This window comes from Lissotriton helveticus, chromosome 9 (genome assembly GCF_964261635.1).
Source record: "Lissotriton helveticus chromosome 9, aLisHel1.1, whole genome shotgun sequence".
Classification (NCBI taxonomy): domain Eukaryota; kingdom Metazoa; phylum Chordata; class Amphibia; order Caudata; family Salamandridae; genus Lissotriton; species Lissotriton helveticus.
In genome coordinates this window covers 565,371,652-565,660,009 of record NC_136070.1, presented here as the reverse complement: position 1 = coordinate 565,660,009, position 288,358 = coordinate 565,371,652, and the positions used below count along the sequence as shown (strand labels likewise).

The 288,358-nt window shown below is 47.0% G+C and overlaps 2 protein-coding genes across 2 annotated transcripts; one reads left to right on the top strand and one right to left on the bottom strand.

Annotated features, from left to right (window-relative positions):
• Positions 1-70,154: 70,154 nt before the first annotated feature.
• Positions 70,155-165,422, bottom strand: LOC144781573 (uncharacterized). Its single transcript, XM_078660484.1, has 3 exons — positions 165,174-165,422; positions 101,832-102,248; positions 70,155-70,683 (listed from the first exon to the last, which is right to left on the bottom strand). The coding sequence occupies exons 2-3, from the start codon at positions 102,054-102,056 to the stop codon at positions 70,291-70,293; spliced, it is 618 nt and encodes a 205-aa protein (XP_078516610.1). The 5' UTR covers positions 102,057-102,248; positions 165,174-165,422; the 3' UTR covers positions 70,155-70,290.
• Positions 165,423-165,537: 115 nt separating this feature from the next.
• Positions 165,538-253,958, top strand: UBXN1 (UBX domain protein 1). The gene is made up of 10 exons (XM_078660483.1): positions 165,538-165,717; positions 167,575-167,645; positions 175,203-175,256; positions 175,369-175,490; positions 201,797-201,881; positions 204,358-204,549; positions 204,662-204,713; positions 205,165-205,287; positions 207,109-207,289; positions 253,498-253,958. The coding sequence occupies exons 2-10, from the start codon at positions 167,587-167,589 to the stop codon at positions 253,536-253,538; spliced, it is 909 nt and encodes a 302-aa protein (XP_078516609.1). The 5' UTR covers positions 165,538-165,717; positions 167,575-167,586; the 3' UTR covers positions 253,539-253,958.
• The last annotated feature ends 34,400 nt before the right edge of the window (positions 253,959-288,358 follow it).

Genomic DNA, 288,358 nt, shown 5'->3' with positions numbered 1-288,358 from the left:
GAGTTTTAATGCACATCACACACAAATAAAATGTGACTCTTTTTGATGCAAGGGAAAGGTACTATTGGTTCCTAGTTACTGTAATCTGAAGACTTAATTTAAACACACAATGATGGAAAAATGAATAAAAGGTGGTAAGAAAAAAACATTTTCAAAGTAAAGTATTGCCCCCCCAGCCTGGTATTTAAATGCATATTTTAAGGCAAATGCACTAGTGTTATGAGGAAAAATGCCCTCATTCGTAGCGTAAGATTGCCAGTGGCTGAAGTGAGATGATCCTATACCGAATGCTGTATGTGAATGTGAGTGGAAGCAGAATGTGAATGATAGATGAAAAACAGATCTCTAAGATGAGCAATGGATGGTTTAGGTATCTGTTTCCTAGACACAATGCCATATACAGCCTGCACAGAGACGTGCAGAATCCGTTGGTTTTACCCAGTGAACTCTTCTTGGGCTGTCATTTCACTCTGGGCAACACTCAAGGTAAATCGCTAGCCTGAAGAAACAAGTTTGCATTTGCGGGGCATGGTGGGAATCCTTCTGAGCCAGAAGAGACCAGGAGAGTCAGACTTGGTCATTCAAGGCCCCAAAATAATTTCATGTGCTGCTTGTGTAGCAAGAACCAGGACCCAAGAAGCTCCTGGAAGGTAGGTGGGTTCAAACGGTGGGTGGCAGATGGTATGTATTCTCTATTGAGGTGGCAAGAATGCATGACTGGTAATGCTGTTTAAAGAATGCAATGGCATTTTGAGGGATAAACACGCTTGTATATTGAGACTATGGATGGAGTTTCAAAGGATCTACGTAGAATATTTACCCACTCACCTCCAGATCTCAACTAATGAGGATGTAAGAAGAGCTGGGATGGAATGGGATGGGAGACACTGCTACATACCTGCCTTCGTGCCTGACTGGGCCTCCTCTTGGTTGTAAGACACGGGGCTCATAAAGAAGAATCATTGAGATGTTTGGCGTCCACCTTCCAGTTCCTAAACACTTATGCCGTGCTGCTTTTGACTGATTTCCATGGCTCTTGGAAACCATGTTTCCTAGGGATGTCAGTCAGAATATTTTTTTAAAATATAATTTGCCCCTTTCTCCCTACTAGAGGTTACAACTGCACCTTTACTCATAATGCAGTTTATTAACCTAAATATTGAGGCTTACCTTAATTCTTCTGGGAGATGGTGTGATATCACGTCCAGTGTGGTCAAAGTAGCTCTGATTTTCCAGACTGGCTGAGGAATGCCAGGATTATTTGCCCATCTCAGTCATGACACATGCACACCTGTCCACCTCAGAAAGGGAAATACTTAGGGACAGATCTATCAACACTTTGCGCCGATGCAGGAGCACCTAAAGTGATCCAAACAGTTGATTTGGGTTTTACCTTTCAGCGCAAAATTTGCTTTGTACTGGGAAGTAGCCCTACAGGAAAGCAAAGTATTGTTATGTGCAGCTTTGGGCTATTTGGCATCCTTGGGAGGACCATGTGTGGGGCATGGCATTTCCATGCAATCTCTGAAAAATGTTGAAGCAAAGGTCACTCCACTAATATTTGTAGACCAGACTTTTACTCCTGCCACGAGGATGTGTAGATTTTTTTGCAACATTTGTAAAAAGTTTTTTCTTCCTCAATTTTCAGACTTTGCATATTTGCTGTACTGTAGAGCACACATACAAGCTGGAAACGTTTTAAACTATATTAAAGCATAGAGTTTGTACTGAAAGGGTATCCTTCCAGTACATAGCCTATGCTAGAAATCACACAGAATCACTTGCACTATGGTGCAAAAGTATGTGCATGGTGCAAAACTGCATACATATTCGTGTATGGTAGTGTACTTGGTATTGGTGTGCATCATAGGCCCTCTGGCTGCCCAGATTTGTGTGTAAAGGTGTATCCTTAGTTTCCCCAGAGTAGAGGAAGTAATCTTTCTTGCTTAGATTATGGGTAGACTGCCTAGTTAATGGCTCCTTGTCAAGTATTGGGGACACAACCTTTTCAGTGTTTTGAAGTCTAAGCACCCCACTATGTAAAACTCATTCAGTTTTCAATAACCTGACTGTCGCTTTACCCCTGAGTCTGTGTGCGTGGTAAGGTTGCTGTAAAATGTGGTTGAGATGTCTGCTTGTGGAATGCATGCAGGCCTGCAGTATTGTGGTCTCAATTAGCAAACACGTGGCTGATGAGGGGTGATTCTCCATAGCCGGTCCCAGGATGCATGTTTTCCGGTCCAGGGAGGACCTGGCTTGGCAGTTCAGGCTGGACTGTTCCCAGGGGGAGCAGGATCAAGGCTGATTTGCATATGACTGAGTCTAAACTGGAATGACGAGACGAGCAAAATAACGAAGAATTAAACCCAGATCTGTGACTGGGGGCGAATGTTTGACAATATTCAGCATTCCGTTCATCATCTTGATGTGTCTCAATTAGCAGCATACCTCTCAACTAACTCTCATTTAGATGGTGTCACCTGCTTGGCCATAGCTTCACCCCTCAAACAAGCAAAATGCGTTCCAGAAATTTTCAGCCGGATTGCCTGCCCAGAAAACCTTTCTCATTCTTCCAAAAATGTTTTCACCTCTATTGATTTCAACAGGATGATCCCCCAAAACCAAATCACCTGTTTGGAGGATGGACAGGCTTAGAGATATAAGACGTCAGACTATTGACCTGTTCCGGTTCCCCTAATCATGTCTGCAACAAATGCTCAGCCCATAAAATGTATTGGTTTTGAGATGTGTGGTTTGAGCTGAAATAGTATTTCTTTTCCAACAGCTTCCCCCAGTTAGACGCTAAAGTTCGTACAAAAATTCTCTATTTCTTGAGTGGGAGACCACCTGAAAATTCCAACAAATCTCTTTTCTGATTAAGAGCCAGAACCTGAAAGGGTTCCTGGAGTCAGGACCTTGAAGGGCAAAATCCTCAAAAGCTTTGTGGCTCTGAACAGGGCATACTGAACACAGAACTCCACACTGCCCGCTTCCCTTCAGTTGGAAGTTCAGTGAGAGATGGACATCAGAAGCATCCATGGAACAGCTTGCCAGCCATTATGGGGCAATGAAGCTGCCCAATAAGCCTGAAACCTGCATGTCTTCCTTGTTAGAGGACTGAGTGGCCTCGCAATAATGACTACAAGTGAAGGTGTGCACCTCTGATTAGTGATACTGCCCTGCACCAATGGCCCAGTAACTTCACCCTTGTCCCTTCTTCAACGCAAGTCTCTGCCCAGAGTGAAACAGAGCTCCCTTTTGTTTGGTCCCAAACATGGCAAAGTCACCGGCCTGTAAAATTGTCGATCCACCCGCTCTATTATGACTCTGGTGGATTGTCATGTTTCCTCCACTGACCAACAACCTATCAGATATTGGGACGTCACCAACACTCGCCAGGCTGTCTGCCATAGCAGATGTTCCAGTGCCTATTTTTCCATATTTGGGACTCGCAGGAAAAGCCTTGCGGTCCAGAACAGAAAAACTAAACAAGCAATGCAATTGGTCTCGCATTACTGAAAGTTGCAGCTATTGGCGTTGCATTATTATTTGCAACGCCACAAGGTCAAACTTTTAACCCCTTAACTGCAGGCGTTATTCCCCTCCTGTGCGGGGGGAGGGGGACCGCGGCGCCGCGGTGCTCATGCCGAGCTGGGCTCGTCATGACTCTGCCCACTCCCATAGAACATCCGCACAGGTGTGGAATTCAAAACGCGGGGGAGTGGTGCGGCCGTTATGACGTGCCCAGCTCGTCATGAGCACAGCTCTACTGTGCCTCATAACGAGCTGGGCTCGTCATCAGCAGACAAGGGGTGCGAACGTGGAGTCAAGAGATGTCCAGAGCTGAATATGGTGGAGGGTCTTTTGCCAAGATGGCGCAAGTAGACCTCTGCACCCTGGCTGATGCTGGCAAACACTCAGGGACATATTTATGACTGCAGTTCTGTCGCACTTGCACCACGCAATGGTGTACATGCGCACAGCAAGCCCAAAGTACGGTTTATGAACCCACGTAAGGCCGCCTTGCGTGGCCATGAGTGGCTTCATAAATTCAGAGTAGTACAACACAGCTGCCCTGGTAAAATGTTCCATTGTCGTTGCGTGGGTGTTCGCGTGCAACACCCATGAATTTTGACACGTTCCCAGATTTACCAAATGTGGCAGACCTGGGAATGCACCAAAATGCTGCGCCTCCCCAAGGGAGCCGTAACAAGGAGAAATATCATTCTTTCTCCTCGTTAGTTCCTCTTTCTATGTGTGCTGCATTTTGCAGCACAGATAGAAAGAGGCAAATGCCCTTTAGGATTGTTTTTGTGCAGGAAGGTGCCCCTTCCTGCACAAAAAAATCCTGCATGCAACACAGACACACTTGCACCATGGCACAAGGATGCCCGCCTCCATTGGTGCTAGGCAGCCCCTTGTGCGCAGGCATGCTCCATATTGTAATAAATCCCACAGCACAGCACAGTGACTTGCTCCACTGCGTTACTTTTACATAAATAGGCCCTTAAGTAAGGTTGAATATTCCTAAAACAGGAACAAGCTCATAAAAACAGTGAGTGGAGGAAACACAGTTTACTATTACAATTTTTTGTCATTACAGGCAGGATCATTTAACCGTAAAAATGACAACATCTGAAAAATCTAGTCGCCCTCTTATTCTTCCTGCCCCTTTGAATCAGAAATAGCATCAACTGGGGCGGGAAGGATCACACGAGAAGGAGGCACAGAGGTATGCGCATCTGACACTCATGGAAACGGGGTTAGTCTGGTGGCCTGCGGCCTGCGTGAGCTTCTTTCCCCTGCTGTGCAGGATGCGGGCCCTCCAGGCTACCCGGCTGAGTAAATATGAACTGGTCCAAAGAAGGAGGCGTCCTAATGAGAGGGGATGTGACCAGAACCCCAAGCAGGGCCTCTCTCTAAGAGCAAACCCAGGCGTGTCATATCCGGTGCCGGATATGATGACATTGCGCAGGTTCTTTCTTGTGGGCAGTGCATTGCCGATCAGTCATGTGGAAATGACACGCAGCGTGACTGTGCTTGCCGCGAGGATGGGTGTAATATTAAAATTTTCAAGAGCCTCGAGCCAGTAATGCTCGGCACATTTGAACTTAATCAGGAGAACACCACGTACTAACGGGCCTATTAGGTGGTCTTTCAGATCACAAGAGGGGCTCACGCTAATCACACGACTCGGGATATCACATATCCGCAGCGTCGAGCACCTTACAACAGTCTCACGGACCGCGTGGGGGTCTCAAACACCCTTCCGGAGTGTCAGAGGTCAGAGACCAACTCTAGGCTCACTAACCCCACCATTCGGTAGATCCCGCGGAAGGGAGTGGGGGCTATGCTTCCAGTCCACCCCAGGTCTTACAGACTGTCAAGTGGCCGAGTGCTTCTTTTTCATGGCTCTTATAAATCAGGAATCCAACACTTTCCAGACAGCCACAGAGTCTTCCAGACCACCGAGGGTCAGTCATACTACCTAGGGGTTCCACAGACTGCCCTGCGTTGTAACTGAGATAACACCCAAGGGGTTTGCACACCATCGAAAGAAGCTCACATGGGCTGCAGCAGGTGCAGTGGCACCTGAGCCCAAAAGTGTCAAGTGTGACGGGCACAATTCACACTTACTAGGCCTGTCTTTTAGCAGGCGACCGGGGCTCTATTTCATTCCTAGCGTTGAAGCCCTTTGCTCCACCCAGGGGCGTAGCTATCATTAGTGCAGCAGGTGCAGTGCACCGGGGCCCAGAGCACTGCTCTGACCCTGTGCCTCATGGGAACCCAGACTGGAATCAAGCATCCAAGGACCGGTTTCTGGCTATCAGCCTTCATTCAGCCTGGATAGCTTGACTCCAGTGGTGTGGAGAGCCTGGGACTCACGTCTGAGCAAACCCAGCCCACTCGGGGTGAAAATTGCAAAAAACACAGTTGATGGACAGAATGTAGAACAATGTCATACATTCACCCCAGTACAAGTATCTGGGCCTAAATCCATCGTTTTTTTGCACTCCACACCACCCTGGGTTAGACACTGGCTACATGCAAATCAGCTCTGACCCTGTACCTCATGGGAACAGTCCAGTCCGAACTACCAAGCCATGTCTTTCCCAGACCGGAATCAAGCATCCAAGGACCTGTTTCTGGCTATCAGCCTTCATTCAGCCTGGATAGCTTGACTACAGTGGTGTGGAGAGCCTGGGACTCACGTCTGAGCATACCCAGCCCACTCGGGGTGAAAATTGCAAAAAACACAGTTGATGGACAGAATGTAGAACAATGTCATACATTCACCCCAGTACAAGGATCTGGGCCTAAATCCATCGTTTTTTTGCACTCCACACCACCCTGGGTTAGACACTGGCTATATGCAAATCAGCTCTGACCCTGTGCCTCATGGGAACAGTCCAGTCCGAACTACCAAGCCATGTCTTTCCCAGACTCACGTCTGAGCATACCCAGCGCAATTTTCACCCCGAGTGGGCTGGGTATGCTCAGACGTGAGTCCCAGGCTCTCCACACCCCTGGAGTCAAGCTATCCAGGCTGAATGAAGGCTGATAGCCAGAAACCGGTCCTTGGATGCTTGATTCCGGTCCGGGAAAGACATGGCTTGGTAGTTCGGACTGGACTGTTCCCATGAGGCACAGGGTCAGAGCTGATTTGCATATAGCCAGTGTCTAACCCAGGGTGGTGTGGAGTGCAAAAAAACGATGGATTTAGGCCCAGATCCTTGTACTGGGGTGAATGTATGACATTGTTCTACATTCTGTCCATCAACTGTGTTTTTTGCAATTTTCACCCCGAGTGGGCTGGGTATGCTCAGACGTGAGACCCAGGCTCTCCACACCACTGGAGTCAAGCTATCCAGGCTGAATGAAGGCTGATAGCCAGAAACCGGTCCTTGGATGCTTGATTCCGGTCTGGGAAAGACATGCCTTGGTAGTTCGGACTGGACTGTTCCCATGAGGCACAGGGTCAGAGCTGGTTTGCATATAGCCAGTGTCTAACCCAGGGTGGTGTGGAGTGCAAAAAAACGATGGATTTTAGGCCCAGATCCTTGTACTGGGGTGAATGTATGACATTGTTCTACATTCTGTCCATCAACTGTTTTTTGCAATTTAAACCAGTAATACGGTAAGAGTGGGCGAAAGAAAGAACTGAAGAAAATAACATTCAGTATGAATACTGCACAAAATAGAATACAGATTAGGAGTAAAACTGAACATAAAAAAGAGACCAAGAATTCCGCAGAATACATAGAACAGACAAGGCTACTGGAGATATGTGAAGATGGACCAGTAATGCTGCAAAATAGAGAGGATAAAGAACTATAGACCATCTAAGGATATAGGGGTATAGTAGAAAAGAGATGCACGGGTAGGAGTGATGTATAAAAGATAAGACTAGACTAGTTAAGTAAAGAGAAGGCGGGCTGGGAGTACTGTAGAATAGGAAAGACAGATTAGGAGGACTGTAGTAAATTAAAGATGGTAAAATTACTACAGAAAGAAGACAGAGCATACTGCAGGAAAAAAAAATTGGTTTAACACAGAAAAAAGAATGACATAGAAGGTAAGATAGGCTAATGGAGTACCGAAAAGGTATGCTACTAGAATATTGTTTCATAAATATCGCCTGACAAAAATAGTATGCCTTAAATATCTTTTGCAAAATTACCACCCACTGGAGAAGATAATAGAAAATCCACACCCAATGGAGATTATTTCTGTAAAGGATTTTTAAAGTCACAATAATTTGTCAGGTGATATTTTGGGAATCGGTAGTCACACATACAACCACTGGAAAAGATAAAGACCTAGGGGACCAGCATTAAACAGTAAACGGATTAAGTTACTTTGCTGCATTACCCTGCATCGGATGTATGACGTTACAACGCATACTTTTACAACGCCTACCATTACCACGCAATTTTTACAACGCAGGATCCATTACAACGAAGTACCATTACAACGCATGCATTTACAACGCAGGTACCTTTACAACGCATACCATTACAACGTAAGTATTGGTAAGTTTATAATATTTTTTTAAATGTAAATTAATTAAAATTAATATAATTAATTTAATTTTATTTTATTTAATTTAATTTAATCAATTTAATTTAATGTAATTTAAATTTAATTGTACTTAATTTTTACCCTGTACCCCTTTACCTAAAATCCCAAAACTGACCCTAAACCCTAAAAATACCCCTTTACCCAAAAACCCAAAACTGACCCTGAACCCTAAAAATACCCCTTTACCCAAAAACCCAAAACTGACCCTGAACCCTAAAAATACCCCTTTACCCAAAAACCCAAAACTGACCCTGAACCCTAAAAATACCCCTTTGCCCAAAAACCCAAAACTGACCCTGAACCCTAAAAATACCCCTTTACCCAAAAACCCAAAACTGACCCTGAACCCTAAAAATACCCCTTTACCCAAAAACTGAAAACTGACCCTGAACCCTAAAAATACCCCTTTACCCAAAAACTGAAAACTGACCCTGAACCCTAAAAATACTCTTTTACCCAAAAACTGAAAACTGACCCTGAACCCTAAAAATACCCCTTTACCCAAAAACTGAAAACTGACCCTGAACCCTAAAAATACCCCTTTACCCAAAAACTGAAAACTGACCCTGAACCCTAAAAATACCCCTTTACCCAAAAACTGAAAACTGACCCTGAACCCTAAAAATACTCCTTTACCCAAAAACTGAAAACTGACCCTGAACCCTAAAAATACCCCTTTACCCAAAAACCCAAAACTGACCCTGAACCCTAAAAATACCCTTTTACCCAAAAACCCAAAACTGACCCTGAACCCTAAAAATACCCCTTTGCCCAACCCTAAAAATACCCCTTTACCCAAAAACCCAAACTTATAATATTTTTGATAAAATGATATACTTACCAATACTTACGTTGTAATGGTATGCGTTGTAAAGGTACCTGCATTGTAAATACATGCGTTGTAATGGTATGCGTTGTAATGGATCCTGCGTTGTAAAAATTGCGTGGTAATGGTAGGTCGTTGTAAAAGTTGCGTTGTAAAGGTTGTATACCCCCTGCATCACAGGGAAAGGGCAGGAATGCACCGTATATATCCAGTACGGTGCATTCCTGTCTTTCCCCTTCGCTGGTGCCATTTTGGCACCCTAGTGTCAATCCAGGCACTCTTGCACCATATGCAGGAAACTTTGCACCATGGTGCAAGGCTGCCTTTGTTGTAGGGAGGATTGTTTTGGGCAGGAAGAGGCACCTTCCTGTATAACAACAACAAACCTCAGAGGCACTTTCCTCTTTCTATGTGTGTTGCAGACACAGAAGACATAGAAAGAGGATGTGTACTTGGTGCATTACTCCATATTTTTGAAGCCTTTCAAAGCCACACAAAATGGCTTTGCGTGACTTCATAAATGTGACTCAGAGGTTTGCGTTTTGCATGTTCCACGTTGCGTGGTGCAAGCATGACACAAACGTCTTATAAATATGCCCCTAAGTGCTCTAAAAAATATAGGCTAAGAAAATGGGAAATAATAAAAACAGGATAAGACACACACAGAAACCACAGAAAGAAGACAGACTACGAGTGTTGCCCAAAAAGAAGCCGTGAGGATTCTAAAGAAGACAAGACAAACAAGGTGTAAGGCAGAAAAGACGACAGACCAGGAACACCAAGGCAAAGAGAAAGTAGCCTGGAGGAGTACTGCTGAAATGCTATGGAAAAAATAAGCAAGTCTAAGGCTTCTGCAGAAAGGAAAAGCAGGCAGACGACCGTACAATCTAAAAACGGAAGGATGGTAAATATGTCAGCACAGGGTGGGTTTTTTGTCCTTATACTGGAACTTCTGCAGGAAAGAAGGAACTCGGACTCACAGAACTTTAGAAAACCGAAGGCATGAAGGAGTGATGCAGAAGTAAACAGAAACCCCTGTAGTACCACAGAAAAGAAAATTGGTGCAGATATAAAAGACAGACTTAGAACCCAGTAGAACAGAGAAGGCACCTCCCTATTTTTTTAGTCTACCCATTCCCCATTGTTTACTACTCTCACTTATCCCTTTCCTGTGACACCAGACCTTCCTCCCACAGACCTATGGCTTTGATAAGTCCTTGCTCCCAACAGCCCTCTGATTCAAATTCTCCTCCCCCTCCAACTTCCGCACCTACCCAGTACCATGCTTCATCCTGAGCAACTCTTCTCACCATCTTCCCTACCTTGACTTCACCATGCCCACACTTACAGATCCCCTTCTGCTTCTTTATTCCCCTCCCCTCACTTCTACTGCCAGTGAGTTACATGCCCTTTCACTTCTTACACCCTCTGACCTTTCCACTCCTCTCTCCACCCCTCTCCTCCTCTAACCCTTCTCCAAGGCGCATGCCCTTCCTTGATGTACACCTTCCCCCTCACAAACCAATTGTACACTATACTCTCCACCCTGTGCCCTTTCAACCCCCTACACAACTTCACCCTCCCATTCCCCCTTCTTTCCCTTCTCCATATTGTCCTCCTATTATTAATCCTTAGTCTGACCCACTGCCCTGAACCCCATCCCACTTGCCCACACTCCTTCGTGGTCTGAATCCACTCTATGTTGTCCTACCAGAAACACTTCTCTCCCTCTCTTCCCTTCCTCCTCTGTTTTACCCCTACACCCCCCTCAGGAAACATTTCGCATGAAAGGACAAAAGTATCCTTTCTCACTTACTGACCACGTCTTCTTCTACTCTCTTTCTTCCCCCTCTCCTCCATTCACCTCTTACACACCCAGCCTGACTCTTCTGCCCCACCCTCCACACCCGTCTGTTAAACCGCCTCTACTAATATTCAATACTGCAACCAGCCCCTCCATACTCACCTAGAAAGCTTCTCCTTCCATTATCCCTTACACCTACCCAACCACAACACCCTTTCCTTCACTTGTTCAACCTTCTGTACATCGCAACACCCCACCTCTAACCGTCCTTCCCACTTTCTGCAATCACACGCCTCTCCTCACCCGTTCCGAGCCCCACTACATCGCAGATCTTACATCAGGAGGTATTAATTCACATGGTACGCGTTATTACCTTTACATCTGTAAAACACACACACACAAACACACACACACAATATATATAACTTTGTACCAATGATGCCCAAAGACGCCATCCATACATTCCACGACGTTATATGGGAAGACCTCAAGAAATTGCACTATCAAACCAAGCACCGAAAAAGGTATAAAAATGAGCAGGAAAAGGAATATGCAGCACTGATCAAGAAACTAAATAAGGATCATCAAATTGTTGTCTCTACATCTGATAAGGGTGGCAATATTGTCATCTGGCCGCAAAAAGAATATATTGCTGAAGCACGGAGACAACTTGGTATCTGACGTGCTATGAAAAATCAACCCTCAAGGAGTATAATACAGCGAGAGAGAACCTTAAGAAAACACTCTTTAAATGGAAAAGAGAGGGAATGATTTCTGCGGAGTAATTTCGGTCCTTAAATGTTGAGAATCCTGTTCTACCGAGACTATATGTAATACCTAAGGTGCATAAAAAGGTATCACTGGTCCCTGGGAGACCCATCATATCGGCCTTACAGAGTGTTGCAGAACACATTCCTCAGTACATTGACTATTTTTTACAAGAGTTAGTGACAAGTTTGCCAACATATATTAAAGACACCGGAGATTTTTTTAAAAAGATTAGGAATATTCCATGGACAGAAGATTCAATATTCATCACTTTGGATATTGAATCTCTTCACACCAGTATAGAGCATCGAACTGGGTTGAAATCATTGGAGTATTTTCTGAGTACTAGACCATTACAATGTTACAATCACAACCAAATGATTATGGAACTAGTATCATGGTGTCTTAATAACAATTTCTTTTTATTTGGCAATGAAATATTCTTACAAAAAAGAGGAGTGGCTATGGGGGCCTGCTTCTCTCCCAGCTTTGCGTGCTTGCACGTAGGCTGGTGGGAGGAGCAGGTCCTCAGGGGCACCCATAACTCTGTTTTTACTAGTCATGTTTTAAAATGGATGCGATATATTGATGACGTTTTTATTATATGGAGAGGGGACGAAAAAAGTGCTATTGAGTTTGTTAACAGGTTTAATGAGAACCATGAGAATCTTAAATTCACCTGTACCATTAACAAACAACAGGTAGACTTTTTAGACGTCAGCATTTTTATTCGTGAAGGTCAAATAGCTACCACCCTCCACAGAAAAAGCACTGCTGGCAATTCCACACTACATGCCAGCAGTGCCCATCCCAAATCTGTAGTCAATTGATAAATCATTATCATTAATATGTGTTAAAAGAAGAACTTCCCAGTCATAAGATACTTTATGGGGACATCGTACAATTGCATTACCAGGTGTAGTAATAGATGTACAGATCTTATATTGCTTTCAAAAAAATGTTGCGTAAATTTCAACATATGTTTGCACATGTTTCTAGATTTTTTTGCTCAGATTTGCACATTAAAATCATGTTGTAGTCTGAAATATAAGAATTTAGATTTGCGTAATATTGCACAGGTCTCTCTGTTTTAGGGCACACATATTCTGTATGTGATGCGATATATGTACAGAGGTTATTGCTGCTACAAAAAAAGTTTGCATAATTTGCACATGAAAGTATATATGTTTACATAATTGGCTTGATTTGCACATTAGTTTTATTCTGCATGTGAGGCGATATATGTACAGAGGTTATTGCTGCTTTTAAAAAAAGTTTGCGTAATTTGTACATGAAAGTATATACGCTGGCCTGATTTGCACATTAGCTTTTTAAGGTTGATATTTTGCACATTATAATAGGAATTGCGTGATATTGCACAGATTTCTTTGCTCAATGTCATTTACATTTATTTGCAGTTTTTTCCACAGCAAAAAGCAATATATTGGCATATGAATATATAATATAGACTATACTAATGGTTGCCAGTCATGCACTTGTGTGTTTCCCATAGTTTGTGTATTTATACATGAATTGAAGTTTTGCATTCATGCATTATATTGATGGTCGTTCTTGGATGTTTATTAGTTTTTGTTTTCTTTTTCTTTTTTCTGCTATAGTCAGCAGGATTTATAAACCATCCATGACTAGTTGGAAAAAAGACTAACCAACAACCAACACAGTTAGCCTACGCATAGTATCTTGTCTATGTTTATTATGAGTTGTACACTAAAGCATATTTAAAAAAATGGTGGGCCGAAATCTGATTGTCTGTGAGCAAGGGCATACGCCCGAAACGTGTCAGATTTGTGAGCTCTGTAACAAATAAAGAATCTTGCCTGAACTTTGGGATCCGGGTCGTGTCTGTTCGCCTGCTGGAAAGTGCGGGGACGGCGCCACCACCAGGCAACAGAAAACATGACAACCCTCAAGAACGACACCCGCAAACACCACCAGCTGATCCGTACCACCAAGAAGACAACATTCAAAGAACGACTGGACAACAACGCCCACAACAGCAAGGAACTCTTCAGGATCGTTAAAGAGCTCTCCAACCCCAGCGCCTGCAAAAACGACATCAACCCCTTGCAAAACCTCTGCGCCTCCCTCGACTCATTCTTCCACCGCAAGATCGCCGACATACACAACAGCTTTGGCGCACTAACCACGGACTCAACCACCGAACCAACGCCCCCCACCACCACCCTCCGCACCTGGACCCGGGTCAGCACCGAAGACACCACCCGCCTGATGAACACCATCCACTCCGGCTCCCCTACCGACCCCTGCCCACACCACATCTTCAACAAAGCCGACTCCATCATCGCACCCCAACTCCGGAACATCATCAACAGCTCCTTCACATCCGCCACCTTCCCGGAGAGTTGGAAACATGCCGAGCTGAGCGCCCTCCTGAAGAAACCCACTGCGGACCCCACGGACATCAAGAACTTCCGCCCCATCTCGCTCCTCCCCTTTCCAGCCTAAGTCATCGAGAAGACCTTCAACAGACAACTTCCGCCTTCCTCGAGACCAACGGATCCCTCGACCCCTCACAGTCCAGGTTCAGAGCAAACCACAGCACTGAGACCGCCCTCATCGCAGCCACCGACGACATCAGGTCCCTGCTCGACAACGGAGAAACTGCTGCCCTCATCCTCCTGGACCTCTCAGCAGCCTTCGACACCGTATGCCACCGCACCCTGATACAGCGCCTCAGAAACACCGGAATCCAAGGAGCGGCCCTGGAGTGGATCATCTCATTCCTCGACGGAAGAACCCAGAGAGTCCACCTCCCCCGTTCCGCTCCTCGGCCACCGAAGTCATCTGCGGCGTTCCGCAAGGATCCTCACTCAGACCCACCCTCTTCAACGTCTACATGAGCCCTCTCGCTGCCATCGCACGCCAAAACAACCTCAACATCATCTCCTACGCCGACGACACCCAGATGATCCTCTCCCTCACCAACGACCCCGCCTCCGCCAAAGCCAACCTCCATGAAGGAATGAAAGACGTCGCGGAATGGATGAAGATTAGCCGTCTGAAACTGAACTCAGACAAGACGGAAGTCCTCATCCTCGGACCATCTCCGCCTGGGACGACTCATGGTGGCCCCGTGCCCTGGGCACCGCACCCAAGCCAACGGACCACGCACGCAACCTGGGCTTCATCCTGGACTCCTCCCTCACGATGACCAAGCAAGTCAACACCGTCTTGTCTTCCTGCTTCAACACCCTGCACATGCTCCGAAACATCTTCCGATGGATCCCCATCGAAACCAGGAAGACGGTCACCCAGGCCCTCGTCACCAGCCGCCTGGACTACGGGAACACCCTCTACACCGGGACCACTGCCAAACTCCATAAAAGACTCCAGCGCATCCAGAACGCCTCATCACTACTTATCCTGGACATCCCTCGCCACAGCCACATCTCTACCCACCTGAAAGACCTGCACTGGCTCCCCGTCAACAAGAGGATCACGTTCAGACGCCTCACCCACGCACACAAGGCTCTCCACGACACGGGCCCGAAGTACCTCAACAGCCGACTCACATTCTACACACCCACCCGCCAGCTCCATTCCGCCAGCCTTGCCCTCGCCTCCGTCCCACGAATCCGCAAATCAACCGTCGGAGGAAGATCCTTCTCCTACCTGGCAGCAAAGACATGGAACTCCCTCCCCACTCACCTATGCTGACCCTGGACCATCTCTCCTTCAGGAAACAACTCAAGACCTGGCTGTTCGAGCAGTAGCTACCCCCTCCCCCCTCAGCGCCTTGAGACCCTATTGGGTGAGTAGCGCGCTATACAAATTCTGATGATTGATTGATTGATTGATTGATTAATATATATATATATATATATATATATAAATGTATATATATATATATCTATAGAAGGGGGCCATCTGCACACGAACCTTCGAGTGCGAATATAGCACAGCAGTGCCAAAAACTAATGAAGGTGACGCTTCGATGCCGGGGCCCACTGGGGGCTTAACTATTCACAGTGAGGTCAAGATAAATCACTGTGACCTTTCAAACCTGGGAGCCACGCTGCGGAATCCACTATGGGTTATCTACATAATACAAGTCCCACAATGCACGCTACTAAGCAGGCAGATGAAATGCCATAAAACACTCATGAGACTTGTGAATGGCTGCAGCAGCTTTCATTCCCCTGAAGAAAGATCGCACAGTTCTGAAAGGCATTGGAAAAAGGATTCAAAATTCAAATATGGACGAAACTTCACCATCATATGCGAGATTAAAGTAAGTGTTGGAACCTACCTGCTGTGAGTGCTTCTTCATTTGCAGAGCCATTGTTGAACATATATATATATATATATATATATATATATATATATATATATATATATATATATATATATATATATATATTCCATACAACAGTTTGCCCTGATGGAAACGCCACACACGGGGGTTAAAATACAAATGCCACCGGTAGCAGCACTCTAGCCTACAACACATCAATCCATGTCATGCCAGTTTTGGGCGGCGTCCCGCCCTTGATCACTGGCTGCAAAACGGAAAAACACAGGCTTGATTGCATACATCAACTTATTTGAAAATACAAGTCCCGCCCTGTGGGCGGTAGCAAAGGGCTACATATATATATATATATATATACTCAAAAAAACAAAGGTTACAAGGATGTTAAAGTTAGGATCAGATTTCACTCACACAAAAGCATTAACATTCAGCAGTTATAACTTGAGCTAACTATAGCTTACACCCTCACAAAGCAAGGCTTATGACCTCACATATTACATCAACCATGATATGGTCCGTACTTATCCCTGTAACCTTTGGTTTTTTGAGTGAATTTCTAAGGTTTCAAATTCTCTTTCCTAACTATAAAGTCCCTGTAAGCTTTGTGTTTTTCAGTGAACTTCTATGGTTTTTTAATGTTATTTCCTAACTATAATGTCCCTTTAACCTTTATTTTTTTTTAGGGAATTTCGAAGATTTTTTATATTTTATTTCTTAATTGTTACCTTTGAGAGTGGGTGTATGAGTGGTTGTGTGGGTCCATGAGTAGGTGTGTGAGTGGCTGTATGGGTTGGTGAGTGGGTATCTGAGTGGCTGTATGGGACTGTGAGTGGGTGTCTGAGTAGCTGTGTGGGTGTGTGAGTGGGTTTGTGAGTGTCTGTATGGGTGTGAGTGGGCATATGAGTGGCTGTATGGGTCTGTGAATGGGTGTGTGAGTGGTAATTTGGGTGTGTGAGTGGGTATGTAAGTGGTTGAATGGGTCTGTGGGTGGATGTGTGAGTGGGTGTGTGAGTGACTGTATGGGTGCAGGAGTGAGTGTCAGTGTGGGTCTGTGAGTGCATACGAGAGTGGCAGAATGGACGTGTGAGTGGGTGTCTAGAGTGTTTGTGTGAGTGTGTGAGTGGGTGTCTGAGTGGTTTTCTTGGTCTCTGAGTGGATGTATCAGTGACTGTATGGGTGTGTAAGTGGGTGTGTGAGTGGCCGTATGGGTCTGTGGGTGGGTGTGTGAGTGGTTATGTGGGTGTCTAAGTGACTGTATGGGTCTGTGAGTAGGTGTGGAGTGGTTTTGTGAGTGTGCAAGTGGATGTATGAGTGACTGTATGGGTGTGTGTGTGTGATTTTGTGGATCTGTTAGTATATGTGAGTGGCTGAATGATTGTGTGAGTGGGTGTCTGAGTGTCTGAGTGTCTGTGTGGGTGTGTCAGTAGCTGTGTGAGTGATTGGGCCAGAACAGAACCTCACCTGCCCCTTTATCCAACAAGAGTCCACAGTTCTGCACAAAATGGCTACCCAACTGGAGTACTTTGTATTGGCTTATTAGTAAGTGCTATTTCGTTGGGTAAATGTCTAGTGCATAATCTACACTATAGCTGCGTAGTGAACCAGAAAGAAATGTTTCCAGTGACATTGTGCACATGTAATTTCAGAAATGTGAAGAGAACACAACAAGACTACAAACAGGGTAATCTCCACCAAACAAGGGTACTTTCTCTTAACTTTATGAAATAAGTTCTTCTTCGTTTGTTGGAGATGTCCTCATATTCCTCTGCATCAAGAACGCATCACCAAAATTGTCAGGAAACATGCTTGGATGCCTTTTGGTAAGCTGTCTATCAAGGTGGGAAAAGGCGGAGAGATCTTTGCATACTACTAAGGAAAATGGGGGGGGGAGGGCAGCCATACAGAGCTTGCAGATGAATTCCGGCATTTGCATACTCAGGGTAATTAAAAGGGAGAACAATTGACTCTGCTCTCACCAGGAAACAAGAAAGAAACCACGCGCCACAGTCAATACAGATTACTCCCCAATAGTTCAACAATGCATTCACCTTTATCAAGGATTTCATGGGGAGGGGATTGCACGACCCCCCTCCCTGGGATGATTTCCGCCTCAGGGACCCCATAACTTGGGGCCCGGTCTCTTGATGCTGAGTACCCGGTGCCCTAGAGCCCACCCAGGGCACCCAGTGTGAAGTCTTGAGGACTGTGTAGGGAGCATCAATGCCCCCGCAGTCCCTGCCAGCTCCCCACTCCCAGCAGGAGCCAACATAGCCTCAGCATGCAGGGAGCAGCCAAAAATGCTGTTCCCTATGTGTGGGAGCAATTTTTTCATCCGTTTTCCTGCCCACTTGACAGCACGCAGGAAAACAGTTGAAAACTTGTCTCCCAGCAAACGGGAGCAGTTTTTCTGCTCCTGCCCGCTGATAGCAGAGTTACTGTTAGTTCTCGCTTGGTAGGAGCTGTCAAAACTCCAACCAAATGAAAGCAAACTGCTATCTCTTGAGGTTGGGCACCTCTGGAGATAGGTAGCTGGCCTTGAGGGGTAGCAATTCCCAAGGCCATTAATGGCTCCAGGAGGGGGCCCCACTCCTTTTCAAATGCACAGCTTTGCCCCGGGGACATGCTTTCTGTTTTGCTGCCACACTGATGCGGGCAGGGAAAAAGAACACAATATTGCTCTTGTTCTGTTTCCCTCGGTCTCCCCCGCAGCCCCTAACATGTGCATGGTGGGTGCTCTGGAAGGGTACCCATGATTATCACTGTAGGTTGAAACATACCTACCTTGGGGTTATACCAAACAGCTGCCACCCCCCAACTATTTCTTTGTGGTGCTACACCACATCAAGAGTGGTATGTAAAATAAAGGGGCTTAAAGGCTTCCCAACTCCATGTAATGTTTTTAAACAAAGCAGTTTACCTTCAGATATGTGACATATATTTCTAATTTTTGAATTACACGTAGTGTCCACTTTGAAACCTTCATACTCAATTGCTAGGCCCACAGATGGTCGAAACACAATGGATGGCGTAATTCAGTGTGTTTGAGGGAACACCCCTATGAAGGCCAATAGAAGCCACAGGACTAGAATCATGATAATTGAAGCCATTGAAAGCAACAACCATGGTTGGAACACCGTGCCCCAACCACATAGGGGCATTTGTTGTACTTTTAGCAAACATAAGGAGGACAAGTTTGTATCTCCTATGTTGATTACATTTATGTTGGACACTTATTTTTGTTACGTGGATATATGTTGATAATGTAAAAGTTAGTTTCGTGATTGGACGTTAAATGTCTGTTCCATTGTTCTGAATATGTTAAATATTTATGTGAATGCACTATAACCATTCTGTGCTCAAAAAAGTCCTTTGTGCATATGCTATATGTCTAATTGTTTATAACATTTGTGTCTCTACTGCACCAATTTCATTATGGTTCGTTATGTTTATAGATAAAGGTTTTTACACCTTTAGGTTTGTGTACAGTTATGTAATGATCTTGAAAACATTTTTTAACAAGCATTTGCAATGCACTAGGTCTCCCATTTACGTGAGTTTGAGCTATTGGCATTGTAAATGACTGTTGCAGGGTTTCTGTACTCACACAGAACTGTGCACAGAGGAGTGGAACCTCGTCAAATTAGGGTGTCCCAAAACTTACCTTAGCAACCAACTCACCCCTTACCGAGCTAGCTACAGTGTCTCATTGGACATATCAAACTTCCAATGTTTAGACAAACCAGAACATGAACTTACAGTACCTCAGGGTACGTGGAACTCATGAACACTCTTTCGTTATATTATCATTACAAACCAGAACATGGAGTAAAGAAGACACATGTGCATTTGAAATGTTTATTTACTAATGCCGTCTTCTCAGGCGCAGTATCTTAGATAATACAAGTATACTTATTATCAGTAGCAAAATTATCAGCATAGTTACTAAGACATAAAAAGCGAATGGTGACAGCATGTTAACATGCTGTAATGAATAAGAGTTAACAACACTTATATTTCACCCTCCCTAACACATATATTATATTATTAGCTAAGAAGGTCTCTTAGGGTTGTTTTAGGGCGGGCCCATACCTTAGTGTCCTAGCATGAAGGAATCACATCAGCATACACCAGCTCTCTCTGCATGTGCACCGCATCAAGTGTGTTAACTATTCTCCTGCAAAGCAATATCAATCCCGCCTCAAGCCCAAGTTGGCAAAGGCTGCACTTGTGTTATGACTATGAAGGCGTGGAGATCAGACCTCATAACAATTCCATATCGTGTTGCTCCTGAAACTTCAGCACTCTCCGTGCAGACATGGTTTATTAAACAAAACTGATATCAGAGCAATAACATATTATTCTCACATACACCACGGCAAACCACTAGGTTGAAAGCTAAGTCAACAATTAAGGGTCGTGTGCAGAAGTTGCAAGAAAGGAAAAATGGCGTTTAAATCTCAAATGTACCTATGCTAACTTAACACGATATAAGGATATATAGGAGCTATACAACACCCCCCCATGATCCGAGAACGGACTAAATAAGATAACAGAAGTGCCATCACATGAGAGCAGAATCCAACAAGAAACGAGCATGAATAAAAATTCAATTATAAAAACTAATGCTAAAAAATAGCCCACAAGTATAATGTGGCTCAAGCCAATAGGCAAGCAAAAATAAAATGTCTTGACCAAAAGTCAATAAAATCAAGGAAATGCTATCAATCAGCATGTCAATTTGAGGCAGTGTCTATGATAAGACTGTATATGAAAAGTAAGCTGCAACAGCCTCCAGGAGGAAGTCACTGTCCTCATCCGAAAACAGTTCAGCCATCCAATTTAAAAGATGAAAGGAACATACGTGATCTTCCAGCACCGGATCCTCTATAACCATCAGAGGACAGCTCGGTGGGTTTTCAAGAAAACTTCGTTCCAAGAAATTTTGCGCTGCCGACAACACATCCCAGGGACCCATTAGTCCATGTGCCACCGCCAAGGCCATAATCCTTTCGTCAGAACAAACCAACTCGTGAGCAATGATAGGACTCATCAGTTGATCAAAATCGACGTCAGAAGATATTGGTCCGCAGAGACACAAATCAATGGCCCAAAGGAAATCACAGGTCAGGCAGCGAAATACAGGCTGGACACAGGTGAAATAGGAGAACCGAAAAGATAATCCAAACGCCGTGCTTAGAGTCGCCAACGGCAGTGTGCCATAATAATCAAGCATGCGGTTGCGAAACCGCGTCAGTAGCAGCTGAGCGTGGTCGCGCACAGGAAGGGCATCCATATTTAAAAAGGCAGAAAACCACCAATGCGCCAGCCGCTAATGCAAGTAAAAACGGGAACCCTCCAAATAAGGATGAAAAAATAGAATGGAAGAAGGCAGGGATGACTCCAAAAATCTTCTCAAAGGAAGTCACGAGACCACCGCTAACAACTTTAAAAAAATGTGCTAGGCCCGTTGTGGAGGATGCGTTAAAGATAGAACGAACCATGGCTCCGAAATGCAAAGGCAAATCAGTATTTAAAAGAGCCTGAACCTCCGTACGGGTATTAGCAATGTGAAGCACGAAAGTTTCACGGGCCGAGCTCAAGGCCACCTCTTTCTGGGACAATAGAGCTCTTATTCTAGCCATGCCGCTGAATTCTGCTCCCAAGGTCGGTATCTGTGGCCAAATGGAAGACTCCCTATGTTCACGTGTGGGAGGATAAAGAACATTTCTGCAGCAAATAACTCGCTCACTAACTGTTACTATGAAAGCTATACCTTTAATTAAACCACAACAGTTTTCATTATTGAGCATTAAATAACTACCATTCTCTAACAATTTAAACATGGGGATGATAGCAGGAACTGGCGTGCCCTGTAAAACGCAAGCCATATTCGGTCGGTCCTTGTTACATGAACCGTGTAACTGTATGTGTCTGCACATTAAAGAATGATCTGGCGTCTCAGTACACTCATCCCCTGTTAGATAAACTTCTTGTTCATCCTTGAAACATCTGTATGTGTATGGGAGTGACCAGACCTCATGAAGAAAACCGCTACCTAAGGGTTCAAAACGACCTATTGGCACATATTTCATACAATTTGAAAACTTATATAAAGCAAAAGGCAGTGTTATTAAACCGTGGATAAGCCACGTAGCAGCAGTGGCCTCTGCCACAGAAAAAGGCAAAGATTCCAACCTTTCAATATGTAGCATAGAAAAGGAAGCATCACGCATTGAAAGCAAGCGTTGTTTGTCTGTCAAATTAAACGGTGCAAATAAAGAGGAAACGTTCATGTATCCCCAGGGAACTTTACCCATTTTCAGAGTCTGAAGTGTCCATGCAAACTGCATGATTGACCGTAATTGATTTTGACCATGGTATAATACTGACACTTCATCATGCACAATATCAACAACAGACGACACAATATTATCTAATGTGTAAATTCTAGAGGAAAGCACGTTAATGCTATTGTCAACAACTGCAAGCACTTTCTCAAGATTCGCCTGATCAATAGCCCTAAGGCGTGAAGCAGCCTCAATCTGTGAGAGTTTCCAAATTTCATTGTAAACCCCATATAACCACCTTTTCGACCTGCCACTAGCTGGGCCTTTAATGAAATCATTCAAATCCACGTCTGCATTCAGTTTGGAAAGGTGATACTCAACCGCAGGTAAAGTTGAATGTTTCAGCCAAGCTTGACACAACTTGCCCACAGAGTAAGAGGTGACAGTATGACTCAAATCAAACCGGGGATCAGATCTAACAGTCTTAAAACCCTCAGTTATATTTAAAAACCTTTTTTGGCAAGAATCAGCACTACGGTGCCAAAGCAGCCAACCCTTGGGATTCATACTGGAAATGTTAAAGGAGGAATTAAGAAGCAGAGCCTGTATATCTTTAATGGACAATTGAGTAAAATTACTCCAATCCTCATATTCCTCCAACTCCGGGAAAGACGGGGTGTTTAACCTTTTAGATGTAGCCAATCCAAAGCATGTGGTCTGGGAAATGGTTTCATTTAAAAACAACATATGATTCGGGATGAGACATGCACGGTGCAAAGCCTCAGTGCCTCGTACCTGCCAGGCCCTTGAACCCCAAACCGATTTAAGGTCTATTGTTTCCTTCCATAACTCATAGCCCCCAGTAACTAATTGATCTAGGAAGGCCTTCGAATACAACAATTTTGTATCGGTAAGTCTAACCTTGGACAGTGGCTGTTTTTGAAATTTAAAATAAAAGGACTCGGGATTGGACTGATTAAAGTCAGTGAAATAAGTATACTTTTTAAGAAACGTTTCTGAACTCCCTTGTGTAGGTGCCGGGCAATGTTCCCACTGAGTAAAATTAACAGCATCCCTTCGGGAAGATGTTTTGTGTAAGAAGTGATTGCCATAATGTTGGTAACAGAACAATTCACCATAATTAGCAGATTCTAAATATAAATCCTCAGCATCAAAAGCAGCATAGTATTTCAAATCAGAAAACAAACTTTCCACAGCATTAACATCCCAATCATCAGAACGAATGTTTTGTTTCACCACATCCCCCATATTCACTCTAAGTACATTAGGAACATTAACGACTTCCGTTGGGCCATGAATCTGAAACCGAACTGCATCCCACGCGATTCCATCCAGAACAGGCCATGCTGTGATGTTAACCAAAGTCAAGTCTCTTTTTAATCTGTGTGTAGAATGTGAAGAGGAAAGTGGGGCCAAAGTTCCATTTAAATGAGTAATACAAGTTCTCTCCTCGACATAGTGTCCATTCATAATTCGAAAAAAATAAAACACAAAACCAATTGACATAAAAAGGTAAACCGAAAAAAGGACCAGCCAAATGTATATCCAAGGAGGTATCAAAAAATGTTTTTTAAACAGGCTAGCATATACTGCAATTTGAGAGGGTTTTTTCGAGGCAAGGGAAGCAGAGTCAAACGAAAATCTGGATTCCGTGGCTAAACGAGCTTGCAGGTCAGGCATGGACAAATCAGTGGGGTATGTATAGTCCAATTCATCAACGTTAGTTCCGGGTAAATTATTTAATAATGGACTGGAAACAGCAGGTAATTCGATGGCCACTTCAGGTTCAATATTAGAAGCAGTGGGCATGATTGAATTTCTCACAATGGAAGGACAGGAAACAGCTGGTGTCATGCTAAGAAGAATCGGCCACTCTGTGTATCTTGACATTGTCAATAGAAATAAACCTGTTTTCCTTACGACCTGGAAGTGGTGGTAAAATGACTGTTCTTGTGCCCTTCACTCCAAGCACTGGGACCGGAGCTCGATAGGAGGGACCAAACTCTTTCTTGTTGTCGATCTTCTCTCGAACCAGTTCTCCAACTTGGGGTAGCCAGCCAACTACCGGGATCTGCAACGCATCATCCGATGTGGAGGGCAAATGTTCCTTTGCAAGACTGTCTCTGGTCTTTTGTAGATTCTGTAAAACATTGCAATGTTCATCTGCGTCAAAGGAAGTGGCGCGAACCACAGAGTCTAGACCGTCAAGGTCAGGGACGTACATCTTGATGCCAAAGAGCATTTCGTATGGGGTCCGCCCACCCAGAGACCTTCTAGGGAGATTATTAAGAGCACGCTGCACGCCATAGAGGTGAGCCAGCCAGTTTCTGCCAGTGCCTATAACTCGGGCTGTCAAAGATTGCTTTAAATCACGGTTCATTCGTTCAACTACACTATTACCCTCAGGTCTGTAGGGTGACGAAAACTTGACTTGGACCCCCAACGAAGTCATGGCATCCTTATACGCCTTAGAGGCGAAAGCCGGACCCTGATCCGAATGGAAGGTACCACAGGCAAAAATCCCTATAAAGATACGCAAATCTCTAATGACAGTCCGTGAATCAGCGCTGCGATGTGGCCATACCCACACAAAGCGTGTGCATGAGTCAACTGCTACTAAGATGTACTTATACGCAGTATCAGATGAAAAAGGACCGCAGTGATCTAAATAAACACAGCCTAGCGGTTTATTAGAAATGTACAACTGAGTCTGTGGCGGACGCGTAGCAGTTGAAGGTTTAATCTGCTGGCATATGTCACAAAGAAGGACATAATCACGCGTCTGTTTGTACAGTCCCCGCCACCAGAAACGTAGTTGTAATTGAGTTACAGTGGCCGAGACGCCCGCATGCGCAGACGCCACACCTTCATGAGCCGCTGTAATCAAGTCTGCTCTGCGATCCGAGTTGGGAATCAGCCGTTCCCCAACATCAGGAATTGTCACAAAAGGAACCTTTTCGGGACTTAAGTGGTATTTATACTTCGAAGGGAATCCCGCAGGATGTTTACTTCCCTTCTCAGAGGCAGCAATCGCTGCCAAGATGTCGCTATCAATCTTGGTTTTAGACCTAGTAACTGCTGCAACTAAGTATGTAGATACTGCTGATTTCGCTGCTTCATCAGCAAGCGAGTTGCCAACAGCGTGAACTCCTACGCGCTGATGACCGAGAGTATGAATCACATAAACGAGTGGCAACCTAGCCTTAAGCTCTGCCACTCGAACCCAGATCATTTTATGTTTTATTGTGCTACCCTTAGAATCATGAAAATCATTTTGAATCCAAAAGAACAAGTTTTCATTGTAAGACTGGACACAGTAGTAAGAATCACTTACAATTAGAGTAGTAACACTTGGATCTGCGTACTCCAAAGCTAGTAAGAGAGCACGAAGCTCCGCCAAGTGTGCGGTGCAATCGCCCAGGGGCAACGTGTGCACTTCCCTGGAAACGAACTCATCATTCAACATAGCACCGACCACAATGGCGCATGCGGAAACGTAGGCATGTTTAGAGCCATGCGCAACCTGCGCCGACCCATCAGTGTAAATGATGCAATGGAAGTCCTCCAAAGGGCGCATAGCCAGAGGAGCAGGATGAACGAATTCATACTGCAAGTACTCTTGCGACCGTAAGGAGGCGTCAAAAATAAACATGACATCCGTGGATGACAATGACGCAGCCCACTGAATCCACCGAGGGTGCAAAGCTTTTGAATTCGGTACACTGGCTTTCGTGACTGCCTCCAAGTGAGGACAGGGTGTTACCACTAGCATGCGTTTCCCCTGAGACAGTGCTCGTTCTTTTAGAATTGCCATCTGTACAGCAGTTAAAACCTTTTCCACTGTGGGAAACCGCATCTCAGCCGAAGTGTACAAGTGTGACTTGTAAGCAATAGGTACTGTGTCACCTTCGTTAAAAGTGAGGTATGTGAAACCCACCGTCCCAGGAATTATTCTTATTACCAGGTTGGTGTGGTTATCACGAGTCAGTAAATATTTAGAAGCGAGCAGATCAGCCTGCAAGGATTGCAAAATGGCTGAATGCTCAGGCAGCCAGCATGATTTTGAGAAAGTTGGTTGTATCAAAGCATACAAAGGCTTGATACGCTGGGCATATTCCGGAATGTAAGTTCTGCCGAAATTCAAAAAACCCAGCAAAGACTGTAATTTTTTCAGTGTTGTAGGAGCGCGCAATTGTGCGCATTTCTCCAAGAAGTGAGGAGCCAAGCCTCTACCTTCATTGTTCAGCTCATAGCCGAGGAACAACACCGTGTGTTCTGCAATGTGCGATTTTGCAAAGTTAAATTTGTAACCCATGTCAGCGAAGTTGCAAATAACAGAATTTACACGACACAGATGCTCCCAAATATCGTCGTCTGTGAGATATATGTCATCCACATACGAAAAAGCATCAGGGTCGAGTGCCTCCAGAATAGAGACAATGCGAGCGGTAAATATACCAGGACTATTCTTATAGCCCATTGGAAGACGCCGGAATTGCTTTTGGACTCCAGCGCTTGTAAAACTGGTCCATTGGGAGCTAAAGCTGTCCAATCTGTGGGCATAAAAACCATTGGATATGTCAAGCGTTGTCTTGAAACGCTTACGCACGAGACTATCCACTAGGGCAGAGCCGTGGGTATTCTGTACAGCACAGTTACGGCAATGCGAGTTTAAATGCCGGTAATCCAAAACCAAACGATATGATCCGTCAGGTTTGTTCACAGTAAAAAGGGGATTATTCATCGGTGACACACACGTTTCAATAACTCCCTGATATTCCAATTGTTCAAGGATTTCCGCGACGGAAGATTTAGCTTCACGCCGTATGGGATATTGAGGTTGAGGCTGCGGCTGAGACCGCAACGGAATTTCGTGGCAAGGCGACAATCTATCCCAACCACATTGGTTACGGTACAGAGCCGGCGCGAGAGCCCGAGCCCACTCTTCTGCAAAATGCTGCGCATGCTCAGTCGAGACAGTGTGCGCGAAACTGGGTAGGATCACCTCCTCCCCTCGCGGCGCTGCGAGCACAAAACGTGGGGGCCAGTCAGCCTCGGAAAGCAAAATGTCGTACGTAAACGAAAGGTTCTCCCAAAATACCCCTCTGACTGTACGCTGTATGTCACCTTCAATTAACAGGACAATTTCAAAAAGTCTTTCAGGGGGAGCTAATCTCGTATCGGCTGTTTCTATTACAACAAACACTTCAGTCGCTGTCACCCTCAGTAGTGGACGGAGCGCCTCTCTGACTATGGTAATCTCCGCCGCGCTGTCCAGCAAGGTCAGAGCCCACGTCAGATTCCGAAGCCGCGTTCTCACTATCTGTGGCATATCTATGCGCTGTTAAGGCTGCGACTTTCTTCTTCACAAACTGCGGACGCTTAGGCGTAGAATCCTCCTGCTTCACTGCGCCGTCCGTCTGGCGGGACTGACCACGTCCTTGTTGGCCACCACGTCCACGTCCACCCCCTCCTCCTCCACCGGTCGTCGGTGCCGATGTTTCCTGAAAGGAACGAGGAGAGCGTTGATCAGAACCCTGAAATCGATCAGGTGATTTAATCATCGCGCGATCGCGCAAATCATAAACTTTTTCTGTCGGCGCAGGTGCTTGTACTGCAGGAAAAGAATCCTGAGTCTGTGTATTCTTCTTCCCCTGTGTCTGTTTCTTAGGCCAATTTTGTTTCTTGGACTTGGGCTGGACATCTGTCACTGCAGATTGTCCCTGAGGTTGTTTTTTCTCCTTTACTGGAAAATATTTCAGACCTCTACTTGTGCGGCCAATTGTCTTATAAGCGGCCACCACAATCTTTGCTAACTGGCGGGGTTTGTCGGCATCGGGCAGAGCAGCCAAAGCATTCGACACCTGAAAGTTAACTGCATCTCCTATAACATTGGAGAGAATGAGATCACTTACAATCTCAAAAGAACCACACAGGCGCATACCCAATTCAACCGCTGCCTCTGGACCGTGATCATTCTGAACACGTCTAATGATTTCAGGCAGGGCAGTCATAGACGGGGTGCCGAAGCACCTTGTATAAACTGCCGCAAATGTTTTTCCCCAGCTTTCACAGTCAACAAGTTCAGGAGTTATATCCTTCGGTAGAGTAATCGTTAACATTCTATGTTTATCAGCAGGAGTAGAATTCGGAAAAACCGCCTCCAGTTGATCAAACTTCTCTGCTAGCCAGAATGGGAAGTCATCGTTGTCAACTGGACGCGCACCAAAAACCGAATTAACCATCACTGGATTGAGACGCATTCCGCCTCGTTCCATGGGAGCGGCCGCACCCCCCTGGGGACCACCAGGAAGATGTCGACCGATGTATTGCACTAAAGCACGAATCACGGAAATGGAAACAACATGTAGCCTGCGTATTTCTGCTAGGGTACAAGCCCCGTGATTCGGGTGCGGGGTAAAGCCACCCAACGCAGGCCAACTTGTACCTGGAATTGAGAGTGGACCCAACCTCGCAGCGGACAAAGAGTGGGGGAGGGCGCCATCAAACCAAACTCGATGCTGCCAATGATCAATAGGTATTTCCAATGCCCTGTACGGCGTATATACAGCCGGGACATCCGAGGCGGTGTAGGAGTGGAACAAACCAGAATTAGCGTCCACAGCCGGAAACGTAACCCAAGAGTAAAACAACTCATAAGGAAACGCCGGATCTGCACATACCACGAAAATCACAGCCATCCCATCTACTGGGACCTGGTACGTCTGAAGATGGTTGCGTACCGCTACGCGACTATGCTGCGCAATAGCCACCGCCGCCATGACAACACTGGAAACAAGAACACACAAAGAATACTTTGTAGCACAACTGGGTAGTAATTCAAAGAAACCGTTTAAGAAAGAATCAAGCTTGAATAAAGACCTATTTAAAAAAATAGGTAGGTTTCACCGACACCCCGTTTTCCGGAAACGGATGTGAAGGGGTTAAGGCATGAACGATAAACTACTCGAGTGTCATGATATAAGACCACCGAAACCGTTGGGCGCCATGTTGCAGGGTTTCTGTACTCACACAGAACTGTGCACAGAGGAGTGGAACCTCGGCAAATTAGGGTGTCCCAAAACTTACCTTAGCAACCAACTCACCCCTTACCGAGCTAGCTACAGTGTCTCATTGGACATATCAAACTTCCAATGTTTAGACAAACCAGAACATGAACTTACAGTACCTCAGGGTACGTGGAACTCATGAACACTCTTTCGTTATATTATCATTACAAACCAGAACATGGAGTAAAGAAGACACATGTGCATTTGAAATGTTTATTTACTAATGCCGTCTTCTCAGGCGCAGTATCTTAGATAATACAAGTATACTTATTATCAGTAGCAAAATTATCAGCATAGTTACTAAGACATAAAAAGCGAATGGTGACAGCATGTTAACATGCTGTAATGAATAAGAGTTAACAACACTTATATTTCACCCTCCCTAACACATATATTATATTATTAGCTAAGAAGGTCTCTTTGGGTTGTTTTAGGGCGGGCCCATACCTTAGTGTCCTAGCATGAAGGAATCACATCAGCATACACCAGCTCTCTCTGCATGTGCACCGCATCAAGTGTGTTAACTATTCTCCTGCAAAGCAATATCAATCCCGCCTCAAGCCCAAGTTGGCAAAGGCTGCACTTGTGTTATGACTATGAAGGCGTGGAGATCAGACCTCATAACAATTCCATATCGTGTTGCTCCTGAAACTTCAGCACTCTCCGTGCAGACATGGTTTATTAAACAAAACTGATATCAGAGCAATAACATATTATTCTCACATACACCACGGCAAACCACTAGGTTGAAAGCTAAGTCAACAATTAAGGGTCGTGTGCAGAAGTTGCAAGAAAGGAAAAATGGCGTTTAAATCTCAAATGTACCTATGCTAACTTAACACGATATAAGGATATATAGGAGCTATACAACATGACAATGCCTTTTATTACTGTTTTGGTTTTTAAAACATAAATAAAAAGCATTGTCATTTACAGTGCCAATAGCTTTAACGAGCATATATGGAGTCCTATTACATTGTAAATGTTTTTTTTCGTTCTTCAGTGGGGGAGTGGAAATAGCAGTGCTGCGTGTTTGGCATGCCCCATAGTGCTACACGTTGTGCCCCCTCCCCCCCGTTCGGCCCTAACGAAAGCGGCCTGCACTATTAATAAAATTAATAAATAAGCGTGTGCGCTATAGTTAAAGCGGATGCGCAATAATTTAAATAAATGAATAAATTACGAAAGCGGACAGTTATTAAGTAAATAAATAGGCGCGTCTGCTATAGTTAAGGCGGATGCGCTATAATTTAAATATATACATTAGTAAAACCAGAGAGCCTGCTGAGATGTTGTTGGTGGAATAGGGAAGATCATTAAAGAAAAAAGTGCTTACCGACTTATGAAGGAGACCATGTAACACCACAAGTAAAAGATCCAGTCCTCATGGGAGGTAACAAATGGCGACAAGGCGGTAACAAGGAGGGACTAACAAGCCTCATAATCAATCGGAAGCCAGCATTTACCAAGGACAATGACACCAGCCAATGAAAAATATGGGAGGAGAGTGGGTGAGGCTTCCACAGCATACTCTACTACAGCATGCCTCGCAGAAAAAGCAGTGCATGCGCGCTGCCGCTAGGCTCAACCTAAAAAGTATGAAATGTGTTGCTTTGAAAGAGTAGGCTCGGAGTATTCACGCAGCCACTATAACTCTTGAAGAATTTATGGTGTAGGGCGTTCTTTTTTGGATTGCTGGCTGGATACCGGGGCACCCACCTTCAAATAATGTGGGCCCCGAGTGATGGGATCCTCAGGGCCATAATAGGCTCGGGGAGTGGGGGGGAACAACACTGACTGTCTTTTATTTAATATATATATTTGCGGAGCAAAAATTGGAGATATATATATATACACAAAACAAACACTTTTTCTGAGTATTAACCAACAAATACAATAGATTTTCATGGTATTTTCTTTTTCTATTCTTTATACTTTTTCTCACGACGTATCAAGATAACACAGTAATACAGCCACTCAGCCAACACGTGTTTCGGGCTACACAGCGCTTCATCAAGGCTTATTTTTGTTCTTTAACTTTTTCAAAATTATTCGATTTTATGTGTTTTTTAATTCATCTTCCTCTTGGTCCATCTACCACACACTTAGTCGTCTGAAAACAGCCAGGGTTGGTAGAGGTACTTAACTTTGCACTATGAGAACTTGTGATATGAAGGGACAGGCACCTACACGAGAAATCGTAACAACTTAAGGTTTAAGAGGAGTGATCTGGATTGGAATGCGAGGCAATTGTGCAGCTCAGCCCTACATGGAATTGATCCTTTTGAGGCACGAAGAGGGCATTCTTTCTTGCTAAAATCGAGGAAGGCTCAACACAACTGTCAGTGGAAGTAAGGACGCAATAATGCCTTTTTGAAATTTGCTAGACATTATGGATACTGATGTTTCACCAGTGGCAGCTCCTCGAGGGAGTTTTGTGGGGCGGTGAGGCGGGGCGGGGGAGAGGGAGGGTTGGGGGTAGTAAACTCCGGCTCACAGGCGAACGGAGTAATGTAAATAAATAAATAAATAAAAACAAATTACATTGTGCGTGCTACAACGCTACTACCCCCACCCTGCCCCTCCCCCGCCCGGCCCTACCGCCCTGCAGCACTCCCTCGAGGAGCCGCCACTGTGTTTCACCAAAATATGGACACTGGGATCAGGGGAAAAAACTCGAAAATTACTGAAGGGAGTGCATTAGCAATAGATTATTGTCAGAGTACTTGTTTTGGGAAGTGCTCTCTGATCCCCAACAACGGAGAAATGATAAAAGCAAAAAGTGATTTACATTTTGCCTACGATGTGTCTACTCTCTGAGTCCTTCCTTAGTGTTTAACTTTGCAGAATTTAAATCTAAAGGGCAGCTGATTCTCGTTCCCTGCATATGATTAAGATCCAGCTAGGGTCGAAACGTGTAATGCTTTGTTGTTGGGTGTGCCTGCCACAATAACATTTTTATTTGACCTGTTCTCAACTGGAGGAAGGGCTTGTTCTTTCACGCTGTGGAGAATGCGTGATTTTCTCTTTTGAAATATTTTGGCAGTGACCTCGCCACCAAGCCCCAACCCGCTAGGATGGGCATCCTTTTTCCATCACACTTCTTCTGTATAGATACATATATATTTATTTGATGTCATCAAGGCCGCCTCTTCCGGCCAAAACGTGTCATGGCGACATGGTGATTGCAAAATAAAATCACTTGGATAAAATTGGGTCTACTCTTGCCTTCTTTATGCGGAAACAAAGAAACCAGGGCAAGTGCGCTGATATATACACACACACACACATATATATGTATATATATATATATATATATTCTTTTTTCTCCACGAAGTGAAAGAAGAGGTGGGCACTCCAGGCAAGGCATGTGATTTCACTATTGCTTTATTGCTGAATGTCCGTACTGAAGTGTTTCGGCTGATCCCAGTCTTTCTCAAAGTATACACTGTCCATAGGCCAATGCGAGCTTTAAACAACCACATCATAGACATATACAACATACTAACAAACGCATTTTGTCTCTCTTTTTCCTTTTACAAAAGCTAAATCCATGATGTATAAAAATCATTATAGATTTTTTAGGGTTAGGTTACCTTGTATATTTTTTACATTTTTCAATGTTGCTAATTTTTTCATTAAAAAAAGTTTTTTTATATATTTAAACTTAATTCACTGTACATGGTACTTAAAAACGGGGAGGATGGAGGTCATCAAAGTTATGTCGGGCCAGTGCCCATATTTACTGACATGCGATGTTATCATAAATTATCCACAGAAGCGCTGCAATTATAACTCCCCATAAAATAAATATGAATACATATATATATATATATATTTACATGTATTATCATATCAGGAAAAATACCAAGTACAAAAATACATGAATGAATATGAATATACATATATATATATATGTATATATATATATTCCGCTCCAATTTCTTCCGATGCGCTCAGAAAGAAATGACTGCACTCCATACGTGGGAAATATAAACGGATTTATTGAACCGTTAATACAACAGGACGCGTTTCGGCTTCGCGCCTTCTTCTTGCTGTTAAGCACAGTTACTCGCCATGATGTTTAAATAAAGTATTGACAAAAACAATGTAATTGACAAATATCAACAACATAAAAGATGCATTAATGTCTTTCTCTTACTGTGGCGGACATCTTAGAATGTGTTTTGCCATTATTACAGCTATAGGAAACAACAGAAACAATTAAGCCGTGTATCGGCTAATAAATTGCACAATTCATTGATATGATAATCAAAATGAAATCAGAAATACTCGAAATCAATCTAAGAGTATAAAAAAGAACTTCATTCATTTTACCGCTTCATGCCAGTGTGTATGGTGTAAGGAATTATGATTAACGTATCTTTGCCCACTTGGGCGGTAAGCATATTGCATCAGAAATAATGATGTATTAGCGCCTAGGGTTTACATTGAGAAGCCTGTGTCAGAATTCCTTAACGTGCTCTGCTAACCAATGCTACTATGCACTTGTATTAATTTAGTCCAGTTAATTTAATTTATTGCATTTTGCGTGTCTGACCTAACAACGTATTTTGCAACAGTTATCATTTTTGTCACTTATCAACCTCTCAGAGTAACAAACTCAGCCCGCAGATATACCTACTAGTCTGTTTTCCATGGATGTGAATTGAACAAACATGTGACTGTATTTAAAGAGCACTTGGTATCTGGTTTCTGTCTCGTGATAAAGCAGGTTTACCTGCGAAACGCGTCGAGGAAGCCATTGAATAAACACGCTTTTCATTTCTAAGTGGCCCGGATTGCTTTTCTTACCCAGGAGAAGGTTTTGGCTGTATGTATAGGGACTCGCTATCCCATCCGGGGCCCGCCTTTGAAAAAGCGGCAGGGTTCTAAAGCGACTCGTCTGGTTGGAATACTTGATTTGAACCCCGCCCACCTACTTGAACTACACATGGATACTTTGTGTCAGCGCTGTTTCTACAACAAACGAACTGGAAGTAGTGGGGAGAATACGTCTCCACAACCGAAGGATTTTTACTTCGGTGTTTGCCAACGGACATCTGAGCTGTCAGACCCGATTTTAACGGTGAGTGAATGCGCTCCCCTCTGCACACCACGTTAAATCCTATTTGTTGTATAACATAAAACACGAGCGGAAACCAATTTCAGCGCTCTTTAAGTTCAAGATACATGGTTCAAGGCTTGATACACGCAACGTAAATCTCTACGGCAACGTGATCACGAAAGCTAAGCGGGCGGAAGGTAACCTTTTTCCGCGAAAACTAACTTCTTAAACTTGAGATGGCTTCTAATCGAAACCAACGGCGGTATGAAGCAGCAAGCCGCATGTTCACTGATCTGGACACTCCTGAAACTAGTAACGCCTCTGAGAATGTTAATCAGAGGAACGCAGGCCCCAATAAACAAAATCTCTGGAATACCCTATGGAAGCTACTAGTGGCTGAGCAAAGTAAATGGTGGGAAGCCACCACGCTTCAAAAGTACATTGAGGTGAATAGAAACCAAGAGGATTGCGAATATACACTACCCCAACATTCTCAGACCCTGATCCTGAAATGGTGGAAGAATGGGCGGGTAACAGCCACGAATGCTCCATAAGAATGCTCAAAATTCTTGTCAAAGATGCCAATAAACGCTGTGAAAAACTGGCGGAAGAAATAGAGGCCATTACAAATCAACTGAAAAATCTTTATGATGATGAGAAAGACTTTGACAATGAGATGGCCAAATTCGACATTAAGTTGGAGAAATTAGAGAAGGAATTACGGGATAAAAAAGAAAGCAAGTTTCTCAGAGACCGTAATGACTATGAGCAAGGCCAGGTACTGACCTTTGCAAAAAAATATGATTATCTTAGAACAACAGTCACTACACGAGAAACCATGCAACTTCCACAAACGGAGGGAGCCAATGCACCAACAACATTAAGGAGCCCGGATAACGCAAGGGAGCAAACTAATGCTACTGCGGGGCCAACCACAATAAGAACTCAGAACCTGGAGCTGATGAGTCCAAAAGACAAAATTTTAATGGAATACGCAATGGTTGCCCAAGGAAGACTAACAGGGCAAAGCAAACCACCCGGAGGAACAAAAGGACGCGGTCAAGGAGGGAAAGGCGCAGGCAAAAACAATATAACGATTACCAGCAACATATCAAGCCCAGTGGGATCAAGGACAAGGGGCCAGAGGAGAGGGAAATGATGGATTCAAACACAGTAATCAATTTATCGACCAGGAAGCTGACCACAGCAGAGAAAGAGGTACTGTCTATGGGACTTTCTTTTTGCCCTACCTCTACCTTTGACTATACCCAGAGTCGTATTGATCTCTTCTATTTCACTCGCAAACTACGCTTAAAGAAATGGCATGCTACTAAACTTACCACTAACATTCAGGAACTAGTACAAGTGCCCACCAGTATCACAGGCGCAGATGTAGAAACGCTGCATCTACTCCATGAACTGGAGGGGGACTTGGACATACCTAACAGTGCTATGCTTAACCTGATTAAGGATGAGATTAACATTGGTTTAAAGTATAACAGTAACTTTAGGCCAAAATCTATATTTATGCCACAGATTGTAAACGAATCAATTGACATCTTTGAGAAGGCGATGATGAAAGAATTTGAAAGTTTGTCTAAGCGCAATAACTATGTAAAATGTAACCTCACAAATGTACAATTTAAAGCAATCAAATCCCTTAACGATGACAAAAGTATCGTGATCAAAAGATCGGATAAAGGGGGAAATATTGTGGTGCTTCCCCGAGACCTATACATTAAGGAGGGCTTGTCACAATTGAGTGACTGTACCAAATATGAAAAAAGCAGCAGGGCTACTTACCTTGACTGCGTTTCAGAGTACACAGAGCAACTTAATAAATGGAGAGAAAGTGAGCTGATAAGCAAGGATGAGTTCAACTTTATCCTTAACAAACACCCCAAAATACCGGCGCTCTACCTCCTACCTAAGGTCCATAAAAGCATGACTGACCCCCCAGGTAGGCCTATCGTATCATCTAGAGGGAGTTGTTGGGAAAACACCTCTAGATACGTAGACTTTTTCCTACAGCCCTTGGTACAAACTTTACCCTCGTACCTTAGGGACTCCGGTCACTTTCTACAAAAAATCAATGACATGTCCTGTAACCCCGACTGGCTGTTTATGACCCTGGATGTCAGCAGCCTCTATACCTGCATCCCCCAACAGCAAGGTATCGAGGCATGCAGGCATTTCTTCAAGACACGATCTATCTCCTACCACCTACATACTGAGATGCTTCTTGAAATGGCATATTTATGCCTGACCAAGAATTACTTCCTTTTTAACAATACAGTTTACCATCAGCTACTGGGCACCGCGATGGGGACTTGTCTGGCGCCCAGCTTTGCCTGTCTGTACCTGGGACTATGGGAAGAGAAAGTGGTCTACAAATCTGAAGCATTCCATAAAAATATTGTGTGCTGGCTCCGTTACATAGATGATATTTTTATCATCTGGAACGGCAGCCAGAATGAAGCACTGGAATTTGTTAAAGACCTCAACACTAATAATTTCAATCTCAGCTTCACTAGTCATATAGATCCCACAGTCATTGAGTTCCTTGATGTTAAAGTCGAAAACAAAAATAATAACCGTACCACGACCCTATTCAGGAAGAGTACAGCAGGCAATAGTCTGCTGCATGCCTCCAGTTGTCACCCCACTAATCTGATCAACTCTATCCCCTTAGGAGAATTTCTGAGGGCTAAAAGAAATTGCTCGAACGAAACTGACTATAAAAAAGAAATAACTCTGATGAGCGACAGATTTAAGGAACGAGGATACGGAGGCAAATGCATAGCGAATGCCCTAGCTAAGGCCAATAAGCGAGAGAGAACCAGCCTACTCGAGACTAGAAAGGAAGAAACCCAATCACCCTCGAAACATATGAGCAGATTTATCACGGACTATCACTGTGATTCCAAAGAAGTGAGGAAAGCACTCAGTAAATACTGGAATATACTGAAGCTAGATAAAGACCTAGCCCCTGAAATTTCTGATCATCCCCAACTTACTTTCAGGAGACCCAAGTCCCTCAATGACCTTCTCTGCTCCACTCTCTTACCCAAGACAGTGAAGCCTAGAAATCCGGTGCAAGGTTTTTACACCTGCGGCAGGTGTAAAGCCTGTCGCAATAGCAAAAACCTAAAAGAGATACAGTTATCGAAAGACACCAGCAAGTTCAAAATCACCAAACATGTCACCTGCCTTACAGACCATGTCATATACGCTCTGCAATGTCCCTGCCAATTATGCTATATTGGTAGTTCTAAACATCAAGCCAAGAAAAGAGTATTGGAACATATGCGGGCTATAACAAATAAAGACAGGCAGTACCCCATTGCTAGGCATTTTGCTACACACCACAATAGCAATGTGAATTTGTTGTCCTTTTGTGTACTGGAAACAGTACCGGTAAGAGAGAGAGGAGGAGATCGTATAAAGGAAATGAGGAGACTTGAGTCCAGACTCATTATCAAATATAGGACAACCCAACCTAATGGTCATAATTTGCATGAGGAATTAAATGTCCACTTGGGTTAAGTTGTGAGCTTACTATGTATATACATACCTGCTGTTTTTAACCATTTATTTATCACTTTTGCACCGATACAACAGTCACTGATTTGTGTATTTCTTAATTTTGGTCTACAGAATCTGTTGGTGATCATATTTGGGAATCTGTTGGAACTCTGGGAGCACCTGATTACATAAAGACTATTGATATGGACTTTTTGAATTAAGACTATGAGCAACGTATGCCCACTTGGGCTTTACCGCTTCATGCCAGTGTGTATGGTGTAAGGAATTATGATTAACGTATCTTTGCCCACTTGGGCGGTAAGCATATTGCATCAGAAATAATGATGTATTAGCGCCTAGGGTTTACATTGAGAAGCCTGTGTCAGAATTCCTTAACGTGCTCTGCTAACCAATGCTACTATGCACTTGTATTAATTTAGTCCAGTTAATTTAATTTATTGCATTTTGCGTGTCTGACCTAACAACGTATTTTGCAACAGTTATCATTTTTGTCACTTATCAACCTCTCAGAGTAACAAACTCAGCCCGCAGATATACCTACTAGTCTGTTTTCCATGGATGTGAATTGAACAAACATGTGACTGTATTTAAAGAGCACTTGGTATCTGGTTTCTGTCTCGTGATAAAGCAGGTTTACCTGCGAAACGCGTCGAGGAAGCCATTGAATAAACACGCTTTTCATTTCTAAGTGGCCCGGATTGCTTTTCTTACCCAGGAGAAGGTTTTGGCTGTATGTATAGGGACTCGCTATCCCATCCGGGGCCCGCCTTTGAAAAAGCGGCAGGGTTCTAAAGCGACTCGTCTGGTTGGAATACATATATATATATATATATATATATATATATTCCGCTCCAATTTCTTCCGATGCGCTCAGAAAGAAATGACTGCACTCCATACGTGGGAAATATAAACGGATTTATTGAACCGTTAATACAACAGGACGCGTTTCGGCTTCGCGCCTTCTTCTTGCTGTTAAGCACAGTTACTCGCCATGATGTTTAAATAAAGTATTGACAAAAACAATGTAATTGACAAATATCAACAACATAAAAGATGCATTAATGTCTTTCTCTTACTGTGGCGGACATCTTAGAATGTGTTTTGCCATTATTACAGCTATAGGAAACAACAGAAACAATTAAGCCGTGTATCGGCTAATAAATTGCACAATTCATTGATATGATAATCAAAATGAAATCAGAAATACTCGAAATCAATCTAAGAGTATAAAAAAGAACTTCATTCGCATGTCATTAAATTCACATTTTAGAATTAAATCATTCATCCTAAAAATTTGTATGTAGCTATCACGCCTTGGATAGGCTTATATGATCTATATTGTGCAAAAACTAATTCATTCGATCTACTGGTAGGTTGCAGGGGGAGAGAGATAATCATAGGGTATCACTTCCCTAAGTGAATTGATAACTCCTCTTCGATATTGAGGCCTGTCGGTATCTTAGTTTGTAGGTCAATAATAAACCGAGATTCCAATCTCCGTAACTGTAGGTCCCTATCTCCTCCACGATCTTTAATTGGAATATGGTCAAGGCAAAAGTAGCGAAGGAGGCTACGGTCACTGCAATGTTTTTGAGCAAATTACCGGGCTACAGGATAGTTAGGATCATTATGTTCTATTGCCCTTGCGTGTTCTAAGATTCTTCTCTTAACAGGATGTTTCGTACTGCCAATATAACGCAGTTTGCAGGGGCATTCCAAGCAGTATACGCAATAGGGTGTGGTACACGTCATATATTTGTTAATCTTTCTAGTTAAGATACTCCCAGGGATTTGATAGTCAGTGATTTTAGGGCTGGTTTTACATGCTTTGCAATGGTGACAAGCAAAAAACCCTGAAAGGTTACCAAGTCTCGGTGTTTTTGGGATAGGGTCAAAGTGGCTGTGGACAAGCAGGTCTCGCAGCGATCGATTGCGTCTATACGTAATCAATGGGAAATCAGAGATTTCTTTGCCTATGGTGCAGTCCGATTTAATGATATGCCAATTGCGTGAGAGGACATTGTGAATCTTTTTAGAGTCTTTGGAGAATGTAGTTATAAAGCGTAAGGTGCCTTTAGTGTCTTCGTCTTTTTTCTTGTGTGAGTCTTTCACAAGACTCAGACGTGGTATTTTACGCACTCTCTCCAGAGTTTGTACCAAAATTAATTCAGAGTATCCTCTTTTTTTGAACCATTCAATACTTTCTTGTGCTGCTATCTCAAAATCCTGTTCCAGGGTACAATTCCGTTTCAAACGCAGCAACTCGCCATAGGGGATGCTGTTTTTGTGAGGTTTAGGATGACAGCTTGCAGCCTCCAAAATGGAGTTTCCAGCTGTTGTTTTGCGGAATAGAGAGGTGCAAATCTTCTCTTCTCTAATTTATATATATATACTAGCAGCCCGTCCGGACGTTGTCCGAGGGGGGTCCCCCTTTGCGCACCCGCCACCTTCAGGGCCCCTAATTAGCTGCACACAGTTCACCGCGTTAACGGGCTGGGCCGCTCCTCCCCTTGCTTCACCCACCTCTTAGCAATAAACCTTATCTCCGGCCGACCAATGCCCTGTGCAAACACGCACACATGTCTCTCTTTATTATTATGTTATTTTACGTTCCACCTCTTAGCAATAAACCTCATCTCTGGCTGACCAATGCCCTGTGCAAACACGCTCACATGTCTCTCTTTATTATTATTTTATTTTGCGTTCTGTCTTTTATTTCCCTTGTGAATGTGGTACCACATTGGAGACTTCCCGCAGGCGTGTGTGAGCGTTAACGGGCCGCTTCTCCCCTTGCTTCACCCACCTCAGCCCGAGTCCTTTCCTCCGCTCCTCCCCGCGTTCCTGTCAGCCGCACATTGGAGACTTCCCGCAGGCGTGTGTGAGCGCTAACGGGCCGCTCCCCCCGCGCTAGATGATGTCAGCACGCACGTTCACGTCGTTAGCGCACACGCCCGGCGCTACTTCCAAGGGACTACTTTTTTATGAATGTATATTTTTTATAGAACGTATACATTTTTAGGTATATATAGCCTATGTCACTCTGCAGACCCTGACAATTCTAATGATGTATTGTGTGTTTGGATTGGCGCTGTGGTTCCTAAGTTTACCCGCCTCAAAGGTTCAAAGTTCTTACTTTATAATAGTAGTATAGATATAGTTTTATAGAGCAAATGCCAAAAGGAGGGACATAAATAATCATTACATATTATATATATATCTTATAAGACAATGTCCCTTTATAAGTTTGGAGACTATATCACTGAACTACGCACAGCGTGCTCACGTTTTTGACTATTTTTATCACAATTCCCACCAAATCACTATCAAAAATGACTGTAATTCTGTATAAGGTTAATGTGAGGGGTACATATCAACCCTCACTGTCTAGTTAGACTTTTACATTGAATTACTAATGTTAGAGTGGGATATGTAACCAGGCTATGGGAACTCAAGGAGATGATTCTGAGTATTAAGACGGGCTGTGAGCTTATCACTAAAAAGCCTCTCCTAATGTTCTCTGAATATACATGTTATCTACTAGTTAAAATCTATATGGTCGGCCTGATACATATCACTGCCATGTGTCCTTTTGATTTTTTGTTTCCATTAGGTGAGCTTGAGGTGGGTACCCTATGGCTGAAGAGAGGTAATATAAATCCTCCTACCAGGTACCCGCAACTTAATTGTTTTGATTAAATGTATGTTGTGCTCTATCGGGGCTTAGTTTGTATTGTGCACGAATGGTGGCCAGATAATAATTGGCTTATGATTTTTGTTTATTTTTCCACATGAGACGGTGTATTTATCAACCGCTATATATATATATATATATATATATATATATATATATATATATATATATATATATATATATATATATATATATATATATATATATATATATATATATATATATATATATATATATATATATCCATACTCCAAGAACAACTCCTTCTGGATCTCCACGACCCGTGAAAGGTGGCGTGCACGCCGGCGGAGTGAAGCCGACCAATTTGAATCGTTTGTAAACCAAAACAGTCTTAGGAAGCACGCTCTCAGGACAATGAAAAGGGTAGGCACCGGTATTCAAGAAGTGCTGTTTATTCCACAACGCGTTTCACCGTAAAACGGCTTGATCACGTGGAGAAATGTTTGAGAGGCATTGATTTAAAGTAGTAAAATCATAGGCATAAACATAGGACAAGTATTTTCATTCCACACATCAGTTGAATTAACAAAATACACATTGATCCGCATGTTAAAATCACAAGCGTTCATATACTTGAGGTGCTGAAAATAAATCCTTCATACTGAAATAAATAACTGGCTGTCTCGACAAAATGCCACAAACCAAAGTTAAATCTCATAATATGTCCAACATGGATCCTAACACCTTGATAAAGTCTGTGAAGGTTCACATGCATTTTAAAGGTGAATATGGAACCCCAAAATGCCACATACATTTAAAATAAACGTATTACAACAGTGCCGATCATGTGACTGCGGGCCCCCTAGGACTCCGCCCCTTGTACCGCCAAATGCGTACAGATCGGCATGTGCCTTCAAGGTCCAAATGTTGCAACAGAACAGCCCGCTCTGTGAATTAATAACATACTCCTCATGCCCTGCATGAGCGAGATCAAGTATTCGCAAGTGCTCGAATACATAGTGGGAATATTTTACCGTCCTTGTGTTTCTCAGTCTCTCAAACAATCAAGTGCCCATAAGGTGAAGAAGCTGGAGAAGAGAAGGGAGAATTCCCGTGCAGTGAAGTGAAGATGAAAAAGGGGCCCCTCTCTTGCTCCTACAACAAAAATAGATAAATACACAATTAAAAATATGATGCAACATGAAACATACTAACATGTCACCATACATATAGCTGTTACTTGTAGGACTACTAACATCTTAAGGTTTGGAAGACATCAAAGAACGTGCAGTAAAAAACTTTACAGATCAAATAATTATTCTTTCAAATGCACGGCCAGTTCCTCGTCCTGGTTAAGACCCCCCGGTGCCTTGCTCTGGAAATCTATAATCAATCTGGATTCCCTCTGTCGGAGTTTGAGAACCCTATTGCCTCCTCTTGGATTCATAGGTATCTGTTCCAGTATTATAAAGCTTAGGTATTTGACATTAGAGTAATGACATTCCCTAAAATGTCGTGCCACCGGGTATTTGGGGTCAAAATTGACGATGGCTCTGGTGTGCTCCAGAATGCGCTTCTTGGCCATGCATGTGGTGCTGCCTATGTACCATTTGTTGCATGTGCAAATAATTGCATACACCACAAATGTGGAACTACATGTAAGAAAGGACGTAATTTTCTTGCTAATCCCATTGTAGGACACTTCCTTGCATGATTTGCTATTGGCTCAGGCCTTGCAATGGCCACAAGGAAAGAAACCATCTAAGCCTTGTACATTTGCAGGAGGGTACGTGGTGATGTCACTGTGGACAAGCATGTCCCTAATGCTCCTACCACGTCTGTACGTGATGCTGGGTCTATTGGGTAATTCTTTGCCAATCACGTTGTCATTCTTGAGTACTTCCCAGTTCCTGGATATTATTTTTCTTACAGCTTGGAAATCAGTGCTGTAGGTCAAAATGAGTCTGGTCACATTGTCCTCATCACTCTCACTGTTGGATTTATCACAGATGGTGTCAGTCCTTTTGATGGAATCAGCTCTTGTTTTGGCTTTCTTGAGTACCCAATTAGGGTAACCTCTGTTCTTAAATCTGTCTAGTATGACTTCGCTTTCTTCTCTGTAAGCCTTGTCATTGTTGCAATTCCGTCTGGCCCGCAATAATTCGCCAAACGGAATGCTCCATTTCAGACTTTCAGGATGGCTGCTGAGAGCGTGCAAAACACTATTTCCAGCCGTCGCTTTGCGGAAAAGTTTGGTATGCAGAATTATTGCAGAATGAATGTCCTTTTCCCATGGGAAAAGGACATTCATTCTGATCCCATGCTGCAACAAGACTTTGAGAAGGTGGTAATGTGGCTACGCTACATCGACGACCTCTTCATTGTTTGGAGAGGTACGTTAGAAGAGGCAGATCTATTCATCAACAAACTCAATAGCAATGATTCTAACATTGTCCTTAGTGGTACAAAAAGTATGACAGATATAGAATACCTTGATGTCAAAATTGAGATCACCGACAACAAGGTGCATACCAAACTTTTCCGCAAAGCGACGGCTGGAAATAGTGTTTTGCACGCTCTCAGCAGCCATCCAGAAAGTCTGAAATGGAGCATTCCGTTTGGCGAATTATTGCGGGCCAGACGGAATTGCAACAATGACAAGGCTTACAGAGAAGAAAGCGAAGTCATACTAGACAGATTTAAGAACAGAGGTTACCCTAATTGGGTACTCAAGAAAGCCAAAACAAGAGCTGATTCCATCAAAAGGGCTGACACCATCTGTGATAAATCCAACAGTGAGAGTGATGAGGACAATGTGACCAGACTCATTTTGACCTACAGCACTGATTTCCAAGCTGTAAGAAAAATAATATCCAGGATCTGGGAAGTACTCAAGAATGACAACGTGATTGGCAAAGAATTACCCAATAGACCCAGCATCACGTACAGACGTGGTAGGAGCATTAGGGACATGCTTGTCCACAGTGACATCACCACGTACCCTCCTGCAAATGTACAAGGCTTAGATGGTTTCTTTCCTTGTGGCCATTGCAAGGCCTGCGCCAATAGCAAATCATGCAAGGAAGTGTCCTACAATGGGATTAGCAAGAAAATTACGTCTAGGCTTTCCTGTTTTCAGTTTCTATTTTTGGTAAATTCTGGTGGTGTTTTTTCAGTGTTTTCCAGTGATTTTCATACCTTAAAAAAACAGTGCTTTTCAGTGGTTACTCATTTTCGCGCCAAAAAAAACAACTGAAACAGTGTTTTACCGGTGTTTGTGGAACGCTTCGCTTTTATTATTGCGTTTTCCGTTTTCTTCAGAAATGGTATCATGCTCTACATTTCAGAAGTTAATACAGTCATGAAATACTTTCCATTGTACTTTGATTCTGCAGCTCAGATTTAACAAGCATTTGCAATGCAATAGGTCTCGCACTTATGCGAGTTTAAGCTATTGGCATTGTAAATGACAAAGCCTTTTATTTATGTTTAAATACAAATACAAAAATAAAAGGCATTGTTATTTGCAATGTCCACAGCTCAAACTTGCGTTAATGCAAGACCTATTCCATTGCAAATACTTGTTTTAAATGTAAGCTTGAATTGGTGACTCAGAGTTTGTCAATAAATATACGTAGAGAATTTTTTTTAATGCTATAATGAAATTGCAGTGTGGCCGAAGAGGCATATGCAAGTCAAAAAATGGGGTTAAGAAAAAGACTTCCTGTAGCAAAAAAAAAAGTATTTGGGGCTTTTTTTGCACTTGATTTTTTTTGTCCGACAGTGATAGTAGCTTTTGCTTTTTTGACCTCTCTCCAACAGGATTGTGTAGCAAGTACTGAAATGCAATAAGGTACTGTTAGGTGCACCATGACAATAGGTCTCGCCTTTGGGACCTTATTAGTATTTAGTTTTGCAGCACAATATCCCTGGTCAACAACATTAACTGTTGCTTGCCGAGTCGTTTTCTGGCTGCCGATATACGCTGAGTGTTATACATGGAGATGTTACTTTTGAGCCAAAGTCAAATGTGATGTAACACAACATACGTATAAAATCCCGCTGCCTACCTCATTTGCTCCCAACACTAATCTATCAATAGCACATTAGTTTGTGAATCTTAGAAAGAAAAAAACAAAATAATTTATAATTGTACACAAATAAAACTACTTGAATGTTAAAAAAACAACAACACATTGCAATCTACGTGGTACTTGTTTGTGTAATTAACGGCTGAAATGCCAGAAACCGGTCCTAGGAAGCTTGTTTCCGGTCCAGGGAAGGCATGGCTTGACAGTCGGGCTGGACTGTTCCTATGAGGCACAGGGTCAGACTGATTTGCACATGTCTGAACTGGGGTGGCAGAGTGGGCTAAAGAATGGTGATGGATTAAACCCAGATCTTTTTACTGGGTGTGAGTGTTTGATTGGTTCAGATGCTCCGTCCATCACCACCCCTTTTGTACCTGTTCGTGTAATTAGCCATTTTTTTAAAGCGGAAAGTAGCCAATGTAATCACATCGGCCCAACTCAACAATGCTCGTTTTGTCGACTTTAGAAGGATGAAGGGTGGAATCTGCCTTGCGGTGGTTGCTGCTGTGGCCTGTAGGCTAACTCCGGAAACCCGCGTGGGAGCGTTTAACTGAGCTTTCTTTCTTGCCTGTGTGGCAGTTTGCATTCCTATCAGTAACAATTACAATCCCTTACAATGTTAGTTACATTTAAACACTCACACTTAGAGTTGCAGGAGCACTGTTCATTTGATTCCAAATGTGACCATTTCTGTTCAATCATAAAGCAAACCCTCTTTTATTTTTAAGTCCTCTGCCCACGGTCCCAAGACGGGAAGGAGGAAGGGAAGTTGATCGGTGCTTTTTTTCCAGAGTTTTATACAGTGCGAACTTGAACCCGGTATCGGTTATCAGAGCGCTTTACATAGCACCAGTTGCGTTACATGAGGGCATATTCATCATTTTGTTAGGCATGGGGAGATTAAGTGCTTTGCACAGACTCACAGGATTTTCAGTGTAGAGCAAAATGTGGAAACCACAAAGTATGGTCAAGGCTTCTGCCATGACCCTGCTCTAGTACGCTACTGCCGGCTCGCTATCACTATAGGCTCTATGCCTCGTCTTTAAGGCTCTGCACGGACTAGGACCGATACCACTCCAAAACCTCTTTTTTTGGTACCAAGCTGCCAGACCTTTGAGATCCTCCTCGGCGTTCCTGGTGAGGATTCCCAGGATAAACAGAGTGAGGATGGGCGGCCGCGCTTTTAGCTTTGCGGCCGCCACGCTATGGAACACCCTACCTCTGACATTGAGGAGTAGACAAGATCTGTCCTCTTTCAAAAGGGATCTCAAGACCCACTTATTTCCAAGAGCAATCTAAGGCACTCACCCGATGGTTGGATTCGGTCTCAGCGCCAGGATACCCTTTGGGTGACAGTTGCGCTTAATAAGCATTAAATACATATCACAGATAGTCAAATGTTCTCACTGCCAACACATTAGCTGCAGAAATTGGGAATTTTGCTGAAACCTATAGATATTGCAGTTGTTAACTTCTTTTTGCTCTGGTTGTGCTGTGCAGTTGTTTTGGAGGCAGACGGACCATTGCACTCCAGAAATCTAGTATCCAAAGCTCCTCTCTATGAAAACGGAATTCTCAACATTGGAGCAGAGAGTATCTTTCAGCCAATCTAGGGATTGGCTGAAACTATGAAATGAGATTAACGATAATCAACTGTTTGGCTTTTCCCTATCAAGAAAATGACAAAGAAAAAGGCCATGCCTGGAGGTTTGGGCCAAAAAGGAAGATAAGCAGCCTTGAGTAAGTGCATATTCACAGAAGTGCAATTCTAGCTGACACAGAGCCCAGAGGTACTTCTGGAACTGAACCACGGAAAAGGAACACCTACTGAACACACATCTTTTCTGACAATGCATTGTTCTATGAATACACGTAAACGCTGCCACCACCCCTCCACCCCCCCAAAAGGCAATGATGTGCTGAAATGTGCTACACTGTGGCAACAAATAAAAAAGGCACAACAATAAAAAGTTTTTTCTATGTAGGGAGCTGCTTTGATAAAGGTCAATAATGCAATAGAAATGTTCTGATGTATCATTGGGCGGCAGAAAAATCACAGCAACCATGGACAAGAAAGATATTATAGCAATGTGATAGCTTCAACAGTAGTTGCTGGAGTGGAAAATGTTCAAGAAGTAAAACAGAAATGACACGCAATAAAAGAAAGAGCTTACACAGACTGGGAAAAGGTGACATAAATTACCAGCAAACAACGATGCTCGGTGCTTGTTAAATTCAAAGCAGTCCTCGACGTGACATCAGCCTCAAGTCTCCTCAAAGCGGCCACAACTCTTAATAAGCATTTTCCTTCGGAATCACAATAGTCTTCAGGTCGGACACAAATTTGCCATCACAAAAACATATTCTGGGTCTGCTTAATGACACCTCGGTGCTCTCCTTGGCTTGACCCCCTACACTGCTGCAGTTTAGCCTAAGGGGGTGGGAGTGCGTGCAAGGGAGTGAAGGTGGGTAGGATAGCAGTGCCACACATCGAAATAGGCGCGCTTTTGTTCCTGCCTCTGATAGTTATGCGCAAATACTTCGCCTTAATAGCCCCCTGCCAGGAAGTGTTAAACCTGCCAAATGACACAATTACAGGCTGCCTCACCCGCGAAATGCAGGCAGGGCGATGACTGATGCAAGGCCTCAGAGCTAAAGGGGAAGCGCTTGCATTTCTTTTGGCTTGCAAATGTTTCTTCGATTTTCGTGAAATTGCAATGCGTGGAAAACGGCAAAAAACAAAAAAACAACATAGGTGCACAATTTTATTTTATTATTGCAATTTACGAGACCAGAAGAGAAGGTGACCCTGCAACTCTCTCTCCCTGAGCATATAAGGAGGGAGAAAAACAGAGAGTGAACAGGCGGAGAAAACAGGGGAAGAGAAACGAAAGAGGACAATAAGGAAACACCAACAGAGCACACACAAGGAGAGAGGTAATAGTGTCTGGTGTGCATGTCAGCGGAAGAGGGACTGGATAGCAAAGCGTGAGAGGGAGAGAACGCGCGTCAGGAGAGAGAGGTTATAAAGCTGCAGGTGAGGAAATAGCTGAGCCAGAGGAGACGAGTGAGAGACCAGATATGACAAGCCCAGGAGTGGTGCAAGAAATTTAAGTGTGCCGCCTCTTTCCCAGGTGCCCACTCCTCTCGCCCACTCCTTTGTTAACAACATCAAAGCCCTGTTAAGTAAATGGTCTTTTTAAAGACCTGTGAAATACTCGGGTGCGGCTGGCCGCTGCAGTAAGACAGCAGAGCACAACACCTCCTCTCCCCCCAAGTGAGCCAGACAGGGGAGGGGGCCTGGTGTTGCTCTGTCCTGGGGCCATTCACACCATGGCTCCCCATGTGTGGACCAGCCCAGAAGCAGTGTTTTCGCCTGACACCTCCACGCCAGGCGCCAGTTTATTATGCGTTGGCTCCCTCCAGTGGCCAAAACCTGCAACAATGATGAAAATCAGTGACACTCGGTTTAAACCAGGTCAGCTGATTTTCATCCGGTAGGGTACTGTCGTTTAGAGTCGGTTTAAACCGAATTCCGAACAGCCTAATTACGTCCTTTCTTACATGTAGTTCCACATTTGTGGTGTATGCAATTATTTGCACATGCAACAAATGGTACATAGGCAGCACCACATGCATGGCCAAGAAGCGCATTCTGGAGCACACCAGAGCCATCGTCAATTTTGACCCCAAATACCCGGTGGCACGACATTTTAGGGAATGTCATTACTCTAATGTCAAATACCTAAGCTTTATAATACTGGAACAGATACCTATGAATCCAAGAGGAGGCAATAGGGTTCTCAAACTCCGACAGAGGGAATCCAGATTGATTATAGATTTCCAGAGCAAGGCACCGGGGGGTCTTAACCAGGACGAGGAACTGGCCGTGCATTTGAAAGAATAATTATTTGATCTGTAAAGTTTTTTACTGCACGTTCTTTGATGTCTTCCAAACCTTAAGATGTTAGTAGTCCTACAAGTAACAGCTATATGTATGGTGACATGTTAGTATGTTTCATGTTGCATCATATTTTTAATTGTGTATTTATCTATTTTTGTTGTAGGAGCAAGAGAGGGGCCCCTTTTTCATCTTCACTTCACTGCACGGGAATTCTCCCTTCTCTTCTCCAGCTTCTTCACCTTATGGGCACTTGATTGTTTGAAAGACTGAGAAACACAAGGACCGTAAAATATTCCCACTATGTATTCGAGCACTTGCGAATACTTGATCTCGCTCATGCAGGGCATGAGGAGTATGTTATTAATTCACAGAGCGGGCTGTTCTGTTGCAACATTTGGACCTTGAAGGCACATGCCGATCTGTACGCATTTGGCGGTACAAGGGGCGGAGTCCTAGGGGGCGCCGCAGTCACATGATCGGCACTGTTGTAATACGTTTATTTTAAATGTATGTGGCATTTTGGGGTTCCATATTCACCTTTAAAATGCATGTGAACCTTCACAGACTTTATCAAGGTGTTAGGATCCATGTTGGACATATTATGAGATTTAACTTTGGTTTGTGGCATTTTGTCGAGACAGCCAGTTATTTATTTCAGTATGAAGGATTTATTTTCAGCACCTCAAGTATATGAACGCTTGTGATTTTAACATGCAGATCAATGTGTATTTTGTTAATTCAACTGATGTGTGGAATGAAAATACTTGTCCTATGTTTATGCCTATGATTTTACTACTTTAAATCAATGCCTCTCAAACATTTCTCCACGTGATCAAGCCGTTTTACGGTGAAACGCGTTGTGGAATAAACAGCACTTCTTGAATACCGGTGCCTACCTTTTTCATTGTCCTGAGAGCGTGCTTCCTAAGACTGTTTTGGTTTACAAACGATATATATATATACATATATATATATATATATATACAGGTAAGTCTCTCCCCAACAGAAAAGAGAAGCAGCAGCCACGAGGGGAAATGTGAGGAGGGGCTTTATTAGAATAGAAAACAGCAGTCTGGTGGCGGCGAATGCATTTCGGCGCATTGGCCTTCCTCAGCGCCCAACACCTGACAAAGTCTCGAACAGCCAACCTGCCGCTCGTTGTTAAAGGCGCCACTCCGCTCCTCCCCCATGCGATTCCGCTCACCTGTTGCGGTACGACTCATGTCTGCGCACCACAACCCCCAGAATGCAACATGTTTATACACTCCAGGCTGGTGTTGTGGGGAAGGGTAAAGATTGTTCCAAAGTGGTAAAATTGATCAGAGGCGAGGAAAAAAGCAGCTGGGTTTTTGAAGGCTGATGCGGGATTGTTTCATTCGAACAAAGTCTCTCCTTAGGCCCCCTCAAACTGTCAGTCCTTTAGGCAGGTCGAAAATAGAGCAGGGGCATGATGCCCTGAAAGAGGTATATTTCGACCTCAACCACTCCGATCATCCTGCGAGAGGGACGGGTTCCGGATGGATCCATAACTGGAACTGTAGCACGGAGCTGTGGAACTGACCAGAGAAATCCGGATATATATATATACGGGCAACAAACCTTGACGAACAGTATAATCATCTGTGTTTAGTAATTTTGTTTCTACTTTCTCTTTTGAAGAGTGACTAGTTTTTAGGTGCTGCCTACGCAGCGCACATGCGCTGCATAGGAGAGAGACCTTTAGCCGTCGGCACAGCTTTGGGGGTAAAAACGTGCACGCGTTGCATTGCTTGCAATGGCAACGCGTGCACGTCAGGCAATTCCCTTGCGGGAGTGCGCAGCGCCATATGGTCGCTCGCTCCCGCAAGGGAATCGCGCAGGCCCCCTCCCCCTGCTGCCACGCGAGGCGCGGCTTGTGCTGGTTTTCATTTTTAGCAACATTGTTGGCATTATTTAAACGCTAACACACCACCTCACCAGTCACTCTTTTTGTATAAACATTTTATTGGAATTTAACAAGAGTACAGCGCTCAAACAATTTATAAAGCATTTCAAGCCTATCACATGATATCCGTAACCCTTAGTAGGGGGCTCCATTGAGCGAATCTGACATTCATTGTATGACATCACATCTCTGGGCCTGCCTCTCTGCAGTGTTGACAGTCTGGCATTGTAAGTAAATGGTGTAATCTCGAGTTTGCTCTCGAGTGCCCGTGCTGTGTTAGACCACTCGACTGCGGAACATTTACATGCTGTCCTTCCTAGCAGGGCAGGAGTGAGTATCCAGGGCTTTTGTACTCTTTGCAGGTAGCCATCGCAGTTAATTTTAATCCCTTCGGCTTGAGCTTGAAGTACTAGATTTATCATCGTCAATGTCAATACAGACCTTGGATCTCTGCTCTGGCCAATATTTATCTTTTGTTCCTTTCATAAATCTTGATATTTACCCGTAAGTTAATAGCCACTTAACAGATGGGCGCTGCTCTTCGACGACTGTGTAAATGAAAGAATGACTGCGGGGATGCTCTGGACTCACAGAGCTCTCCCTGCTGTATGTGATTCTACGCACCCATTTTAAAAGACTGCCATTCCCATCAGGGGCGTAACGCAAGCCCCTGAAGCCCAAAGGGCCACCAACCTTTCAGGGACCCCCAGTTCCTTCAGGGGCCCTCTTCCAAGGCCAATGACTCTCTGAGATATGAGATACTCGAGCGCCCCTCTTAGCATTCTGCAAGTGGTGTCCCATTGCAGGTAAAATCAATTTGTATGTCTGTTTTTTTCCTAGATCACGTAGGTTCCATTTTTCTCTTTAATCTCCCCTCCTACCGTCCTTGTTCCTTCGCTCCATCTGCTCTCGCCTTTCCACTTCTCCATTGCATTTCCTATTCTTCCTCAACTATATTTTTTCATTCCAAATGTTGCTTGCCCTCTACCCCTCCTAAACCTTTCTACCTCTAACCATACTGATACCCTAGCACATCTACCTTTACCTTCAACCCAGATTCTCCCTCCTACATAAACAACTTTACATCTGCCTGTCTATACTCTTGTACTTAGTACTTATCCACAACCTATCCCTTAATTTTGCTATTTCTCACCGTAAAGTTGTACCATTACCCCGACCCTAGCACACCTACCCATCTTTACCTCAGTAACTCCAAAATACACATACCTAGTACCATCACCCCTACCTATACTATAGTACAGCTGTCTCTGCCTATACCCTTGTAATTCTGCTCCTGCCTATTCCTTGTACTCCTACCCCTGGTTATACTATAGTCCATGGGTACTCACAAACATATTCCCGGGGGCCACAAAGTATGGGCTATGGTGTGACTGGGGGCCGCATTGATGCCAGCAGGGTAGCGGTCGGGTGATAGCGGGTTTGTAAGCGGAGTGTAGGGGAAGCAAAGTAGTAGTGGCTGAAATGCACAATGCAAAACCAGAAAATCTGTGATCAATTTGGCTTCCCCACTTAACCAAACTATGTGACCCTAGGCAATTGCTCATTTTTCACTTTGCTTCTTTTTACTTCTCTTATGTTTGATTCAATAAAATATGATGTTGTGCATTTGTAATAGCACCATGGGCCATCCAGAGGGTGCCCATGACAAGTGACTTGCCCCTTAGTTCATTGTAGGGATTGTTGTCAGGGTCTATAGAAGCATGAATGTTTCAAAATTCATGTTTGAAAGCTATCATAAACAAGCATTGGCATAGCCAATAGGTCTCGCCTTTGGGACCTTTTAAGTGTTTAGCCATGCAACAGTTGTTGTTGCACCAAGAATATTGTGCTGCATAACTAAATACTTAGAAGGTCCCCAAAGTGAGACCTATTGGCTAAGCCAATGGTCGTTCTTTTTGGTCCTGAGGAATGCCCATAAACTCCAGTAGGAGTCGAGTTAGGGCAGAAACATGTTGACCTCTAGTAGGGGTATATTTGTTGCTAACCCCTAGTCCTCTTTGTTTTTAATCCTGTACGAGGCTACCATTGAATAAAGTTATTAGGTCCCCTAAAGACAGTTTTAACATCTTTTCACTTACCAACTTCTTCAGTCTGCCCCACTGAAAACATCTCAGCTCCTCTTCATATACATTTTTTTTAAAGAGTTGTAGCCCACACCTGGGACCTTGTGGCCCCGGTGTGAGGAGGGAGCCCTATGATGAAGCATGTCACCTTCGAGTAAGTGCTGGTTCCCGTTCATGAAGATAATGTCTTTTTCTAACCCCCACTTTATTGATATTCTTTGACTAGGTAATTGCTACTTTTGCAACTACCATCACAACACATTTCTCTTGGGAGAACGTATCTTTTGTGAATTTCTACATTGATAGGGAGTGGTGTGCTCTCCTATAGGGGCATCTCCCTTAGATCCTTAGTGTGTATTTTGAATCTGTACGATATGTCAAATGACATGAGGCAGTGTGTGTAGCAATAGACTATGATAGTACAACAACAACAACAAATAACATTGATCCCAATTATGCCAAAGACCTCCTTAAAACCTAGAACATATAACTGTAAACAAAAAAGACACTCACCAGCATCCGCTGCTAAACCATATTTAGAAATCATATGCGGTGTAGCCGCCTACAGGGGAGGGTGGGAACCCAGATGGACAGGAGTAGCCGAGAGGCCCTTTAGTTTCTGGGTAGTTAAGGTCTATCATGGGTTGAGTTTTAAGCCATATAGTAGTGAGGCAAATTTGAGGGCTCTCAGCCGAAAGACGAACGGCCACGGGTAAGTCAGGAAGCGCAGCATAGTAGTTCACTAGCGCAGATGAGGGACATATTTACCTGTCCTTGCAAACTCACACCACCTGATTCACATTTGGATCATGCTTTGATTGCCCCATGGGCAACTCACAGTCTTTAATGTAAATAAAGTCGTAGCAGAGAGCACCAGCAGCGGTCACATCCCTAGCGACTGAGGTGCTCTTTTGTCTATCTCAGTATCTAGCTGTTCACACAGCCTTGGGAAAAGTTTTTTAAGGAATATCATCACTGCTTTTGGTGTTATGAAAATGCTCTTGGTCCCTCGATGGTCGATGCGTAGGTGGGCTGGGTAGAGGATCACCTAGGGTATCTCCTCCTTTTGTAGCTTTACGGGCCACCTGCACTGATGCTGTGTAATCCCGGAAGAATGCCACACAATTGATTTGGTAGTTAATGTATTTTTTTCTCTCACCAACTGGAGCACTGTATCTTGATCAGGGTTATAGGCTGGGAGGGGTGGCTTGGGAAGGCCTCTCCATAAGAGATGTGTTTGCCCTTTTCTACCACAAGCAAGTGTGAAAGATTGTTGGAGCCAAAAATGTCTGTGAGCATAGTTTCCATGTGCAGTTCCATTTTTCCAGTGTTCGTTGATTCCAGTACACCTGTGATATGCAGATTATTATGGTGGGAGCGTGCCTCTAAGTCTTCATTTTTTGCCTGTATGACCACCAGTACCTTTTCCACATTTAGGTATTTTGTGCTCATCGATTGCTTATCATCTTCGGATGTGGAAAGGCGCTGCTCCGCCGCTGTTATTTGTGCATTTTGCTTGTCAAACTTGGTGGTAAGGTGGTCCATACGCAGGTTCAGGGTGCCAATCTTCCCATCTATGGAATGCAAGCCAGACTGCAGGGCGAGCAGTGTGCTCTCAAGCACCATTGTGTTCAAACTTGTTGCATCAATTTCCTTTTCTGTGGCTGCAATTTGTGGAGTCTTGGTGGCTATTCTTGCTTCAAAGGTGAGTTGTGGCTTTTTTTAGTCCATTTTTCCAATTGGAAATAGTAGGGACTGCGCAGCCAGGCTGCGTGCTGCACTCACGGTCAGAGGCATCAATTATTAACTCCAGATGGTCCATTGGCCTCCAGCCGCTTGCGCCGCACGGTGCTGTCACGCACCATTTTCAGGGCCACCAGGCTTGTGCTCTTCGACTGTAGTTTTCCCAGATGGCAACAGTTTTTATGGGTCCACACTCCTCTCCACACGTGCTCTCGAGGCGCTTAACATTTCAGGCAGAGCTATTTTGTTGGGCGGGCCATTAAGGCTCCTTGCTGCTGTTCATGCAGCCTCACCTCTCTCTGCTCGCCATGTCGTCACAGTGCTTCACCGCTGCCGACTGCCCAGGCCCCAGCCATCATTGTATTCGAGCCCACAGCAACACTGGAGGCCGTTTTGGTACTGTCTGTTGAAGTGCCATTGCTTGCAGAGTCTTTACCGGTGCTGTTATCTTTAAAGGTGTGGGAAGGTATTGCAGCTTGTCATGCGTCCTCCATTTTGATCTTGGCAGCCTCACATGAAGTGCTTCACTCATGTGTTAAATCACACTCGCCGTCGTACCGTAAAGTCAAATTTCACAGCCCGCAGTGCTGCATCGTTCTCCACACGTTTAGGGCTCTCTTTTCGGGCCGGATTGAAGCTGGATGGCAGGATGATTGATGTATTATAGCCCAAGGCCAGCGGAGCCACACCAAAGTGTGGCCAGCTTGCCGTGGGCTCTCTAGCAGGCCCTCCCTCCACACACCTTCTGTGCTCCTCCTGCATGCCTCCCAACCCACATCTTCTGACCCTGCCCCCACAGCAAACTGCACACACAGCCACTACATCCCTTGCTGTTTCTCCTGCACTTTCCCCACCCTGCACACTTGGACCTCCTTCTGTGCATCCCTCAACCTGTGTCCACTGGCCCCATCCCCACCATGCACTGTACACTCAACCACACCACAACAGACAGCACCATGTACAACACACACCCCAACCTCACCTTCCTACTCCTCAATATCCACACCCTCACCAAACATGCCTCACTAGTTTGGGGCCTGTCGCACAGCCTCTCTCCAGACCTACTCTTCCTCAACCAGACCTGGCTTAACCCATCTTCTGACAACACAGTGGCCTTCAACCCACATACAAGATTGCAAGACAGGATAGAAACAGCAAAGCTGGAGGAGGACTCGTCTACAATGAGAAACTGCTCCATTACTTCATTAAACACTAGCAACCGCCTAGATCACATGGCTTTCAAACTCAGCACCTCGAGTACTACCACCTTGGGAGGAGCTATAATCTACCTGCCCCCTGGACCAAGATTCAACTTCGACACCACTCTTGCAAATCTTATCGTTCTGCTGGTACTTGCATCCAACTCTTTCAATCTACTAGGGGACCTCAACTTTCATCTAGAGGACCAAAACGACCCCAACACCACCCACCTCCTGGAAGACCTGAGCACACTAGGACTTAACCAACGAGTGAACAACCCCATCCACATAGCTGGATACCTCCTTGACCCTGTATTGACCAACCTCTCCAATGTCAAAATGAACAAGCCCACCCTGCTCTCCTGGACAGACTACTCCCTCATACGCTTAAGCCTGATCCTGCCCAACCAGCATAGAACTGAACATACCAAGACTTCGCAACTGGAACAAGGTGCCTGAAGAAACTTGGACCACCGAGCTACAGTCATGATGCATGTCCCAACACAATGAGCTCTTCAACACATGGACCTCCTCCTTCACAGACTCCAGGCTGCACTAAAAACCACCGCCATATACCGCTACAAACCACAAGCAAGCTGGTTCAGAGAAGACCTCTGACTCATCAAGCGGTACTGCAAACAGCTGGAACGCTGATAGTGCTACACTCTCAGCAACAGTGACAGAGATACCTACAGATCAGCACTCCAGAACTACTACCACTGATTCAGCACTCACTGAAAGGATCCAAAACAGCTCCAACTCTTCAAAAGAAATCTTTGCCATAGTGAAGGAATACACGCATCCTGCCACAAGCTCCACGAACGTTACTCCTCACAGAAACTCTGCACTCAGCTCTGCCACTACTTCACAAACAAAAGCAATATCATTTACAAAAACAGTGCACCTCAACTGGACCTCTCCACACTCACTACTGTCCACTTCAGTGACAACAACACCCCGAAAACCTCCCTGACCTGCTTCCTAGCCATCACCCCAGTTGAAACTGCTAATATGACGCATTCAATACTCTCGGGATCCCCACCGGATTGCACTCTCATTTCATCTTCACCACAAGACTCAACACCAACTGCAAAGCCCTCACGCCAATCCTCAATGGATCTATCACCACGCCACCTCCCCAGATGCCTGGTAACACACCACTATCTCACCGCTCCCAAAGAAATTCTCAGCGGACCCGAAGACCTTGGCTAACTACAGAGCCATCTCCCTCCTCCCCTATCCAGGGAAAGTACTAGAAAAGCTTATCAATAACCAAATGGCTCACAGCGTCAATGCCAAACACCACCTGAACCCATCATAATCTGGATTCATACCGAACCACAGAACGAAACCCTCCCTTTTCACTGCCACCAATGATATCTGTTTCATCATGGACAAGTGGGACAGAGCGGCACTCATCCTATTCAACCACTTGCTTGGATTTGATACAGTCTCCCACACCATCCTCATCCAACAGCGCCACGAGATGGGAATCCACAGACCAGCATCCTGATGGATCAGCTCCTTCCTCTCAGGATGCACCCAAACTGTCTGCTTAGCCCCGTACTGCCTCCAACCATGATCTGCAGTGTTGCTCAAGGCTCCTCGCAGAGCCCTCCACTTTTTAACATCTACATTACCCTGCTTGCTAAAATCATCTGTGCTCATGGGCTCAGCATTATCTCTCACGCTGACGACACTCAGCTCATCCTCTCCCTCTTGGAGGACACCTCAAACACTCAATCTAATTTTATTAGCTGTGTGTCCAATTTTGCATTCTAGATGAATAGGAACTGCCTAATACTCAACACCGACAAGATGAAAGTGGTCATATTTGGAGAGGGGCATTCCTCTCTGTTCCTCTGCCTGGTGACCCACAGAGCTAGGACCGATAACTAGCCAATACAACTCAGACAGGAACTTGGGCATCGCAATTGACAATAACATCTCAATGTCTAACATGGTCGCATCCAGAAAGTCTTCAGATGGCTCTCGCTGTACAGAAGATCCGTCATGCGAGCCCTAATCAACAACAGGATGGATTACTGCAACACTCTCAACATCAGTATCACTGCTCAACTCACCAAGAGGCCCCAAGACGTACAGAACGCAGCAGCCAGACTCACCCTCAAACTACTACTTCACATGCGCATATCCAACCACCTCCCCACCAGCTCTCTATCCACAAACGTGCCCTCTTCATGCTCCTCATACACACCTACAAGGAACTACACAATCAATGCCCACCATACATCAATGGCCACATCCAATTCCAAACATTGGTCAGAAACCTCTACTCAGTCCGCATTATACCCACCCACTTCCTCTACATTTGCAGAGCCAGAGCTGGGGGCCGTGTCTTTTCCTACCTGACCTTCGAAGCCTGGAACAATCTCCCCAACCACATCAGAGCTGCCACCTCCATCTTAGAATTTTACAACAAACTAAAAACACACTTCTTCCAATAGGCACTGTTAGAACCGGGGGTCTCTAATTGGCAGAGGTAAGTACCTTAGACCAAGTAGGGACCCTTGCTTCTAGTCAGGGTGAAGGAATAACCCTCTGAGATAACCCCTGCTCACCCTCTAGGTAGCATGGCGCGAGCAGTCTAGGCTAAACAGATGCAATGTGGATAACATTTGCACTTAACACAACAATAATCCCCAATCCACCACAAACTGAGACCACACAGGTAAGTATATTTTATAAAAATATATAACTTTATCTAGTTTCAGCAATGTAAATGAGGCAGTTGCACGATAATCACTTGGTTATAAAAAATGGTGCACTTAATCTTTATGGTGGTACGTAGTTTCAGGAAGTTCTTATGTAAAACAATGTCTCAAGTCTCCTTAATCAGCAGGTAAAAATATTGCCACTGATTTATAATTAATTTGCTCTCAAAACGAGCAGTAACCACAATGCCCCCTTGTGACTCCACCTCGGGGCTTTAAGCGCTGTCAATGCGCTTCTGCGCGAGGCTCGGGGACTCTTTCCTCCCCCAGGTGCAGCCTCGCGCCTTCCTGGGACTCAGGCGCCCCAGGCCGTGCAGATGGCACGCGTCCCCGCCCCGGCCGGTCCCCTGTCCTCTCCCGCCCGCTCTCGACAATCCAACGAGCGGCGGGGGAGGCGGTGCTGCTCACCTTGTGGGGGACGGCTGGCCAGGGGTGCGGGACGCCTCGGATTCCCTCGGCGAGGGCAGGTCACTTCTTCCCGGGCCCGGCGGTGATCGCGGTGATTACTCAGCTCTTCCAGCCGCCTCAGCTAAGGCAGCCAATCCCGTCGCGGCTCCTCAGACGAGCCCCTCTACACGCGAGGCCGCCACCCAATGGCAGCGCGGCCTCGCTGATGACGCTGCGCCCCAGCCACCAATCACGGCACGATCCCGCTGATGACGCCGCGCTGCACGGGCCAATCCCGTCGCGGCGTTAGTGAGGGGGCTCGGCTCCCTCCACCAATGGGAGCGCGGCGGCTTCGTTCTTCGCCGCGGCAGCTCCTGGACCTCGAAGCAAGTTACGGGGGGGGGTTCCTGGCCCCGGGCCGCGGTGGTGATTTGGCGGCAAAGGGTTTTCGGGGCCGCAGATCACGGTCAGCCGGATTCTTCACCAGTAGATCAACAGGGGGAATGTAGGACGCAGAAAACAACTCCGGGTCCCTCCTCACCCCCTGAATCTGTGCCGAAGAGCACAGCGATCGATCCTCACGGCTGGCAAGTAATAATCACACGTTGGAGCGGGCCACAAGCACGATTGCAGACACAGCACACAGCAGAGTCTTGGCAGTGTCAAGCAGGCAGGGTCACAGCACACAGCAAAGTCCCTTTCTCCTCCTCAGCTTCCAGTTAGACAGCAGAACAGGTCAGCCCTTAGAGCACACAGCAAGGCAGTCTTCCTTTAGTTCCCCAGCCGTCCTCCTTCCAGCAGAGGTTCCTTCTTGATTGTAGAATTTCAGAATCTAAACTTCTGTAGTCAGGGGTCCTTTCCTTATACCCCTCAATGTCTTTGAAGTCCTTTGAAGTCTTTGTGCAAGGAGGCCCTGGGTCCAGTCTAAACCAGTTCTCGGGGTTGCGGAGTACTGAGGTGTCTCTGGTTTTCTTCTTCCTGTCAGCTTCAGGGTCAGAGGTGTCAGTTGACCGGCAGGAGGGAGCTAGCATGGGGGAGGCAGGCCGGCACAGCCCAGCACTTATCAGGCGTTTCTTCCTCCCACCTCCCAGGCAGGCAGATGTGCCCTTTCATCCCCGGGCTGGCTCCGACCCTCTCCTCTGGGGGCTCTGCAACCCCCCTGTCACATCCAGACCAGACAGGCATTCCACAAACCCAGGCACACAGAAAGGTTTAGACAAGAGAACAGCCACTTTCTAAAAGTGCTATTCTCCAACACAGGATTTAAAAACACCCTTCACTAAAAATTGTGTCATTAAATTCTGAGTTCAGGGATATCTTTCACTTATGTCCCATCTTGTTCCTATGGGAAGATAGACTGGTGTCACATGGGCCCAGCCTCCTCCATGTTACTCTATGGAGCAAGATAGCCTTACAGCAGTGAGCACATAAAATGGCTGCAGCCCACTACCAGAGCATGTGACCTGCACTAGTACATGCTCTACCTTATCCATACACTGCACCCTGCCCAGGGGGTACCTGAGCCTTCCATAGGGGTGACTGAGGTGCACAGACAGGGAAGGGTTAGGCCCAGCCAGTGGAGACACTGGCCAGGGGGACAGGGCAGTCCACTGACTGCACACAGGCCCTGCGCTGGCAGGCCTGAGTCCTTTTTAGGGCTACTCATGTGGGTGGCGCAATCTGCGCTGCAGGCCCACTAGTAGCATCTGTCATCACCAGCCCTGGCACACACAGTGCACTTTACTAGGGACTCCATGGTGATACAAATATGCCAATCAGGTATATTCAATTAATATGGCAATTTACAGAGGGAGCACTTACACTCTGACACTGATCAGCAGTGGCAGAGTGTCCAAAGCATCTAAATCAGCAAAAACGAAATCCAGCACAGCATCAAAACACATGAGTCAGAGGCAAAAAGATGGGGGGAAAACCACGCCAAGGGTGTCAGGTCTAACACGTGTCCCCTCCAGCTGAAAGTGGGGAGAACTACCCAACCTCTTGGGAGTCCTCATCACTAAGGCGGAAGAATCTGGACAGACCGTCAGCATTGGCGTGTTCTGTACCAGGGCGGTGCTCCACCGTAAAGTCCATCCCCTGTAGGGAAATGGACCACCTCAACAGTTTTGGATTTTAACCCCTCATCTGCATTAACCATCTGAGGGGCCTGTGGTCGGTTTGGACACGGAAGTGAGTCCCAAACAGGTAGGGCCTCAGCTTCTTCAGAGCCCAGACCACAGCGAAAGCTTCTCTTTCAATGGCACTCCATTTCTGTTCCCTGGGGATGAGCCTCCGGCTAATGAAAGCCACTGGTTGATCTCCTCCCTCCTCATTGATCTGTGAGAGTACTGCTCCCACGCCTTGCTCTGAAGTGTCAGTTTGCACAATGAACTCATTGGAAAAGTCAGGTGCCTTAAGCACCGGTGCTGTGCACATGGCAGTTTTGAGGGTGTCAAAAGCAGTTTGACAGGCCTCAGTCCAATTCACTTTCCTGGGCTGATTCCTAGATGTCAGCTCTTTCAAAGGGGCCACAATGGTGCCATAACCTTTGACAAACCGTCTGTAATACCCGGTGAGACCTAAAAAGGCTCTCACCTCAGTCTGAGTCTTGGGGGGCTCCCAAGCCAGAATGGTATCAATCTTTGCCTATAGGGGCGCCACCTGGCCGCTCCCCACCTGGTGTCCCAAGTACACCACCGATCCCTGCCCTATCTGGCATTTACTGACCTTGATAGTGAGGCCTGCCTTCTGCAGAGCCTTCAACACTTCAGTGAGGTGTTGCAGGTGTTCCTCCCAAGTGGAGCTGAACACAGCAATGTCATCCAGGTAGGCTGCGCTGAATTGCTCCAGCCCCGCCAGTACCTGGTTGACCAATCTCTGAAATGTGGCGGGGGCATTTTTAAACCCGAAGGGCATGACACGGAACTGGAAGTGCCCCTCTGGTGTTGAAAATGCTGACCTCTCCTTTGCCCCGTCAGTTAGGGCAATCTGCCAGTACCCTGAAGTCAAATCAAAAGTACTCAGGTACTGGGCAGCTCCCAACCGATCCACCAGCTCATCAGCTCTGGGGATGGGGTGCGCGTCAGTCTTGGTGACCGCATTGAGCCCACGGTAGTCCACGCAGAACCGAAGTTCTGGGGTGCCACCTGGGGTAGCAGCTTTCTTAGGCACTAAGACCACTGGGCTAGCCCAGGGGCTGCTGGAGGGCACAATAACCCCTAGCGTCAACATCTTGGAAACTTCTTCCTTGATGCTGGCTCTGACCTTGTCAGCCATTCTGTAAAACTTCTGTTTCACAGGCAGACTGTCTCCAGTGTCCACGTCGTGGACGCACCACTTGGTGACACCGGGGGTCAGGGAGAACAGGGGGGCGAACTGACCCAAGACTTGGCGACAGTCATCCTGCTGCTCTGGAGTCAGGGTGGGGGAGAGGACCACACCATCCACTGACCCATCTTGCTCCTTGACTGCCAGGAGGTCAGGGAGAGGATCACTATCCTCCTCCCCTCCAGCATATGTAGCCATAAGCATAGTCACTTCAGTCCTCTCAAAGTGGGGTTTGAGGCGGTTCACATGTAGCACTCTCAGGGGCTGCCTGGGAGTCTTCAGGTTAACCAAATAGGTAACCTCGCTCTTGCGCTCCACCACCTCATATGGCCCAGACCACTTGTCACGGAGCGCACAAGGCTCCACTGGCGCCATCACCCACACTTTCTGACCAGGGTGGAACTCAACCAGAGAAGTGTTCTGGTCATACCACCTCTTCATTTCCTCCTGGCTAGCCTCCAGGTTCTCTTGAGCGAGCTTCCTGAAGCGCTTGGTCTGGTTGCGAATGGCCAGCACATAGCTGAACACATCCAGAGGGGTTTTCCCACGGGATTTCTCCCACCCTTCCTTCACCAGAGTAAGAGGCCCTCTGACAGGGTGGCCATACAGCAACTCAAAGGGACTGAACCCTAAGGATTTCTGAGGCACCTCCCTGTAGGCAAACAACAGGCATGGCAACAAGACATCCCATTTCCGCCTCATGGGCTCTTCCAGGCCCATAATCATGCCCTTCAATGTGCGGTTGAATCTCTCAACCAGCCCATTTCCTTGAGGGTGGTAAGGAGTGGTGAATTTGTATGTCACCCCACACTCACTCCACAGGGACTTCATATACCTAGAAATGAAGTTTGTCCCTCTGTCTGAGACGACCTCCCGGGGAAATCCCACACGGGAAAAGATCCCCATCAGGGCACGGCCCACCACTGGGGCGGTGACTGTCCTGAGCGGGATGGCTTCCGGGTACCGAGTGGCATGGTCCACCGAGACCAGGATAAACCTGTTGCCTAGGGCTGTCTTGGGATCCAGGGGCCCCACGATGTCAATGCCCACCCGCTCAAAAGGGGTGCTCACCACGGGAAAGGGTTGGAGGGGGGCCACGCGCTTCCCTCCGCTCTTGCCACTGGCCTGACAAGTCTGGCAAGATTTACAAAAGGCAGAGACATGCATCTTCATCTGGGGCCAGTAGAAATGGGTGACAAGCCTGTGATAGGTCTTGTCTGGCCCTAGATGTCCTGCGAGAGGCATGTCATGAGCCAGACCCAGTAGGAAGTTCCTGAAGCGCTCCGGTACTACCAGCACACGGGCTGCACCGAGCTCAGCGAACTTAGGCTCACTATAAAGTAAGTCATCCTCCCAGTAGATCAAATGCTCCTTGGACCCCAGGCCTGCTGCCTGGTCTGCAGCCTGCTGCCGCACACCAATGAGAGAAGGGCACTCCTTCTGAGCCTGGCAGAATTCCTCCCTGGAGGGACCACCCTCTTGCTGCCACTGGGACAGCTCAGGCAATTCCCCTAGTTCGGCCACCTGCTCCCCTGTAGGTTCCAGGGCATCCCCTTCCGGGTCTGCTTCCTCCTGGACCGTGGGAACAGTGGGGGCCGGTTTCCCGCGCCCTCTACCCCGTCTTCTCTTGGCAGGTCCCTGGGCCATTGTTCCAGGCTCCAGCTCTGCTAGACTGCCCTCTCTGGCTGTCATTGCACGGGTGGACACACAGATCCACGCAGGCAAACCCAACATCTCCAAGTGAGTCCGGTGCTCCACCTCTTTCCATGGGGAGCTCTCCAGGTCATTACCTAATAGACAATCTACAGGCAAGGCATCACTTACAACAATTTCCAAAATACCGGAGACTCCTCCCCATTCAAATGGAACCTTTGCCAACTTGCAGTAGCGCACTGAACTGTCAGATGACACCACAGCCCGGAGTACCTTGGGAACAATTTGCTCTTCAGTCACCCACCGACACCTGACAGATGTCACGCTGGCCCCTGTGTCTCTCAGAGCCTCCACCTCCGGTCCATTGATGGTCACCTTCTGCCCGTATTTCTTAGTGTTTTGGGGCAGCAAGGTTTCCGGGGCCATCTCTTGGTCTCCTAGAGAGACAAGGGTCATCAACGCTTACCCTTCTCCCCACTAGAAATCAAATCCCCTCCCAAAGCTACACTGGCTAACGCCGGAGCTGGAGCTGGAGCACCAGTGGGTGCTGATTTCTTCTTTGGACATTTGGGGGCAATGTGCCCCACCTCCCTACATGAATAGGAAGTAAGTGGGGCCCTTCTGTCCTGCATGCCCTTAGGGGGCCAGGACTTCTTAGGCTGGGGGGGTTGAGACACCTTCTCCTGGGAACCATTTTGGGGCCCTTTAGAAGACTCCTTGTGATTACCCATGTCCCCCCCACTCTTCTGCTGGGGACCCGGTCCACCCTTGGCTGGGGTACTTATCACCCCCTAGTGGACCCTGGTGCTAGTCCACCGGTCCGCCTCTTTAGCAAGCTCACTGGGATCAGTTAACTTGCTATCCAACAGATGCTGGCGCAGCTCTGGGACACATAAACTACTTAAGTGCTCCCTACTAATCAAGTGACACAACCCCACATAATCAGTAACTTTGCTGCCCTTTATCCAACCTTCCAGTGCACGCGTGTACATACTCACACACTCCACCCAAGTACTTGAATCAAGCTTCTTGAAGTTCCTAAACTTCTGGCGGTACTGTTCTGCAGTGAGCCCATACCTGAGGCACAAAGCCTCCTTCATTGCGTGGTAGGATAAAGCATCCTCTGCTTCTAAGGGTGCCAAAACATCCCTCCCAGAGGCCTCAAAATGCTTCCACAATCCTGCCCCCCAATTCTTCTCAGGCACTTCATTCATCTTTAAGGCAAGTTCATACGCTCTGAACCACGCATAAATATCCTCACCCCTCTGATAATTCTGTACCAGATCCTTTGGTATGTATACCTTACCCGCCTGTACCGGTTGTGCGCTGCCACCATTAGAACTGGACACCCTCTCTTTAAATTTGATGTCCAATTCCTTCATGCTCCTCTCATGAGCCAATTGGAGTTTCCTCTCTTCCAAAGCGAGAGCGGTTCTTCTCTCATCCGCCTCCGCTTGCGCTTTGAGCTTAAAAATCTCAATCTCATGGGCCCTAGCTCTCTGATTCTCCTCTATTTCCTCTGCGGAAATAACCCTACCGGAGTGGTTGCTGCCGGGCCCAGACGCTGGCTTCGCCACTGGCAATTCACTGGACAAAAACCCATTCTCCTGTGTGCCTCCCTCTCCAGTAGTAACTTCTGGAACACCATGTTTGGCCTCCCACCAGGCCCTCAGAGCTGTCCGTAGCTTTTCCTTGTTTGCGCCGCCCCTTACTGGGCATTCAAGCTGTTTGCAGACTTTTCTCAGTTGCTCCTTGCTATAGGTTAACAACTCCTGGATTTCAAATTCCACTTCCACTTCTCCATTCACGCTTGGCGCTTTCCGAGACATGATGCTTCCTAACCTTTTCAACTAAAAAGGTTCCACCAAAAACAAAAAATCTTGCGCAACCTGTTCTGCTAAACTAGACTAGTGATGTACAAGAAATCACTGCAGGTCAAGTGCAATTATTAGTTCAAAATCCGCACCGCTGTCCAACAATGTTAGAACCGGGGGTCTCTAATTGGCAGAGGTAAGTACCTTAGACCAAGTAGGGACCCTTGCTTCTAGTCACGGTGAAGGAATAACCCTCTGAGATAACCCCTGCTCACCCTCTAGGTAGCATGGCGCGAGCAGTCTAGGCTAAACAGAGGCAATGTGGATAACATTTGCCCTTAACACAACAATAATCCCCAATCCACCACAAACTGAGACCACACAGGTAAGTATATTTTATAAAAATATATAACTTTATCTAGTTTCAGCAATGTAAATGAGGCAGTTGCACGATAATCACTTGGTTATAAAAAATGGTGCACTTAATCTTTATGGTGGTACGTAGTTTCAGGAAGTTCTTATGTAAAACAATGTCTCAAGTCTCCTTAATCAGCAGGTAAAAATATTGCCACTTATTTATAATTAATTTGCTCTCAAAACGAGCAGTAACCACAATGCCCCCTTGTGACTCCACCTCGGGGCTTTAAGCGCTGTCAATGCGCTTCTGCGCGAGGCTCGGGGACTCTTTCCTCCCCCAGGTGCAGCCTCGCGCCTTCCTGGGACTCAGGCGCCCCAGGCCGTGCAGATGGCACGCGTCCCCGCCCCGGCCGGTCCCCTGTCCTCTCCCGCCCGCTCTCGACAATCCAACGAGCGGCGGCGGAGGCGGTGCTGCTCACCTTGTGGGGGACGGCTGGCCAGGGGTGCGGGACGCCTCGGATTCCCTCGGCGAGGGCAGGTCACTTCTTCCCGGGCCCGGCGGTGATCGCAGTGATTACTCAGCTCCTCCAGCCGCCTCAGCTAAGGCATCCAATCCCGTCGCGGCTCCTCAGACGAGCCCCTCTACACGCGAGGCCGCCACCCAATGGCAGCGCGGCCTCGCTGATGACGCTGCGCCCCAGCCACCAATCACGGCACGATCCCGCTGATGACGCCGCGCCGCACGGGCCAATCCCGTCGCGGCGTTAGTGAGGGGGCTCGGCTCCCTCCACCAATGGGAGCGCGGCGGCTTCGTTCTTCGCTGCGGCAGCTCCTGGACCTCGAAGCAAGTTACGGGGGGGGGGGGTTCCTGGCCCCGGGCCGCGGTGGTGATTTGGCGGCAAAGGGTTTTCGGGGCCGCAGATCACGGTCAGCCGGATTCTCCACCAGTAGATCAACAGGGGGAATGTAGGACGCAGAAAACAACTCCGGGTCCCTCCTCACCCCCTGAATCTGTGCCGAAGAGCACAGCGATCGATCCTCACGGCTGGCAAGTAATAATCACACGTTGGAGCGGGCCACAAGCACGATCTCTCAGCAGTCTTGGGCAAAGCTTTAGGAACCTTTAACCCTGGGTTCCCAACAGGAGGCCAGCTCTTCTCAGGCCCTTGGAGATTCAAGTTGCAGACACAGCACACAGCAGAGTCTTGGCAGTTTCAAGCAGGCAGGGTCACAGCACACAGCAAAGTCCCTTTCTCCTCCTCAGCTTCCAGTTAGACAGCAGAACAGGTCAGCCCTTAGAGCACACAGCAAGGCAGTCTTCCTTTAGTTCCCCAGCCGTCCTCCTTCCAGCAGAGGTTCCTTCTTGATTGTAGAATTTCAGAATCTAAACTTCTGTAGTCAGGGGTCCTTTCCTTATACCCCTCAATGTCTTTGAAGTCCTTTGAAGTCTTTGTGCAAGGGGGCCCTGGGTCCAGTCTAAACCAGTTCTCGGGGTTGCGGAGTACTGAGGTGTCTCTGGTTTTCTTCTTCCTGTCAGCTTCATGGTCAGAGGTGTCAGTTGACCGGCAGGAGGGAGCTAGCATGGGGGAGGCAGGCCGGCACAGCCCAGCACTTATCAGGCGTTTCTTCCTCCCACCTCCCAGGCAGGCAGATGTGCCCTTTCATCCCCGGGCTGGCTCCGACCCTCTCCTCTGGGGGCTCTGCAACCCCCCTGTCACATCCAGACCAGACAGGCATTCCACAAACCCAGGCACACAGAAAGGTTTAGACAAGAAAACAGCCACTTTCTAAAAGTGCTATTCTCCAACACAGGATTTAAAAACACCCTTCACTAAAAGATGTGTCATTAAATTCTGAGTTCAGGGATATCTTTCACTTATGTCCCATCTTGTTCCTATGGGAAGATAGGCTGGTATCACATGGGCCCAGCCTCCTCCATGTTACTCTATGGAGCAAGATAGCCTTACAGCAGTGAGCACATAAAATGGCTGCAGCCCACTACCAGAGCATGTGACCTGCACTAGTACATGCTCTACCTTATCCATACACTGCACCCTGCCCAGGGGGGTACCTTGAGCCTTCCATAGGGGTGACTGAGGTGCACAGACAGGGAAGGGTTAGGCCCAGCCAGTGGAGACACTGGCCAGGGGGACAGGGCAGTCCACTGACTGCACACAGGCCCTGCGCTGGCAGGCCTGAGTCCTTTTTAGGGCTACTCATGTGGGTGGCGCAATCTGCGCTGCAGGCCCACTAGTAGCATCTGTCATCACCAGCCCTGGCACACACAGTGCACTTTACTAGGGACTCCATGGTGATACAAATATGCCAATCAGGTATATTCAATTAATATGGCAATTTACAGAGGGAGCACTTACACTCTGACACTGATCAGCAGTGGCAGAGTGTCCAAAGCATCTAAATCAGCAAAAACGAAATCCAGCACAGCATCAAAACACATGAGTCAGAGGCAAAAAGATGGGGGGAAAACCACGCCAAGGGTGTCAGGTCTAACAGGCACCATACAGAGATCCACATCCCATTTTGTTGGTGCCAGGATACCATTCCAGGTGATATATGCACCATACATATAAACATAACATCACATAAGGAACACTAGTTTGCATTTTGTGAATTGTAAAAGTCAATTTACAACCGTAAATCAAGCATTTTGCCCACCAAGTGCACAAATGGCTTTGTGAATTGGGCTGATTGTGTTTCTAACTTTACCTCTCAGTGTTTATGTTTCAACAGGGCTATACGTGTGTGTCTAAGTATTAACTTATGAGACTGTCTCAATCAATCAATCTGGATTTGTAAAGTGTGGCTAATCACCGCTGAGAATGCTGCTGCCGAGGCTTAGTTGAACATCCAGGTCTTGAGTCCTTTTCTGAATTCCTGGAGAGAGGATGAGGTCCGTAGGTGAAGAGGAAGGTAGTTCCAAGACTTCACCACGAGGTAGGAGAAGGCGTGACCTCCGCTGTTACTGCGGCGGATGTGGGGGCGTGAGCGAGGCAGGAGGCGGAGCGCAGGTGTCTGGAGGGATGGTGGAACTTCAGCTGGTGGTTGATGTACGATGGTCCCTGCTAGTGGGGGGGGGGGTTCAAGGTGTGGGTGAGCATCTTGAACTGGCACCTCTTCTGAATGGGGAGCCAGTGGAGCTTTCATAGGTGGGGGGTGATGTGGGACCGGTTGGGGAGGTCTAGGACGAGTCTGGCTGCAGGGTTCTGTATCATCTGCAGTCTCTTGAGGAGATGCGGGGTGATTCCTGCACAGAGTGCGTTGCCATATTTGGCTGGTGACCAAGGCCTGTGTGACGAAGGTTCTTTCTCTGTGAGTGAACATATTTCTGTCAGTAGTTCTGTGTTTTCAGTTTGCTAGCAGCTATGCTTGAGTGGCCTTTTTAAGTGAGTAAATAAACATTTGCCCTCCTTTGTCCCTGTGCATGTCCCTGAAATACTGGTTGTATACATTTTCTGAGTTTACTAAGTGCTCAAACATTAATGCTTTTATTTCACCAATTTAGTAAAGGAGTTATTTTAATAAGAACCATAATAATAAAATATCAATCAAATAAACACTAAAAGGGACATGTAAGTAAAAGAAATGCAAATATCATTCTGTGGTCATCACATCTAAGAGGCTGCTGATTATTTTCTAGGGGGCGGCCTGGTTCTTCTTGGGAGGCTCCCCAATGCAAGGGGACACTCCCATTCCGGTGTCGATGTGAAAGTGAGGCGGTGCCAGTCCAGACTTGGTCTGGCCAAAACCCTCTATGACTTCTACCTGGCCCCCTGGGTGAACTACTTCCCAATACTGTGGGCACCCTACTGCATGGTAGAGCCTCTCCTTCACCCGGCGGGCTAGTAGGAGGCCAGAACGAGGAGATGAACGTGGGCTTAGTGCTTTTTCCACCAGGGTGCAGAACAGCTGGCGATAGTCTTCTAGCGGCAGCCCGTGGATTTGCTGCGCCACCTCACAGTATGCCTTCTCTTGTCGTGGGCGCTTCTGCCTCTTCGTGGCAGGCACCGGCCTGGCTTTATGTCCCCCCTAAGGACACAAATGGAGAGTACTTGTTTACATTGACACACATTCTAATTACAATCACATGTATTTAATTTAAGCTATTATTTTATTGCCAATTTGTGACAGGACAGGAGGCGAGGATTGTGCTTGATTTCCATTACTGTACACAACTACAGCAACCCATGTGGATTAAACTACAAAAGACCAACAACAGAAAGTCCCCACAGTCCTTGAAAAACTCTTGAATGTCCAACCTACCCCTCTTTGTTTTGTGCTCAGTAGCCAGCTAAATAATCTTTGTTTTCTGCACTTCCTTCTAGTGTGTTGGTACCTTTTTATCACCACCAGTATAAACCAACATGTTTTTCCCTGGGGGTCTGTAATTTTGTAATTTCTGTTAATTATCCCTCTCTGAGTATAATGCGTTAAGTAAGTAGTGGGGCGGGTGTTCATGTGAGACTCACACTTTACTAAGTTGAGTTTACTTTTCAACATGTGACTGTGCAAATCAGGCAAATGGGGCACATCTCCTGGATATGATCCATTTGAAATAATGATATGGGCATTCTTGCCAGCCTTTCAACAGGGCAACGCTTCGGGTGGGGGGAGGGTGTTGGGGGGCATGACACCCCTCAAATAAATGCATTCTTGGCTTGGTAGTTGGGTCTGGGGGCCCTGAGTCAAGTCTGCTATTCCTGTTTTTTCTTGTCCTGAGCCAAGAATGAGAGAGACCCGCATGTCCATATTGTGGGATCCTGGACACCCATATTATATGTCACAAAGCTTCCTTTTTCATTATTATCACATATGAGTGAACTTTTAAATACTGGAGTTTATTATGTGCACTCTACAAGCACCTCTTATGTTTGATTTAAAATAAACAAGAAGGGGTGCAGCATTAAAAACCACACCTTAAGAGGGAGGCGGGCGTTAGAGGCTGAGAAAATAAAAACTTCCAGGTTACAGCCGACCCCCTTTACTCAAATTGAAGGAGCCGTGCCTCTCTTCTCCAAAAACATAAAGCAGAGAGAAGAGCAACTCAATAAAAGGTGACTGGAGAGCAGGAGTAGTGTACACACAGAGAATTTACCATGGCACAGACACCAGCTCAAAGCTTGCATCAGTGAATGTCCAGCATTGAAATGTCTTAGACCCAAGAAAGAGAAGTCGGATCTGACTCACAAAAGGAAAATTGGAATTCTTGGGCTCCACTGGGGAGTCATTGGAAGCTACTCTGTAGGAGTCATGGCAGAAGACATCAAAGATCAAGAAGGAATTGATACAAGTTTCTAATTCCCAACGTTTCTCACTCCACATACTGGCCTTATTGTGAGCCTACTACTTCCATTCAGACAATTTTTCTGGTGGGCTGCATTAACTGCCCCATAAATGCTTCAAATCCGACATCTGAAAAAGGGTCTTGCATGTTCAGAGGAGGGTTTACTGTTGAAGGAGGCCAGGACAGAGAACCACTGTTGAATCGCATGGAGGCCTGGAACAGCTGAGCCACATTCAGTTCCTCCGGGGCTGTTGCAATCAATCTGACACCAGCAGGTTCAGATGGGGTGCTCAGAGTGGGGATGTATCTTCAGGAGGAAATTGGTTGGAGAAAGAGCTAATGCTTCCTATCAACCCTCTGGAGCTCCTGGCTGCATTCTTTGCAGGGCAGTGTTTGGTAGCTGACCGGGTTCATTGTTGTGTCCTGTTGAGGATGGACAACATCTCAATGGTACAATATATCTACCACCTGGGAGTCATGAGGTCCAGGATGCTAGGAGAGTTGACCAAGGGTTTCTGGAACTTCTTTCTCAAACGGGAGATATCTGTCACAGTGAAGTACCTTTGGAGAAAGACAATAGTGATCGTAGACTGGAGCTCTCGCGCCCTTAGGAGCTTCTAGCATATGGAAGCTGGATATAGTTGTGTTTGCAGTGATCATGGACAGATGGGAAACACATTTCTAGAACCTCAGGTACCTGCAGGCATTGAATGTGGATGTATTCCTCCAGGATTAGGAAATGGGCCTGAACTACACATTTTCAAATGATTCCTCTGTTGGTTGCTCAAGTCAGGGGGCAGAGGATGGAGTGTGTGTTGAATACACTGTTTTTGAGGTTTCAAGTGAGTTTTTCTTTTCTTTTGCAATTTGGAATTTCAAATGCCTTTACCTCATTTTTAGATTTGTTTGTTAGGCTCTCTAGAGTCACTGGCAAGTCCTGGGACCTTTGGAGCAGGTTGTCTTTTGGTGGCATAGGCCTTTTCGGAGCAGGCTCCCTTCTTTTTGTAACGAAGCCTTGGCAACATGCCATGGCATAGTTGGTGTACTGAGAAAAGTATCGATCCTTTGGGGTAGAGAATTACAAACATTTTGCACACTTTGTCAGAATTCGCTAGCAATGGGAAAGTGTATGATTTGACGGAACTTACTTTCAGTCAATTGGGTGACAGCGAGCAGCCCTTTGTGTGAAACTTTTCATGGGCTTAGGCTTGTTAAGCCTCCTCAATGTATTGTCAACTATGTGATGTTAACAAGGTATTGTTTCTGTTTCAGGACTGGCTTGATAACAATAGTTTGTGTCAAAAGGAACTCTCTACTAGGCATAATAAGTTATTTTGTATACTTTCATGTTGAAGAGTGTCTGATGTACGAGCACTGGATTTAAGTGAAAGGCTGTTTATTCCAGATGGAGCAACATCCATGTGCACTAGGACATCAAAATCCCATACTAAATACTCAACTTTCCCAGAACATCCCAAATTATGAGTGGTCAGGTGTCTGAAACAGAATAAATTGTTTACCCGCAACTCGAGGCCGAGCTCTGATTCCTAGATTCCCAGATACCCATTCTTTTCAAAAGTTTGTGAGTGCAGTCTCTTACACAGCTTTGGACCATTGGGGTTGGTGGCCCCCTTCGAGGCAGGTTTTGATACTTTTTATTTTGGAGCGTGCTCTGCACGATGCGCCAAGGTCTCTAAAGATATTCTGCAGGGTCGTTGATTGGGAAGTCAATATTTAAACAGTTTTACATTAAGCCACAACTGGATTTTGAACTTTCGAAGAAGAGAAGCATTAAAATAGCATAATCACAGCCTCTGGTCCTGCCATAGAATGTAAAATTTCCTAGGAAACGTAAAGGAAAATTACACTTCCATTAAGGACATGGAGGCGAGGATTGTCCCACCCTCAGCTTCCTTTACGGTATAATGCCATCTCACCCGTAAGGTTAACTTGACATTTAATTAAACTGTTTGTGTTAGCTAAATAGCGATTTTGCGGCTACGCTTTGGGTTTTGAGCTTCCCAAACCATTCTTGCTTCTCTTAATAGGATATACCAGAAACAAAAGTGAGAATTCTGTGAGAAAATCGAAAGTTGGGCATCCCTTTGGTGCATTTGAAAAGCCATTGCTAAGGAACATGGTGTTTGGACATTCAGAGCTCGGGGTGTCTCATTGGTGATGTCATGCTTTTTAGTTTCATTCCCAGGGGTTTCTGATTGTTGTGTTCTATCTATCTTGATAACAAATGCTCTGATTCTGGCCCCTATTTTGAGCAGATAAGACAGTCAAACATAATCCTCACTCTGTGCCCTTAATAGAACTGTAACTTCATGTGAGTTAGTACATTTCAAATTCAAATGACAAAGCAATTAATACACAAAAGTAATACCAAAAAAGTAAAAAAACACTGCAGTTGCGCATGCACATTACAGTATAGATCTAATAATAGTGGGCATAGATATACATAGGTGAGGACTGGGTATCAAAATGCGTGCAAGTACCTCAATGAACCTTTACATTCATGGACATAAGGAAAAAAGCTGTGTCAGATATACCAAATATTCAAGGATAAATATGAAAAAGTACATAGTGCATAATTATACTTGAGTATGTGTTTGTGTGTGTGTGGGGGGGGGGGGTCACTACAGCAAGCTTTGGTCATGCCTGCTCTCTATACTGAAATCTCTTTCCGCATGATCCCTCATCATGCCATCCATGGAGCATAAATTCTCCAATTCACAAGGGACTATTTACTTATTTATCTGCTACTTAGAACAACCTGAGAGCTTTGCTATCAGGAATGCTCTTACACGATTAACATCAATAATGTACATCACATAGTTTGAACAATTGTGGCAGTCTAATCTGAGATGGCATGGTTGGCAAAAGAATGGCGGGTTTGATGGCGACCCCAAGCAATTGCCAGTGGTTAGAAAAATTGCATGTATTTCTCCCTTCACCTTTTGCGTGTGTGATGATATGCACTAAGCGGCCAACGGTAGGCCCAAGTCCCCTGCTCCCTGTGCCACTGGAATGAAACTGCACCTGCCTGATTCAGGCTGAAATTGGTATTGGGTTGCTTGTGTTCTGGGTCAGAGAGGAGGTGGCTTGGTAGTTCAAGCTGGACTATTCGTATTGTAGCAGGACCAAGGCTGATTTGCATATGACTGAGTTCATCTGAGGTGGCATAGTGGGCAAAAGAATAGTGGTTTGAAATGCTACCTTGCACAGTTGCCAGTGGTTAGACAAATTACAAGTTTTCCTCCCATCACTTTTTGTGTGCATAAGCGTTTGCATCTCATACATAATGTACCTTCCATGGAGGTTTTATTTAGGCAAATGTTTTTTTTAAAGAAATGTTGCTTTGTCTTTTCTTAATTCACAGTTTTTTCCATTTTATTTATTTAATGATATACTACTGGACACAGCTAAAATCAGCTATGCATGTCTTTTGCCTAATCAGGCTCAAAAGGCTATGGGTGCAGGGTGTGGCCCCAAACCATGACCTCCACCCTACCGCCTCTTTGTATAGCCTTTGGCCATGAGCTATGGGTTTTGAATGAATGGTACGGCTACTGCTAATACCCAGCACTCGGCCCCAAAACCACGGAATCCATGTTCATTGTGTTTGGCCATTTGCAATAGGCTCTCATGTGCAGTTGACTCTTGGCACAAGTGTCACCACTAGTCACACTAGTGTTTTGTCCATAGATCTCTCTGTACACACCTATCTGACTTGAACATGGTGTGGTCTCAAATAACACCTTGCACTCAGCCCCATGTTGCCTGAAACTGCAGCACATGATATTCACTAGAAGGTCATACACAACAAATTCTGCAGCATGGTGTCTGGGTGCAGATTCATCCATACTAATATAATAAAGAGAGAGCCCAAACCTTTGAGGTGGGTAAGCTCCGGAACTGCAGTGCCAATCAGAACACACAATACAGCATTAGAAAGGTGAGTATAAGCAGATGGACATAGGCTATATACCAGCCCAATATATACATTACAAGTGAAAAAGACCGTTTTGGGACAAAGTAGTCCGTTGTGGGCGTGGGCTTTCTGCTGTAAAGCAATGCTTGCGAAAAGCGTTCTGTGTGAGAAAAGCGTTCTGACACGTCTTGAAGTGGGCGTGTCGTTTAGCATTGTTGTGGGCGTGTGCATTCTGCGGAAAGGACAACAAACCGCAGAGCACACGCTCACCTTCCGCGCAACAGAAAGAGGGGTTCTGAGCAGCCGCACAGGCAAGTCCCATGAAACAATAAATGTACTATGCCATGAACTTTTAAAAAAACTTTGCCTTGCCTTTTCTAACCATTTAAGACATTATTTTTCGTACTCGGACAACGTCGGGACGGGCTGCTAGTATTTTATAAAGGTAAAAAGTATGAGGAAAAAAAAGGAAAGACAGAAAAAGTTTTTTATTCAGCCAGAACTCGCATTTGTAAAATGAACTGGGTTTTATAAGTCATGGACTATTAACTTACTAAAGAAGTCATGGGTGTTCATGCAAAGCAGCTCAGCGCTGCACGTGGCCCTAATAACGGTTCTTTTGTGTTGAATTGCAAAGCTTTAGCAAATGAGGTCCATGATTTATTTCAGACGCTCAATAACAAACAAGCATTCGCAAATCCAATTTTCTCTCACCTTTGGGGCTTACAAGCTTTGCTAATGGTTTTAGCCATGTTTTACAGCATCCGATATGGTGTGTAGCATGGCTAAAAGAGATAAAAACAGCATATGACATAGCCAGACACATCTTACGTCGGCATGCACAACGAGCATATGCGTGACTACAAAATGACATAGGCAATTTTTTTGTTTACCAATTCGAGTTGGAGATCAGTAAACAAAAAGAAAAGCACAGTTACTCAAGTGGATAAGGGAAGCTACACAGAAGGCGAGGGGGCAATCAATGTGGGGAGCTGGCGGAAGCAACACGGGGAATGGGTGACGGTAAGCGACAAGGAGGGTGTCGGTGGGAGGAAGCAAAACAGAGGGCTGGGGTGGGGGAAGTAACACAGGGTAGTGGATTGGGGAAAGTAACACAGGGGTGCAGGTGAGAAAGCAAAAGGAGGGAGTACAACGTGGAGCGGGGGAAAGCAAACAGATGAGAGCACGTTGAATTGGGAGAGCAAAAGTAAACAGACAAAAGAGCAACATGTAGCTGTGCAGGAGATGTACACAAGTAAGAAAGCGCAGAGTTGGGGAGAAGCACACAAGGGGGAACGCATCATGGAAGAGGTGGTGAGAACAACACGGGCCGAGAAAGAGCAGCACGAGCATGGCAGAAAGGGAGAAGTACATGAGGGAAACAACCGGAAAACCCATGTAAACTTGTGGAGCGCTTAAACAAAAAAAATAGCACCTGAAAAATGAGAGGTGGAAAGACACAAGTAATGCGCCCATGATCCAGGGTAGGGACAAACACAAAAAGAGGAAGTAAAGCACCCACAAGCTAACAAATAAGAACCCAACCAAAGATGGGAGTGCTCTATGCCTACTGTAAGCAGACAAAACATCTTGCAACAGACAGCGCATGCACTCTCTAGTAAGCAAGACCTAAAAAATGAAAAGCCAAACTTTAAATAAGATGTTTCTTAGCTGAGAGAGGGTTGGCCCTTGGCCCGCTCTATGCACCGTATGGGGGCTGGAATGACCAGATTTTCCAGGGCTATTTTGGGTTCCCAGGCCGGCCCTGGCTGAAGTATGTTCAAATCCACCGAACGAAAGCGATTCAGAAGATCACAGTGTTGTGGATCCTTCTTTCAGACGACTTGAATGTGAATGTATTTCCAGCTGTCAGAAGGAGTGACCCAACTAAACAGCCAAACAGATAGCTCACAACCACCCTTCTTACTCGAAATAAATACCTTCTTAGACTCTTTCAACTCCCTCGCCCCCCCTATGGGATAGCTCTATGTTCCCAATGAGCAAATTTGATGTGACTAGAATCACTATTGTACAATAATTCAACTGGACTCAATACTATCTGACCCTAACCTTGTGAGAGGCCATAACCAGGTTTCACACATCATGTGGATCCTTGTAACCTCATATACATCTCAGAAGCCCTTCTCTATCTGGGTCCCTCTATAGACCCAAGTATCACTTTTTATCTCATTTCTGTCCCCTTCATCCTCCGGTCCTCCTACATTATAAACTGCAAATTCACCTGGGAAAACCATCCACAATGCACGAGTGGCATTTTACAGTCCTCACTTTCCCTGAGACAAACCTCCCTCTAAAAGGGGTTATTTATGGAATGTTTCAATGGTCTCCTAGTTGATCTTTCTCTGTTATCATCTGGACACGCAACAGCTAAATGCCTAAACTCTACTGTATACGGAAATAGTCCCCAGTCTCTCCCTACTCAAGTGCCTAAAAACCTTAGTCCTGCTCTCAACTCTTCTCTTGACGTAGCAAATTCAACAAATTTACCCAATCAGATCTTGCGGGGATGGGTCCAGTAAGCTTACCTAGATACTCCACCCCTTACTCCTATCCCTCCTTACCACTTCCTTGCTTAACTGCAGCACACTCCTCCATAAGTGCAGGTGAATTACTCTCTTTTTGTATAAAATGTTCAAAACATGTGATTAACTTGCCACTTTCCTATCTCCCTCCTCCTTCCTGGTGTTTTGCTGCTCTCAACAACTCCACATTCTTTTCGGTTATGCACTACAGACTGACCTCCAGACCATAGCTCTCTGCCCCAGTTATACTCAGCGACATCTACCATGTGCACAAGCACTCATTCCTGAAAGGAGCTCAACCGTCCTGCTACAGACCTACAGCAGGCACACCACTATTAAAAAAAAACACAAGGAACCCACACAACTCAATTAATTACAGACCTGGTTCCCTCCTTTTCTAAAATACTTGAACGGTAATGACTATGGCTCCACGCACTACTTCAGTGGCTACTAATGGGCGTCTTAGCAATCACCCTATTGAGAGAACCAGCTTTCCTCCATTCAAGTGCAGCTTCACCTTTCTGTGATGTTTGATGTAGTACAACATCACATTCTTCAGGACCCTATCGAACCTGAGTCACACTAGCTGTGCTATCTCCTGGCTACCTACACGTCCCCGACTCTGTCACAGCGTAAAATGGACTGATCGGATTTCCGCCTGACCCTTTAGCTGTATGAGATGCTCAGGTTTCTGAACAGGACCCTCTAGTATTTACTGTATGGGCTACACCTAACCGGGTCACATTCTTTCCTTATTTAGCTTTTCCATCTAGTTGTAGATGACATGCACCTCTTCTTCTTCCTCCCTGCTGTAAGGATGCACACCTGGAATTGTATGTCACAGCTGCCGAACCTTTATTTTTTGTAATTTCTCATCAAATGTTCCCACCTGATGTATTTTAATGCTAAAATCTACTGGGTTCTGTCATCTGGTTGCCTTGGGAGGCAATGGGGACAAAGGGCAACACATAGTGGCCAGTGTATAATGTTTTAGGGCCCTACCCCTTGCCTGGAAGTGGAGAACATATCCTGTTGCCAGTACTTTATACAGCTACAGCCTGGAGATGAGTATCCATACAGTACAATAGTACTGTGCTTTATTTTCAATTTACCTAGTGTGTGATTAGTTTGTGCTAAGGTATGATTGGCATTCTGTGGCCCTGACTCCCTTTCCTGGTGCTGCTGCTAGAAGCTTTTATTATGACAGGAGATTCCTCGAGATGTCTGTCTTGGAATTGGAATACACATCTTACCAGCTAAAGCCAGGTTCTCCAGTTTGCCTAGGAGAAGAGCCTTGAAAACGCCCCTTCGCTCGGATCAGAGGTTGGCTACCTAAAACTTTAAATTGAATATTGGGAGTTGGACCCTTGTGCATCTGTCCGACTTTCCTAGACTGAATAGGAGTTCACTCACCACATCAAGTACTTTGCTACACCCTAAAAATCTGTGTTAACCCGAGGAGTGCTTCAAAGATGCTGAGTGTGTCCTGTTCCCTCACAACTGAGGCCAAACTATAAATGTTCTGGTTTAGCACTGGCTTGAATACTTCTCTGCCCGAAGTGATTCTTAGCAGACGGGGAGATTGTGTTCCCTTTTCCACTCATGTACAAAGGGGTATCACCACCTGCCGCCAACGTGGAGCATCCTACCACGACCAGCCGAGAGACTGCAGATCTGATGCAAGTAAAAGGGGCTACCTGTGGTTGAGATCTGATCAAGCTAATCTGGAAACTATGTCTAAAGGGGGGACCCTGCCTGGGAGGCACACTCCTCCTGCTCTACTGGAACCGGTATTTGCAGTAAATTCAGCCCATTTGGACCATCTGATGGTTCCAACAGTACTGCTAAAGGTTTACCTGAACAGCTACTTACTACTAGCCAGGGGATGCAGTGAGACTCTCGTGAACATTGTGGAATCTTAACTGCAAAGCCTACTAACAAAAAACAGAGAAGGCAGTTTTATTCCGACAACATCAATATATCTCATTCTGTTACACAGGAATCAATTCCAAGAAATCTGCTCAGGCCAGTGTTACTTTGGACAAGCCTGATACTTGGTACCGAAGTCATTCAGAGACTTCACAAAGTCTTGACTGTTGTTTAGCATACAGTGCTTAATTTGTGACAAATTAAGGGCCAGGGGCCTCGTCAGGAGGCCACTGCAGCTTGCACCACCCGTTGCCCCTGACAGCGCTGCCAATGACCGTACCAACTGAACCACTACCCACCACGCTCTTACAAGGGTGACAATTCATACTATTCCAGGGCCCATAAAGCTATTAGAATGGCTGGGGCGGCAGGCATTAGTAATTTTTAACGTATATTGAATTAATATACCACTGCTGTTGCGCTGATCTCTAAATTAGGCAAACAGCGCCACCATGTGGCATACTGTCATAAGTGCCGGTGTTAACAATTAAGTGCCGGTGCAGAGGGGGGCGGGCGGGAAGGAAGGGCAGATATTATTTTTATTTTTTTATATTTAGCTTCACGGGACTTTCCCGCGAGGCATTCTCTAAAGAGAGTGTAGTTTGCGTGGGATGGCAGAGTACCAGCTTTTTAAGGCCAGGGGACCGTAAATGCAGATAATGCTGGGTGGCTGGTAGAACCCCAGGTACGTTTTTTTTTTAATATTTGAGATTACAATACTGAAGATGGTATGGGAGTTTGACAGTTGTCAGATAAGGTTTTTATAATATGTCAAGAGGGTGGTGTGGGCTGGTGGCAAGATACCAGGTGTAAAAAGATGCAAGGGGCTGAAGCAGTGGAGACAGAGTAAGGCTCCTACTCCGACAGAGCTGAGGAGAGCAGCAGGAGATGGAATGGAGGGCCATACATAACATAAAAATGTAGGCCCTGATTCACAAAGGTAAACTGAGATGAAAGTCGAATTTTACGACTTTCGGTATTCACAAAGGGCATTTACTACACGTAAATGCCCTTTGTGAATACAGAAAGTCGTAAACCTACACTTTTGTCTCAGTTTACCTATGTGAATCGGGCCCTCAGATGGGAAATTCTGTGACAGGAATGTCCCCTACATGGTAAATGGGTGTGTGCTCCTTGCCCTGAGTCAGTGGCGTAGCTAGAGCTTCTGGCGCCCAAGGCTATCCCTCAGATTGACGCCCATGGCCGGTAGAAGGGGAAGGGGGGTTCTGGGGAAAAAGGACAGTGAGCAGCGCGGGTGAATTGGCCAGGTGTGTGATGCTACTCTCTACTACTCCAATGCAGGAGAAAGCAAAGGTCGGAGCGGAGGTGCTGCGTGCCCAACACTAACCTCTCCCAGCTCCCAGAGAACATGCGCTGCCAAGGAGTTTACTGAGTAACAACCCTTTTGATCGAGTGGCCTGGAACCTCACACTTAAATGTAAATGCAACAGTGGGAGACAAAAGCACACAGCTCGTTATCTCTTCACAGGTATTTAAGAGAGGCATGCTTTTGACTTTGTAAGGTCCCTTTATGTAAGTGCATGAACTGGAAGAATTCCAGATGTGTTGGTCTGTCCCAGTATTTACACACAATTTAAATTGCACTATTTTATTTCTTTTATAGCGCTCGCATTCCAATTCAGGGTGTCAGAGCGATTTAAATAACATACAGATGGACAATAAATCATGCAAGTGTGTAAATCAGTTTACAAGATGTGTTGCATGAGTCAGTGAGGGTTAAAAGGTGTAGCAGCCACATATCCTACACAGGGCGGGCTTTAGCACTGGTGGCGCCCTGTGCGACAATGTTTGTTGGCACCCCCCACAGCCGCCTCCCACAGACTCTCACAGTACTCCCCTTTAACAGTACCCCCTCAAGTCTCCATAACCATTCTCTCTCTCAGATGTATTTAATAGCGCCACCTTTACCAGTGTAGGGTGTCAGAGCACTTTACATCACAAACACAACACAGAGACAATCAATGATAGGTGTGTACATCAGTGTATAGGAAATGTTACACAAGACACACGCCTACAAGGTGTAGGAGTTGCATTTCATCTATACGAGTAGACAGTATAGTTAAAGAGTGCTTGGTCTGGAGAAGCACAGACTCAGAATTTAAAACATAACCCCATGGTTGGGGGTTACATTTAGTATTAAGATTTAGTTTTTTGACCGAAATGAACCCTTTTTGAAACTTTAGAATAATGAAAGACGGAGGTAAACATCATAATGCTCTCATTTATACCTTGCAGTTTGCATGCAGCCCTTTGAGGACAGTTATTAGCTCACTGTCCCATTTTAGGATTTTAACATCTACATTGCTAGTAACAAAAGGATCTCTCTGACAAAAGCACTGACCTATTTAATCTATGTGTACTTTGTGATCTGCATGGTATACATTCTTTGCAGCAGGCACATCAACCCTCTGTGCTTCCATAAAATGAGCTAAAACTTCCACTTGACAAAACCCCTTCTCTCTCCAGGAAGAACAATCACCGAGTTATATTGACATTTTAATTTTTGTATGAAAATGGCGGAGGCCAGCAATGCAGCAGCAGGTGCTTTTAAAACCATAAAATACTTCCAAACAGGCACCCCTTCGAAGATTCAGCACCAGGTGCGGTGGCACAGGTGGCACCGCCCTAGAGCCTGCCCTGATCCTACATAGCTCACTGTGCTATATTAAAAGGCTTACTATTTATGAACTGCAAGACACAAAAGGATCTGTGTTCAAAGCAGTAAACCACTTACCTAGATACAATAAAAAAAAATTCTGTCAACTGCATATTACATGATATGCTTTGCAGGCACATTATCCTTCTATACTACTTTGAGTTAGATCTGGGACTACACAAAACAGAAATCTCTCCAAGAAATACTTTAACCTCCTGGGTTATCTCACCAATTATTATTTCCTGATATTTACTGGGCACCTCTGCAGCAGATGTCTTAACCCCATAAAAATATTCGAAAAAGCAGACTTTGTAACCAATAAAACATAAAAGATCTACCAACATGCTTCTCCATGTAGCCAATTTTTTTGTGGCAGGGTTTTAAAGAATGGGCAAAATTAGTTGAGGTCCAGATTTTGCATCGGAATTGCGCCACTTTTTTAGCACAAACCCAAAACAAAATCTAATTGTTTTAATCTCATAATGCGCTTAAATGCACTCATGATATGTGATGTCACTTACTGTGATGCCACGTGTGATGTCATGCATTGTGACATCAAAGGCTGTGATGGCACACACCATGATGTCACTTGCATACTGACTTACTAGGTTAGTCCCTTGTCCCCCCCACGTGCTGGAGCGGCAAGAATTAAACGCACACCAAACAAACTTCCAAGAGAAATGCAACTAGAGGTTTATTTGAGGTGTGTTGACTTTATTAAAATCTGTATCCTGCAAACAAAGTTCACATCCTGAACATTTAGTTCTGTGCCTGCAGTATGTTAAATTGACTTTCCTTGGAAGTGGAGAGGGTATTGTCATCATACCTTCATGTTCCCATGCACACATATACTGCACGGAGCAATCATATCTCTGAAATACAGGAGTGAAAAAGTCGAAGGGGAACTGTAATGGTAGGGATGTTTGAATAGCCTTTTAAAATAATGACGTTTCTCTCTGCTTTGAAAGGGGGAGGAAGAAAAAGAGAAACTATGACAGTTCTGTGTCTGGGTATTTTCCTTTTATTTAGCGCATATCTGAGATTTACTTTTATGACGTCTAAGCGTTAGTATTCACAACCACCGGCATCATCAATGGTGAACAGACATTTTTGTTGTACGAGGCCTGTTTGGCTGGGGTGCTTTTGAGAAAATTGCCAGTTATTGAAGAAGCGCTTAATTTGGATTCTAGAGCGGAATCAGCGTTTACCACTCAGTAGATTCAAGAACTATAGAAGTTCTAGTCACAGCGTTATGAAATGTGCACAGAGTCTTTCACATTCACATAACCCCTCCTGAGTCAGGTTTAAAGATTGCGTGCCACAACACTTAACGCAATAAATCTAGACTTGACAAGCTTTCTCAGCTCATCATTTAATATATTTCTCCATTCTTTTTCTAAAAACATTCCTAAGGAGAGCAACAAAATACAAATTTAATTCATTATCACTTACCTTAATTAGGCGGGGGAGGGGCGTGCTTTTAACATGCTGCGGGGGGGGGGGGGAGCACACCTGTCATGAGTGACTGAGTCTCTCAGTGTCTCTGTCTCTTGGCGGAGGCAGCGGCACAGGCCAGGCCCAGTGCACGCATGCACCACCACTAGCAGGCCGGTTTCCTCTGGTAGAGACACTGAGACAGTCCAGACAGTGTGTGACTGAGTTGGCTTGGAGTAAGTCAGAAGTCCGGTTCTGGTCAGACTGTCTGCAGCCAATCTGAAATGTCAAGGCCAGCACAAGACTCCTCCACTCTCGCGTGTGTTGGTAGTGTGCCTGATAGTGCGCATCACTGTTGCAGCGCGGGGGCTGGCCAAAAATTATGCCCAGGGCCGTCATTGGTAGCGCTTTCACACGCTACAAGATTGACGACCCTGGGACCCAGATACACAGTATGCCACGCGTCACGCCGCACCACCACCATGCTAGGTGGTGCAGCATGCATTTGCAAGCAGGTGCGCTTGCACTTACATACACGTGTGGTGCTGCTCAGCAACAACCGCTGGCTGCCGCACGTGTGGGTGTGGGGTGGCAGGGTGTACTGACATCCCTGTCCTGTCCCCCCAATAAATCCTGGGCTGGCCATGGGCCACCAGCGCAGCTGCCGCCGGCAGCGAACACACCCAAAATAGTGCCGCCTGGGGCAGGCCACCCCGGGCTACGCCACTGCCCTGAGTGTTCCAATTGCATGTGATATATGGTATTCTGAAGTTTTTGCCCAGTTCACATGGTAATCCAGTGTGCGGTGCTCCGGCATATGCCTGCCCTTTAACCTGGTTCTGATACCTAGAGGGGTGCTCCAAGTGTGCCCTCTGGCTCACACCAGCCTGCTGTCCATGTCCTGGGTTGTCATAATTAAGTGGTGGAGGTAGCATTCTGTTTTTCTGCCACTGCACAGACCTTTTTCTTTGATTCAGAAGAAGTGTTCAATCAATCAATCAATCATAACATTTGTATAGCGCGCTACTCACCCGGAGGGTCTCAAGGTGCTTGGGGGAGGGGGGTCCGCTACTGCTCGAACAGCCAGGTCTTGAGTTGCTTCCTGAAGGAGAGGTGGTCTGGGGTCAGGCGGAGGTGGATGGGGAGGGAGTTCCAAGTCTTGGCTGCCAGGTAGGAGAAGGATCTTCCTCCCGTGGTGGCTCTTCGGATGCGTGGAACGGAGGCGAGGGCGAGGCTGGTCGATCGTAGCTGGCGAGTGGGAGTGTAGAAGGTCAGGCGGTTGTTGAGGTACCTGGGTCCCAGGTTGTGGAGGGCTTTGTGTGCGTGGGTGAGGAGTCGGAACGTGATTCTTTTGCTGACGGGGAGCCAGTGCAGGTCTCTCAGGTGTCCGGAGATGTGGCTGTGTCGGGGGATGTCCAGGATGAGTCGTGCTGAGGCGTTCTGGATGCGTTGGAGTCTTTTCTGCAGTTTGGCTGTGGTTCCGGCGTAGATGGTGTTTCCGTAGTCCAGTCGGCTGGTGACGAGTGCCTGGGTGACCGTCTTCCTGGTTTCGGTGGGGATCCATCGGAAGATCTTTCGGAGCATGCATAGGATGTTGAAGCATGACGAAGAGACGGCGTTGACTTGTCTGGTCATCGAGAGGGAGGAGTCCAGGATGAAGCCCAGGTTGCACGCGTGGTCCGTTGGTTTGGGTGTGCTGCCCAGGGCAGGGGGCCACCAGGAGTTGTCCCAGGCGGAGGGTGATGATCCCAGGATGAGGACTTCCGTCTTGTCTGAATTCAGTTTCAGGCGGCTGCTCTTCATCCACTGGGCTACGTTTTTCATCCCTTCGTGTAGGTTGGTTCTGGCAGTGGCGGGGTCGTTGGTGAGGGAGAGGATCAGCTGGGTGTCGTCGGCGTAGGAGATGATGTTGAGGTTGTGTTGGCGTGCGATGGCCGCGAGGGGGCTCATGTAGATGTTGAAGAGGGTGGGGCTGAGAGATGATCCTTGTGGTACGCCGCAGATGACTTCGGTGGCCTCGGATCTGAACGGGGGGAGGCGGACTCTCTGGGTTCTTCCGGCGAGGAACGAGATGATCCACTCCAGTGCCTTCCCTTGGATTCCGATGTTGTTGAGGCGCTGCACTAGGGTGTGGTGGCAGACATGTCGAACGTTGCGGAGAGGTCCAGGAGGATGAGGGCCGCTGTTTCCCCGTTGTCGAGTAGGGCTCGGATGTCGTCAGTGGCTGCGATGAGGGCGGTCTCGGTGCTGTGGTTGGCTCGGAAACCGGATTGCGAGTGGTCGAGGGATCCATTCATCTCGAGGAAGGCGGCCAGCTGCCTGTTGACGGTCTTCTCGATGACTTTGTCAGGAAAAGGGAGGAGCGAGATGGGGCGGTAGTTTTTGAGGTCGGTGGGGTCCGCTGATGGTTTCTTCAGTAGGGCGCTGAGTTCGGCATGCTTCCCTCTCTCCGGGAAGGTGGCGGTGTTGAAGGAGCAGTTGATGATGTCCCGGAGATGGGGTGCGATGACGGAGTCGGCCTTGTTGAAGACGTGGTGGGGGCAAGGGTTGGTTGGTGATCCGGAGTGGATGGTGTTCATCGTGCGGATGGTGTCTTCGGTGCTGACCGGGGTCCAGGCGCGGATGGTGGTGGTGGGGGGCGTCGATTCGGTGGTAGGGTGCGTGGGCTGTGTGCTGAAGCTGTTGTGTATGTCTGCGATCTTGCTGTGGAAGAACGAGGCGAGTGAGTTGCAGAGGTCTTGCGAGGGAGTGATGTCGTTGTTTCCGGCGCTGGGGTTGGAGAGCTCTTTGACGATGCTGAAGAGTTCCTTGCTGTTGTGGGCGTTGTTGTCTAGTCGTTCCTTGAATGCTGTCTTCTTGGTGGTGTGGATCAGCTGGGGGTGTTTGCGGGTGGCGTGCTTGAGGGCGGTCATGTTGTCTGTAGTCGGGTCGTTGCGCCAAGCTTTCTCGAGGGTACGGCAGTTCCTCTTGGAGCTCTTGAGTTCGTCGGTGAACCAGGGGGCTTTCTTGCTGCCGGGTCTGCTGGGGGGGGGGTCTTCAGTGGAGCCAGGTCATCTGCGCAGATGGTGATCCACTGTGTGAGGTTGTCGGCTGCTTGGCTGGGGTCCGTTGATCTGGCCGGGGTGATCTGGGTCAGGGATGTGGTGAACTGGTCGGAGGTGATCTTGTTCCAGCTCCTGCGGGGAACCTGTTGCGGGTGGTGGTGGGTCGTGGTCTTTCGGAAGCTGAAGTGGACGCAGCTGTGGTCTGTCCAGTGAAGTCCGGTGGCGTGGCTGAAGGAGATGTACTTGCTGGATGAGAAGACGGGGTCAAGCGTGTGTCCGGCGTAGTGGGTGGGGGTGGTCACCAGTTGCTTGAGTCCGAGGTTGGCGAGGTTGTCCAGCAGGGTGGTGGTGTTGCTGTCATTGTTGTTCTCCAGGTGGAAGTTGAGGTCCCCTAGGAGGATGTAGTCGGCGGAGGGGAGAGCGTGCGGGCTGATGAAGTCTGCGATGTCTTCGCTGAAGTGTGTGCGGGGTCCAGGGGGTCTGTAGATGAGGGTGCCTCTGAGGGTGGTCTTGGGGTCGTTGTGAATCTGGAAGTGCAGGTGTTCGGCGGCTGTGAGGGTGTCATCTGTGTTGGTCGTGATGCGGATGGTGTTTCTGTGGACGATGGCGATGCCTCCTCCAGTCTGGTTGACGCGGTCCCTAAGGGTGATCTTGTAACCGTCCGGGATGGCGATTGCGATGTCGGGCGCTGAGGAGGCGTTCATCCAGGTTTCCGTGAGGAAGGCGACGTCTGGAGATGTGGTGTCAAACAGGTTCCAGAGTTCTATGGCGTGTCTGTGGACGGAGCGGGTGTTGAGCAGGATGAACTTCAGGTGGTTGCTGCTGGGGGTCGGCTTGGCGGGTGCCGCGCAGGCCCGGAGGCAGGTGAACTTGCAGGTTCGGCAGGTGAAGGGTCTGTGGGTGCGTCTCGGGGTGGCTTGGTAGCAACCGGGGCTCCGGCCGGTGTTGAGTGCGTTGAGGGTGGCGGCGTCGTACGTTCGGCGGGTGGGCTGGAATCTGCGGGGGCCAGGGGTCCTGGCGCTGGGCGCGGTTCAGGCGTGGACGGGCGCAGACGGGCTTGCCTTTGGCACGCCATCGGCACACAATCGGTGCACCCGCTGCGCGTGAACGCTGCGCGCACGCGTGGTCTCCATTTAAGGCGAAGTGGGAGGGAGGGGCAGCTGGGAGGCGGGAGCGGGGAGGGCACACAAGAAAAGGGGGCGGGGCTACGATGTACGGCGGCGGGAAGCGGGGATCACAGGGAACAGGAGCTAAAATACAACAGAAAAATACACGGAGCAAAAAACAAGGGGCAATACAGGCAACAAGTCGTGAAAATAAACACAGGGCACAGCACTTAGTGGAAAACGGCAACGGCAACGATCAGCAGCGAGCGAGGGAGGGGGCACACAGACACCGCTGGAGGGCCGTGCGGCGCGGGGTGTCCTGAGGACAGGTCACACTCACCTGCGCCGCGCGGTCTCCATTTAAGGACAAGTGGGAGGGAGGGGCAGCTGGGAGGCGGGAGCGGGGAGGGCACAGAAGAAAAGGGGGCACGGCCGCGATGTACGGCGGCGGGAAGCGGGGAGCGGGGGTCACAGGGAACAGGGGCTAAAATACAACAGAAAAATACACGGAGCAAAAAACAGGGGCAATACAGGCAACAAGTGGTGAAAATAAACACAGGGCACAGCACTTAGCGGAAAACGGCAACGGCAACGATCAGCAGCGAGCGAGGGAGGGGGCATACAGACACAGCTGGAGGGCCGTGCGGCGCGGGGTTGTCTTGAGGACAGGTCACACTCACCTGCACCGCGCGGTCTCCATTTAAGGACAAGTGGGAGGGAGGGGCAGCTGGGAGGCGGGAGCGGGGAGGGCACAGAAGAAAAGGGGGTGGGGCCGCGATGTACGGCAGCGGGAAGCGGGGAGCGGGGGTCACAGGGAACAGGGGCTAAAATACAACAGAAAAATACACGGAGCAAAAAACAGGGGCAATACAGACAACAAGTGGTGAAAATAAACACAGGGCACAGCACTTAACGGAAAACGGCAACGGCAACGATCAGCAGCGAGCGAGGGAGGGGGCACACAGACACAGCTGGAGGGCCGTGCGGCGCGGGGGTGTCCTGAGGACAGGTCACACTCACCTGCGCAGCGCGGTCTCCATTTAAGGACAAGTGGGAGGGAGGGGCAGCTGGGAGGCGGGAGCGGGGAGGGCACAGAAGAAAAGGGGGCGGGCCTCGATGTACGGCGGCGGGAAGCGGGGAGCGGGGGTCACAGGGAACAGGGGCTAAAATACAACAGAAAAATACATGGAGCAAAAAACAGGGGCAATACAGGCAACAAGTGGTGAAAATAAACACAGGGCACAGCACTTAGCGGAAAACGGCAACGATCAGCAAAGTGTTGTGCCTATTGGCCTCACACATATAAAGTTCTGCTTGTATGAGACACCCAGACCCCTGCCTGAAATCCCATATGCATGTTGAGTGCATGTTGTATAACGTGTGTATGGTAGGAGGACTCTATATGGATACGCTTAAAATATTGTTGAGGCTGGTGGAATCCATTTCAGATAGCCACTTGTTTTTCATGGCACAAGATGGAGGTGCTGGTACAGTCTCACCAGAAAATATAAGTGTATTGCCTGCATTCGCACGCTGGAGCATGTAACTCTAGACCAGGCTTCTCTAATGAGTCGCTTGTGAGCTACTGGCAGGTTTCCAGCCAGCTACCTATAAGTACCTCTCCTGTGTGCAGGCCAGCTTCTAAATTATAAGTTTTTATTCGGTTGAATATTAATTATCTAGCTATACCAAAATTAAAAAGTGTGCATTGAAGGCGGAAGTGTGTGTTTTTTCAGAACTCATAAACTGATGTTCGGTAAAAAACTATTGAATTTTCAAAACATGTTTAAAAGTGATAAATCGGGGGAGTGGCCAAGATGGCGGGGTAGGAGGACGTGTTTGCCGGAGCTCCCGACCCCATCCTAGGCCCTAAGCCCTGATTGCTGCTAAGAACTCCCCCCCAGAGCCATACGGAGCGGCTGTGTTGTCCAGGGGCTGGTCACCGCCTGGTCTTCGCCGCCGGAGCTCCGCAAAGCCAAAACTCACCGAGTTCGCGGTGACGAGCTGCGGACCAGTGACGGCGCTGCGCCTGGGTCCCGCCGGATCGGTGGCATCGGGAAGGCGGAGGGGCGCTGATCTCCCCAGCTGAAGAGTGCGGAGCACCTGGAGGGCATCGGACTTTGGAGCCCCTGTTGCGGTGTGGTGCAGCGAGGTGTCCGGGGCGTCCCTGCTGTCCCCTCTATGCTCCAAGATGGCGGCGCGCCAGGCCCGGTGATCCCCGCCCGGACTGGCGGATAGCCCTGGGACTGCCAAGTGAGTGCGCTAGCAGGAGCGGTTGCTCCCCGCTGCTAGGCGGGGCTTCCCTGGCAACGAGGCGGGCGAGGCGCCGGACACAGCGGTCCCTCCGGCCGGTGCTGGGCGATCTCCCCACTCCGGGGACAGACGTGGCTGGGGACGGACCTACGCGAGCGCCCGGCTTGGAGGCCTCCCCGATCTCTGCGAGGAGCCGGGCGCTGCTTCCGGCGGGCCAGCCATACCGGGCCCTGATTGAGACCGCTTGGGCACAAGCGCCTCGCCTACTTGTGGCGCCCCCCCGCCCCTGGTGCTGATTCACCTGTGCATGAGGCCGCCAGCGAGGCCTGCAGGGGTCTGTGGCAAGTGAGGGTACTGCGGGCACGCCTTGGACGGAGCTCACGTCCCCCAGACACAGGGGGGTGCCGTGGGGGTTCTAGCCCTCCCTCTCGACGTTTGCCGCGTCTACGGACATCCACGGGGTGACGCAGGAGCACAACAGGGCTGACGTGGTGAGCCCTTTGGCCACGAATACCGGCTGGACGTCGGTGAGGACACCGGAGCCCCTGAGCCGCTGTTCGGCCCGGTACCGCAGCGCCTGAGACCCCCGGTGAATAGCGAGCGCGAATCTCCCCGTGGTTTCTGGAGCTGCAGTGGACCGCCGCCCGCCCTGGCCTGGAGGTGGGCCCTAGGGGCTCGGGAGTGGACGTACTGAAGGACAGTGACGGGCGATAGGCCGGGTGAAGGAGCTTCCATCATGGCTGGTCAGCGAGGGGGTAAACGCAATGATCGCACGCTTCCGGAGATGCTCAACAGACAGCCGGCCAGGGGTGACAGGAACTCCTCTTCGCCTGGAGCAGCTGGGAGCTCGCACTCGGGTGCGGCGATGGAACCCCCGGTTACCAGATCTTTTTTGGAGTCTCTGTTCAGCACATTGAGGGACGACTTCCAAACCTTGAAGCAGGAAGTGGCGGGTGAGGTGAGAGAAGTCCGCAGGGAAGTGGAAGGTTTGGGCGAGAGAGTGGACACTGTAGAGAACTCCACGCACAGACAGGATGAGGAGATCGCTTTTTTGCAGCAGGAAGTACTGACTCTCAGGGAACAGCACTTGGATCTCCAATCGCACAATGAGGACTTGGAGAATAGGTCACGAAGGAACAACATTAGGGTCCGGGGTGTGCCGTCATCGGAAGAGAACCCTGATATAGTTAAGTACCTGCAGGAACTCTTTCGCATGGTCTTGGGCGAAGGGGACGATTTCCTCATTAAAATTGACAGAGCACACAGAGTAGGGCCCCGCAGAAGGGCTAATGGGCCCGCCCCGGACATCCTGGCGTTCCTCCCGGACTACCCGCTGAAGGAAAGGATCATGTCGGAGGCACGAAAAGCGCCCTCGCTCACCTTCCGAGATCACCCTGTGGCGCTATATCAGGACTTGTCCACCCTCACGCTTCAGAAGCGTAAGTCATTTAAGATTGTGACGGACTTTCTCAGACAACACGACACGCCTTACTCCTGGGGGCACCCCTTCCGTATCATCTTTCAGTGGCAGGGACAGACTCACCAATTGCGGAACCTCCAGGACACCTGCGAGATCCTGGGCATCACCACGGAAGGGGAAGAGACCGGCACACCGAGAAGACGACGCTCAGCGGAGGGAGATTGGCAACAGGTTGCACGCAGGAGAAGGACGGCGGAGAGGACCCGGAGGCCAGGGTCTCCGACTATTAGAGCGGAACGTGAGGCTGCTGTTCGGACAGCGTCCGAGGAGCTTGGAGATCCGGAGGTTGTTGCATTGACCGCTTAATCGTGCTCCGGGGGGAGTTTGCTACGGCACTGTTCCAACAGCTGGCTGAAGGGGGGGGGGGGGGGGCGACGGTTGGACACGTGTGGCTGGACGTCCACTAAGGTAACATTCCACGGACTGGTCCGTTAGGGCCGGTCTGGGACTATTTCAGGAAGTTTTGGGTAGTTTGGGGCGAGGGGTTGGGGTTCTGATGCTGGGGGGTGTACGGGGAAGGGGGGGGGGAGTTGGGGGGTGGCTTGAGAGGGAGGGAGGGGAATGGGGGTTGGGGGTTGGGCAGTTCGGGGGTTGTTCTGGGGGTAGGGGGGGGGATCCGGGAGTTGGGATGGGGAAGGGGGGTTGTCCAGTGCACAGTGCGACTGTTGGGAGTTTTGAAGGTGGCCCTACACTTTGGTTTGCCTGCGGTGCGAGGCTGCTTATGCATTTGTGATTTTCTTTCTGCTTTGTTGCTTGTATTCATATTGTGGGCTCCTGCGCTCCATCCCCGCGGGTGGGGTCCCTATTGCTTGCTGCCTCTCCTTTTCTATGCCTTCTTCTTCTTTTAAAGTGGTTACCCTGAACGTTAGGGGGCTGAACAACCCTGTCAAACGGCGGGCGGTGCTCTCCCTCTTGGAGAATACGCATGCTGACATTTGCCTCCTACAGGAGACACACCTGCTGCAGCAAGACACACATAGACTACGCTCCCGTAAGTTCCCGTCACAGTTCTTCTCATCTAGCTCCTCTAAGTCTGCGGGGGTGGCTATTTTGGTGTCCAGTCATTTTAAGGGGGAGGTCCTCCACAAGCTTACAGAACTAAAGGGTAGACTGTTAGCCTATAGATTCAGAATAGGGGGTCTTACGTTTACGATTGGATCCCTGTATAGCCCCAATGAACGACAGGAACGTTTCCTGCGAACAGCGGTCGAGGATATCACGGCCTCACAGGATAGACATGTTATTATAGGAGGGGACCTTAATTTGGTCTTTGATTCGGCTATGGACAGGTCGGCACAGCGCTACCCGCAGGTCGGGGAGCTCTCGGCCGACGGCAAGGAGTGGTTGGCGGAGGTGGGGCTTTTGGACATCTGGCGCTACATGCACCCGGCGGATCGGGACTACTCATATTACTCCCATGCGCATAAGACGTATGCACGGCTGGACCACTTGCTGGTCACTGCCCCGGTTCAGGCACTGGTCTCAGGCTCGGACATAGGAGTGCTGTCCCTTTCGGATCACGCTCCGGTCGATGCCACGATGCGTTTGCCGCCCGTGGCCCTCCCCCCTCGCACGTGGCGCCTGCGAGATACTTTACTGCATAGGAAGGTGGTAGTGGAACGCATAGAGGGAGCTCTCCGGGAATTCCTGGTGCACAATGACAATCAGGACACCACCCGGGCTACGCAGTGGGCAGCCTTGAAAGCGGTCCTCCGGGGGGAATTCTTAGCGATCTCCTCCGCCGATAACAAGGAGAGACAGGCTAAGAGGGAGGAACTCACTGATAAGGCTCGCGAGCTTGAACAGATCCATCGCAGGACTGGGGCCCCTAGAATATGGCGACAGCTTAAGGGGGTTAGGAAGGCCCTGGCAGCTCTGGACTTGGACCGAGCGGAATACGCCGCACTCCGGCTGCGCCATACCTTTTACACGGGAGGTGACCGCTGTGGTAAGCTCCTGGCCAACAGACTCCGCGCGGCGCGCCAGAGTCAGCTGGTAAAGGAGATCACTAGCAATACGGGGACCACGGAGACGGAGGACGCCCACATCGCGGCCGTTTTCCGTGGGTTCTACGAGGACCTCTACACTGGAGACCCTCCGGATGAACCGGCTGTGGCCGCTTACTTAGATACGGTTGCATTGCCCTCCCTGGATCCCCTGCAGGCTGAACACCTGGACAGGGACATTAGAATTGAGGAAGTGATCTCTGCCATCGCTCGGCTTAAGCATGGCAAGGCGCCGGGCCCGGACGGGTATACCGCGCTTTTTTACAAGACGTTTTGCTCGTCGCTGGCCCCTATCCTGACCCGCCTTTTCAACTCATTTGCTGAGGAGGGAGCTATTCCACCTGATCTTTTGCGAGCATCCATCTCGGTGATCCCCAAGCCCGGGAAGGATCCGGTGCACTGTGGCTCGTATAGGCCGATATCCCTTCTCAACGTCGACCTGAAATTGTATACTGGGATACTGGCGGCTCGTTTGGCCCCGCACTTGTCAGGTCTTATTGACCCTGACCAAGCAGGTTTCGTTCCGGGGAGACAGACGGTTGACAACACAAAGCGGATTGTTCATCTGCTTGAAAAGGCCTCCCGGATCCCGGGGGAACGGATGATGTTAACGGTGGACGCTGAGAAAGCGTTCGACCGAGTGCACTGGCCCTACCTGGAACAGGTGTTGGTGAAGGCAGGCATAGGGGTCAGGTTCCGCACCATGGTCTTCAACTGCTACAGGCACCCGACTGCTGTGGTTCGGGTGAATGGGTTCGCCTCCCGGGCCTTTAACATCGAGAGGGGCACCAGGCAGGGGTGTCCACTCTCGCCCCTGCTCTTTGCTCTTTATATGGAGCCGTTCGCCCAGCGTATACGTGATAACCAGGCTGTGACCGGTATACGGATGGGTGGCTTTACGCACGCCATTAGCCTCTACGCTGATGATGTCATCCTATCGCTTGATGAGCCGCGGACTGCCCTCCCGGCCTGCGTCGAGGAGCTGGCCTCCTTTGGCGCGGTTGCGGGGTTCAAGCTGAATATGGGGAAATCGGTGGCCCTGGATGTTTCTTTAGAGCCGTCCACCAGGGCGGATTTGCAGAGCCGATTCCCAATGATCTGGTCATCGGCGGCAGTACCCTATCTAGGGATCCAGATAGCGCCCACCCTACCGGCCATGGTTACGGCCAATTATTCGGCCCTGGGTGTTAAAATTAAGGAGGAGCTGCACCGCTGGAGCCGTGGTATCCTTTCCTGGTTGGGCAGGATTGCTGCGGTTAAAATGACCATTCTCCCGCAGGTGCTGTATTTGTTTCGGGCTCTGCCACTCCAGCCTCCGGTTGGGTGGATTCAGCAGTTGCAAGCGGACGTTTCACGTTTTGTTTGGCAGGGGAAAAAGCCCAGAATGCGTAGACCCATCTCCTTCTTGGCCCCTGAGATGGGAGGGTTGGGGATCCCGGACTTTCGTAGATATTTCCGAGCGGTGCAGTTACGTTGTCTTGTGGAATGGAGTAGGTGGGAGTCCGACAAGAACTGGCTTTTTCAGGACCAGGCGGTGGCGGGGCGACCCTTGCAGGAGGTCCCGTTCTTGCGCCGGATTCATCGTCCTAAGAATCTGTACGCCTCCTTTGTTACACGAGTACCTTTACGGGTCTGGGATGCTACCGCCACTACGTGTGGTCTCACCTCCTTCCCGTCGCCGCTTACGCCGTTGGTGGATAACCCTGACTTTACTCCGGGCATGGAACAGGGCGCGTTTGCGCACTGGCGAGGGGCAGGATGTAGGGCCCTGTGCCATATGTATGGTCCGGGCGGGGTGATCCCCTTCACAGAGTTCCGGCAGGAGTTTTCCCTCCCTGAGACTGAGAGACACCGCTATATGCAGGCACGCCACTGGGCCCTCCAGCCTCAGGTGAGGGAGACTGCTGACAGGCGCTTCCTACCTTATGAACAATGGCTGCTTACACGCACTTCAGACTCTAAACTGATTACAGACCTGTATAAATTATTGCAACCTCCGTCCACACACTTCTATAACCCGGGAAGGGAGAGGTGGGAAAGGGAGTTGGGGAGGACACTGAGCCCTAAGGATTGGGAGAACATCTCTTACAGAGCAAGGCATTCAGCGTACCATATGGGCCTTACTGACACTCTAACGAAAGTCTCCACCTACTGGTACTACACACCGGAGCGGGTACACGAATTCGATCACAGCAAGGAGGCAGTGTGTTGGAGAGGGTGTGGGCACCGAGGTACACTTACACACATTCTATGGGACTGCCCTCTCCTGGCTGCATATTGGAAGGAGGTACTGGACAACATTGATACGCATTTTGGCATTGAACTGCCACGCTTCCCTGCCTACACACTACTGGGGCTCCCTAACAGCCTAATGTACCCACTTAGATCCCGCAGGGGTAGACAGATTGCCATTGCACTAGGCTCAGCGGTGCAAAATATCTTGATCCATTGGCGCACGGCCACGGTACCTTCGGTCACGGGCTGGTTCTATAGGTTGTGGCACGTGTTAGGCATGGAGAAACTGTCGCTGATGGTGGCAGGGGATATATCACAGTTCTCAGAGCTTTGGCAGCCATTTCACTCCCTGTTGTTGATGGAATTCACGGAAATTACCTGCCCCAAATACCTCCGCCTCCTGCGGCTCACGAGTCCTGAGGCACAGGCTCTGTGACTTAGTGGGAGGAGTACTTCCCCGGCGGGTGGGGGTCTTGTGCTTGGACTGAATTGAGGTTGGTGCACTGGACGGGGCGGGTGGGGGGGGGGAGGGGGGGAGGTTGGGATCCGGGAGTTGGGTTGTTGGGGTCTGGGGGGGGAGTTTGAACTGGAACGTTATCTCATACTGTGGACTGGCACTTCAGATGTAGCTGCAAGGGGCTGATAAAATTCACTGCATGTAACCGGTCCGGCCGGGATTGGGGTTCTCCCCACCCTAACAGAACGCCCAGTGTTGATGTTTGTTGGTCTTTGTGTGAGATGCTGAATAAAAAACTTTAAACCTAAAAGTGATAAATCATGTGGCGATATTGAGACATCATCAATATTATTGACTTGGTGTCAGAGGCATTGGCGCTATGGCTTTTATGTATTTTCCACTTAGAGCTTTTTTACATTGATGGCAACCATGCCTCGTGAGCTGAGGTGAACACTGAATATACATAATCTTGCATACATGTGGTGGCAACTAATGTAATCTGGTCTGATGTAGCCATTGTTAAAACACTAATAACAATATTAGTAGTTCAGAACAATGTTTACGGAACATATGTAACTCTTATTACAGAAAAGGTTAGTGACCCCTGCCCTAGACACTGAATTGTGGGAGGGTGGGAACAAGGCTGCCTTTAGAAGTTCTGTGCTGACCTTTTATCAGTGGATTGCTGATATGTTCTTCCTGAGCACTACCACTTGAGTTAATAGTGGGGGATATGGATGAGTCTGCAGATTCTGTTGTTAGAGGAAAGAAAGTGTCTAGGCTGTGCTTACCCCTTTTTTCTCTCCATGAGTGCTACTTTGGGAAGGCCAGATGATAGCCAGGCGCAAAGGTTACACACTCATTGTGCTCCTGTTGTGGGTGCTTTTGCCTGTGAGAGCATCACTACCTGATGTGAGGGCCATTATATTTGACAAAGACTGTGTCTGCGCTGCAGAAAGACTATGAAATAAGATAAATAACCACCTGTAATTGGTTCCAGGGCATGGCAGTGGGCTCAATATACCCTGTCTGAGAAGTCTGTATGTAATCGTGAGACCCAACCTACTCCACTAGGTTCCAGAACAAGATTCTTCAAGTGCTAAGGTCCTACTGGCACTTTTGCGCCACTGGAACGTCACTTTTTTGATTGTAAAACCTGGAAATACGGCAGAATCGGAGGCGCAACGAGGAGAAATGTTTTTATTTCTCCTCATGCTTTCTTCTGCAGCACACATAGAAAAAGGAAATCGCCTCTTGTGATTGATTTTTTGCAGGAAGGTGTCCCTTCCTGCACAAAATCAATCAGTCCCATAACCCAGGCACCCTTGCACCATGGTGCAAGGGTGGCCTGTGTTGGCACCTGGCAGCCCATTGTGCACCGGTGCTGGGCAAAAGGATAGGAATGCGCCGTATCACATAGATACAGCGCATTCCTGCCCTTTTGTTTTGACATAGGGCGGCGCAGCAAAATTCCTTGCAGCAATGCCCTGCGTCAAAACCTCACAAATGAGGCCCAGTGTTGGTATATGACAGAAATCCATATTCCTAAAGTTAAGGGGACATCACCTTAAATCTGTGCATCATGGTGGATGAGCTGTGGGTGTGCCTGTGATCTACAAACCTGTCTGAAATGGTTAGAAGAGGAGAAGTGTGCCTGACCATGCAGGAGCAGACTGATGAAAAAAGGGAAGCCCAGCTGCAAAGTACAGAACTGGGGGGCCCAAGAGTGGACTGTTTGTGGTAGAGTAATTGGAGTTGGCCAGAGTCTTTCCAAAAGTCTCTTTGCCTCACTGAGTGCTTCTACTTTCAAACAACTCTCGCCAAGCACTCCCCTCTTCTTAGCATGCCCATTCTTGTGACTGCCAACAGAGGAGGATAATGGACTTGCACTGACTCTACTTCTCCACACTGATACCGGAGGTGGGGCGGACTCATGCCATGTACCAGAGGATAGAAGACAACCTTGTAGTGATTAATATTTCTTGTGTGTAGTATCTTATTTTGGTGTGCCTAAAGTATTTTTTTTTAGCAAAAGGAAAGCACCGGGCTGCACAATGAATTGTTGTGTCTGTTGATTGACTACCTCACATCTGAGTCTCTGTCCCCCACATTACCTCTCTCAGAAGCCTTTGACTGCTCACACTTGCTACCCCAAGAGTCAAGTGCAGAAAGGGTGTACTTGGCCCATTTTATAGAGCTTCCAGGACAGTTCCCAGGGAACCAGAGGCAAATGGCCCCAACTACCACAGAGTTGGTCCAGTAGCCCCTGCTTGCCCTGTGGGCCCTCAGTAAAGGGTATGCCAGGTAACTGTGAATAACAGGGATGTTTTTCACCTCAGGGTTCCGAGTTACATCACAGAGAACTCGAGCTTTGCTTTCGTTGTCTATTGTATGTCACTAAGAAACCCCCAGTGTTATTCACAGTAAGGCATCTATAATTCTGTTTAGAACATTGGAATGTTGAGCGCTCTATTGAAGACAATGGAGTGCTCCGGGCTTCTAATGGCTGGTAGAAGCCCAGAGAGTTACATTCCAATGTTTTTTTCATTTCACAGCTGTTGCTGTGAATAAAGGCCTCTCGGAGACAGAAGAGAATTAAACCCCATTGGCTCCGAGAGGCCTTTCCTTTTACAAATTAGAACATTCTGCCCTCTAGGGCGGAATGTTCTAATAGCCTTAGAGCCCTCTGTAGCGGGCTCTACCGGCCATTAAAGGTGGGCTCCCTTGTTACAGGCCCTCGCCTTCTGCTTGGGCCTTTAACGCTGGAGTGGGCCATTAATGGCTGGTAGAGCCCGCTACGTTGGGCTCTAAGGCTATAAAAGATTCTAGACCATGCTCTCTGTGATCAGTCACAAACATCTTTTAGGTGATTCCAGTACCCACTGAGTTGGAATCTACGTATTTTTGTCTAAATGCAGCGAGGCTGCAAATGCTTCGTCCTCTGTAGGAAGTGCTCTAGTCCAAGCACAGTGCAGCTCTCTTGAGCACAGATTCTGCTGCCATCGTAGGCTCTGCCCCAACACACCCAGTAGCAGGGAGGTCACGATGTGCTTGGGATGAGGCTGTGCAGATGAACTGCTGGCCCATTATTCAACAGTTTTTCTACAAAGATGGCTCCCTGAGCTGTGGCAGTGACCCTCAGGAGAGGGAGCTGCATACAGGCTTACCAGCAGCACACAGGACTACAGGGTTCAGATTGCGCAGCTGGTGGCAGTAGGCACAAGCACATTGTTTGGCAAATACAGAAAAATGGCTCACGGTCATTCTGATGGTGTCTCACCCACTACTCTGTGGGCAAGTGCACAGCTTTAGAGTCAAAGGAAGAAGAAAAGAGCTGGGAGTTTTAAATGGACTGGTTTTGGAAGGTTAGTTCATTAAAATCATTGGAGATGACACATTTTTGGAGGGTGGAGAAGTGTTTTCTGGGTTGGTGATCCCTTTGAAAATTATTGGAGGCGTTCTGCTTTGTTGGAGATTGGCACCCTCTAAAGGGAGCTATGCCTCCACTTTAAAATTCACAAGGCCAACTTCCCCAGACTCCACGTTCTCCCAGCAAGTGAATGCCTCCATATCCATCAACAAGAGGAGGGGGATGCTTTCAGCCATCCCGGAATGGTGAGGTGGGGTTGTGGAGGGTGTGGGTTGGAGGCTAGGGAGGGATTCAGCCCTGGAGGGTTATAGGCCTCCAGTGCTGTGAAGAGGTGTGGCACAGCGGCCAGAGCAGCTGACTCCAGAGCACAGGCTCTCGGTTCGATCCCTGCTGGCAGCTCAGCATCATGTGACTCTGGGCAATAGGTCTCTTACTCTCCTCGACGGCCCCCCAGTGCCTTGATACCCTTAGGGGTGATAAGTTTGCACTTTGCAAAATGTGGAATTATAATTGTAGGCAGGAAACAAGACAGCAGAGCCAGGACCCTCTAGATAATCCACATAGCAAGCCTGCTAAGAAAGGAGGTACATCCAAGCGCTTCACAAAATATGCCTAATACAAGCCACCTCCACGACCGAATTACAAAGCAGGCATGCAATGCTGCATTACACTAGCACAGGTGACAACCCAGTTCTGTTGAACCCAGTGCCCTCTGAGGAACACCAAGGAGAGAACAATTCTGTACACCCCTCTCAGCTGCTATAACTCTTTTCTCCAGTATCCATGGTGCTCTGAGTAGACAGAATTTAGAAGTCCTGCCATAGCCCTTGCCCTGCCATAGCCCTCGCCCTCCCATCAGCCAATCGTAGAGTGGCTTACAGCAGTTGCATACAACATAGTAACTGTGCCATGCTTGTATTAGTACCAATTGTGACATGGATGGTCTTTTATTTTTTATAGCAAATGCAGACAACGAAAAACACAGGATCATTGCCCATGCTATGCCCCATTTCTGTAAAACCAGTGCCATAGCTTAGCCCTGTATCCTGCACCAAAACTAAAAATGGAAAGCACACATGCATGAAGGCACAATTAGTTTTATCCACACACTGACAGGCCGCTGCAACATATGACATATCAGAATTCTCAAATATGGCAGCTTAGGGTTTTTGATTGGACACTGAAATTTCCATTTCTGGGGTTTGAACACTTCTCTTTTGACAGACATAGTTTCTAGTGATCCATAAGGCATGTGAAATAGAAGACAGACTGGTGGAATGCGTAATACAGAGCCCACTGAGCTGCGTCTATAAATTGCATGTGCCTAAAGGTTTAGCTGAGCCGTCAAATGGAGTGTCCGACATGTCTGGGTGCTTGGGCGAGCCCATCCCCAATCTTGCAAACCACCAGCAGCCTACACACCTTCTTGGCCTTTGGTATCTGCTTGCTCTGGAGTCCCATCTCCTGCGATCCACCCTCCCGGCTCACTGTAGCTCCATCCAGTCTGAGGAAGCAGTGCTTTCGTGCCCGGCCTTTGGATCTCCTTTTGCGGAAGCACAGGGCAGCTAGAAGAGGTTTCACTGACCCTTGTTGGCTGCAGTAGTTATGCTCCTTGGAAACGGCGCTCTGATTGGGGCAGACAGCCATGTCCCCACCAACCACAGATGGCGCCAGCGTCTGTTTTGGTAAGTCTCCAGCAGCATGGAGGCCTTGGGTCTGGAAGCGTGCTTCTCCATGGAGAGCCCCATTGGAGTCTTCGGGGGCGGCAGGCGTTCGGCAGGGGGAATCAAGCTTCACTTTGTTGCCTCTACGCTGAATGAAAGGAGTTCCAAGATCAGCCTACGGACAAGACAACAGATGGAGACACTTAGGCTGAATGGGAGATAGCAGTTTGGAAAGAGACAATGTCTGAGAAGAAAGACATCAGAGAAGAAAAGTGTTTGTTATAACATGCACTTTCATTGTACTTTCATAGTTTTGCCTCTTAGAAGATTTTCTAGAATAAATTGGACATTTTTTTTTACATACAATCAGAGTTCATTGTCAAAATAGTGGAATAGATAATAAATAAAGGTTGAATGGTTGTCTTTTTTCCCTAAAGAACAAAAGAGGGGATTGGTATGAATGACCAAGAGTGGATGATACAAAATGGATTCTTATAGAGACATTAGACCTAATTACATTATTTTGTTAAATTAACCTTGCACCAAATGTAGTTGAAAAGTGCCATATCTTGTATTTTCTTCTTTTCTTTGCTCATTTTCTACATACATTTTGGTGGCTCCTGGTAAATATTTTCATGTTCGTTATAATAAAATCAATTGCCATCACCAACTGGCAAACATGGTTCTTTTGGTGCACACAAGAGTGGTGGACTCCTGGCACCAGAATATAGGGCCAGGATTAGAATTTAGTTGGGGGGGTTCTTGCTCATCATAGAACTTCTGCAGCACCAGAATGGGTGTTGGGGTCGCAGGGGCTGAGCACAGACGCCCATTTTGGGCGACTGAGACATATTTTTGTCTTCAGGTTTTGGCTCAAAGAAAGACAGAAAAGGGAGATAGGCGGATGTACGTGAAAGGTAGAAACGCAGTGATAAAAGGAGAAAGCAGGAATAAAAAAGAATCTTCAAGATTGAGATAAAAAGACAGGAAGTGTAGTGTGGTGGAAGAAAGAGGCATGATGTGGAATGAAAACTAGGCCACTTTGGTATTCAGCAACCTCGAGTTGGCTCCTAAGAAAAATGTGGGATATTTGCACTTATCTAATTAATGGTTTACACTTCAAGCACTGGCTGTACCTTACAAACTACTGAAACTGTGTGGGAGGGGGGCTTATGTCAAAGCGTGTGCTGCTAGCTTGAAATGCAACGTGTGCTGCCACCAATATTATTTTAGGAGGAACAGGTGGCACAACAGTGGGATCACAGGAAAATAAGTTTTAGAATTATGCACTTGTGCATGGTCAGAGATTAACAGAGATCACAAGAAAGGGCTCTAAATATATTATTAGGCTTCTGGGGAATGAGATAGTTAAACAATAACCAAAAAGGTTTTGGTTGGCATGAGCATTAGGAAGAAGAGCAAGTGAATATGTGGAGCACAACAGAATAAGCATATTAGGGATAAATACTCAGGTACAAGACTGGTAAAGTGAAGGAACAAATACGATCGAACAGTGATTTTACAGGGAAATAATGAATATATTAATTAATAACAGTGACGCCTACGGAGCATTCTTTGGAATACATAAAATAAATGGATAGACATGAAAGTGAAGTAAAAATACTGATTGTGAAAGGTCCTCTACTATAAACTTGGCTGAAGTTAGGGTAGGAATCGTAAGGATGCCAGAGGAGCATGGGTGCGAGGCTGTGCACAGCTTTTCGCGTCCTTGTACATATGACCCCTTTACATAAAACACTTTGCGTGAAAGGGGCGTGCCATGGGTGTTACTGTGGGTGTTCCCAGGCAACACCCATGGCTTCAAACACATTTCCAGAATTATGAGAAATCACATACCTTGAAATACGTCAGACTGCTACACCTCACTATGGGGAGGCTTGGGGAGGCTTAGAGAGGCGCAATGAGGAGAAATGTTTTCATTTCTGCTCATTTTGTACCGCTTTCTATGCATTCTGCAGCACCCATTGAACAAGGAAATCACCTCATGTGATTATTTATGTGCAAGAAGGTGTCTCTTCCTGCACACAAACAATCATTGAAAAAAATGCAGCTTTTCAACTTCTATGTGTGCTATGGTGCAAAGGTGCCTGCGTCTGCGTATGGAAGCAAATTGTCTGCTAACACAGGAAGAGCATAGGGATCCACCATATTGTTGTAGCTATGACGCATTCCTTTACTTCGAAATTAACCTAGCACAGCCAAAAGGCTTGCGGCACCGCACTGTTTTAAATCCTTGTAAATGAGGCCCATTTTGTCTAGGGGCTTTAAAAAACATTGAAAGGAAACAATAGAATGAGTGCCTTCAATTCTCCTTGCCCTTCAGTTATACTGCATACCCTTTGTGTTGGAGTTTTTCTTGCATGCTGCTTTTCTTTCTTCATAGTAACAAACAACAATGTCTCAACAGGTAATATTTGAAAGACAATTAATTAAAGGTAAACACATCCAGGAAGGAGACAAAAAGGGAAAGGCACCATGATTGAATATATATATATATATTTTTTAATTTATATATCAGCACGCAGCTACCCAGAAGGGTTTCCCGGCGCTGTACAGGAACAGCAGAGAATAGAGCAGCCTATTGGCTGAAAAGCCATGTTTTCAGGGATCTACGGAATAAGAGAAGGTTGGATTGTATGCGGAGGGGCAGTGGCAGGGTATTCCATAAGGTAGGGCCCAAGTAGGAAAAAGAGTGCCCCCCCGTGTGAGAAAGCTTAACTTTGGGAACTCGAAATTTTTCTTGGATGGAGGATCTGAGAGTACGGGAAGGAACATACGGACAAGCTAGGAGTTGTAGGTAGCGGGGCGACTGAGCATGCTTGATGCGAACCATGTAGGTTAGGGCTTTGAACTTGACCCTTTTCTCCACTGGAAGCCAGTGGAGATCAGCCAGCAGCCCAGATGTAGATGAAAATTTGGGAGTGCGGCAGAGTAATCTAGCCGCAGAGTTTTGAATTTGTTGTAATTTTTGAGTTACCTCTTTGTTGACACCCAAGTAGAGTATATTCCCGTAGTCAAGCCTAGAAGTAATGAGGGCTTGGACTACGGTGCGCTGGGCATGAGATGGGAGCATCCACACAATCTTTTTCAACCATTTCAAAATGGTGAAACAGGTAGCAGCAACCTTAGATGCCTGCTGTCGCATGGAGAGGGAGTCATCCACGATGAAGCCAAGGTTACGCACGTGGGTGGAAGGTTGTGGGAGCGAACCCATCTCAGGTGGCCAAAGTTGGGGGCCCCAACGGTCTCGATCTTTAAGATCGAGATAAAAAGACAGGAAGTGTAGTGTGGTGGAAGAAAGAGGCATGATGTGGAATGAAAACTAGGCCACTTTGGTATTCAGCAACCTCGAGTTGGCTCCTAAGAAAAATGTGGGATATTTGCACTTATCTAATTAATGGTTTACACTTCAAGCACTGGCTGTACCTTACAAACTACTGAAACTGTGTGGGAGGGGGGCTTATGTCAAAGCGTGTGCTGCTAGCTTGAAATGCAACGTGTGCTGCCACCAATATTATTTTAGGAGGAACAGGTGGCACAACAGTGGGATCACAGGAAAATAAGTTTTAGAATTATGCACTTGTGCATGGTCAGAGATTAACAGAGATCACAAGAAAGGGCTCTAAATATATTATTAGGCTTCTGGGGAATGAGATAGTTAAACAATAACCAAAAAGGTTTTGGTTGGCATGAGCATTAGGAAGAAGAGCAAGTGAATATGTGGAGCACAACAGAATAAGCATATTAGGGATAAATACTCAGGTACAAGACTGGTAAAGTGAAGGAACAAATACGATCGAACAGTGATTTTACAGGGAAATAATGAATATATTAATTAATAACAGTGACGCCTATGGAGCATTCTTTGGAATACATAAAATAAATGGATAGACATGAAAGTGAAGTAAAAATACTGATTGTGAAAGGTCCTCTACTATAAACTTGGCTGAAGTTAGGGTAGGAATCGTAAGGATGCCAGAGGAGCATGGGTGCGAGGCTGTGCACAGCTTTTCGCGTCCTTGTACATATGACCCCTTTACATAAAACACTTTGCGTGAAAGGGGCGTGCCATGGGTGTTACTGTGGGTGTTCCCAGGCAACACCCATGGCTTCAAACACATTTCCAGAATTATGAGAAATCACATACCTTGAAATACGTCAGACTGCTACACCTCACTATGGGGAGGCTTAGGCAGGCGCAACGAGGAGAAATGTTTTCATTTCTGCTCATTTTGTACCGCTTTCTATGCGTGCTGCATCCTGCAGCACCCATTGAACAAGGAAATCACCTCATGTGATTATTTATGTGCAAGAAGGTGTCTCTTCCTGCACACACACAATCACTGAAAAAAATGCAGTTTTTCAACTTCTATGTGTGCTATGGTGCAAAGGTGCCTGCGTCTGCGTATGGAAGCAAAGTGTCTGCTAGCACAGGAAGAGCATAGGGATCCACCATATTGTTGTAGCTATGACGCATTCCTTTACTTCGAAATTAACCTAGCACAGCCAAAAGGCTTGCGGCACCGCACTGTTTTAAATCCTTGTAAATGAGGCCCATTTTGTCTAGGGGCTTTAAAAAACATTGAAAGGAAACAATAGAATGAGTGCCTTCAATTCTCCTTGCCCTTCAGTTATACTGCATACCCTTTGTGTTGGAGTTTTTCTTGCATGCTGCTTTTCTTTCTTCATAGTAACAAACAACAATGTCTCAACAGGTAATATTTGAAAGACAATTAATTAAAGGTAAACACATCCAGGAAGGAGACAAAAAGGGAAAGGCACCATGATTGAATATATATATGTATATAAATATTTTTTAATTTATATATCAGCACGCAGCTACCCAGAAGGGTTTCCCGGCGCTGTACAGGAACAGCAGAGAATAGAGCAGCCTATTGGCTGAAAAGCCATGTTTTCAGGGATCTACGGAATAAGAGAAGGTTGGATTGTATGCGGAGGGGCAGTGGCAGGGTATTCCATAAGGTAGGGCCCAAGAAGGAAAAAGAGTGCCCCCCCGTGTGAGAAAGCTTAACTTTGGGAACTCGAAATTTTTCTTGGATGGAGGATCTGAGAGTACGGGAAGGAACATACGGACAAGCTAGGAGTTGTAGGTAGCGGGGCGACTGAGCATGCTTGATGCGAACCATGTAGGTTAGGGCTTTGAACTTGACCCTTTTCTCCACTGGAAGCCAGTGGAGATCAGCCAGCAGCCCAGATGTAGATGAAAATTTGGGAGTGCGGCAGAGTAATCTAGCCGCAGAGTTTTGAATTTGTTGTAATTTTTGAGTTACCTCTTTGTTGACACCCAAGTAGAGTATATTCCCGTAGTCAAGCCTAGAAGTAATGAGGGCTTGGACTACGGTGCGCTGGGCATGAGATGGGAGCATCCACACAATCTTTTTCAACCATTTCAAAATGGTGAAACAGGTAGCAGCAACCTTAGATGCCTGCTGTCGCATGGAGAGGGAGTCATCCAATTGAAGCCAAGGTTACGCACGTGGGTGGAAGGTTGTGGGAGCGAACCCATCTCAGGCGGCCAAAGTTGGGGGCCCCAACGGTCTCGATCTTTACCCAGAATCAGGACCTCTTTCTTATCGCCATTGAGTTTTAAAAAATTGGCGTTCATCCAGGTCACCACTTTACTGAGGCCGGATCTAAGAACAGAGGCCTGGGAGGTTTTACCTGCTGAGAGAGAGAACAGGATCTGGGTATCGTCGGCGTAGGAGAAAAGCGACAGTCCGTGCTCCTCTACCATAGCTGCCAGCGGTTTAACATAAATGTTAAACAGCAAGGGGCTGAGAATCGAACCCTGGGGGACTCCATAAGGAGAAGGATGAGGCTTTGATTTGGATGTAGAAGAAAAAACCTGAAAGGTGCGTCCAGCGAGAAAGGAACTAAGCCAGTTTAGGGCGGCCCCGGTAACACCCGATGATTGAAGGGCCTGAATGAGTACGGTATGGGAGACCGTATCAAAGGCCGCACTAAGGTCAAGTAGTATCAAGGCCATGGTTTTTCCTGTGTCAATCTTATGACGCAGCATTTCTGTCACCCCTAGGAGAGTGGACTCCGTAGAGTAGTCGGCCCGAAAACCGGACTGGGAAAGGTGCAAAAGCCCATTAGTTTCAATGAACTTAGACAGATGCCTATTGCTATGTCTCTCCAGGATCTTTGAGAGGGAAGGCAGGAGTGAAATAGGGCGGAAGTTGGAGGGAAGAGAAGGGTCAGCGTTAGTCTTTTTTAATAACGGAACAACCATTGCATTTTTCCAGTCGGGAGGAACAATTGAATTCATAAGAGATGAGTTGAGCAGTTGAAGAATATAATCGAGAGAGGGCGATTCGATTTGTCGATTTGTCAAGATCTGTATTAGGTTTTGTAGTGGAAAGGCATTACATTCAGACAGCAATACTTTTCTTCAATATGGGTGTAATAATAAAATTGCAACCATAGTGCTCGTGAAAGGGTTAATAGCGCAAGTGAGGCACGTGTTAAGGTGACAGCGACAAAGGCGTAATTAAAATTGGTACATAACAACAGTGAGGCTGGATTTGTTTACATTTGATTATTGTCTTTCAAATATTACCTGTTGAGACATTGTTGTTTGTTACTACATTACCAGGGTCTCAACAGAGTTTAGGGGATTCCTCCTGTTGCATTTTACTGCTTTTCTTTCTTCAACAGGATTTGGCATCTGGCATCAAGAGTTACGCTCTTGTGACCGGATAGTGGTCCACAGGTTGCTATGCCTTCATCTCCGAATTTGGTAATCGGTACGGGTTTGGTGAGCTGTGAATGAGAATGGCACCATGATGGAGGCACTAAACTGAATGTGGAACATCTAAATTTCTAAAGACAACATGGAGAAGAACCATTAGGTTAGGGCATGCTTAAAGAACACAATACAATACCAGGTTGTCCCTGTGACGCTGTTTCCTAACACAGATGGTAGAGTCCTACTTCATAAGATAAAGAGTAAGTAAACTACATCTGTCGAAAAGAGGATAGGCTGCTAGGAAAAACAGCATGTGCACTGTGTTGCAATGCTTTGGTAATTTGACCTCCGGTAAAGCAGAATGCACAGCAGGTGAACGCATTCTACATCGTGATCATCTATACTTTCCACCGCAGCTTTGACGTGGTCCTCTTCTACCGACCCAAGGTGCACTCATTCCTTGATTGTAGGGTTGGATTGGGAGACCTTATTAGGTTTATTCAATGTAGGTACTTTTTTGACCCACTTCCCTATATAGTCTTTTTTTAGTAATCATTTGATAACAAAAACCCTAACTAAGGGTAGGGATACATATCATTATTTTCTGGTCCTAAAGTAACACCATGGATCCCTCCTGGAGCCCTGAGGCATCAAACATGTCGACCTACACACATTGATAGATTGCCGTTCTTCATAATTAGAAGTTAACTATCTACACATAATATAGTATCCATACCAAGAGGACCCCTGATTAAATTTGTTGCATGGTAGCCCATAGGGAGTTTTAATTCACTCACCCTACACACCCGCACTCATCATCGTGGCTATATTTAAAAGATCTCCTCCAAAGAGCCCTCTCCCGGGGCCCGTGGGTTATTGCAGCGCCAACCCCACAAGGAGCTAAGCCTGATGATGAAGCATGACACCCTCAAGGGTGTGTAAGGGCACTACTTTTCAATAAGGAAGACCATCTCCCTCTTGCTATTATCCATCCTGATGAACACTTTCTTAGGAACAGTTACCCTCCTAGTGTTTTCAGACTTGGTCATGGGAGCAAGGGTTCTGGACCTTTTAATAGGCCCCTGTCCCCTCTCTTGTGATTGATACTGGAAATTTGATAGCAATTTCTTCTTTAAGTAGCGCTTTCCCTTATTTTTCCTCTCTTAAGTTTATTTTGAGTCTTTGCCCTTGCTCGTCTTTGGCTTTGTTTGTTTGTTGCCAATGTTCTGGCTTACTTTTATCGCCTTCTTCTTCGATCACCGCACAGTCAATCTGAATTTCTGAGGACAGGTGGCTTCAGACAGGGGTCATCCTTATCTCACTGCGAGTAGAGAAAAGGTATGGTGAGACTAGTAATAATCACTGCCAGTCGTGGCCGGTATAACCCGCGGGTGAAGGGGCAGGGACCTCGCGGGGGTTAATTTAATAGGAACAGGTAGCAGGCAGCCAGGCTCCCACCCCTAAGCCAATCACAACGCTGCAAACAGCGGTGTGATCAGTCGGGACGCCGCCCAGCCAGGGCCTAATGGCCCGGGCATTTTCTCCATGTAATCTGCATTGCAGCCTGCATGGAGAAGTGCAGAGTGTGCATGACTGGTTTGTTTGGCCCCTGAGGGCCGACCAAACCAGTCATGCGCACTCCTTCCCTGCCAGCCTGGCTCTCAGAGCAGCCCAGCCCACCCGCCTGCTTGCAACCAAACACTTCTGCTTTCTCATGAGAAATAGTAACATAAGATGGTAGTTATTACCATTTTATGTTTCTGCTTCTTCCACTGCGAGAAAGCAGTGGGGCGACGCTCCTCCGCCCCTAGTGGAGGAGCCGACCCTCATCACTGCACTGATCACACCTCTGCGCTAGATCTACAAGCCCAAACCTGTTTTTCAAACAACATGATGGTGTTCACTCTGTTACTCAATGCAAGTGGGCAGGGATCCACCCATCTGCCTACCCTAATTATTAGGAATCAGTCTGCTGAACTTTAAACACACACAAAGGACTGCCCTATGTTTTGAAGGTAGAACCTTTTTTAATCTGAATTCATTTCTAGGAACAGGTCCTATCACATTGTTCTGCCGGTGCCTCTGCCTTTCAAGTGGCTTTGTTGACATGATTTTCTATCATGTGACCACACACTATTTATAATTCTTTCCGAAAATGAATAATGAATTTCCTGAGTCACATGACCTAATTTCATAATTTGACAGGTGTATTCTCTCCGCAACTGCGAAAAAGTCTCCAAATTGTGTACAGTAACAACTCAGGTTCCTGTTGCCTCTTGTATTTGGAAAGCATTTCAATTTCCATTTTTCTCTTTCACCAGTGCTCTATTAGATAAAGTATATTTAGTTCAGAACTAAAAAGTTGTATAACTTCCCTACCTGCCTGGGCCTAGCCTGTCTTGGGCCTAGCCTGTCTTAGGCTACAACTTGAAATTAAAATGTCAGGGGAAGAAACCTAAATGTGTGTACCACAAGAATAATTTGCTTCTGAACCACCTTCTAAGATCAAGTAGAGCTCACAGGACCATTCAACTGAGAGCTTGACCTCACTTAGCAACACAAGATAATACTGGAGATATAATCACTTACAAGTCCAGATTAAAGATTGACCTTACCATTGTACTTGCATCCTCCTGTAGCCCTGGCTACTTTCGAAGCGATCCAAAGAGCCTCAGACTGAGAGAATAGAGAGCTGTGTGTGGTCAGAGACTCTCTCTGGGACCACTGCTGGTAAGGCCCTTGTGAGGTCCATCTGTACTGACCTCAGGCAATGACCTCATAATATGCTCATTGTGATCCTCCTGGTGACTTACATTCATCACTAGGATACATGTTTATCTCCTAACATCGATGGTGTGTACAGAGCAGTGGGTGAGTAGAGCTTCATTGTTCGTTGTTGGTGATCTAGAATACTTTAGGAGTTTCGGGTCTTACTGTGAACAAGGTAAGAGTGACCCTACTGAGAAAAAGGTGTTGTATTTGGGCATGAATATTGGTCCTCATCAGACATGATTCTCAATAATTTGAGATTAGCCAACTGAATGTAGGTAGAGGCACTCATTGTCCAGTTGCACATCTGTGCTTGATTCCCATTCAAGACATATGCCTCATGAGACAGCTTTTTAACATTGTAAATGTCAAAAGAGAGAAAAGACTGAGTCTGAAAACAAGGAATTTTACAGTATGGGACAACTACAGAGGCTCACTTACACCAACAGACACAAAATTAAGTTTAAGTGGGTCATCTTTATAGTGGCCAAAGAGAATATGCAATAGCTGTGACAGGAAAGGCGCCCGTGGGGAGAATCCTAAGCACCAGATTATGTAAGGTCTTGTATAAGTGACATTTTTTGATCTTTCTTATAAGGCATAGTGGAGCTGGTAGAGATGAGGTCATAGAAAAAGTGGTTCTTTGGCTCCTTTTTTTGGATGTACAGGTGCACACCAAGAACTTTGCCTGCTTTCTTGGTATAAAAAGGGCAGGTGGAGGGCGACTGCACCACATCATAGCTTGTGGGGAGCTGTGTATGAGGGATGGAAAACAAGAAGGGAGAAAATAGTAAGGTGATGATAGGGGAGGGCGGAATTAAGTAGAAAGTAAGAAGATGGGGAAGGAGAAGATACTATGCTATGAAACAATGCTCGTTCCTCATGTAAAGCGCTCTGATGCCTCCGGGTCTAGCCAGCACTATATAAAACTTTTCAAATAAATAAGAAGAGAGTACAAGAAAGAAACAGCTACCGGAAGGGTCTGAAAATCCTATAGTAAATGGGGGGCATATAGAATGAGAGGGTGAAGACAAAATTGTGGTAGAAGGGTATAGGGATAAGATACTCTCAGGTAAGAAGGCATGAAGTCAATAATGGAGTGGAGAAGGAGGAGAAGAACACATGAAGGGAATGAAAGCACACAATAGGGGTTCAGAGAAACTGAAGAAGGAAGGAGGAGGTAAGAGGGGAAGATATGATGGAAATTGAGGTGCAGATTGGCAAACTGGGAAGAAAACAACGTAAATAGGGTGAATGTGAGGAACAAATAAAATGGGAATTCAAGGAAGGCTGCATGGGATAAAAGCCATTATGTTGATATTAGCTGTGACTGTGTACCCTAACAGTTGAAAGAGAGGTGTCCTCCAAGGCAAACAGATTTTACTAAAAGTACCTCAGCTTACTTTTAGCAGCAGAGCATGATCGAAAAAGTAAGAAAATGTGTAATGCATGTGTACAACAAAGCCATCCACACAGCTGTTTAACATGAGAACCAAAGAACATACTATGTTCACAACAAGTTAAGTAAAAAGATAACTTTGTAATAAGAATAAAAGTAGAAAATTGGAAAAGGCTTTAAAAATTATACAAAAATCTAATTTAACGTAAAGCCTCTGGCTCTCCTTCCCCATTCAGTGGTGGGAAACTGCTGACTATTCTCAGGCAGAGCATCTTCCGATGTGCAATCATTTGTGGCGGCACATCTACAACAAGGACACTCACTCAAGTGCACTGGATGGTGGGCAATCAGCACTTGGGTACCAAGAGGTAGTGGTCTTTGGAGGACTGTTCACCAGGTTCTAAATGACCACCTGGACACCATTGTCGAAACAGGAATAGGTGGGCAGCAGAGCAACTGGATATTCAGAGCAACTAAATGTTTTCAGAGACTCCCTTGTGGCCAGTCATGGTTGCTGCCAATATGCAATGGGGGGCGGCATGGCCGCAGCATAGGTGGCGGCGGCGGGAGGGGGAGAAGGGTTGAATATAGAAAAAAAGAACTACCTGATCCTGCGGCTGTTCTATGCTTTGTTGCTCCCCCGTTGGCCTGCTGCTCCCGACAGTCCAGAGAAGCGCCGGGATGAGCCTGAGCAGGCTGCTTTGAGGCTCTGCGCAGGCACAGGGAGTCTAACTTTACGTCTGTTTGACCGGCCTAAGACAGACGTCTAACCAGATATGGGCATTTAGAAGTGCACCAATCACTCCTCCTTGTGACCCCAGCCCTGCCCTACCCTATACATGCTGGCTCGGCCAGCAGGTGAAAAATAAATTGTTAATAAAATATTGTTTTATTTTTCAGCTGCTGTGAGCCAGTGGGGTGATCCTCCTCCGCCATTGCGCAGGAGCCACCACTGCTTGGAGCCCACCATGCCACACAAGATTGCGAGAATCTGTTCTTTATGGCTGCAACCTACCTACTAATGCATATGAGAACAGAATGCATTCTTGCACTTTATTTACTTCGGAACGTATTCCCAAGCTTTTGATACAGGTCCCTTGTTGGAACCAGAGAATAAGACGCTGTCCCCTTTAGTTGACTCAGCCTTCCCCAGCTGGTTGGTGATTTCCCCTGTGCCCGGCGTTCATGACATCTGAAACAATTCAGAAGAAAGTTCTGTACCAATGCACAGCCGTCCACCGAACACCAAGGGGGAGATTTATGAGCCCGATTGTGACACACTTGCACGCAATGGGGTGCAAGAGCAAAGCAAACCTTACATGTGATTTCTGAAGCCACTCAAGGCCACTTTACATGGCCCTGAGTGACTCCATAAAGCTGGAGTAAGGCAACACCGCGTAAATCACTGCATTGCCTGATTCTGCCCTGGGAAGGCGCTCCATGGGCGCTGCATGGGTGTTTCCATGCAACTCCCATGGTTGTTGAAGCATTCCCATATTTCTGTATCACAAGACTCAGGGCCCTGATGGGGTCTCGGAAGGGTAGAGAGGTCCTCACAAAGGAGGTGGGAAGGGATATATCCTCCCTATGTACAATTGATATACCAAATAGATATCCCTCCTAGAGCCAGGATGGTCCCATATAACGAGATAGAGAGGGGGTGTTTTAAGCGGAGGACAAACCTAACAGAGTCTATACATCCCCAAGTTAATGACCCCCCTTGGCTAAAGGGTGGGAAGGGAGGAAGACCCCTTTGTTATAATAGCCCTCACTCACTCTAATAGTGAAATGCTTCATCATCGGGCTCACCCGACTCCTAAATGTCAGGGAGGGCTCAACGTTATTTTAGGGAGCACTTTTGTAAGGGGGCGTAACGTTTAAGATAAAATTCCTCTCCCGCTCCTAAAGTATCCTTTATTGGTGGAAAGGGAGGGAAGGTTAAAAACTGACCATAGTATTGTGGGAGTATATTATGGTCCTTTGACCCTAAACCAAACACCAACATGCTTCAGCCCTCGCTATTGGCCTATTTAATGATCCTGGGTTTTCGTCAGGGTGGGATGCGAAGAGGTCACTTCCCCAAAGATGTGAAAGTGGGGTGCTCATGCAATTAAACATGTGTCACACTAGACAAATTCCTTAAGGGACAAGTCTGATACTTGCCACCGTATTCTTAGAGGAATTACCTGTAAAAAAGAAAAGAAAACAAAAAGAGAAACGAATACATGAGAAAACAATTTTGCAAGGCATGTGCAGTAAAGTCAAAGGCTGATTGTTGCAATGAAGCTTCACTGTTGCTGTCCCTCTTGGCGGCATGCTGTGAGAGCGCCTGGTATGGAGTAGGGAGCACCAGAAAGTGGCCGGATCTGGTGTTCACAAAGCCAGTAGAAAGAATACCAATGACACGGTTTGTCGATCAACCATATATTATACGGGTAGAACATGCAAAGCATATTTTATTTAATTTGTGCCATTCACAATTAATGTTGCTACTCACAGTCAAACATACATGCAGAGTGGTGCCCAACTTATAAATGCCTTAAATGTTAATAGCGGTGTGGTTAGACACTCACCCCAGGAAATACAGGGTGTCAGCTCCCAATGGGGGGGGCTTTGAGGGGAAGGGAAACCTTGTACCCACACACTGAGGATCTAAGGGCACCACATTTTCGGTTCAGACGAGCAGGGGAGCAGAACAGAGTAGGTCTCTAACGGGGATAGACCTTTGACAAAGTAAGTAATGCTCTACAGTGAGTATGAGACGCCCGACATACCATTATGCCCTAGGGGACTACCGCCTACAGCCTCCTAAATTAATTACGATAACAATCAATGTTGTTTTTTCAGTTTTTCTCCAGTTAAATCCTCAGTGTGTGGCTGCCATTAGCTCTGCCGTGCTATTACTTTCAACTAGCTGATTTTTCCTCACAATGCCTGCTTTTACGCTCCTGCCACACTCCCATCATTGTCACATTAAAAGTCTTTGAGTTGTTTTCCTGAGTGGTTTCAGAGGGCGAGACACATTCGAAAAATTCCTTAATTGCCTTTGCCATTCTAGCTGTAAGAACTGGATCTCAGAACAGAACCTCTTGCAGTCTCCAACTTCTTCCCAGAGACCGCCTCATCGCCATCCACAAATATCTCCAGGTGGGCATGGCCTGAGATCTCAGAGATGTTCACTCTCGCCAGAGCCCGCAAGATGAATCATAAGGTAAAAACATAATTACTATGCGAGTACGAGTAATGGAGGTGCATATAATAAGTGTAATCCCCATCACCCGGATGGCGGTGTCTTCATACATCTAGCAGTCCCTAGTCTGCCAGTGTCCTCTGCAGCCTACTACATATAATGCCCACTTTCGATGCTATTTTGTGAGTTCTGTGAAGCTACAGGTCTTGAAACAAGTTAAAGTTCCCTCCCAGTATCATCTCTCTCTACACTCATAAGGACCACTTGTAACGAGGAACATTACGTGTCTTGAGAAGAATATACGGCTTGTTGTGCAGAAGTACTTGGACTCTAATTTGGCCCTCTTGTGATCTTGGTGTCGGCCCCACCAACATGGTGTTGCTTGCAGAGGGCCACCGCCTCTTCCGTTTTTAAATCGGCTGAAGGCCACAACTGATTGGGATCAAGCCTATGGCGAAAGAGAGTACAATGGAAAAGATGGGTCTCATGAACGATCACTATATTTGGGTCATGTTTCTAGCCATTTATTGTTAGGAAATAATAGTATGACTACTTTTTTTTAATGGAGTTTTATAAAGCGCAAACTTAACCCAAAGGTATCGGGTATCAGAGCGCTTTACATAGCACCAGTTGCGTTACATGAGGACACATTCATTTATGTTAGGCACTGTTAGATTCAGTGATTTGCCCAGAATCACAGGATGTTCAGCGTCATTGCCGAGACTCAAACCTGGTTCCCCAGATTCGAGGTTGACCGCCCTAGCCGTTAGGCCAACTGACTACTTCCGTGCTCACATTCCCTGGATCAGATAAGCCGTAGCACCACGGTTCCCTCGCACTCCCTGAACCAAACTTGATCTGCGATCCATGTATAAAAGATACCCATGGAGTGAACTTAGGAGGGCATACCCCCATCATTTTGGCTAGAAATCACACCCTAGTAGGTGGATTTGAAAATCTCCCTAAGTAGTACTACCATGAACAAAAGTCTCTAGGTGAGTCGTGCCTCATCCCAATCCAGACTCTGTCTTAATAACCCTTCAAGAGTGTGACAAAGACAGGCTTGCCTTCATCTCTTTAAGCACTTGAGGATGCACTGCCCCCCAAACTTGCGACAGACATGGCTGCAAGCCAATAGAAGGGTGCACCCAGGGCAGTCTCACAAACGGTACGGCTTAGCAGGACTTCTCAGTTTGGCTCTGGTGTCTCTTCCAAGAGCCCTCTCTCTGTTAGACAGCTTGAGCTCTCTCTGCAGCTACTAAATAATCTCCCTTATCCCCTCCTGTAGTTGTGGGGCTGTACAAGACGGTCACCTCAGTCTCAATTAACAGTAGCTCTTTACCCACCTTCAGGTTGGCGACCATCCGCTCCCGGCCCTGCTAAGGGAATTGAATGGCTTTGAGGAACAGCCACTAGTATTTTACTCACTGCCTGCATAATTCCTGAACACTAGACGTAGTTCTTGCCTCCTATGCATAGTAACAGAAGAGAGGTCTTAGTAGAGGAAGCTTTCACTGTTGCCAAAGAAGTACTCTTTCTGCCAAACTTGTGCAACTAGTCTCTGCCTGAGACAGGTGTCTGCTATCCCTGTGAGTACACTCCTGGGTCTGGCATGACTGGTTGGAGTAGTGTCACACTCTACGAGCTCTGACTGTGCTTATTGGGAACAGAGTCATCTTCATGGATTCCTATGAGGATTTCAGAAGACACACATATATATCCCCTTCCTCAGCACCGCTGATAAGATTGCGGATTCATCTGCTGTCTCTAGGGGATCGGTTCTCTAAAGCATCACATTTCTTTTGGAGGATCCTTGTTTGTGCTTCCAGGTGGGCAATGGCCATGTGGATTACTTGAATCATGTCTTTTCTGCCCACCAGTCATGACTCCCCATCTTTATAGAAAATGTCTGCCTTGAATATTGCAATGTTCTTTCCTAGCTCTGTCCACTGAGCATGAAGATTGTCCGACACTGTTCTTTCAAGACTATTTTTGAGCTCTGCCAATCAATCTTGTAGGTCATTCTGCAAGAGAGTATCAGAGATCGCCCTCCTTCCCTCCATCTGTTCTAATTTCTGTGTCTCCGCAGTCCGGAATAAAAGATGTATACCTACTCCTTTTTGGGTCTCGCTGGCAATGCATCCGCAAGGATCAGTCTGGGGGGAAGGAGGACAAGAGGGTGCACGAGCTTTTCTTGCTGGATTCGTGTGCGCGAACGCGCACGTTCCGTCCTGCGCCGCCCTCCCATACTCCCAGCGCATGCATGCACACAGACACACACACGCGCGCACACACGCACTCACACTTACACAGACACGCAGGCACCCAGACAGGCAACCCCCTCCTCCTCCCCCACAGTCACACACGCATACACACAGACTCCAAGACACATACACACACGCACGCTCACACACATACACAGCCCGCCGCCGCGCGCGCGCACACACATGCCCCCGCCCTCGCAGGCCAGCCACAAAGCGAAGCCCCACTCACCGGCAGCAGGACTCTTCCTCCCTTCTTCGGCACCGGGGCGCAGGGTAGGCTCCTGCCTGCTCCGGTGCTGCAAACAATCGCGGCTCTTCCGGCTCTTCCGTGGGAGGCGGGGTAGGCTCCCGCCCTCCTACTTCCTGTTTCCGGTTGTCCCGCCCGGCCTGCCTGACTTCCTGGTCGCAGGCCGGCGGCGTTGCGCGGTAACTTGTCTGATCTCACCTCACTCCCTGAACTGCGTCCAATCTCTTCCACATTTTAGTTTCGCTGTAACTTTGACAGTTAATGTTGCCTTGATTCCTAGCAACAGAACTACCAGCAAATGTGTAAAATAAGTTAGTGGCACGTCGATGGAATGTTAACACATTCGCTTTCAAAAAGAATTACAATGAAGTTCGTGAGGATTCCAGATACCGAAACTGCATATTCATTCTTAACCAATTAATTTTCAGAAGAACTACAGATCAATTTGCTTTGCTTTATGATGCTGGAACCAGACAATTGACTGTAGTAGCCGGGGCAGTGTTACAGGGGTGTGCATGCGACGTTTTATATAGGTGGGATTTGTGGGACTATATGAGATGGGACTTGTAGGTATAAGGTGTTGGCTGGTTTGCTGATGTACTCGAGGATCCGAGGGTGCCACTATAGCTATGCCCAGTATATACAAATAGCTTTTTTTGATGTTTTGGAAACCAATTCTTTTTTTTAAAAAACTGATATACTTTCCAGGGAAGGACTGAATGTCCAGGGAAAAAATATTAGATAATGGAATTCAATGAGGTTCAGGTGGACTGAAGCAGTTTCTGGAAGGTCCAGTAGTGGTGCACAGGAGATACAGCGTATACTTTCCTGCTCCGTCAAGTGTCTCCACTTATAGAATGTGAGTATGTGACCCTAGGATGGTGAGAGAGTGTGTATATTTGTGAGAGGTTAACAATTTGTCTCCCTCCAGTAAAAGTAAAGTGACAAAGGCCGTGGGCTTATCGCTGCACACCACAAAATGAGTTCTGTTTTTGACTATATTCTTTTTTTCTATTTTAAAATGTTGTTTAAGTCACTTCACTCCTTCCACATACTCTGTTTTAGCCCACCAATCATTCAATGAACTAGTCCTTTCAACATATGGGCAGTTAAACTGGTGTTTGTAGGAAGAAGGTGATGGAATCCCTGTTTCCATGAGGACAAACGAGAATCAGCAAACATATTGCATTACAAATGCTATAGGTATCACATTTGCGAAAGTTATAACTATTGGCATTGTAAATGACAAAGCTATTAATTTAGCTATTTAAAAAAAAAAACATAAATAAAAACTTTGCCATTTACAATACCAATAGCTCAAACTTTCCTAATGCGAGACCCATTGCATTGCAAATGCTTGTTCTGGTTTGTAGTGATCTTGTAGGTATCTGACCTGTGCTGCAGACAGGACTCAGCCAATTCAACGGAGCGCTAATAAAGGAGCAAACACCTGTGCTCACCAGAAGACTGTGTACTTAGGCCACTCAGCGGGAAGTAGTGGGGGTCTGCACAAATGTCAGTGGATCCCCTTCCCCAAGCAAACACCACTTATCTACTTTTACTGGGGAGGGCAGATGCAATGAGGCTAGGATACTCGCACCAAGGTCTACTGGAGATCACAATCTCAAGCCCGTCAAGCCCCCATCATTGTAGTCGGACACTAAAGCGCTGTGTGCACCCACACTGAGTGCTCTAGCATTAATGGTGCTCTTCCACCTCCCAGGAGAGCCTTGGCCGATATGACCCACACCAGGCATCTTCGGGCTTCCCTCCTCACTTACCTGTCCCATGACCCTTCATTAGCATTGTCCATACTGCTGTCAGGAACTCTGACAAGGACTGCTGGCAGGGTAGACAAAGTAACAGAACATTGGGTACAGATCTGTGCAAGATCATACTCTGCATAAGGTAACAAGAAGTCAAAACTCAGAAAGAACAGGCACTCAAGTGGATTTTCAGCATACACAATAACTAACACCCAGGACGTGAACTTAACAACATTAACAAATAAGGGAATGTTGGGTGGAACACTCGGACGTTCCAAAAAAAACTTGAAAGCTCCAAACAGCAAGACTGAAACTCAGTAAGTTCATCACCCATAACTGCTGTCCCAAATACTCTGCAAATACCCACATATAGGAAATACATTCAAAGGTAGATTATGTGAATCTGATCCCTATGCTGATGTTAGAAAAGTAACATCAAGACAAAAACCGACATAGATCTGGAAGGATTAGGAATTTTCTAATAGTGTGCCAGAAGCTGGAAGTCAGTATATGGGTATAGCAGGAGGTACAGAGGCTGGAAAGTTCCACGGGTAGGCCTGCTGGTGAAGGGCCTGAGAGAGCATGGAGCAGATCATAACAATTGCACTTGTTTTCACTGAACCTCTCACCTCAGGGGTCTTTGGGTCCCCCTTCCCCACCTCCTGTGAAGATATAGTCCAGTGCCCGGGTACTGTTGCAACAAATCCTCAATACTGCAGGCTGGTGCCAGTACTGAGTTCCACTCTCATAAATCCATTGGCTCTTATCCTCCTAGCCAGAAATGTCTTAAGTAACCACCTGTAGGGCAAGCAACCACACTACCAATACAATGGCAAGTAATAGGCTGCAGCATGGGTGGTAATTTATCCGGATGTACGTTGTTACAACGCATTCTTTCACAATGCATGCCTTTACCGCGCAGGTTTTACAACGCAAGTCATTACAACGACTTGCGTTGGGGGCGCTGGATAGTGAAATAGTTTAATTTACTATTCCAACTCCAGTCCCCGTGGATAGTAGGGAAGGTTTTGGATAGTAAATTAAACTATTCCCTATCCTACAGCGCCCCCCAGCGCAAGTCGTTGTAACGACTTGCGTTGTAATACCTGCGTGGTAAAGGTACTGCGTTGAAAAAGTTGCGTTGTAAAGGATGTTCCCCAATTTATCCACCACAACTTTGCTTCACTCTTACCTCTTCTGTAGCTTTTTGGTTTCTTTTCTCTCTAACCCAGCTCCTGGCCCTCCTGCTTCTTCAATTCTTCTTCTTTTGGACTTTTGCTTTGTTTAGCTTTGGCTAGGCTCCAATTTTACAACTGCCATGAACACTACAGGGTCATTTCCTGCTGTTATGGTATAAAGTTTGTGCTATTTAATATCTCTTTTGAGTCAAATATTTTCTTTTCTTTGGACTCAATAATTAGGGAGAACTGTGCTGTGTGTTGCTAGTCGCGGAGTTGACGGCTGAGCTGGGCCTTGTGTTCATAGCTTTTTTGATGAAGGAGCCTGTAAGAAATTGGGTTCTTGATTGAGGGGTGTGAAAAATCTTCTGAAGCAACCAAAATCGTTGTTAGTGTGAACCACAGAAATCACTAAATTAACCTGTGCTACACCCGCTGGTAGCTCGGCACAAAAGCAGTCAGGCTTAACTTAGAGGCAATGAGTCAGAACCCAATTCAAAAGAGGGCTACAGAGCATGCAGGGGTTAGTGTTTCTTTGATTTCTGATTGTGGGTTGCTACGACAATCTTGTCTTGGGTCCCTCGCCTAGGTGAAGCAGCATGGGTGCTCAGGGTGCCCACACTTTTCCAGCAAGGGGGAAATAACAAGTCACAGTCCTTTGTGCTCTTGATGATCCCCTTTGACTTTCTGGGCCACATCAACTCACTGTCCTCGGGCTCTAGCCGGATCAGCATGGTGAAGTTATCCAAGGCAGCCTCTCCTGGCATCTGGAGTCGCCGCACAGTTTCTGCACAAGGTTTCGGCTCTTACAGCACAGTAGTCTTTTCCTCTGCGGTCCGTGCTGGCATACGGGGTAGCTGATTTACTATTGCACGAGGCTTCCACCCTTATTGCACAACAGTCTTTCCCTCTGTAGCCTCTCCTGATATACGGGGTCCCTGCGCTGCTACTGCACAAGGCTTCTGTCCTTACCGTATGGTAGTCTTCCATACTGCTATATTCACGGAGGCCTCCTCCTGCCAGATGGGTCACCGACTCAGTGCTGCACACTGGCAACAACACAATTGGTGCATTAGCCGTTTCCTTCGCACTTGGAGTCCCCACTGGATAGGGCTCCCGACTAGACCTCACTCCCTTTAGCGCTCTCCTCTTCATTACAGGGCCCACTGGTCTTGGCAAGCAGGACGGAACTAGTGCTCCAGGGTAGGTGGTCTTGGATTCCATGGGTGATGTTCCCTCACCGAGCAGGGAGCCTAGCAGGCCTTGGCCCTCAGTCCTGGTCATAGGCAGAAGTCTTGCAGAGCTTACTCTCCTCATGCAGCCCGTCTGGCTACTTGGCGGATGACAATATTTGGAATCTCAACATGTCCTTATAATTCATTTCCAGACATCAAATGTGAATTGTGGTTTGAGTCTTTGAAGTTTTATACTAGATTTCTGCTTCTTTTGCAGTACATACTTATCAAATTAGTCTTCCTCCTAAAAAACAGTCTGTCACAGCAGGTGTGTCTCCAAAGCTGATAGTAACACAGCACAGGCCATGGGAGTAACTAGAGTTCACATCTGGATGTCATTCACAGTAAATTGTGCATCAAATGGTTAGCCCAAGGCACCAGGCCCTACTCTTTTTGATCCTCTCATCAACCCCATCTTCTTCCTGGGACATGCCCAGGCCACTTCCTTGTGACTTCTCAATGAATAAAAAGAGCTCCCTTTGAAGCATACAGGGGGTGCCTGTTCCTTCCCTCCCCAGTATATGTCCTACCCAGCTTACAGGAATGTAGCTAATCCACACATCTGTTTGGGGGTTCTCTCGACCTCCTCTCCATGTTTCACCATGCATGCCTGGGTCTCCCAAATCGAATCCAAGGCAAGGTATCCAATCGAAGGTATTGTAGCCTTCACAGGCACACAGACACCAAGTGAATGTAAACATCATCCATGCACTGCACAGTACTGTATCCTCCATGTACTGTACCATTCAGAGGCACATATACACCCAGCACATGCATCTAACATGCACACACTGCACACACTGCCCAGCATTGCATCCTTTATGTATTGTACCACTCACAGGCACACACACACCCAGCACATGCATTTATCCGGCAGGCACTGTACAGCACTACATTCGTCAGGTCCTGTACCACTCATAGGCACATGTACATCCACCCTGCAGACACTACTCAGTACTGCATGATTCCTGAATTGCACCCTTCCCATGCACACATACACCCAGCCCAGATACACCACTTCTTCGCTGTGCAGCACTTCACACCAACCTGATGTAGGTCAAGGGGAGTTAAGCACCCAGCGGCAGAACTCTAAAAAGTGGATGATCGTTTTCGCCTCACTCCAGGGACAATGAGTTGATAACGACGCGCTCAGTCCTACTTCTCACTCCATGGTATGCAACCACCATCGTGTTTGTGCTGCTTAACTCCTGGTAAAGACGGTAGTCTTCCACCACTATGATGGGAGCGCTTTGGGCATCCCTCCTGGACCAACAAGACTGTACTCCTTGAGACAGGCCTATGCCATGGTGCACACGCATGATTCGTACTTGCCTATCACAACATAAATCAACATTAGGGTTACAGACATCAGAAGAGTTGGAGGCTCAGGGCAGGGGTGCACGCCTATTACAAGGTAGATAACTTTTCCGCCCCAACAGAATGAGTTAAGTATTTATGCAGCACTTAAACAGTTATAAAATGAAAACACAACACATGAAAAATCCCACTCCAATTTAGAATAATAGAGTCAAATTTAATAAATAAGATTAGACCAAAATGACAAAAATCTAAACAGTGGAGCAAGAGATATGTAATTTTAAAGATTTAGGTAGGTATAGCACCTAAAACCACAAAGCACAACTGACATTTATCTGGTTGTGCTAGACCGAAGGGAACTCACAAATTCTGGCCAGCCACGAGGGAGTGCGGGTCGGATACAGGGACCAAGTTAGTGCTGCTGAAAAAGTTGCCTTCTCAAAGTCTGCCAAGAAGAGTCCAACTCACGGTGGAGGGGCCCCGAGAAGCAGGTAGAGTGTTGTGGATGCTTGTCGCTCTAGCACGAAATTCAAGAGAAACAGAGGAACCCTAATCACTAAGGAACCAGGGTAATAGTTATATATGAAAAACAGTGGTTCCTGTGGAAGGATATACTATGTGGTTATGATACATAACCACAGTCGCAATGTAGAGGGTTAGATAATGGCAGAGCGCGAAGGAACCACAAACAAGCCGATTCCAGTGTAATATATTTTATGGATTTTTTAAACAATAAAGTTAGGAGTTAACATTTTATATCAAAACAACATTTGTGCATAGTGTCCCAAGTGACAAAGGGAACCTAAACTTAAGTGACAATGTGAATATTATATACACGGTTTCCACAGTTTGTACAAGTCGACCATTATCAAAATAATTCCATGTGAACAGCAGCTATATACAATGACATGTGCTGGGAAAATGGTTTGCTTCTTCTGTTTGTCGACAGTGTTTCGACCCTCAAAACAATGTGGGGTCTCCCTAGCTCGGTCTGCCAGTTTCCCTTGGCAAAAAGAGCAGGAAACCTTGTATATAACAATCCTCTCTGGATGAGGATCTCTGTCATTCTACCCGATCACGCTGACTGTCGCGGCTTTTTCTGAATCTACACGCGGAGCGCTGTCCCGCTTTTCTAATCTTCTACCGAGGTAAGAAATGGCACATCCAGGCCGCTTAGCCCTTGTGCGCAGCCCTTATTTTAGCATACTGACCCCTATATCATTATTATTTGAATTTCCAGAGAAACTCTCAGTGCATTGTCACTGTTAATCCACAAAGGGATTCTACAACTCTACGGCTGTGGTGTAAAATTAATTGATCCTCACTGGCTTACCTACATACCCCATTGGATTGACTGCCTGTCCTCAAATTGAGGTAAGAACCTCGGTGGAACTTGTATTCATTATACATAGCGCATTGTCCAATTATCAGTAATTGCAACATTCTTCTTTGCTTCCTTTCTCACAATCATAGTACCCGGACGGGTCCTCATGTGAGTAAACCTTTTTCCCATATTCTTCACGTGTGGCACATCATTTTCCCAAGGCTGCACAATCATAAATTCAGGTACCTTTTATCCTTATGCTCTTTTTTATTTCATTCCCATTTAGATGTCCCTTCATCAATAAACAAAGGGAACCTAAACCTAAGTGACAATGTGAATATTATATACAAGGTTTCCACAGTTTGTACATGTCGACCATTATCAAAATAATTCCATGTGAACAGCAGCTATATACAATTATATGTGCTGGGAAAATGGTTCGCTTCTTCTGTTTGTCGACGGTGTTTCGACCCTCAAAACAATGTGGGGTCTCTTCAGGACTATTGATGAAGGGACATCTAAATGGGAATGAAATAAAAAAGAGCATAAGGCCCATATACCGGCACAAATGCGAGAAAAGGAAAATAAAGGCAGTTGGATAAAAGGTACCTGAATTTATGATTGTGCAGCCTTGGGAAAATGATGTGCCACACGTGACGAATATAGGAAAAAGGTTTACTCACATGAGGACCCGTCCGGGTACTATGATTGTGAGAAAGGAAGCAAAGAAGAATGTTGCAATTACTGATAATTGGACAATGCGCTATGTATAATGAATACAAGTTCCACCGAGGTTCTTACCTCAATTTGAGGACAGGCAGTCAATCCAAGGGGTATGTAGGTAAGCCAGTGAGGATCAATTAATTTTACACCACAGCCGTAGAGTTGTAGAATCCCTTTGTGGATTAACAGTGACATTGCACTGAGAGTTTCTCTGGAAATTCAAATAATAATGATATAGGGGTCAGTATGCTAAAATAAGGGCTGCGCACAAGGGCTAAGCGGCCTGGATGTGCCATTTCTTACCTCGGTAGAAGATTAGAAAAGCGGGACAGCGCTCCGCGTGTAGATTCAGAAAAAGCAGCGACAGTCAGCTTGATCGGGTAGAATGACAGAGATCCTCATCCAGAGAGGATTGTTATATACAAGGTTTCCTGCTCTTTTTGCCAAGGGAAACCGGCAGACCGAGCTAGGGAGGCCCCACATTGTTTTGAGGGTCGAAACACCGTCGACAAACAGAAGAAGCGAACCATTTTCCCAGCACATATCATTGTATATAGCTGCTGTTCACATGGAATTATTTTGATAATGGTCGACTTGTACAAACTGTGGAAACCTTGTATATAATATTCACATTGTCACTTAGGTTTAGGTTCCCTTTGTCACTTGGGACACTATGCATGTGAGAAGTTGGCCTGATATATGATGCTCACTAGTTCTAGTGATCACCTTGTATCAGTCCAAACAACCCTTATGGTGATTGGTTGTATGTCAACCTTATAGACCAGCTATCCTAATGGTAGCATGGACAAAGCAGTCTTAGGCTAAACTCTTTTGGCATGTGAAGCCAGCTGTTTTACCACAATATAACCCCTTGAATACCAGATGAAAGGACACCACACAGGTTGTTATGAAAATAAACAGTATATTTATTAATAACAACACCTCTGAACTCTTTATGAGGTTAGAGGGCTAAGTACATGACAATCTCTTAAGAAAAATACGACAAGTTGCACAAAATTACAATGGTGCCCTAGGGGCACGACAAACCATATACTAAGTAAGTGGAATGTGAACGTTGATAAAAGGAATGGAGCTGTCCAGAGGCTGTAGGATCGATGGGACCACGCTACACTAGCTCTAGGTAAGTAATAGGAGGCCCACGGAACGCGTGTGCAGAGTGTGAACTCACACGCGAGATGCGTAACAACGTCTATGGACAGTACAGTTCAAGTTAAAGGTGAGTACGGACAATCCTGACTAGTTAGGACTAAAACGACTGTGGAACTGGACACTAGGACAGTTAAACTACCCTTGAGCACCGAAATGCTCTCGTTACCTCACCCAGGGGCTGCGGGTGCATAGGTGCCAAAGTGTGTTGGGTTCTCGCGTTGAAGTCAATGGAGCCTGAAAGAAAAGATGCTGCAGGTGACCAGGAGGAAGATGTCCGGTGCGATTCAAGGGTGGATCGGTGAAGACGTGGACCTGAAAGCAGAGGGGACAGTGTTCAAAGTCACTAGCCAGTGACCGGTGTGGAACCAGGAAGGAACCAGATGTCGTCGTCGCGATCAGGTGAAAAGTGGACGCTTGACTCTGCAGCCACGTGGACCAGGAGGTGTCTTCGACGACCAGGATGGAGGCACAAGCTGTCCCACGCAGGCTCTCGCTGTCCGCGGTGTCAGATCCGGGTTTGGAGTCAACAGGCCTTGGCAAAGGCAACCCACGCGGTGAGTGGAAAAGGCGTCTGGTGCAGACTAGGAGAGTCCGGGGTGCCCCTCTTTTGGAAGGGAGCAAGGGCCAGTCTGGAGCAACCAGACCAGCAGTGAAGATTTCAAGGTTCGTCGTCTAGGAGGCCACTAGCCAGCCGGCAAGTGACCAGACAACGCGTCGAGCAGCAGACAAGCAGAAGGGCCCCACGCAGATCTCGTGGATGCTGGAGGGCTGATCTTCGGTGCAGGGGCTGCTCGGGGCTGGGGCTTCTCAGTCCCCAAAGCACTTGGTCGAGTTTACCTCGGGAGTTGTGCTGGAAGCGAAGTGCAGGTTTGTTCAAGATGGCCGGTCCCACGTGTCTCGTCGCACCCACGGGTCTCAGCTTTGTTGCAGATGTGAGTTGAGGTCGGAGAGGTCTGGGAATCCGGGTCTCGTCGGGCTCTGAAGTCTGGATCCTCGAGGGAAGACGACAAAGTGAAGACGCTGGACGCTTGATGGTGCCTGCAGTTGCAGGGTGGACACTCCTTGCCCACAAGGGAGATTTCTTCAGTCTTCTGTGGAGCAGAACGTCGAAGTCCAGAGTTTCTTCTTGTAGAGTAGTTCAGGATTAATCTAATTTGGAATGGGACCAGCTCCTACCTTTATCCTGCTAAAGGGGGCTGCACTACTGACTAGGTCCCTCCCCTGGGTGGGACCAGGAAGGGGGGTGGTTACACCCCCTATCCTTTGTCCGGTTTCCTGCCAGAGCTGGGACTGGAGTGCCCCAGCAACTGGTTTGAACCGGTGTATGCACAGGGCACCTTGTGTGCCCCAGGCATGTCTTATTCCTTTTAGGCCTATCCTACCCAATACACAAAATCCTGTCTGGGGTGGTGCAAGCACCTCCCAAGGCAGGAAACCCTTTGTCCAAGCCGCCCTCGCTGGAAGGACTCCCAGCAGCAGGAGGTCAGACTTGTGTCTGTGGTGGCTGCATCCATTTTGTGATGCCAAGGCTCGAGTTAACTTTAACCGGGGTTCATAGTTACATACATGTCGTGTCCCTCTAGAAGGGTGGAATGCTACCCCCGTCGCCAGAATTGGCGAGGGGGTAGTATTCCAATTCGTATGACACCTTACTCGACATGTTTTGATAATGTTATACCAGAGTTAGCATTTAACCGCGAGGTTGATAATGCACTTAAAGAGTATATGGTATAGCGTTATCATGGAACAGCTATTAGGACTTGGTTCCGCAAGCTGCAGACGGGCTCAGCCCATGCCAGAGCACCATCTCACATAATTCCAAGCACTCTGCCTTCAGGATTGTTAAGGCCTGCCATAGGAGTGACTGATAGGAGGATATGTGTCCATTTTAGGGTTAGATATAGGTATACTATATCTACAGCAAAGGGTGATTACACCACCTTGCCCCAGCTGTCGTGCAGCCAGTTGTGTCAGTTTTAGGTGGCCAGCCAGGGGTGGCATAATACATGCTTCAGCCCCTGGTAGGCCCTGGGTACACCTATGACCTGGATACCTAAGGTATACTGTACAGGGACTGATAAGGTGACTCAGTATCCAATTAGATATGTACCTAGGGTACATGGAGTCCATTTTAACAGAGAGAGCAGGAAGCCTGGGGTCCTGAATAGCAGGATCCCAGGCCAACTAAGTAAAAAACCAGCAAAACACCAGGCAAAAAGTTGGGGGTAACCATAGTCAGATATCCACCTTCCTACAATGCACAAATGTTGTTTTGATGTATAATGTTTACTCCTAACTTTATTGTTTAAAAAACCCATAAAATATATTACACTGGAATCAGTGTGTTAGTGGTTCCTTCGCGTTCTGCCATTATCCAACCCTCGATATTGCGATTGTGCTTATATATCATAACCTCATAGTATATAATTACACAGGAAGCTCTAGCACGAAGAGAAGGCTGGGCGTCGCAGCCGGTCACTGCTGTAGTGCAAAGATCCTCTCAGGTGTCGCGGGCGGTCATTGCCTGAGCAGTCACCACGGGCTGTCGATGCTGTAGCGCAAAGTGCAGATCTTGCGCTGTTGGGGGTCACTGTGGTGCGAAGATTTGGGTCCAGCGGAGCTTCCTATTGGCGGTTGTCGTGGGCAGCAAGATCTCCAAGCGAACTGACCCCTTTGTGGTCACAAACAGCCCAAAACTTCACAATTTCACAGTTTCACAAGAGGAACTCAACTGATACCAGCCAAGGGTCCATGGCCTGGGAAGGCACCTCTTGGCAATCGAGATCTTACTATAGCAGAGGGCAGCAGGGCTCAGGCAGATGAAGTTGCTGGTCTAGGCAGGTCCAATGCAGCAGGTTAGCTGGGCAGTTGCAGGGAGGCCACTGAAGCTTGTTGTGTTATGGTACCTCAGAACAGGTCAGCCACCTGACCCGTGGAATCATTCTGTCTGGGATGAAGGGAGAAGGTCCACTCTTCCTTCTCAGAGAGCATGGCAGGCCACACGCATCAGGGCAATTGTCTGGCAGCAGGGCAGGCCTTCTGTAGTGTCCACAGGTCCAGACATTTACTGAAGAGTTGGTCTGAGTGTTCAATATTTATCCCTGGTGCCAACTTTGAAGATTGAGAAACTTCTAGACTCCCCCTACATCTGGTTCTGGATTTCCTTCCCTCCCCTGCCCAGGCTCCAAGGGGCCGGGGGTGACAATAGGCTGGTGTCAAGTTCTTTGTGAGTGTACTGGAGACAGCACCGATGAAATGTAATTTGTCAGGGAACAGCTCCGCCTCTGCCATCCTGGCAGTAAGGCCAATCCTGCCAACATCTACTTTCCCTTTGTCTCACTGTCTGGGAAGAATATACAAAGGCCAACTGCCAACCACACGTTGTCATGTGACTCGGGACATAAACTGCAGGCAACAAATGGTAAAGACAAGAAAATGGCAACTTTCTTAAAGAGCCATTTTCAGAATTGTCACCTAAAATCCAACTTTACCATTAGAGAGGGTTTTATATTAAAATTCTTCTGAGTGTAAACGTGATATCCCTATCTACTCCCAATTAAAAGTGTTACCTTATTAAATGTAATAGGGTAACCCAATGTTATTCCTTTGGGAGGGGTAGGCCTCACTGTAGTCAAAAACAAATGTGACGTTTTTCACTATTAGCATGTGCAAAACTTGAAAGTACATGTCCAACTTTTTAAATATACTGCAACCTGCCCTATGGGTTGGTTAAGGTCTACCTTAGGGTGACTTGCAGGTATTAACAAGCATTGGCATAGCCAATAGGTCTCGCCTTTGGGACCTTATAAGTGTTTAGCCATGCAGCACATTATCCTCCAATGGCATGCACACACACTGAGAATCTTGGCATAATTTTAAAACTTTTCTTCTTTTTTTCAAGTCTACATGAAACGAAAAATGTTAAAAGTAAAGTACATGCACGAGTTGCACTGGAATTAAGATTACGTGGTACTCTACCCACTTCCACTCTGTATCCTGTGCTTATGGCTTCCAAGTAATGTGCTTATGGCTTCCAAGTGATGTACTTATGACTTCCAAATAGTGTACCTGCATAAGGTGAATTGACACTGAATGAAGATAGTGATACTACTCCCCTTACACATTTGTTAACACTGCCTCCCTAAAATTGATTTGCCTGCGAACACTGAAAGATGACACAACATGCCAGGGTCTCAGAAAGTCTTGCTAAGCTGAGGCATAGTCCATTTAATAGGCAGGTTTCACTCACTAAAATGGCACGGTCTGGTGCTTCACATGAAGCGTGACTCCGGCGGCATTATTGTTAGCACTTTAAACCGGCTTGGAGACAGACACTTGGGCTGAAACTGCAGGAAAACAATAGGAACCCCGTGAGCCTTTTTCAAGGCAGTGGGACAGCTGAACTAGAGCAATGGTGTCAACGTTGCTCTAAGAACAGGAGTGGGGGAGAATATCTGGATTTAAACATAAATTCAAACACACACATAAACTTAAGTCACGTCAGGAATACAACACACTAAATAGGGGCCTTAATGTGTGACTTACCCTGCACCACAAGCAATCCGCCACACATGTCGTATGAAGTACACAAGAACAATCCCCTGTCCAGATGCTGTCAGCAACAAGTGACATTTTTATGGGTCTACTATAATGTATTATACTTTTATGAATGTATATACCTTTAATCTCTCAAAGAATTACGACCCAGAAACGAGTGACGCAGCAAGACTACCACATGCTCTATGGCATGCAGGGAAATGCCCCTGACCATTCGGTTTGGTAGTCAAAGACTGACATAACTTTGGGAGGGGGGGTTAGATGGGGGCGGGGGGGTTGGATGGGTGGGTCCCGAATACTCTTCGCGACCCCAGACCATGGCGGCGTTGCACCTGCTGCACTAATTAGAGCCATACACCTGTCAGACTCTCAGTGACGCTGAAGCAGATTAGGGTCGCGAGGCTGGAGCGCCACTCTGACGGAATATAGGTACATTAGAGGAATGTTCGATATAGTGAAAACATTTAACAATACTTAAAACAGTAGACCATACAAAGAGTTAAGTTTGTATTTAAACAACAAGGTCTGCGGGCCTGTGAACGCGCTATCTTTTATTAATTACATTCAACCAATGGTTGTCACTGTTGCTTCGGGGGGAGGGGGAGCAGCGCGTAAGTGTGCACCCTTTGTGGCACTAGGCATGGGCCTTTTATAGGATGGGCAAAGTGGGCTGCTGCCAGGGGCCCCACCTCCCAGGGGTCCCCGTGAAAGTAAACACTAAGTTCTTCCTGTTTCCCTAGCTCAACCTTTAACACATAATTTAAGGTCGATTTAAAATTCTCTTACGTTCTCCTACAAGACCGAATCACTATTTTGTTTTTAACAAAATTGCGAGCGATCGCGTTACAAGGTCTGCGGGCCTGTGAATGCGCTATCTTCTATTAATTACATTCAACCAATGGTTGTCACTGTTGCTTCGGGGGGAGGGGGAGCAGCGCGTAAGTGTGCACCCTTTGTGGCACTAGGCATGGGCCTTTTATAGGATGGGCAAAGTGGGCACCTGCCAGGGGCCCCACCTCCCAGGGGTCCCCGTGAAAGTAAACACTAAGTTCTTCCTGTTTCCCTAGCTCAAACTTTAACACATAATTTAATATTGTTTGGTATCTTTGGGCTTGATTAAGTACAAAAGTGTGCCATAAAACTGAAAAAGTTGCTCTGAACGGGGGTCCCACGCATTACAGTTTTTATATAGCGCCCGATGCCAATTACTGAGCTTCCTGGCACTTTTGGACTCAGCCTCTTAGGGCTGCGTCTTCCCACAGGGAAGGCGAATCTTCCATGGGGGTTTCTTCGACAAACCCAGGCCCAGAGAAGTGAGCGCTGTTTTGCAAAGTTCACTTTTTTTCGCAAAGTTGTGTGAGGGCCTTGCATCTTCGTCTCGTCACATTTGCAAGAGTATCAGGACTTTCGCAAAAAAAATGTCAGAAATAGGGTGCATTTATCTCACAACCTGTTTAAAGTTATTCCGCCGTGCACCCAAACTTTCTGCTTGTGCAAAGGAGAAATTAAACTGGGTGCCTTTGCAAGGTTTAGGGATGAGCAAAATGATGAACTTTGCACACGTCCAATGAACGCCCGGTTGTTGGATTTCCCTGTGGGTGAGGACGGGATCTGAAGCTACCCTTCAGGGGGGGTCCAAAAAGCACTTTTTCGGATTGGTGGGTAGATATGTGTTAGATTGCTGCCTGGGAATGTGTGAATGGATGGATGACTATGTGAGGTACATTTATAATCATACACTTGGGTGCCACAGGGAACACATGTTTGCCAAGGTTCACAGGCGCTAGGAATTACCACAGACCAGGTTTTTTAATGAATCTCTTAAATTAAGAGTCTTAATTAATAAATAGAAAAATAAAAGGGTGACTCTGCTAGACCTGTGTATCTAGCTGGGGGGGGAGCACGGAAAGGAGCCGACGCTGCTGAAAGGCTCTCGGACCGGCCTTTGTGAGCGCCCTGGTGGGAAGTCGTCGGACTTTTAGCAGAAAGGCTGTCTGTGAACACTGGTGTTCATGTAAAGCGCTCCGATGTCGAGTTGGTGCTATATAAAACGGAGAAAAAAAATCTGTCCCAAGGCTATCTAAGCTCACTCCTTTGGAGCCACTACTGGCATCCCTGTTATACAGCCCTCACTCACCACCCCAGAGCCTTCACTCACCTTACCTGCACACATCCATCACTCATTTCACTGGCACGCTGTCGCCGACCTCACTCGCCCCACTTTGTATTGCATTCACCACGCACCTCACTTATACACCGCCATGCAGTGAAAACTCACATCATTCCCTAACAGCTACTACTCACCACAACACAGCTTTCTAATGTTGTTAAAGAGGGACGCTCAGCGCACAAGTCTGTGATTGCTAGATTTTAGAATTTCCTATTGACAACTGCACATTTTAAAATATGAAAAACTGTAATATTAAAAAAATAATAAATGTCCCAATACAACCAATTAAACAGTAAGACACCTCATGAAAATGAATCAAGTTGATTGTAATACTCTACTGTTAAAGGAAACAAACATTCGCTACACGTCTACTAGTTCCACATTTACGGACGTTACAGGGACAGTAAATATACTGGCTTAATTCTTTCTATGAAAGGCATGCTGCGTACAATAATGCTTTATCTTGTTTTTTCGGGAAGGTGCCACACACATTTACTACTAAGCGCAGGTTACGTGTTTCATCGGCTTGCAATGGCAGCGTCAGGCCCTTTAAAAGACTGAGGCTGTTACCTTCCCACTGTTAAAAAAAATAAAACAAGTCACGTTTAAAGTACTCGCACGGGTGTCTCTGTATGTGGGCTGCACATAACCAAAAGCTGCCTACGGAAATAATAAGCAAAAACAAAGGTGATTGGCCCATGCTGCCGTTTTTGCTGGGATGCACGACGCACCGTGCAGTTACAATGATAGCGGACCAGAGAGGGAGCATGTCTTACAGGAGTTCTGCCTCCTGATTGGCTGTTTAAATAAACACAGAATAGAAACCTGTGGTGCGCGCGCACCAGAGGAGCGGGGGTAAGGGAGCACGAAGGCGCCGAGACGAGGTAAGCGCCGGTGTTCTCTGTGTATGTGTGCGCGTGCATGCTCGGCGGGGAGGGGGGGTCTGTGTGTGTGTATGCGCGGCAGGAGGGGGGGGCTGTATGTGTGTCGTGAAGAGCCTGCCGGAATTGGAGCGCGTGTTGACGCGCGCGACCTGATCCGATTCCGGCAGGCTGCAGCGTGCGCGTGCCAGTCTCTTGTCCTCTCCCATTTAGCCCTTGAAAGCCGGAATGATGACAATAGTCTCGCTTTGCGACTGCAGGCCTTTGGCCTGCAATCGCAGGCGCGAGACCTAAAAAGGGAGTTTTAGGCCTGGCAAAAGGTTCTTTTTGCCAGGTCGTATTGGCAGATTATAACTGCCCACAGGCTGTAACGGCAGGCTAGAGACATTTTTTAAATACTACTTAAGTGGGTGGCACAATAGGTGATACAGGCCCACCAGCAGCATTTAATTTACAGGCACTGGGTACATGTTGTGCCCACTTTACCAGGGACATATAGGTAAATTAAATTTGCCTATCAAGTGTAGGCCAATTTGACCATGTTTAAAGGAGTGAGCACCAGCACTTTAGCACTGGTTAGCAGAGGTGAAAAACACAGAGTCCTAAAGCCAACAAAACAAATTTCAACCCGCGGGGTATGCAAAAGGTTTGGAGGAAGGCCACTCTAAGGCTGACAGATCTAGCAGAGACTACCACCACGGTTGCCCTTACATAACACAAAGTGGGAAGGTCAAGCTGCCCTCTGGTTTATGAGCTATGTGTCCTTAAGTATCCCATTTGTGAGTCCTGGAATTTTCATGTAGGAGATATAGGAGGAAAGGTAAGTTAAGCCTTCAATTTAATTTCTTCATTATACAAACAGCTGGCAATGGAGTTTTGCACTAGTCAACTGTGGTGAGGCCACCTTCTGGGTTGCTGGCTTTAGCCTTCATGAAGATGCAATGGGCTTTCCATGTCAAATCCACTATAAAGTGTTGCCTTTTGTGGCTAGTGTAGAAACTGTTAGGGTAGGGAATAGTCTTTAAGTTGGCCCATTTTTCCTTCAGTTTATCTTTCTTTTCTGTTCTTTAGAACATCTTTGGTAAACCTATTTCGTGCTGCCCTGGTTTGGGCGCTGAAGATTGCATGTTCAGTTGCATTATAGTAGTAGTATAAGGCTTTATTCGATAAAAAAACATATCTTAAGAGCATCACATTAAAAAGATACATTTACACCTTATGGAAAAGGGATTTGATACACAGATTACATCAGAACACAGTAAAAAAAAGTAGAATCACAATTTACAGGTTAAAATCAGAATATACACATTTTCTTTAAGATCTAAGATTAAACATTTTCTTTAAGCCTTTTTGATCTAATGGCCCAAGCCAATGATAAAAATTTGGAGAGACCACATACATACAGTGAAAGGGTGTCAGACATCAGGATACGCAATGCCTCATTATGATGCCTAGTACCCAGTAATCTACATGGTTTAAGCCAACATTTCCTCGGCGACACGTATGCAGGACATGCGAACAGAATATGTGCAATGGATTCTGTTCTAGACGATTGGGCAGAAGGGTGTTGTTTGAAATGGGCCATTCCAGCGGGCAGTTAGTTCACTCACTGGGAGCACCCCGACCCTAAATCTAAAATACAGAGCCCTATCAGCAGGTTTACGAACTATATCAAGGTCGGGTTCCCGGAAAGCCACATGCTTAAACCTGAGAAAATCTTCTGTTAGTCTACCGAGCTTAGGGTCAGTGCTACTTCTGGTTGTGATCCAACTCCAATAAAGATTCTTCAGTGTTGCCTTAGGGGGGGAAGACCTACTTACCCAGGCTTCATTAAGTCCCAATTCACCAAGTAGGAACTTCACATCTTTAAGCCACTTTATTTTGTGCCAACCCGACATCGACATTACTTCTGCGAGTCCCTCTGCATACTTTACTAGTTCTGGCACTCGCCATAGCCGGGCCCATAACAGTAGCGGCCGGACTTTTGCCAGATCTTTAATCGAATGGCAACCTAGATCAAGTAGCAAAGGAACCGATGGGGTGCTCTGCGGGAGTGACATTAAGGGCCCGATGTAGGTAAATCCCATTTACCGATTTTGAAATACCGAATCTTACCGATTCGGTATTTTAAAATCGGTAAATGGGATGTAGGTCCCAACATCTGGATTTGTTACCGAATCCTTAACAATTCATTAATTACCGATTGGGTAAATACCGAATCGGTAATGCCCATTCTTTCCTATGGGCTTTGAAGCCCATAGGAATGATTAGGCATTACCGATTCGGTATTTACCCAATCGGTATTTAAGGAATTCACAAGGGTGCAGGGGGTGTCACTTTGACACCCTCTAGCACCCCCAAAACGGCCATGTGTGCAATGTGGCACACAGACATGCCCTAAGGGCACGTCTGTCTGTCACATGGCACATGTGTACATGCACAGATGTGCATGTACACAGGAATCGGTTTTTTACCATGGATTTGTATTCCATGGTAAAATACCGATTCTGTAAGCCATGTGCAGCCGGAACATAGGCTACCTACATCACATTTTCGGTAATTTTACCGAATCGTTATCATTACCGAATCGGTAAATATTACCGACTCGGTAAATTTACCTATTCGGTAATGATAACGAATCGGTAAAATTACCGAAAATGTGCCCCTACATCTCCATGGCCCTTTACCGATCGGAAACGGCCGAAAATCGGTATTTTCGGCCGATTCCGATCGGTAAAGGGCTACCTACATCGGGCCCTAAGTCCCTTAGGAATTTATTTTCTGACCTTACCAACTGTTCCATATTACAAGCGCCCTAAAGCTCCGCCCCATAAAGGGCAGAGCTGACACCCCTCGCCTTATAGATATCAATGACCGGGGCAATGGGTCTGGTTGAGGAAGAACGTTGTTCCTTAAGGAGCACCCCCACTACCCTTTTGTGGCTTAATAGCATTTTACAAAGATGAGGGTTCCACTGCATAGTGTCCGAAATACGTATGCCTAAATAGTCAAATACAGTGACCCTTTCCAGGGATACCTGGTTTAGGACTGGGGGTCGCCCAAGTTTTTTCGGGGGGTTCAACACCAAATACTTTGTCTTTTCTGTATTTATTACAAGCCCTCTTTGGGTGCAAAAGACCTGAAAATTATCTAGGAGGCTCTGGAGGCCCACAGGAGACTTAGATATTAAGAGCGTATCATCAGCGAATAAGAGGGTTGGAATTCGCTCGCCCGCCAGGGATGGTGCATCAGATGGTTTTTCCAGCAAGTGCTCGACCACACCATTCACATATAGTGAAAAAAGGGTGGGAGCAAGAACACATCCCTGGCGATCGCCTCTCTCCACTGGAATTCTGTTTGTCTTTTGTCCCTGAATGCCCCACCTCACTTGTGCAAAATTTCCTTCATGAAGCCTCACTAGAATTGACAGAATATTTGAAGGGATCCCCATATCGGACAGCACTCCCCATAAGCTCCCTCGAGGCACCAGGTCAAAGGCAGTCTTTAAATCAATAAACGCAAGGTAAAGAATGCCTTTGCCTATAACAACCACTTTCCAGTAAATTAATAATAGTCTAAATGCCCGCACTATTATCCCAGTACCAGCCCTGAATCCCGCTTGGTAATCTGAGAGAATCTTATTTTCATCAGCCCATTGTAGGATTCTTTCAAGTACCACCTTCCCGACAACTTTCTGGGTGGAATCTATTAGGCTTATAGGGCGATAGTTAGAGGGGTCGTCCCTACGCCCCTTTTTGAAAATTGGGATGACCTCAGCCCCCTTCCACGATTCAGGGATTGCGGCACCGTTATCAATGGCGATAAGTAAAGTATGAATAAGTTTCCCCCATTTGGGCAGATCAAAACGAAGCAGGTCCCCGGGGATGCCATCTGGACCAGCTGCCTTTTGAGGCACAATGCGGCTAATCGCATTTTCCACTTCCTTAACTGTGAAGGGATATCTATCTGGTTCTCCTAAGGGTATCTGAGAACTACGAGGAGAGAACTCATTATCACCTCCCTGTTGACATATATAGTTTCGAAAAGTGATCAAACCACATTTGGCCAGTAATGTTACACATGATGAGGTCACTAGCAGGACTGTTCTTAGCTCTTATAGTATTCCAGAATCGGCCCACATCCCTCCCATCACTGGCCTCCTTAAGTGTTTGCCAATACTGGTCCTCCCACTCCTTTTTGGATTCTGTTACCACTAACTTGTACTCTTTCCTAGCCTGCTGGATCAAAGCTTGCAATTTGGACTTAACTGCCTTGATTAGTGCAGATTTCTTCTTTCGGCATTTAGATGTATACCACCTGTTGGACCCGGTCCTTTGGGCAGGTTCACCCCGAGACTTTTTGCTTTTTCCTAGCCTGTTTCTGGAACCTGGGTTGGTGATTTTAGGCCTCTGCGCACTTTTTCACTGTGGTACAGTGTAAAGTGCGTGTGTTCTCTGTGTATGTGTGGTGAGGGACCTGCCCTCCCATAGGAATGAATGGGGAATATGTATGCCCATGGTAGTTCCTGATGTGTGGGGAGTGCAGGGTCGAGTTTGATATGTGTGAACTCGTGAGAATGAATGCTGTGTAATGGTATATGCGGCATGGTCGTGTCTAGTCTAGAAGCGCCACTTTTAGAAGTTGGCATATTTGTGTAGTGAGTCTGCTGGCACGTGATTGGCTGGTGAGCCTGGCCCAGGAGTGCCTGGGCCTGCTGGTGGATTGACTGTCTGGTTTGAGTAGGACCGGGTCTGCAGGGCCCTGGAGGAGGGGGTCGGAGTCAGCCGTGGATGAAAGGCCACATCTGCTGTCCGGGAAGCGGAAGGAGATAGCGTCTGATGGTGCCGGGCTGTGTCTGCCTGACCACCATGCTGGCTCCCCCTCCTGATGGCCCACTGTCACCTCTGACCTGAGGCTGACAGGAGAGGGAAACCAGAAACACCCAGGGCTCAGGGTCCGCTTACACAAAGACTTCAAAGGACTTCAAAGACTTTTCTGTGTATAAGAAGGGGCTGTGTCCCCTTCCAAAAGGTTCGTTCTCTTGTTCTTGTTCTTGTCTCTGACTTGGATCTACCAGGGGCGGGCGCTGCCCAACCCCTGGATGCCTGGAGGGCTCCTGATGGACTCTCCTGGATTCCTGGACTCCTGGGGGACCCCTCTGCCCTGCCTGGGCTGATGGGGGGACTTGGCTTTGCCCCCTGGGAAGCTCTGGGACCGTTGCAGCATGGAGAAGCTGCATTTTCCCGTGGAGAGCGCTGGAGTGGTATTTCTAGCGCCGGGAGGCGCTGTGCTTCCCCCTGAGCGCCTGGGAGCGCTCTGCCTGCTGTTCTAGCGCTAGGAGTGCTGTGGATTGTGCTCTAGCGCTAAAGAGCGCTTTATTTTTGTTCTAGCGCTGTATTGGGATTCTTAGCGCGGATAGCGCTTTATTTGTACTTTTGGGGCTTGAGGGCGCGTGTTCTTGCCCTTTAGCGCTGTAGAGCGCTTTATCTTGCCCCAGCGCTTAGTAGCGCTTTGTTTCTCCTGTTTATTGGAGGCCGGTGCCCACCCGGCATTGCCCGTGTGCTCACCGCCGCGGCCTGGGGTCCTGAAAGTGACCAGGAGCCGAGGAGAGGAAAACGAAGGGGCCGGGACCTGATTGGTCCCTCGCCGACAGGAGACGCGCTCTGATTGGCCGCTGCAGTGGGCCTGTCCAGGAGAGTCGCGCTCCGGTTGGTCGAGACGCCCGCAGAGGCTCTGACGTCACTGGGGGCTCGCCGAAAGAGCCGCGATGGGATTGGCCCATCGCTCGTGACCTACAGGAGACGAGGCGGCGAGGAAGAAACGTGGCGGCCGGTTAACAGGGCTCCCGTGTGCCGAGGGAGCCCTGCAGGGAGAGAAGAAGTATGGCGGCAGATGGCGCGGGGCTCCCGTGAGACTGGGAGAGCCCCGCACCGCGACTGAGCGGAGAAGAGGCGGAGAGCCCTGCCGAGCCCCGGCAAGAGAGAGGAGCCGCATGAGACGCTGCCCAGAAGCCCCGGTGAGTGCAGCTCGGTGGGAGGCGGTTGGGGGGTGTGTCGGAGCACACTTTCGGTGCTCGCCCCCGTGGCCTGGGTCTCCTTCTCCCTTCCCGCTGCCCCGTTGAGCAGTGGGCAGCGGCCGCATCGTGGGGCATTTTGTTCTGAGTCCCCCGAGAGGGACTCCCCGCCCGCAGTGGTGTGTTTTGAGCCCAGAGAGGCTCGGGGGCCAGGTTCTTGATGTCGAGCCCCCGAGGGAGGGCTCCAACGACCCCTTAATTGTGTTAAGAGCCTGCTAGGTTCAGGGGGGGTATTTTGTTGAGGAGCCAGAGGGCTCCATAGAGAGGACTTGATGCAGAGCCTGTGTGGCTCCCCCTGCTGTGGTGCAATTCGCCAGAGGGGCTACTGAAGGCCCTGCCACAGTTTGTCAGGATTCTCCAGCTGCCCAGCAATTAGTGGGCAGCTGCACCCTTTAGGCGCAAGATGGCGAGTGAGTCCCTGAGAGGGATAGAGATGGCACAGAGGTGCCCGGCCAGTCCCAGCTGCGCAGCACTTAGTGCCAGCTGCAGCGTTTAGGCCCTTGTGAGTGTTCCCAGGTGCCCAGCAAGTAGTGGGCACCTGCATCGTTTAGGCCCCTGACATTGAGACTCAGGGCGTTCTAGCCCCAACAAGGCCAGTTGGCCTAGGGACTGCCACAGGTAGTGGCTTATGTAGGTTTGGCGCAATTGTATGGTTATTGCACTTCTGAATGTATTTCCTTGCATCACGTGTTATTCCACGTGTTATATCTGCCCAGCAATTAGTGGGCAGCTGCACCGTTTAAGCGCAAGATGGAGAGTGAGTCCCTGAGAGGGATAGAGATGGCACAGAGGTGCCCGGCCAGTCCCAGCTGCGCAGCACTTAGTGCCAGCTGCAGCGTTTAGGCCCTTGTGAGTGTTCCCAGGTGCCCAGCAAGTAGTGGGCACCTGCATCGTTTAGGCCCCTGACATTGAGACTCAGGGCGTTCTAGCCCCAACAAGGCCAGTTGGCCTAGGGACTGCCACAGGTGGTGGCTTATGTAGGTTTGGCGCAATTGTATGGTTATTGCACTTCTAAATGTATTTCCTTGCATCACGTGTTATTCCTGCACCTCTGAATGTTTTTAGACATCATGTGACTTTTGCGCTACTGTAGTATTCTGGTACCTCTGAATGTATTTGTATTGCATCATGTGCTTTATTCTTAACACCGCTGAATGCGTAGGTTTATACATTAGGTGTTTCTCTTTACTACTCCTCTGAATGTATATTTATGCATCATGGGTAATGTGTTCTTTCTTAGACCCCTAAATGCTGTGTGATACTTAGGGGGTTTTCCTTTACTACTCCTCTGAATGTGTTTCATACATCAGGGGTAATGTGTTCTTGCTTAGACCCCTAAAGGCTGTGTGATACTTAGGTGGTTGTTCTTTTTAGTACAGGTGGTCCTAGTGAGGTCCTGGTCCCCTGCGTGACAGTCTCCTAAGGGGTTAGGGTTGCGTAGGTGGTACTTACCTGTTCCCAGTAGTTACTGGATGGGATCTATAACTGTTACTTTGTGTTACAGTGATTTTATACACTTTTATTCTAAGTTCTAGAAGTACTATTTCTATTTCTAAAAGTGCTGATTATGACAGTGGCCCATGTGGCCCTGTCTTGTAAATAATCCCTTGTGAATATTGCCGTGCCAGTTGGCACAATGTACATGTGTGATTTCTATCTGATATGTTTTGACAATACAAAAGTTATTTTAATATAACCTTGTGTGGAGTTCCTTTTGTGGTGTGCCTAGTATGTTGTTGCTGTTGTGCGCTGGCGCAAATGCTTTACACATCGCCTCCGAGTTTAGCCTAGACTGCTCGTGCCAAGCTACCTAGAGGGTGAGCAGGGGTTATCTTGGCGTGTGACTTCCTTGCCCTGACTAGAATGGTGGTTTCTGCCTGGCTTGGGCGTCAGCCTTAGCCTACCAGAAATAGCCGGTTCTAACATTGTTGGTCAGCGGTGCGGATTTGGACTTGTGTTTGGCAGTGCCATAGCAACAACTGGCTACATTACAAAACTCTGCATTTTTCAGATAGTCACATGTTTGGGATTATTGTTTGTGATTTTGTTTTTCCTCAAGAGTGTCATTTTCAGATGGTGTTCCTGCGCTTTATGTTTAGTGGCAGATGAGAGAAAATGACAGGGCGGGACGCCAGTAGAGAGGGGAGGTTCCCATAGATTAGGAATCCCTTGCTGGGTCCAGTGTCCATTTCCTGTTCCTGCCCCTGTGTGGGTAGATGGAAGAGAGGGAGTGTGGAGGAGAAATTGCTTGCTCAGGAGGGTGGTTATTCCCTGAATGTAGTGTGTGTGTCTGGATTCCCCAGTATGGTAGGATCCAGTGGTGGCAGCTTAAATGTGTCCAGTGCGTGTAGTCCCATTCCCAGTTCCCAGAGTATGGTGCCTGGGGCTCAGTAAGAGTGTGATAGGTTGAGAGTCAGAGGCAGTGAGGAACTGTCTCACCAGTCTGGAGGGGGAGTGTGTGGATGAGTGGTGTCTTGAACTAGAGGAGTTGGTGTGAGGTTTTTTTAAGGAGCTTGCACATGAGGTGTACCTCTGGTGGTGTGCAGGAGGTCCTGCAGAGGCATTGGACAAGTAGGTGGACGTCTGGCGGTGTGCTAGATGTCTTGCAGAAGCATTAGGGAGTGATTCTAAAAGTAGTGGCTTGTGTATCTGATGATCCTGTGTAGGTGAAGAGGTTCATGTGTAGCCCAGCTAGGTCCCATTAGGATGGTAGGGGTGTAGGGGCTCACGTCCTGTCTCAGTGGAGGCGGAGTGAGGGTGGGACGGTGTGTCCCACGTTGGCCCGAAACCCTGTCTTTGGGCCTGGAGGGTTCCTTAAGGGAGCGCCAGGTCAGGGGCCTAGGCTGTACTTACAAGTCATTTGAAGAGGATCTTCCTGTGTCTAGAGGACGGGGAGTGTCTGTAATCAGAACTCCGGCGGTCCTGGTGTTGGGCAGTACCGCTCCTAAGTGGAGGGTGCAGAAGTCCTGGTTCGCTGGGCATTTGACCGTCTAGAGTGCTTGACCATTTTTGGGGCCTCTGGAGGTTGTTCCCCGAGGAGGGGGGAGGCCAGGTTTAGGTTCAGCCTGACCTGGAGGGAAGAGCATCTGTAATCAGTGTCCTGACCGGTTGTCGGCTTCCAGGGGTACCGCTCCAAGGTGGGAGGGTGCAGAACTCTGGAGGGGGATGCAGAGGGACTGTGTCCTTACTTCTGACCCCGGTGGGAGGAAAGTGTGTTGCTGATACGCCGCTGGCGTGTGCTCTGTCTAGCCTGGAACATACTGAGAATCACCCTGTGATAGGGAGTACTGGAGGAGAGTGTGTCGCTGATACGCCGCTGGCGTGTGCTCCGTCTAGCCTGAGACATACTGGGCCTGTAATCATGGAACTGGAAGGGGGTAACATGTACAATGGGACCCCCTCAAAGAGCAAATGTGGCCAAGGGACAGAGGGGAGGAACAATGAACCAGAAATAGAAAAAAATCCCTTCAATGGCCATATACTTCAATTATGTGCATACATCAATTCATATCAAAGACTAGTGACAGAAGGAAGGTAGTACTAAACAAAAATCATTCAAAAAATTGTATTTATTATTTCTTTTTTTTGTAAATATAAATTCATATAAACATCGTTATAAATCAAACAATTCTATAGAAAACACATCAATTAATTATACAAATTCATGAAAGACATAATGGAATCATAAAAATAAGCAGCAAATAAATATATATACCCCATGGTATCAGACATACAAACAACTTACTCTCGTGCTACCAAGCATACTACAGTCAAACCTCATACATTGATGAAAAAAGGAACTGGTAAACAATTAGCTAGATTACACAGCTAAGATTGTTCAAGGGCTACAGAAAAGGAATAACGGCCCTTGTAGCAGAAGGGGGTGCAGAGGGACGGTGTCCTTACCTCTGACCCCAGTGCAACCTGAGGGTTTAGAACCTAGGTTGGGAGATTAGAAAACTTCCAGGTCAAGAGGAATCTCTACTAAGGTGGATCAGCGGAAGAGACTGAGGGGGCTGCCCTTGCTGTGTGTCCTGGGGCCCACCTGCAGTTTGTTGTTTCCACTAAGGTAGAGGAAAGGGGATTTTGCTATGTGCTGTGTCCCCCCCCACCTGCTGGAAGAGGGACTGTGCTGTGTGCTTTGTACCTCAGAAGTGAAATAGTTTCCAGACCAGTGATGGAGTGAGGTCCTGATCTGGTAGGAGAGTTGTGGTCTGGTGAGTGCTTCCCTGTGAGGGTTATTCCTTCACCCTGACTGGAAGCAAGGGTCCCTACGTGGTCTAAGGTACTTACCTCTGCCAACTTGAGACCCCCAGTTCTAACATTGGTGGAGTAGAGGTAGGGTGGGGCATTCTTGCCGTGACCTCTGGTCAACCTGAGGGTGTGGTCCCAAGGTTGTTGGATCAGTGGTAGTTGTAGCTACCCTGAGAGAGAGAGTGGAGATTGGCTATTGTGTGCCAGGGGCTATTGCCCCCCACTCTGTGGATAGGTTAGGACCTGTGATATTTGGATGGCCTAGGGCCTGGTCCTGGCTGTGGATGACTAGAGAGTACCAGTGGGGTATCCTAGTTGTGCCAGAGAGCTTTTGTTGAGGGAAATCTATGTGGGTTCAGAGTGGCAAAAAACTGGAAGGTGTCCCTGCCGTGCAGGCCCGTGTCCGTGTTTTGTCGCACAAAGCAGTGAAGCCCATCAGTGGAGTGATTGGTCTACCCTGCGTTTTGGCTGGAAGGGGGTTGTGTTGGACCCGGTCCTTTGGGCAGGTTCACCCCGAGACTTTTTGCTTTTTCCTTGCCTGTTTCTGGAACCTGGGTTGGTGATTTTAGGCCTCTGCGCACTTTTTCACTGTGGTACAGTGTAAAGTGCGTGTGTTCTCTGTGTATGTGTGGTGAGTGACCTGCCCTCCCATAGGAATGCATGGGGAATATGTATGCCCATGGTAGTTCCTGATGTGTGGGGAGTGCAGGGTCGAGTTTGATATGTGTGAACTCGTGAGAATGAATGCTGCGTAATGGTATATGCGGCATGGTCGTGTCTAGTCTAGAAGCGCCACTTTTAGAAGTTGGCATATTTGTGTAGTGAGTCTGCTGGCACGTGATTGGCTGGTGAGCCTGGCCCAGGAGTGCCTGGACCTGCTGGTGGATTGACTGTCTGTTTTGAGTAGGACAGGGTCTGCAGGGCCCTGGAGGAGGGGGTCGGAGTCAGCCGTGGATGAAAGGCCACATCTGCTGTCCGGGAAGCGGGAGGAGATAGCGTCTGATGGTGCCGGGCTGTGTCTGCCTGACCACCATGCTGGCTCCCCCTCCTGATGGCCCACTGTCACCTCTGACCTGAGGCTGACAGGAGAGGGAAACCAGAAACACCCAGGGCTCAGGGCCCGCTTACACAAAGACTTCAAAGGACTTCAAAGACTTTTCTGTGTATAAGAAGGGGCTGTGTCCCCCTCCAAAAGGTTCGTTCTCTTGTTCTTGTTCTTGTCTCTGACTTAGATCTACCAGGGGCGGGCGCTGTCCAGCCCCTGGATGCCTGGAGGGCTCCTGATGGACTCTCCTGGATTCCTGGACTCCTGGGGGACCCCTCTGCCCTGCCTGGGCTGATGGGGGGACTTGGCTTTGCCCCCTGGGAAGCTCTGGGACCGTTGCAGCATGGAGAAGCTGCATTTTCCCGTGGAGAGCGCTGGAGTGGTATTTCTAGCGCCGGGAGGCGCTGTGCTTCCCCCTGAGCGCCTGGGAGCGCTCTGCCTGCTGTTCTAGCGCTAGGAGCGCTGTGGATTGTGCTCTAGCGCTAAAGAGCGCTTTATTTTTGTTCTAGCGCTGTATTGGGATTCTTAGCGCGGATAGCGCTTTATTTGCACTTTTGGGGCTTGAGGGCGTGTGTTCTTGCCCTTTAGCGCTGTAGAGCGCTTTATCTTGCCCCAGCGCTTAGTAGCGCTTTGTTTCTCCTGTTTATTGGAGGCCGGTGCCCACCCGGCATTGCCCGTGTGCTCACCGCCGCGGCCTGGGGTCCTGAAAGTGACCAGGAGCCGAGGAGAGGAAAACGAAGGGGCCGGGACCTGATTGGTCCCTCGCCGACAGGAGACGCGCTCTGATTGGCCGCTGCAGTGGGCCTGTCCCGGAGAGTCGCGCTCAGGTTGGTCGGGACGCCCGCAGAGGCTCTGACGTCACTGGGGGCTCGCCGAAAGAGCCGCGATGGGATTGGCCCATCGCTCGTGACCTACAGGAGAGAAGAAGTATGGCGGCCGATGGCGCGGGGCTCCCGTGAGACTGGGAGAGCCCCGCACCGCGACTGAGCGGAGAAGAGGCGGAGAGCCCTGCCGAGCCCCGGCGAGAGAGAGGAGCCGCATGAGGCGCTGCCCAGACGCCCCGGTGAGTGCAGCTCGGTGGGAGGCGGTTGGGGGGTGTGTCGGAGCACACTTTCGGTGCTTGCCCCCGTGGCCTGGGTCTCCTTCTCCCTTCCCGCTGCCCCGTTGAGCAGTGGCCGCATCGTGGGGCATTTTGTTCTGAGTCCCCCGAGAGGGACTCCCCGCCCGCAGTGGTGTGTTTTGAGCCCAGAGAGGCTCGGGGGCCAGGTTCTTGATGTCGAGCCCCCGAGGGAGGGCTCCAACGACCCCTTAATTGTTTTAAGAGCCTGCTAGGTTCAGGGGGGGTATTTTGTTGAGGAGCCAGAGGGCTCCAGAGAGAGGACTTGATGCCGAGCCTGTGTGGCTCCCCCCGCTGTGGCGCAATTCGCCAGAGGGGCTACTGAAGGCCCTGCCACAGTTTGTCAGGATTCTCCAGCTGCCCAGCAATTAGGGGACACCACCCCTGTTTGCCCTTGGGCCTCTGCAGCTCTCTCTGAGCCCCACCTCTAATTTGAACCAAGAATAGGTTGCCCACCTTTCGATAGTGTTCTGAAATACTGCCGTCACCCTGGAGGGATCACAACAGTCTAAAACTTGCTCTGTGTGGCTGTCAGAAGGGCCCCTATGGACTGGACTTTCCCTTCATCCTGGGCGACTTTGCACCACTTCAGACGCCTTCCACAATTTGATGGGCAAACTTTTGAAGTTGACATTATTTTACTAGGAGCAATCGGCCGATTTTCGCTTAGCCATAGGTGAGGCAAACTCAAAGAAAGCAGGTTATGGTCGCTATCTCTGCTTGGTAAAATTTCCATATCCTGCATAAAGTGCCAAAGCTTAAAATCATGGAGAATATAATCAATCCTTGATGTGTGTTAACCCTGTTATACTTGTGGGCCCCGGAAGGGTCTGAGACGGTTCTGCCATTTGCTGCTCTTAAGCCGAACTCCATAGCTAGTGCATTCAGCTGGATTGCCCGTTGCGACTATCTTTTTATTGGTTGGATCGTAAGTGTGGGTATACCCCTCCTGGCATCGTCCTCGGTAAGATCTAGAATATCCTCTGCCGCAAGGGGCTCAAACGTACAATTAAAATCCCCCGCAACCAGAACATGCATATCGTCGTGACATTCTCGAAGTTCGTTTTCAAGTAGTGTAATTGTGGAGGATGAAGGGCCACCTTTAGTGCCCCTAGCATATATATTAAATATTTCTAGGGTTCTCCCTCTTTGTGGCCCTCTCAACGAGATCCTTAGAATATCTGGTAAGTTGCATTGCTTTTGTGAGATGCTACATTCCAGGGAAATACTGACCCATATTAAGAGCCCCCCAGAAGGGCGACCCTCCCAGATATTGCGGATACTGCTGGCAAAAAAGTAAGTAGTATAGCCGACCTTGTGGTTGGGCTCCAAACTCCAGGTCTCCTGGAAGATGCAAATCATATGCGACTCGACCAGGGTATTCTAATCTGGAAGATCTAGTTTCTTGGAAATACCCGCTATATTCCAGCTAATGATCTTTATAGTCGTGTCGGACACAGTTAGCTCCTGGGGTACGAATAATGGTGCGATGGGTATATTAATTGGCTCCCCTGCAGTCTCAATTACCAATGGCGACGGGGTAGAAACATGCAGCATAAGGGTATCACACAAAACAATAGATTGATCTGGTAGGGTCATACAAGTATCATTGGAACCATCCTGGGTAACCTGGTCACCAGTCGTTCCAATCCCAGACTTGAACTTATTGGCCAATCCCTCCGCCTCAGGGCTCCAATAGTTGTTCTCCACAATTGGAAGTTCAAACACTTGCCTTTTCCCCAAGTTAGCTACATCAGAGAAAGGAGAATTAGCAAGGGTTCGAGAGATCCCATATGGTTGAGTAGGGGTTCTGGACTTATTGTGCCTGTTATTAACGGCGGTATAGAATTGGCGATTTGAAATTAAGTAATCATCTTGTCATTAACCACCATCTATCCCATAGCAGTCATGGGCTCTATCAAAAGCAGGGATTGGATGGATATAGCAATTGTTACTGAGGAAATCGCCTGTCATCCCCCCCGGAATTGATTTCGACTGCTCGGATAGGCAGGCTGCAAGTGGAAGTGTCCCAAATCGTTTGTACCAATTCCACTACCATTGTGACCATTCTGTTGGTTACAAATGAATCTTGCAACCCGAGCGTCCCTAAAATTTACAAGGATGCAATACACCGGGAACATCCTTAGTCCTGGTACCTATCCAATTAACCCTTCTTACAAAAAGAACCTGGCCATCCAGTTGCCTCGGAAGAGCTCTATTGTTGTTTAACCAGTATGTAGTTTTGTTTTTGAGTTCATGGTAAGATTCCAATTTACCCGGCTTAAGTCGTGGAACTCGAGTTAGTACAACTACATAAAGCAAACATTCAGGAGGCAAGTTAATATGGGGAAAATTGGTATCATTAGTGGCTACTGTGTCAGACTTTTGGGGTGATTCAAGTTGATCGTTACCCTGCCTTGCTGCTTTACTGTGGCTATGATCACCTTCCCGGCTCTGTGTATGTGCACTTTCAGGTGCTCCTTTATCCCCTTTGGCCAGTAATGGGTTTATAGATTTTCTACCTTGCTGAGTAGTGGTGGCTATCACTGGAGGGTTAGTTCTACACCGGGGCCCAGAAATTTCTTTTGAAGTTACAGGTGCAGAATTGCCTGTGTGTGCGGGAACTAACAATAGATCTTGCTTCTGTTCTGATGTGTCCTGGCTATTTTTAGAGTGCAATTTACTTAGAGCCTTTAGGGAAAAGAAATTGTCAAGTGTCCCTTGTTCAAAGCGGTCCAATCTCTCTGACAGTACTTTTACCCTTTCGAGAACTGGGAGTATAAGAGACTTCACAATATGCTCAATATGTGAAATAAGAGGAGTGTCATTTGCAGAGCCTGAAGACAAAAGTGGCTTCGGGCGAGTGGTTGGCAACTGGGGAGGATTAGCAAGAATTGGTTCACTGCTTTCTGGAGTATGAGTAGATTTCTCTGATCTCCCTGAACCCGATACATTTTCATGTACACTGTGTGTTTTTAATTTCAACTTCTTTGCGGTTTTGTAACATCCCCCCCTCAGCCCGCTACCAACTCTCTTTCTTTAATGGGTTCAATTCTCGTATTCGCCATCTTTGAGTGCACTGAGATTCCCTGAAGTGGCATAGTACTGCTAATACACCCATGATCGCTATAAAGGGCAACTGCCGGCACCAGTACAGTCGGAGAATCCGACGGGTTTGATAAATATAGCGCAATAGGCCTCTCCAGGTTAGCTTCAGTACTGCCTGGGCTAATCGGCGTGTTTCCAGTGTTAACACCTTGTAGGTGCTCATCAATGTTGGCAGGAGAAGCTGCCAACGACAGCGGCCCCAAGGAGGAACGCTTACGGTTCAGAGCCTCAACGGAGAGACGACGCTCGTAAATGGTAATTTCCTTTTCAAAGACCCAGTATGCCCGAGTGATGAACTGATCGAGCGTGCCGCTGACATAACCTCCCCCCCCTCCCTTCCCTGACCGAGTAGACATTGACATGTAAGATGTTAACAGTTACAGGTAAAAGAAGGTCCCGCTGGAGCAATAGGGTGCCAAAAAAAGGTCCAAACAATGTTGTGATGGAGTACAGTACCTTAGGGTATATGTATCAGTTGATGAGAGATTAGTGGGGTAGCCCAGCCCGGCCTCTTCCGGCCCCGGACGGCCACAGACGGCCCCGCCCTTGTCCCGGCGCAAACCCGCGCGCAAACCACGCAGCGGGAGGCTGATTTAGTTATATACAGTCTGGAAGGGGTCGGGAAGAGTCAGCAGCTGTAGGGTGTTACGGGCTGCTGGTCCTCGCAGTCCCGTCCCCAAGCCTCTAGCAACAGCGACGATGATCCAAAGCCCGGGGCTTTACAGTTTGTCTGGCAGCATCCAAAAGACGGTAAAGTCAGAATATGAGGGAACAACCTCTGTGAGCGGCACCCGCGAAGCGAGGGCCACAAGAGGTAAAGTACTCCACGCAGCAATCAGAAAGGGGGCGGGAAGAGTCAGCAACTGTAGGGTGTTACGGGGCTGCTGGTCCTCGAAGTCCAGTCCCCAAGCCTCTAGCAACAGTGATGATGATCCAAAGCCCGGGGCTATACAGTTTGTCTGGCAGCATCCAAAAGACGGCAAAGTCAGAATATGAGGGAACAACCTCTGCGAGCGGCACCCGCGAAGCGGGGGCCGCGAGAGGTAAAGTACTCCACGCAGCAATCAGAAAGGGGGCGGGAAGAGTCAGCAGCTGTAGGGTGTTACGGGGCTGCTGGTCCTCGCAGTCCCGTCCCCAAGCCTCTAGCAACAGCTATGATGATCCAAAGCCCGGGGCTTTACAGTTTGTCTGGCAGCATCCAAAAGACAGCAAAGTCAGAATATGAGGAAACAACCTCTGCGAGCGCCTCCCGCGAAGCGGGGGCCGCGAGAGGTAAAGTACTCCACGCAGCTATCAGAAAGGGGGCGGGAAGAGTCAGCAGCTGTAGGGTGTTACGGGGCTGCTGGTCCTCGTAGTCCCGTCCCCAAGCCTTTAGCAACAGCGATGATGATCCAAAGCCCGGGGCTTTACAGTTTGTCTGGCAGCATCCAAAAGACGGCATAGTCAGAATATGAGGGAACATCCTCTGCAAGCGGCTCCTGCGAAGCGGGGGCCGCGAGAGGTAAAGTACTCCACGCAGCAATCAGAAAGGGGGCTGGAAGAGTCAGCAGCTGTAGGGTGTTACGGGGCTGCTGGTCCTCGCAGTCCCGTCCCCAAGCCTCTAGCAACAGCGATGATGATCCAAAGCCCGGGGCTTTACAGTTTGTCTGGCAGCATCCAAAAGACGTCAAAGTCAGAATATGAGGGAACAACCTCTGCGAGCGGCTCCCGGGAAGCGGGGGCCGCGAGAGTTAAAGTACTCCACGCAGCAATCAGAAAGGGGGCGGGAAGAGTCAGCAGCTGTATGGTGTTACGGGGCTGCCGGTCCTCGCAGTCCCGTCCCCAAGCCTCTAGCAACAGCGATGATGACCCAAAGCCCGGGGCTTTACAGTTTGTCTGGCAGCATCCAAAAGACGGCAAAGTCAGAATATGAGGGAGCAACCTCTGCGAGCTCATGTGCTTCATCCAGAAACATTTTAAAATATCCTCAGCAGTTCTAGATTAAAAGCCAAAACACTTACTCTTTCAATCAGAGTGGAAAGTAGTGTTGAGTTTGTGATGAGTAACGGAAGGAAAGGTAGGATGATGAGATAGCCCCAAGTGAGTGTATGAGTGAAATTGAGAAATTAATGAGAGATGGTGAAATGAGGTGTGAGGGCAAAAGGATGTTGATTATGTCAGGAAGAGTGGCGAGTGATGTCAGGGTATAGTAACTGACAGGTAGAGTGAGAATAAAAGGAGGAAAGGGTTTGGCAAATGATGGGAGCATTTGGTGAGTGATGTTGAAAACACAGGGAGTCCAGTCCCTCGTTGCCAGTTGTTTCCTGGTGTTGACAGACAGAAGAAAACGTTATTTCACCAGACTGCCCACCTTAAATAGGATAGGTGGTGTCATGACCTTTGTCTGACAGCCCCTACTCTGTAGGGACTGCTGGAGCAGGTTTTCCATCATCAGAGCCAAAGGGGCCTCAGTTGAGGGAAAAGAAAAGGTCAGTCCATCTCTAAATGAAGCAGGCAGACGGAGGGTTTGGGGAGTAGGGTACTCTGTCATGTTTGCGATGGAGCACTGTGAGAAGCTGGCTTAGTATATGGTGCACACTTATGTAAGTGGTCACCCTGCACTAATCCAGACAACCCTTATGGTGATTTTAGTGGTCTTAGACAACCTTAGAAAGCTCTCTAAGTGGTAGCCGTGGAGAGCAACCTTCAGGCTTAGTCCAGACGGAGTGTAAAGCAGCTTGTTTTACCAGAGCTTAATCCTATTGATATAGATGAAGTGAAAAAGAACCAAACAGTGAATTTATAAAAATAGGTATTTATTGTAAGACACTCACTAACACATAAAACTATCCTCACTCCGACACAGGAAGAAACAGATGTTTCATTTGCTTGCAGTGCAGAAAGAACATTATCCTAGAATGCCCCGACTGCGGTAGCACCCCCACGTCTGTCATTGGCTGACAGTCCAGTCCGGATTTTGCAGTGAGCAGCGACTCAGGAGCTGAGCTGAGCAGGAGCAGCGCGGATCGCTCTGCGAGCCGATAAACCGAAGAACCAAAACCAAATTGGCGTTTGCTTCCGTCTTAGACTGGCTGACGGCGCAAGGCAAAGGCAGATAACCCAGAGGCAAACTGCGGGTGTGGGCGCTGGCGCAGGTCCGAGCAGGCGCTTGGTACCCGTCTTGGACCCGACTCGACCCGACCCGGCGTACACCTTTGCTCTGGAGGACAGTGGAACAGCGTAAGCCGAGAACGCCAAGGGAAGCGGCTCTGTCGGCAGAAGAAAAAGCCGATTAACTCACCAGCAGCTGAGGGCCCAGGTGAAACCCGTTCTTGCCCCGGCCCCACCCCTTCGGTCCAGGTAGCACACTCCACGGGGGGGGCGTGCAGAGCGGAGCAGAGCACGGAGAGGAGCACTGGTGCCCAGGAGGGAGGAGCACCGGTGGAGCACCAGAGCGCGAGAGCGGGATTAAAGGAGCGGAGGAGGAGAGGCACTCCACGGGCTCAGTCAGCAGAGAGCAGAGAGCCCCTGGCGTGTCCGGGTGAGGGAGCATGCAGCTGAGGTGAGCGACTCTACAACCTTCGGACTAGGATATTGGTCAGCTGTGGGCCTGATACAAGTCGCCAGTTACATTGCGCGAGTCAAGACTTACTACTGGAGAGGCACTGAGCGCGAAGCAGCTGCTGCTTGTTGGTATCCCTGAGAGCGGGAACCAGAGCAGGGAGAGCTGTGTGACCCGGAGCAGAGCAGAGCAGGGAGAGCCCAGCCCGGCTACGAGAACGGAGCAGTGGGAGCAGAGAGCCGGCAACCCGTGTGAAGCCCTGCACTGGTTTCTATTCTCTGGCTCTCTTCCTAACCCTCCGTGCACTTACCTCTCCTGATAGGTCAGGTGGAGTGCAGTCTTCTTCACCCCTCCTGTTAAACCGCCAATCATCACCTTGGGGGCCTACCATGGAAGACCGCAAGCAACTCAGAAAACTCCCACGGAGGAAAGGTACTACCCTCCGCTCCGCTTCCCCTGGAGGGGTCCAGCAGGAGTCACCCCCACCCAAAGACGAGACGCCAAACACAGGCGGCCTATCATCGCAAGCGCAATTGCAACCTCGGATTAACGACTTCTTTACTAAAACCCCTGTCCAAAAGGTCTTTTCCTCTATTCAATCATCTCAGCAGGACACAGACTTAAAAGTTGACATCCAGATGGACAACCTCTGCTCCCCCGGACCTGACTACGTTAAAAACTCAACCCCGGAGAAACCCTCCCTACCCTCTCCCGGACCTTCCACCACACACGAGACAATTCACGAGTCATTCCCCAAGACCCACCAGCTGCTCACCTTCTCCCAGGAGATTGCTGTCACGACTCATGACAGCCCTCTTCTTTCACTGTCCGCCTTCTCTGTAGCACCTGGAAACACAGCCTTACCAGCCCTCAGCTCAGAATCTACAGATATCACGATTTTAAACAACGCGACTAAGCTAGAAGTCGAAGCCCAAGTCCATGGCAGTGTCCCGTTGTCACCATCTAAACATACCGACAATTGTTATATTGTAGACTTAACATCGAAGGCTCAACTACCACCCAGTCCAATTGTATGCTCAGGGGCCTCTTCCACTAGCCGGAACGTCTCCCTACCTTCAGACAAGAGCCCAAAAAACGATGGCCTCTCATTGTCTCACAAACTATCCAACCGATTCCTGGCCTCCTTAGAAAGTCGAATTGAGGAATCACTCGCCCACTCACCAGGCTTCAGTTCCCCCTCAAACTTCTTCAGAAACCCTCCAGAGGACCAGGAATCACCTGTGTTCACTCTGCCGGACCCCATAAACTTCATTTCGGTCTCATTGACATCCCTCCATGCCAAACAAGACGCGATTGCCAAGGCTACGCTATGGCAGTCGCAGAAAATGGAGCTGCAGATCGATCTAATGCAAACTTTGGCATCAACACTGTTGGATCTGGGCTCCAGGATACGAACCCTTGAAGACCTGGCAGGGACAATGGGCAATCGGGGTTCCTGCCCCTGCAGCCCAATAATCAACAAACTCTCGTCCCTCCCTGAAATCATGGGCGCAATCCTGAACAGCGTAGAGTGCCACAGCAGCAGACAAGGACCGTCTCAGCCTACGCTTATGCAAGAGTCTCAAACTTCACTTATCCTCGAAGACCCTTTACGCTCCGCCGCACCAGCTGGCCCATGCCCTGTGAGAAAAAATACACCCCCTTGTGTCGACCAAGCTATTAAAAGTTCGTCCAGCCTTTCAATAGGGACCAGTCCCGGCCCGCTCTCAGCGGGTTTGGATCTCACCGAAACCACATCGACGCAAGTATCATCCACGCGTTCCGACCGCCCCAACAGTGCCCACACGGACCTGATTCACAGCGTTCCTAAGCCTCCAACGAAAACCTCACTGTCAAGGCGGGAGAGAAAAAAACTAAAAAAACAATCTAAAAAACAACGCTTATTGAAAAGAAGATCGGGGCTCGAAGGGTTAGTGGCATCCAGTCTACCAGTTAATAAATCAAGGGGTCTCCCCTACTTCCCCATTTTCAACCCACCGGTAAAACCTGAAATAAAACACAACAAGAAAAGTAAGGCCCCCGCTGGCCCAACGGTCACCAGCGAACAGCACGGGTCATCAACCCTGGGGAGCTCCGGGATCACAAGAGCCTCAGAAATGCACACCTCAAATACAGTAAAAGTATTACTGCCAAACAAAACCATAGGAACAAGTACCAAAGACTACAGCGCTGGGAATCAGAATAACCCCGCACAGCTCACTGTAGCAATAATGGAAGACCGGAACAGTCCACCTCAATCCCATGGAAAGGCAGAAATCACGAACACGGATCTTCACAGCCCAATAGTGGGCATTGCCACAGACTGTAGTGCGCCCCATCAATCAGAAGACTTAACTAAAGCCTGCTGTGACCTCCACCTACAGCCGCAAAGGTACTTTTTGCCTCAAGTGCCACAGGCCTCGGGTATGATGATAAGCCAATCGGAGAGGTCCGTTTACCCACCTGAAGCTTGCTTTCAACTTCAGATGGCGACAGCTCCTTTACCTGGTACAGCCAGGAGCCCGGAAAAGAGAGCAGAACTAGTATTTTATCCACACTACGAGCACAAGGGCCCACATGATATTCTTAACAGACGCAACCTCCTCCGCCTGTTTAACTGCATTCCAGCACTGGCCGGGCTTACCTCCTCAGACCTTACGTCAGTCAAGTTCTCCACAATACCAGGGAGAGGGGACTTAGAGGCCACCATTACAACATGGTCTCAGGAATCCATTAGGAATGCAATTTTTAAGGAAGCCAACCAATTTGAAAACTGGGTCATTGAAACGTGGGTCCCCACCCAACAAAAATATCCCCACGTCCTTCTTCCACAGGCCCCTGTGAAACAGCTTACCAGCGTACTGAAGGGGTCCCGGGGCGCAACCCATGCCTGGCTTCCAGAAGCGTCGAAAGCGGATAATCTCCTAAATATTGCATGCCATAAAAACCAACGTACGATAAGCTGTAAATTGAAATGCTCTGTCCCCCATGTCAACGACATGTGCTACGGAGACTCAGTCCCAGAGTCATCAATCAACTTTGCCCAGAAACAGCGATCCTCCTAATAAGATCACCAACTGGCCCGATTCCAAACTAACTATCACAACTTGGAACACGAGCGGGCTAAAGTCAACCCTAGCTTCAAAATCAGCCGTTGAATTCCTGAACAAAAGCGACATAATCTGCTTTCAGGAGACCTGGTCTCTATCCCCCTCGCCTCTCCTTGGCTATCATGAACTTTTCCAACCGGCTGCTAAAGTCAAATCTTATGGAAGACCCTCAGGGGGCCTCTCCATTTTCATTAGCCACAGGTGCAAGTTAACGGCCACACCCATCACTCGGAACCTGACGGCAGGGCAGACGGTTCTGATTACCGGTCTGTCTTTTTTAGGCAGGGCACGCTCTATCCTCCTAATTAACATTTATCATAATACAGCAAAAACCGCAAAATCATCTGCAACGGACCTGATGATAAAACAACTGGAAGACCTTCTAGCGGAATTTGCATCCATGGAGGTACTGCTACTAGGAGACTTCAACATCAAAGACCTCGCATCCAACGGCCTCTTAGCTAGGAAAAACAAAGAGCAAGAAGCGATGATCACTTTTCTAACAACCCATAACTTCCGCTCGGCTCAGCAATTTTCGCAGGAACTGCTCCCGGATGCTCATTTCTTGCCAACATTTAGGAGAATCTCTACCATTGATTACATCTTTCTTTCCCCGCTTCTGGGTAATCGTCTGGCCAGGATGGAAATCCCCTACCGCTTGGAGAGTGACCATAACCCCATAGTGGCCACACAGGTCCTGCAAGTGCAAGCTGCTTGCGAAACGGCAGAGGTGGGGCATTCAACGCGAGCTGAATTGCACACAATGGTTAGGAGAATCAAATGGGACTCACAGGGATCCGCCAAGGTGGGAACCTGGCTCAAGGACGAAACGCGCAACTTCAATCACATTGCTCCGATAGAATCACACCACCGGTGTGATAACTCCATCGCTAAGCTACAGGATCTCCTGCCAGGGCCCGCGCTCCATCATAGAACATTCGGGCCACATCCGAGGCAAACTCACGACCCACTGCTAGCCCTCCAAAGAAAGACCCTCAGGAAGGCCGTCCGACGGCACAATCTAATTGGAACTGTGCTCTCCGCCAAAAAGGTGGCATCGCTGCGGACGACCTACAAGAAATCCTTATGGGAGACCAAGAGACTCAAAGAACAGTCTGAGTGGGTAAAAATCTTTGCCCTTTTCAAGAACAAAAGTCAGTCCCAGTTTTGGAACTATATGAACAACAAACTCCGCTCCACCAACAAGACGAGAGGAAATGCAGTCTGTGAAGAAGCCTGGGCCCTGCACGTGTCCGACCTATACCGCAGCGACTCTGGCGACCCCGCGGAAGTAGTACTAAGAGATCGCGCTGCTTCCACTCAAATAGAAACCTTCGAGTTGACCACTGCAGCTGAGGTCACCAAGTATCTGCGAGCCATGAAAAAAGACGGAGCTCCAGGGCCCAATGGTCTACCAGCTGGGATATTTAAATGCGCCCCAGAAGAGTGGGCTGACCTTTTGACTCCGCTATTTAACAACGTTTTCGCGACAGGCCAGCTCCCAGACTCTTGGTTAGGTTCGACTCTATGCCCCATATTCAAGAAAGGTGACACTGCGTCACCGGCTAACTACCGCCTCATTGCCCTTTTAGACCTGGAGGCAAAGGCATACGCTCGATGTCTTCTTCGGTTGCTGGAAAAATGGGTCGAAGAAAACAATATACTACCATACTACCAAACTGGGTTCCGGGCATCGGCCTCCACAATAGACAACATCATTACTCTAGCCGCTCTGAGTCAAAAAGCTGCACAAAAAACCCACCTTCCACTCTATTGCTGCTTTATAGACTACAGCGCGGCTTTTGACAAAGTGTCTCGGAACATCTTGTGGAGGAAGCTGAACAAATGGGGGATCCCGCATGACCTACTAGACGCACTAATTGCTCTGCATAAGAACACGTGGGTGCGAATTAAAACCAGCCCAAAGACACTTTCCTCAAGAATTGACGTAGAAGATGGACTAAAGCAAGGCTGTGTTCTCGCCCCACTGCTGTTCAATCTCTACACAGCCGACCTCGGAACATTCTTGGAGAATAGTTACCTTCTCCCGCCAAAATTGGGTCCTGCCAAAAAGCCTCTTCACATATTACAATATGCAGATGATATTGTAATAATGGACCAAGCAAAATCGGGTCTCCAACGGGCTTTAAATAGGCTCCATACATATAACTCCGCCAATGCCCTGAAAATCAACCAGGCAAAGACGAAGGTACTGGTATTTGGCAGATGTAAGAACAAGAAAAGGCTGGCATGGAACATCGGACCCGCCAGGATTAATACAACAGTAAAATATAATTACTTGGGAGTCTGGTTCAACGAGGCGTCTAGGCCTACCGCTCACCTAGCCGCTCTGCAAAAGAGAGCAGGCGCAATAACATACTCCCTGACCCGGCTGAACCAAACTCTGAGCAGCCCCTCTGCAGAAGCTATCCTGAAGGTGGCTAAAGCCACTCTACTTCCTGCATTAACTTATGGTCACCAGGCCTTTCCTGGAGCGTGCTCCTCCAGTCTTGAGCTCGCCCAAATCTCCACCTATAAAAAACTTTTCCATCTGCCAAGTTTTATTCAGCGGGCTAGACTACGACTGGAGCTGGGCCTACAAAGACAATCTCTTTACTGCGAGGCCGACACCCTGAAATACTTTATTAGGACCCTAAAAGCAGGTGATAACACTCTTAAATTCCAGCTAAAAGGAATCCTGTCTAGCCCGGGCAATCCCTGGAACACCCAGATTATAAAGGCCATTAGAGTGTTAGCGATTGACGAGTCATCTCTCCCCTCAGCCACTATTCCATACTCGGCCTGGAAAAGCACCATCAATAAGCAAGTCAAACTTATTTCACAGTCTAAGGATCTGCAGGCTCTAAAGGCACCAACCATTCTGCTCCCTTTGAACTCTTCGTATCTTCTTGGGCGCCCACAAGCATACTGCCAGGAAATCTTAGGCAAAGTGGCTAGGGAGAACATAATGTTTATGCGACTTCTAGGCCTGCGCTCGACGGCCTTTAATAAATGGGCCCCAACAAGCGAGGGGGGAGCATGTAGGCTGTGCAAATACCACTCCGAATCATGGCTGCATCTCCTGTGCTGCTGCCCGGCTGTAGCAGCCCCCAGGAGGTCCCTTTTGAAACCCTTGTTCCTAAAATGGGGCGCCAGGACGTGCTGGGAGGCCTCTGCCTTGTGCTTTACATCTACTGACATTCAAGCACTTGCTAGGTTTGGAAAATTTGTGAGACTTTTGGACAAGCTTTTATTACCCCCCTTGGTTGCCATGCTTCCTCCCCCTCCCCCTCAAAGACTCATTACAGACTTTTTTCGTCCCTTGGCCCAGTACCCTCTGTATTAACTATTTTATTCGGCCAAGTATAGCAAAACGTTCACATAGGCAACCATAATACTGCTTCTTAATAAGCATACTGGCCACTCAGCCTTGTAAATTGCTTTTTAGCCTTGTTCTTATCTGATAAATGTGCTAAAAACTAAATTTTATATTCATGCGAAAGTAGACTTTGTACAGCAATAGTTTTAAGTAACTGTGCTAAACTAATAAAAAACTTGAAACTTGAAACATAAAACTATCTCCTGCCCAGAGATAGACACAATGTACACAATACTTTGCAAATTAATCTGATAAGTACCACAAATACACAGTGGTCGCCAGGGGGAAACCAAACCATGTACTAAAATAGTGGTATGCGCACCACAACTCAAGTCAAGACTATACCCAGAAAACATACAAGGGCCGGAGACCCGAGGAACCACCCGAGCTAAGTAACCAGGAACCCCACGGAGGCCATGTGCAGAGTGGGAACATGACCACGGGTGCAATACAAGTCAATGGGTAAGTCGCGGTTGCAATTTTAATGAAGAAGGACCCTTACCAGTGGACCATGAAGTAACCCAGTGGAAGACAGAAGGTTGGAGAGCCAACCCACCCGTGGATACCCTAGGAACCAGGATACCTACACCAGGGAAGCCGGGTGCATAGGTGGGAAAAGTTACTGACACACCGAAGGTTGACCCTATCATGGTCACCTTTATGAGAAAATACTTAAAGGCCCCTTGAAAGGCCTAGGGTGAGTGTGGCATATTTGCCAGGACAAGTTACTCAATATGTCTGGTACATTCACGTAAATTCTTGAGTTGGCATTCCACGCTAAAGAATCTAATTCCCCCATTAACCCGGATGTTCTACTGAGGTGGGCGCAGAGAGCTATCTGTCAATTAGGAATTACTAACTGCACTATTTTAACAGAGCGCAGGAGATCTATTCTCATGAGTATAGACCTAAAACGTAATGATTTGGCTACCTCAGAAGTCGGGCCAGTGGCTGAAGGTCTGTTGTTTGGTTTTTCATTTATCAAGAAGCTAGCTAGGTTTGTTTCTACTTACTCCGCCCCTTGATAAGGCACAATTGTCGGTCAAAAACATTTTTCAGGAAAGCTTTTTTTGCAGGGCTGGGCGCTTTGGAGGGCATGTGTCAGGGCTCTCAACTGGGATATTATTGCTGAGGCAGGGGTGGATGGTAAGGAGTACCGGCAGACAATACCTTCTCCCCCTCCTATGCCCGTGGAGGCCGTCCCTGCTTCTGTCAAGGCGGTTGCAGAGGATCACAGGAGCGATTTAAGATGCTGGATCTAATGGTAAGAGTTATTCCCCTTTCAGAGGTAATCCTAGGGGGCAGGGTGGGCCTGTTCCCAGACAACTGGAGACACATTACCCAGGACCCTTGGATCTTGGAGACAATCCTAGGCTTCAAACTGGAATGTTACGCTACTCCGGTGCAGTCAATCCCTCCAAAACAGATGCTTTTTTCCCAAAAAGAACAGTCTTTTCCGGACTCAGAGATTCAAATGTTACTGGATAAAGGGGCAATATGTTTTTCGGTCATACAATAATGCTTTAGAAGTCCCATGTTCCTCGCTGAAAAGAAGGGGGGGCTTTTGCTTGGTTCTAAATTGAAAGACTTCAATGCCTGGATATTTTACAGGCACTTCAAAATGGAAGGTGTTCACTTTCGGAGAGATATTCATCAAGAAGGAGGTTGGATGGTCCATCTAGACCTGAAAGACACCTAACTCTCAGTTCCCATCGTCTCTCCTCACAGGAGATTTCTACATTTCTTTGGCAGGGTAAATTCCTAGAATTCGCGTTGATCCCTGTCTGCCACTCCTCAGCCCCTGGTGCTTCAAAAAAGCTGAAGAGGCCAGTGGTGGAGTTTCACTCGGTCAGAGGTGGAATGGAGTTTCCATATAAATTGCCTGGTTCGCTATCAGGAGCCTCTCTCCCTCAAAGACGTTTTGCTGAGGATGGACAACATCTCAGCTGTTCCCTCCGACAATAAGCTGGGGGGATGAAGTCCCGTCTACTAGCAGAGATTGCCAAGGTTTTCTGACATTTCTGTCTCAGTCACTCGATCTCTATCACGGCAGAACATCTACCAGGCAAGAGGAACACTATAGCTGATTAGAATTACTGTCACCTTCGGGATTTCAACATCAAGAAACTTCATCCCACTGTACTCCAGGGCCATCACGACCAGTGGGGCCCTTGAATAGTACACTTGTTTGTGTATCGGCTCAATCGTCAGATATCGAATTTCTTCAGTTCGCGTCCGGATCTGGAAGCCCAGGCTACAGATGCGTTTCCCCAGGACTGGTCTCAGTTTTGGAGTTATGCCTTCCCTCCTATCCTGATGATACCCAGAGTCCTGGTGGAAGTCAGACGACAGAAGTTTAAGATCATTCTTGTGACTCTGTTCTGGAGAGGTCAACATTGGTTCCCGTAGCCCTAGCGAGCATTCCTCCAGTTCAACTCCTGTTCTGTACGTATCTGTTATTGGATCCAGAGGGTCATCCTTATCCATTGGTATTGTCCGGTCAACTCAAGTTGATAGCCTGGACGGTTATGGTATTATGTTTAATTACATGTAAAAGAGTTTCCCATGTCCGGAGATTAGATTTAGCAGGCAATGTTTTTTCCCCAGGTGGAGTTACAGTCACCATCATTCGTCGTACAAAAACAAATTCCAGGTTGGCATCCTATCGGCTTTACCGGGTAATTCTCAGTTGTGTGTTTTTCAATGCTTGAAAGAATATGAGGCCTCCTCTAGTCAATTGAGAAAGGAAACTGCTAGGCAACTGCTTTTTGCTTTACAAAAACATCATAGACCATTGACCTTGGCCACATTAGCCAGATGGATGACATCTACGCTTAAGGAGCTCATTTCGCTAGGGAAGCCATGGCATCAAAATCATATGCTTTGGGTTCTGGCATAGAGGATATTATGAAGGCAGCTGATTGGTCAACCGAGTCTACCTTTCGAACATTTCATTATAAACCAATTGTGGATGTTGTGCTTGTATTGGTAACACAGCTTTGAACAAGCATAATCGGAGCCTCCGGTCTTGACACAGAATTAAAAAAATTCTAGCTTGAGTGTCAAGAGTTTACAATTCTATTAAGGACACAGACGCAAGGATTATCCCATCCAATATATGTGACTACTGTATTTCAGTGCATTTCATTGATTTAACTAAGTTCATTGATTTCTATTACTAAGTTTTCATGGAAGAATATGATGATTTCTCTTTCCACCCAGTTATGTTTGACGTCTGTAGTATTGTTGATATATACATACAGGCTTTCCGGTTTGATCTTTTGCATTTCAGGTAACAATCAGAAGAATGATTGAGAAGGAGATTCAGGCTTTGATTTCTGATCACACATGAGAGGAGGCCAAGTGCAACTTGTTACTTTCTCCTTTGACTGATGGTCTAGTTCAGGAGATCGCTTCTAGCCCAGTTCTGTTGTTCAACATCCCTGTTGGATTGTCTGGAATATGTTGGCTCCTTTTCGGGGTGGATTTTGGCGAATTTTATGTCATTTCATGTTGGATAATTCTGTACGTATGATGATATCCTGACAAACAAAGAGGTGACAAAATTAAGTCGACAGCACTTATAGAAGTTGCTCTATCATGATTGGGGCATGTGATGTGATGTATAAGGGTACATGGATGGAAAGTGTAGTTTTTGTTTTAACTGATATGATTGGCTGCTGAAATTTGACAGTAAAGAAAGGAGAAGCATAATCCTCGCCTCCGTGTCCTTAATAGAATTGCTAATTCTTGACCTGTAAGCCAGATTTTTGTATTATTGTGCTCATTTTTGGCAGCCTTTCTGTTTTCCATATTGCTTAACAGGGAAGAATGTGTGTGCTAAAGCAGCGTCTTCTTGTTTTTAAATCTTGCTAGATAACAAAATCTCACTCCCACAAGCGTTTGAAACCGAACAAAACAAGGCTGCCTTCTGAGGCCTGCCACACCAACAGACATGCCAACCTCGGCGCCGGATACCGTTGTACACACCTCCTCCTGGCCCACACAGCAGCGTGAACAAGCCCACCACCGCCTCAGCCCAGCACATGAGCATGAAGCACGCTCCGAGCGATGCAAACACATCTTTGCCTCTATCGCCAAAGGAACTGTTAGTAAAAACAACAAATAAGTAAATGTGAATAACAATAAAGGGCAGCTTACATATGGCTGCGAGGATAGACAAACACAGGAAGACAGACTTGGGGGGTGAGGGTGGCATTTACTCAATTAATGGAAACAGAAGACAGCCTTAGGCTATAGGGATCATTAGATCCCTGGTGTGGCTAAAATCTCTGTCGTCGGAGGAGTCGCATCACCAGTAAGGACTGGGACGAGGAGGACAGAGATGTGGGGGTAAATTAATTGTTAAAAACAATTCTTTAGCAAAACTAAGAATCCTAGGGCTTCAAACTGGCTCAGAAACTTAAACTTTAATGTTTAAACAGAAAATAAATCAGGAGTCTCCAGTTTCTGTGAATATTAACAAGAAATACACCACACTGCAACAGGTTGAAAATATGCTAATTAACCTGAAAAATACATTCTTGTACCTTTGTCCCCTTAAACGTTTTCTCCACTTCACTGCAAGTTAATAGGTAACGTAATGCCCACGGTAGGTCCCAACTCTTCTTCTTTTCTGTTCCCAAATGTTTAAATGCATGGTTTAACACAACGATGGCAGTCTCTGCTGAGCAGATGGAGACGAGGGGTATCTCTACCCCATCCCTCACTGGACGGTAACTGCGGAGCAGTTGCAGGTGTCGAGCTGTGCCACTCCCTGGGCTCTTCGCTGCGGAGATTACACGAGCGCCCTATTAGGTCGTGGCGGACACGTGCTGGAGAGAGCCAAAGGAAGCAACCTGACCGTGACGCAAGATCAGGCCGGGTGGCTCCCGTCTCATCGTAGTCCTAGTGCACTGGGAGGAGAGAAGCAGAGGCCACAGGAAGCGAAGCACTAGTGACGCACAGTACAGACCGGCTGGCTCTTGTGGGCGGAAGTCGGCACACCGGCGGTCGGATTCGCATGGGTCACAGGGGTCTTCCGGCTGCTTCAACTCATTGAGAGCCGCAGAGGAAAGGCGGGACTCGAAGCAGGTACATAATTATTCTGTGCCAGCAGAACCTCTGCTTGGAACCCGGCAGCGTCCATGGCGGGTCTCCCTCGTTCGACGCGAACGCGCGGTGCTAGTTTTTATGCACTCTCATTGTTACAGTTCTGAGCCGAGCAGCGGCTGCAGCAGCTATGTGCTGGAGTACTTTGGTTTCCCCCGCTGCTCGGACCAAGCAGCTGTGTCCATGTCAGGCCGGCATCTCCCGGGCTCCGTCACACCAAGGCGGACACCCGGTTTGGGTGACGTGTAATGTTATCAAAAAACACTTGTTAGGACCAAAGTGCACGTTAGTGCATCGGTATCTGTGCCGACCTGCATTCTACGTACTGATGGGGCTGCATTTCAGAGTAAATAGTCTTTTCAGTGCAATGCGTATTACACTTGGCTCTCTCGTTTGACCTCTGATTTTACAGTTAATTCCTTCCGAAGGTGTGAGATTTGAGATCTTGGTGGAGCATTCTAACTACATTTGGCTGCATTTTTTTTTATAGAAACAATGAATAATGAGAAGTTAGAAAAGCTGAACTAATGGGAAAGGAAGATGCATGGAGTGGTATAGAAATAATGTATATCATGAGACATGAAAAGGGGATTTGTGGTAAAGAAAATATTAAACAGTGTATGGGGGCTGGGTTACAGAAAGGTATCAGGAAAAATAAATACGAATCAGGAGATGTAACTAGTCAAAGGAATGCTACCAAGACATTCACTTTTTTTGTAGGGCAAACACAGAAATGCTAAAAAGAAATGTATGGCCATGAAGCTACCAGGACAAGTCACGTGGAAGGAGAGAGACCTTAGGAATGTAAGAGATATGAATGGGTCACGGTAGAGGAAAGTCATATAATAAGCAAAGTTGACCTTTCAGGGACCATGGCCAGCTCAATTTTGTGTGGTGACGGGCACACAACGAGAAGATAAAAAATGCATTAATTTTCTAGTTTAGTACAAAAATGAACCTTGGACAAGGGTAGACAAACAGACGATGCTAAGAATGAAAGGACGGGAAGTTGTCAACTGATAGAAAGTGGTGTATGCAGTAATAACGTTGTAGACATTACAAATAAAATAGCACAAGAAGAAGAGGAAACTATAATAGAATTTGTATTGTGCTTTACAGCGCCCAAATTTGCCTCATTGCACGGGGCTGGTGGGTTAGGAAAGCTGGAGAAATCTGCTGGGAAATGAAGTTTTCTTGTAAATTTGGTAGGCTTTTCTCAAAGTTAGTTTCTCACCAGTGTCTTTTAGAAACTTTGCATTCTGCCTCTGACGGGAAGTAAACAGGAGTTTTAACGGGGAGAGGAGGTACTAGCAGTGCTTAATTTGTAAAAGAATAAGGTACAAAGTGTTGCTCAGAGGCCTGTGGCCAGCGCATCAAAGGCTGCCTAGTCTTGATTTCACCTCGTGCCTCTTTATTCCAACATCAGACACTCCCTGTTCTCTTTATCTCACTCTTACATGTTCATTTTCATTCCTGCTTTCTCCCTTTGTCACTGTTTTTCTGCCATTCTCCCTTCTGATTTCCCCATTTTGTATTTTTATTTCTCTCTCTCTCATGATTTGCCTCAGTCTGTTGAGGGAAAATAAGTGCTGGTCCGCGAAAATGAGTGCCGGTCGACACCACCTTCAACCCCTGGCTCAGATTAAGCACTGTGGTAATAAGGGAATGGAAATGGACAATGATCAGGAAGCTATAACTTGAAGTAGAAGGTAAAAGGAGCTAAAGGTTTTGAGTAAATCTAGAGAAATTGGTATAATCTAGGATCGTTCAAAGGCAGTGGTGACCGTCAATGTTCTGCAGTTGGCTGCTACTCTCATCCTGTCTGTCTTGTCTGTGCAGGTATTGGGGATCATGGCGGACTTTTCGGCGCTTGAAAGCCTGTTGGAGATGGGATTCTCCCAGAACAGAGTGTAAGGAATTTTTGTGTGCCACTATGCATGTTTTTTGTATATGCCAACACTGAGAGTCAACTCAAGATCATCGTAACCACTCTGACTCTTAACATGTCAGAGTAACACGCCTCCATAACAATAGGGGGTTGCATATCTTCTTTGAGGCTAGCAGTATATCTCCAACCTGTCCTGAAATAGTGTTGTATAATGTGTTCTTATCCTGACAGCACCGTTATTCTTACACCAACTCAGTTTCTCACATTAAAAGGCACATCTTGGGGTAAAAAGTAAAAGATGTATTTGTACAACACAATCAAAAATTAAATATTGTATACGAGAAGTAAAATCGATTTACATGCTAAAGTCTAGGTAGACTTGGTGGCTATGATAGTTCTATATTAGTTATGATCATTTTGTACAGCAGAAGCGGTACTTTGACAATGGAAGTGACTCTTACTGTTAAATTTATAAATGGAGATTGAGCAGAGTTGTTCTGTGACAAGTGAGAATAGTTTAACGTGTTCTGGCGTTGGTCTCTGCATTTGGAATTTATAATTTTTTTCCGTTCTCTGGTTCGGGACTACCACTGCCAGAATACAATTAAAACAAGAATTGGAAAAGCCAATAGGTCTTGCCTATGCAAGAGCTATTGGTTTTGCCAATGTGTTTTAGCCATATTGTACACCAGCGTGTCTGCTGTTCAGCATGGCTAAAAGTTAGTGACATAGATAAGTGGTGCAGAGTCTCGTAGAGTGGAATGGTGAAGAATAGTGTTGTGGATTGGCAGAGTGTGTAATTTATTGGAGTGGCATAGTGTGGAGTCACATAGAGTGGCATACACTGGAGTGGCACAGAGAAGAGTGGACTGGTGTAGAGTGCATTGGCGTAGAGTGCTGTGGCACTGAATGCAGTGGCATACAATGCAGCATCATATAATGCAGTGGCGCAGATTAAAGTGGTGCATAGTAAAGTGCAGTGGTTCGTCGCAGGGTGGCGCAGAGTGGCATAGAATGGTGCAGAGCGTAGTGGCGTAGAGTTGAGTGATGCAGAGGGCAGTGGCGCAGGGTAGCGTGCAGTTGCGTAGAGTCGTGTACAGTAGCATACAGTGGTGCACAGGAGAGTGCAGTGTCTTAGAGTGGGTTAGTGCAGAGTAAAGTGGCATAGAGTTCAGTGGCAGTGTGTGCAGTGTTGCAGATTAGAGTGTCAGAGTGCTGTGGTGTAGTGTATAGTGATGCAGATTAGAGTGCAGTGGTGTGGAGTAGAGTGGCAAAGTGCAGTGGTGTAGAGTAGATTGTTTCAGAGTAGAGAGGAGTAGAGTGGTGCAGGATAGAGTGTAGTTGCATAGAGTAGTGGTGTACAGTGAAGTGTTGTAGAGTGTAGTAATGCAGAATAGATTAGAGTGGCGTACGGTGGATTGGCACCGAGTGCAGGGACATAGAGTTGAGTGTTACAGAGTAAAGTGCATTGGCGTATAGTGTATTGACATAGAGCGCAGTGGCGTAGAGTGCTTTATTGCTGAGTGGCATAGAGTACAGTGGCGTAGAGTAGAGTTGTGCAGAGAAGATTGGTGTGACTTAGACTGGAATGGCATAGAGTGCAGTGGTGTAGTAGTGAAGAGTGCATTTTTCCTAAATGCTTGTTTAATATGTAGGCTGTGTTGTCTTCTTTTTTATTTATGCATGAAACTTCTCCTTAAAATCAACCCCAAGTCATATATAGTTTAAAACACAATAAATACACTGAACAAAACGTCCCTTCTTTGTAGCATTTCACTGTTACTCAATATCCCAACATGTGAAGAATAATGTTGCTTCACTAGTATTCGAACTTGCAGCTTGCAAATCACAGAAGATGCTAGCAGCGAATGTTTAACTTGGGGAGCTATCTTGCTGGACAGCTCTTAAGACATAAAGTGACACCAGCTTCTACACTTTTACTATTGTTTATATTCCATAGTGTACCTGTGAGGAGAAGCTGAAATTGGCAACCCTTGCAATTTCCAAGCATAAAGGGCAATTGAAGAGTTAAAGATGGAGCTAATCGTATTTTTCATGTGTCAACTCCAGCAACTGTGCAAAATGTCTAGACAGGCTTCATCTTTCTGTGGAATCCGAAGATAAATTGTGCTGTAAAACCCTGATGAGCGACTGATTTACTGTGACTGACCATTTACAGAAGAGGCTGCTACACCTCTGTGTTGTAGATATGGATTGCAACCCAGGCCCCTAACTTCTATAGTGACATCTGTGTATTTTTTCGTTCTACTTACAGCCCTGGATATTGCAAATGCCAATGTTTTAATCAATATGGGCAAAAGAGAGTGCCATTTGAGGAGCTAATGCTGGGATCACAGTGCTAGGCGTGCTTCACAGCTGCCGCGAACACTTGTAAACACGCTCCCACTTTGAAGTCAGCCGAAAGCAAAATAAACATCAGGCTCCCTCGAAGACAGCCTGACAGTTGACCTCTGACTTTGAATGCTCAGTCAATGTGAGGAGATACGAACAAGATTTACATGCCTGTTTGCAGATAGGGAGCTCTTGGAAGGATACTGGTAAATAAGGTTTTGGCATGGGAGGGATAAAGTGAACCTGGAAAACTATGCTAGCAAAAGGGAAGCAAGAAAATGTGAGTTACAAACCACAAAGCCATTGGCAAGCAACGGGCAGTATGCATTCCCAGGTCAACTTTCAGAAACTCCCCAAGATGTCTTTTGCATACTACACAGCTACGCTATCTGGTAGGTTGGGTCTGGGATGGAATGATATGAGATTTTTGTTCTTGTAGAAAGGAATGTAGGAACAGCATTTGCAAACATAATATCGGCAATACAAGAATCAAGAAAAGATGCGGCATGTTGACCCTGCAGAGGGATTGATTCCACTGAGGGAAGCATTCGCTCCGGTACCTGGGAATAACCCTAACTAAAGATGTAGAATGCATTAATGATGCCAATATCCTACCCTTATTAGACGTTCTATTTAAAGATTGATATCGTGGGGGGAAATAGGTTCGCTAGTATAAAAATTAACTTCTTGTCTCATTTCTATATGTTCTCCGAGCACTTCCACTTTGTTGCCCCACTCCCGGCTATTGCATACATCCAACAGAAACTCCTTTGTCTGGGGCGATAAACCGTCAACAGTTTCGAGATATACCATGTTTAAGAAGCTGGCCGAAGGGGGCCTGGTAGTCCCTGATATCGCCAATATCATATATATGGGTGGCTTAACAGGTCCCAGCCCTAAATTGTCATCGGTTTCCCCACACACCTCTTAGTGTAGCGGTAGAACAACAATGCATTGAGACACTGTTGGCTACCAGGTAAGCATCGACAAAACCAACTACAACACTTCTCCCCACAGCAATTCTCCTAGGTCATTGGGAATCAACGACCTGCACTCGCGAACTGACTTCCTTCCTGTCCCCCATAACTCTAGTCACTCACAACGCTGGGTTCCTGCCGGGTCGGCAGAACCCAGTCTTTTTGCGATAGAATGAAGAGAACACAACACGACTGGAAGACTTCTATACAGATAGAACACTGGTGGACAGGACCAGTTGTGTAGAACAATTCCAACTCCAGCCACACAACGAATTCAGACTGACCCAAGTATAACACTGGTTGAGGGATGGTTATATTCAAAGTAAAGCTCACAGAGAAAAAACAGAGTTCAAACAGCTATTTCACAACAAAACAATAAAAAAATTAACTTCACTCCTATATACAACACTGAACCAATCACCTAGGGCACTTCCCCCTGGCTACACTTCTACGTGGAATAGAAACCTGGGCCAAGACATTTCGGAAGACGGGTAGTGACTAAATGGACTAGAGTGGCGAAGTCGTCCATATGTGTACAGCTTTAGGAAAATACATACAAACTTAGCCAGGTGGTTCTTCACGTCAGCTGGATTAAAGGCAATTATGGGTGGATCAGACCTCTTTTGGAGGGGTTGCGGGAAAGAGGTGAAAAGATACTTATGGTGAATATGCCCCCATGGCCAGTGCTTATTGGGTGGTGATAACACAAGAGGTAGAGGCGATCACGAATGTGAAAGTCAGCATGGATCCCTATTTTTACTGGGGGCCCCAGGGGAAGCTCGGTATACCTGTTGATGACCCTATCGGGTAAAAGCCTAAGCCACTTACTTCTAGCGCCTCACTCAACAATGGCACAATTTTGGAAACCGGTCCTGTCCACCCCACTCCATATCTGGTGGTCTAAGGTTTGGTTGGTTTATCCAAATGAAAAATGTATGGCATTAATACATGATAACCCATACACATTTGAGAAAACGTTGGCAAAATTTCAAACCTACATGAAGACAGAAAAGAGATACATGGGTGAACCCACTAGCAGACCACCTATCCTTCAACGCTCAGGATTGGATGATATGCCCTCGGTTCTAGAAACGGACATCTCTGAGGGCTAACGTGACACCTAACAAACCCCTAAACCTATCACAACACACATGCTAGGGGTACAAAGCCTGCTTACCACTATTATCCAGGACCTGGGGTGCTCCTATGTACTCGTCATGCACCCGGTAAATATACTACTGTTGGTAATGAGTATTTGGGACAAAGGAGAATTAAGTCAATGTACTGGTGATATATAGCCATAGCTTTGTGATATTCTACTGATGATCTATGCTATGAACCTGTGGAAATGAATTAAAGTAAAAAAAAATAAAGGATGCAGGCTACCAATATGAAAATCAATTTTAACTCGTGCAAGAAAAACGGAGGAAATTAGGCTCTAGTGCAGAGGTCTTCAAACTTTTGAAGGTTGAGCCCCCCCCCCAGCTGAATTTTTTTAAATGTCGGGCCCCCCCACCACCTGACAGAAATTTCTGGAATCTGGTACACTACATAATCGACCGCCACCCGCATTACCCTGGCCATATCCGGCAAATAATGTTCAAAACAAGTGTTTCCTTCTTCTCCATGAATTCCCTCACTACCACTCACCAACAATGCACCTCATCTCTCTACAGCACCTTCCTGGCAAACATATAATTTTTTTTATAGTGCTACTCATAGTTTCATCATACTCAGGGGCATATATACAAGCACCTACCGTCACTTTTTACGACGTTGAGGTGGTGATAGGGGCATTGCCGTATTTACACGGCAGAGTTAAGCCACTTAACTTGGCTTAAAGCTGCCTTGTAAATAAGGCCCTCTTTCATACTATGCTTAGCGTGAAAGGGTGGGTAGTGGGTGTTGCAGTGGGCGTTCCACTGCAACAGGCACTGATTTTGATGTTGCGCCCTATTTACAAGGGCAGCGTAAAAGTGAGGCAGCGTTAAAATTAAGAACAGAACCTGGTCTTAAGCTGGCGAAACTAGGAGAAATGCATTATTTCTCCTCATTTTTGATTCATCCATGTGTGCTGCCTTGTACTCTTTAAAAAAAAATCCATTTTGTGATTTCTGTGTGTGCTGCATTAAGCAGCACACATGGAAGTGAGACAAATGGCATTTAAAGATTGTTTATGTACAGAAAGGTTCCCCTCCTGAACATAAACAATATTTTACCTGCTAAGTGTAGCGCCAGCGCAGGGGAAACGCAAGGCTGCACCATATTGTTGTAAATATGGTGCAGCCTTCCGTTTCTGAAGTGGCGGAGAGAGGCTTTAACCCATGACTGCTAACGCCTCACTCCGCAACTTCCTTGAACATATGCCCCTCAGTTCTTTGATCTGCATGGTACACCTTCTTTGTAGCAGGCACATTAACCCTCTGTGCTGTGAGGGTGGCAGGAGTGCTCATGTGAGTGCACAGTGAGGTATGCGACAGTGTGATAGTAGGGTAAGTGGAGTGACTGCAGGGTGACTGAGGTGACCATATGAATTTGGGTGTGCATGTTAGTGCAGAGTAGGACTAATGAATGCATGGTTAGTGATGGGCTTGTTTAAGTGAGATTGCAGATTGAGCAGTGAGGGGGACTGGTGAGTGAAGTGTCACATGAGTTCAGGGTGTGTAGTGTGCTTGTGTGGCTACAGGTTGAGGTACAGGGAAAACCGCGGAAGTGCATTCTGAGAGCAGAGTGATCACTGAGTGCAGGGTGAATGGCGTGAGTGCATGGGGGTCAGTATGAAGGAATTGTGATCGCTGTGAGTGCAGGGTGAGCATGAAAGTGAATGGCGAGAATAAGGAGCAAGTTGTCTGAATGCAGGGTGCATTCCCAGACACTTGCAGTAACTCAGCATGCTATTGACGGCAGCGCAGGGTTTCAGATATGTTAAACTATTGCTATTGCAATTATGGCATTAACCAGGGATTGAGGGTGGAGGAAATAAATACTGGGCTGATCTTGCAACAAATTTCCAGTTTTATGATTAGGGTTGCCAGCTCATTATTTTGATGTCCCAGGTGGTACAAAAATAAGCAGTCACCTAAAGCTCTATTTTCAGCACTTATCTGTGCATACTCTGAACAGCAAATATAAATAGAGAGCACTTTAAATTGTGTTTTAGGGCTGTCTGAATGATATGACTGATAATAAAAGGGAATAAAGACAGAAAAGTCACATCATAAATGAATACATACTTCTTTATAACCCATATTTAGTGTCAAGAGAAGCAATTTGCAGGCTGTTTAAAAAACTGATTGGGATTTTTCTTTTTGCAACTTAAAGCCCTTTTAGCCCGGTGATCATTGTGCTCTTGCCAGTGTAATTTAGAAAGCAACTTTGTCGCCTTTCTGGGAAGAGCTGTCCCTCCCTGGATGGGGTTAAATTCCTAGAGCTGAAATGCTTCAGCTGCAGTGGGAGGCAAGAAGCCTTCTCTGCTAAAACTGAAAGCAAGCAACAGACATTCATTTAATCTGCAGTGTGAGGCAAGGAGTCACCTCTGCTCTGAAATAGTTGCTTTCAGTTTTAGAAAAGGGGGCTCCTTGCCTCCCACTACAGCTAAAGCATTTCAGCTGTAAGAATTAACCAGGATAGCCCCCCCCCCCCAAACCCAGTGTGTGGCTGCCTGCATGAGACAGCTTCCCGTGCACACAGCCGCAAGTATTTCACAGGTCTTTAAGAGACCTTTTTCTTGTTAATGAGGCTTTAATGGTTTTCACCCCTTCTTCGGGCCCCTGTAGCTCCACTCTGCCGTTTGTTTCTTCAATCAGTAGAGGACAAAGGTGAGATTTACGGAGGAGTGCGCGCCCCCCCATGAGACGGTGTCGCGCCCCCCATGGGGGCGCGCCCCACAGATTGAAGAACTCTGCTCTAGTGCAAGTGAAATTCTGAGTTAAGACACAAGACTTCGATTTGGGAGAAACACAGGACCAGCAAACTAACCCCGATTCCTTTGTCTTGAAGTAAATGGTTCTGTAAACACTGTTGAATATCTCTTCCCTCTAGATCACTACTGCTTTGAAACCCTCTGGCCTGTGGATTGTCTTCCCACAGTGCTTAGACAGTGAATGTACATTTTTTCCTTCTTTTCTGCTCCTTGAAAGCTTGGCGGGAGAGGGGAGGAGGGAAAAATGAATGCTAGTACATTAACATAACTCCGATCCTCCCATGTTCTATCTTTTTATGTAACTTTCACTTTTCCGTTTTCTTCACAGAGAGAAAGCTTTGGCTCTGACAGGAAACCAAGGCATTGAGCGTGCCATGGACTGGTAGGTGTACCATAATAATTGTAGGCTTAGTCATCTAAGAAATGTTGGTTTTTCTGGTTCTTGCAGCTAACTTCTTTGCTGCTTATCATTCATGTTTCTCCGTTATCAATAGGCTGATGGAACATGAGACTGACCCTGACATTGATGAGCCATACGTCCCTCCCGAGGGCAACGTTTTAGGCACACAAGAGCCCCCTGAAGGCCGCATACCAGAGGCAATGGATGCCATATCAGGTGAGATGTAATTTCGGAGGTACCTGTCCTCTTTGGGATGTCCTTGTGAAACGCCAGACTTGTGGAAAGGTTCAGTACTCCATTCTTAATATAAGAAGTCCATCTACGGGGAACCAGAAATGTATCACTTTGTTGCTCTCATCGATGTGTATGCTTAAGCTCACGCAAGGCTACTCCTTAAATGATGTGAGTATTTGCGAATAAAAGCCATGTTTTACCTGTTTGTTGAGGGTTTTGAACACATTGGGCCATATGTAGGAAATTTTGATTTACCGATTCGAAAATACCGAATTTTACCGATTCAGTATTTTCGAATTGGTAAATGCTATGTACATAAAAAATCGGTAAAAATTACTGAATCGTTAAGATTCGGTAATTACCGAATCGGTATTTACCGATTCGGTAATTGCCATTCATTCCTATGGGCCTGGAGGCCCATAGGAATGAATGTCAATTACCGAATCGGTAAATACCGATTCGGTAAAATAGGGAAAGGGTCAAGGGTGGCAGAGTGTCACTTTGACACCCTGTTGCACCCCTGATTAGTGCATGTGTGCACATGTGGCACACATACATGCCCTTCACATGGCACAGGTGTAAATGCACAGATTTGCATTTACATAGGAATTCGTTATTTACCACCAACTAATAATTGGTGGTAAATAACGAATCCTTAATGCCCAGAAGCACTCTTTGAAGTGCTTCCTACATTTCATTTACCGATTCGTTATTTACCGAATCGGTAAATGTGCCTCCTACATAGGAAAAGCCTATTACCGGTCGGTAACGGGCGATTTCGGCCGTTACCGACCGGTAATGGCCTTCCTACATATGGCCCATTATGGGGCTGCTGATAACACTTTCAATAATGGGGGTATTATTAAATTCACATAATCAAATCAATGGTTGCTTGATTTGTTGATCGAAAGCCAGTCCTTGATTTTTGTGTGTGTGTGTGTGTGTGTGTGTGTGTGTGTGTGTGTGTGTAGTGCTTAGCTTCGAGGCAAGCTTTCTGCATGTTGTTTCACCAGCCTTAAGAGATCTTCATCACTATTTAGGGACTTAGGAATATTCAGCAATAGGGGGCTGAAGCTGAGATGCCTTTTAGCACCCCTTCTCAGCTTCTATATAGCTTGTCAGAGTCCTTTTTTTTGTCAAGAAATAGATTTGGTTAATGGGTAATAACTGATCACACACATGTTGGCTTACTTTAAGTCCCAACGTTAGATGTCTGTAATACAGCATTTTGGTGGCTAATCAGCGGGACCAAAATCGTGATCTTTAGTAGAGGCCGAAGGCATTGGGGCAGCTGGCATTTAAGAATTAGTCAAAGTTAGCATTTAGGCAATCATTAACTGTGCTCTGTGTTTCCATATATCTACCTTGGTGGCTCTCTAATTGCGATGGGCGCATTGAGAGTTCATAAAACAACTTAAAAAATCGAAAGTGCCTCTTAAACATTTGATTTATTGGTGGGTTAAATGGTGAGTTAATAAGTTCATTGAAGACTATGATTATCTTATCGGTAATCAAATCTAAAAATTTCCATCATTTTATTTGCATAGCCTTTTCGTAGATTTGCCAAAGTGTTGCACAATATTGTAGCCTGGGAAACATATGATACAATCAGTTACCACTAATTGCATTACTAGGAGTCCTTTCTCCCTTTAGTTCACTTCTTTGTGGGGTCGCTGTGACTCCTAGACACCAACAGCTAACCCATTAAAAAAAGTAAAACCCCTCACCCAACCTCCTCCTGTACATACAAAAGACACAGCATATCAGTTGTCCTGGTACACAAGAGGAAGGGAAGTAATAAATCAAAGCGAGAAAGGACTAGTAGTAATGCAATTATTGGTAATTGAAGCATTACCTTATCATCCTCTTGCTTTGCTTCATTACTTTGTGATACCTACTGCAGCAGAATAAAAACCAGGACAACTGAATGTGTTTGTTTAGAATTTATTAGAACAGATTTACCCTCCCCTATTCCCTCCACAGAGCAAAGTACCTTTGATCTAAGAGATCTTAATTTCCACTTCTTGCATAATTCTGTAATGCTTCACAAAATTGGAAGGAGTCGCCCAGGTTGCAACTTTACATATTTCTGCTATTGTAGCTCTCTGCTCTTGTGCTAACATTTCCCTTGTTGACCTACCCTGGACCCCCAGAGGGGAAGGGACCCATGTTCCCTATAGACCAAAGCAATCAACAAATTGATCTACCTAGTAAGGGTCTGAATTGTAAACGTTGCTCCCCTCTTGACCGTGTCACAAACAAACAGCATTTTATGGGAGGCATAAAATAGAAAAAACGTGGCTTAAACCCCACTAATCAATACATTGGGTTCAAATCTAATTAGCTTAAAGACTAATCTACACCCAGCAGCAGGAACCCCCCAGTGCCTGCATACCCTCGCGGGTGAGGAGCAGCGCTCTACAAATCGAGTTTGATTGATAACGAATATGCTACTTACCAGTATGCATCTGTTCTTGGCATGTAGGGCTGCTGACATTCATATCTGTGCATAGATCGCCGCCTAGTGTTGGGTCCGGATGATTGCACATTGTTGTCCTGGAAGAGTCTTCGAAGTATCACAAGATAGTTGACTCCTCCCCTGGACTACAGTGCGCATGGGCATCCTCTCCATCCCCAGATTGTTTTTCGCCATTGTGGCAGAGATGGAGTGTAGTACAGTAAGTGATGACCATGCTAAGAGTAATTCCGAGTGCTGCAGCCGCTACAGGTGCCGGGGAGGAGGGCGGGCGATATGAATGTCAGCAGCCCTACATGCCAAGAACAGATGCATACTGGTAAGTAGCATATTCGGTTCGAGGCATGTGGGCTGCTGAATTCATATCTGTGCATAGAATACATAGCAGTCCCTCCATTAGCGGCGGCTGCCTGTGCCAGCTGCAGCAGTCTGAAAAAGAGTTTTTAGAACAGCCTGCCCTACAGCTGCCTGCTGTTTGGAATGCACATCTACGCAGTAGTGTTTGGTAAATGTGTGTATGGTAGACCATGTGGCTGCTTTACAGATTTCCTCTAAGGGAATGTTGCCCAGGAAAGCCATGGATGTCCCTAACTTTCGTGTTGAGTGGGCTGTAGGGGGAATCGTTAATGTGCGCTTAGCCTTTTGATAGCAAATCTGTATGCACTTAACGATCCATCTGGCTATACCTGCTTTTGAAATGGGGTTGCCTTTGTGGTGTGGTGAAAAGGCAACAAACAGTTGTTTTGTCTTCCTGAAATCTTTTGTTCTATCTAAGTAGTACATGAGAGCTCTTTTGACATCTAGTGTGGAGCATTCTTTCTGCCACTGAATCTGGATTCTGGAAGAACACTGGCAGTTCTATAGTTTGATTCATATTAAACTGTGAAACTACCTTAGGCAGAAACTTAGGGTTAGTGCGTAGCACCACCCTGTTGGAGTGAATCTGTATGAATGGCTCTTGGATAGTTAGTGCTTGAAGTTCACTAACTCGTCGTAGCGATGTGATTGCCATTAGGAAAGCCACTTTCCACGTTAAGAATTGTATCTCGCATGAGTGGAGAGGCTCAAAAGGTGGACCCATCAGTCTGGTAAGGACCACATTTAGGTTCCATACAGGTGCTGGTGGGTGTCTGGGAGGAATAACTCGTTTGAGACCTTCCAGAAAAGCTTTGATGGCAGGCACTCGGAAAAGTGAGAGATGCCTCCTGTTTTGGAGATAAGCTGCTATTGCGGATAAATGTATACGTATGGAAGCGTAGGCCAGATTGCATTTGTATAGATGTAATAGATAACAGATGATGTTTTGAGTAGATGCATCTAGCGGATTAATGTCATTATTGGCACAATAAATGACGAATCGCTTCCATTTGGCCGCATAACATGCTCTAGTTGTGGGCCTCCTTTATGATGTCCATACAGTCGGGAGGCAGGTTGAGGTAGTTATGGTTTTTTTTTGGAAGCCCTCACTCACCACCCTGGGTGGTGACATGCTTCATCATCGGGCCCACCAGGAGAAGCCGAATGCCTCCCTGGTGTGCTACAACGCCAGATTACTGCGGAGCTGGTTTAGTGACAGTAGTGTGAAAAAATGTGGTTTTTAAAATTGTCAAGAAACTGTACCAGAAAGAAAAAGTTTTTATTCTGTGGTCAGTCTGACAAGGTTAAAATATGTGTCGGGAAATATGCCAAATAATGTATTGGTTATTTCCACTTTTAGAGTGGGGTCGACATGTTTCAGCCCTTATGTGTAAGATTTACCAGGCTTTCTTCAGGACCAATGTAATGTGTACCTCGGCGGTGTGGGCGCGCTAAGGTCCACCCTACCAAAGGACGTGAAAGTTAAAAACGATTGTGTAAAAATTAGTGCAGAAAAAAACAACAAACCACCAAGTGGTGAAATAAACCTCTGATTTAGAGGGACCTGTGTGGTTTGTATCAAAAACGATCCACTCCCCATAGGTCTCGGGAGGTGGGTGGGGCGACAATGGCACACCGCCCGCTACGTCCAGCACCCGTTTGGCACCTAGCGCTCCCTGCAACCGGATGGTTGCAACCGGAACGACTTCCAATGTGGAGTTCATAGGGCCTTATCAATCTCTGATTATGTGCTAATCACTTATATTGTTTCTCGACACTCTCTTGTTGTTTTACAAACCTAGCCTGGGGGACTGAGAGTGCCCCTTTTCCCTCTCTCTCATATTGTTAAGATTGGCAGGTTGAGGTAGCCAAATTCTAAGACCTCAGGAGCCAAATCGCCAGGTTGAGCTGTTGCGGATCTGGATGCTGAATGTCGCCATGGTTCTGCGTCAAGAGTCTGGGTGTGAGTTGCAGCCTTTGATGCGGTACCACGGAGAGTTCTAGAAACGTGGTGTACCATGGTTGGCGTGCCCACGTTGGAGCAACCAGGATGAGAGTCATCGAGTGTTGCCGTAGTTTGCGTGCCACTAGCGGTATCAGCGGTGCTGGGGGAAAAGCGTACGCAAATATGCCTGACCAGTTCATCCATATCGCATTTCCCTGCGACTGTGGGTGTGGGAACCTGGCGGCAAAGCTTTGGCATTTTGCGTTTTCCCTTGTGGCGAATAGGTCTATCTCTGTATGACCCCACTGCTGGAAGTACGGTTGGAGTACTGATGGATGTAACTCCCACTCGTGTATTTGGTGGCTGTGCCTGCTGAGCAGGTCCGCCATCTGATTGTCCTTGCCTGGGAGGTGTTCTGCCATGAGGAAGATGTTTCTCTAAATGGCCCACTTCCACATGCTCTGAGCCAGATGAGACAACTGTGGAGAGTGTGTACCTCCTTGCTTCTGTATGTAGTACATGGCAGTCATGTTGTCCGTCCGGATCAACACTACTTTGTTGCACAAATGTACTTTGAATGCTTTTATTGCCATGAAGATTGCCATCAGTTCCAGAAGGTTGATGTGCATCTTTTTCTGCTGTATTGTCCATAGTCCCTGCACTGTGTAGTAGAGTACGTGAGCTCCCCATCCGTGGAGAGATGCGTCCGTTGTCAGTGTTATCTGTGGTACAGGCTCTTGGAACGGTCGGCCCTTGCAAAGGTTTTGTGGGTTCCACCAATGCAGAGAGCTGTATGCGCGACCGGTCACCAACACTAGGTCTTTCAATTGTCCGTGAGCCTGGTTCCACTGACGTGCTAAGCACTCCTGAAGCGGGCGCATGTGTAGTCTCGCGTGCGGGACTATGAAGATGCAGGAGGCCATCATGCCTATCAACTGCATGAACACTCGTTCTGGGAGCGAGTGTTGTGGTCTGAATTTCTGTATCAGCAATTGAATGCTGTTGATCCTCACAGAATTTGGCTGTGCTTTGGCTGCCAGAGTGTTTATTGTTGCGCCCAAGTACTGCCGTGCTTGGGCGGGCTGAAGGTGGGACTTCGGGTAATTCAGTGAAAACCCCAGATTGTGAAATATGTGAATGGTGTGGGACATGTTGGTGGCACATTGCTGGGCCGACTTCGCTTGGACAAGCCAGTCGTCCAGATAAGGGTAGACGTGGATATTTTGTCTCTGTAGGTGTGCAGCCACTGTCGCTAGGCACCTGGTAAACACCCTGGGTGCTGTAGTTACTCCGAAAGGGAGGACTTTGAACTGATAATGCTGATCCTGAATGGTAAATCTGACATATTTTCTGTGTGACGGGTGTACCGGTATATGGAAATATGCATCCTTGAGATCTAGTGTTGCGAGGAAATCTCCCTGACTGAGTAACGGTAGAACCTGCTGTAACGTGAGCATGTGAAAATGTTCAGACAGGATGTACTGGTTTAGGGGCCTGAGGTCCAGTATGGGTCTGAGGGAGCCGTCCTTTTTTGGGATTAAGAAGTACAGCGAGTATACCCCTGTACCCTTTTGTTCTACAGGCACGAGCTCTATGGCTCCTTTTTGCAGCATGCTGACTACCTCTTGCTGTAATAACTGTATATGCTCTGCGGACATAGGACGGTGTCTTGGGGGTATGTTGGGTGGAGTGGATGTCGCCTCCAGACAATAACCGTACTGGATAAGCTGCCTCACCCACCTGTCTGTGGTGATGGTTTTCCAGACTGGCAGGAACTGTTGTAGTCTCCCCCCGACCGGTGTTATATGGTCGGGGGTAGTGACAAGACGTCACTGTTTGTTGGTGGCGGAGGATCGGGAGTTGTTGTTTCCATGGCCCCTGCCCTTGGTGCTGTTTCCACGATAGCCACCCCTATTGTTCTTGGTGTAGGTGGTCTGCGTGCCTCCTTTACTATATTGTGTCTGCTGGGACACCTGGCCTCTGGAAGCTCCTCTATTGTTGGAGCGACGAAAAGAACCACCCCATAACTGCTGGGACTGTAGAGCCCCATAGACTTTGCAGCCTCTGTGTCCTTTTTTATTTTTTCCAAGGTGGTGTCCACTTCTGGGCCAAATAAGTAATCAGGGTTAACTGGCTGATTGAGTATGGTGGTTTGTATCTCAGGCTTGAAGCCGGAGATTCTCAGTCAGGCGTGTCTACGTAACATAACGCTTGTATTAATCGCCCTGGCTGCAGTGTCTACTGCGGCTAGCGCACACTTAATAGACGCGTTAGAAATAAGTTTTCCTTCTTGAATTAGCATTTCTGCCGCCTCCTTGTACTCATCTGGCAAGTGTTGTAACAGGGTTTCAAGTGTATCATAATGAGCCCTGTCGTATCTGGCTAAGAGTGCCTGTGTGTTGGAGATTCGCCAGACATTGGCCGCTTGAGCCGCCACCCTTTTCCCTGAGGCTTCTAGCACTTTGGATTCCTTGTCAGGGGGAGGAGCATCACCCGTGGTTTGCGAGTTCGCTCTTTTACGAGCATTGGAAACAACTAGCGAGTCCAATGGCAACTGTCCCTTGATATAGGTAGGGTCCCCCGGTGCTGGTTTGTATTTCTTTTCAATCCTGGGGTTTACCACTCTGGCCCTTGTGGTCTCCTTAAAGATGTCTCCAGTGTGTTTCAGGACACCTTTTAGCATGGGTAGCGTTTTGACAGTTCTCTCCGAGGTTGAGAAGGTGTCAAATAAAAAGTCCACTTCAATAGGGTCAGCATGGAGTTGGACATCGTGATTTTTTTGCTGCCCTCTCAATAAGTGCGTTGAACGCAGCCGTGTCTTCTCTAGGTGATAGTTTAACAGCATAGACATTGCTGTCAGGGGCACCTTGTGGCTCCCCTGGGTCAACAGCGTCTGTCCAGTGTTCAGTTTGGTCTTCTGGATCAGTGTAGACAGGATAATTGTATTCCTCATCGTAAGCATCCCCTACATCCACATCTGAATGTGTGGGTGAAGAAGGAGCAAGCTCTCGTCCATATGTTTGCAGAGGTTCAGAAAGAAGAGGTGATGTTGCAGAATCCCTTTTTTTTCTTTAATGGAATTTTATATGACTCCATTGGCTGTTCTGGGACGATCTTTCGCTTGTGAATGGAAAGTCTACCAGTTTCAGCGTCGATGAATTGCCTCGGTTGGTCTTCCTGGAGAGGCTGTCGATGCTTTGTGGCCTCTTCAGTAGTTGCAGGTGTCTGCCCCGTGGACACCTTTCTGGCCGTGTGTGGGGCGAATGCCTTAGGTGTCACTGGCGGCGGCAGTATAAACTTAATCGGTGCCGACGCTTTCGGAGTCTTGCTGACTGTCTTCGGGGGTGGAGCGGCCTTCGGTCCGACAGCTGTAGCTTTTTCCTTAATGCGCTGCAGCGAGTCCGACACTTGCTTTGAGAAAGAGGCGGATGGTTGTGTCGACTCGATGGGAGCTTTAGAGCCACTGTGTGTTTTGTGCTCAAGGTCCTTGCTGACTTTCGCTTTGTCGAGTCGACGCTTAGGATCGGTAGCGTCCTGTGCTTCGAGTCCTTTATTTGTGTTTACGGTCTTCGGCGCCGACTTCTTTGGGTCGATGTCTTTGACCTGTTTCTTCGGTGCCCCGGATTTCGGCTCGACACCCGTTAGCGACCTCTCTGGGTCGATAGCACCTTTTTGTTTCGTCGGAGCCGACGGTCCTGAAGCCTTCGATCCGATCAAAGTAACTTGTACTTTCGGTTTCGATTTTGTTTTAGTTTCTGGTGCTTTCGGTTTTGTTGTCACCGATGTCTTTGGTTTCGATTTCGATCGGTCAACCGATGGCTCTTTAGTAATGTCTGTAGCCGGGCCTTGAAGCGAGGCTGTAGAACTATGCGTTTGATCTTGGGTAAGGCCTTGTGGCGATCCCTCGACCTGAGCCTTATCGAGTGTGTTAGTGTCGGCCCCCATACCAGCGGGCGGGCCTATCTCCTCGCTGGAGCTATCTTCTACGGCCCCAAGGGCCTCATCGTCGTCTCCTACCTCGTCGACGACATCGTCATTTTCGACCATCTCCTCATCTTCTGCGTCATAACTGGAGTCTACCTCCGACGCAGGTTCCGACTGGTTCTGTTGAACTTCCTGCTCGACCCCTTCATCGTCCTCTGCATCGAAGATGTTCACCGGGTCAGGCGCTGTGTGCTGGGCTTCCTTCTGCGCCGCGCGTCGAAGGCGAAGTGTTTTTTTTTGGACCCGAACCGAGAACAAGCCATACAGCTGGCTTCATCGTGATCCGGAGACAGGCACTTGTTGCACACCGGGTGGACGTCGATGTGAGGATACTTGGAGTTGCAAACGGGACATCTCTTGAAGGGGCTCCGTTCCATTTTCGTTCGTCGATAAGGCCTCTGGCGCCTACCGGGCCTTTGGAGCTGAATAGCCACACGGCTATTGTTTCGACGTCCGGCTCGAATTCGAGCAGGAACGAGTACGCGGCACCGATCGCAAAGACAATACCGACGATACCTATAGGCCTTTTGGCCTAAAATAAAGTTTTCTATTGATTCCGAACTTGAGTTAACAAATATACATCCGAACCCAATGGCGGAAAAAACAATCTGAGGATGGAGAGGATGCCCATGCGCACTGTAGTCCAGGGGAGGAGCCACCTATCTTGTGATACTTCGAAGACTCTTCCAGGACAACAATGTGCAATCATCCGGGCCCAACACTAGGCAGCGATCTATGCACAGATATGAATTCAGCAGCCCACATGCCTCGAACATATCTTTACCGATGAAATGCTAAGAGATAACCAACACTAACTCTGCTCTCTAAGCTGTGTCATTGCCCAATGATGGAAATGCTCAAATGTCATAAATATTTGGGGGAACCAAGGCGATCTCGCTGATCTCAAGGATTTTTGCCTGCTGCCCCCTGGAACGCCCCACTGCTCCATTGTGGATTGCTCCCTCCTCTGTGCGAGTTGCCTGAGCTTGTACCACACGTCTCTGCTGACCTGCAGGGATTAGTTGTCAACAGCCTGTCCCCGTTGCGCTTGCTGGCTTCAGGGACCGCCTCACCACATCAGTGCACAGCCTGAGGTGGTCTTCACTCTGAGATTCTCCACCGGGCCTGCAACAGTACTTCCTCTCCTAAATCCTGGGTGAATGCTGCAGCTGCTACTCCAGTCGACTGACGAAGAGTGGCTGGGACATGACAAACATGAGGAGGGTTTCTAAAATTCAATTAGTTAATTTTTGGTATCTGGGAGGTTCAGGGGCCACACAAAGTAATAAATCAAAGTGAGAGAAGAATTGTATAATGAAAAGGAGTTTGGTTTTCTTAGGCAGGCTTTTGTGACAAATGCTGAGTTTACAAACCGTTTTCCTTGGCCTAGATGGCCAGCTGCTGGATCTCTTTAATCTATTATTGGGCAAGTGATTGGAAGCTGGGATTAATTCAAGTACACCCTTTGTCAAATTTGTTAGAGTTATGGAAACTCCGTCTTCAATGTGTATTGAGATGACAATTGATCACTAAATTTAGTAAACCCGGATTAGTTTGAACTGTCAAATATTTAGATTATATTCCTAATTCTCATATTCCTGGCACAATGTATTGTTTCCCTCATCGTTCTGCAGTGAATTGAAACATTAAACATAAGATCATTCAATTTTCATCTTTATTCTGCAACCAGTAAAATTTAAACGCGATCAGCAAAGTTCTCCTATTGAGCTAGGATCTTGTAGACCAGGTGTCTCCAACATTCGCTCTAGTTAGAGCTAATTGTGCTTAAGGAACGTCCTCCCGAGCTACTAGCAAATGTTATCTCCGTATAATAGTGGCCTCCTATGTTATCATTACACTGTCGCCCCCAAAGTGGGATTATAAGTAGGGACTGCTCAAACATTTCAAGTGAGATTACCAGTAGAAATGCCAGGAAAAATCTGATGATTAAATGCGTTCACCTAACTAATGAAGTAACAGCCAAAGCATCACATGCTCTCTGACGCAAAGGACATAACCACAGCACTCGACTTGAATTATTGTCCAAGGGTTAACCTTCAAATGTGTATGTAATTGTAGCCTTTTTTTACTTCATCAGCAAATCAGTGTGTGAAAATGCTCATATTTTTCTAACAAATTCCAGTTTTCATTTTGGGCAAACACACTGAAATTTCCAGAATAAATCCCTCTTCAGAAAAAATATAATATTTGCCTTAAATATATCAGTTTTCATTTTTGGGAAATACAGTCCCCAAGTATCAGATTGTCATTTTCTTCTAGTACTTCGATATACAAATGCCTCACATAAACGGATTCTACTTCAAATGACCAGGTCTTACAACCATAGGCCATGGATACTCACCATAATACCTGTTAGAACATATGAATGTTGAGTGTCCATTGAACACAATAGAGCAGCAGTGCCTATAAACACTGATATAGGCATGCTGCTCTCAACATCACACTATCTTAATGCACAGCCTCTCTCTTTCCCCTGCCTCTCAAATATATTTGGATTGGGCAGTGGAAAGCGAAAGGCAGAGCCTGTGCAGCAGTAGTGAGTCTCCCCCTCCCATACACCCAATCCTCCCATAACTCACCGTGTCACTATAGCCTCAGAGAAGGAATGCTGCTTAGCTTCTGGGTCGCTTTGGCTTGGATGAACAATGAAAAACAGTTTAGCCGAGCCCAGGGAGAACTTGTGGCCGACTTCAGCCTCTTTTCATTTCTGTGCCTGTTTAACAGCTAACGGCGCAGCTATAATCTATTGAGCAGTCACAGCAACAACTGTGATACAAAGGCTTTTGAGCAGCAGGTGAGTTTTGAGTCCCCTCTGGCTCTGAGAAGCCTTTTTTTTGTGGTTTTTTTATTAGGATGTTTTGTCCTCTAATGGCCAATATAGCACGGTACAGTGGGCGGTTATGCTATAGTAAGCTTTTGATATGCCAATAATGCCCATCATTATAGTAGGGCCACCACTATGGTGAGGCTGGACACCCTAATGACCAGATGCCCACCATTTATAAGCAGTAGCCTTTTTTATGTGAGGGGCGCCCATTAGGCCAGGGATGAGTAAACTTAGAATAGTAATGTTCTTAATATGTCAATGATGGCTGGCATTGTGCTACAACTACACCAAGAATGCCCCAGATACTTTAGGCATGACAATTATTATGCCATTGTTACTGTATCATCAACAGACACAATTATGCCAGAGGTGAACCCCTTGTGAAGTGGCTAGCATATTCTTAACACCAAACATAGCTTTCAGGGAGTGACGCTTTATGTGGGGGGACAATCTTTTTTCACACTCTTGCATGCATACAACTGCTCTTGAGGCTCTTAATAGTCTCGGCTCTGGACCATACCTTGGGCTGATCATTTATTTATTTTATTTATAATTACACTTGATTAAGCGCGCAGCTACCCGGAGGTTTCCCGGCGCTAAAGTAGACACAAGGTAAGGAGACAGAAAAGCAGAAGCTTACATATCAAATAGCCAGGTCTTGATACCCTTACGGAAGGTCAGAAAACACCTTTCCGATCGAAGAAATAAAGGTAAGGAGTTCCAAAGAGAGGGGGCTAGCAAAGAAAAAGACCGACCACCCATTTTGGCTCTCCTGATTCGCGGTACTTTCACTTTATTTTGGGTAGAGGACCTGAGTGCGCGAGATGGAACATAACGCTGCACTAAAACAGATAGATAGTTGGGGGCTGTTCCAGTCAAGATTTTGTGCATGAGACACAACGCCTTAAATTTAGTCCTGTTCTCAATACGCAGCCAATGCAGGTTGCGCATGTGAGACGAGGTCGAAGTTCTAACAGGAAGGTTACAAATAAGGCGAACCGCCATATTTTGTACCACCTGGTATTTCCTAGTTACCTCCTTACTGGCACCCAAGAGTAAGATGTTCCCGTAGTCCAGGCGTGAGATGACAAGCGCCTGGACTACCGTCCTCAGGGTGTCAGCAGGCAGCATCCACCTGATTTTCCTCAGCCACCTAATGATGTTGGTACAGGTGGCGGATACTTTCACTACATGCTGCTTAAAGGACAATTGGTTGTCAAGGAGGACTCCAAGATTACGAGCATTCGTAGTTGGAGTAGGAAGAGGACCCATCTCTGGAGGCCAGTGCTGTGGGCCCCATAACGAAATATCTTGACCAAACAGAAGCAATTCCGTCTTGTCCCCGTTTAATTTTAATTTATGATCATGCATCCATGCAGATATTTGTCGGAGTCCATTTTGAAGAGACGAGGAAGAAGAATTTTTGTTGGCGGAGAGTGAATAGATGACTTGCGTGTCATCAGCGTAGGAGTAAATCGTGAGACCTGCCTGCTCTGCCAAAAAGGCCAGGGGTCTCACGTATAAATAAAAAAAAAGGGGACTGAGAATGGACCCTTGTGGAACACCGTGTTTAGAAGGAAGGATGGATGAAGCAGAAGTGGGAGAAAACACTTGAAAAGTGCGATCAAGGAGAAAATTAGCAATCCAGGCCAGGGCCGAGCCACCGACACCCATAGATTTCAAGGTGGACAACAAGATGGAGTGGGAGACGGTGTCAAATGCGGCACTCAAATCAAGTAATATGAGTGCCACTGACTCCCCATTGTCCACCTTTTGTCTAATGGATTCCGATACTCCAAGGAGCGTGGTTTCAGTTGAAAAACCAGCCCTAAACCCGGATTGAGAGTCGTGAAGAAAATTAGAAGTTTCAACATAAGAAGAAAGTAATGAATTAACGTGTTTCTCCAAAATTTTGGAAAAGCATGAAAGCAAAGAGATGGGGCGGAAGTTCGATGGAATATTAGGATCAGCATTGGCCTTTTTTAATAGTGGAACCACCATAGCATGCTTCCATTCATTGGGGACAATAGCTTCAGATAACGACGCATTCAGAATTTTTAAAATCATTTGCAGCAAAGCTGGATCTAAGGATCTCAAGACTTGTGGGGGCATTGGATCGAGGGGGGAGCCAGATTTAATATCTTGAAGATATTTTTTTAAGAGTGTAGGAGAAATGGGGTCCCAGACGAGCAGAGGAGGACAAGCGGAAGACGAACCAAGGTTAGTATCAAGGGTGGGGATGCATGCAGTTGGAGCGGAGTGAGTAGACACCGCAGAATTAGAATTAAAAGTAGCATAGATTTTATCAATTTTTTCAACGAAAAAATTGGCCAAAACCTCACATTGATCAGTATCTAGACAAGGGTCTTTAGGTGCCGTGGACGCACCAGAGAGCTCTTTAACAATTTTAAAGAGCGCCTTAGGTCTGTTTTGTGCCGTTAGAATAGAAGTACTGGCAAAATTGGCTCTGGCGGCGTCACAAGACAAATGATAGGCTTTAAGGGCTGCCTTGTATTTTATTTTATGGTCAGCGTTGTACTTGGAACGCCAAATGCGCTCCAGTTTTTTACAATATGCTTTTTCTTGACGAAGCGCGTCCGTAAACCAAGGTGCTGGCGGATGAAGAATTTGAGGTTTATTTTTTTGCGCTGGAAGACAGGTGTCTAAGGCCGTTGTCAACCATCGTCTGATAATGGGTAAGTCCTTTGTTGCTATACTGGAAAGCGCAGGTTTATCCTTAATAAGAGTGAAGTTAAGATTGTCAATATCTAAATGCTTCCAGTTCCTACTAGCTTTATGAGGGAGAGCATGAATCGAGGGTTTTACCATCTCAATTGTAATTGAGAAATCAACAACGAAGTGATCTGACCAAGTGACTGGTGTCGAGGATTGATAGGCGATGCCAACAAGATTCGAAATAATGGGATCTAAAAGATTGCCCGCTATGTGAGTGGGATCAAAGTTGTGCAAATGGAGGTCTAAAGCTGCCAGATCCTGTAAGAGGCGTGCAGCGATGGCACACGATTCAGAATTGAAATGAATATTTAAGTCGCCAATAATAATAAAGTTGGTTGATTGCGCCAGAAATGGGGAGATGAATTCTGGGAAAGAGGAAGCCCAGTTACTGGCGGAACCTGGTGGACGATAGATCAGCGTCCCCGTTAGGGTAAATTGAGGGGAGAGTAAGAGCTTGAACAAACCCGCCTCACAATTCGGGAGGTCGAGATCATCCCATTTACAGGAGAATTCTCTCCTGAAAATGATAGCAATTCCCCCACCATCATGCAACCAACTAATACATTTTCACTCTTGTGTCCCGCAGTCCCACACTTCGGTGGGCCAGCACTGGTTACTGCTTAGGCTACTGCAGTCCTACAACAGGGACAGTTTCTCCTTGTGGCTGAGCTAGGTGGTGTGGGCTCTGGCAACTTTCTCAGAGAAGGGAGAAATCCACAATGGAGCTCTCCAGTGGGCAAAAGGCGTTGATATAACTGAGGTCGCCTTGGTTCCTCAAATATTTGACATTTGGGCATTTCCATCACTGGACAATTACATAGTTTAGAGAGCGGAGTTAGCTTCTACATGTCATGGGTAAATTGTATTTTAAGACAGTTTGTTGATTGGTGGGCTTTTGGAGACAGGTGTTCATGTGGCAGGCCCGAGAGATTGATAAACTGTATGGTTGAGTGTGATTTTGAGGCTCTACTTGTCTTCACCTCTGAAAACTACTCCAAGGGTGCTGGTGAACTACCAGCAGCTCCTAAGCTACTTTTTGGAGACACTTGTTGTAGCCTATGGTTTATAGGTTTCGCTTGCACAGTACTTGTGTGGGGCTTTCGAAATCTCTTATAAATAATAATGTAAACAAATCTTTAAAGGGGCTTCCGAACCCCCACATTGCTTACTATTTGTTTGCTTTCTTGTCAGTCTATTTTCCTTTCTTTCCATTGGTTACAGCATGCCATTTCCTGTTGGTTTCTGGTATCCCTTCGTGTGTTTGTGTTTTCTCTGGAGCATGGACCAAGTACCTCTTCCTTTTGGAGTGTTCATCCGCTGCTTTCATTTCTGGGGCTAAATTTTTCTTTGTAAACAAGCAATTTCTGCTACCGCATGTTTTTTCGTAGCTGTGCTTCGTCGCCTCACTGTATATATACTTTAATGCTACTTTTTGCTATCTGTGCTTCTTTTACTTTTTATGATCTCTGCCTGTTTCATGGACTTTTGTTGCGTGCACTACGGCGTTTATTTTATTTCCAATTGTATTGTTAGCTGTGTTTTTTATGGGAGATGTTTGCTTGCTACAGATGAGACTGGTCTGTCAGTTTGTGATTGAAACTCTTTGTTGCTCTCTGGCTCCCTTCAAGCCAGACACTCCCCCTGGCTAAATTTCACATCCCAGCTGGCCTCTCCCAGCTTCTCCTCAAGCATTAGTGAACCTCTGTGTTGTGCTCGCCCTGTCCTGCAATTATCCTTAGAGATATCAAAGCACGGCTCTGAACAGCTCGCACCCAAACATGCAGAAGAAAGGTGCCACAGTGATTGCCTGCCTGCTCTTTCTCTGCCTCCTTTGCGCCTTGAAATCCACCAATCAGGAACTACAAGATCAGAGAAGGCTGATCCCAGGACAACACCAATCCGAGCGTGATTCTCTGGTGCTTTATCCATCTGTATCCTGACGAATGGCTGTATCATACCTAGCTGCTTTATGAATGCTTCTATCCAGTGCAGAATCCTGTTAACCAGTAACTTCTGGATTCTGCCCCTAAACCCCTACACGCGGTCTACTCCCCATAATAAACGCATCAATATTTGGTAGTTTTTGAAGTATTGGCAGCAGTTTATTAAACATTGATTCAGAGCTCGTGCCCCTTCCCTGTACTTTATTCATAATCATTTGTGGCAGGTGAATCATAAATCACTTTCACATTTTTATGACTCATAATAAATCTTTAATATCATAAATCCCTTTATGCATTATGTCCCTGTCTATTATGAATCTTGCTTTCTCCCTGAGCATGTCTGTGCCCCTGTTGTCGCTGGGTGCATTGTGCGCTGGTCGTCCTCCTGCTTCTTCAGCTTTGATCTGTCTGCGGAGCCACTCCATGCCATGGGTCGAGAATGTGGACTAACGGCTAGGGCTTTCAACCTCGGAGCTGGGGAACCGGGTTAGAGTCTCGGCAGGGATGCTCAACTTTTTGTGATTCTGGGCAAATCACTTAATATCCCCATGCCTAACAAAAATAAATGTCTGTCTGTAATGTAACTGGTTCTTATGTAAAGCTCTCTGATACCTTCGGATCTAGTTCGCACTACAAAAATCTACACCAAAAAAAAAAATTGTTTGCCTCCGGCTCTTTTGCTGCCTGTATAATCTTGCCCAGTTCGCATTGCCTTTTGCTGCTGCCTTGGCCCTCCATGTTGCTGCTCCCTTTGCTGGTTGCTGCTGCTTGGCCCTCCATGTTGCTGCTCTGCTGACCTTGTCTTCTTTGCTTTCATGTTTAGCCACGTCACATCACCCTCGTGGGCTGTTCCTGTCTGACCATTGCCTGTTCCTCTTACAGCCGGGGCGCGCCACCCTTACGGGCTGTCTGACTGTTCTTGTCCTGCTTGCCGTAAAGCAAGGTTGTGTCACCCTAGCGGGCTGTCCGAAGCTGCTTTACAAGCTGTCATCAGCCTTGGCTGCTTGTTCTACAAATGTTAGCGGCGTCACCCTTGAAGGCTGTCTTCTGCTGCTCTTCAGGCTGTAATCTGCCTGGGCTGCTTGTGTCCGCAAGTGCGGGTCGTGTCACATTGGTTGCCCACTTGCCTCTTGCCGCCGGGGTGCAGCACTCTGTGGCTGTCCCTGGCTGCGTTTCTTAGGTCTCAGTTAGCCAGCGCTTGCGCTTCAAGACATACTGTATATGGGCATAAGGCTCTGCCCACTTTCCGCCCATCTTTTTAATTGGCTCCTGTCCCAGTCCTGTGTAAATGGTGGCTTATCATTGGTCAATAGGCTTAATAGTCCCTCCTTGGTACCGCCTTGTCTCTTCTTGTAACCTCCCATGAGGACACTGCCTGTTACATGTGTTGTTACTCCATAGGTTTTAATTACAGCCTCCGAGCACTATTTTTTTTAAAGTGCTTCCGAAAGGACACACTCTTGGTCCTAAGCAAAGCTGACAGTGGTTACTTTACTCACTAACACATCTCACATTTATATGATAAATTTCCTTTCATCAGATCCAAAGAGTACAACCTAATCCGGAATTATTATATTAATTATTTTTTCGCATTTCAAAGCTACTAATTGTAAATATGGACATAGCTATTTGAATCTACTCCTGGTCCTGTCTTGCATGCAGTCGATTATGGGTAGGGTGGATTTATCATATCTTCTGCAGGGTGCAGTACTATATGTCCTATAGTACCTCTTTTGGCCACATAGGGTACTGCACCCTGCAACATACCTAGGTAAAAAACATTGGCATTTATAATGCCAATAACTCCAACTTTGCAGGGTACAGTACCCTATGAGCCCAAAACCGGTCCCATGGAACCTCTTTTGGCCAGGTATGGTACTGCACCCTGGCTAGGTAAAAAGCATTACCATTTATAATGCCTCCAACTACACAGGGTGCAGTACTATATGTGGCCAAAATGGGTCCCAGGGGGCCTCTTGGCCACATATGGTACTGCACTCTGCAACATGGCTAGGTAAACAAGCATTGGCATAGCCAATAGGTCTCGGCTTTGGGACCTTATAAGTGTTTAGCCATGCAACAGTTAATGTTGTTACACCAAGGATATTGTGCTGCATAACTAAATACTTATAAGGTCCCAAAAGCGAGACCTGTTGGCTATGCCAATGCTTTTTTTTTTTAAGGGTACAGGAGATTAAGTGAATTGACCAGAATCACTGGCTATTTTGCCTATCGAAGACTCAAACCTCATTCCTCCAGTTCCAAAGTCGAAAGCTCTGCCACTAGTGCCACATCACCTGCTGTAACCTAGGGCAGCACAAGCAAGATACAGGGTATATAGTGGGAATGAAGGGCGGCACAAGTAAGATACATGAGTACATAGTGGAAATGAAGGGTGGCACAAGTAAGATACATGGGTATATAGTGGGAATGAAGGGCGGCACAAGTAAAAGACGGGCATATAATGGGAATGAAAGGTGGCACAAGAGAAGGACATATAGTGGGAATAAAGGGTGGCACAAGAGACGAGCATATAGTGGGAATGAAGGGAGGCACAAGTAAGATACAGGGGTATATAAAGGGAATGAAGTCTGGAACAAGCACTATGGGGTGGAGTTACTGAGAGGAGGGTGGTAAAGAGAATATAAATGGCACAGACTGGAAGGAGGGTGGTGGTACTGGAGTGAGGGTGGCAGTGTGAGCAGAGTAAATAACAAAACATAACGTGTATTTGTAAAGCGCACATTCACCCGGAGGTATCTTGGCGCTGAATACCAGATGTTTCTTGTTACCCAACTCAGTGGTACTCATTTTATCGACCTCAGATGGATGAAAGGCTGAGTGAACCCGCCGGGATTTGAACCTGTGACCATTAGGTCGAACACAGGCCCCTGCAGTGGAGGCATTAGTCCACTGAACCACCAGACCCGGCTAAATGGGTACAGAGGTGGTATCGACCATCAGGAGGGTGCTACAGGAAGCTGGCCATGTACAGGGAGTGAAGCCGGAGGGGTAGTGGTGTAGCCAGGAAGGTGAACAGCACGGAGAGATGATAGATGCAGAGGGACACAGAAGCAGGGTGATATGGAAAGGGAGGGCCGTATAGACAGTGAGGGTGGTTCAAGGACAGCACCGTAGAGGTGATAGATAGGAGGACACGAAGCAATGCGGTTTGTGGGGATTGGACAGGCAGGAGGGGGCAGTGATCCAGGAAGAAAAGCGAAGGGAAAGCTGGTGCAGATCAGAAAGTCAGGAAGTTGTAGAGGCCAAATGGAGAGTAAGGGACAATGCAGGGTGGTGCGAGGTGGATGGTAGTTTGTAGTACAGAATTGCTAACTGTAGTATGGTTAGTAGTGAGTAGTGCAGAAGCACTGGCTCTGGGAGGGTTAGTAGTGAGTAGTGCCGGAGCGCTGGCTGTGAAGTCCTGTATGGGATTGTGAAGAATTGCAGACAGGGTAAAAGCTTGCTTCGCAGTGAGCCTCACCTCCGATAGCAGTGATATCAGGGTGCCGAAGCAAGGTTGTTTTTTGGGTTGGTGGGCCCAGCACTTGAGCATGACATTTTACATAGCTGTGGGGCAGTCCTCCGTGCTCTGAAGTAAATAGCATTGTCTGGCCTCGTACGCCAGTCACCAACGGGCAGTGGCTTCTGACTGAGACAAGTCGAGTACCAGCCAAGCAGACCGTAATGAAATAACCTGCCGAACGTTGAAACGGACATCCGTGACCAAAGTCCTACCATTACTCACTCTATCCCCACCAGGGCGTTAGCGGTGACCCTAAGTGTCACGAACCTGTTCCTGCTGTCACCGCCCGGATCTAGTATTACAAACAGTCCGTGGCTACCTCACTCTAATTTAGACGCCAGCGAAATCAAGACAACCACAAACCCTGCAGTGCGCATAGAATGGCGCGTACACTGTAAAACAAGGTCACGTGAAAACAGTTGAAATACGTCTTTCGGGGTGGGGTGAGGCAGTTGGGGGGGGGGGGGGGGTAAAAAAAACCTTACGTTGACACTGAGCAAAGAGAGTCCCAGGTAGAGGTAAGCAGAGAGAAGGAGAGAGTTTGAGATATACAAATAGAGATGCTCTAGTGAGAAGGGTACTTTTCCTAGGGGTCTTGTGGAAGGTGGGGGCTCCAGGCTATTGCTCACTTTGCCCATGTCTTAAAAAGTCTCTATCCTGCACCGGCTAGGTACACACAGATCTATACAGCATCCGCTCTAACCTGTGAAATATAAAATTCAGCCTGCTTCGTAACCAATTAGTAGAACAGAACAGAGCATATTACATGTTCTCAATGTCTTTGGAGCAGCTTTAAACAAATTTGTAGATTTACTGTCAGACTTCGCCCCCTTTGACTCCTCCCCTCATAACTCCACCCCTTCTGCTCCCACCCCTTGACACCCAGTTAATGGGATTCCACGGTGTTTTTCCATTTGCAGCACCGCATGCATGTTTGTGTCAGTTTTGGTTGGAGTTAAAAGATGCGCTTTTTCAGGTCAGTCAGTCAGTGAGGAAGGGGTTTGGGCACTTGAGTCAGGAATGCTCCTGCTTTCCTAACGTGGAAGACGGTATGCAGTGGCGGTGGTTTCTTTCATGCAGAGGAAGGAGTGTGCGGGGACTGGAGGTGGGTAAAGCCCAGGATAAACTTAACTCACCGCCCTCTCTGGAGAGAGAGAGAGGGCTCTGTGGGGGTACGGGTCCAGTGTAAGCTGGCTGCTGCCTCTGCTGCGATCTTTGTCCTGTCCTAAATCTGGCGCCGTGGGAAGTTGGAGTTTTGAAGTTTCCAGCACAGAACCGGGTTTGTTTTTCTGCTTCGGAATTCGGCTACTTTTTAGGTTTCGCCTGGCGTAGCACTGCGCAGCAGTGTTCGCGCAGGCGAAATCTTATGTTTACCAGTTCGGGGCTTTGTCCCGCCTCTCTCTTCCATTGGCTAGCTCCATAAATGGAGGCTAGCCATTGGAAGAGAGATCTGTCCGTAATTGTCGGACCAGATTCGTGGGCGTTCTGGAGATTTTTTCTCATCCCGCCCCTTTGTTGCCGTCATGCAGCGGTGGGTGTTGTCTTATTTGTTTTTCCCCAGGATGTTTGCGGCCGCCATTTTTTTCTAGGAGCTAGGGCGGGCGGGTGGGTTCACGTAATGCTCCTTTCTCGTCAGGAACCTCCTGCAGCCTCTCCCTGCCAGAGCCGAGGACATGCAGCCGCGGCATTTCTCCCCGTCCCTTCCACCCCCCCTCCCAGTCCGATGCCTTCTCTTTAAATACCAATCGGCAGATAAGTAATAAGTTCCTTCTTTAATATGTGACTCGAAGCGACCTGTGCTACCTCCGCTCACCATACGTGACTCCCCGTGCACTGCATGCTACCAGCAGTGACCTCGCAGCTCACGCGTGACGCAGGAGTCCGCATAGCGAGGCGCCTGGGCCTCTCCCTCAGCAGTTAACACGTCTCCCTCCTCGGGAGTTTCTGCGGGGCCCGCTGGGGGGCGGGCAGCAGATGTAACAATGGAACATATGTTTTGTTAATAGATCTGAAGCAAATAGCAGCGTGACTAAAACTTTTGGCCGCTCCACAAGTGCTGACACGGGCTGGCTGTACTCTAATGAAAATACTACTGCGGCGCGCGGCGTTTCTTGGTCGGTGCACCGCGGACGATAAAGACCAGGCCATGGAGGCGCGAGCGCGCCCTTCCTCTGGGACGTGTAGGTGTGTGTTGGTGAGGTGGCCCCTCTGGGGACCTGTGGAGGTGAGGTGACGTTAGTCCTCCGGTGACGTGGAGGTGAGGTAGCACCTCTAGTGAGGCGCGAATGTTGTGGTGAGGTACGTTCTCAAGGGGAGGTGACTCCTCTCGTGACGTGTGGTTGTGATGGGGATGTGATTCGGCTCCTCTGGGGACGTGTGGGTGTGTGGAGGATGAGGTTCTTTTAGTGGCATGCTGGTGTGGAGGCGATTGGGCTTCTCTACTGCCACATGGGCATTGTCACGTCAGACAGTTCACCTGGCGACGTGTTGGTGTGGACGTGACGTGAAGTGGCTCCTCTTGTTATGTGTGTGTGTGTGTGATGGGGAGGTGAGTCTGCTCTTCTTGGGAAATGAGGCTGTGGATGTGAAGGGCCACCTCTGGTTATGTGTGGGTCCAGCCCTCTCCCTCACCATGTCCATCTCCCAGAGTCCTCTCGCTCACTCACCCTCCAGCCCTCTTCCTCCCTCCCCTCACATACCGGCTGCACTCCCCGTCCCTGGGGTCGGCCCTCATTTACTGTCCATGCTCCCTGCACACACACCCCCACCGTCCGGTCTCTGCATACCGCCCTCAATTCACTGTCCACGCCTGATGGCTCTTTCCCTCTCCACCAACCCTCGCTCAACGTCCAGCCCCTGCAGATATCCCCCTCCTCACTGCCGCCCCGCAGCCCTCTTCCTCACCCTGTCCACCCCCACAGTCCGCTCCCTCACCACCTCCTGTCCAGCCCCCTCCTGTGTGTGGGGGGGTGTGTGGCTGTGTGTGTGTGGCTGTGTGTGTGTGGCTGTGTGTGTGTGGCGCTGTGTGTGTGGCGCTGTGTGTGTGGCGCTGTGTGTGTGGCGCTGTGTGTGTGGCGCTGTGTGTGTGTGGCTGTGTGTGGGTGTGGGTCTGTGTGTTTGTGTGTGGCATTTGCGAGAGATTAAGCTATTGGCATTGTAAATGACAATGCCATTTATTTATCTATTTTCAAAACCAACACAAAAATAAAAATGTTGTCATTTACAATGCCAATAGCTCAAACTTTTTTTTTCTTGGTACAAAGAGAGAGCGCGGAAGGGTAGGAGGAAGATCTAGGACAAAGAGACCACACTACCTCAAAGGTGCCCTGTGTGTAGCCAGAAAATAAATTACCACTTCTTCTCTGATCTAGAGCTGTTTGACTTCTTTTTCTTTCCCCAGTCTCATTTAAAAAAAAAAAAATTCCAGCTACTGTTTATAGGCGCCTTTTTTTATTCCTTGAGTTAGTCAACCTCCATCCCCACCTCTGGAGGTTTTTTTTTATGTCTGACAACAGTCTTTGAAGATCCTCGACTTCAGAGTAAGCTACTGATGGGCTGGTTGTACTACAGAGGGAACAAGTGGCGCTGCACGGAGTGCGACCAACTTCTCCTGCCGAAGGGAGTGCCGTCAGGGAGGATGTCGCTCCATGAGGCTACAGGACGGGGATGATAAAAACCTGGTGCTGGCCATGCCCGGCTGTGCTCTCTCTCCGCTTCATCTGTTACGCGCTGGCTTGGCTCGCTTAGTCGCTGAGACTCCGACTCATGTGTTTGCTACTTCCTCTGCTCTCACAGTTGTACCGTTAAGGCATGGCCCCTCTCTTGTGTCTCCCTTCCGCCGTCTTCAACCAGCGGACGTGGCCGCTCCGGGATGCCGGTTTGAAACTTTCGAGTTCGTATATTCCTCCTGTAATGTACCTTTTGCTACCTCGTGTATTTTGTTTGCTCACAATTGTCACTTTTGCCTCATGTAACTTAACGTCTGCTTTTGTAATTTGTTCACTCGTAATCTTCTCGTGTATCATTTCTGTTTCTATTGTGAAGCGCTGGATTTAGCAGTGTCACTGTTGTGTTATAGAACTCGTCTGCAAGTAATTGCTGTCTGCTGATCTCGTCCAGTAGGGTACAATAGGTCTCACATTTGCGAGAGATTAAGCTATTGGCAATGTAAATGACAATGCCATTTATTTATCTGTTTTCAAAACCAACACATAAATTAAAAAAAATTCATTTGCAATGCCAATAGCTCTAACTTTTGCAAAGGCGAAACCGTTGCATTGTAAATGCTTGTTTTGTATCATTGGCTCACATTTCCTTCGGAAAGAGTCACATGCCTGTGCAGAAGGAAGAAACTGCAGCCAGATATCTCGTGGGAGGGAGACACATTTTGTCTCTCCTGAATTAGTTTGCCTATTAAGTGGTTCACACCCACGGCGAAACCATCTGTGCATCTTTGATTCCACCCCAGAGCCAAGACACCAGCTAAAGACATGTGGGAATTAGGCAGTACCTACGAATTACGGACTTTAATGAGAAACCTAACAACAAGAAAAAAAAGCGCGGAAAGACAATCGCGGCCGCGAAAGTACAATTCCCAGCGTTTACCTTACTGGAGCGAGCAGCGGCGGGCACGATGATTGCAAACAGATGGCACACGATAATTGCAAACCGATGTCGCCGCTGCTCGCTCCCGCAAGGGAAACACCGTACATGCATGAGGGCTCATTGGAAACAGTGCAGAACATGCACGAATTTTCACAAAAGCCGGGAGTGATTCCAAGAGGTCACTCCAAAACATTGCCATTTATAATGCCAATGACTTCAACAAATGCAAGACCAATTGCATTGCCAGTCCAATCAGTCTCGCATTTGTTGAAGTTAGAGCTGTTGCTATTGAAAATCACAATGTTTTTTACTTATGCTTTTTTATACCATTGGCAGTAGTGCTATGCAAAGATAATAACTCCACTGCAAATAAAAAAACAAACGTAAAAAACAATGCTATTTTCAATGCCAACAGCTCTAACTTTAACAAATGCGAGACCTATTGCATTGCAAATGCTTGTTAAATGCGTTCTTGCAGTGCTTGGGCTACTTGCTGTGCATTAGCTCATGCTTGTTTGTGCACAAATGCAAAATTGTAGGCTTCCCCCTCCAAAGTACCTATAACAGTGCAGCAGGGCTGCTGATGGCCTCGCCCTGTTAAAAGCACAGCAATACACAAGCCCTGCTGTGACAACAAATTAAGTGTAATTTGTAATACTGTGGAAGTTTTTATGTTTTAGGCTCTAAAATTGATGTGTTGTGGAAGGTAAATGTCAGAATTTCTTAATTTTTGTTTGTGTATGTTTTTACAAACCATAAATAAAGTATGAATGCTGGTAGTGCCCCATCACAAGTAAAGAATTTCTTTTAGGAAATGTTGGTATCCATTAAAAGGACAGTGTCCCTGTCGATACCGATTTCTTCCTTATGCAATGCTTCCCCTGCGCATCCACCTGCTACCCCAGTACCATCCATCCTCTGTCACTCTCCACCACCTGCAGTCCTTTAAGAAAGAATGTGCCCTTTCAATTTTTTTGTTTTCATTTGCTGATCCAAGTGGCAGCCCCTTATCTTGGATTGCTAAGTAAAGAAAATTGAAAAAATGGCACTCAAGTCTTTCCACTGGCACATGCATGCGTTCTAACACTTGCACTAGTAATAGACTGGACCAGTGCTTAATTTGAGTCGGTGGTTGCCGATGGGGGCCACCAGCACTCGTTTATGGGGTCCAACACTTATTTTTCCTCATCATACATTTCCCGGGAGCAACAAAAGCACCGACCATGGACTTGTGAGCAGTGCTTTGGGCACTAGCCCTCATTATTTGACAGATTAAACACTGGACTGGACTGCCAGTTTTGGCCACCTCACTGCACTTTTTAATGTATTTTTTATGATCATGCATATCGTCAAGAAAAAGCTGAAAGCTGTAGAGCCTGGCCAAAAGGCATCGGTAAAGCCAATAGGTCCATCGGCGAAACCTATTTGCTTTGCCGGTGCTTGTTTAAGTTAGAACCATGGTCACTTTTACTGTGCAGGTGTAAGAGAAAGGAGTGCACAGTTTTTGGCTTTGTCATCCTTTAAGTTTTTCCCTGACCGGTTGCATTTATGGATATAACTGATTTATTTACAACAACAAAAAAGTCTGACGCAATATCTGCGTGACCGAAACAGTATTGATGCGGTTGTTAATGTAGGTATGTTATGTTTTTTTCTTCTTGTCAATATTGTTTTAATTGATTGCCGAAATCTTTCTAATGTGTAGTGTAGCCTGTTCTGTTTTAAATGTGACATTGTAAATGTTATTTGAAATAATTAAAATCTCCTATAAATGGCTTACCTTCTCATTCCTTCTGAAGGGAAGGAGGCAGTGGTGCTCAAAGTTCATATTTTGCGATTCATGTCCCGTCCCTGCTTCTCCTCTCTAGAAACGGAAGCAGGGGGATCAACAGACGAGTCAGCAGATGGAAAAAGGCCACTGACAGAGGCAGAGCGGGAGGAACAAACTAGAAGGTATTCTGTACTGCGCGATGGTTCAGTGAAAGAACACATTGGGCAGGGTTAATTTAGGGATTACAGAACTGCTTTCTGGCTTTTGGACTATTGTGATACATCACCTGTTGATTGTTACGGCTTCCATGAGGATTTACCTTTTCTTTCTCTCTGGTGATAGTGATTTGAGTATTTTTTCAGTAGACTGACTTCAATTAATCGTGCTGGGACATGAAGGTCCATACTTATTTAGGGGGGGCGGGGCGCGTCCAATCATGACTTCTACGCTTGCCTAAAAGTCATCTTCTTGGATACGTGGTTTCATTTAGTTTTTATTTTTTAACTTTTTTAATTAATTCGAAAGTTCGACTTTCTCTTTTTTGTTTTTTTGCTTCAGACCATGGATACCCCAGTGAGTTAGTGGTACAGGGAGTTGAATACTGTTGCATCACAGAAAGACAGCCACACATGGTCTTTACATCCCGCCTATACACGCCACACCAAAACTGCAAAAACAAATGTGTAGCATCAGTGGTCATCTGGTGATTAAAGGATAAAGAACTTCCTAAAAACCGTGCTGCAAGTTGCTATTTTAATAGTCAAAAGCAAATAATGAATTGATGTAGTGGTCCATAGAACTATCTTTCCGCTGCCCATTGCTTCTTAGTATTAGTGGTAGGGTGTGGGTAACTATAGTCCTGTGTTCCTTACGTGATTGGTCTGTTTTCTTTAAGTTTTTGGTGTACATGTTAAACAGAACGAGACCAACAAAAAGAAATGCATGGGTGTCGATAGAAAAACAATGACATTTAAATCTCTGAAGCTCGAAGGTAATAGCAAAAATAGGCAGTTCTTGCTAATTTGTGTTTAAAGACCTTTAAGGAACATTTCTAACAGTTGATTGTGCTGGGACAAGTCCTCTGCACAGCTTAGAAATGCTCTGCTTTCTATCTGATTATTTTCGGATTAACCCCATTAGCAAACTCAACTCAAGTTCATCAAATTCAAAGGAGATGTGTGCACTCTTTATATAATGCGTACGGTGCACGCTGCGCTTTATAAATGTTTTAAATTAGAAATTAAATTAGAATGTGGTTGCAGTATGAGCACCACTATGATGATGGGGTGTGGGAGGGCACTTAAAATGTATCCTTACTTTGAGTGAAGATGGTTGGTGCCCCTTACCCAGGCTGTGTTGTGGTGGCCATGAATTAGTAGTCTGTTTTTTTTTGATTTTCTATTTTTTTATTATAACTTCTACTGTGGGAATAATGCCTGCTCACCCTCCCTACTAAAGTTCCACCCATTCCTGAGGCCAATTGTTTTCATCATGTGTAAGACCTAGGAGGAGGATTCATATTAAATGTGGTTTAGTAGATACGGGGTCAATAGTGGGGTCTAGTTGACCACATCAGTGTTCGCCATAAGACTGTTCATCTCTCCCTGCATGTACTCTTTCCTAAGAAATCATAGGTCTGTGGAGGGTTCTGGCTGACCTGGGTTCAATCTTAACACATAAACTAGTATAAATAGTGGCACCCCTTTGAGTCAATTGTTCATACTCATTTTGACATCCAGTGGACTGTACATAGCAGTAGTGCATGAACGTGATCTCAGGAATTGAACCTTTTCCTGAATAATCCCCTCCCTCTAGACTAGGCCTAAATCAGGAATCTTGCTTGGAGAATTGCTTCTGTGTCATGAGGAGAGCCTCTCTGCCTCCTCGAATAGCTGGATTTCTCCTACCAGCAGGCCTTGCATAAGACTCAGCTGACTAAATAATACGTGGATGAATGAAGTCACAACAGATTGACTATAATCTGGAGTGGAGCCACAATGCTCCTACAGTACAGTTGAACACAAGTAAACGAGAATCAAAATCTGCACCATTTGGTAGTGAAGCTGACATTTCCTTTCTAATATGAACTAGTTTTATATTTTGAACCATTTGCATCTTCGTTAAAACCCATATGGTTCTGGAAATGTCAAGGTTTAAGCTTGATACTGCTAGTAACCATTGGGACCCCTCCAGTAAAGGCCTTACAGAAAGTCTGGAAGAATAGTAGTCTGTCTGTCCGTATTCCACTCCAGCCTTCTTCTTGTGGAGAGGTAATCTTCAGTCAAAGCCCTAGCTTCTCAATATATGCGCATGAATAAAACCCAAAAGTGTGTGACTTTTCATTCCTGTCTGTCGCAAAAGGAAGAAAAAAATCAAACAATCCTTGTTTATGCATTCATTGTGGCAATTCATAACCCTAATTGAGGAAGACAGGCAAATGTTTCATTCTTGTCCCTTTCGTGGGTGAAGCGTAGGTGCAACCCTGTAATGTGCCTGTGGTCCATTACAAATGCCACTCAAGGCAACATTGTACTGCAGTGGCAGCTTCACAGTTGAGTGTAGGATACAAATTGCTAAACCTCAGACATTTTGTCCCTGATCTTATACATGAATTGAATGTGGCTGACCTGACAGAATGTCATATTTTTCAACCAATAGGATGATGGAGCTCATTGCCCAGAAGCAGAAGGAACGTGAGGAACGGGAGAAGCGGGAACAGATTGAGCAGGAGAAGCAACGACGGAAGCAGGGCCAGGAGCTCTCCATGATCCGGCAGAAGATGCAGGAGGATGAGATGAAAAAGCTAGCCGAGGATCGCCGCCGTGAGAAGATGGAGGAGAAGATGGCAAAGTAAGAAGGCCTTGGTGTGTCTTAGCAGCAGGTGCCGGCATCTCTACCGAACCTCAATCCTGGCCTAGGTTATGTGACGGGACCCATTAACTCTCATTTCTTCCTCTCTTAGGCAGCGGGTGCGTGAGAAAATTGAACGAGACAAAGCAGAAAGGGCTAAGAAGGTCAGTCTTTGTGGTCAGGGAGCGTATCTTTAAATACCAAGCGGGTATGGAGATGCAATGACTTGCTTATTTGTGCTAACTCGCATAAAATATTTACTTGTTGACAGTTGTCCTGTAGGGGAGTTCCTACAGGTCAGTCGTGCCTGTAAGTCTGGACAGATCCTCGCAAATGCTATATATTTTAAGTTTATACGTAATATTAAGTACTCTGCTAACTAAATTGTTACTAAACATTTGAAAAATGGGTGGTACTGTTATCTAACTCCATGCCCATTAGTATATTAATCTTGGAGTAAAGGAATTCAAACTTGTGTGTTGTACACAAGATCACTTCAGGCAATACATAAACCCAATCTGCTATATTATTGTTTGTGTTCTCCTTTGGCCTTGGGACTCTCAGTAAGTAAAGTCTAGGTTGCCCTAGTTGATCCATCATTTCTTTTCCTTTCAGTTTGGGGGTGCAGGTGTATCACAGGCATCTCCGCCAGCAGAACCTGTCCCTGCGCCACCAGCGCCTTCCTCCCCCACCCTAGAACCACCAGTCAAGAGAGAGTATGACCAGTGCAGGATACAGGTAAGTGCTGTGCCCAGAAGTGGTTGCACTGAAATGCCTGGGGATTCCAGTACTCTAATATATATTAGCTGTCGTGCAGCACCTTTTCGACTACTGTGTCCCGGTGGATGCCTACTGTGATAAATGCAGGTAAACAAGTGTTTGTTCCATTTATGCTCAAGTTGGTCTATCAAGGCCATTATACTAATAAAATGGTACCACTTCGACCAGGTTCGCAACATAAATTAAGCAACATTAGATCTTAATTATGAAAGCATAAATAAAATGTAAAAAAATACATCTAAACTTTCTCATATCTACACCCTATTCTGGCTAGTGCACAACATTCTGTTACTTTCCCAGAATACTGCATTCCCTTGTGGCTAATCACTTCTGTCCTGTAAACAAAGATACCAGTACAACCAAGCACCATGCATCATCAAAGTTCTTATTTTTAACCAGCCTGGTATTTCTAAACAGAAGATCGAGATAACCTGGGCCCAAAATCTTCTTGTATAGTATACTCCAATTCTACATCTTAGGAAAAAGTGGAACTTGATAACATAGAGCTATGTAGCACACTTTCCAGCACTGCTATTAAATTAGATTGCTTATGCAAATGTAAGGCAAGGGTTTACATGTACACTTATAATTATTATGCAAACTATGCATTTCTAAACAAAGTGTCATTTAGAAAGTAAAATGCTGCAGGTTTTTGCAGCCCCCTCTTTCTTTAAATGCTGAATTTTAACATATTTGTAAAGTGCACGCCACACATGGGTATATTGGTGCTGGGAAATAGTAGTTTTTAACCTAATTCAGTGGCACTCATGTTTTTTTCGACGTCTGCCAGATGAAAGGATAAATGGACTTGTCGCTATTGGTACGTCTAACCATGAGGTCATACAGAAATTGCTGCAGTTGATGCATTAGTCTACTGAGCAGTAGGACTTCAGATTTCTCAACTGACTCTTCCTTCTCATGAGTTATTGATAGAGCGACAAACCCCATCTGCACCCTGTCAGAGGCTGGAAGCTACGGACTTTGGAAATCATGAGGCTAGCAAAACTGTTAAAGATGTCTCTAGGCCATACCTAAACAAGCATTTGCAATGCAATTGGTCTTGCCTCTTGGACCTTAAATGTATTTGGCAATGCAGCACATTAACCTGGGTGCTGAAACATCTAATGTTATTTAACATGGAGGGTAAATAAGCACCAAACTGCGTGACACGCCAGGTATGGGAACACATGGTGAGAAATATTGCCTTTCAGCGGGAAGTGGTATAGTCTAAAGCTCTGTTTTTAATATAAAATCCGTGCCTTCGGTGGTCATATCACTGAAAATACAAGATTTGAAAAAAATATTATTGTCAAAGGGTGCTCCTGTAAGGCAATTTCTCTGGACTGGAAACTAGAGAATGCTAAAGAGATTCTGGTATTTTACTGACCTTTGCTGGTTGTTTTCTATCAAGAAAGTTAAATAGTGTCAGTTTTACAGAAAAAACTTCCCTAAGCGGAAGCAGCCAAGTCCTAGGGCTGATCTCCAGATCCTACAAAGTACAGACATAAAAGTATATACTAAAGTATATACAAGTCGTCTCGAATGCTCGACCTAAAAAATGTCAGTATGAAGAAGCATGGAGCTGTTGTGTGGTTCTAGTGTTAAAACTGGGGAACAGCATTGGAACAGCTGGTGTTGCTCTGCAGCAGAAATTAGGTGAATAAGTGGAGCACTTGGTTTATGCTTGTTCCAGTCCCGGAAGTGCGAGGAGCGCGTTGTAATGTGTGGCAAGCACGTGATCTCTGTATACATCATCTGCGTTCTGTCGTCTGCTCGCAGGTGCGACTCCTCGATGGCAGTTCTCTCACTCAGACCTTCCGAGCGAAGGAGCAGTTGGCTGCTGTGCGGCTGTACGTGGAGCTTCATCGTCAGGACAGCGCAGACCCGTTCATCCTCCTGACCAGCTTCCCTCGCCGGGTCTTTACAGAGGACGACATGGAGAAGCCCCTTCAGGAACTGGGTAAGAGTGTCCACTAAGTCAAATGACCGTATTACACCCACTACAAGGACCTAATTAATATATTACAAGGTACAGATAATGTGTACGTGATAGATAATAGGGTTAGGTAGTAGATATAAAGGTAAAAAAATATGCTTGCTAACACAATATAGTTCAATGTGATGTACTGGATGCCATCATATTGGCGGTTGTTAATATTGACCTTGATGCAGTGCTGTTCTACCCTATCTGCCATGGTCGGCATCATGCTTGTCACGGTTCCTCCCTCTGGGTTTTCGTTCTGTAGGGGTGCTGGGCACCCCTACAGCCATACCCTGCTCTACAATCCATTCGTCATCAGAGCTGTATTCCAGTAGGGAAGCATGGCTACACTTTGCATACCTTGACTTTGCAGTGCATGGCTCAGTTGCAGTCAGTGTGAGTACGGCTTAAGAAGTAAAGTTAGGGTGATTTGTTTCTCGATGAGTTGAAGACATCGCTCATCCAGTAAGCTCTCATCCTTCTCAGCGCCTCTCAGCATCTCCTCGTATTAAAGTAAGACTCACACTATTTTTCCCAGACTTGCGGGTGGAAAAGTTGGAAGGGACCTGGACTAATCCTTGACCAATTGTTAGGACTTTCCTCGCTTTCCTAGTAGTCGGTAGTTACTGGGCACTATCCTAGGTGTGCTCTGTTTACCATTCCTGTTCCCTAATGTATTCTATTTGAGTAACCTTACGGCGGTTAGCAGTCAAGGCTTACTTTTTCAGGTTGTAGTGGTTAGCAACTCGGATACTATATGAAAGTAAATAGCACTCAATGGCATTAATGTCTAGTCAGTGCACATACTTCACAGAAGAATATGCCTTTTAAGTACGAAAATAGAAGAGTTAAAATAAAGCATACAAAAACCTGCAAGGTACTAGCACCTTTTGGGTTCAGCATACTATTGCATACAGGAAGACTTGAATCTTCGTGACTCCTTGGGCTTTATTTTTTTCATAGATTGTTCCTCTGAAATATTACAATTTGTGATACAGATGCAAAATACAGTAATTCTCACCAAGTCATTGAAAGTGGCCCCCTATTTCTCACAATAGGTTCTGATGCAGGATTTGGCTCAGCGTTCCAAAAACATGCCAGCAGAGGGTCTATCACCCCCCAAAACTGGATGAGACCCATTCTAAGATAGATGTGGACGATGTAAGATCCTATTGGGCCCAGTCCAAGTCTCTGGTTCAGTTAACTGGACACAGGGCATGGTTGGGACACTGTAGTGTCCACTTGGGGATCCTAACTGGATCCAAGTATTTGAACATTTTGTTTCATGAGGGCTACCACCTCTACTCTATCCCCTGTTATGACCTCACTTTAGGGGTCAGCCTTTCATGAAATGGTGGCCATGGTCAATATTTTCACTGAGACGGGGGCACACATATTTCCAAGAGCACCCAATGCACCACAAAGGCTCCACTAGTACTAACTGGGAATTGAACCTGAAAGGTAGAGTCCCATTAGTGTTACTCAAGACAGTTTCTCTGGATTCATAAGGTGTAGAAAGATCATTACAGTAGGTTCGAGGCATGTGGGCTGCTAAATTCATATCTTTTGCATTAGATCGCCGCCTAGTGTTGGGTCCGGATGATCGCACATTGTTGTCCTGGAAGAGTCTTCGAAGTATCCTGAGATAGGTGGCTCCTCCCCTGGACTACAGTGCGCATGGGCATCGGCTCCATCCCCAGATTGTTTTTTTCCGCCATTGGGTTCGGATGCGGTCTCGACGTCTCTCTGTCGGAACCGAGAAAACTAGCTTTTTTACGGCCAAAAGGCCTTAGTTTCATTACGTCGGTATTGTTTGCGTACGGTCTCGAGTTCTTCCGCCTCTTTGAGTCGGAATCTGCGGAGTCGTATCACTCTTCGGACATCGAGGCCTTCTCATCGCAACACGACAGAAACTTTTCATCATGGAGCGGAGCCCGTTTAAATACTGTCCCGTCTGTGGGTCCAAATACCCACATATCGACGTGCACCCGGTCTGTAACAAATGCCTCTCGCCAGACCATAACGAAGAGAACTGCATGGCCTGCTCCAGATTCAGGTCAAAGAAGACGCTCAAGCTTCGGCGCGCGGTGCGCCTTGAGGCCAGACAAGCGGCCCCGGCTCCAGAGAACATCTTCGGCGACCAGGAAGAAGAGGGCCGAAGCCATCATCTTGAAATCTCGCCGCCCGCGACGGAGGTCGAGGCGGATCCGGAAGACGACGACGGAGTCGTGGATCAAGGCCTTGAATACGTCGACGAGGTAGGGGACGTCGAAGAAGTTTATGGGGCCGCGGAAGATAGCTCTGGGGATGAGCTATGCCCCGAAGGTTACGCGGATCAGGCTCGGGTCACGGGATCGCCACTCGGCCTTACCCAAGACCCCGTACCGCAAGCCACGACCCCGCCTTCAGGCCCGGCCACGGACATACTTGCTACGCAGCCCGTATCGAAACCGAAACCGAAACCAACGGTATCGACAACACCTAAAATGGCCGACCCCAAAACGAAACCGAAACTAACGGATTCGAGTGCACCTAAGATGGCGGTCGTTCCACCAAAAACCCCCAAAGCCTGCTACCTCATCGACTCCGTCGGCCTCCAGTCCACAGAAGTCGAAGAAAACTGTCGATTCGACAGTGCCGAAGTCGTCAGCGGAGGAGGTATCCTCTAAGAAGGTCGTCCGGCACGGGTCGACCGGGACGACGCCGTCAAAGTCCGCCAAAGCCAGCGACAAGACTCCGGTACCGACTGGGACGTCGTTAGTCGGACGCGTGGTTGACACGGAGCCTGCCAGACCCCACGGATCGAAGAGCGGAAGCTCAACACATCGGTCCAAGGACTCGGTGTCTACGGCTGCAGCATCGACGTCTAAGACTCCGAAGGGCCCACAAGACGTCGGATCCGACGGCAAGGAGAAGGCCTCTTCGTCGGTGCCAAGTGCTGCTGTGAGTGACGCATCCCTCATCGCCACTTCACTCCAGAGAATTCGGGATAAGGCCTCTACGACGTCGGCTCCGGCGCCGTCGCACCAGAAGCCGATGGACGTGCCGGCAAAGCCTGCTAGCAAACTTCTCTTCCTTCTGCCGCCAAAGGAGGCACCAAAGGCCTTTACGCCAAAGTCGGCGCAAAAGACATCGGACTCATCCGCGTCTGCTGGAGTATCGGGTCGACAACTCGACTCAGGAGACGATTCTGAGCGTTTTATCGACGCAGACACGGGCAAGTTGACCCTTTACAAGAGGAAGATCACTTCACAACCAGTGGACTCCTATGTTATACCACTGAAGAAGAAAAGGCTTGCACAGGACGCTCCAGTCCTGATTGAACCTATCCAGCCTCCTCCTAGAAGGAGTCCAACTCCTTCCCCCGACCACTCTGAGGGAGAGGAATATGGACAAGATGACCAGTACACTTTCCCGATCAATGAACCCGATGCACAGCAGGATTCCTATGGTGACATAGGTGACCAAGGAATACAGAATGTGGGGCAGGACCCACAGCCTTCCAGTGCACATGCATCCCCAACAGAAGACTCTGCAGGATTTCATGCACTCATTGAACGGGCAGCTGCTAATCATGATGTAGACATGCATGCTGACCCAGTGGAAGAAGATTTTCTGTTTGACACTTTTTCAGTCTCCGAAAGGACAGTAAAGACACTGCCTATGCTCAAAGGTGTCCTTAAGCATGCGGCGGACATCTTTAAAGAACCTACCAGGGCGAGGGTGGTCAATCCACGCATCGAGAAGAAATACAGACCTGCACCTGCAGACCCTGCTTACATTAGGGGACAGTTGCCACTAGACTCTCTTGTGGTCGCAAATGCCCGCAAAAGGGCAAACTCCCAGACGACGGGTGAAGCTCCTCCCCAGACAAGCAGTCTAAAGTGCTTGAGGCAGGGGGCAAAAGAGTAGCTGCGCAGGCTGCCAATTTCTGGCGTATTGCGAATACACAGGCGCTATTGGCACGTTATGATAGGGCGCATTACGACACCCTAGAGCAAGTCTTACAACACCTGCCTTCGCAGTTTCAAGAGGGTACCAAACTGCTTATAGAAGAGGGTAAACTCATCTCCAATGCAGCCATAAAGTGTGCACTTGATGCCGCGGACACAGCAGCTCGGGCTATTAACACTAGCGTCATGCTGAGACGACAAGCGTGGCTACGCATATCAGGTTTTAAACCAGACATTCAAACGACCATACTCAATCAGCCCGTCAATCCTGATAGACTGTTTGGTCCTGATGTTGACACCACCCTCGAAAAGATTAAGAAAGACAACGAAACTGCTAAGTCTATGGGGGCCCTTCAATCACAACAATTCCGGGGCAACACTTTTCGTCGCTCAGGTGCACGTGGAGTCACCAGAGGACAGATGGGTCAACAATCAACGTTCACTAGAGGTGGAGCGCAGTCCTCGTACCCCAAGCAGAATAAAGGGGGTTATCGAGGAAACAGCAACAGAGGACGTGGCAGAGGAAACAACAACTCCCGTTCCTCTGCCCCAAACAAACAGTGACTCTCTGTCACTGCCCCCCGACCATTTAACACCTGTCGGGGGGAGACTCCAGCAGTTCCTGCCAGTCTGGACACACATCACCACAGACAGGTGGGTGCGACAACTTGTCCAGTACGGTTATTGTCTAGAGTTAAAGTCCACTCCACCCAACATTCCACCAAGGCAACGGCCTATGTCCGCAGAGCACTTGCACTTATTGCAGCAAGAAGTAGTGGTGATGCTGCAAAAAGGCGCAATCGAGCTTGTGCCGGTGGAAGAGGAAGGCACAGGGGTATATTCCCTGTACTTCCTTATTCCAAAGAAGGACGGATCTCTCAGACCCATTCTAGATCTGCGTCCCCTCAACCTGTATATACTGTCAGAACATTTCCATATGCTTACACTGCAACAGATTCTTCCCTTGTTAAACCAAGGGGACTTCTTAGCAACCTTAGACCTCAAGGATGCTTATTTCCACATACCACTACACCCGTCCCACAGAAAATACCTCAGGTTCACTATCCAAGGCAAGCATTATCAGTTCAAAGTCCTACCCTTTGGAGTGACCACCGCCCCAAGAGTGTTTACCAAGTGTCTGGCGACGGTAGCGGCGCACCTCAGGAGGCAGAACATCCATGTCTACCCCTACCTGGACGACTGGCTCGTTCAAGCCAAGTCGGAACAACAGTGCGCCGCGGACATGTCGACTACCATTCACCTCCTTCACAATCTGGGCTTCTCGCTGAACTACCCAAAGTCGCACCTTCAGCCGGCCCATGTCCGGCAGTTTCTGGGCGCGACGATCAATGCCCTGACGGCCATGGCTCAGCCAAACCAGGTCAGGATAGACAGCATGCAGTCTCTAATCCAAAAGTTCAAACCACAACACTCGCTTCCAGCGAGAGTGTTCATGCAGTTGATTGGCATGATGGCCTCCTGCATCTTCATAGTCCCTCACGCACGGTTACATATGCGTCCGCTCCAGGAGTGCTTAGCAAATCAGTGGACTCGGGCTCAGGGACAATTGACAGACCTAGTGTTGGTTACCAGTCGGGCGTACAACTCTCTGCATTGGTGGAATCCACACAACCTTTGCAAGGGCCGACTGTTCCAAGAGCCAGTGCCACAGATTATCCTGACGACGGACGCATCTCTCCAGGGATGGGGAGCTCATCTGCTCACTTACACAGTGCAGGGACTATGGACGACGCAGCAACAGAAGATGCACATCAACTATCTGGAACTGATGGCAATCTTCATGGCGCTCAAGTCCTTCAATGTACATCTGTGCAACAAAATAGTGTTAGTCCGGACGGACAACATGACAGCGATGTACTACATTCAAAAGCAGGGGGGCACCCACTCGCCACAGCTGTCTCATCTGGCTCAGAGCATGTGGAAGTGGGCCATTCAGAGGAACATTTTCCTCATGGCAGAACACCTCCCCGGCAAGGACAATCAGATGGCGGATCTGCTCAGCAGATACAGCCATCAAATGCACGAGTGGGAGTTACACCCATCAGTACTCCGCCCGTACTTCCAGCAGTGGGGTCATCCGGAGATAGACCTGTTTGCCACAAACGAAAACGCAAAATGCCAACACTTTGCCGCCAGGTTCCCTCACCCACAGTCGCAGGGGAATGCGATATGGATGAACTGGTCAGGCAAATTTGCATACGCTTTTCCACCAGCCCCTCTGATACCGCTGGTGGCAAGAAAACTAAGGCAGCACTCGATGACACTCATCCTAGTTACTCCAACGTGGGCACGCCAAGCATGGTACACCACGTTTCTGGAACTCTCGGTGGTGCCGCATCAAAGGCTGCGCCTAACGCCCAGGCTTTTGACGCAGAACCATGGAGACATTCAGCATCCAGATCCGCAACAGCTCAACCTGGCGATCTGGCTCCTGAAGTCCTAGAGTTTGGCTACCTTCACCTACCTCCGGAATGCATGGACATCATCAAGGTGGCAAGGAAGCCGACTAACAGAGCATGCTATGCTGCAAAATGGAAGCGTTTCGTCCTTCACTGTACAGCCAATAACATAAACCCGCTAGATGCATCTATCCCTAACATCATTTGCTATCTGTTACATCTTTATAAGTGCAATCTAGCCTACACTTCCATTCGGATACATCTATCCGCCATAGCAGCTTATCTTCAGAACAGGCAACATCTCTCTGTCTTCAGAGTGCCTGCCATTAAAGCCTTCCTTGAAGGTCTGAAACGAGTCATTCCCCCAAGAACACCGCCAGCTCCGGTGTGGAACCTCAATGTGGTCCTCACCAGGCTGATGGGACCACCTTTTGAGCCACTACACTCGTGTGAACTCCAGTTCCTAACGTGGAAAGTAGCTTTCCTTATTGCTATTACGTCACTGAGACGTGTCAGTGAGCTGCAAGCGACACAATCCAAGAGCCATTCATACAAATTCATCCAAATAGGGTGGTACTACGTACTAACCCCAAATTCCTTCCGAAGGTGGTGTCACAGTTTCATCTCAACCAAACTATTGACTTGCCTGCATTCTTCCAAAACCCACAAACAGTGGCGGAAAGAATGCTCCATACTTTGGATGTTAAGAGGGCGTTGATGTACTATATTGACAGGACACAACACTTTAGGAATACAAAACAACTTTTTGTTGCCTTCTCGCCACAGCACAAGGGCAACCCTATTTCCAAAGCAGGAATAGCCAGATGGATTGTTAAGTGCATCCAGATCTGCTATCAAAAGGCTAAACGCACCTTAACAATACCCCCAAGGGCGCACTCCACACGCAAATTGGGGGCATCCATGGCTTTCCTGGGGAACATTCCTTTAGAGGACATCTGTAGAGCAGCCACATGGGTTACACCACATACCTTTACAAAACACTACTGTGTTGATGTGCATTCCAAACAGCAGGCAGCTGTTGGGCAGGCTGTTCTCAAGACACTCTTTCAAGTTTCTGCAGCTGGCACAGGCAACCGCCGCTAACGGAGGGACTGCTGTATATTCTATGCAAAAGATATGAATTTAGCAGCCCACATGCCTCGAACTGAATATGCTACTTACCAGTATGCATCTGTTCTTGGCATGTAGGGCTGCTAACATTCATATCGCCCACCCTCCTCCCCGGTGCCTGTCGCAGCTGCAGACATATTCTTGCATTCAATCATTAGCATGGACATCCTTTACACTTTACACTCCATCTCTGCCACAATGGCTAAAAACAATCTGGGGATGGAGCCGATGCCCATGCGCACTGTAGTCCAGGGGAGGAGCCACCTATCTCAGGATACTTCGAAGACTCTTCCAGGACAACAATGTGCGATCATCCGGACCCAACACTAGGCGGCAATCTAATGCAAAAGATATGAATGTTAGCAGCCCTACATGCCAAGAACAGATGCATACTGGTAAGTAGCATATTCATTACTGAATTAGCATGACCACCTCCAACCTATGCAACCAAACGCCACGCCAGGTGTGCAATTGTACAAGACCTCTTGGCCTCTCGGAGACTAAACAGAACCGGTGCAGATTGCCTGCCTAGTGCTGAGTGGATTGTGACTTGCAAGCTCCACCACCTTATTACTGCAGTTCCACAGTCTAGATTATATTGATATTAGACTTTGACGAGCAACTGAAGGCTCAAACTAGGTTTGAGCCAGACGTCGATCCTAGCTCAGCTAAAGGTCCTCTTGGACACTTGCACCAAAAACAAGCCTGCAACCCATGCTGTGTCATGCCCCAGACAGAGAAAGAGATACTAATCTAGCGCCTGAATTGCATTATGTGAAACTAGAAAACTTGTGATCAATCCTGGCTTCCCTTCGTGATCAAATAGTAAAATTCTGTGCAAATATTTTATTTCACCGAGCCCCCTTTTTCTTCGTCATCACGTGAGAGCGCAAATTCAAATATGTGAGTTTAGGATGTGCGCTGTACTTAAATCTCTTGTGTTTGATAGAATAGACTATAATGTTTATTCACAGATAATCCGAATCTAGGTCACCTATAGGATGTACGTAACAACTGATTCTTCCTTTACTTCACTCATGACTTTGTCAGGTTAGGGGGTGGTAAACGAACGCTTCATTCATGTTTAAAAATTATCACTTGTATTAATGCCTCTGTGCTGTCATGTAAACTGCTGTACTAAGTTGAAACACTTCTGGATGTTTAGGAAATGCACTTTTTCTAATTTTGAAGAGACTTTATAATAGTTTATATGGTGTGTTCGAGGCATGTGGGCTGCTAAATTCATATCTATTGCATAGATCGCCGCCTAGTGTTGGGTCCGGATGATTGCACATTGTTGTCCTGGAAGAGTCTTCGAAGTATCACGAGATAGGTGGCTCCTCCCCTGGACTACAGTGCGCATGGGCATCGACTCCATCCCCAGATTGTTTTTTTCCGCCATTGGGTTCGGATGTGATTTCGACGTCTCCTGTCGGAATCGGTAAAATACTGTTCTCTGAAGGCCAAAAGGCTTTCTAACCTCGTCGGTATTGTTGGCGCTCGGTTCTCGTGTATACTCCAACTCTTCGAGTCGGTTTTCTGGGGAGTCGCGTGACTCTTCGGTCATCGAGGCCCTTCGGCGCAGCAAGACCCCGACGAAACTACAATGGAACGAAGTCCGTTCAAAAAGTGTCCCGTGTGCGGTTCGAAGTACCCACACATCGACGTGCATCCTGTATGCAACAAGTGCCTGTCGCCGGACCACAACGAGGCCAACTGTATGGCCTGTTCGAGGTTCAGGTCGAAGAAGACGCTGAAGATTCGACGCGTGGCGCGCCTCGAGGCCCAGTGATCGGCACCGGCACCTGTGGACATCTTCAACGACCCCGAAGCAGACGAGCAAGAGCTTCAGCTTCAGATCTCGCCTCCGTCGGCGGAGGTCGAGGCCGACTACGGTGACGCCGTTGAGGACCTGGACGTAGACGACTACGTCGAGGAGGTAGGGGACGACGAGGAAGTTTATGGGGCCACGGAAGATAGCTCGGAGGAAGAGCTATGCCCCGTCCGTACAATAACTAAGGCTCAGGTCACGGGATCGCCACTCGGCCTTACCCACGACCCTCAACCTAAGTCCTCGGCCCCGCCTTCTGGCCCGGCTACAGACATTTCGGCGGAGCCTCCGTTACAGAAACCGAAACCGGAACCATCGGCTTCGACTTCTTCTAAAATGGCCGACACGCCATCGAAACCGAAGACGGCAGAGACAACTTCGACACCGTCGTCTTCGGAGGCTTCGAAGCCAAAAAAGGCGGTTGAACACGAAACGGCACCCAAAGGGGCCAAGGAGGCCGGCTCGAAGAAGGTCGTCGAGCATGTGTCGAGTAAGGTGGTGGAGTCGACGTCGAAAAAGACTGTCGAAAAACCTTCAACCAAGACTACCGCGCCTACAGGCAAACGGCCAGTCGAAGTGGCGTCGGCTAAGGCCGCCGAGCCAAAGTCTGGAACCACGTCGCAAAGGGAAAAATCTGTCGATCCGAAGCTGGCAGAGTCCACGCCTAAGGCCAAGACGGTGGACCGAACCCTTGCCGTCGAGGGTGCGTCCGCGCACAAACAGCAGTCGTTGACGCTCGGATCATCACCTGGTGGTGGATCAAGGCCCTCGGTCGGATCGACGAAGCCGTCCGCTTCTTTTACTAAGCAGGTCGCGGACTCCCTGAAGCGAATACGGGACAAGACGTCGGAGCCGAAACCACACTCCGTACCAACTACGACAGTTCCCCCGAAGGAGACTTCCACGCCGATCCTCTATACTCTGCCGCCGAAAGTGGCGCCGAAGGCTTTCGCACCTCGTGCAGTGCCCGATGACTCGGAGGGGCTGCGGCAGACTCAGCGTAGTGGAAGCTCTGCTCGACCACTTTCGAAGGACGACGAATCGGAGCATTTTATCGACGCCGACACGGGAAAATTAATGCTCTACAAGAGAAAAATTACATCCCAGCCGGTGGACTCCTATGTAATCCCTCTAAACAAGAAAAGGCCTGCACCAGACACTCCAGAGCTTGTGGAACCCATTCCTCAACAGCCTAGAAGGAGCCCAACACCTTCACCCACTTACTCAGATGGGGATGGCAATGAACAGGATGAGGAGTATAACTTCCCTGCCAATAATGACCCTGATGAGCAGCAGGACTCCTGGATAGACACTGGTGACCAGGGTGACCAACAGGTGGTTAGTGACCCACAGCTTTATGGAATAAAGGCTTCTCCTACTGAAGACTCAGCGGCATTTAATGCCTTAATCGAACGGGCGGCCGCAAATCACAAGGTGGAGATGCATGCCGACCCTGTGGAAGTTGACTTTTTGTTCGATACATTCTCTGCATCGGAAAAGACTGTAAAATCACTGCCAATGCTTAAAGGGGTTCTCAAACATGCTACTGACATTTTCATGGAACCCACCAGGGCACGGGTGGTCAACCCACGGATAGAAAAGAAATACAGACCGGCACCTGGGGACCCTGCTTATATACGGGGCCAGTTGCCTCTAGACTCTTTGGTCGTCTCCAATGCCCGCAAGAGGGCGAATTCACAGACAACGGGTGAAGCTCCTCCCCCGGACAAAGAGTCGAAAGTGCTGGAGGCAGGGGGCAAAAGGGTAGCAGCGCAGGCAGCAAACATATGGCGCATATCCAATACACAAGCCCTATTAGCCAGGTATGATAGGGCGCACTATGTCACCTTAGAGAAGCTCTTACAACACCTTCCTGAACAGTTTAAAGAAGGAGCTGAGTTGCTGATACAAGAGGGCAAGCTCATTTCTAACGCTGCGATTAAATGTGCGCTAGACGTGGCAGATACAGCAGCAAGAGCAGTCAACACAAGTGTTATGTTAAGGCGTCAAGCATGGCTCCGCATCTCGGGGTTCAAACCAGAAATACAGACCACTATCCTCAACCAGCCCGTCAATCCAGACCGACTGTTTGGGCCGGAGGTTGACACCACACTCGAGAAGATCAAAAAAGATACTGAGACGGCTAAGTCCATGGGGGCGCTTCAGTCTCAGCAATTCAGAGGAAACACTTTTCGTCGCTCAGGTGCGCGGGGTACTACCAGAGGCCACTTGGCACAGCAGTCACATTTCGGCAGGGGCGGCGCCCAAGCCTCGTACCCGAAACAGAATAGAGGTGGTTACAGAGGCAACAGCGCCAGAGGCAAAGGCAACAATAGTTCCCGCTCCTCTGCTGCCAACAAACAGTGACTCTCTGTCCCTTCCCCCCGACCATCCAACACCTGTCGGGGGGAGACTCCAGCAGTTCCTGCCAGTCTGGACGTCCATCACCACAGACAGGTGGGTGAGGAAACTTATCCAGTTCGGTTATTGTTTAGAGTTGACGTCCACTCCACCCAACATACCCCCAAGACAACGACCTATGTCAGCAGAGCACTTGCACTTATTGCAGCAAGAGGTTCTTGTAATGCTGCAAAAAGGCGCAATAGAGCTCGTGCCGGTGGAGGAAGAAGGCACAGGGGTTTATTCCCTGTACTTCTTAATCCCAAAGAAGGACGGCTCGCTCAGGCCCATTCTGGACCTACGCCCCCTCAACCTGTACATCCTCTCAGAACACTTCCACATGTTAACACTGCAGCAGGTTCTTCCACTGTTAAACCAGGGAGACTTCCTCGCAACCTTGGACCTCAAGGACGCTTACTTTCACATACCACTCCACCCATCCCACAGAAAGTACCTCAGGTTCACCATACAAAACAAGCATTACCAGTTCAAGGTCCTACCCTTCGGAGTGACCACTGCCCCCAGGGTGTTCACAAAGTGTCTGGCGACTGTAGCGGCGCACCTCAGGAGACAAAACATACATGTCTACCCTTACCTAGACGACTGGCTCGTTCAAGCAAAGTCGGAACAGCAGTGCGCCGTGGACATGTCCCACACAATTCACCTCCTTCACAGTCTGGGGTTCTCACTGAACTATCCCAAGTCGCACCTTCAGCCAGCCCATGTGCGGCAGTACCTAGGCGCGACAATAAATACTTTGACTGCTACAGCTCAGCCGAACCAGGTGAGGATCGACAACATCCAGTCGCTCATCCAAAGGTTCAGACCGCAACAATCTCTCCCAGCGAGAGTGTTTATGCAGTTGATAGGCATGATGGCCTCCTGCATCTTCATAGTCCCGCACGCGTGGTTGCATATGCGTCCGCTCCAAGAATGCTTAGCGCGTCAGTGGACACAGTCTCACGGACAATTGAAAGACCTAGTGTTGGTGACCGGTCGGGCATACAGCTCTCTGCATTGGTGGAACCCACACAACCTTTGCAAGGGCCGACCGTTCCGAGAGCCTGTGCCGCAGATCATCATGACGACTGACGCTTCTCTCCAGGGTTGGGGAGCTCATGTGCTCCACTACACGGTGCAGGGGCTGTGGACTACACAGCAGAAGAAGATGCACATCAACTATCTAGAATTGATGGCAATCTTCATGGCACTCAAGTCCTTCAAGGTACATCTGTGCAACAAAGTCGTGTTGATCCGGACGGACAACATGACTGCCATGTACTATATCCAGAAGCAGGGGGGTACGCACTCTCCACAGCTGTCTCATCTGGCTCAGAGCATGTGGAAGTGGGCCATTCAGAGGAACATTTTCCTCATGGCGGAACACCTCCCAGGCAAGGACAATCAGATGGCGGATTTGCTCAGCAGGTACAGCTACCAGATGCACGAGTGGGAGTTACATCCATCAGTACTCCGCCCGTACTTTCAGCAGTGGGGTCATCCAGAGATAGACCTGTTTGCCACAAGGGAAAACGCAAAATGCCAAAGCTTTGCCGCCAGGTTCCCTCACCCACCGTCGCAGGGCAATGCGATATGGATGAACTGGTCAGGCAGATTTGCGTACGCTTTTCCCCCAGCACCTCTAATACCGCTGGTGGCAAGAAAGCTAAAGCAACACTCGATGACGCTCGTCCTGGTTGCTCCAACGTGGGCACGCCAACCATGGTACACCACGTTTCTAGAACTCTCCGTGGTACCGCATCAAAGGCTGCACCTCACACCCAGACTTTTGACGCAGAACCATGGCGACATTCAGCATCCAGATCCGCACCAGCTCAATCTGGCGATCTGGCTCCTGAGGTCTTAGAGTTTGGCTACCTTAACCTGCCTCCAAAATGCATGGACATCATCAGGGAGGCACGGAAGCCCACTACAAGAGCTTGCTATGCAGCAAAATGGAAGCGGTTTGTCATTTATTGTACAGCACATAACATAAACCCACTAGATGCCTCCATTCCTAACATCATCTGCTATTTGTTGCATCTTTACAAATGCAATCTAGCGTACGCTTCCATTAGGATACACTTATCCGCCATAGCGGCTTATCTTCAAAACAGGCAGCATCTCTCTGTTTTCAGGGTGCCTGCCATTAAAGCTTTTCTAGAAGGGCTGAAGCGGGTCATTCCTCCCAGGACCCCACCCGCTCCAGTGTGGAATCTCAACGTGGTCCTCACTAGGTTGATGGGCCCGCCTTTTGAGCCTCTACATTCGTGTGAGGTTCAGTTCTTGACATGGAAAGTGGCTTTCCTCATTGCTATCACGTCTCTCAGACGTGTTAGTGAGCTACAAGCGCTCACAATTCAAGAGCCATTTATTCAAGTCCATTCAAACAGGGTGGTGCTCCGCACTAACCCCAAGTTCCTTCCAAAGGTGGTGTCACAGTTTCATGTCAATCAGACGATTGAACTGCCCGCATTCTTTCCAAACCCAGAAACAGTAGCGGAAAGAATGCTCCACACGCTGGATGTTAAAAGGGCATTAATGTACTACATTGACAGAACACAACACTTTAGAAAGACACAGCAGCTTTTCGTTGCCTTCTCAGCACCGCACAAAGGCAACCCTATTTCCAAAGCTGGAATAGCCAGGTGGATCGTTAAATGTATTCAGATTTGTTATCAGAAGGCTAAACGCACTTTAACGGTCCCCCCCAGGGCGCACTCCACACGCAAGTTGGGGGCCTCCATGGCATTCCTAGGTAACATTCCTTTGGAAGACATTTGTAGAGCAGCCACGTGGGCTACACCACATACATTTACAAAACATTACTGTGTAGATGGTCACTCCAAACAGCAGGCAGCTGTAGGACAGGCTGTTCTCAAAACTCTTTTTCAGACTTCTGCAGCTGGCACGGGCGGCCGCCGCTAATGAGGGGACTGCTATGTATTCTATGCAATAGATATGAATTTAGCAGCCCACATGCCTCGAACTGAATATGCTACTTACCAGTATGCATCTGTTCTTGGCATGTAGGGCTGCTAACATTCATATCGCCCACCCTCCTCCCCGGCGCCTGTAGCAGCTGCAGATTACTTCTTGCATTTCATCACTAGTTTGGGCATCATTTCTACTATCACACTCCATCTTTGCCACAATGGCTAAAAACAATCTGGGGATGGAGTCGATGCCCATGCGCACTGTAGTCCAGGGGAGGAGCCACCTATCTCGTGATACTTCTAAGACTCTTCCAGGACAACAATGTGCAATCATCCGGACCCAACACTAGGCGGCGATCTATGCAATAGATATGAATGTTAGCAGCCCTACATGCCAAGAACAGATGCATACTGGTAAGTAGCATATTCATTCTTGTATGATTTACATGACAAACATGTTCAGGGTTCAGCTTGTGTGTGGGCTTATAAAGCCAAGCAAGACCTTCAGCTAGTCTCTGGATTTGCTTGCTTTGTGAAATTGTTGGATCACCCACCACTGATTGTTGTTTTTGACTTTCTTTCACTTCTGGCCAGCTGAGCTGTGATTACTTTTGGCTGTAGTGTGGTTGTCGACTCCGATACTCCGGTCAATTGGGCCTTGCGATTGTTATCAGGATAGGTCTACTGCTTCAGGCACAAGTAGTCCAGAACCGTTTTTTTAGTTGTAGGTAAGGTATGCTGTCTTCTACACAGGTCCTGCCATTCAAGCGTCAAGCAGGCAGCACACTTTAGACCCAGAAAGATCAGACACCAAGCAGAGGTCTGGCTTCTGACAAGTTGCGATCTACTGGTGCGCAGCCTCCACTGAGAGTCCAAACAGCATAAGACTGTTGCTTTGGTGTAGAGGATGAATTTTTTGCCGGATTTGGTGATAATGGAGAAAACAAGAACCAAGAAAGTGTTGTCCTCCAGTTAAGGAACTACAGCAACACATGATAGATGGAATGCTGAGTAAATCAAACATTCACCCCCCCCCACCCCCCCCCCCCCCGTCAAGAGATCTGGGTGAAATCCATTGTTCTTTTGCTCAATACGCCACCCCACTTTGGACCCAGCCATATGTAAATTAGTCTTGACCCTGCTCCTCATGGGAACAGTCCAGCCCAACCCAACCTGCCAAGCCGGGTTCTCACTGGACCGCAAACAAGCATCCTGCGACCGGTTTCGGGGTTTCACCCCACGTCAGCCAGGCTAGCTTGAATCCTGTGGCACAGCGAGCGAATGTCCTTTTTATTTTTTAACTCATTGTTGGGTTTTCGATCGGATTCTTCAGGATTGCAGGGCTCGGGACCTTATGCGGCAAATAGAGGTTCAGAGGGACACCTAGTACTAGGTACTGCACCCTTTCCCTGCTTCATGGATTTCCTTTTATTGCGTATGCTACTGCTGTAGTCCGAGACTCCATTGTGTCTGGCGCGTTGTGGCATGTGTATGCACTGTTGTCGTCATTCCACTGAGGGCAATGTTTGTTTTTTGTTTGAAGGAACCTGTATGTCTCCTACATACATAGCCGTCCCTCTTAAGCATGCCAACAAGATAACACCAGCCTGACAGGCTCAGTGAAGATGTTGTTCAGGGCTTCCTATTTAAACAGATGTGGCCAGAATCAGACCCTAATCCCTTCCCCCTGCCGGCCGTCAGCTTGCCACCCCCATTCTCAGCCTTCTTCAGCCCCCCCTTTCTCTGCCTGTCCTCCTTTTTTCACTGCCGCTCCGTGGAGGGCCCTTTCAATCACATTCACTGACCAAGTAGTCCCTCCTTGCTTTCTGTTTTTCGCATTTACGGTCCACACTCCTCTGATTCTGTACCTACATCATTTGCTTCCTCTAATCTCCTCTGCTCAGTGGAAGCCGCATTCACCGTATGCAGAAATATTTGGCCGTTAGGTCAGTGTGTGATTAGCCTCTAGTCTCAGCCTGCTTCTGCTCCAGTCCCCCCCCCCCCTTCCCTGCCTGTCCCCCCTATTTTCACTGCTGCTCCCCGTGGAGGGCCTGTTGCAAAGGTTAAGTTGCAATCTTTCAGTTGCTTATTGCTTTATTTGGGAGATTAAATGGTGCTTAACAGTTGAAATCTTTGCCAAAACAGTGTTAACGCATACAAATGACACAATAATTGAAAAATAATACTATCACAAAACCTTCCTCATTATCACATAATTGTCCCTTTCTTGCTCCATAATTTAGTCAACCCTGCCGCATAATTCCGTTGCCCTACTATGCCGGGACACCTCATTTCATGTGTATTCTTATTTTGGGAGTTATTTACTTCGTACATTGCCAGTGAGTTAAAATGGGAGATTGCATAGGCATATACGATTAAAACTTGCTTCTGCAAACACTATGTTCCCGTCACGTGAGTCCTTGTAATGCAATTACAGTAGGTTCATGCTTAGCCTGGTCTGAAAGACTCTAGAACCTACTGTATTGCTGTATGTTTCTCAGAGAGTGTGCAAGAATGTGAGCGCTCTGGAACCTGCAGTGCTGCCATTTGTGTTCTTCGGAGCCCTAGATAAAAAGCACTCTAGAACTTGCAGTGTTGCTCTATGCTTGAGAAAGAGCACGTGATAAGCACTCTGGAACATATATTACTGCTACCTGTGTGCTTTGGAAAGCTAGTATTCATCCCACATTCTCTCCTATTCTGCATGTGTTTCATCGCCAGAGGTCTTGTTTAGCTATATGCCATCTGCTTCTGTTTGTTTTCTAGGGTGTGTACATTTTCTTCTTATGTCATGTGCAGGAATGTTTGTCTTCAATCTTCTTGTGTGCTCAGAGTACGCACCATAACATGCTCCCGGCTGCAGCAAGGAACAGCTTCTGCGGGTTATCTTCATAGGAGGGAAACTAACTGCAACTTTTAAAACCGTCAACATATATGGTAGCAATACAATTTGGGAGAGTATGTGATGGTTAAATCACTAGGGACGCGCTCCTTTAACATGAAACTGACAGAGTTTCTTCACTCATTTTCATTAATAGGTTTCCGTTTTTACTTTCACAAATTAATAAGTCTTTAATCTTATGGAATCATAAGTACTTTATTGATTCAAAATGTATCCTTCTGTTCGAGTATATTTAGTAATTCATTATGATCATGAATAATTCATTGCGTTTACATCATGCCCAATGCATTTCGGGTTGAACAGGATAACCCTTCATCAGGGGCCTCCCATCTCCGGACAGATTTTAAGCGTTGAATGCCTCAGCTAAGCTTCCGCCACCATTCAACTTCAATACCCGAAGGTTTGGGCAGGTAATGGAAAAGCCTGTTCCAATACAATTTGGCACATGTTATTCATTTGGCAGCTTGTGTACACATATCGGTTTTTGTGTAATATCAGGTTTGATGTCCTGTGTCTTTCTTCATTTAACCCACACACCTCCCTTCATTCAGCACCCCACCCCTACCGTCTATAATTACTTATTTGTGACGAGCAGCAATGTTTGTCGTCACCCCCCTTGTGTGTTCACCGTGCTGTTACTGATGCGTCTGTCTGCCATTTAATTGGCCTATTTAAGGGAAAGTATCAATTCGCAAAGAGCACTTGCATAAAACCCCTGTGTTATTAATTCTGGTAGTAGCTGCCACATTGGCTTTGAGATTGTGAGTTCCACGTACAGAGATCTAAATTGCTTCATCTAAGGACAACAGCGAGTGAAAAACATCTGGGAAGGCTGTAATGTTCCATATGAAATTTTACCCTAATTACCATTCCCTTTTATAAGCGGGGCATGCATGCTGTAGCATGGCAATGTATGCGGACTACGTGTTCGTACTTTCCACTGCTATTCCAATCAACATAATTTTACTCAACGCCACAGACTTCCATGCCACACAATTCAACTCTGCACACTTCAATTCCAAACCACATAATTCAACTCAGCAATACAATTACACAACACACCACATACATCCAATCTACTCCACAGAATTCCACATCATGCCACAAAATCCAACACTCCACATAATTTAACTCAACTACACACCACTCCACAACACAAAATAGCAATCCACATAATTACACTCCCATCACGAACAGTCACACTCAATCACACTCCACAACATTCCAGTGAACTCAATACCACATAACTGCTATCCACATTTCCACTACATACAATGCCACATAATTCCACTACACAAATCCCTTCACAGCACACAATAACTAATTCCGCTCCACATACATCCACTCCACTCCAAACCAAAACATATGGGTCAAAGACATTATCATTTACAATGCCACTAGCTCTAACTCTCACAAATGCGAGACCTATTGCAATGCAAATGCTTCTTTACTTTACTCCTTCCCTACTCTTTGACAGAAACCAGGTTACTTTCGTTAGGAAGCTGATTAATTGGAACCTGAACCGTCTTGCAGTTTTACAGATACAGGCATTACCATGCAAGAACCACACGGTGGCGCTATGAAGTCACATTTCTTTTTAAATTCCGTGTTGGCTTTTCACGGGGCACTGCCTCTAATCGACTTTGCAATAAATGCTGAAAGCATAGTTCCTGTGTGTTTTCTACGTCCTTTCCTTAATATGACATACCTGGCATGTCTGAAATGCACAGATCCACATAAGGTTGGTGGCCTCCAGCTGTACATAACGAACGTCTTCGGTAGGGTGACCACCTGGTAAGAAGGCTAATTCAGGACAAAGGTTTAAAATTCAGGACAAAAGGTAATTTTGACGGACACATCTGAGGACGTTGCACGATTATAAAAGTCAGCTCACAGAAGTACAAGCCAGGATAGGTTTGTTATTTAGTTTATATTACACACTGGAGTATTTAGCAAACCTTCACAAATAGCTGGACGTAATGAAAGATGAAAAAGCTAGCAAAGATGTACGCTCCAAGCTGAATTTGACAGCAGACACAAGGAGCAGTTTTCACAATTCTACCCACTTACCATGAATAATAATGCTAGACACACGCTCTGTTGCTGTACATAGACTTGGAGTTCATAACCAGTAGCACTACTAGAGGGTGTGAAACAGGGAGAGAAATGATAGCGAGAAAGGGGAGATGGCTATATACTGAGAGGGATAGACAGAAGATTGGAACAGTGAGAGAAGAGAAAAATCAGTGAGAAAAAAGGGCTTGCCAGCTGAGAGAGTTCTTGTCAGAAACAGTGGTCCCTGTATAATAATAGAATCAATATAGATAATAAGGTGCACAATCGCAATGGAAGGGTTAAAAGAGGGCGAAGAAACCACATATACCTATGGTATCTGAAAGAGACACTTTAGTGATAGATTCCCTACCTTAGAACCTCCCCAGGCGTCAGACTGGATCCGGAAAGTTTTGCTTAGCAGTACCCCTGCGCGTCAGTAGGTGGCATCCTGCGGCTCCGCATCCGTCGCTGGCGTCGTATGCGCTGATATGACGTCAAGGAGACTACTTAGGCGTCACCCATGCGCGTTGACGTCAGTTCTTTCTTTTTCCATGCCAGCAAGCGCAGATCCGGATAGAGCACGTACCTTAGTCATTTTTTGACTATCTTTATGAGACTTGTCTCGTGTTGGTTTTCTCTGGTGCGAGTAGCGATGCATGGATTTAAGTCCTGCGGGGCCTGCCGTCACAATATGTTGGTAGCGGACCCCTACGATGTTTGCCTCTACTGCCTGGAGACTGACAACGACTCCCGGGCTTGCCGGGATTGCTGAGCCATGGCCTCAAAGGCCTTGAGGGAGCGGTGCCGGAAATAGCTGGAGGCCTGGCATTCCTCCCACCGCCGCTCCGGGTCAAGGGACTGTTCCCAGGACCGCTCGCGGGGCCGTAGTCGCCGCTCCTCGGGTTCAAAGTCTTCGCCCCCTGATTCCGGTAAGCAGCGATATAAAAAGAAGTCGAAGAAGCATGTTGGCTCTCCGACGTCCCCCCGTCGGTCCTTGGATGAGGGGGAATGGGGTTCTGCCCCTGTGGCTCCCTGGGAACCTGGGAGTCCCGCGGCCTACCCGCCTTACCCAGGTCCGTCGGTGTCTCCCGAACAGGTGCAAGAGTTTCTTGCTGCCATGGAATGCCTCGGACTCCCGCCGGTGCGCCTTTGGGCCCCGCGTTCCCGTGTCCAGATCCTGTTGGCCCGCCGGCGCTGTCGGCCGATCCCGCTTCGGCGCCACAGGATCCTGCGCTGTTGGCTCTGGCCCCGGCCCCACGAGGTCCAACGCTGCCGGCTCCGGCGCCGCCCCGGCTCCGCTTCCGGCGTCGCAGTGGGTGCCATTCGTTGGTCAGGAGGCTCTGCGCCTCTGGACATGGCTGGAACATCAAGGCATCACCTTGGTGGTTCAACACCTGGCAGGTTCTCTGAACGCCAGGGCGGACGAACTCAGCCGTCGGTGCTTGATGGATCACAAATGACGTCTGAACTCGGACGTGGCGCAAGGTCTCTTTCAGCAGTGGGGGGAGAGCCTTGGTTAGATCTATTCGCCACCGAAGAGAATGTGCAATGTCATCAGTTCTGCACGTTGGAATTTCAAAGGCGGCACTCTGTCAGCACCGCTTTTCGTCGCGAGTGGAGCTGCGGTCTGTTGTACGCCTTTCCGCCTATACCACTTCTGCCCAGAGTGCTGAAGAAGATCAGGCATGACCGGGCCCAAGTCATCCTTGTGGCTCCGGATTGGGCCCGATGATACTGGTATCTCGAGCTACTCAGCATGGCGATCGATCGCCCGATCCGACTGCCTCTTCGGGAGGATCTTCTGTCGCAGCAGCAGGGGACGGTCCTCCACCCGAACCTGTCCAGCCTCCACCTCCATGCGTGGAGATTGAGCGGCGACAGTTGACGGCTTTCGATCTTCCTCCCGAAGTCTGTGATGCCATTCTGGCAGCCAGGCGTCCCTCCACGAAAACGGTATACGCCTGCAGGTGGAACAAGTTTGTGGCATGTTGCACAGATAAGTCTGTGGATCCCCTTTCTGCCCCTCTTTCCGAAGTCCTTCTGTTCCTTCTTTCCTTGGCCTGGCAGGGCTCTGCTCTGGGCACTGTCAAGGGTTATCTTTCTACCATCTCTGCCTTTCTACAGCTTTCTGATCAGCCTTCTCTTTATAAGTCCCCGGTTGTTAACAGTTTCCTGAAAGGCATTATACACAATTTCCCTCCGGTCCCGTTTATAATGCCTCAGTGGGACTTGAATCTTGTGTTGACTTATTTGATGTGCGCTCCCTTTGAGCCGCTTCACAACTGTCCTTTACGTCTTCTCACCTTAAAGACTGCTTTCCTGGTTGCTCTCACCTCTGCCAGAAGAGTGAGTGAGCTCCAGGCTCTGTCTTCTAAACCTCCTTTCCTTTCTGTTCATCCGGACAAGGTGGTTTTACGGACCCGTCCTTCTTTCTTGCCAAAGGTTGTTACGCTCTTCCACATCGGGCAGACCATCACTTTGCCCACCTTTTTTCCTCCTCCGCATCCTTCTAAAGAGGAGGAGAGGGTCCATCGTCTGGACCCAAAATGTGCGCTCTCATTCTATCTGACGCGCACACAACAGTTCCGAGTGGATGACCAGCTCTTTTTTGGCTATGTGGGTGCCAAAAAAAGTCTGGCCGTGCACAAACGGACTATCTCACGGTGAGTCGTTCTCTGCATCAAGACCTGTTACTCCTTGGCTAAGAAGGAGCCTCCTGTGGGGCTGCGTGCCCATTCCACCAGGGCAATGGCAGTCACTACTGCCTTGAGACGCGGCGTTCCCTTGCAGGACATTTGTCAGGCAGCTACGTGGGCCTCGCTGCACACATTTACCAACGATTACTGCCTTGACAGTCAAGTTCGGAGAGACGGCTTCTTTGGCCGTTCTAGTCTCTGTGACTTTCTGGTGTAATCTTGTTTGCAGACCCACCACCGGGGTTGGTATTGCTGGGGTATCTATTCTAAGGTAAGGAATCTTTCACTAACGGGTACCCAAGTGAAAGTGAAGGCTGGCACTCTATGGGTAGCGGAGCTCTGTTACTCTGTTAATGATACACAGAGACATGTATGAAGACGATGATGAGGAACTCTGGAGTTGGTGTTAATCACAAGCTAAGCTGTTGCGCTGACCTGTGAATCACGAATGTTCAATATGATGGTCTGTACCTACATATGGTATGAAGCCCATTTATAGAGGCGAGTATTTTTTAATGAAGATAAAACCTTCAATAAAAGCAGTCCTCAAAGCGCGTGACAATCCACTACGCGGGCAGGACAACAGCGCCAGTCTGTCTGCTGTTGGCCAAATGACCAGAGAGAGAGAAAGCAGATGGTGAAAAGAGAGAAGAAGACAACAGAAGAAGATGGGGCAGAGAACGGAACAAAAACAGATACTGAAAGATGCTTTGGGTGACAGATAGAAGGTTGAAAAGAGAAACAAGCTTTAAGTGGCATATAAAAGGTGAGGTAGAGTCAACCGAGAGAAAGCATGTGGGAGATTGAGCGAGGCTAAGACGAATGGCAAGGTAGGAGAGAGGAGGGAACAGATAAAGAAAAGGAAACCAAGATTTGAAAAGGGAGTGAACAAAGTTTGTTTTAGGGTTAACTTTGTAACTGTCATGTCAGACCTTTCAATCCCGATTTCTATGCACGTGTCTTTGAAAATATGGTGCTACTGTGCTCTTTCCCTTTCATGCAATGAAGCACTGCAACTTCACTTGCTACACTGTGTTGCATGAAATGTTAGTAAATATACCTCCCAAAGATCTGGCACAGGTGTCCAGACTAAAATTTTGTCTTGGACCTTTTACAGTGATAGTGCTGCCTTTTGGCCAGGGTCCCACTACAGAAGTGACATATACATGCATGCTTACTAACAGAACATCTCTGTTATGTTAGGCATTTCTACTTGTGCTCTTCGTTCTCAATTAACTAGAAATGTTGAAATAAAAACTTTACAGAAACACCAATTACAATAAAACCAAATCCCTCCTTTCTTAGGCTTTGTCTTCCTACCAGCCCATTCATTCCACAATTAGTTGCTGAAGTACTTCTGGGACTGGGGCACTGCACAGGCTGCAGGAATGATAGCTACACACCTGACAGTGCTGGCTTTAGTGCGGGTGCCAAACGGTGCAAGATTCTTTGTTGTGCCCCCCACCCCAAAGACCTTCTCCAAGAATTCAATCAGTACCACTCGCCAATGGTGCTCCTCATCTCTACATAGACCTGTTCTCATGTATATTTAATTTATTTTATAGTGCTACTCATCCCAAGAATGTTGGGTAGAATAATATCACACACACATTATACAGAGATACAGGCTCCTAGAAGTGTGTAAGTCAATATATAGGAAATATTACTTTAGATCAAAGTCACTGGAATTATGCAATTGTGCCGCTGGGATGATATTTAGTATAATTATAGATTTGCCGCATTTGCCACATAATCAATCCTAATCTGCAAATTTGAGCTCAAACGTTTCAAAAGTTACTAAAACACAATAACACGTTTTTCCACTCAGTAGAAGGCCCTTCGGAAATGTTGACTGGTCACCTTTCTGTTGCTTATTTCTCGATTCGGGTGTTAAACTAATGAGGTGCAATCAAAGCCCAGACATGGTTAGAAAGTTAAAAAATGGTAAAGTAATACCATTGCAAAATGTGGCACATTATACCGGATAATGTGCCTTTTCTTGCAGCATAATTTAATTAACCCTGCCACATAATTTAGCTCTCCCATGCTGCTTAATTTCAGAGGCCCAGCTTAAAACGATGAGGATTACCACGTGTAGGAGTCGTGTCATCCTTACTGATAGGCATTACATGTTAAGAGTTCTTAGCCTAGAGAAATACAAACACAGGATTTAAAATGTAACAACGCGATTGGGGTCGTTTTTATTAATAAGTATTTATTATCCAAAGGAACCCTATTTAACAACCTAGGAATACTTGAAGATTGAGGAAAAACAATAAGGGTGTAAACTCATGCCATGCAGTTTCCATGCTGCGATTTAATTCTGGTCCATCGTTCACTGTGCCATGTTAGTATTGTATCTTGTGAGCTGAAGTTAACAAAGGGTTTCTGACAAAAGCAGAAACCCCCTGAACTATCAACATACAAAAATTAAATGCTTTGATCTGCATGTTACACATTGTGCTTTGCTGTAGGCACAGGTGGAGAAGTGTGGCTCAATGGTTAGAGCGGCAGACCCTGATGCAGAGGTCTAGCCCGGGACCAGGGTTCAATTCCCCGCCTCGGCGGGTCTTGAGCTCAAAAATTCCACGGACCTGATAATTCTCGCCTTGGTGCCTGTTCCAATCATGGAGTCCCACTCTGCAACTCTGGGCAATAGCTTGCTTAATCTCCACAACGGCCCCCACAACGCTAAGGATGCCTGGCCTCCACCTTGGGGGTGCCCAGGAGTGGACATTTCACAGGGAAAGCCAGGGTGGGTTCCACAGCGGTATTCGGACAAGCGCCTTGAGACCCTTGCGGGTGAGTAGTGCGCTATACAAGTATTAATTTACATTTACATTTACAGTATCCCTGTGCCCTAATTTATGATGAGTCAAAACTCTGGCTAGGCAAAACTCGGATCTCTGGAACAGATGCATTAATCACCAGAGTTAAATTGACATTTTTACTATCGCCTGCAAATTGCTGGCACACAAGGGACTCCGAAGTATGTGTCTTTAACCCTGTAAAAGTATCAAATGCAAAGAGAGCTTGGCCCCTGGTGAGGTACACCAGCCCCAGACTGAAAGCAGAATGTTTGCCCTAGGCAGGGGCAGGAGGAGACCCAGCACATGCTGGAACTGCACAGAGTAGCCCATTGTCATTCTGTATGTGATACTCTGCTGACAATCAGAATGACCATGGGCTGAGAGCATTTCCTGCAAGGTTGGGGAGGAGCTGATGCAGGCGCTCGAGTTCACAGCAGGAGTAAGAGGTGGTCCTTATAGTGAGTGCTACAGAACTCTGAGGCTACTCCTAGGGGTATAGCGCAGGTCGCTGCAATCTCCAGTAATATGGACAAAAAGCATCCGTGAAAGATCATCACAGGCATGAGGCCCAATTAACGGACATGAGGCCCTCGAACCACCCTGACCCAAATTTCTTTCAAGTACTATGTAGGCCCTAGCCCTCTTTCTTTGGAAGAGCAACGAGTGTCTGTATATTTTCTGATTCTGCTCCGCTTTAGTGGGGTTTGAACTTTGTTTCCAGTAGACTTTGGATAATATTGTGTTTTATGAAATGGTGTGTAAATCTATCACAGAAGCACCATATTCCCATTGCCCAAAGGCTCCTGGCCGGCCAGTCTATCAGGAGTAACTTGGTTTGTTTATGGTCGGTAACGGTTGTCAAAAGAGAGTCTAAGTCAACATGGAATCTTTTACAAGGAACATTAGGAAAAGGCGGTGGCTTCTGGCAAGTGTGTAGCTGGAGGCCAGAAGATATGTACAACTTGAAATGTAGTGTATTTCTTTACTCCCCAAAGACCAGCGGAACAAATACCAACCTGTACCGCTAACGTTTTCCAGTTGAGTGAGGTCTTGTGGAACCATGGGCTCTGGACGTTCTATGAGTAGGCATAGCAACCACGTGGTCTAAGTAGTTCCCTTGCCAGCCACTATGGGGCAACAGATTCCCGACATATACATTACTTAAATGAAGTAAAATGAGAAAATATATGCTTCTGTTCTGTCTAGTCCGGGACCACTACACCAGAAGGAGAGAAGTGATTTAACTCTGTTGGTGTTTGGGGATGTTCTTTCTGGACTGTTGTAGGATGAGTGTGTGGGATGAGGTATGAATGTGTTGTCTGGTGACAGAGTGTAATAGAAGACTGTGGAGGGATGCTTTGATGAACTTTAGAGTGTAAAATGTGGTTTTAAATTAGGTAATTGAATGTATAGATTTAACAATAGATGTAAAGTTGCACTGAAATGTATAAAAAAAATTCAAAGATAGTAAAAAGAAATTAGAACGTTTTGGGAAAATTATGTATATAAAAGTTTTGAGAAATACTTTTATAGAGTGGATTTGGATCTGTTCACACTTTGATTTACTCCATATCTGAAAGGTAATTGAGGCTAGCAGGACCTCTTTTTGCAGTATCTTTTGTGCTCCCTTTTTCCTCCCCGTTCCTAAGCCTCTATTTAGAATGTATTAAGTGCTGGTGGTGGGAAGGGGGTTCACTTTGTGCAAATCAGCAGAAAAAGCATAACGTTTTGTTTTTCCTTCTGAGAATGCTTTATTTTTACCTCTTAGTTCATTTTTCTACAATTTTTAACTACAGCACAAGGTCTACCCGAAAGCAGAGTCCTTTAACCCCTTCCACACTCATGACGAGCTGGGCTCGTCATGCAGTAGCCTCCCAGCACGCTCATGACGAGCCCAGCTCGTCATGAATAATGGGTTTTTGCATATTCCAGCACAGGGCTGGAACTCATCGAGCATCGATGTGGTTAAAGGAGCACCAGTTACATTACACAAGGTCACATGCGTTGTTTATAGGCTTTTGGGAGATTAAATGATTTGCCCAGACTCAGAGGATCTTGAGCTGACGATGAGACTCAAACCTGAATTCCTAGTTCCACAGTCAGCAACTCCGACCCAAATGCCAGATCCTGGGTGAAGGGAGGTAGGCAGAAGTCACATTAAAGCTCGGCTCGTTAAGGGTTTGCGGTTCCAACAGGAGCTTGAGCTGAGCCAGATCCAGGGTTCAGTCGCGAGCCTAGCTCGAGCTTTCAGTGGCTCGCCCACCTGTATGATCGGAATCACTACTTTTCCTGTCTTAAGTCACAAACTTGAATATTAGGTAACCGTGGTCGTGGGAAGCTGTTCCTTGCCCCACTTCTGACCACACTTACTTGCTGATCCCTGCAATTGCACCCTAGACCGGACTGAAACATGACACCCTCTGCCACTCCCAAACTAGATACTGCATTACAGTGGCAGTTCATAGTTGACACGCGCTCCCATAAGACTCGCATTTGGTGATTTCCATTAAACATAAAATGGCCTTCCAACATGCAGTTATCTGTTTGCACTGCACTAGCTTGACAGTTCCAGTGTTAATTAAACAATTCCAGATTTGTAAAGTGCGACTTATCACTCTTAAGGGTATCCAGGCGCTGGGGGTAATTGAGTTACATGTTGCCGAGCTGCCGCTGGGGATCGAACCGTGAGCCCTCCCCTCCGGAGTCAGCCACCCTTGGTGTCCAGTTTCTTTACTCTGCCACATCTACAATGACTCCAGAGTTGTGAATCCCTTTTTACTCACCTGAGCCCCCAACAAGGATCCGTAAGATAGGAACTCTGGGGAATAGAAGAGCTAGAAGCAGCTCCTTCTAGCCCCTTCACTGATTTCTTGATATGTTGGGTGGGGGTGTGCTGAGCTGAGCAGTCCCCTCCCAAGCCCAGGAAAACAAATCTAGAAGCTGGGTGAATAGTTGGGAAATAAAAATGACTGGTAGTAGCCCTGTTATTTCAATTTGCAATCCTTCCACTAGGCAGACACCCAAGCGTAGCCAGGTGGGCATGAGCACGGTGATCACTGCTCCCTGGCCATCTGCTTGTTCAACCGGCGACAGGAAGGAAAATGGTTGTACCCATCCAGATTTTGCTACACTCTCTTTCAAGGACAATCACAAGGCTGTATATGTAGTAGATGGGAGCATAAACCTCAAGGGTCGAACCCTCTTATCGAGCATTTTTGTAATCACTCCGGCATATGTAATTGAAGTCTAAATTTGTATGTATATTTAATGTTAATTTGTCTTCCTAGTTCATCCTCCTGTAGGATATCCACAGTCCACACCTCTAGTGCATACCTTTCATCTTTTTATGCGCTAAGATTGCTCTTTTTTGCAGCTTTTATGTTCGAAATGCTTTAGTTTGTTGATTAATAGGCTTAGACTGTAAAAGGGAATCCTGAGTAAATACATGGCAAATAAATGTTTTCACAGGCTTATTTTTTAACCAGCCTCAAACCTGGAACAGAAATTAGAAATAAAGGAAATAGTATACACGTGAAATGTAAAAGCCTATAGCATAGCCACCACTGCTCCTCCATTCAAAACACTGAGTGCTAGGAGAGAAGGCTAACTCCAGGCAAGTTATCAGGGGCAGCTCCTCCGCAATGGCAGAGGACCGTCGCTCTACTGAAAAATAAAATGATAACAAAACCACTTTATCATTTAATTTTCATTACTGCCAGCCAAGGTTAAGGCGGGACCATCCTGCAGAGTATCACTCTACAGAGAGGAGTGTTGGGCAGTAGGGCACTTGTAAGCGCGCATGTCCGTTTACATGCACACTAATGTTTCGCCAAGCCAGCTGTGTTGCAACAGCCAGGTTGGAGAAAGGCTGCAGGCTCCCTGGGCCTGAGCGAGCGCCAAGTCAGCCTGCTCAGGCCGATCCGGGTGCTGCTCATGCTTTTATTTCCAGCATGAGTGTAGCACTGTGATTGCCCCCTGGGAGCCTGTGCAGCATGACCATCGTCGGTAGAGGAGCACCGTGGTGGCGGCCGCAGGAGCAGGTTCGTTTTTTGTTTTTGTTTTTCCCCTTCACTCCGCCCCCTATCCTGCATTTGCTTACCGCCCCAAAAATGGAGCAACCGCCACAGCAAGTTGTGTGCTTGGATGGCGTTCCACGTAACATCTTGTGACATAGAAGTCAAATTAAATATTTGGTACAATGAGCACCTGTTGGTGTATGACCCTCCTTAAATAAGATACACGTTATTCATCAACTCTGTAAACCTGGGATCATGAGCTGTCGTCCACATTATAACCTGACCCTACAGCAAATCCAAATGGACTCCTTCGCTTTGCAACTGTCCTAAGCAAATAAACACTAAGAGAGAACTTCCAATTGACTTATCAATATAGCTTTATTCTTCACATTGAGCCTTCAAGTCCAGGGATATAAAAGTAAAATCTGTACATTTTATCCTTCCTCTCAGGTGAGATTTGTGACTTTTCTCTACTACACAACCAATTGTGGATTTCTTTCCTGAAATCTGGATTTCTGAGTCCAAAGCAAATCAAAGCATGGTAGCTACTTGCGGTATTCAAAAACTTCTGTAAACTACAGCTCTCCGCCACATTACATTAAAGACATTTTAAAATGCACCCTGGTTTTTTATACTGGGACTAGTAGGAGAAGAAATGCGTTACTTACCTGTAACTGCAGTTATCCAGTATTGGTGTCTTTCATAGATTCACATGCCTGATTCATTTCCCCGTCGTCGAGACGGGAGTCTCCGGTACATAGAAAAGTAATGTCCTATAGACATACATAGAGAATAGTAGGCCTAGAGGCCTCACCTTAGTAACATATCCATGTCCTTTTGTAAAAAGGACCAAACTTTAGATAAGAGCCAATCAGCTGCCACCTCCCTCTAGAACCTTACTGTCAGGAGCCTCAGTCCCTCAGATTTTCGTACGCACTAAGCTAAGTAGGCGTGGTACTGAGAGAATTAGGTGAGTCCTTCCAGGGAAGTCGGGAGGGTTGCATGTGAATCTATGAAAGACACCAATACTGGATAACTGCAGTTACAGGTAAGTAACGCATTTCTTATCCAGTATAAGCAATCGCAATGGAGCGCACACCGCTAGCCCCTCCTCCGGATCGCCCCTCGGGAATCTGGTACATGGAGTTCTTGAGTGGTTCACCCATGTGGGTGCAAGTAGGTACTTGTAAAACTGATGATCTCTAGACCCGATACATGTCCCGGGTTTTTGGATATCGCCCGAGACATGGCTCGGGTTTCGGGATAACTTCCCTCATCAGTAGAGAAAATAGTTAGGGGTGGAAGAGAAGGCCGCCAAACAACCGTCAGTGGCCTCGATGCCCGAACCGGCACGCAGGTGCGTCGTCCAGGAGCCCGTCGGCTCAAAGCTCAAGGGAGCCAATTTGTATAAGCAATCGCAATGGAGCGCACACCGCTAGCCCCTCCTCCGGATCGCCCCTCGGGAATCTGGTACATGGAGTTCTTGAGTGGTTCACCCATGTGGGTGCAAGTAGGTACTTGTAAAACTGATGATCTCTAGACCCGATACATGTCCCGGGTTTTTGGATATCGCCCGAGACATGGCTCGGGTTTCGGGATAACTTCCCTCATCAGTAGAGAAAATAGTTAGGGGTGGAAGAGAAGGCCGCCAAACAACCGTCAATGGCCTCGATGCCCGAACCGGCACGCAGGTGCGTCGTCCAGGACCCAGTCGGCTCAAAGCTCAAGGGAGCCAATTTGTATAAGCAATCGCAATGGAGCGCACACCGCTAGCCCCTCCTCCGGATCGCCCCTCGGGAATCTGGTACATGGAGTTCTTGAGTGGTTCACCCATGTGGGTGCAAGTAGGTACTTGTAAAACTGATGATCTCTAGACCCGATACATGTCCCGGGTTTTTGGATATCGCCCGAGACATGGCTCGGGTTTCGGGATAACTTCCCTCATCAGTAGAGAAAATAGTTAGGGGTGGAAGAGAAGGCCGCCAAACAACCGTCAATGGCCTCGATGCCCGAACCGGCACGCAGGTGCGTCGTCCAGGAGCCCGTCGGCTCAAAGCTCAAGGGAGCCAATTTCTATAAGCAATCGCAATGGAGCGCACACCGCTAGCCCCTCCTCCGGATCGCCCCTCGGGAATCTGGTACATGAAGTTCTTGAGTGGTTCACCCATGTGGGTGCAAGTAGGTACTTGTAAAACTGATGATCTCTAGACCCGATACATGTCCCGGGTTTTTGGATATCGCCCGAGACATGGCTCTGGTTTCGGGATAACTTCCCTCATCAGTAGAGAAAATAGTTAGGGGTGGAAGAGAAGGCCGCCAAACAACCGTCAATGGCCTCGATGCCCGAACCGGCACGCAGGTGCGTCGTCCAGGAGCCCGTCGGCTCAAAGCTCAAGGGAGCCAATTTGTATAAGCAATCGCAATGGAGCGCACACCGCTAGCCCCTCCTCTGGATCGCCCCTCGGGAATCTGGTACATGGAGTTCTTGAGTGGTTCACCCATGTGGGTGCAAGTAGGTACTTGTAAAACTGATGATCTCTAGACCCGATACATGTCCCGGGTTTTTGGATATCGCCCGAGACATGGCTCGGGTTTCGGGATAACTTCCCTCATCAGTAGAGAAAATAGTTAGGGGTGGAAGAGAAGGCCGCCAAACAACCGTCAATGGCCTCGATGCCCGAACCGGCACGCAGGTGCGTCGTCCAGGAGCCCGTCGGCTCAAAGCTCAAGGGAGCCAATTTGTATAAGCAATCGCAATGGAGCGCACACCGCTAGCCCCTCCTCCGGATCGCCCCTCGGGAATCTGGTACATGGAGTTTCTTATCCAGTATTATGGGTGTCTTTCATAGATTCACATCATGCCTGAATCAGAGTAGCAAGCAATGCAGAGTGCACATTTCTGATCGAACAGCATATACAAGTCCTTAGATAATACACATCATGTGTGCATGAACCATCATTAGACATCCACAATAAGTATTAGTAAGGAAATGTGCATACCAGAGTAGGATGGAGGGACGGAGGAAGGCTCACCTTACTGAAATAGATGGCGTAACACTGTTTGTCCCACCGCTGCATCATTCATCAGCTCCGTATCCAGGCAGTAGTGCCTAGTGAAGGTATGCGGCGACTTCCATGTTGCCGCCCTGCAAATGTCAATGACTAGCGGCCCTGCAAAGAGAGCCATAGAAGTAGACATAGCTCTCGTGGAGTGCGCTCTCACTTTAGAATGCAATGGCTGTCCAGCTTGGTCATGACAGAAAGCAATGGTTGCAGAAATCCATCTGGAGATGCTCTGCTTGGTAAGTGGTAGACCTTTCCTAGGTCTGCTGCAAGCTACGAATAGCTGGTTAGATTTCCTGAATGTTTTCATTTTGTCAATTTAAAACTTCAAGCATCGTTTGAGATCCAAAGAATGCAGCGATCTCTCAGCTGCCGTGCTTGGGTTTGGAAAGAAGGAAGCTGAACCACAGGTTCATTTAGGTGTAAGTCCGACGGGACGTTTGGGATAAACCTGGGATTGGTTCTCAGGATTACTCTGTCGTTTTTAAAACTGTAGAAAAAAGGTCCTGGATTGAAAACGCCTGTAGCTCACTGACCCTCCTTGCAGATGTGAGCGCCAGGAGGAGTGCTGTTTTCTACGAGACATACTTTAGGTCAGCTCTGTGTACTGTTTCGAACGGATGCATCATGAGCTGGTTAAGAACCACATTGAGATGCCAGGTAGGTGGCCACATCCTTACTGGCGGGAAAGATTTGTATAATCCTTTTAGAAATTGCTTAATCAACCTGCTTGACCAGAGCGATTGACTTGTTGAAGTTCTTTTATAACGAGATATTGCTGCTAAGTGTACTTTAATGGAGGAGTGGGCTAGGCTCGACTGTGCCAGATGTAATAGATAAGGTAAGATTTGCTCCGGTGAGAAGGAGAAAGGCCGAATGCCTTAATCTGCACACCAAACACAAAAGCGCTTCCATTTCAGGGAATACGTTTTGGTCGTGCTATCCTCCCTTGCTCTAGCAAGAATGTCTCTACAGTCTTGTGGAATATTCAGGTTGTGGAACTCTCGGAACTCAGGAGCCCGGCAGCTAACCTGAGAGACTTCAGATCCGCATGTTGAACTTGATTGTTGTTCATTGAGAGCAGGGATGGATACTGCCGCAGGTGGATCGGCGGCTCCAGGGATAGACGGTGGAGCTCTGTGAACCAATGTTGCCCCGGCCAAGTTGGGGCTATTAAAATTAGAGTACAAGGCTCCACCTAAATTTTCCTGAGGACTCTGGGAAGCATCGGGAATGGTGGAAAGGCATATGCAAAGACGTTGCGCCATGAGATAGAAAATGCATTCCCTAGAGACCCTGACTGGGGATACCAACTTGCGAAGTGTGGGCATTTGGCGTTCATTCTGGCTGCAAATAGATGGATTTGCGGCGTGCCCCATCTGGAGAAGATCTGGTTGATAATTTGTTGATCTAGCTCGCACTCGTGTGACGATGTCTTCTGCCTGCCCAACACGTCGGCGAGCACATTGTCCGTGTCTGGGACATATTCTGCCCTTAGGGTTACATTGTGGAGTATGAGTCAATTCCAGATTTTTTGCGACTCGCGAGAGAGCGTTAGCGAGCGTGTCCCTCTCTGTTTGTTGAGGTAGTGCATAGTCGTGGTTTTGTCTGTCCGGACGAAACCCAGGGAATGTTTGATTCTTGGCATGAAAGCTTGAAGGGCCAGGAAGACTGCCCGCAGTTCGAGCAGATTGATATGTAGTTTCTTCTCCATAGGAGACCACTTCCCGCTTATCTGTAGCTCTTGCTTAAAAGCTCCCCAGCCTACCAAGGAGGCGCCTGTTGTGACAACATGAAGAGCAGCCGGAAGCAGGAATGACGAGCCTTGAGACAGGTTTTGAGATGACATCCACCATTGCAGGGCTCCGACCATCTGAGGATTCACTTTTATGTGGTCGTCGAATGACCCTATGCATTAGACCCACTGCTTCGAGAGCGCCTCCTGTAGAGGTCTCATTCGTAGTCGACAGTGAGGAATCAGGAGGATACCCGATGACCTCATCCCCAAGTGGGATTTGAAGAGGCGGAGTGTCAAGACTTTCTTCGAGGCTACTATAGCAGCTAGTGCAAGGAGCTGGTTCATCCTCTCTCTGGATGGTAAAGCTGTTGCTGACCGTGTGTCCAGGGTTGCACCTAGGAAACTGATGCACTGAGAAGGTTGTATGACCGATTTTTCCTGATTGAGGGTGAGACCCAAGCAATCGAAAAGCTCTAAACAGGCATTGGAAGACCTGGACGCGTCTTCTAAGAATGGAGCCTTGATAAGCCAGTCATTCAGATACGGAAAGACTTGGTGATGGCGCTGTCTGAGATATGCCACCACCGGGGTACGACATTTCATGAATATGCGCGGTGCAGACTTGAGCCCGAAGGGCAGAACGCGAAATTGCAAGTGTCTGCCCGCTACTGCAAATCGCAAGTATCTTTTTGTAATTCCTGTGAATTGGGATATGGAAGTAAGCGTCCTGTAGGTCTAGGGACGCCCTAAAATCCTGCTCTTACAGTAGTTGCAAGACCTCCTGGATCGTTACCATGCGAAACAACTGCTTTTTAGGAATTTGTTCAGGGCCCTGAGGTCCAAGATTGGTGTCCACTTCTTGTGGTGTTTTTTTTTTTTGGATCAAAAAGAAGCGGGAATAAAACTCTTTTTCCTTCTGAGATGGAGGTACTCTCTTTATTGCTCCTTTTTGCAGCATAATCGAGATCTCTCGTAGAAGCAGCCGTAGATTTTTGTTATTTCCGCTGTCCTTTACCTTGAAAGGACGAATTCCCAAAAGAGGATTGCTTGTTTTGCTGTTGTTGGTGCTGTTGGTATTGCGGTCTACTCTGGCCTGAAGAGCAGGAAGACTTGTATTGATAATTTCCTCTGTAGGAAGACTGTCCTCTTCCCCTATTTCTACTAAAGGACTGGTTCTTATTCTGAAGAGTGCCCAAAGCTCTCTGTGTCTGCTTCGTCAATTTTTTGTGCCAAATAGTAACTGGCTATCATATGGCATGTCCAAAATCTTTGTTTGCACCGCAGGACTGAAAGAGGATGCCTTTAGCCATCCTTGGAGCCGCAAGACTGCTGCTCCAGCCAACTGGCGGGACCCTGTCATAGCGATATCCATCGCGCAGTCTATAGTTTCTGACGCTGATGCTTCACCATCTAGCAGAATCCTTTTACTTCCTCTTTGGATGAATCTGGCAATTCCGACAGGTATGGGGCTATGTGTGCCCACAATTGTCTATTATAGCGTCCCAAGAGCGCTAGGGTATTCGCGGCCTTTACCGTCATTGCCGACATTGAGGAAAACCTGTTCCCAATGTTGTCCACTCTTCTTCCCTCCTTATCAGGAGGAAGCGACAAAGGGGCCGAAGGATTCCTGGAGGTCTTCTGGGCCGCCTGTGTCACCACGGAGTCCGGCTTAGGATTCCTGTTAAACACGCCGGTGCTGTATCTGGCGCTCTATACTTCTTATCCAACTGAGGGATCACTGGTGATACAAAGGAGGGGTTCTGCATGACCTTTACCCCTTCTGACTATAGGTAATCGATAATCGGTATTGACCTTACTGCCTTCTTGAGAGGTTCTTTGAATTCATACAAGAAGCAGACCTGTTCTTGAGAGATCATTGAGATCTTAAAACATTGAGCAGCCCTCTCTACCACATTATAAGAGATTCCAGAATTATCGGAATTTCCCTCGTCGACGAGCACGTCGAAGAGATCGCTGTCATAGACTATGCTGTCGTAGACGAGCAGTCATAGACGAGGCCGTCGTAGACGACGCCATAGACGATCCGTCATAGACGAGGCCATCCTCGACGACGCCGTCGTAGAGGAGCCATCGTAGAGGAGCCATCGTAGATAAGGCCATCTTAGACGAGGCCATTGTAGACGAGGCCCTCGTCGAAGCCGTAGAAAGGCTGTCGTAGACGAGCCATCGAAGACGAGCCCTCATAGATGAGGCCATCGTAGACGAGGCCTTCGTAGACGAGGCCATCGTCGACGCCGTAGTCAGGCCGTCGTAGACAAGCAGTCATAGACGAGGCCGTCGTCGACGAGGCCATCGTAGAAGAGGCCATCGTCGACGCCTTAAACAGGCCGGCGTAGACGAGGAGTCATAGACGAGCCATCGTAAACAAACCATCGTAGACGAGTCCATCGTAGACGAGGCCATCGTAGATGAGTCCATCGTAGATGAGGCCATCGTCGACGCCGTAAACAGGCCGTCGTAGACGAGCAGCCATAGACTAGGTCGTCGTCGTCGACGAGCCGCCGTAGACGAGCCGTCGTAGAGGCTGTAATAGGCAATGATGATGGCTTCTTCATCGACGATCCTGTTGACGATGTTGGCTTTTTAGTCTTTACCTCAGGAGTTAGAAGACGCCTTCCTGAAGGGTCCTATGACCAGAGGAGGTGATTTTGACGACTCCGAAGTCGTCTTTTTCACATGATTTTTCTCCAAAAGCAAGTCCTTTACTCTCCTTATTCACAGAGTGAGGAGATTTTGAAGAACTGCGCCCAGAAGACCCATGAGGGGTCTTTTTGAGGGCCTTCTCAGGACGTTCCCCTGAGGAATGAGTTTGAGGAGATTTTCTTCTCTTTTGAGATCTCCTAGATGTTGAGGTCAACGCCTCATCACTTTCATTGGAGAAAATAAAAAACCTCCTTTCTGGTCTTAGAGTTTGACACCATATTAAAAGTCGCCCTTCACGACCTCTCAAAAAACTTACTTGAGAAAGTGCGACATACCTTGCAGTCTTTCCTTATCAGACCTTCTTTAAAGAATGTATTTGAAGATAATCCATAGTAGAAAAGAATCCTTGACAACAAAGTTATTTATTAAAGTGCAAAAACACAGATTCTGAGCAGAGCTCAGAGGAGACTCCCTTAGCACAACGTGCGGTAGAAAACCTGAGGGACTGAGGCTCCTGACAGGAAGGTTCTAGAGGGAGGTGGCAGCTGATTGGCTCTTATCTATAGTTTGGTCCTTTTTACAAAAGGACATGGATATGTTACTAAGGTGAGGCCTCTAGGCCTACTATTCTCTATGTATGTCTATAGGACATTACTTTTCTATGTCCCGTAAACTCCCGTCTCGACGACAGGGAAATGATTCAGGCATGTGAATCTATGAAAGACACCCATAATACTGGATAAACACAGTGTTTTGTGAGAGAGTTTGTTTTCTTTGCCCTGAACATATGCATCCATACCAGTCAGTCCCTTTCTTGGGGTTCTGGAGACAGTCTGATTACTTGGCAATATTCTGAGTGAGCGCTGTCATACTCAATGTACAGACAGTGCTAAATTTTTAAAGTGGAATAGTAATTTTGTATTTATAGGTAAGTAAAACAATACAGAAAAAAATTGGAGGTATTTCTGGGACTCCAATTCGGCCCCAAACATTTTTATAGCATTATAGGCTCGAGATTTTCAGTAACGCTGGCTGCATGATCAGTACTAGTCTTCTTGACTGTTTGGCTCGACTATTAGAACCTCTGGTTTTCTATTGTCTTTTCCTGCAGTGGTCCCAGGTAGTCTTTGAGGTTCCAGTGAATGGATCAACGGTGCCATTCAAAAATGATTGTGTCTGCTTCCTGTTTCAATGGCTCCCAGCTCTGAGTAGAACTGAGTAACTTAGTTTACTGAAGCCCAGCGGCAGAGTGTGCGGTTATAATAGGACAGAATTTTTTTTTAAAGTTTCTAAACCCCAAAAACTCACTTTCAAAACAACAATGTCCCCACTCAGGTAAATGGTGCCGTTCAAGGTTTCTTCATGGTCTCTACTTCCAGATGAGCTTCCATGCCAGGGAGCACAGACTTCCTGTTCAAAAGCTAGGCAAGGCCCAACTGGCTTACACAGTTCTTTCATCTGGAACAAACGTAGCAGTGGATCACCACCTTTGGGCATGTCCCACCAGGCTCACTGTCTGACAGCGCACACCGCCCAACAAGGTGGCATAGTGCAGATCTTAAAAACACAGCCTAAACCGTCAGAATAGTCTTCAATTTTCTCTTGAAGATAGTCTGAGGCAGAGAGACGTATGTTAAGAGGTAAGGAGCACCAGAAAGTTGGGTCCAGAACCAAAAAGCAAAGACCTCTTCAGTTAAGGAGACTGACCTTAAGCACCTTCAGGAGAACTTGTGGGTTAAGAGCGGGAGGGGCACATTTCAGTGACTGGAAAGTTTGGGGCCAGCTGTCACAAGCTCTTGAAAGACGAGCAAACAGACTTAAAACCAGCACAACCCACTATTGGAAGCCGTTGTAATGAATGGTGCCCAGTTGAGACATGATCTTTAGTGGCTAGGGCAAATATAGGAAGCACAGCAATGTTTTGTGTTCTTGCAGCCTCGGACGCAGTCATTTAGGAAGGCCGAAATAAAATGTGTTACAATTGTCACAGTTAATAAATGTGGCTCCCACCACAAGGGAATGTTTTCAAAAATGGAGAGTAAGAAGATAGTAAAAAAGCCTTTAACAAAGAGGTTGACTTGCTGGGCAAGAAATGCATCCGGCGTCGAGACAGAAAATAAGATTCTTCCCTTCTTCAATCAGAGGAATCCAGAAGCCGAAATTTTAGGGGGTTCAGGGCTCTCAGTGCAGATCTGCCTAAAACTTCAAAAATAACCTTTGCTTTGAAGTTGTTCAGCTGTAAGGCTTTTTCTGTCATCCAGGATTAAAAGCTGGTCAGCATCTGTTGAAGGTCCCCGATGGGAGACCTATCGGGATAGAATCTTGCATATTTCTGGGTCTTGTGAAGGATCGGACAGGAAGCTGACAACAATTATATAGTGTAGTTCGCTGTGTGAAAGGCCACACGGCGCTTCAGAAGCACAAGTAATTAGGCGGCTCCCTCTGAGATGGAAGAATGGTGTCTACCCAGAAACCTAAAAAGACAATTTTTTAGTACTAATGTAAAATCAGATTGAATAGGGGACAACAAATGTTTTTAGTGTCTAGAAAGGCTTGCAACTGCTGAATGGTACCCTGGGGTGTGGAATTTAAAAAAAAAGTATTTGTCAGTGGGACATAAACCTTTACAAACGTACTTGCCCTGTAAAGAAGTTCACTTGTCACTGTACTCTATAAATCAATTAGCTCCGCTACCATACAGAAATTGCTAGGATTAGTCTTTTGTTTTATTGGAACTGCAATTAAAACGAATGCTTTGCAACAGTTTTAAATTAAAACTTGATTTTTTTTAAATGGGAAAATATATCGGAGAGAAATTTGAAGTGGACTTGATTGCGACGTGGTTCATTTTAGAACATATATTTACTTTTTAAAATGATACTTTATAATCCCAGGGATCTATCGATTAAAGACTGGGCGGAGAAGTCCGCCCCTTTCACGGAGGTTTTCGCACTCTGCGCTCCGCGGTACCTGCATACAGCTAGATTCATGAAAGACCCGTTTTGCGAGTCTATAATAGCGATTCATAAGGAATCGCTATTACAGACTCGCAAAACGGGATTCATGTAGGAATCGCAATATTTATTGCGATTCCCACTGATTCCTTATTTGCGATTAGCTAATTGCTAATCGCAAATAAGGAATAACTCCCCATGCATTCCTATGGGCCTTTGAATAACTCCCCATGCATTCCTATGGGCCTAAAGGCCCATAGGAATGCATGGGGAGTTATTCCTTATTTGCGATTAGCAATTAGCTAATCGCAAATAAGATTGCGATTTCAAGGGTGCCAGGGTGTCCAAAGGACACCCTGTAGCACCCCTGAAATGTAAATTTACACAGGTGTTGCGCACACACATGTCCAAAGGACATGTGTGTGTGTAACATGCAATTGAGAAAAATGCACTAAAGTGCTTTTTTCTATTTTTTCGCTATTTACCACGAAGTCAGACTTCGTGGTAAATAGCGACCAAAAATAGCGAATTCGCAATGTAGAAATGGTTAATGAATTGCATTTAAGGAATCTCAAATAGAGATTCCTTAAATGCATTTCCTCGCAAATGTGCGAATTCTTTATTAGCGAATTTTGCATTTGGGATTATGAATCCCAAATGCAAAAATTGCACTCGCAAAGGGCCAGATTCTCAGAATCTGGCCCTTTTCGAGCGCAATTGAGCTTGATGAATCTAGCTGATAGTTCCCAAAACTTTTTCTCGCTCGCACTCGTCAATGGTAAGTTGGCGAGAGCGAGGGAAGAAAACCCAACTCTAGACTACTTCCCTGCAAGATTTCTCAAGGCGTGTGGTCGCTACCACTCGCATTGACACACCTTCTGTTCGCGTTGAGGACACTGCCGCTCGAGAAGCACTTCTATTCGGGAGGAAGAAAGAAGCAGCGCCCTCTTGCACTGTGTGAGATGCCGTTCGTGCTGATTTTACAACGCGGGACAAACACCCGGCACTGAAAATCAGTGCGAAGGGCGTGAGGTAACCCACTCCGCCTCTCGTGGCACTCCATGTACCTTAATCAGAACTCTGCGAACTCTGCCCAGGCTTATTATTGATATAGAGCTCGTAGTGCAGGTAGGGCATCTGTTTCACTATGATTGAAATCCAGCAACTAAAGGATACACACCAACAAATGCAATAGGTGCATTGACCCACTCAGTACTACGATTAGAACTGGTGACCATGAGGTTAGCTCAAAACTCTGCAGCAGGTGCATTAGCCCACAGAGCTTCCTCACTAGAATTAGAGTATGTAACCTGAATGGTGCTCACGGTTCTCTTAAGTAGATACATTTACAGATAAATGCACATGTTTAAGTGATGCTAAGAATTCTTTACCGTGTTTCTGATTGTGCTCAAACTCCCAGGTCAAATTGCAAGTGTCAATAGGGGAAGTGCTGCGGTACTATTTTATTATGCCGTCCGGATGTGCTGTCACTGTGTGCTATAAAATGAAATCCACTGGCTCGATTGAAGACCAAGGATCACACAATAAGTCGCAGATAGAGATGTTCCTTCCTGCGTACGGTGTAGCACAGAAGCAGATGCACCACCGTCTGGTTATTGTGCAGTACAGAAGCTGAAGTAATTGCCTGCCTCCAGTGCATACTGTGCAGTAATGAAGCAGATGTCACCGCCTTCATATATCATACTGTGCTGCATAGAAGCAGATGTTACCGGCTGCGTACTGTGCAGCGGAGAGACAGATGCCTCACTTACTTTTTATTGTGCAGTACAGACGTAGAGGTCATCGCCTGCCTTCAGCGCATACTGTGCAGCACAGAAGCTGATGTCAGCGCCTGCATACTGCAGTACAGAAGCGGATGTGTTGCGCCCGAATAGAGAATACTGTGCAGCATAAAAGCAGATGTCACCCACAGCATACTGTGCAGCATAGAGGCAAATATCACTGGCAGCATAGAAGCAGATGTTACCGGCTGCATACTGTGCAGCGCAGTAGCGGATGCACCACTGCCTGCTTACTGTGCTGTACAGAACTATAAGTAATTTCCTGCCTCCAGAGCATACTGTGCAGCACAGAAGCCGGTGTCGCTGCCTGCATACTGCAGTACAGAAGCAGATGTGTCACTGCCGGCATAAAGCATACTGTGCAGCATAGAAGCACATATGTTACCCGCTGCATACTGTGTTGCGCAGAAGCAAACCAGCAGACAGAACATGGATCTCAACAATTAGTAATTACCCATTAAACTAACTTGGAGCAACTGGAACCAATGACCTGCAGGTTGCAAACAAGACTCTTACCCTCAATGGTTCTTTGGTCTGCATTCTGCCCTATTGTTTTCGCCTTGTTTTTGCTGATATCTTTTCTTTTTTTTCTTTTAATTAATTTCAATTTGATCTATCCGTTATTTTTCTGCCATCAGAGTCTCATTTCTTATGGCCTGTCCCTTCTTGCTGTGTGTGTTTTAGCCAGCTTTCTTTCCTGTCTTCTGTTTTTATTTCTGGCACGGGTGCTGGTAAAGTGGCGAGTGCAGCAGAATCCTCTCCATGGAGGACCAGAGTTTGAAGCTCGAAAGAGTTCTATACAAAGTTCAAAACCCTGGTCAGTAACCTGGCCTAAGGAACCCACTCATCCTATAGATAACACATTAACCCTGTAGAAAACACACACCCTGTAGAGACGGGCATGTCTCCAGAAAGGGCATGCTTACAGAGTGCAGATGTCCCCTGCAGGCACACCATTAAGACCTGCTCAGGTAGCTGGTTGATTAGAAACAATACAGAGGCTGGCTTAATGGGAATAGCGAGAAAAATGCTGGAAAGATTGGGGCAGGGGATGAGTAGCTCAGCATTATAAAAGGAGAAGAGGGGTGTGTGCTGCAGCTTCATCATGGACCAAAGAAGGGTGAGGGCTTCTGTGGTATCAGAGGACAGGATCATGGGAGATGTGCCATGAAGGCAGTTGCTGGGAACAGCAGGTTGATGCTTTCCAAAGGGCAGAGGTTGTACTGGACTGTCAGACGAAGACCGCAGCTTGGAGAGCGAAGGAGGTTCCACAAAGCATTGTAAATGTGGCCTGACGTGCCTTCTGCTGAGGAGTTACTGCTGGTGCAGACACTAGGTAGAGCTCTGGGCCAAGCCAGGCAGTTTCAACCCTGCAGCAGTGTGACCCACTCTAGTTACCTTTGGTCTGGGAGAGGCTGTAGAAGTGTCTCAATGGATGTAGGGGTGAGTGTGTGACTGTAAGTGATTCTGTGCCTGTTAGAGTAGGTGTCTACGTCGGTGCATGAGTGCCTGAGAGAATGTCTGAGTGGGTTTGTGAGTGAGTGTGTGAGTCTCTGAGTGGGTCTGTAAATGAGTGCATAAGTTTCTCAGGGGTTCTGTCACTGACTGCATCAGTTAGTGAGTGGATATGTAAAAATGTCAAGGTATTTGTAGAGCGCACTGCCACCAAGCGGTTTCCTGGCGCTATTACTCATACCGCTGTGGAACCCTTCCTGGCTTTCCCTGTGAAGTGTCCACTCCTGGGCACCCTCAGGGTGAAGCCAGGCATCCTAGCGCTGTTGGGGCCGGTGTGGAGGTTAAGCAAGCTATTGCCCAGAGTTGCAGCGTGGGGCCCATGATTAGAATAGGCACCGAGGCGAGAATTGTCAGGTCTGAGGAAATTGAGCCCAAGACCCGCCCAGGCGGGAATTGAACCTTGGTCCTGAGCCAGAACTCTGCATCAGGGTCTGCCGCTCTAACCATTGAGCCACACTCACTGCATGAGTCTGAGTGGATCTGTGACTGGGTGCATGGGTATTTGAGTGGGTGCAGCACCAGATTTTGATCTTATTACACTGTGCTTAGTCTCTGGTCTTACATCTGCTTGGTCTCCAGTTTTGTTTTCCCCTCCATAGTACTGTTTTACGTCTCTCCTGTTTTATGTTAGATGTGGACGAATTAAACTGGAACATGAGATTTGGCATATTGGTTAGGTTGTTTTTAGTAAGCCACATGTAGGAATGTAACGAGTTGTAGACTCCTGAAAGGAAGTTAGTCATGCTTTTTATTTTGCTGTACCTTATTCTCACAGTAGACTGGAAAAAAAATCTCGTTGTTTACACTGTGCTATTATTCTTGGCCCACTGCATCTGTCTGCTGTGAAAGTACGTTGTCAGAGCTCTACGTCTAGTTGTCCTTCGAACAAAGAAGACTTAAAATCTTCTTGCTCCCAGAGAAATCCACCTGGCTTGGGCGTTGGGAGATGTATATTCCACACCCCCGGTACATTTGTCAGGAAGTAGCAGGTGTGTGCAATCGTTGGACATCTTGGTAGCGAAGAATTTGAAAGAGGTGACAAGGCCTATCTCCAAGGAGTTGGGAACAGATGCTTCCGAGATAGACTCTCAATAGAGAACTCACTGAAGTAAATAAGCTGCCATGCTGCCTTGGCTGGTGTAATGCAGATCTGAAGGCTTTAAGGCAAGGGAGAGTGAAACCACCTGGTCAAAAGAAGTGAGTTTTAAGACAGAATAAAACAGACCAAAGGTTTGCAGGTGGACATGCCACTTGACACGAAGGCTCAGGAGCAGTCGTGGCCAATAACTGATGATTCTTGGTGCTTTTATTCTTAGAAAGTTATCTAAGCTATTGCGTGAGTACTTGGCGGGTGTAAGCATGGATAAATAGTGGCAGCTTCTAAGGCGGATGCAAACAGTTTGAACTTGCTTTTTCAGCCGCCAGAAAGACCTTTTTGTATGTCTTACTTAATGCTTGTTATCCTACTGAGTTACAAAGGCATGTGTTTTATGGCACTTGGACACCAACCATATTTTTTGTTTTAAACTTTTGAAATTGGGTACAAACTAGAATGCTTTCTGTAATTCTGTCTGGGTTTTGCCAACAGCTGTGTGCTTCTCGGTAACAAGATTTCATGCTGTGATACAAACGGGAGAATGAAAGTATGCGGCGTGAAGAAGCTTTTAAACTTTTTTGGAACCGAATATATTGGGGTTGCTCTGACGTTCCTACATAGTCAAGGAGGGCAAGTGCTTCTGAGTTTGACTTTTTCCAGAATTGACAGGCTTGGTGTGATGTAAATGGTTTGTTCAAAGTGAAGGAAAGGACATGGTTAGATCAAAGTAATGGACACTATAGGCTCAACCCAGATAGTCCATCTCGTCGTACCAAAAACAGTTTTACCAGTTGTATGCTGGACACCCGCTCCTTTGAGGCTTTTCTTAAAACACCTGACCCTGAGATTGTTATGACTGATGTGAAACACTGCTCTCAACTAAAACATTATGCACAGTATGCAGAATCATTAGAATATAAAATCCAGCAACGATATATTTGTTTTACCTTGGATCAGAGGGTCCGACGTTGTATCATTCTATTGCAGCTAGGGATTTTACTATTATAAGTTTTCACATCTAAATGGCACACCTGTGAAAATCCTACCAGCACTTGTGACTTGTGTGATAGAGGAGTGCAAGACTTACCACATGTACTGTTTGAACGTCCAAATCTGGCACTGATCGGGGCCTGACGTCGGTATTTAAACCCTATCCATATCAGATACAAAGTAATCGCAGTACAAGGGCTTACATTGCTTTTTGATTTACCACCTGATGAATTTGTCTGTTATAACTTGTATGCATTTTTAAAAAGTTTTTCAAAACTGTATTGATGTAGTTATATTTTCACGGTTTTAACAGAATGTATCTTTTATAATTTTGTTGACCTCAGCAGAGGACTAAATGAAATAAAAAGTTTGAATCGCCTTTGAGTGGTGCTTGCCGACCTGTCTGCTTACCCTTGTCAAGAGACTACAGCGACTTAAAATAATTGGGACTGTCTCTTACTGGAGACAGGATCACCAAAACATCACTGCTGAGAACACAGAGGGAGCGCCAGAAACTTTGCCAGGGTCCTAGTTGTTTGGTTTGTGGGTTTGGGAGTAATACACCTTTAGGGCAACATTTTAATTTGGCCATTAAGTTATTACGTTTACTATGCTATTTATTGGCCTATCTTGACTCCTTATATTCCAAACATGTTACCAAAGGTTGATCTGGGACCAAATTTTTGTTCGTAGTCCCTTCATATGTAAGCCTTGTCAAATTTTCAGGCACTTGCGAGAGTTTAGTTACCACTACAGCCAAAGGCCGGAGCACTCTTGAGTATTCCCCAAAGCCACTCTGACGTACACACTGTAGGATAACATTTGGCAGAGCATCAGTATTCTCTGAAATCTAGTTCCTATTTTTAAGATGCTGTAATATTGTTTGTGGCCATATCTCATCCCTATGTATCGAGGCATATTTCCCCTTTCTAAGAATCAATAAGCCTGATGTTGCAACCACCTGATGTATCCCTTCTCTGCCTCTTATGATTGCAAACAGAAAGAATAAGTATTCATGTAGGAAGCATTTTCTTGTGGGACAAGGCAAAGAGAAGCCCATTGACTCCTGTAGCTACCGAGGGATTGTGTAGTTAGGCTATCATTCTGGTCTATCAAGTTTGTGTGGTTAGCCTCCTAACATTGCGGTCTCTTAAATGTGTGTGGTTAGGTTGCTGCTATTCCTGTTGCTTAAATTTGTGTTTTATCTTACCACAGGTTTGGTGCCTTCAGCAGTACTGATTGTTGCCAAAAAATAGCGTTGCACCGTCCATTTCCCTCACAGGGACTTTGGGAGAACATGCATCATCACCACCATTTACTGGGATGGCCAGTGCTGTACCCCCAATCTGGAAACAACATCTCAACGTGAGGCTGCCAGTGCTGAGATGAAGCATTACTGATGCCATGACACATTCTCTGTGTGAACTGAGGCAGCCTTGGACACTGGAGCAGGAGGGACTGGAAAGGATGCAGGGTCTCTTGAGCATCACTTTGTTTTTAGAGATACCTCAGATCTGTCTGACGCTCACATTTCTTACAAACTCTTCCTTTGATTATTAGGAGTTCACTTTATTTGCCTTTGAGGTTTTGAGAATTTTGTTTTAAGGTCCCGGCCTGGATAGGACATGCGCTGCTGGGTAAATAAAGAAAAAAAAGAGCCCCTTTGTTGACATTTATTGCTGACTGTTTATTTTCCTACCTTGAATTTTGGCCATTGTAATATGTCTCCCATGGTTCTGACTGTGGGGTGCTTTGTAGGTCTGATAATCTCTTGTTTTTGGTGGGATTGGGGTGCTTCGGTTGGCTGTGGCTGCTAAGATGTTCAATGAGATAGCACATCTGGGTTTATTTCTAGCAGTGCTTGCTCTGAATTTCCAGTGTGATGAAAGTGGAAAACTGAAAGCTAGCTCTCCATATAAATCAGTCTGTTGTATCACATTTTTTAAACGTCCTACCTTTCACAAGGTGCTGAAGGGTTTTAGCTTAGTGTGACACATTACTTATTAGGTTGTGCTTTGTTGGAAAGGTGTGGTTCTGTAGCCTTAACACCTGAAAACCAGAACGCTGAGAAAGCCCGCGCATCACAGCCTCTTGCTGCGACCTGCACAATTTAATTCTATTTTTAAAAGCCCCCGTTTTGCTCATCTTGTTTTAATTAAATTTTTACCTTTTGCCTTGATTTTAATAAGGCCACTCGCTGACTCGCACTGCTGCCACCTTACCCCCACTCTAATCTGTACATCACCGCGTTTCTTCGCGGGTCCCTGCCCATTGCCTCGTTGTGGTGGCCATCTTGGGAGGGGGGACACTGCCGGCGGCGCGGTTAGCGCGATAGTCTTCAGCGCTAGGCGTGTATAAAGGCAGGCGCCTTTCAGGTGAGTTCCCTTAACACCTGAAAACCAGAACGCTGAGAAAGCCCGCGCATCACAGCCTCTTGCTGCGACCTGCACAATTTAATTCTATTTTTAAAAGCCCCGTTTTGCTCATCTTGTTTTAATTTAATTTTTACCTTTTGCCTTGATTTTAATAAGGCCACTCGCTGACTCGCACTGCTGCCACCTTACCCCCACTCTAATCTGTACATCACCGCGTTTCTTCGCGGGTCCCTGCCCATTGCCTCGTTGTGGTGGCCATCTTGGGAGGGGGGACACTGCCGGCGGCGCGGTTAGCGCGATAGTCTTCAGCGCTAGGCGTGTATAAAGGCAGGCGCCTTTCAGGTGAGTTCCCTTAACACCTGAAAACCAGAACGCTGAGAAAGCCCGCGCATCACAGCCTCTTGCTGCGACCTGCACAATTTAATTCTATTTTTAAAAGCCCCGTTTTGCTCATCTTGTTTTAATTTAATTTTTACCTTTTGCCTTGATTTTAATAAGGCCACTCGCTGACTCGCACTGCTGCCACCTTACCCCCACTCTAATCTGTACATCACCGCGTTTCTTCGCGGGTCCCTGCCCATTGCCTCGTTGTGGTGGCCATCTTGGGAGGGGGGACACTGCCGGCGGCGCGGTTAGCGCGATAGTCTTCAGCGCTAGGCGTGTATAAAGACAGCCATGCCGACGCGCAGCGTCATCACGCAGCGTCATCACCGGAATATCGCCGGAGTTTCGCCAGAGTTAAGCCCGTCTGGGCCCGTCCGGACCCAGACGGGCCGAGGGCACATCACTCTGCTCAATTTAGTTGGCTCCTCGTCCACCTCCACCTCCGTCAGGTATTCGGGGGAGTACTTGTTCTCGTTGCGTGCGCCGAAACATCCTAGCTGTTGCTATTATTGGACTGAGGGAACGCCATTTAAACAATGCCCTATGTGTCGCCCTCATAACATCCCTACGAATCGGAATTCTCTTACTATGGCGTTGCTTAACTGCAGGTCATTGCCCTGTCACGCTACGGAGGTTAACTCCCTCCTTTTGGACTATAGCCTGGATGCTCTGTTTTTGACGGAAACGTGGTTGGCCGCGTGTTCCGGCCCTGATATTGTCAAAGCTCTCCCTCCAGGATACCTTATTTATCATCTTGATAGGCCGGATGGGAGAGGGGGCGGAGTTGCCATTGTGTATAGAGACAAATTTGTATGCAAAGCGGTAGATTGTGACATTAACAACTCTGAAGGCTGCCAATTCTCCTTGGGCATTTCTTCCACTGTTTCCATCTCCGGCCTCCTTGTGTACCGGCCCCCCGCTAAGTTGGGGAATTTTGTAGAGTCCCTTATTGAGGCGGTAATTCCATTGGCTGCCGCCTCCTCCAACTTTGTTATACTTGGGGACTTTAATTTACATTTTGAAGACCCCAATGATGGAGTTGCAAGAGACCTACAAAGTCTTCTTGGTGCACTGGACTTGCATCTTACTAATATCGGAGTTACGCACAATAGAGGCCATCAGCTTGATGCGGTCTTTACCAACTCTGCGAACCTGCAAGCCCTCCAGATGCTGGCTCTCCCCTGGACGGATCATTACTTCATTCCGTTCACATGGCAGCTGGGGAACCGAAGAGACCCTGCACCTAGGCAATATACTGTAGAACGACTTTGGTCGAAGCTGCCGGTGGATAGCTGGGTGGCAGAGCTGTCTAGAACCTGTCCTCACCCTGTAGCTGACCCTATCATCGCTGATCAACTTATGAGTGATTGGCTTACGAATACTTTGGACTCTTTGATTCCAAAAAAAAGGAGACTCGTCAGGGAAAGTAGAACCGGTTCTGCCCCCTGGTACACCCCCGAGCTCAGGGCCTTTAGAACTTCAAGTAAAAGGCTTGAACGTGCTTGGAGAAGGGAGCAGACGGAGGAAAGTCGGGCAAATTACAAAATAGAGATGAGGAAGTATAAAAGTGCACTTAAGGATGCGAAAAGGAATTTCTTTAGTGACAAGATCGAGAGGGCTAGTAATTCTCCAGGAGAATCTTTTAAAATTTTTAAAGAACTTTTGAAGGCCCCGATCCCTCCAGTCGTGCACGACAAACCTAAAGAAAAATGCGAAGAACTAGCCAACTTCTTCCACTCAAAAATAGAGAAGATTCTGTCTTCTCTGCCCGTGACCCCTCAAAGTCCTGAGGTGGCCGGCTATTCAGCAAGATGTACGGCCGAGCTCGCCTCTTTTGGCCCTTTTACAGAGGAGGAGGTTCTGAAGGTACTGTCTGAGATGAAGAGTGGATCTCCGAGTGACCCAGTGCCCATGAAATTCCTCAAGCTTGTGGCAAACACTGTGCCTGCCCCACTGACTGACCTTATTAATCTTTCGCTCTCTCAGGGAACAGTGCCCCAGAGATGGAAAAAGGCAGTGGTCAAAGCTTTGTTGAGAAAACCCGGATTGGACTCTTCCAATTTGACCAACTTCAGGCCAATTTCATTGCTGCCTGGGTTCTCCAAAGTTGCAGAAAAGTTGGTCAATCGCCAGCTATCCTATTATTTGGAGTCCAATCATCTGTTGGGAGACTCCCAGACTGGATTTCGCCCCGGCCACGGAACGGACACGGCCCTGCTGGCAGTGGTGGAGGAAGCAAGGAGCACTCTCGATACAGGAGGGTCAGTGGCAGTGATCCTCCTGGACTTGAGTGCTGCCTTTGACACCGTGAGCCATCAGGTGCTCCTCCAACGTCTGTCAGAGGTAGGTGTCTCGGGGATGGCCTTGAAATGGTTGGAATCCTTTCTGTCCAATCGGGTCTACCAAGTCTGGGAAGGGGCAGAGCAGTCGACATCATTCGCTCTTCAATGTGGAGTACCGCAGGGCTCATCGTTGAGCCCTACCTTATTCAATACTTACATGACTCCACTTGAAAGAGTAGTTGCCCCTTCAGGGGTGAGGATCATCAGCTACGCTGATGATACTCAGCTGGTTGTGGGCCTCACTCAGTTGGCAGAACAACCGGAAGTTTTACATGACTGCCTTGCCAATGTCTATAGCTGGATGTCTCGTTCCGCTTTAAAGCTGAATGGAGGAAAAACAGAGCTGATGCTCCTGGGTAATGCCAGTCCCTCCATTATCGCCAGCTGTTGGCCCCGGTCTCTTGGCGATCCACCATCTCCCAAGAAGGAGATCAAGTCACTGGGAGTGTGGTTGGAGGAAGATCTGTCCTTTCGGACCCACGCCAGGATGACCGCGGGGGTTTGTTTTGGCTTGTTGCGGTCAGCCCGCAAGGTGCTACCACTGCTTCCTGATTCAGCAAGGAAGCTTTTGATGCGTGGTTTAATCCTATCAAGGCTTGATTACGGGAATGCGCTGTTTCTTGGTGCTCCGGAAGCCACTTTTAAAACCCTCCAACAGGTGCAAAATGCGGTTGCGAGAGTCCTGATGGATGTTCCTAGAAGACAGTCTGCTGCTCCAGCCCTTAGGACGCTTCACTGGCTCCCTGTGAAAGAGCGGGTGAAGTTTAAGGCGTTATGTACGGCCCATAAAATCCTGTATGGTAAGGGCCCCCCCATCCTTTTTAACATGGCCCGTCCTTACAAACCCGCACGTCTTTTGCGTTCAGACCAAAAACATCTTTTGCAGTTAGCAAGAGTAAGGAGAGCTCGTTCTGGGGGCAGGCGTTTCTCAGTGCAAGTGGCGACTCTGTGGAACTCCTTGCCCTTGAAGATTCGCTCGGAGCCCAAGATACTTCTGTTTAGGAAACTCCTTAAGACCTATTTGTTTCCACAGTAGTGTTTTGACTTGACTCTCGCCATCTGGTTCTGTTCGCGCCGGGATGCCCCCGGGTAAGCTGAGCGCGCTACAAATTTCATAATAGGTTGGCCTACGTGGAAAGTGCTGGTGGTGTGTGTAATGTCCTGAGTTTTGCTCTCATTGCGTTATATGTCACTGTGCCAGAGTATGTAGTGGAAGGAAAAGGAGTGAGAGATGGGATGCCTAAGTGTTGTTTAACTGGGAAATGTTTTGCTGCCATGCAGCTGTCGCTCTTATTATGAAGCTGTGTACATGCATTGAGCGTGAGGGTAAGGCAGTAAGAGGTTGCTGGGCCTGCCATCACTGAGGAATAATTGGTTTTGGATGTTGGGGAGAGTATGGTATTTTGATACTGTATGGTTCAGTCTCTTGGTCGGAGCAATCATTCACCATCTGTTGTGTTGGTATTGGAGGTGGCCTTGGCTGTTTCCTGTCTTCGCCTGAAGGAAGTTCATTAATTTTACTTCCTGCACGAAGAAAAAGTCTCCACTAGCGAGTGCGTTTGTGAAGAAAGTGGCAGTCGACCGAGTTACCAGTCTTTAGCTAAGGGTTCCATTCTCTGTGCATCTTTGCCCTTTACTGTGAAGCAGTTTTGCCCTTTTTAGGTCGAAGCCTGCGTTGCAGCGCATGCGCTGCTGCAGGCAAAGAGATATTGTGAGGAGGGGATTTCAGTATGGCGTGAAGCCACGCCCCTTTTTTTCCATTGGCAGGCCTCTCGAAACGGAGGCCTGCCATTGGAAAAAGCTCCTGTTTAGCAGATTTGTCTGCTCTGGATACCGCCTCTCGAGGACTCCATGACCTGCCTTACGGTAGCACGACAATATTTTTAGAAATATTGCCTTGGCAACCATGAGGCAGGTCAAGGAGTCCTGGAGGGGCGGATTCAGTATCCTGTTCCCGCCCCTTTTTTTTGTGTGCGTGCGCTTTTCGTCATTGTTGCCTCGTTCTCCTTGGTGGAAGGAGGCATTGCAGTGTACGCAAATGAGGGCTTTCACGGCCGCGCAGCTTTACTGCCGTGCGACCAATGCTTGTTGCATCTTGTGCTGCTCGGTGAAATCAGCGCCCGCCATGTTGTGCTCTTCTGAGTCACAGCCGGAGCCACCCCCTCGGTCGAGTTCGTGACTGCGTCGGCGCTGCACACAGCACGGTGAGGAGTCCGAGCCTTCCCCGGGAGAGACAAAGTAGGGGGCGAGCTGCAGGGGAGCACTTTCTATACTTTGTTTAGCCTCCATCGTCTCCCTTGTTTTGTGTGTTTATGTTGGTTCTAAAGATAGCTCCCCCCCCGTTGTTTGAAAGTGTTCGCCACGCCTCCAATGGCCGCCCCTTCCACCGAAGTTAGAGTCTAGTTGCTCCCTGGGGTTTTGTAATCCCGTTAGACTGTTCTTATGAGTTCTCTCATCGTGTGAGGTCTCCCCTCCTTTCCGCCACCCCCACTGACGAGGTCTCCCCATTCCATATTCCAACATCTCCTCTTCTGTGGTTCCTCATCCCCACCTCTTCAACCCCTCAATACTTACACATAATGTCTTCTCATTCCTTTGCCCCCCTCTAGTGTGGTCCAACCCCCACACCCCGTCTATGCAGGCACCCCTACTGCGCCGCCACCCCTTTGTGTGTTCTCTCCATCCCTTCACCACTTTCCGCAGTCCACGCTTGGGTGGTCTCTGAATGATCACCTCCCCACCCTCCCTCCAACCCCCAGGGTGGTCCTCCCAAGCCTCCTAGCCCCCCTTCCACCTATGGTAATTATATTCACCTGCGCGCCCTTCTATTGCCTATCCACTTCATCACCCACTGTTGCGTGGCCTCTCCACCCCATCACCCTGACCCACATTTTTATGGTCCCCCCCTCCCATCCTCTCACCTCGAACCCCCCACCCCCGCGAACTTTCCCGCTGCTGTCGCCCACTCCTCCGTTTTCATTTCCTCTGCGTCCCTCGCCCCCCCTGTCCGCCTCTTCCCTCCCCGTCCGCCTCTTCCCTCCCCTTGCTTTTGTCTTTATCGCATTCTGTCTGCCCCGCTAATGCTCATTGCGGAGGTACCGGTGAGCTGGCGCAGAGATGGGCGCAGCGCGAGGAAGGGGAGGTAGCCTCCTCACAGCCCAATGAGAATAGAGAGATAACGCGCCCGCGTGTGTTTGGGGGGGTCAGGCTCCCTTTGCACATTGTGTGTGTAGGAAGGCGAAATCTTTAGATCTCCCCTCCGAACTCAACAGCCCTGGACCGCCCCACCTTCTCCTCACGTCCAACACAACCCCACAGAATGGCTGCGTGCTGCCAGGCCTCGCCTGCAGTGTGCCGTCTCTCCTACTCCACTCACGATGTCTCACACCACGCTCACGAGCTCTGCCCCCTCCACTCGTGGTCTCTCATGCCCCAGTCAAGTCTCTTCCTCCCACCCTAGGTATCTCCTAAACTACCCATGGTCTCTCTTACTGCACTCCTTGGCACTTCGATGACACGAGCTGGCAGTCTCTTCTGCCCAGTGGTGGAGTGTGCGGTCTACACTGAGCTGTGCCCTCTCCTGCCCCTTTCCTACTCGCAGTCTCTACTACCCAACGTGAGGAGTGTGTGGTTACTCGAGGTGCGTGAGGTCTCTCCAGACTCTGCTGTCTGGACAATCTTTTCAGTGTGAGCGGTCTCTCCAGAGTGTGAGTCTCTTACAAGTGTGCGTCTCTTCTGCTGCCGGCAGCCCCCTGCCTTTCTTCTTACCCAGGGGCACGAGTCAGGAGACAGCAGAGAAGAGGGCAAGTCATTTCAGCGAAATTATTCTCTGCATGTCTCTGCCTGGGGCGTCTCTTCCGTGCAGAATCACCGGCTCGTCATGGGTGCATTGCACGTGTGGTGTGCAAGTATGTATGCTTGTGTCAGAAGAAGGTCTGCGTCCATGCATGTTTATAGCTTCATATCCTTAGATGTACAGTGGTTACATGTCTTTAGGTGCATGTGTGTTTGCACGTGTGTTGAGGTGCATGCCGATTTCTGCGTACCTGATTGTGTAATCAATGTATTTGTGTGTGTTGGGGGGGTACACGTGTGTTCAAAGGAACATGCGTGTGCATATGTATCTGCAGCCTGTGTGCTTGATCTGATTTGTCCCGGGCATCTTCCGGAAGTGCATGGTTACAGATGTGTTTATGCCTGTGTGCTTGAGTGTGTGTAGGCATGGATGCGCATGAATCTACCTGTGCACACTTGAATCAATAGGCGTATGTATGTATTCAGACTATATGTATGTGAACCTATATACATATTTATGCATTGGGCTGTTCCTGAGGTGGGACATTCTGACAGTGTAGCTTTGCACTTGTAAGTGTGCATGTGTGTCTCCTCGACATTGCCTGTTTAGGTATTCTATACACATGTCTCCACATTTACATGTGTGCTGAAGTGCATGTCTGTGTGTAGGCTTTTTGGGAACTGAAGTGAATTGTTTCAGTGTAAGTCTTTGTGCAATATTTAATGTGTAGCTATGTTTGTGTGCGTGTGCGAATGCTGACATATCTTGGTGTGTGCGTGCAGGCTTGGCTACCTGTGTGTGTGTGTGTGGTGTGTGTGTCTGTGTACAACCTCGCCAATCTATTCTCCGGTCTAGCTATCTTTGCATGGGTCGTGTGCATGTTCATCTGTGTGTGTGCGTGCGAGTGCTTGTCACGTATAGGTATGCTCCAAAATGTAGCTGTTGTTAATGGGTCGGTTGTGTGCATTTAAGCTGCACTTGTCTGTTGTACTTCTGTGTGAATGCGAGGGTGATTGTGCATATATTCCCAAATCTGTCTCTCCTTTTCCATCTCTGTGTTCTTGTATAGCTGTACATTTACCATTGCACTGATGATGCTGCCTTGTGTCCCCTTGTGGTGTGGGATGTGTGTATGTAATGTGCATGTCCATGCTTACCCTTCAGCTGGGTGTCTTGGCTCTGTGTAGGTGCCTTTTTGTGCGTAGAAATGATAGTGTTTTATTGTAATATCTTTGGCTGCATGTTTGATCTGTATGTGTCTCTGTGTTTCTGGATGTGTTTTTGTGTTTATTTCTGTGTTTCTGTGTATGACAGTGGTCCTATATTTTTCTGGGGCGTTTCAGAAAATTGAGTTTCTCCCCTAACCGCACCTTTTACTGTGTGATATTTTATGTTATGTTAAGCTTCATTTATTTAATATATCTTTATTCGGCAATTTTATCACCATAAAAGAGCACATATACATATACAATTCACATTTACCAAATAAAAATTTATAAAATACATAAGAACAAGGAGATCTCATTTTGATAGATTTACAACACAACCAGATTAGTATCGGCCAGTAGGGCCCCCCGAGATTTTAATAAACGGGAGCGTATCCGCCATGCATTTCCCAAAAATTTAGCCACCCCGCAGATCATGAGGGCAGACGAAGAGTCTGTAGAGAGGACACGGAGTGCCTGTTTATGGCACCTCAACCCTAATTCCCTGCAGACCGGTTTCAGCCAAAGCTTCCTCGCCCCTTTGTAGGCTGGGCATGCAAAAAACAGGTGGGCCACCGATTCCTTGGGGGCCGCACAGCCGGGGCATGTACGTGAGAGGGCATCAGAGGTCGACCAACTTGCCGTGAAATCAAGTACTGGAAGCGTCCCATAGCGCAGTTTCAGGTACAGCGATCGATCCAACGGTTTAGTTATTAGGTCTAAAAAGGGTTCCAATTTCCTTACACTCTTAATTGATAAAAATTTGTCCGTAAGTGAACCCACATTCGTAGCCCTCGTGGCCTCACTCTGAACCCAATCCCAATAAAGTTTTTTAATAACGGCTTTGGGTGGCGGGGATTGAGACTCCCATGCCTCTCTTAGACCCAGATTGATGGCCAAATCTTTCAGTTTTTTTAGCCATCCTATTTTATTACCTGTGTCCAGCAAGAGTAGATCATCCATCCCTTCTGCATACTTAGCCAGCTCCTCAGTTCTTCTTAGTCGAGACCAGAAGAGCAACGGGCGAAGCCTCACCAGGTCTTTTAAAGATCTTCTGCCCAAATCTAGTCTTAGGGGGATCATTGGTGTTGAAGCAGGGAGAGCAGCCACTTTCCTAAAGAAATTATTTTCTGCCACCATCAAATCTGTAACCCCTTCAAACCCCCAAAGTTCGGAGCCATATAGTGCTGAAGGAAGAATCTGTCCCTCATAGATGGCCATAACTGGAGAAACCGGTTTACTGCTAGATTCCCGGAGTTCCTTCAATGTCACCCCGGAAACTCTATGATGACTAAGGAGCATTTTGGAAAGATGATCTTTCCAGGTCATACGGCTGTTTATCCGGACTCCAAGATAGTCAAAAGATGTGACCAGCTCAAGGGGGGCACTATTGAGCACGAGGTGATTTTTAAATCTTTTAGAGGGGGCAAAAGCCATCAATTTGGTTTTTGAGGTGTTAATGGTTAAGCCTCGGGTAGTACAAAAGGAGCTAAACAGGTTCAAGAGTTTTTGTAAGCCCACCGGGGATTTAGAGATTAATAGGGTATCGTCCGCGAAGAGAAGTGTGGGGATTTTCTCCCCCGCCAGGGATGGGGCGTCCGTCTCTTCCCCCTTCAGATGGTCCACAACTCCGTTTACAAATAGGGAGAAGAGGGTCGGAGCCATGACACAACCCTGGCGTACTCCTCTCCGCACAGGGATCTTATCTGTTAATTGTCCCTGCGATCCCCATCTAACCCGCGCATAATTCCCCTCATGCAGCTTCGTTATTAAATGCAGAAGGCTACTGGGAAACCCCATTTCGCCAAGTATTTGCCAGAGTTTTGCACGAGGGACCAGGTCGAAAGCAGTCTTGAGATCTATGAAGGCCATATACAAACTGCCTTTCTTGATGGTAACCGCCTTCCAATAGATTGCAAAAAAGCGAAAGACCTGGTCCATCGTGCCAACCTTCTTTCTAAACCCCGCCTGCAAGTGGGAGAGAACACTAGCCTCCTCTATCCAGTCGTCAACTCTCGAGATGATGACCCTGCCGACCACTTTCTGAATGATGTCAATCAGACTAATGGGTCTGTAGTTCGCAGGGTCATCTCTTGCCCCCTTCTTGTGCACTGTAACTACCTCGGCTCCTTTCCAGGAGTCTGGTACTTGATGACCCCTCGTGATCAGATTCATAATACTGGCAATTAGTTTGGCCCAAACTTCTGGCTCTGCCTTCAGCAAATCTCCGGGGATCCCATCCTGCCCGGCGGCTTTCTTAGGGATAAGGCGTCTGATTGCCAATAATACTTCTGAGGGTGAAAATAACAGATCTGTATCATCCAGTTTTGCCCCATAAGCTTCATTTTATAACGTAATTTTTCATGTTAAGTTATTGTGTGTGTTGCTATATCCTGCTGTGCACTGTCACGTCAGTCCATGCTGTGTTATGCTGTCTTATATTGTGCCACACTGCCCATATTCATACTGTATTATAGTGTACAGTATCATACGGTGTGCTATGCCATGCTAGACTGTATTATGATGCAAGTCTGTGCTGTGCTGAACTGTTATCTCACATTACGTTGTGTAATGGCATAGCACGGTGTGGGGTGGTAAGGTATGGCGTCTATGAATTTGGGTGTATGGTATACTGTATATTTCGGCACTATAGCGCCTATACTTTGGGTACTAAAAGACACCAGTGGCGGTAGCAACACTACTAACTGCCGTCGTCCAACATGTCCGTTTGTTTCAGTGTCGCCCTCGGCACCCGATGCAATGTTCAACCCATCAGAACATAGCGCGGGCCTAGCGGCCTGACTGTCAGTTGAAGTGAGGTCGGCGCTTCACGGGGTCTTCGCACCACACACACAATCAAACACGGCGGCGCCTCATATGTCTCTGACGGGAGAGCCTGTCTGGCTTCTGCATTGAAGCAGAGCGGTACGTAAAACCACTGGCACCACTCAGAGGCACCACCACATCACTCAGAGGCACCACCACATCACTCAGAGGCACCACCACATCACTCAGAGGCACCACCACATCACTCAGAGGCACCACCACATCACTCTGGGACACGGCCACATCACTCTGGGACACGGCCACATCACTCGGGGACACAGCCACATCACTCGGGGACACAGCCACATCACTCGGGGACACGGCCACATCACTCGGGGACACGGCCACATCACTCGGGGACACGGCCACATCACTCGGGAACACGGCCACATCACTCGGGAACACGGCCACATCACTCGGGAACACGGCCACATCACTCGGGGACACGGCCACATCACTCGGGGACACGGCCACATCACTCGGGGACACGGCCACATCACTCGGGGACACAGCCACATCACTCGGGGACACGGCCACATCACTCGGGGACACGGCCACATCCCTCTGGGGGCACCGCCACATCCCTCTGCCGCCACATCCCTCTGGGGCACCGCCACATCCCTCTGGGGCACCGCCACATCCCTCTGGGGCACCGCCACATCCCTCTGCCGCCACATCCCTCTGGGGCACCGCCACACCCCTCTGGGGCACCGCCACACCCCTCTGGGGCACCGCCACACCCCTCTGGGGCACCGCCACACCCCTCTGGGGCACCGCCACACCCCTCTGGGGCACCGCCACACCCCTCTGGGGCACCGCCACACCCCTCTGGGGCACCGCCACACCCCTCTGGGGCACCGCCACATCCCTCTGGGGCACCGCCACATCCCTCTGGGGCACCGCCACATCCCTCTGGGGCACCCCCACATCCCTCTGGGGCACCCCCACATCCCTCTGGGACACCGCCACCTCACTCGGGGGCACCGCCACCTCACTCGGGGGCACCGCCACCTCACTCGGGGGCACCGCCACCTCACTCGGGGGCACCGCCACCTCACTCGGGGGCACGGCCAACTCACTCGGGGGCACGGCCAACTCACTCGGGGGCACGGCCAACTCACTCGGGGGCACGGCCAACTCACTCGGGGGCACGGCCAACTCACTCGGGGGCACGGCCAACTCACTCGGGGGCACGGCCAACTCACTCGGGGGCACGGCCAACTCACTCGGGGGCACGGCCAACTCACTCGGGGGCACGGCCAACTCACTCGGGGGCACGGCCAACTCACTCGGGGGCACGGCCAACTCACTCGGGGGCACGGCCAACTCACTCGGGGGCACGGCCAACTCACTCGGGGGCACGGCCAACTCACTCGGGGGCACGGCCACATCACTCGGGGGGCACGGCCACATCACTCGGGGGCACGGCCACATCACTCGGGGGCACGGCCACATCACTCGGGGGCACGGCCACATCACTCGGGGGCACGGCCACATCACTCGGGGGCACGGCCACATCACTCGGGGGCACGGCCACATCACTCGGGGGCACGGCCACATCACTCTGGGGCACAACCACATCACTCAGCCCAAGCACATCATCACTCAGCACCACAACAGCACTGTCTTGCTTGCTACCAACAAACATTGCCATATCCAATAGGACTCGCATTAGGAAAGTGTAAGCTAATGGCTTTGTGAATAACAATGCCATCAATTTATATATTTTCAAAGCCAACACATATTAAAACAAGCATTTACAATGCAATGGGTCTCGCATTTGCAAAACTTTGAGCTACTGGCATTGTAAATAACAAACCTTTTATTTGTGTTGGTTTTCAAAACGTATAAATGAAAGGCATTGTCATTTACAATGCCAATAGCTTTAAATTTCACAAATGCGAGACCTATTGCATTGCAAATGCTTGTTTTAATTGTCAGCAAATCGGAGTGCATAGATGGTGGAGTGTCTGGCAAGGTTAAGCCTGTGGATCACTTGGGTGATTGATTAGAGGTGAAAGTGTTGGTGAATATGTAGCGTGCCCCCATGCAGATTGTTTGTGTAGTTTAGATGAGACCCGACAAGGACAATGGTAGCTTTTAGCTTCTATGGGAAACCTAGATGAAGGAAGATAGATCAAATAATTTATTTAGTGTAGAAAGCAGGCTGTTATAGGTTTAGTTGTGGGTGATAGGTAGTCATGAATATTCCCAGATGTTTTACTTAGAAGGTGTCACTGGCATTAGGCTGCATTCTAGGGCCTGGGTTGTTGGTGGGTAATCCTGCTTTTCTGTGCAGATTAGGGTCTCTTCAAATGTTAAATTGAGGCAGGTTGTCGGCATCCTTTGGTTGACGATATGGAGGCAGTGGTCTAATAAGTGTCTCGATGTGTCTGGGTTTTCAGCTTTTAAAGTGATCTGTTTTTCGTCAATGTTTGTAGTAGTTTGTCTTGAACTATTTGATGCCATCCCGTAGTGAACTGAGGTAGGCATTGAAGAGAGGTTTTGAGATGATCGAGCCTGCAGGTATGCCAGAAACCATGCTGAAAGAAAGTGATCTAAAAGACCGGAGAAAGCGGATGATAGATCTGTGCGTGTGGTATGAGGATTCCCAGTTTAGAAAGTTTGATTGGATTTACATTTTTGCTAGCCTGAGTGTGAGAGAGTGGTGGTGGATTATTTTAAAAGCAGGAGACCGTTCCATTAGTACTGCAACTCCAAAAACATTAGTGTACAGAAATGGTTTGTCCCTGAGAGAGATTAAGGTGGATTCAGTGTCTCCCTTGTGGTTAAACGCTCATTAATGGTCTGAAAGTAGAGGATTATTTTTCTTAGGAGATCAAACATTTTAATGAGCTACTCTTAATCAGTTTTCCTTAGAACCTAGCATAAAATATTATTTGGTGGGTGGCAAGGTGAATGTTCTTCATGGGAAGTGGTCTAATGTAGGAGATCCCGAGATCAGTGGTGTAGGTCACTAAAGACGGAATTAAGAAAGAGGGTTATTGCAGTGGTGGCATCAGTAGATGAAAGTTAAATGTTACAGGTTTGAGCCAAACGGGTATGAGGGATATTGGTTGTACCAAGTGCTTGGACCACTTCTGTAAACTTGGATTCATAAAGTTTGTTTGAAGGAAGCCAGGGTGAGATGTCTTTGCGCAAGCCTAGTCTTGCTGTGAGTAGGCTCGATGCCCAGTGCCTTGGTTCAGAGATTTTGTTTCAGGTCTTTGCTTTTGACACAAGTTACTCAGAAAACTTGGTAGTGGGCATTATCACAATGGTGCACTCCGAGTTTCAGAATTCCATAGGAGGGGATTTGAAATTAGGTATCTGTTGGAAAAAGTGAAGTCATTCTGGCTTCTTCATGGAAGCTTTATTAAGGTGGTATGTTGTGCTGAGTGTGTTAGGTGGTGGATTCATGCATAATTGCATGTACAGTGAGTAGCTAGATGTCGGACAGTTGTGGTGTTCCCGTGTGTAGGAGCAATCAAAGCTGGATATCACTTGGAACCTGTGTTTGAAGAATAGACAGAGGCAGGCATGCTGAAAAAATCTTCAGGGCAACACTAGGGAACTAAAGGGTATTTATGTCCGCCTTAGGGAGGTAGATGGGCACAGTGGGTGGGAAAACTGTTCTCCTTGCTGTAGCTCTGCAGTGGCAACTCCAGTTGCTTCCTGTTTTTCTGTGCCTTTCTGACTTGGGCCCAGAACTCACCTTTACCTTTTAGCGACTGTTTAAATTTTCCATGATTCTTGTTAAGCAGACTAGGCTAAATGCCATCTCCTAAATTGCCAGGGTTTGAATCCAATTGATGTTGTTTTAAGCATTTGTCCCAGTCCGATCCTCACAATATCATTGGGCCGGAGAATAATCCCTCAGCATGTGATTCTAACACCTCCATTCATCCAAACGCCACCAGGAAACAGAAGGCACAGACCTGTAATAATCCCTCATAATGGTACCCTTCCCCTCCTAAAAAGGCATCTCCTGATAAAGTGCGACCATCCATGGAGGTCCTCTCTTTAAAAGCACAAGTGTCATAGAACTGTGACTGCTCAGAGTTTGTGACCGTGTTCTTTAACCCCAGCCTCTTCAGCTTCCTCTAAGCAGATTCTGGATTTGAAAACGCTTTGTCTGGAGTTCCTGACCCCACCCCATGACCTGTCTCGGGAGAGGGTTTTAGGAAGAATTATCCTGGACCTTTTCATTACTTCCCTTCTCCATCGAGGCCCCTTTCGGGTCCCAGTTATAGTCCAAACCCTTTGGACCTCCCAACTCAGGTGGTGCTGGCCCCACAATCACTAGATTCTGCTACTTCACAGGCTTTAACTTTGCATCTGCATAGCCACCTCCATCCAAGAAAGCACTTTTATCTGTCACCAACACCAATTTTGATGAGGTCCCCAGTTCCACGCTCAGAACATCATTTGGTGCCACCTTAGCTACAAAAACAGTTAGAGGTCCTTAGTACTTTGGGCCCTGTTTTAAAGGAAGTCTGTTTCTCAAGGGCAGTTCAAGTGCAATGCACATTTCAACTCCAGAGCCCAATTTCAACCTCTTCACAGAAAACCTAAATCTCTCGTGTGTTTTCTGAACCTCTTTTGCTAGGCTTTGCTGGCAGGATCGGATTGGCCGATAGGCCATCAGACAATGCCCAACAGGCTGGCCTTTTTTGGGCTATTTATGTGCCTGCTTTGTGGTCTTTTGGGCCAGTTTTTACTGTTGATTTCCTGAATATTAAAATATATTGCCTGCAGCAAGATTTGTCAGTACCTTGTAACACTTATACAGCATGTTTTTACAAGTTCAAAACTGCCCCAATTTGCAAACATGGGCCACTTTTTTAGCTTTCTAATTCACTAATGGAGGCAGCTTTTATTTTGGTCTACAGGCCTAGTAGTTTGTTCCAGTCCGACGCTGCTTGCTGTAGCCAATGTTTGCTGCCTAGGTGAAACCCTTCTGACGTCTGGCAGTTATTAGACGGATCACACACAGCCACAAGCTTTTGTCATCCCACTTGAAAGTTTTGTTGGTTCATCCTTCTCCAGAAAGCCTTCTTTTTGCGTTTTTGATCTCACAATCATTCCCTGCTGTTCCTTTGGACCACGAGTCAAAAAGCCTTGATTGCATATGGTACAAAGTATTTGCATCAACTAGAGTGGCCTTATGCGCTGCCAGTGCCACATACCTCCTTAGCTGGTAAGTCCATGCCCTCTGGGAAATGGTGAAACTGTTTACTATTAACCGCCTGAAACTTGTGAAGAGCACTTTCTCTGATCTAGTGAGGCATGATCATGACACATTCAAACTGATTCTGAAAAGCCGTCCTCATTTAGGTGACAAAATTTCATGTTCTGGGGTGATACCGGTGACTTACAGGTCTGCCTGGATGCGAGCACCAGAATTTCCACCAAAAGTTCAGGCTACGTCGATGGGAAGTGTCATTTGATACTGAGAAACTCTTTCAAGAGAATGCAGACCTCCTTGGAGAGTTTAGGAATAGTTGAACTGTTGTGCACTCACTCGGGTCGACCTCCTTTGAAAAACAACTTCTCCAAAAAGACAGTTGTTTTTGTCACTTTTCTGGACTCTAGTCTTCTGTACGTAGATGACTGTCTTAAAGTATAAAGACCCCGCAGCAAAGCTTCCACTCATTGGATGTTTGGGAGAAAGAGGGGAGAATCAAAGAGCAGTCCGCAGCAACTAAATTACCCGCTTCAACTGCTTGCACAGCTACTCCAAATCTACTCTAATTTGTCCTCCTTTTACCATCTGTTATTCATCAGGGAGGGTTTCCCGCTACCAGGTCCCACAGGAGTCAATCACTACTGATTCTTCAGTTGATCTGCAAGGGCTAATCCCTTCCATTTGTGCATCTCTTTTTGAACATCCCCCTGCTTTTAATGTATTCCCCAGCCGATGCCTCAATTTTGAAGTTGGACGTCCCGGCCATATTGGACAAAAGGGTCATTGAAGTGGTGCTCTTGGAGGAGAGGAGAATGAGATTTTGCTGACTATTTCCTGGTCCCCAAGAAGAACAGGAGCCTCCGACCCATTCTTGGGTTCAAGTTCCTGAACCTCTTTGTCTGCCAGGACAAGTTCAAGATGCTATCTAGGAGTCATCAGCATCTTGAACTTGTCTTAGTTCCATCCTTTTGCCCCTAAACACACAGGCACACATGACTGAATGGTGTCCACGGACCTCCAGGATTGCTATTTTCATTTCCTGGTCCTGCCAGCACATAGGCATTATCAATTCAATTCAAGAAGTCTTTATTCGATTAGTTCATCATAAAAGACATAAAATACATTTATACGTATAAAACAGTTAAAACAAGTATTAAAGCATTGACATACTAATCAGCTTCTTGCATAAATATACAAAATTTACAGAGACGTTCAAAGCAACCAAAGTTAAACAGAATACAGGTCACCATATAAAAGTCACATCATTTAAGACCCCATTAGGTTGCTTTTAATGAGCCTACTTCTAAGCAACCAGGCCCACCCCAAAAATTTAGCAACACCCACAACAATCAGAGGGTCCAAGTTAGTCTTTAGCATTCTGTTTGCTTCCCCAGCAGATCTAGTGCCTAGATTTCGGCATACCGGCCTAAGCCATTTGGCTCTTGGGGCAGAGTATAGTGGACACACATATAAAAAATGATTCAAGTTTTCCCCAATACCTTGACACTTGGGACAAAACCCCGTCCTTTCTGCACCCCACTTTTTGGTAAAGTCCCCAAGGGGAAGTGAACCGCATCTAAATTGAAAGTATAATTTGCGGTCCGCGGGTTTTGTTATTATATCCCAATATCTTTCCAACTTGGGTGTATCCTTAAATACAATGAACTGGCCTGTAAGACTACTCGAGCTTGTTTTAGAGTACCTGTTGTGTAACACCCATTCCCAGTAGCTATATTTAAGATCCCTTTTTGAGGGGAATTTGGCTGTTTCCGGTGTTAACCACAAGTCGGCATACCCCAGAGCTATTAGGGTAGCCTTAAGGTCTCTAAACCAGCCAATGTTTATGGCACCGGAGCTGTTTCTTACCTCCATGCAAGCTTTTGCATAATGATGGAGTTCCGGCGTTGTCCAAAGACGACGCCAGAATGTTAAGGGGCGAAGTCTTGCTAGGTCCTCTACCGGTTGGCACCCCAGGTCGTAAAGAAGGGGAATTAGTGGTGTTGACTGCGGCAGACCCGTTGCCAATCTTATAAATTTATTTTGGGCTTGTCTTAGCGGGTCCAAGTTGCTACCACCCCACAGTTCCGCTCCATATAGAACTGCTGATAAAATCTTGCCACCATAAATCTTAAGGAGCGGGGACAATGGCCTTGTAAATGACCCTTTATGTTCCTTAATCAAAGCCCCACCCAACTGCTGGTATAGGCATTATCTTCACAGTAGGGTCCCAACTTTATCATTTTGCTTTGCTGCCTTTCAACTTTACAACTGTACTGTAGGTTTTCACCATGATTGTAGTAGTGTCTGTCTCCCTCAGGTGTTCGAGGACAACTAATTTCTGTACTTGGACGACTGGTGAAATCAAGGTCCCTGAGTTGGTGTCAGACTACTTGACATGCACCTTAGCCGTGTGCCATGATCTGGGGTTTTCTATAATTTGGCACAAATTGCACCTCTCGCTGCCTCGACCTCTGCTCTTCATTGATGTGATCCTGGATATAAAATACATGAGATTTTTTCTTCTTTCTCTACAAGTCTTTGACATTCCTCTCATGACCTGGGTGTTTTGGACTCAATGCCATACGGTCCTGATCCTGACCTCTTGTATACACCAGATACTTATGGCCGGTGGAAGAAAAGGTCTCTTAAACAGTGCCTCCAACTGCAATGTTCCTAGCACCAAAGAAGTCTCTGCTTAGACTGAGATCTTAGTCCCTGTCTTTTCTGAAGTCAGCTGGTGGAGGTGTCCTTCCAATCTATTGGTCGGTCATTTATGCTTCCTTAAAACAGAGAGACAGGCCACTGTGGGGACAGGTTCCTCCTTGCTGGACTCGCACAGTCGTCTGAGGCATATGACAGTTTGTGGCCTTTTGTCCCCTACAGAGCAAAGGCTTCAAGTCAGTATGTTGGAACTATGATCATTCATCTTATTCTGGAGGCATTTCTTCCCTCCATTTCATGCCCTGTGGTGCAAGTCCTCTTGGATAGTACTACTGTCGTCGATTTTGTGGGTGCTTTGAACATGGAGGGAGTATCCTTGAGTTGGCTGTCCCTGGAAGACCATCAATAGGGACTTCACTATGATTTGATTAGTGTGATATACTCTCAGCTGGGATATTCTTTAAACCATCTTTTTTCCTCAGTCATTAAATAGAAGCGCCCCCTCTTCTGTGCCTTGCAGTACTCACCCTGCGGTTCTGGGGAACTCCTTGAAATGGACAAAGGGCCTGCTTTAATGTGGTTCACTCTGATCCCGTTCATTTCATGGATGTTGCAGAAATGGCGCCAGGAGGCCGCACTAGTTGCATTGCCTCAGACTGGTCTAGTATGATTTGATATGCTGATTAGTTGAAACTGTGTGTTGTGCTCTGTTCAGGAGAGCAATAGGAGGCCACCCAACTCCCCTACACTCCATGCATGAAAGCAAAGAGTTTGAGCGGTGCCAGTTAGAGATTTTTAGTCTTCCACTGGTTAAGGTGGATGTCATTCTAGTTTCCAGGAAACCTGCCACCAAATTTTTGTATTCTGGGGGCAGGGTAAATTTTGTCTCTTGGTGCTACATTGTGGTTTTAGGCTCCTTTAAACTGAAGCCTATCGGACAGTCTGTTGTGGGCTCTCTCCCCACACTCAGCTGAGAGTGCTATTCTCTGCAGTCATAAGGTACATAGCTGCAATGTCTGCCTTCCTTGCTGCCGCCTTTGTTCAAGACATCCCTGGTGACCAGGTTTCTAGATTTTACTGTAGATGTTTCCACCTATGCCTTTTGCTGTTCCGCAGGGCAATTTAAATTTGGTCCTGACTTTACTTGTGGCATGGCCATTTGAGCCAAAGCACAGCTGTTAAGTTCATCATTTGCCTGAAGAATACATTTCTGCTGGCAATTACGTCAGTTTTTAGGTTGGTGAGTATCAGAATCTGTCACTTTGGTTATTGTTTGTGGTGCTTTACCGTGACAGATCCGGTATACTTGACACTCTTTTTGCTAAGAGGGTGTTTGCATTCAATATGGGCAAATCTGTATCATTTCCAGCTTTCCTTTCCTTTGTCTGACAATTCCAAGGAGGAAAAGCAGCTTTATAGTACTCTAGACGTGCTGTCTATTATAACAGGAATTGTATCGAGTGGATGACCACCTTTTTATTGATTTTGCTTGGGTGAACAAGGGCAAAACAGCGACCTAGTGTTCCATATCTTGTTGAGAAACTGCATGAAGATCTGTTAAGCCTTGGCAAAGAAGGATCAGTCTGCTTTCATTTGGACACATTCTGCATGAGTGATGGCAGCATCCACTCCTTGGGCCAAGGCCATTCGGGTAGCTCACATTTGCTGGGCGACTTCACAGTCTTTATTGCATACCTTTGCCAAGCATTATTGCCCATCTGCTCAGGGAAGGAGTGATAGCAGCCTCACTACAGCAGTACTGCTTGATTTTCTTGTTTATTCAGCACTATTCTGGGCTGCCTCCATTTTGGGCACTGCTTTGGGTCTTCATCATAAAGTGAGGAATAGGTGGGACGAAGTATCCATCAGATAAATAACTTTCTTACCTTCGCTAAAGCTCTTTCTGGTATGTACTGTACCTTTCTGCAGATTCTTAACCACAATGGTGCTGGTTGTATTAAGGTTCCAAGGTATCTGTTTTTGCATTCTTCTGTTATGCTTGTTTGGCGCCTCTCAGAAGTCCTTGGTTGGGACAGCTAAAAGTGAAGAATCTGCTGCCTGCGTTTCTGCCGGTGCCGTATATAGGTCATCATTGTAACTTCCGGGGCTGATGGAGCCACTAGTTGCGTTGTGTGGTGCCTACTCGTGACACTGTAAATCTATGAGAAATTTCAGAGCGTTTTTTTTTTTTTACAGTATAATGGCTTGTTTTTAACCTTTCTATTGAATATGATAGATTGGGAAATTCGTTGGAGGTACCATGAATTTGAAACACTGATGAGATTTTAAAAGGAATAATATCGTGAAAGAGCTGACTTCCATTCTCTACACTCTGATTCGGCCCACCTAGATTCGTCATTTAGCATTTTTAGTGCTCTAGTGTTGGAAACCCCATCTGTTCAATAAGCTCACCTCCCTCATATAATGAGCTCTGCAGCGCGAATGCGTGCACTCGGTGCACCAAAAGTGAGCCTTTGTGTGCCCTATTTACGCTTGGATTGCGCCAGGCACTGGCTGGTTATGCTGCCTGTCTACCCAGGAGAAAAATAAGGTAAATCGGGCTTATGGCAGGTAAAGGTTACTCACTCTAAGGAGTGGATTAACTGTGTGTGTTATTTCTCTTCGGCTAATTCTTTTTCTTTTAAAAATCAGCGTTGCGATTAGCGAATTGATCCTCCACATAGCTGGCAATGCGATTCTAATAACTGAGAGGATTTTTGGAGAACCCAAATATTGCCTAAATTAAGCAGAGGTCCATGTCAACTTAAAGCAGGCTTGATAAATGTCAGATCCCTTCCTAAGCATTAGATTGATATTTAGGACCTTCTGGAAGAAGGAAAGTGGTATATGCGTCCTCGGGCGGATATTGCACAAGCAATACCAGAAGGTTATTCCATGCCCCACCTTGACCTGGTTGTTCGAAAAGATGGAGATATTCCTATCATTCATCAACTTTGATTTGTTCCGTGTGGAAAGTTGAGGGGTTTTAGGATGCAGAGGGATTTCTATGCTCCTTTGTGCTATCCCATAATTCATTTTGAAGAGCTTTAATATACCGCCTACCTGGTTTCAGACGAAAGTTTGGAGAATCGTTGGCTAATGCAGTTGTTCCTTATTTGCTTCAGTCCTCTAATTTCACAATTGTAGGTGACTTTAACGTACATGTTACGATCCATCATATAAGCTGCACTCACTCTATTAAAGGCAATGGAGGGGAGCTTACTCTTCGGTAAAGGGTGTCTGCCACTACTCTTAAGGGGGTTTATATGTGAGATTGATTTTTTTCTAACTGTTCGGATTTCAACGTTGACAACCGTATTCAATTACTTGGCCTTTTTCTTTGACGTTATGAGGTTCCTTGCTGAGAGATTCTATCTTTCCAGTTTCAACGCGTCCTTGGCAAAAAATCAGGGAGACTGATCTAGTGCAGACTCTAGAGCCAGTTGCTTCAACCCCAGACCTTATATGATAGCCTCGCTGATTATTTTGATAAGCAGGTGCCTGATATTTGCACCTCTTTTGATAATCAGATGAGGGAAGACCTCTCAATTCCAGTAATTGGAGAGAGTTGAATAGCTCCGATTTGTCCAAATTCAAAGCCATTTCTTTTACGGATTCCGAATACCAATTGAGACAGCTACTTTTGGGTCTAATGTGTTAAAAGTAATGGCCTCAACTGTTAACCTTGTAATCGACTATCTGTTTAATCAAACACTGGATACTTTTATTTTCCCTTCAGGCTTGAAAAGAGTTCAGGTGTTACCTCTTTTAAAAATAAACGTATGCCAATCCAGCCATGCTGAGCACCGTCAAGCCAATTTCTTTGTGTACAGCTCTGGGTAAAATCCTTAAACAACTGATGAGCGGATTTCTGAATTTATTAGAAAAAATTACATCTTGCATCCCTTTCAGTTTCTGTATAACAGTACGGAGACAGCTCTACTGAGGTCTCTGAATTAATTAAAATCAACCTGGATCATGAAAAGAAAGCCATCGTAATATATCCATTTCTCTTAGCGACTTTCGATACAGTCTCCCATGCTGTTGTGCTATGCCACCTGGAGTCAGCTGGAGCAGTTGGGAAAGCCTAGAAATGGCTTAATTCTTACCAGACTAATCGAGTTCAGGCCATATTTTATTTATTCCCGCTTTTACTTATAGCTATAAAGAGCTAGAGTATAGGTTTCCTCAAGATTCAGCCCTGAGCCCATCTTACTCTAATATATACTGAGCCCTTCTGGCCAAAATAGTGGAACATAGAGGTTTCAATTTAGTGTTGTATGCCACACAATGTATGCTCTCCTTCGAGAAAATTGATGGGGCATTGACTGACAGTTTCCAGGCTGGACCTTCTGAAGTGGCAAATTGGATGCAAAAGACTGCCGAAAACCCTATTCAAGCAAATCTGAGCTTTTTTTAGGAGTGATGTGGGGGGGGGGGGGAAGAGTATGACTCTTTTGACCTTATATCCTGGTGGCTAACCAATTTTGGTGAATCACTTGCTTGGCTAAAGTGATAAGATATCTAGGAGTAAAGTTGAATCAAGAACTCTCCTTTAGAGCTCAAATTAGTGCTGTGACAGGGCTCTGTTTCGGCATTTTGAAATCTTTAAAAAAGATTCTGATTATACTACCACTTTAGACCCTGAAGCCGATTGTGCTAGCTCTAGACATTTCCGAATTGGACTATGTGAATTCCTTCTATCTAGGTGCACCCGCATACCTAATTGGAAAGCTGCAACTGGTGCAAAATGCGGCGGCTAGAGCTATTCTCAATTCCGCTAAGACTCAATTTGGGCTGGCCTAAAGCAACTCCACTGGCTACCAATTGAAGAGCGGATTATGTTTAAAGCTCTGTTACTTGTTCTCGGTAGCCCAGAAAAAATGTCTGTCCTTCCTTAGGAACAGGTTTCTTATATACCATCCAATAAGAACTCTTTATTCAACTAATCAGTGTCTTTTCCATGTTCCAAAATGTAACAAATCCTGGCTGGGAGGCCGTTCTTTTTGGTGCTCACCGCTGAGCTATAGAACAATTATAGTATCCACCTGAGAGAATATTACTGAAGGAAAGTAACTTATACCTTATGACTATGGTGTCACATGCTGTCTTCCCGAAGCACATACGGTTTCATAGCATTTTCCGAAACTGGTGCTGTCACCGACTTGTTTGGAAATTCTTTCATCAGTTGATTGTGTTGATTTGTAAGGCATTGCATTTCACTAAGGAACACTGTTTGAAAGCGAGGTGCTAAGGTTGGTTGCCCTTCTTATTCCAGTTTAGTAGTTCCTTGGAAAGCAATTAAAATAAAATCTTGGCAAAGCCAAAAGGTCTGGCATTGGCTGCTGAGCTTTACAGTTTTCAATTGCTTTCTGCCATTCCAATGGTTTTTCATAAACTAGAAAAAAAAACATTAAAGGAAGGTCCACAGTGCATGCACATGCATGGAGATATAAGCCCACCCGTCTGGCCCTGAGATAGACTGACTCTTCTTTTGGCAGCTGTGCGCGTGCCAAATTGTTGTGTAAGACTTGCTAGTCTTAGTCCAATTGTGTCGGGTCTGCGGGTCTAAATAAACCAGCACCAGCCATATTGCCTGTCTGCATGCGTCATTTGTTGTGGAGTTATAACTGGCGAGAAAAAAACCCAAACGAAAGTTTTAGGAATGTTCTAGTTGGGCCCAGATTTCACTCGTTCAAAGCCAGTGAAATTCAGCAGTTGTAGTTACCTGAGCTAACTATAACTTACGCCCCGCAATGCACTGCTTATGACCTCACATATTACATCACTCATGACATGGCCAGTGACATCACTAATGACATCATCCAGTGAGTGAAAGTGTTTTCTAAGACTTTGATTGTTAAACATGTATACTAACCTACTACAAAAGTCAAATTAGTATACTAGGTGCACTACTACTGTGTGATACTGCTTCTAACATATATATTTTCTTAAACTTTATTTACCAGTTTCAGAGTTAACACAATGTCATTTCCGGCTCGAACTCAATAAGAGTTGCGACACTACACAGTATACGACATATGCACCTATAGTACAGGATAAATGGCACTACATGACTTTGCGTACTTTTGACAAACAGTGTTTCACTTATATAATGCATTTTTCTGACCCAGTTCATTTCTAACAGCATAGTTCTGTACCACAGTCAAAGCACAGTGAGGGAAACATGTGCACGCTTACTTGGTGTATCTAAGATGTAAGCTCAGAGATCCGTGTCCCTGAAGCAAGCCAATGCCTGCAGGCACTAGCCCGCTATTTGGCCGTGTGTTGGGTTGTGATTGTGTTGTGGCTGTGTACTGTTTAAAAGAGCCCCAAATATCCTGTGGGCGAGATTTACTGGGAAACGTGGTGGCATATAAATCGTAGTTGATGTTGCAATATGTTAGACTGTGTAGCCAGTCCTTGCACTTCGGCACTGCCTTCCACCCCCATTTGAGTGTAATCTCCTTTTTTGTCAGCAGCAACCCCAAGGCCGTGAATTTCCGGACCAGTTTGGGTATGTTGTTTACGTATCCCAATAAGGCTATGGCCGGTGTAGGGTCTATGTCAAAACCAATCATGTCCCCCAGTGTGTAAAATATGTCGGTCCAGAGTCTGCCGATCTTGGGACAGGTCCAAGCCGGGTGCGCAAAGTCTGCATGTGGGGCCTTGCATTTAAGGGAACAGCGGGGCCTGTCTGGGTCTATTTTGTGTGACATCTCGGGTGTAATGTAAATTCGACATAAGAATTTGAAGTAGATCAGCTTGTGCCGGCTGTTCAATGACACCTCCTTAGTTTGTAAACAGCATGCAGCCCACTGATCATCAGTTATAGGGTGACCCAGATCAGCCACCCACGCGGCCCGTATCTTGGCATTATTGACTGGGATTATCTCTACACAGACCCCGTACAGTTTTGAAACCAAACGGTCCCAGTGCTGCTATCGATTACTATGGAAAGAGGGGTGAGTGAGTCCGGTTCGACAGGAAAGCCAGGAACCTTAGCTTTTAAGGCTGCTCGCAGACGAATAAGCATACATTTGTCCATAAAAGAAGCCTCTTGATATTTGTCCCTGTTAGAGACTGAGAAGGCTTGGCCCTCGATGTAAAGGTCCCCTATTTTGGTCACGCCAAACCTAGTAAGTGTACGCTACACTATCCTTTCCCCAGTTACTGGTATCCAGCGTTGATTCAGAAGCGGTAAGCTCGGGGAATACGGACTCGTAGACCCCAGCAACCTGAGCAATTTTTTTCCAAGCCCACCTGGTGGTGGAAACCGTCTGGATGTCTAGATGATCGCGTGGGTAGCCCTGCGGCAGCACCGTGCTCAAATAGGGGATTCTGGCGTCAGGATGGAACCAGGAGTGAGCATAACTGCAATGTGCGATTAAATAATATAACTGAAAGTTAGGGACTCCCAAGCCTCCCCTGTAGTATGGGAGGGTCATGACCTCCCAGCGGACCCTGGGACGCTTGCCCCCCCCCCCCCCCCCCCCAGTAAGCTGAATAAGGTGGATGTGAATGGATTTGAAGAAGTGATTCGTAAGCGGGGTAGGTATATTATTACATAAGTAAAAGAATTTGGGCAGGACGATCATCTTAATCAGTGCCACTCGCTCAGCAATCGAGAGTGGGAGCCGAAGCCACTCTCGATTTGCTGCTCCAGATTATGTATCGCTGTGCCATAGTTTAATAATAAAAGCTTGTTGGTGTTTAAGTGAATGTTTATCCCCAGGTATTTGACGGAGTCGGAGCACCAGATGAGTGGATATACACATTCCCATCTGACTGTGCCCGCGGTGAGGGGGAATATCACAGATTTATGCCAATTAATTCCAAGGCCAGAGAAGCTGCCAAACGAATTATCTCTCTTATCAAGGGGGCCACGTTGTTTTGAGGGTCTCTAACATACAGTATAACGTTCTCTGCGTATAGTGACACCAATAATGGCCCAGTGTTAAATTGGAGCCCTCTTTAGAGATGACGTTCCTGAAAATGTCTAATGAGTGGATCCATTGCTAATATTAAAAGCAGTGGAGACAAAGGGCATCCCTGTCTTGTGCCTTGGGATAGTATAAAGGAGCAGGAGAGCGTTCCGTTTAAGCGCAGTCTAGCAGTGGGGGCCGAGTACAGTAGTGCAGTAAGGTTGACGAACCCAAAGGGCATGCCTAACCTGCGCATAACCGTCCATATAAACAGCACTCCAAAGAATCGAAGGCTTTCTCTGCATCTAGCAGCGCTGCTGCTGCCGGAATGGCCGGATTAATTCTGTGCAGGACTGCGAAAAAAGTATGCAGGTTTAGGGAGGTAGATCTATGGGGTACGAACCCCGACTGGACTGGGGAAATTATTTTATCCAGCAACAGGGCAAGGTGCACTGAGATTGTTTTCGCCAGAATTTTATAATCAAAATGTAACAATGATAGCAGTCGATACGATCCGCATTGCAAAAGGTCCTTGCCGGGTTTGGGTAATAATACGATCACCGCTTCCTGCAAAGTTGGTGGTAACTGATTCTGTTCCAGGGATTCATGATAGACTTCCAGGAGCTTAGGAGCAAGTATATCTTTGTATCGTTTATAAAAATCTCCCTTGAAGCCATCTAGGCCAGGGGCGGAGGCACCGTTCAATGCATCAATCGCTTCTTTTATTTCGTCCATAGAGAATGGTAAAATAGGTCATCTTTTAACGTCCTGCCTGGTAATTGCCACTGACGCTCATGTCCCTCCGGTCTGGGAGTGCGTAGTTTTAACAGGACGGGTGCATGGTCCGAATAGGTGCGGGGGAGTATCTCAATTGTGTTATGCCATGTGTTTGCGGACCCTCCAGACATCAGAAAGTTGGAATGCCTCACACGTCCAACAATTCCTTACAAGCCCGAGGTTTGAAATCAGCCACCCTAGAGGAACAGTCTTTAGTCTGCTTCTAACATATATTATGTAAGTGCTGTGTGACTGTATGTATCCTTGTGTGTATGGGTGTGTGAGTGGCTGTATGGGTGAATAAGTGGGCGTGTGAGTAGCTTTGTGGTGAGTGAGTTGCTGTGAGTGGCTGTATTGGTGAGTGAGTTGCTGTGAGTGGCTGTATGGGTGAGTGAGTTGCTGTGAGTGGCTGTATTGGTGAGTGAGTTGCTGTGAGTGGCTGTATTGGTGAGTGAGTTGTTGTGAGTGGCTGTATGGGTGAGTGAGTGGTGGTGTAAGTGGCTCTATGGGTGGGTGTGTAAGTGACTGGGTGAGTGAGTGGGTGTCTGCATGGCTGTATGAGTGAGTAACTGGGTGTGTAAGTGGTTGTATGGGTGAGTGTCTGTTTGATTGGGTGTTTGTTTAAGTGAGTTGGTGTGTGAGTGACTATCGAAGAGTGAGTGTCTTTCTAAATAGCTGTATGGGTGAGTGAGCAGATGTGCAGGTGCTTGTGTGAGTGGGTAAGTAAGTGGTTGTGTGAGTGAGTGTGTGAGGGCTTGTATGGGCTGTGTTGAGAGAGTATGGGTGAGTGAGTGGGTGTGTCAGTGACTAGATAAATAAGTAGGTGTGTGAATATCTGTATGGGTGAGTGTGTGGCTATGTGACTGGCTGTACGGGTGAGTGATTGGTTTTATGAGTGGCTGTATGGGTGAGTAAATTGTTGTGTTAGTGGCTATACAAGTGAGTGGTTGGGTGTGTGAATGCTTCAATGGAGGAGTGGGTGTGAGTATTGGTGTGGGTCTTTGAGTGGGTATGTGAATGATTGTGCAAGTGTGAGTGGGTGTACAAGAGGTTGTATGGGGTGTGAGTGGGTCTGTGGATGATGTCATTTGAGATGTGATCAGTGATGTCACTGACCATGTCATGAGTGATGTAATATGTGAGGTCATAAGCAGTACATTGCAGGGGCGTTAAGTTCCAATTATAGCTCAGGTAACTATAACTGCTGAATTTCACTGGTTTTGTATGAGTGAAATCTGAGCCTAACTATAACCGCCTTGGAACCTTTGTTTTTTTCAGTGGAAAAAAACAATAAAATATATATGTATGTGTATATATGTCTGACTGACTATATGTGTATGTATGTATATATACTGAGAGTCTTTTTGTATACCCTTTAGGTGAACAATATCTGAACTGGACATTATGTATGTGAGACTCGCCGAGATGTTGGATCTATAATTTCCCTAAAGTTCACATATTCTAATCAAGCCATTGACACCCTATGCATCTATAAGCATTTAGTATTTTATTACATGCTCAGGAATTCAATTATCGTATTGTTCATTAGTACATCACAATGGAATTTAAAGATTAATGTATTATACAGAAAATGAGAAACAGTACATGATGTACGAACAGATATAGCACATAGCACTTTACGAATAAGGTACTCATGTTAAAAGTTTCTCAATTTTGCACTTTTTCACACATTTTTATTATTTTTGGGGACATCACGAAATACACCTTTTTAGAAACACAAATAGGTGCCTATTTGCAAACAATAATTTGTAACACACTCATGAGGTTCAGGTAATTTTTAACTGCATTTAAGCTTTTATTAAAACAACAATCCTGACCAATAGGAAACAGATCAACCAACATACATGTAAATCATACAGGGATCTGATTGATTTTTAAAACAATGCATTTCACTGTTATTACATTATATTATTGGGCATTGTGAATCATTATATGCATATTTATATATTTATCCAATATTCGTTTCCAATGTGATCGTAGTAGTATGTTGTTGTTTGTTTATTGAAAGCAAAAATGGAACTAGCACTTTAAATAAAGACGAGCACAGCAAGAGCCGTGTCATGTGATCAAGGCCGAGGGACGGCCAAAACGCGTCAGGGCGGCTAGCTTTGGTGGCACAATAAACAACTAAAACTAGCACAAATTTGGGTCCAGGCTCGTTCTTTCGGGAAGGAAATCGTGCAACGAGGTGTTGAAATATATATATCAATTCACAAACAAGTTGCTCCTTCTGGACATCAGTGGCCTGTGGGGAGTGGCGCGCACACCGGCGAAACAAACCAGCTGTCTTCAATCAATCAAAAAAAAAAAAGTGTTTTAAATGTAGCACGCTCTCAGCAATATCAAACTCGGTAACGATAAAGTGTTCACCTCTGAGTTTATTCACAACGCACTTCGCTTCAAGACGAAGCTTGGTCACGTGAATTTGCACAACCAATGGGGCTACTGATATTGAAAAAACATCAAAAACATAGAAATAAGACTGGCATGTCGCATAGTACATGATATGTATATATTATAATACAGTGTTCAAAAAACGGCCTAATAATGAAGCACATTTTGAGTTGATAATAGTGACAACACATCCGCTAAATTAACGAAGCGTATCACATACAAATGAAATGAATAGATTAAATGTATAGTGCAGTGTACGTCTTATGAGAATAAATCATATCATAATCGCTGTTGCCTGTAAGCAGTCACCATGTTACAAAAATAATGTATGACCAAGGCAGAGCATAGAAGACACCCGCTTGTTTGCAGCGCATGTCTCTGAAGAAGGAGCTTGGGGCTCTGAAACCGGTCAGGCACAAAAACAACAGGCATGTAAGCGCTGGTTTCCCCAAATAAAATTGTCTGGAAGACTCGCTGCTGTGGAGTGCGTTCTCGAGCTTTGGGGCAAACTTTGTGTATATTTGAGCGGCTCGTCCTGGCCGCTGAGGATTGCACCTCCATCAAATGAATGATGTTGACTGTCGGGACTGCGACCATCGCGAGTTCTGCAACAGCGCAGCAGCGTAAAAAAATTTATAAATAAACCAGCAGGTACATGCCTGTGGCCCACTGGAGGGTTTTCAAATTGTGCTTTAAATTCTGCATTCAAATTCAGGACCTACCAAAAGGTTAAAATTTGGCGGAGACTACATGTACCAGCATGCTTAGCAGTACTGAACTCACCTGAGAGACATCAATGCGAATTGAAAAATCCACTGGAGGGTAGAAAAAAGACTAAGCACATGGAGATGCAGCACTTGCCATGAAAACACCCGCTTGTTTGCAGCGCATGTCTCTGAAGAAGGAGCTTGGGGCTCTGAAACCGGTCAGACACAAAAACAACGGGCATGTAAGCGCTGGTTTCCCCAAATAAAATTGTCTGGAAGACTGGCTGCTGTGGAGTGCGTTCTCGAGCTTTGGGGCAAACTCCACATAGTGAACAATCCAAAGAAAAGTACTAAAGAGACTAGGAAGAAGAGTTAGGGGTAAAAGTGACTACGGCACAATGGGCCTGGTGCTTTAATAAGATCAAAACAATTTCATCCAATGGCCGACATAGATCAGTACACTTTAAGTATATTCATAGAACCTATTATACACCGGCCCGACTTAGCAGGTACGGGCTCCAAGATATGGACAACTGTCTGAGATGCAATGCCCCTGGAGCGCACTTTCTGCATTTGGCATGGGACTGCACAGGTGTACAACACTTCTGGCGGGAGCTGATTGGGGTCCTGACCACAATGCTGGGATGTGTCATTCCAGAAACACCTTTAACTGCAATACTAGGTTATGACAAACTAATTCCCAAAGGGGAGCGTAAGCTAGCAGCTATTGGATTAATGCTGGCCAAAAGGAGAGTAGCTATGAGATGGATAAAGGGTCCATTACCAACGCTTGCTGACTGGAAAACTGACTTAGCCTATTGTTCTACCCAGTCTGAAGCCTATAACGAACTGATACCGGTACGTTGTGCACGGAAAGACATATGGGGACCGTATAGGACTTACCTGTTGAAAACTGCAGTGACCGTAGAGGATACTGCTGAACCAGGCACCGGAGTGGGATAAAGTATTAAGGAATATTGATTAATAATATACCTAAATAGAGGTAAACTGTTTTTTTGCGTTGCATTTGTTTGTGATCATCACCCCAATTCCAAGGACTAAAATGACTAGCTGTTACGTGCAGGCTATTGTATTGATATAACAGGAATGCTGTTTATGTTCATGTTACTTAACAAAAGGATGCTGTCAGACCTTGTCTAATTGCACATTATGCCTCAGAATGTCTTCCTTCCAAAGAGTAAATGTAACTGTATTTTGTTCTAATGGAATTCTTGAAAGTAAAGTTTAAAAAAAAAAAAGAGACAAGACAGGTGAAGAAAGAAGGAACAGAGGTACAGAAAGAGGCAAGAGTGGTGCAGAAAGAGGAAAGAGAGGAATAGAAAGAGGCAAGAGAGTTGCACAAAGAGGGTAGAGGGGTGCAGAAACAGGCTAAAGGGGTGCATGTTGAAGCAAGTGAGGTGCAGAAAGAGGCAAAAGAGGTGCAGAAAGAAGCAAGAGAACTACAGAAAGAGGCGAGTTGCAGAAAGAGGCAAGTGAGGTTCAGAAAGAAGCAAGTTAAGTGCAGAAAGAAGCAACAGAAGTGCAGGAAGAGGGGTGGAAAGAGAGGCAAGAGGAGTGCAGAAAGAAGCAAGACAGGTGCAGAAAGAAACAAAAGAAGTGCAGAAAGAAGGAACTGAGGTGCAGAAAGAGGCAAAAAGGGTGCAGAAAGACATGAGGGGTACAGAAAAAACGAGAGGTGCAGAAAGGGAAGAAGGGTGCAGAAAGAGGCAAGAGGGGTACAGAAAGAAGCAAATGAGGTACAGAAAGAGGCAACAGACATGCAGAAAGAGGGAAGAGATTTGCAGAAAGAGGCAAGAGAAGTGCAGAAAAAGAAAGAAATGTGCAGAAAGAGAGGCGCAGAAGGAGGCAAGAGTGGCTTGCACACCATTAGTACCAATTTAACACCCACATTTAGCAATAAGTAACAGGTGACCATTCTAGGTTTGCAAAGGGCCTTCCTCCATGCTGTAACACTTGTCGCTGCATTTTTGGTAACGTTTGAGCTAGAAACAAAGCTTTTTTTGTTAAAATCTGTTGATTAGGGAGCAGATGATGAATTATGTGGCTAATGCAAAAATGTATAACTGTTCGGAAGTCGGTGCAGCCAAACAGTTGCATAACTCCAGTGGCCCTGCTCATACCTCTGAATAGGTTCACAAGTGCTCCTCAGTGATTCCTTCTGTTTTTGTCTCACTGAGTTCATAGTTGAGCTCTATGGAAATGAGGAAGACTAAACCTGAGATCTGAAAGAGACACGTTAGTATTAGATTCCTTCCCTTAGAATATCCCCAGGCGTCAGACTGGATCCGGAAACTTTTGCGTAGCAGTACCCTTGCGCGTCGGTAGGCGTCGTCTGCGGCTCCGCGTCCGTCGTCAGCGTCGTGGGCGCTGTCATGACGTCGTCGGAGTACTTAGACGCCGCCTCCGCGTGCTGACGGCAGTTCTTTTTTCCGCGCCAGCAAGCGCAGATCTGGAACAAGCAGCAACCCTTAGTGAATTTTTGACTAACTTTTTGGATCTTTTTGATCATTTTTCGAAGTCTTCACGACTCCGATCGGTGTAGGAATGCCTGACTTTAAACACTGCGAGGATTGAGACCGCACGATGTCGGTCACGGACCCTCACCACCTGTGTCTAACTTGTCTAGGCCTCGACCACGACGACAAGGCCTGCTCCGACTGCCGGGCCCTCTCTTCAAAAGCCAGGCGGGAGCGGTCCCGCAGGCGACTCGAACTCCGGCAGTCGGTCCCGCTCCGCGAGAGGTCCCGGTCCCACGGGAGGTCGAGGGACAGGTCGCGGGCTCGGAGCCACCACAGTTCCGAGAGTAGGCCGCACTCCTCCGGGTCGAAGTCGTCGTCAGGTAAGAAGCATAAGAAGTCCAAGCGGCGTCATCGCTCTTCGGACTCCCCACGACGCTCGCGCGATGCGGCCGGGGGTTCGGGTGAAACCACCCGCGCGGCTCCGTTGGAGTCGCGGGTGCCGCGTTCAGCCCCATACCCTACGGTCCCTGGGCTAAACGCGGTGCCGGAGGAGGTCGATCGCTTCCTCACGGCCATGAGGAAACTCTCTCCTCCGACGGGCTCCGTGGCGCCTTCGGGCCCAGCTGACCCGTCTGGGGCCTCTAGCGGGACGGGGGCTTCGACGCCGTCGGGTGCTTCGGCCCCGACGCCGCCGACGCCTTCGGGCCCAGCGCCGCTAGTCCCCACTCTCCCAACGCCGCCGGTGCCTTCGGGCCCGGCGCCGCAGGGTTCAGCGGCCCGGCGCCGCGGGACGCCGCTAGATCTTCTTCGGGATCTGGATCGTCGCCGGTGGACCTTACGACCTCCCCGGCGTCGGACCATCGGGTGTCGCCTCCGGTGCCGTCCCGGTTCCACCTTCGTTCCTGTTCCGGCGTCGGGACGGCCCCAATGGGCGCCGCTCCAGACGTCGTTTGGAGAGTTTCACTTCTATGAACAGGCCCCATTGATTGAAAACC

Coding starts and splice junctions, on each gene's coding strand:
- LOC144781573 (XM_078660484.1), bottom strand. CDS start 102,056: ATGGCTGTCTGCCCCAATCAGAGCGCCGTTTCCAAGGAGCATAACTAC. Junction 70,684..101,831: donor AGATACCAAAGGCCAAGAAG/GTGTGTAGGCTG, acceptor TTGTGTCCTTAG/GGGGGACATAAAGCCAGGCC.
- UBXN1 (XM_078660483.1), top strand. CDS start 167,587: ATGGCGGACTTTTCGGCGCTTGAAAGCCTGTTGGAGATGGGATTCTCC. Junction 204,550..204,661: donor ATGGAGGAGAAGATGGCAAA/GTAAGAAGGCCT, acceptor TTCCTCTCTTAG/GCAGCGGGTGCGTGAGAAAA. Junction 207,290..253,497: donor GAAGCCCCTTCAGGAACTGG/GTAAGAGTGTCC, acceptor ATCTTACCACAG/GTTTGGTGCCTTCAGCAGTA.